General features: G+C 52.3%; 26 protein-coding genes and 1 non-coding gene across 39 annotated transcripts; 12 read left to right on the forward strand and 15 right to left on the reverse strand.

The window, feature by feature from the left end:
• Positions 1 to 8,360: 8,360 nt before the first annotated feature.
• LOC121495333 (zinc finger protein 709-like) lies at positions 8,361 to 35,462 on the forward strand. The gene is given in 5 exon segments (XM_041762642.1): positions 8,361 to 8,796; positions 32,499 to 32,625; positions 33,039 to 33,099; positions 34,110 to 35,226; positions 35,228 to 35,462. Coding segments are annotated over 5 exon segments (1,404 nt in total). The 5' UTR covers positions 8,361 to 8,793; the 3' UTR covers positions 35,324 to 35,462.
• Positions 35,463 to 47,249: 11,787 nt separating this feature from the next.
• Positions 47,250 to 61,689, reverse strand: MAN2B1 (mannosidase alpha class 2B member 1). 2 transcript variants are annotated; one of them, XM_041762641.1, is made up of 24 exons: positions 61,461 to 61,689; positions 60,633 to 60,735; positions 60,286 to 60,459; positions 59,744 to 59,937; positions 58,961 to 59,093; positions 58,564 to 58,709; positions 57,760 to 57,876; positions 55,360 to 55,442; positions 55,146 to 55,266; positions 54,987 to 55,065; positions 54,698 to 54,807; positions 54,357 to 54,464; positions 53,936 to 54,052; positions 52,683 to 52,856; positions 51,533 to 51,630; positions 51,340 to 51,457; positions 50,036 to 50,154; positions 49,844 to 49,945; positions 49,595 to 49,682; positions 49,324 to 49,404; positions 48,706 to 48,933; positions 48,123 to 48,275; positions 47,913 to 48,015; positions 47,250 to 47,438 (listed from the first exon to the last, which is right to left on the reverse strand). In XM_041762641.1, the coding sequence occupies exons 1-24, from the start codon at positions 61,623 to 61,625 to the stop codon at positions 47,329 to 47,331; spliced, it is 3,024 nt and encodes a 1,007-aa protein (XP_041618575.1). In that variant the 5' UTR covers positions 61,626 to 61,689; the 3' UTR covers positions 47,250 to 47,328. The 2 variants fall into 2 exon arrangements, with proteins under 2 accessions (XP_041618575.1, XP_041618574.1); XM_041762640.1 differs by having other exon boundaries at positions 55,360 to 55,445.
• Positions 61,690 to 62,478: 789 nt separating this feature from the next.
• Positions 62,479 to 63,993, reverse strand: WDR83OS (WD repeat domain 83 opposite strand). Its single transcript, XM_041763960.1, has 4 exons — positions 63,792 to 63,993; positions 63,571 to 63,676; positions 62,946 to 63,043; positions 62,479 to 62,856 (listed from the first exon to the last, which is right to left on the reverse strand). The coding sequence occupies exons 1-4, from the start codon at positions 63,839 to 63,841 to the stop codon at positions 62,790 to 62,792; spliced, it is 321 nt and encodes a 106-aa protein (XP_041619894.1). The 5' UTR covers positions 63,842 to 63,993; the 3' UTR covers positions 62,479 to 62,789.
• A 193-nt stretch (positions 63,994 to 64,186) lies between these two features.
• WDR83 (WD repeat domain 83) lies at positions 64,187 to 68,450 on the forward strand. Its single transcript, XM_041763962.1, has 9 exons — positions 64,187 to 64,328; positions 64,406 to 64,526; positions 64,626 to 64,731; positions 65,534 to 65,570; positions 65,646 to 65,784; positions 66,675 to 66,742; positions 66,838 to 66,946; positions 67,023 to 67,137; positions 68,155 to 68,450. The coding sequence occupies exons 1-9, from the start codon at positions 64,226 to 64,228 to the stop codon at positions 68,302 to 68,304; spliced, it is 948 nt and encodes a 315-aa protein (XP_041619896.1). The 5' UTR covers positions 64,187 to 64,225; the 3' UTR covers positions 68,305 to 68,450.
• Positions 68,352 to 71,955, reverse strand: DHPS (deoxyhypusine synthase). 4 transcript variants are annotated; one of them, XM_041763955.1, is made up of 9 exons: positions 71,743 to 71,955; positions 70,969 to 71,133; positions 70,610 to 70,731; positions 70,430 to 70,526; positions 70,268 to 70,354; positions 69,711 to 69,816; positions 69,528 to 69,631; positions 68,641 to 68,766; positions 68,352 to 68,558 (listed from the first exon to the last, which is right to left on the reverse strand). In XM_041763955.1, the coding sequence occupies exons 1-9, from the start codon at positions 71,947 to 71,949 to the stop codon at positions 68,463 to 68,465; spliced, it is 1,110 nt and encodes a 369-aa protein (XP_041619889.1). In that variant the 5' UTR covers positions 71,950 to 71,955; the 3' UTR covers positions 68,352 to 68,462. The 4 variants fall into 4 exon arrangements, with proteins under 4 accessions (XP_041619889.1, XP_041619892.1, XP_041619891.1 ...); XM_041763958.1 differs by lacking the exon at positions 71,743 to 71,955 and adding an exon at positions 71,490 to 71,626; XM_041763957.1 differs by lacking the exon at positions 71,743 to 71,955 and adding an exon at positions 71,490 to 71,581 and having other exon boundaries at positions 70,969 to 71,129.
• A 190-nt stretch (positions 71,956 to 72,145) lies between these two features.
• Positions 72,146 to 76,680, forward strand: GNG14 (G protein subunit gamma 14). Its single transcript, XM_041763961.1, has 3 exons — positions 72,146 to 72,508; positions 76,323 to 76,415; positions 76,498 to 76,680. The coding sequence occupies exons 2-3, from the start codon at positions 76,323 to 76,325 to the stop codon at positions 76,621 to 76,623; spliced, it is 219 nt and encodes a 72-aa protein (XP_041619895.1). The 5' UTR covers positions 72,146 to 72,508; the 3' UTR covers positions 76,624 to 76,680.
• A 568-nt stretch (positions 76,681 to 77,248) lies between these two features.
• Positions 77,249 to 82,719, reverse strand: FBXW9 (F-box and WD repeat domain containing 9). 2 transcript variants are annotated; one of them, XM_041762775.1, is made up of 10 exons: positions 81,958 to 82,719; positions 80,716 to 80,855; positions 80,512 to 80,640; positions 79,458 to 79,570; positions 79,281 to 79,372; positions 78,260 to 78,408; positions 78,064 to 78,177; positions 77,852 to 77,941; positions 77,697 to 77,762; positions 77,249 to 77,623 (listed from the first exon to the last, which is right to left on the reverse strand). In XM_041762775.1, exons 1-10 carry the CDS (start codon positions 82,364 to 82,366, stop codon positions 77,549 to 77,551), a joined length of 1,377 nt encoding a protein of 458 aa, XP_041618709.1. In that variant the 5' UTR covers positions 82,367 to 82,719; the 3' UTR covers positions 77,249 to 77,548. The 2 variants fall into 2 exon arrangements, with proteins under 2 accessions (XP_041618709.1, XP_041618710.1); XM_041762776.1 differs by lacking the exon at positions 78,260 to 78,408 and having other exon boundaries at positions 79,303 to 79,372.
• Positions 82,720 to 83,684: 965 nt separating this feature from the next.
• TNPO2 (transportin 2) lies at positions 83,685 to 99,922 on the reverse strand. 3 transcript variants are annotated; one of them, XM_041762774.1, is made up of 25 exons: positions 99,770 to 99,922; positions 98,160 to 98,271; positions 97,444 to 97,519; positions 97,210 to 97,359; positions 94,783 to 94,889; positions 94,565 to 94,698; positions 94,394 to 94,475; positions 94,197 to 94,319; positions 93,976 to 94,094; positions 93,052 to 93,112; positions 92,785 to 92,950; positions 92,414 to 92,566; positions 90,045 to 90,270; positions 89,659 to 89,830; positions 89,095 to 89,181; positions 88,908 to 89,015; positions 88,641 to 88,799; positions 87,938 to 88,025; positions 87,651 to 87,749; positions 86,972 to 87,067; positions 86,623 to 86,698; positions 86,249 to 86,348; positions 86,095 to 86,169; positions 85,868 to 85,969; positions 83,685 to 85,756 (listed from the first exon to the last, which is right to left on the reverse strand). In XM_041762774.1, exons 2-25 carry the CDS (start codon positions 98,256 to 98,258, stop codon positions 85,676 to 85,678), a joined length of 2,739 nt encoding a protein of 912 aa, XP_041618708.1. In that variant the 5' UTR covers positions 98,259 to 98,271; positions 99,770 to 99,922; the 3' UTR covers positions 83,685 to 85,675. The 3 variants fall into 3 exon arrangements, with proteins under 3 accessions (XP_041618708.1, XP_041618707.1, XP_041618706.1); XM_041762773.1 differs by having other exon boundaries at positions 85,842 to 85,969; XM_041762772.1 differs by having other exon boundaries at positions 85,842 to 85,969; positions 86,623 to 86,728.
• LOC121496383 lies at positions 89,919 to 89,988 on the reverse strand. Its single transcript, XR_005989204.1, has one exon. It is a non-coding gene; the product is annotated as a small nucleolar RNA SNORD41 (small nucleolar RNA).
• Positions 99,923 to 104,348: 4,426 nt separating the features above from the next.
• Positions 104,349 to 107,763, reverse strand: TRIR (telomerase RNA component interacting RNase). 2 transcript variants are annotated; one of them, XM_041764577.1, is made up of 3 exons: positions 107,348 to 107,747; positions 105,091 to 105,168; positions 104,349 to 104,780 (listed from the first exon to the last, which is right to left on the reverse strand). In XM_041764577.1, the coding sequence occupies exons 1-3, from the start codon at positions 107,696 to 107,698 to the stop codon at positions 104,673 to 104,675; spliced, it is 537 nt and encodes a 178-aa protein (XP_041620511.1). In that variant the 5' UTR covers positions 107,699 to 107,747; the 3' UTR covers positions 104,349 to 104,672. The 2 variants fall into 2 exon arrangements, with proteins under 2 accessions (XP_041620511.1, XP_041620512.1); XM_041764578.1 differs by lacking the exon at positions 104,349 to 104,780 and having other exon boundaries at positions 105,092 to 105,168; positions 107,371 to 107,763.
• A 1,459-nt stretch (positions 107,764 to 109,222) lies between these two features.
• GET3 (guided entry of tail-anchored proteins factor 3, ATPase) lies at positions 109,223 to 115,195 on the forward strand. The gene is made up of 7 exons (XM_041760361.1): positions 109,223 to 109,399; positions 110,232 to 110,379; positions 112,954 to 113,102; positions 113,184 to 113,334; positions 114,040 to 114,147; positions 114,237 to 114,434; positions 114,849 to 115,195. The coding sequence occupies exons 1-7, from the start codon at positions 109,239 to 109,241 to the stop codon at positions 114,978 to 114,980; spliced, it is 1,047 nt and encodes a 348-aa protein (XP_041616295.1). The 5' UTR covers positions 109,223 to 109,238; the 3' UTR covers positions 114,981 to 115,195.
• Positions 115,196 to 119,206: 4,011 nt separating this feature from the next.
• Positions 119,207 to 122,944, forward strand: BEST2 (bestrophin 2). The gene is made up of 9 exons (XM_041764077.1): positions 119,207 to 119,358; positions 119,465 to 119,559; positions 120,272 to 120,505; positions 120,608 to 120,762; positions 121,103 to 121,180; positions 121,354 to 121,506; positions 121,604 to 121,684; positions 121,880 to 122,034; positions 122,518 to 122,944. The coding sequence occupies exons 1-9, from the start codon at positions 119,207 to 119,209 to the stop codon at positions 122,942 to 122,944; spliced, it is 1,530 nt and encodes a 509-aa protein (XP_041620011.1).
• Positions 122,945 to 124,972: 2,028 nt separating this feature from the next.
• On the reverse strand, positions 124,973 to 137,710 carry HOOK2 (hook microtubule tethering protein 2). 2 transcript variants are annotated; one of them, XM_041764436.1, is made up of 23 exons: positions 137,551 to 137,710; positions 136,948 to 137,033; positions 136,806 to 136,878; positions 135,811 to 135,861; positions 135,579 to 135,711; positions 135,418 to 135,485; positions 134,994 to 135,056; positions 134,636 to 134,716; positions 134,355 to 134,515; positions 134,120 to 134,260; positions 132,922 to 133,123; positions 132,575 to 132,685; positions 132,379 to 132,466; positions 132,028 to 132,097; positions 131,223 to 131,360; positions 131,020 to 131,107; positions 130,919 to 130,924; positions 130,779 to 130,813; positions 126,617 to 126,699; positions 126,432 to 126,535; positions 125,910 to 126,020; positions 125,770 to 125,841; positions 124,973 to 125,686 (listed from the first exon to the last, which is right to left on the reverse strand). In XM_041764436.1, exons 1-23 carry the CDS (start codon positions 137,593 to 137,595, stop codon positions 125,537 to 125,539), a joined length of 2,160 nt encoding a protein of 719 aa, XP_041620370.1. In that variant the 5' UTR covers positions 137,596 to 137,710; the 3' UTR covers positions 124,973 to 125,536. The 2 variants fall into 2 exon arrangements, with proteins under 2 accessions (XP_041620370.1, XP_041620371.1); XM_041764437.1 differs by lacking the exon at positions 130,919 to 130,924.
• Positions 137,711 to 148,692: 10,982 nt separating this feature from the next.
• Positions 148,693 to 150,515, forward strand: JUNB (JunB proto-oncogene, AP-1 transcription factor subunit). Its single transcript, XM_041764667.1, has one exon. It carries the CDS (start codon positions 148,977 to 148,979, stop codon positions 150,018 to 150,020), a length of 1,044 nt encoding a protein of 347 aa, XP_041620601.1. The 5' UTR covers positions 148,693 to 148,976; the 3' UTR covers positions 150,021 to 150,515.
• Positions 150,516 to 152,644: 2,129 nt separating this feature from the next.
• On the reverse strand, positions 152,645 to 155,697 carry PRDX2 (peroxiredoxin 2). Its single transcript, XM_041764431.1, has 6 exons — positions 155,560 to 155,697; positions 154,979 to 155,090; positions 154,736 to 154,889; positions 154,030 to 154,152; positions 153,727 to 153,857; positions 152,645 to 152,967 (listed from the first exon to the last, which is right to left on the reverse strand). The coding sequence occupies exons 2-6, from the start codon at positions 155,079 to 155,081 to the stop codon at positions 152,882 to 152,884; spliced, it is 597 nt and encodes a 198-aa protein (XP_041620365.1). The 5' UTR covers positions 155,082 to 155,090; positions 155,560 to 155,697; the 3' UTR covers positions 152,645 to 152,881.
• A 169-nt stretch (positions 155,698 to 155,866) lies between these two features.
• Positions 155,867 to 158,319, forward strand: THSD8 (thrombospondin type 1 domain containing 8). Of its 2 annotated transcripts, none has more exons than XM_041764433.1 (3): positions 155,867 to 156,045; positions 157,166 to 157,371; positions 158,182 to 158,319. In XM_041764433.1, the coding sequence occupies exons 1-2, from the start codon at positions 155,895 to 155,897 to the stop codon at positions 157,363 to 157,365; spliced, it is 351 nt and encodes a 116-aa protein (XP_041620367.1). In that variant the 5' UTR covers positions 155,867 to 155,894; the 3' UTR covers positions 157,366 to 157,371; positions 158,182 to 158,319. The 2 variants fall into 2 exon arrangements, with proteins under 2 accessions (XP_041620367.1, XP_041620366.1); XM_041764432.1 differs by having other exon boundaries at positions 158,179 to 158,316.
• A 149-nt stretch (positions 158,320 to 158,468) lies between these two features.
• RNASEH2A (ribonuclease H2 subunit A) lies at positions 158,469 to 163,623 on the forward strand. The gene is made up of 8 exons (XM_041764429.1): positions 158,469 to 158,604; positions 158,795 to 158,866; positions 158,990 to 159,116; positions 159,219 to 159,306; positions 161,601 to 161,738; positions 161,844 to 161,931; positions 163,130 to 163,253; positions 163,393 to 163,623. The coding sequence occupies exons 1-8, from the start codon at positions 158,478 to 158,480 to the stop codon at positions 163,526 to 163,528; spliced, it is 900 nt and encodes a 299-aa protein (XP_041620363.1). The 5' UTR covers positions 158,469 to 158,477; the 3' UTR covers positions 163,529 to 163,623.
• A 7,202-nt stretch (positions 163,624 to 170,825) lies between these two features.
• Positions 170,826 to 174,026, reverse strand: RTBDN (retbindin). Its single transcript, XM_041764040.1, has 6 exons — positions 173,977 to 174,026; positions 173,165 to 173,339; positions 172,516 to 172,582; positions 172,292 to 172,402; positions 171,704 to 171,800; positions 170,826 to 171,094 (listed from the first exon to the last, which is right to left on the reverse strand). Exons 2-6 carry the CDS (start codon positions 173,331 to 173,333, stop codon positions 170,867 to 170,869), a joined length of 672 nt encoding a protein of 223 aa, XP_041619974.1. The 5' UTR covers positions 173,334 to 173,339; positions 173,977 to 174,026; the 3' UTR covers positions 170,826 to 170,866.
• A 7,512-nt stretch (positions 174,027 to 181,538) lies between these two features.
• On the forward strand, positions 181,539 to 207,672 carry MAST1 (microtubule associated serine/threonine kinase 1). Its single transcript, XM_041764038.1, is given in 27 exon segments — positions 181,539 to 181,658; positions 183,249 to 183,337; positions 183,851 to 183,926; positions 185,912 to 185,990; positions 188,057 to 188,217; positions 188,403 to 188,478; positions 188,651 to 188,860; positions 193,000 to 193,101; positions 193,205 to 193,337; positions 193,417 to 193,484; positions 196,686 to 196,765; positions 196,855 to 197,063; positions 200,641 to 200,779; positions 200,893 to 201,025; positions 201,162 to 201,327; positions 201,428 to 201,529; positions 201,679 to 201,801; positions 202,301 to 202,410; positions 203,008 to 203,186; positions 203,272 to 203,519; positions 203,855 to 204,061; positions 204,182 to 204,411; positions 204,732 to 204,854; positions 204,973 to 205,109; positions 206,014 to 206,201; positions 206,305 to 206,981; positions 206,983 to 207,672. Coding segments are annotated over 27 exon segments (4,710 nt in total). The 5' UTR covers positions 181,539 to 181,575; the 3' UTR covers positions 207,565 to 207,672.
• Positions 207,673 to 207,907: 235 nt separating this feature from the next.
• Positions 207,908 to 210,475, reverse strand: DNASE2 (deoxyribonuclease 2, lysosomal). The gene is given in 7 exon segments (XM_041764039.1): positions 207,908 to 208,100; positions 208,102 to 208,448; positions 208,843 to 209,040; positions 209,132 to 209,296; positions 209,638 to 209,719; positions 209,817 to 209,994; positions 210,099 to 210,475. Coding segments are annotated over 7 exon segments (1,101 nt in total). The 5' UTR covers positions 210,194 to 210,475; the 3' UTR covers positions 207,908 to 208,064.
• A 603-nt stretch (positions 210,476 to 211,078) lies between these two features.
• Positions 211,079 to 214,594, reverse strand: KLF1 (Kruppel like factor 1). The gene is made up of 3 exons (XM_041763172.1): positions 214,482 to 214,594; positions 212,880 to 213,726; positions 211,079 to 211,714 (listed from the first exon to the last, which is right to left on the reverse strand). The coding sequence occupies exons 1-3, from the start codon at positions 214,566 to 214,568 to the stop codon at positions 211,539 to 211,541; spliced, it is 1,110 nt and encodes a 369-aa protein (XP_041619106.1). The 5' UTR covers positions 214,569 to 214,594; the 3' UTR covers positions 211,079 to 211,538.
• Positions 214,595 to 219,583: 4,989 nt separating this feature from the next.
• Positions 219,584 to 225,615, forward strand: GCDH (glutaryl-CoA dehydrogenase). The gene is made up of 12 exons (XM_041764323.1): positions 219,584 to 219,652; positions 219,732 to 219,861; positions 219,951 to 219,986; positions 220,255 to 220,398; positions 220,541 to 220,603; positions 220,893 to 221,063; positions 221,771 to 221,900; positions 221,981 to 222,197; positions 222,694 to 222,797; positions 223,084 to 223,209; positions 223,513 to 223,673; positions 225,085 to 225,615. Exons 2-12 carry the CDS (start codon positions 219,771 to 219,773, stop codon positions 225,156 to 225,158), a joined length of 1,317 nt encoding a protein of 438 aa, XP_041620257.1. The 5' UTR covers positions 219,584 to 219,652; positions 219,732 to 219,770; the 3' UTR covers positions 225,159 to 225,615.
• SYCE2 (synaptonemal complex central element protein 2) lies at positions 224,086 to 239,795 on the reverse strand. 2 transcript variants are annotated; one of them, XM_041764326.1, is made up of 5 exons: positions 239,746 to 239,795; positions 239,063 to 239,178; positions 227,334 to 227,508; positions 226,088 to 226,276; positions 224,086 to 224,995 (listed from the first exon to the last, which is right to left on the reverse strand). In XM_041764326.1, exons 1-5 carry the CDS (start codon positions 239,758 to 239,760, stop codon positions 224,951 to 224,953), a joined length of 540 nt encoding a protein of 179 aa, XP_041620260.1. In that variant the 5' UTR covers positions 239,761 to 239,795; the 3' UTR covers positions 224,086 to 224,950. The 2 variants fall into 2 exon arrangements, with proteins under 2 accessions (XP_041620260.1, XP_041620258.1); XM_041764324.1 differs by having other exon boundaries at positions 227,334 to 227,544.
• A 3,236-nt stretch (positions 239,796 to 243,031) lies between these two features.
• FARSA (phenylalanyl-tRNA synthetase subunit alpha) lies at positions 243,032 to 251,502 on the reverse strand. The gene is made up of 13 exons (XM_041764708.1): positions 251,313 to 251,502; positions 249,279 to 249,416; positions 249,099 to 249,197; positions 248,901 to 249,019; positions 247,462 to 247,554; positions 247,249 to 247,377; positions 247,056 to 247,171; positions 244,995 to 245,079; positions 244,802 to 244,901; positions 244,545 to 244,713; positions 244,360 to 244,437; positions 244,093 to 244,207; positions 243,032 to 243,415 (listed from the first exon to the last, which is right to left on the reverse strand). Exons 1-13 carry the CDS (start codon positions 251,457 to 251,459, stop codon positions 243,277 to 243,279), a joined length of 1,527 nt encoding a protein of 508 aa, XP_041620642.1. The 5' UTR covers positions 251,460 to 251,502; the 3' UTR covers positions 243,032 to 243,276.
• A 3,317-nt stretch (positions 251,503 to 254,819) lies between these two features.
• On the forward strand, positions 254,820 to 258,742 carry CALR (calreticulin). The gene is made up of 9 exons (XM_041763056.1): positions 254,820 to 254,983; positions 255,349 to 255,450; positions 255,639 to 255,842; positions 256,276 to 256,370; positions 256,461 to 256,670; positions 256,750 to 256,863; positions 256,956 to 257,099; positions 257,785 to 257,877; positions 257,961 to 258,742. Exons 1-9 carry the CDS (start codon positions 254,893 to 254,895, stop codon positions 258,159 to 258,161), a joined length of 1,254 nt encoding a protein of 417 aa, XP_041618990.1. The 5' UTR covers positions 254,820 to 254,892; the 3' UTR covers positions 258,162 to 258,742.
• A 1,328-nt stretch (positions 258,743 to 260,070) lies between these two features.
• On the forward strand, positions 260,071 to 265,877 carry RAD23A (RAD23 homolog A, nucleotide excision repair protein). 2 transcript variants are annotated; one of them, XM_041763057.1, is made up of 9 exons: positions 260,071 to 260,247; positions 261,567 to 261,728; positions 261,896 to 262,077; positions 262,213 to 262,268; positions 262,401 to 262,528; positions 262,803 to 262,881; positions 263,034 to 263,167; positions 264,863 to 265,027; positions 265,108 to 265,877. In XM_041763057.1, the coding sequence occupies exons 1-9, from the start codon at positions 260,176 to 260,178 to the stop codon at positions 265,219 to 265,221; spliced, it is 1,092 nt and encodes a 363-aa protein (XP_041618991.1). In that variant the 5' UTR covers positions 260,071 to 260,175; the 3' UTR covers positions 265,222 to 265,877. The 2 variants fall into 2 exon arrangements, with proteins under 2 accessions (XP_041618991.1, XP_041618994.1); XM_041763060.1 differs by having other exon boundaries at positions 260,072 to 260,247; positions 263,037 to 263,167.
• A 499-nt stretch (positions 265,878 to 266,376) lies between these two features.
• On the reverse strand, positions 266,377 to 268,237 carry GADD45GIP1 (GADD45G interacting protein 1). The gene is made up of 2 exons (XM_041763061.1): positions 267,869 to 268,237; positions 266,377 to 266,726 (listed from the first exon to the last, which is right to left on the reverse strand). Exons 1-2 carry the CDS (start codon positions 268,216 to 268,218, stop codon positions 266,417 to 266,419), a joined length of 660 nt encoding a protein of 219 aa, XP_041618995.1. The 5' UTR covers positions 268,219 to 268,237; the 3' UTR covers positions 266,377 to 266,416.
• Positions 268,238 to 269,794: the final 1,557 nt, after the last annotated feature.

The following is a 269,794-nucleotide window of genomic DNA, read 5'->3' on the forward strand; positions in this document are numbered from 1 at the left end:
AGACCTGAGCCAAAACCAAGAGTCAGATGCTTAACCAATTGTACCACCCAGGCACCCCAGCCATTATTTATTTAAATAAGCTTTCTACCTTTCACTCTCCCTTGCTTTATATTTCATGATTCAGTCTTAGGAAGAAGTTTGAAGTTTCTGTAATGCTTATTTATTTTACTGGTGTCCCCTAAATCTCATAGACTTTGTTCATTCCTTTGCATTCCTTTTTTTTTTTTCCTCCTTCATCTGTATAATTTCAAATGATTGGTCTTCATTGATCCTTTCATCATATTCATTGAACTTGATGCTTGAAGCACTCTATTTGCATTTTCCCGTGTCATTTATTCTTCAGTGTTGGAATTCCAGTTTGGTTCATTATGATTTCTATCATCTACCATACTTCTTGTTTGTTCATGTATTATTTTCTAGATTTCATTGAATTGTCTGTAGAGGCTGCTTTTAGACAACAGGCTTGAACAATGGAAACTTGATCAAGGCAAAGGGGCCCAAAGTGACCCCCACCCACCCTTTGGCTGAATACAAACAGGCCCATCAGGCGACCCCTCTCAAAATATTCACAGGCCCTAACTAACCAATGGGCTACTTACAAGCAGACATAGTTACCAAAAAAAGGGAAAATTCCATACGTCACCATACCGCCTCATGTTCTCTTTTAAAAATAGCCCCCCCCACTGCCTCGTGGCAGATTGTCTCTCCTCTGCTGTCCTGCCCACTACTTCCTTGCGGTGTATTCAATAAAATTCTATCTTCTTTGTTCTACCTTGGGTGAACCCTTTTACCACCAATGCCGCCAGCTTCCTCCTGATCATTATCTCACATTAGGGAGCCCCCATCCAACTGAGAGAGACACCACATTGTCTGTGTTCTTGTGAAGCTTTTTGAGCTTTCTTAGAACAATTTTATCAACAATTTGCATATCTCCATTTCTATTGGACCTTACTGGAAAAGTATTGTGTTCCTTTGTTGGCACCATTTTTCCTTCGTTTTTGTGTATGTGTGTGTGTGTTCCTTGAAGTCTTGCGTTAGTTCTTTGCATGTGAAACAGTCACTTCTTTAGAAACAACTTGACCAGGACACCTGAGTGGCTCAGTGGTTGAGCATCTGCCTTCAGCTCAGGGCATGATCCTGGAATCCTGAGATCCGAGTCCAACGTGGGGCTTTCTGCAGGGAGCCTGCCTCTCCCTCTGTGCCTGTGTCTCTGCCTCTCTCTCTGTGTCTTTCATGAATAAATAAATAAAATCTTTTAAAAATAGAAACAACTTCACCAGTCAGCCTGGCTAGGGATTCTGAGGCTCTCGGACCATTTCTATTGATGTGCCTGCTTCACACCTCTGGTTCACCTTTTAGAGGTAATTCTTAAGATTTTATGCCTTTTTCTGATCCCTCAAAGCCAGGCCGGGGACTAAGAGCTTCCTTTTTGTTTTCCCTAGAGTGGTACCCTGGAAAGCATGATTTCTGGAAAGAAGTCTGACTTAATCCTTTTCTTTCTTACTCTATAGCTAAGGTTTACTTCCCCTAGTTTCTTGTAAACAACATGTAATTGTTATTTTACTACCCACTGTGAGAGTTGTTGTATTTCTCTTGTATTTAGTTGTCTAAAGTGACTGTTGGCAGGGTGTCTGGGTGGCTAAATCGGTTTGGAGTCTGCCTTTAGCTCAGGTAATGATCCTAGGGTCCTGTGATTGAGGCCCACATTGGGCTCTCTGCTAAATGGGGAGCCTGCTTCTCCTTCTGCCCTTCCCCTCTGCTCATGCTCTCTCTCACTCTCTTGCTCACTCTCTCTTAAATAAATAAAATCTTTAAAAAAATAAAATGATTGTTATATTAAAATCTATATTTTTTACTGTTTTCTATTTACTGCCTTTGTTCCTCTTTTCCTTTTTTCTTTCTCTGCCTTTTATTGAACAATTTACAAGGTTCCATTTCTGCTCTCTCTGCATATCATTATAGTTTTTTTGGTTGTTGGGCTTGAGTTTCAGTATACATTTACAGCTAACCCAACCCCTCTCTGAAGCAACACTATACCACTCACTGGATGAGGAAGTACCTCATAATGGAGTATTACCAATTCCTCCCTACCTGTCCCTTATAACATTGCTGTCATTCATTTTGCTATAATGATAAGCTATAATGAAAACATTGCTATTATGACTGAACAAAATGTTGTCAGATTAAATAAAAAGAGCAAAAACAAATCATTGTATTTTACCTTCATTGATTCCTTCTCTGATACTCTCCCTTTCTTTGTTATTACCTTCTTCCTGATAAGTTTCTTTTAGCATTTCTTGGGAAGCAGGTTTTACTGGTGACAAATTCCCTCAAGTTTTGTGTCAGAAAGTATATTTTTCTCCTTCACTTTTGAAGGATAATTTTGTTTGACACAGAATTGCAATTGTTTTTTTTTTTTCCTTCAACACTTAGCTATTTGACAAAACTCTCTTCCTGTTTGCATGGTTTCTGAAAAGAAGACTGATTGTTTTTTTTTTAAATTTTTATTTACTTATGATAGTCACACAGAGAGAGAGAGAGGCAGAGACACAGGCAGAGGGAGAAGCAGGCTCCATGCACCGGGAGCCCGACGTGGGATTTGATCCCGGGTCTCCAGGATCGCGCCCTGGGCCAAAGGCAGGCGCCAAACCGCTGCGCCACCCAGGGATCCCAAGAAGATTGACTTAATTCTTTTCTTTCTTTCTTTCTATATAACTAAGGCTTTTCTCTCCCTAGATTCTTTTTTTTTAAGATTTTTATTTATTTATTTATTCATAAGAGACAGAGAGGCAGAGACATAGGCAGAGGGAGAAGTAGGCTTCCTGCAGGGAGTCCGATGGGGGAGTCAATCCCAAGACTCCGGGATCACAACCTGAGCCAAAGGCAGACACTCAACCACTGAGCCACTCAGGCATCCCTAGTTTCTTTTTTTAAAAAAGACTGTTAAAAAAAAAAAAAAAAGACTGTAGATTGTAGTAGGAAATATCAGAAAGGGAGACAGAATATAAAGACTCCTAACTCTGGGAAACAAACTAGGGGTGGTGGAAGGGGAGGAGGGGGGGGGGGTGGGGGTGAAAGGGTGACGGGCACTGAGGGGGGCACTTGATGGATGAGCACTGGGTGTTATTCTGTATGTTGGCAAATTGAACACCAATAAAAATAAATTTATTATTAAAAAAATAAAAAAGATTGAAAATTTTTACTTATTAGAGAGAAAGCAGAGTGAAAGAGAGACAGTGCATTAGTGGAGGGGGAGTGGAAGAGGGAAATAGAGAAGCAGACTACCTGATGAACAGGGGGCCCAATACAGGACTGGATCTCAGAACCCTAGAATCATGACCTGAGCTGAAGGCAGACACTTAACCAACTGAGCCACCCGGGTGCCCCTCTTCCCTAGTTTCTTTCAAGATTTTCCCTTTGTCTTTTTTCCTCAACTTTTAATATGGCATTTCTAGGTGTGCATTTCTAGGCTTTTATCTTCTTTGGTGATCTCTGAGCTTCCTGGATCTGTGGTTTGATGTATAACATTAACTTGGGAATATCTCAGTCATTATTGTTTCACTTATATCTCCTGTTCCTTTCTGTTTTTCTTCTCCTTCATGTAGTCCAATTATGTTAGTTATACCTTGTGTAATTGTCCCAAATTTTTTATATTTGTTTTGCCTTTTTTAAAATTCTCTTTGCATTTCAGTTTTGGAAGGTTCTATTGACATTTCCTCAAGCTCACCGAATCTTTACTCACATATTTCCACTGTATTGATGAGACTCCCCAAAAGAATTAATTTTTCTTCTATTGTATTGCTTTTCATTTCTTGCATATTTCTCTTGGTTCTTTCTTAGTTTGCATCTCTGACTATGTTACCTACTTATCTGTTTTTGTATGTCATCCACTATTTCCATTAAAGCACTTAGCAGGGCAGCCCCGGTGGCACAGCGGTTTAGAGCTGCCTGCATCCCGGGGTGTGATCCTGGAGACTCGGGATCAAGTCCCACATCGGGCTCCCTTCATGGAGCCTGCTACTCCCTCTGCCTGTGTCCCTGCCTCTCTTTCTGTCTCTGTGTCTCTCATGAATGAATAAATAAAATCTTAAAAAAAAATAAAGCACTTAGCACATTAATCATGGTTATTTTATATCTCTGGTCTAACAATTGCAACATACCTGCTACATCTGAATCAAGTTATTTTACTTGTACTATGTCTTCAAATTGTCTATTTTAATATTTTTGTTGTTGGTATTGAATACCAGTCATGTACTATGAAAAAGGAACCAAAGTATATAGGTCCTTAGCTTGAGGGCTCATGTTTACCTGACTAGTGTTTAGGCTGTGTTTACTATCTGTTGTTAGATGTCAAAGGCTAAAATACCCTCAAATGTCTTTGCTTTTGTCATCCATGTCATTTTGGGGGGTATTGTAGAGACTTCTTAAAATAAATTCTGAAATGTACAGTTCTTTCAGTTTATTGCACTGTTATTAAATGGGTGTCATCCTGATGTAATGGAGTATTGTGGGTGGAGAGGAAGTGTTCTGTAGCCTTGATTTGGTCTCAGGATTGTAATGAGCATGTGTCTCTGGGCTGTGACCTTTGGTATAAGAAAAATATCAGTTTTTTATTTTTATTTTTATTTTTATTTTATTTATTTCTTTTTTTAATATCAGTTTTTTAAAAAATGTTTTAAGGAGGCTCCATATCCACTGTGGGCCTTGAACTTACAACCCCAAAATCAAAAGTCACATGCACCACCAAACTGAATCAACCAGGCATTTCCTAAAAATGTCTTTCTTGTCCATAGTTCCTAGTAAAGACTGTCTAAAACCCTTGGACTTTGAGTGAGAAAGGTGATAGGAGCATTTTATATTCAAAGAGGTGACTGTTTGTAAGCCCTTTGATAGCTTCAGGATTGGGGTTGATCGCCAGGAAGACCAAGATTTGATTAGAGGCTTAGAATTTTTAGCCCAGTCTCCAGCCTTTGGGGATTGGGAAGGAGCTAGAGATTGAGTTATTCATCAACTGCCAATGATTTCATCAGTTATCCCTATCTATGTAAGGAAATTCCACCAAAACCCCTAAACCTCGGGATTCAGAGAGATTCTAAATTGGTGAAAACATCAATGTAGTGTGAGGGTGTTGTATCTGGTGAAGGCATGGAAGTTCCCTACCTCTCCTACCTACTTTGTCTTATGCACCTGTTCCATTTGGCTGTTTCTGACTTGTACCTTTTATAATAAATCAATAATAATAAGTAAAGAGCTTTTATTCTAATAGTGTTTCTACTGAATTAACAAACATAGGAGTGTATCTAAGGAAACTCCAAGAGCTGGGCCTCCCATTTACAGCTGGCATCTGATGTGGGGGCCATTTTGTAGGATTGTGTCCTTAAGCTGTGGAGTCTGATGTTAACTCTGGTGAGTGTTAGAATTGGATTGAATTCTAGGCCACCTGGTTGTTATTAGAGTTGGAGAAATGGTTTTGAAAAACATACAACACATTGCGAGGAGTGAAAAATGACCTTGTGAATCTTACAAGTGTATCTAAGTTCCCCTACACCCTTAACTTAGGTCAGGCAGAAAGGCTGGAGGTATCTCAAGTTGGCTATTCCCTCCCTACCCCTGTGTGATTCTTGAGAAACAGTCTTCTGAGGACAGGTCTTGTTAAGAACAAAATACTGTAGGAATATTTCAAAATGGCTATAATTCTGCCTCCAATTTTGCAGAGCAGCAGTTTGTACTGTGACCTTAATTCTTTTATAGATCTAAGAAGAATCATTGGTTTTAAGTTTGCTTGCTTTTTTTGTAAGGATAGAAATGTCACCTAAACTCCTTCCATGCCAGAGAAGAAACCAGAAGTCTGACTCCATTTTTAAATATTTGACTATTGATATGTTGAGAAAACCCAGTATTATACCTGAGCAGAGAACACTCAGTTCTTTTCTCCTCTATATCTCCTTTCTATTCACCCAGAACACTTTACTTATTCTGACAGTTCTGGTCACCAAATGTGTGAGGGTTTTTCCCCACATCTGTGACACCAGCAGGGTGTCCTGTGATTTAAGTCAGTCCTAATAGTATATACCTGTAGATAGTGCAGATCCCACAGGTTAATGGCTCAGTCCCACAAGACCTTTCCCACCCCACTTCAGATGCCAATCACATGTTGCAGGTCCCAACAAGGTGACTCAGAACTTCCATCTAACTTGCTACAAATTAGAGGTTCCTACAATCCCCTCCGTATGTTTGATTAACTTAATAGAACAGATTCCAGAACTCAGGGAAACACTTGCAGTTACCAGTTTATCAAAGAATATGATAAGGGATACAGATGAACAGCCAGATGAAGGGGTGTGTAGAGAGTTCTTGGAAGGACGCTATGGAGTTGGGGTATACCACCTTTCCAGTACATGGATAGGTAGTCTCCCACCTGCAAAAGTCTCCAAACCTCATACTATTGGGGTTTTATGGAGGCTTACTGATGTAGACATGATCATTTTTTAAAATGATTGATTGGTTGATTTTAGAGAAAGAAGCAGGGGGGAGGGGCAGAGTGAGAGAGAATCCTCAAAAAGACTCCTCACTGAACATGGAGGCCAATGCAGGGCTCAGTCTCAGGACCCTGAGATCATGACCTGAGCTGAAACTAAGAGTCAGAGGCTTAATTGACTGAGCTGCCCAGGCACCCCTTCCTAGACAGGATGAATTATTAACTCAATTTCCAGCTCCTTCCTCCTCTCTGGGGGATGGGCAGTAAAAATTCCAAGCTCCTGATCATAGCTTGGACTTTCTGTGACCAGCCCCCATCCAGGAGCCCATTGAGTCACCTCATTAGAACAAAAGATGCTCCTAGTGCTTTTATCACTATGAATTTACCTGGTTTCAGGAGCTCTGTGCCCATGACAGAGTCAAAGACCAAACAAGACTGGCTCCTATTGCTCTTATCCCTAGGAATTTACAAGTGCCAGGAATCTGGGATAGAGAGCAATATATATTTTTTCTATTATCTGATAGCCAACTACTTTATTTATTTTTTTTATTTATTTATTTTTTTTAACAATCTTTTTTTTTTTTTTAATTTTTTAATTTATTTATGATAGTCACAGAGAGAGAGAGAGAGAGGCAGAGATACAGGCAGAGGGAGAAGCAGGCTCCATGCACCAGGAGCCTGACGTGGGATTCGATCCCAGGTCTCCAGGATCGCGCCCTGGGCCAAAGGCAGGCGCCAAACCGCTGCGCCACCCAGGGATCCCGCCAACTACTTTAAAGTCATATTTCTCCCCTTCCCTTTGTGTTCTGCGTCTGTACAAAGTGATAAGAAAGCATGGGTGCTCAGCTTTAGCCCTGGCAAGAGAGTCAATCGCAGAAGTCCCTACCCATGTGCACAAACTCTCACCCTAGCCACCCTCCAACCAACCTCAATAAAAATACAGGCCAGTCTCCTTTCCTTGCTTTGTCAAGGGATTTCCAACCTGCTTGAGAGGCCTGCCTTGTTCTCCCCCAGAAACTTCCCTTATGAAACTAACAACCCCTTTCATCTATTCCTAGTAGTGTGTTTTTGTCTCCACTACTCAACCAAACCTTGGTGGGGAAGGGGTGGTGGGAAACCACCTGTCTCAACAGGTTACAGAAAAGGTAACATCGAATATACATTGCAATATATTTGGCTTATTCTGTTGATAAATCCTCCAGGTCTTTTCATATTGATACCTTTGGGGTTTGTTTCTTTTTTAAGTACATATGATGATGAGTTTATGTAACTCATTCTTTCCATGTAGACAGTTGGCTTGTTACCAATTTTTTCTGCCAAAGCTGAAAATGAAAACACATAGCCATATTACAGAAGAAATGAACATATGAATTTTGCTCTTTTTCAACCTTAATTACTTCTTAAAAATTTTCCATCATCAAATGTACTGAGGAAAGAATGTACAAAATATTTTGCGGTAGGATTTGCTAATATAATCGTCCTTGGAGTCCTCAAGATTCCTAACCTGGGCAGTAGTGAGAGTCTCCTCACGTCCCCGTCTGGCTCACCTCCATCCTGCCCCCCAGATGACCACCGTCCTGACGCTGTTTACCCTTGATACCTTTACCGTGGATTATTTTTCACTAAGCAGTGTTCTTTCAGTTTTCTTCTTTGACCTCTGAACAGGTAAGTATCAACGGAATCACATTGACCGGTTTTCGGTTTTCGGTTTTCGGGTGTTTTTTTGCCTCAATGTTTCTCACATGCGAGCACCCGAGGCTTCGGGCCTGGTCCAGGACTGTGGGGCTCACACCTCCCACGAAGCTAAGCGCCCCAGGGCTGCGAGACTCTTTCCATACAAAGAGTGGGGTTGGGAGGTCGCGGTGGGCAGACGACTCCCTGCGGGACGATGGTCAAAGATCAAAATGGAACCATCATCATTATGACGCACTGTGAGGTCACTTTTGTCCGTGTTTGTGACGAAGGGTCACGGTTGCGCGAGTGGCCTGGCGGCCTTCGGGTCCAAAGCAGCGTCGTCCTGGGCGAGAACAGGTTGCAGCCCACCGGCCAAGCAAGGTCGCCTCAAAGACGTGACCTCCGGCCCGCTGTCAGTCAGGCGGGCGGGGGCGGGGCCTCGCGAACCGTCCAATCCGGGGAGCCGCCGGAACGTACGTGCGGGCGACGCGCTGTGGACGGCGGGGACTGTGTGCCGTCGCTGCTGGCCGCGGGAGCCGCGCATCACCTCTCGCCGCCCCGAGAGGCTCCGGGAGGCGCCGTGACCCCCGCCGGCCGCGGCAATCGGATGGTGGCCGACCCGCTACCCCAGAGAGCGAGCGATGGTGAGTGTGCGGGGCCAGGAGTCGGGCCGGGGGCCGGTGGGACCGGCTGGAACCGGCTGTGGCGGGACCCGGCCTCCCCGCGGTGCACTCTGGAGTCTGGGGACCCGAGGCCGGGGGTGGCGCGGCACGCAGCGCGGGGTCCGGCCGGCCGCCGGGACCCCCGGTGTCCTGCCCCGTCTCTGCGCGGCCGCGCCTCCCTGGGGTCGGGCGATGACCTCGGGAAGGGTCGTCAGGGGACAGTCGTGCCTCGGTCCGCCGGGTTCGTGCGCGGGCGGTGCTGTGGTCTGTGGGTCCCCCATCCCTCTCTCCCCGGGGGGACCCGGTTTCCCCTCACTTTCCCAAACGTTTGGAGAGAGGGGTTCAAAGCTACGGCCCTGTGCCCCCAGCCCAGCTCTTCATAGGACTGGCAGCAAATGCCTAAATTTCCAGATCTTTCCCTGCATTCCGAAACGCCATCTTTCCTCTCCAGTTCATAGCATCATTATTAACCGTTTGTTCTCCGTGATGCATTTCAAATTACGCACTGTTTTACCGTTTATCCACAGAGCCATGACTGGCTCTTTTTAAATTTTATCTTTTGGCCTATGGATATTTTACATAAGAGGAGAGCCAACAATAACCACCTGGAATCTGTCATATGATATCCCTTTGCGTCTCTTCTCAAAATCTTTCCTGGGCACCAACATCCTATGGGAAGTCCTTTGGGTGGCGGTTCCTCTTTGGACACTTCCCTCAGTGTTGTCTCCTGTCAGTATTGCCCCTACCTGAATTTGTGATTTTATTCAACTTCTTTAAGCCTGCATTTTTCAGTTAAAATGTATTTAACCAATAAATCTCCAAAGTACAAAATTTTACAAAGAGGCAAGAAAGGGGTGAGTTTTAGGGGGAAAAAAATTCCATTATTATATTGATTAAAATTTTTGTTGCCTTTTTTCTTCCTATGATCGGGTATAGTAACATAGAGGTTTGTCCTTTTAGGTGATTTCAAATGCAATTATCAGGACTTAGACTTTGTAATACCAAGAAGTGTGTTCAATTATGATTGTTTCCAAACAATTTCTTGCCATGGAAGTAATAATTAACTGGCATGCTTAATATTTTTTGAGAGGAGTAGATATTTCCATGTTTTTTTGTTGAAGTATAAGAATTCCCTACAATTTTTTTTTCCCTCCCTTACACATAAACACTGGATTTGAGTGATTTTGTTCAAACAGTGAATGGGCTTATCACTTTTAAAACATTAGTGATGGTGGGGTTCCTGGGTGGCTCAGTGGTTGAACGTCTGCCTTTGGTTCAGGTCAGGATCCCAGGGTCCTGGATGGGGTCCTGGGATGGAGTCCTGCATTGCCCTCCCCCCGCAGGGAGCCTGCTTCTCCCTCTGCCTGTGTCTCTGCCTCTCTCTGTCTCTCATGAATAAATAAATAAAATATTTTAAAAAAATAAAACATTAGTGGTGGTTCAGAGCAGCTTGGTAGGAAGCAGAAGCCTGAGGTCAGTTTTCTAAGGTAAGGACCCCTGTGAGCCTATGAAGGGAAGTACTTGAAGGCCTCCTCGTTCTTGCTAAAGACCCCCCCCCCAGGTGTCCTACCTGCTCAGACACCACAGACGGAGCTGAGAGAAGCTACAGTGCCAAGGAAAGCTGGGGATAGGATTAGGAGGGGATAGGATTAGGGAACAGGCCATGGGGGATAGGATTAGGGAACAGGCCATTGTTGCTCTTTCTGATATTGTAATTGTGGTTTTCTTGGGTCTGTTTTTAGACACAGGCTTGAGCTCTGGGTCTACAGTGTAGGTGCACTTAGAGTAGTTTTATACATTGAGAAAGTCTGTGAAGGTCTGGAGTTATATCTTCTGGACAAAGAGTGTGTGAATTTTGGAGTTCTTTTGAGTCAGATCTTTAAATTGCATCTGGCCAATAGTTTCTGGACTTGTGAGACTTGAACCTGGAGAGAAGAATGTTTCTATTAGACTTTGAGAGGTATGTGTGTAGTACCCAGACTTCATTCCTGTGGCTGCTCAAGTGACCCCCCCTAAACCTCTACCCTGACTCCAGGGGTTGCATCCCAACAGGTCTAGACCACAAGCCGGGAATGTGAGTCTTCCTTCTGAACTGTGGGGAGCAGATTGCTTATCTCACTTGATTGAAATATTTGTATTTCTTTCCGTGTATATGTTTGTATATTGCATGTTGCAGCTCTTAACTTTATGTAGTTTCCCTTAGCCATTCGTGATACTGTTCTTTACAGGAGCATGAAATTTTTAGTCCTTGGACTTTAAAAGTATAGGTTGATTTAAAGATACAATGGGGGATCCCTGGGTGGCGCAGAGGTTTGGCGCCTGCCTTTGGCCCAGGGCGCGATCCTGGAGACCCAGGATCGAATCCCACGTCGGGCTCCCGGTGCATGGAGCCTGCTTCTCCCTCTGCCTGTGTCTCTGCCTCTCTCTCTCTCTCTGTGTGTGACTATCATAAATAAATAAAAATTTAAAAAAAAAAGAAATTAAATTTAAAGATACAATGGAAGTAAGATAAGGAATCTTGTGACCAAACAGAATATTTGTTCCCTTTAGGCAAAAGAGTCTCAAGATGTGAGATGGATGTATTTGAGGTTCTCAGGTAAATGTTACATTTTAGGTCAGTTTTTTATGTGTATGCCCCTAGAGAGAGCTTTGGAAGTTTGAATACTGTAATACTGTTAAAGCATAAGGCAAATGAATTCTGCTTTAATTGATATGAGGAAAACTACTTAAAACTTTCATAAATCTTTGATAATTCGAATACATTTAATGGACGAGGGCCAACTCCATAGTGTATTATAATATGCTACTTAATCTTAAAATAACCTGTCAGTAAGAGTTGTAAGGAGAAACCAGGATGCCTCCTGTTACACTAGTTAGAAATTTGAAGTTTTTTATTTTTTATGGCTTAAACTTTTATAACTGTTCATGTTTAGTTTTTAAAAGATTTATTTATTTATTTTTATTTATTTATTTATTTTATTTTATTTTATTTTTTATTTATTTATTTTAGAGAGAATGCACTCACGAACAGGGGGAAGGGCGGAGAGAGGAGGAAAGAATATCAAAAAAACTCCCTCCTGAGTGTGGTGGAGCCCAACCCCAAGCTCAGTCTCACAACCCTGAGATCATGATCTGCGCCAAAATCAAAAGCTGGATGCTCAATCAGCTGAGCCACCCAGGCGCCCCATAAGTGTTCATTTTTTTTTTTTAATTTTTTTCTTTTATTTATGATAGTCACACAGAGAGAGAGAGAGGCAGAGACACAGGCAGAGGGAGAAGCAGGCTCCATGCACCGGAAGCCTGACGTGGGATTCGATCCCGGATCTCCAGGATCGCGCCCTGGGCCAAAGGCAGGCGCCAAACCACTGCGCCACCCAGGGATCCCCCCATAAGTGTTCATGTTTAAAAAGATGAAATCTAGGGCACCTGAGTGGCTCAGTTGGTTAAGCACCTGCCTTCAGCTCCGGTCATGATCTCAGGATCCGGGGATCAAGACCACATTGGGCTTAACTGCTCAGTAGTGGGAGGTCTGCTTCTCCCTCTCCCTGTACCCCTCCCACTGCTTATGCTTTCTGTCTCTCAAATAAATAAAGGATAAAATCTTAGAAGGGGTTCTACATAGAAATTTGAGGGGCGCCTGGGTGGCTCAGTGGATGAGTGTTTGCCTTTGGCTCAGGGCATGATCCCAGCGCCCTGGGATCAAATCCCACATCAGGATCCCTGCAGGGAGCCTGCTTCTCCCTCTGCCTGTGTCTCTGCCTCTGTGTCTCTTATGAATGAATGAATGAATGAATGAATGAATGAATGAATGAATGAATACTCTTTTAAAAAACTGATTAGATTTTAAAAAGCAAAGTAAGATCATTCAAAATAAAGACTATTAAAAAGTATGGCTTATACATATATTACTGTTTACCTTTAATAATAATCATGCAAGGATTAGCAAAAGTATCTAAATTACAGTCTAAAGAGACTCAGTACCAGAATATCCTGGTCCACTCCAGAGCTCTTGCTCCAGCCACCCCCCAAAAAATACGTGTTGGTCGTTTCTTGAGCATCCTGTTAATGTTTCTTTATATGAAAACAACCACTTGCAAATGCATTTTTTTTTTTTAAGTTTATTTATGATAGTCACAGAGAGAGAGGCAGAGACATAGGCAGAGGGAGAAGCAGGCTCCATGCACCGGGAGCCTGACGTGGGATTTGATCCCAGGTCTCCAGGATCGCGCCCTGGGCCAAAGGCAGGCGCTAAACCGCTGCGCCACCCAGGGATCCCATGCATGTTTTTCTTAACCACGATTTTTTACTTGTATGAGCAATCAGATTTCATATTTTGATTGCTCAGTTTAAACCTATTCCCTCCCTCTTTCTCTTATGCCTCCCACTTGATCAAGCTGAGAAAGTCTGAGCAGTATCTATCTCCTCCAAAGATGCAAGAGATTCAGATCACACAGGCCCCTGCCCCTGGGCAAGAATTCTTGCCCCACCCTATCCCCCAGCCACAATGAACCCCATATCAGGCTCTTTTCATTGATTTCTGAAACCATTTCAGAGCTGCCAGCCCTTCCCTCTCCCCCCAGAGACCTTTATTATGTGATTTTGAAACCTTTTCCTACCATCTTGATATGTGTATGTATATCCCCGTGCCACACTGATCTCAGTCTCTGCATGGAACCACATCCCTTCAGGTGACCATAATTATTGGCCCCCGTGAGCCTTGTCCAGACATGACTGCTATGCTGTGGATCTGCTTCTCTTGCTCTGACTTGTTCACCTGCTCTGATGCCTGATGGCAGCATGTTCTGGAGGGGCTCCATGCTAGAAGCTCCTGCTGTGACCGGTGCTGCCCCCTCATGTCGCACTGGTGACCCTTCTAAACCTCAGTTCTGTGTTCAGCCTACCAGAGTTGGCAGTTTACAGAATCCCTAGGTATTTGAGAGAAGTCGTGTAAGACTGAGGCCCTCCTTAAAGTGGCCCTGGTAGATGTATTTGCTGGTTTATATCTGTGTAATGGTGAAGCTGTGACAGAGGCTGGGTTGGCCCCATATCCCTGAGGGTGGGGTGGCCCAGGAGACTATATCCTGTGCAAAAGGAGGGCCCATCAGGTGGTCACTCTTGAAAGAGCAATCATTTAGTTAGAGAAAGAGAAAACAGAGTAAGAGGCACCCAGTAGATGGTAGGCTGAGTCCAGACCCCTGGCCCCAGAGGGCTCCGGGACTCTTAGGTCCCTCTGATGCTACTGCTACCCCTGCCTCTACTGCAGCAAAGATCCTAAGCCTCAAGTTTAGGGAACAACACTCAAGGTCCCCCTGTGGCACAGCAAAGGGATTAGTTCAAAGTTGAATTAAGTCCAGGGTCCTTAAACCCTATAAAGCATCCAGTTGTCATGGGGGAGGCTCCTAACCCTGATGGCACTGCTTTGAGGCTCTCTGCAGGAAAAAATACATATAAATACCAGGGTAGAGAGAATACTCCCTCTCCTGAAGTATATTCAGTGATTGGAAAACAAAACAAAACAAAACAAAACAAAAAAAACAGGAGAGTAAGCAAAAGAAAAAAATGTTGAAACTGATACAGAGGGGGATCCTTGGGTGGCTCAGCGGTTTTAGCGCCTGCCTTTGGCCCAGGCCGCGATCCTGGAGTCCCGGGATCGAGTCCCGCGTCGGGCTCCCTGCATGGAGCCTGCTTCTCCCTCTGCCTGTGTCTCTGCCTCTCTCTCTCTCTCTCTCTCTCTCTCTCTCTCTCACTCATAAATAGATAAATAAATCTTTAAAAAAAAAAAAAGAAAGAAAGAAACTGATACAGAGAGGCCCACTCTCAGGACCCAGAGGGGGGTCCCACAGGACCAGCCAAGAGGGTCCTTGGCTACATGCAGGATAGAAATCAAATCCAAGCCAGCAGGAAGTGAGAGCAGAATTTTTTGAAGATACAGAGGGAGAGCAGATTCAGATGGAGCATTTGGGAGACTCAGAAAGGAAAAGAATGAGTCTCATCTTTGTTTGGGGTCTGGAGTTTTTATTGAGAATGGTGGTTTGGTGTACAGCATGTCCTCTCAGGCATCTGGGAACTGGTCCAACAAGGCTGAGTGCTCTTATGTCTTCCATAAGTCACTTATGCCCTAGAGCCAGGTGACTTGGTGACAAAGTATCTGGAATCAGTGGTCTTGAGAAGGTATATGATGACCCCTCCAGGTCACTCCTTCGATGTTATCTATTGTGCTGGAAAACTTCAGTGAAATCATTAACTACTTGATCTTTACAGGGAGGACATATATTAAGACATATGTAAGGGGACACCTCAGTGGCTCAGTTGGTTAAGCCTCTGACTTTTTTTTTAAGATTTTATTTATTTGAAAGAGAGAGAGAGAGAAACCATGAGCAGGGGTAGGGGTAGAGGGAGAGAGAGAAGCAGACTCACCACTGAGCAGGGAGGGAACCTGACAATGTGGGGCTCAATTCCAGGACCCCAGGACCATGACCTGAGCCAAAGACAGACCCTTAACCGACTGAGCCACACAGGCACCCCAAACCTCTGACTCTTGATCTCAGCTCAGGTCTTGATCTCAGGGTCATGAGTTCAAGCATGGTGTTGGAGCCTACTTTAAAAAAAAAGGGGGGGGGGATCCCTGGGTGGCGCAGCGGTTTGGCGCCTTTGGCCCAGGGCGCGATCCTGCAGACCCGGGATCGAGTCCCACGTCGGGCTCCCGGTGCATGGAGCCTGCTTCTCCCTCTGCCTGTGTCTCTGTCTCTGTCTCTCTCTCTCTCTATCATGAATAAATAATAAAAAAAAATAAAATTAAATTAAAAAAAGACATGTGTAAGGCAGGGCTGCAAGTACTAGCAAGAATAGAAGCAGGAAAAGGAGCAAAGAAAAAAAAAGCCTTTTTTTCACAGAGTCCCTTCAGTTTTCCTGTCTCAAAACCAAGGTCTACAATTTGACCAATAGAAAATTCAACATTTACTAAGAGTATTTACACAACAACAAAAAAAGATAAGTACACTCCTTCCTGCATTGGGCCCCTGCAGCATGTGTTCTGAATTAATCTTGCCATCTGCTATAACATATTCATTTAGGAACCTTTATACAAATAATCAATATTAAGGTTCAACTTGCAGTTAAAGCTGGGGATCCCACTCTACTTAAGCAGGATACACCTGATAATCTTAAGGGAGTTGCTGAATATAATACAGAGGACAAATAAGCATGTCTCATTTTATCCATGAGAACTGTGGTCTTACCTAAAAATCTCCCATGGTCTTAACACCCATTGTCTTTATCCCATACTGAACAGAGAAAGGCTGAAACCCGGTTGGTATCATGAATTAAATTTTAGTTTGTTTTTGGCACTTCTAAATTATACTGACAAAATGGGACCCCACTGATCTTACCACACACACACACCCTAGTTAAATTACTTAATCTGGCCCAATGTTAAACAGAGTCTTGAAGGATTGAAAACCACATATTAAATGAAGAAGTGATAATTCCCTCTGGCTCTCCCTTTGACAGCCTTATTTGGCCTATTCTTTAAATCTGGAAAGAATGGATGACAGCTCAGAGTGGGTTACTGCAACCTTGGGGCTATGTTTGAGCCAAATAAGCCCCTATTCCCAGTCCCTACCATTACGGAAATTACCAGCTCCATCCATTCAGCAGCAGGTAAACATCTTACCGTCACAGACTGGATCAAGTGTGTTTTGTTCAGTGCCTGTTTCAACAGCCTGTGAGGTGCAGTCGGCCTTCACCTCTGAAGTGACATGATGCACCTTTACCTGGTTCTGCAGGGAGCCTCCACACCACAACCAGGGCACACCATCTCTGCAGGTAGGATCTGAACTGTATCCACCTTGCTCCAGAAGCATAGGTGTAACATTACACTAATGACATCCTCTGCTGAGGATTTTGGGGATATAAAAACTTTAATAAAAAGAGCTCCTAAAAGAGGGACAGGCCATTGCCATATATATGATATGAGGCCCTGGCACTTTGTTTACATTCTTAAAGATTGGGGTACCTGGGTAGCTCAGTCAGTTAAGCATCTGCCTTTGGCTCAGTTCATGATCTCAGAGTCCTGGGATCAAGCCCCACGTTGGGCTCCCTGCTCAGCAGGAAGTCTGCTGGTCCCTCTTCCTCTGCTCCTCCCCCTGCTTGTACTTTCTCTGTCTCTCTTTCTCAATTAAATCAATAAAATATTTTTTTTTAATAAAATATTTTTTTTAATTCTGAAAAATTATTTGGTAATCTGGAGCCCGTTCCCGCCTTGACATGGTGAAGAAGTAACTGTTGTCCCTCTCAGCAGCCCCGACACTGTCTAAATTCTTTTGGTGCTGTGGAGACAACATATTCCTTGCTTAAAATTTTACTCGAGCCCATTGATGCTGTTACTTGTAAAATGGCCCACCCTGAATAGGTGCCCCTACAACGAAATGGGAAGGCTCTGGACTCTGGTCAAATTGTCACACAACAGGCATATCTAAGAATGCCCTCTGACCCTGTTTGACAATAGAGGCTTCAGTGCCCTCCTCTCGTGCTGTCTGGAGTTGCCTGTGGTGGCTTAAGTTGTCTGTAGGCTTCTGAGACAAGAAATGGCCCGAGGCCCCAACTGTAGCCATGAGTCAGTCACGTTAGCCTTGGCCAGCAATGGTTGTAGCTGTGTTTTAGACTCTGGTTGTCTAAGAGATGCTCCTTTGTGGTAAAAGAATCTGGAGGAGAGACTCTCTTGCCTCACAGATGTCCACAACATACAAGTCAAGCTAACACCTGCCTCCGTATATGCTCAGGTCTCAATGTAAGTCCTTCCCTGGACACTCCTTATCCACATCAGAGTTCCAGACATTACTGAGGGTCACTTCACTTCTCAGAACAATCAGTGGCAGGCTCTGGAGAAGGCAGTCAGTGGAAATCCCTGCCCTCCCATGTCTCAGGGTTTAGGCCTCATAGAGTGCTATAATAGTTTATTGAAAGAAATTCAGATCAGTTGAATGAACAGTGGCTTCTTTCAGTCATCAGTCATCAGGGATGAATATTAATGCATCTGTCTCCCCCGCTACACCATACATTTCTTTACAGCAGCTTTAGGTTTACAGAAAACTTAATCAGAAAGTACAGAAAGGGGGATGCGTGGGTGGCTCAGTGGTTGAGCGTCTGCCTTTGGCTCAGGTCATGATTCCGGGGTCCTGGGATTGAGTCCCACATCGGGCTCCCCATGGGAAGCCTGCTTCTCCCTCTGCCTATGTCTCTGCCTCTCTGTGTTTCTCATGAATAAGTAAATAAAAATCTTTAAAAAAGAAAAAAAAGTACAGAAAGGGGACACCTGGGTGGCTCAGTTGGTTAGGTGTCTGCCTTCAGCTCAGGTCATGATCCCAGGGTCCTAGGATCGAGCCTGTCATCCAAGCCCGTCATCCAGAGTCAGCTTCCCCCCTCTCCTTGCCCCCTCCCCCCACTTGTGTGCGTGATGTGTGCACACATGCAAGTGCTTGTGCTCTCGCTTACAATTGAATAAATAAAATATTTTTAAAAAGCTACACAGTTCCCACATAAACCCCCTGCCTTCATATATTTTGCCCTATTTTTTTGTATTTTGCATCACTGAGGTACAGTTACATTTGATGAGCCAACATTGATGTAGTAAAGGCTTTGGTTTACAATAGCAAAACTCTGTGTTACACAATCTCTGGGCTTTGGCAACATAAAATGACATGTGTCTGTCACTTCTGTATCATGTAGTATGCTTCCAGTGCCCTCAATGTTCCCTGTCATCCATCTGTTTATTCATTCCTCCTTCCCACCCCCAAATCCCTGGCCACTGTAGCTTTACTGTCTCATAGTTTTGTGCTTTCCAGAACTATGCTTGGAACCATATAGTGTGTAGCATTCTCATATTCTCTACTTTCACTTAGCAATATGATTTTGAGGTTATTCCATGTCTTTTTGGCTTGATACCTAATTTCCTGTTATCACTGAATAATATTTCATCATATTGATGTTCTAGTGATTAATTTTCCATTTACCTCTTAGAGGATATCTTGGTTACCTGTAAGTATTGGCAATCATGAATAAAGCTCTTTCTTTTTTTAAGATTTATTTATTCATGAGAGACACACACACAGAGAGAGAGAGGCAGAGACACAGGCAGAGGGAGAAGCAGGCTCCGTGTAGGGAGCCCGACGTGGGACTCGATCCCAAGACTCCAGGATCACGCCCTGGGCCGAAGGCAGCACTAAACCGCTGAGCCACCCGGGCTGCCCATGTATAAAGCTCATACAAACATTTGTGTGCAGCTTTCTTTATGAATATAACTTTTCAACTCATTTTGAGTAATAGGAAGGATGGTGATTGCTGGATAGTATGGTAAAAAAATAAGTTTAGTTGGGGCTTCTGGATGGCCAGTCAGTTAAGCATCTGCTTTCGGCTCAGGTCATGATCTCTGCGTCCTGGGATTGAGCCCCGTGTCAGGCTCCTAGCAGGGAGTCTGCTTCTTCCTCTCCCTCTGTATGTGCACAGCACCCTCTCTCTCTCAAAATCTTAAAAAAAATTTTTTTATTAAGTAGGTTTAGTTTTTTAAGAAACTACCCATGTTCCAAGGCAGGCATACATTTTCCATTCCCATCAAGAAAGAACGAGGGCCCCTCTTGCAAAGCTTAATTACCATCTATATATCTTCTTTGTTGAAGTGAATGTGTTCAGATCTTTTGCCCATTTTTAATTGTGTTGCTTGTCTTGTGGAGCTTAAGAGTTCTCTGGACATTTTGGATATTTGCCCTTTATCAGAGAAGTGTTTTGTAAAGATTTTCTCCTAGTCTGTGGCTTCTGTTTTTCATCTCTTAACTTTCATAAAGTGGCTTTTCATTTAAAGAAGCCAAACTTACTATTTTTTTTCATTCATTGGTCCCAATTTTAGTGTTTTACCTAAAAAATAATTAGGTAAAAAATCCCAGATCACCTAGATTTTCTTCTGTTATCATCTGGGAATTTTTTAGCCTTGCATTTTTTTTATAAGATCTGTGAGTCTGTTCTAAGTTAATTTTTGTGAAAGAAAAAAAAAGACATAAAAATTTTTTTGTGAAAGATGTTTTATATCTAGATTTGTTTTCATGTAGTCTCCTTTTCCTGGCACTTTTTGTTCAAAAGACTGTTTTCTCTGTTGAATTGCTTTTGTCAGTAGTCAAAGATCAGTAGGCTATATTTATTTGGATCTATAGGAAAGCATTAACTTTTGCTTTTGTCTATTAACTGTTTATCATCTTTCAATCTTATTTTTTTTTTTATCCTTCAATCTTATTCTACTCTCTTACTAATTCAAAGGACTTCCCTTGTTATTGTGGATTCTTTGACATTTGTTCCTTAGGGAGTCATTTCATATGTGACAATGACATTTTTATTTTTTTATTTCCATTTGGTGTATCTTTTATTTCTTTTTCTTGTCTCCTTATGCTATCAGCTTTGACTGCTAGAGGTAGTGTGTTTCCAAAGGTTGAGGTCTCAGTCCTATAAGAATGTACTCACACACACACTTGAGATGTCAGCCACAGCCCAGGTTGTTTGTTACCTGTGCTTCTGACCTACAAATGAGAGTTTCTATCAACCCTCTTCTACTCAGGGTGGCAGTCACAAGTCTAGATTGTCACCTATATTTCTGACTGGTGATAAATCAAAGGTTCCCGCAACCTCCTCCTTGGCTCATTTTGATTAATACTAATTTGGTAGAGTGGCTTACAGAACTCAGTGAAACATTGTACTTATTAAATTACAACTTATTATAAAAAGCCAGATGGGAGAGAGATGGGTAAGGTGAGGTATAGGGAAAGGGTTCCAGGTGCACCACTATCCCAGCACTTCCACATGTCCTCCAACCTGGAAGCTCTCTAACCCCACCCTTTTAGGTTTCTATGGAGACTTCATTACTTAGGCATGATTGGTTAAATCATTGCCCTTTGGCCATTGATTCAACCTTCAGCCCTCGGCCCCTCTCCCTTCCCTGGAGGTCAGGGGGTGGAACTGAGAGTTACAACTTTCTTTTTTCAAAGATTTTATTTATTTGTTCATGAGAGACACAGAGAGAGGCAGAGGGAGAAGCAGGCTCCTTGAGGGGAGCCCGATGCAGGACTCGATCCTGGCACTTCAGGACCATGCCCTGAGCCAAAGGCAGATGCTCAACAGCTGAGTCACCAGGGCCCCAAGTTATAACTTTCTAATCACATGGTTGGCTCCATTGGCAACCAGGTCCCTTCCTTAAGTATTTTCCAAAAGTCACTGCAATAACATAGTGCCAGACATGTTATCACTTTACAACACTTAGAAAACCAAGGTTTGGGGTAGGTTGTGAGTCAGGAACTATGGAAAAAGACCAAGTATGTCTTCCTTAGAAATCATACTATTACAGTCATCATGAATTTTCCATGTGAACTTAACAAAAATATGTATTCTCTGTGATAAAGTATCCCACAGTTTTCAATGAAATCCAGTGAATGCATTGTTAAATTAAACTGTGGCTTTCTGATTTTCTTTCTGCTGGATCTATTTATTAATAGAGAGATGTTGAAGTATTCATTTTTTTAAAAAAGGTTTTATTTATTCATGAGAGGCACACAGAGAGAGGCAGAGACACAGGCAGAGGGAGAAGCAGGCTCCATGCAGGGAGCCCGGCATGGGACTCGATCCTGGGACTCCAGGATTATGCCCTGGGCCGAAGGCAGACACTTAACTGCTGAGCCACCCAGGCGTCCCATGTTGAAGTATTCAGCTCTAATACTGTATTCATCTGTTTCTCCTTGCTGTTCTATCCAATTTCCCTCATGTATTTTGCCACATTATTATTATGCACATAAGTAGCATGGAATGTCTCCTGGAGACTTTTTTTTAACAGAGAGAGAGAGAGCCTGATTTGGGGGAGGTAGAGGGGGGAGAGAGAATCCCAAGCATACTCAGCACAGAGCCCAACTCGGGACTTGGTCTCATAACCCTGAGATCATGACCTGAGCCAAAATCAAGAGTTGGACACTTAACTGACTAAGCCACCCAGGTGTCCCAAGGTTGACATTTTATTATTATACGATGCCCTTAAGATAAGTATTCCAGCTATCTTTTATATTAACATGATATATCTTTTTCCATACTTTAGCCTTAATTTGTTTTTATTATTATTTTTTTTTAATTTTTATTTATTTATGATAGTCACAGAGAGAGAGAGAGAGGCAGAGAAACAGGCAGAGGGAGAAACAGGCTCCATGCACCAGGAGCCAGACGTGGGATTCGATCCCGGGTCTCCAGGATCGCACCCTGGGCCAAAGGCAGGCGCTAAACCGCTGTGCCACCCAGGGATCCCTGTTTTTATTATTAATATGGTTTTGTTACAATAGAAAATTGGGTATTTTTTTTATCCACTGAGACATTATCTTTTTTTAAAAAAGATTTTATTTATTTATTCATGAGAGAGAGAGAGAGAGGCAGAGACATAGGCAGAGGGAGCAGCAGACTCCTTGCAGGAGCCCAATGTGGGACTTGATACCAGAACTCCAGGATCACGCCCCAAGCCAAAGGCAGATGGTCAACCACTGAGCCACCCAGGCATCCCAGACATTATCTTTTAATTGTGTTAGACCATTGGTGACTTTTCTTTAAGATTTATTTTATTTTTAAAAAATTTATCCATTCGGGAATCCCTGGATGGCTCAGCAGTTTGGTTCCTGCCTTCGGTCCAGGGCATGATCCTGCAGTCCCAGGATAGAGTCCCACGTCGGGCTCCCTGCATGGAGCCTGCTTCTCCCTCTGCCTGTGTCCCTGCCTCTCTCTCTGTGTCTCTCATGAATAAATAAATAAAATCTTTAAAAAAAAATTATCCATTCACTTGAGAGAGAGAGAGAGAGAGAGAGGAGGGGCAAAAGGAGAGAGAATCTTGAGCAGACTCCATGCTGAGTGCAGGGCCTGACGTGGGACTCAGTCCCAGGGCCCCAACTCAAGATCATGACCCAAGCCAAAGGCAGACCCTCAATCATCTGAGTCACCCAGGTGCCCCTATTTTTTTTTAAGATTTATTTATTTGGGGGAGGGTAGAAGGAAAGAATCTTCAAGCAGACTCCCTGCTGAGCACAGAGCTCTCTAGCTCACCACCCATGAGGTCATGGACCTGAGCCAAAATCAAGAGCTTAACCAACTGAGCCATCCAGGTGCCCCTAAGACTTTATTTAAGTAATCCCTACACCTAGTGCAGGGCCAGAGCTCATAGCCCTAAGATCAAGAATCCCATGCTCTACTGACTGAGCCAACCAGGTGCCATTGACTTCTAAAACGATTATTGATATAGTTTGATTACTATATACCTTAATATTTTGTGTTTTCTGTTCTCTTCTTTTTCTTTTGTATTCCACCTTTTGTCCACTTTCTCTTGCTGTCATTGAGCATTTTACCTGATTCCATTTTTCTCCCCTTCATTCTTAGAATAACAGTTATACATTTTTTCTTTTTTACGAATTGCCCTTGAATATACAGTTATATTCACAATTAACTTTTCTTTTGAATGACCATAACACTTCACTAGTTGTATAAATTCCTCATAACTTGGCAGGCCCGGTGGCTCAGCGGTTTGGTGCCGCCTGCAGCTCAGGGCATGATCCTGGAGACCCTGAATCGAGTCCCACGTCCGGCTCCCTGCATGGAGCCTGCTTCTCCCTCTGCCTGTGCCTCTCTCTCTCTCCTCTCTGTGTATTATCATGAATAAATAAATAAAATCTTTTTAAAAAATTCCTCATAACTGAGTATTTCCAATTCCTCCCTCCCTGCCCCTTGTAACATTTCTCTCCTTCATTTCATTTATCTGTAAGCTATAAAATTTAAAAATACAGTGTTGCTAGTATTATTCTCTTTTATTATTTTATTTATTTATTTTTTCCTAGCCCTATTTTAAATGAAGTGTTATCTGTCAGATTAAGAAATTTTTTTCAAGGGTACCTAGATGGCTTAGATGGTTGGGTGTCTACCTTTGGCTTGGGTCATAATCTCCCAGGTCTTTGGATCAAGCCCCACATTGGGCTTCTAGAACAGCTGGGAATGTGCTTCTCTCTCTCCCTTTGCCTTTCCCCCTGTTTGTGCTCTGACTGGTCTCTCTGTCTCAAATGAATACATTTATTTTTTTAAAAAAGATTTTATATACTTATTCATGAGAATACACAGAGAGGAGAGAGAGAGGCAGAGACACAGGCAGAGGTAGAAGCAGGCTCCATGCAGGGAGCCTGACGTGGGACTCGGTCCCGGGTCTCCAGGATCACGCCCTGGGCTGAAGGCGGCGCTAAACCGCTGAGCCACCCAGGCAGCCCCTCAAATGAATACATTTTTTAAAAAAATCTTTTAGAAAAGAATTTTTTTTTTCAAATTAAGGATGTTTAAAATTTATTCCTTCTGAAATGCTCATCCTTCATTTTCCTTCTTTTTGAAGAAGTTTCTTTCACATTTTTTGCAAACCAGGGGTACTGGTGACAAATTCCCTCAATTTTTGTTCATCTCAGAAAGTCTTTATTTCTCCCTTACTTGCTAATCAAATGGTTGGCTCCATTGGCAACCAGACAGTTTTGCTTCACACAATTCTGAGCACATCCTGGGTTTTTTTTTTTTTTTCCTGCCACCACTTTAAATATTTCATTCCACTTTCTTGCTTGAATGGGGTTTGTGGGGTGGGGTGGGTATGAATTAATTCTTATCTCAGTTTCTCTATAACTGAGGTGTGTTTTTCCCTCTGGTTTCTTTCAAGATTAAGTTTTTTGGGCAGCCTGGGTGGCTCAGCGGTTTAGTGCCACCTTAAGCCCCAGGGCCGTGATCCTGGAGACCCGGGATCGAGTCCCATGTTGGGCTCCCTGCATGGAGCCTGTTTCTCCCTCAGCCTGTGTCTCTGCCTCTCTCTCTCTCTCTCATAAATAAATAAAATCCTTTAAAAAAAAGATTAAGGTTTTTACTATGCTGTGGGATTTATTGTTTTGTTTTATTTGAAGGCAAACAATGTACTGAGAAGGAACTGAGGTAAATACACCTTTAAAAAAATAGGCCTTTAGTGTGATGTTTTATCTGGCCAGGTGTTAGTCTGTGTTTGTGATTTGTTGTACCTGTAAGTGTCAGAGACTAAAACTTCCTCTAGTGTCCTTTCTTTTTGTCTCTCCTGTAATCTTTGGGGTTCTCTAGAGGCTTCGCAAATATGGTCTGAAATGTGCAGTTCTTTGAGCGTATTCCAATGCCTAGTAGACAGGAGCTCAGTTGTTGTAGAGGTAAGTATGGGTGGATGAGAAGTAGTCTGTAGTCATAGGATTTAGTCTCAGTCTTTCAGTGTGCATGGGTCCCCCAGCTATCAGCATAAATACAGGGAAGATATTTGGTCTTTGTGCATGCTTCCTACCAAAGATCTCTAAAGCTCTTGGAATTTCCTGAGTGGTACGGGTTATAGAGTGTGTTTTCTTCTAATGAGGCATTTCTTGGTGGCCTCCTTCATAGCTTCAGGATGGGAATTGGACAGCAGAAACACTAGGCTTTAATGGGAGGCTTAGAACTTACAGCCCCAGTTCCCAGCCTCTGGAGAGGGAAGAGTGGCTAGAGCTTGAGTTAATCACCAGAGGCCTTAAGTTAATCACTCGTGCCTACATAATGAAACTTCTATCAAAACCCTTAAAGATGGGACTTAGAGAACTTCTAGGTTGGTGAACATGTGAAGGTGCTGGAAGGGGACAGCTTGTGGGGAGAGAACATAGAAGCTCCAAATGATCCTGCCCCCTAACTCTTGTGCCTATTCTTTCCCCTATGCATCTCTTCCATTTAGCTGTTCCTAACTTGTATCTCTTACCATAAACCAGTAATTGTATAACAATAACAATAATTTTAAGTCAAATGCTTTCTTCAGTTCTCAGAATTGTTGTAACAAATTTATCAAACCTTAGGGGGTTTCTGAGGAATCTATGGATTTGTAGGCAGCTGGATGGAAATGTCAGTAGAGAAGGCACCCCATTTATGGCTAGTATCTGAAATGGGGCAGTTTTGTTGTAGTGAGTGCTTAATCTGTGAATCTCACATTAAATCTGGATAGTGTTAGTATTACTGAGTTCAACTACTGGACACATAATTGGTAATACAGAGTTAGGAGCATTGCTGTTTTTTTTGTTTGTTTGTTTGTTTTTTTAGGAGCATTGCTGTTAAAGGAAATGCCACATACTTTCTATCAGGAAGGAAAAATCCTATCAGTCCTATCACTGTTGCCTGTGCTTCTCTATCCTTCACCCTCTCAGGCCAATAGGCTCCAGGAAAATCCCAGTTGTGCTCTCAAAAAATCGATTTTAAGAGGACAAGCCTTGTTAAGAACAGAATATTCTGGACATATTTTTTTAAGATCGTATTTATTTATTTGACAGAGAGATTGCGCACAAGCAGGGGAGTGGCAGGCAGAGGGGGAAGCAGCGTCCTTGCTGAGCAAAGAGCCTGATCTCAGGCTTGATCCCAAGACCCTGAGATCATCATTACCTGAGCCAAAGGCTGACAACCAACTGAGCCATCCAGTGGCTGGACATATGTGCTCCTGTACATATTTTTAAATGGCTACTTTTGGGGTCTCTGACTTTGGAGAGAGTAGTTCCCCTATGACCTCAATTCTCTGATGGATCTAAAAAGAGTTGTTGATTTTAGTGTGTATGTGCTTTTTTTTTTTTTTTTTTCCCCATATGAGGATAGGAAAGTCAGCATCTAAATTCCCTACATGTCTGACCAGAAACCAGGAGTCTCTGACCCTGTTTTTTGATGTTTGCCTGCTGGTAGCTTTAAACCTTTATCCCTCCTTCTTCCCCTTGCACTTCACCTCTGTACAAGGGGACAAGACAGCCTGGCTCTTCACTGCTTTGGCACTGGCAAGATACTCAGTTCACTGAAGGCCCCGCCCCTGTACCTGAATTCTCACCCTAGCCCACTCCCAAATGTCAATAAAAAACCCAACCAGGCTCCTTTCCTTGCTCTCTCAAGGCATTTCTCACCTGCTTGAGAGGCCTGCCCTGCCCTCCCTGTACATTTCCATTATGGGAGAAAGCTTTTCATATCCTCTTGGTATGTGTGTGTGTGTGTGTGTTAGTCGGGACATCTGAATCAAATCTTGGGTGGGAATCCACCTTTCTCTGCAAGTGACTATTAGAGTTACAGAAAAGGTAACCTGGTGTATATATTGCAATACGTTTTTCTTAATTTATTGATAAATCTTCACATCTTTGCATACCAATACATGTCACCCTTTGTTTTTAAAAGGTATGTAGCCAATTCTTTTCCAAATAGACATTTGTTTGCTGCCCAAGTCTGTGAACTAGAACTCAGATTTCTACATTACAAGGCAAAAAAGCATAACAAAGTTACGTACTTCTCCAAACTTAATTCTTTAAATTTTTATCATCAAATATATTTATAAAGTAATAAGCATAATGCATTTATTAGAAGATTTTGTGGTAGTAACTATGTAATAAGCACCTTTGTAATCAAGATTTATAAGTGGGCTTTGGGCGGTTGTTATTCTCCTGATGTTACTCTCCATCCTGCACTATATATGACCTCTGTCTTGATTCTTTATTCTTCATAACCTTTACTGGCCTTTTTCCACTGAATGGTATTCTTTTAGTTTTACCTTTAAATACGTATTAATGAAATTACAATCAAAATGTGTTTTGGTTGGTTCTTTGCAACAGTATGTTTCACAAATGCATGTATCTTGAGGCTGCAGGCCATCCAAGTTACTCATCTTATTGCAGTGGTTATAGTGTTTGAGCTTTTTCAAGTTAAATTTTTACTCTCATTAAAAAAGTAGCTCCTTAAAAAAAAAAAAAAAAAAAAAAGTAGCTCCTTGGGCAGCCCCGGTGGCGCAGTGGTTTAGCGCCGCCTTCAGCCCAGGGCGTGTCCTGGAGACCCGGGATCGAGTCCCACGTCAGGCTCTCTGTATGATGCCTGCTTCTCCCTCTGCCTGTGTCTCTGCCTCCCTCTTTCTCTCTGTCTCTGTGAATAAATAAATAAAATCTTAAAAAAAAATAAAATCAGAATTTAAAAAAAAATGTAGCTCCTTTCATTCTTGTATCAGTCTCCCAAGTGCATATACACAATAAATTCCCTGAACATTGGAGAAAAATTGTAGATCATGATCAAGTTCAAATTGACAAGAAATGGCAGTGGAGCATCTCAGTTGACATTTCCTCTATTCGTGCATGATTTATGTATTTTTTGACTGGTCATAAACACATGACATTATTAAATTGAGTAATTTTTGTCCTAATCAGTATGAATTATAATATTTGCTTGGCCTTTTTTTCCCTATTACTTAGCAGATGGACTTTTTAAAAGATTTATTTATTTATTTTAGAGAGAGCACAGCAGGAGGGACAGAGGGTGAGGGAGAGAGAATCCCAAGCAGACTCTGCACCCAATGCTGGGCTCAGTCCCACAACCTTGAAATCATGAACTGAGCCGAAACCAAGAGTTGGACACGTAGCCAACTGTGCCACTCAGGTGCCCCCACAGGGACATTTTTTCATATGTGGTCTTTCATCTTTTAAATATGTTTTGATTATTTTCTAATTTTTAAACTGTAAAGTCTTACTCTACTCACTTATAGTATTGCATGTATTACAGATAGTTTCTAATATCTTATTTTTAAATTTCTTTAATTTGTATATGAACTGTTCAATCTCTTGTTCCAGATCTTTTTCCCTTATGTGAGAAAATTCTCCGTATTTTTGAATCAATGAAGCATTTATCTATGACTTCTACAAGTGTTCTAGTTGTATCTTTCACATTTAAAAGTACAATGAATTGGCTATTTTCCACGATATAGAAGTGAATGCAATGCATTTTCCCACTTAGATAACGGTTTGTCTTTGCCCCATGTATTAAAAGGATTTGTGAGGTCTGCCACTGTTCTACAGTGCCTGATGGGTCCTTGATCAGCTTTCCGTATTTAATGCTGGCCCATGTAAGACACTTTTCCTTTCCCTTGGTGTATTTTCTCTCTGTTAATACTATGCTATCTGGAATAGTATAGTTTGAAAATTTTTGGTGTATATTAGGCAAGCCATTCCTTTGTTCTTTGGAAGACCTTGACCTTTTTTAAGATTTTTATTTGTTTGTTTATAGAGAGAAAGGTAGAGACACAGGCAGAGGGAGAAGAAGGCTCCATACAGGGAGCCCGATGCGGGACTCGATTCCGGGTCTCCAGGATCATGCTCCAGGCTGAAGGTGGCACTAAACTGCTGAGCCACCCGGGCTGTCCAACCTTGACCATTTTTGACATTTTTTCCTTGTGTTAGGTTTGGAGGAATAGTATTTGTTGACCCCTAAAAAGTCTCTTTTGGGATTGACGGGATCTTATAAAGATATATTTTGGGAGAGGAAACACTTTGGGAAGTAGAGTTATTTCTAAGAATACGTGCCATATTTTCATGTTTTTCATTCTCCTTTGATATTCAATAAAAATTTAAATCTTTTTCTATTAGAATTATTAAATATCATTCATTAGTCTTGTTTTGTATTTAGTTAGATTTATTCTAGAGGGGAAGAGCATTTGGAAGAGCATTCACCTCTTGATCTTGGGTGTGAATTTGAGCCCCACATTGAGTGTAGAGATTACTTAAAAATAAACTTTATGGGGGGATCCCTGGGTGGCGCAGCGGTTTGGCGCCTGCCTTTGGCCCAGGGCGCGATCCTGGAGACCCGGGATCGAATCCCACGTCGGGCTCCCGGTGCATGGAGCCTGCTTCTTCCTCTGCCTGTGTCTCTGCCTCTCTCTCTCTCTCTGTGTGACTGTCATAAATAAATAAAAATAAATAAATAAATAAAATAAACTTTATGGGGATCCCTGAGTGGCTCAGTGGTTTAGCGCCTGCCTTTGGCCTAGGGACATAATCCTGGAGTCCCGAGATCGAGTCCCACATCAGGCTCCCTGCATGGAGCTTGTTCTCCCTCTGCCTGTGTCTGCCCCCCCCCCATGAATAAAGTAAAAAAATAAATAACAAATAAATAAAAATACATAAATACATAACTTAAAAAATAAATAGGGATCCCTGGGTGGCGCAGTGGTTTGGCACCTGCCTTTGGCCCAGGGCGCGATCCTGGAGACCCGGGATCGAATCCCACGTCGGGCTCCCGATGCATGGAGCCTGCTTCTCCCTCTGCCTGTGTCTCTGCCTCTCTCTCTCTCTGTGACTATCATAAATAAATAAAAATTTAAAAAAAAAATTAAAAAAAAATAAATACATACATAAACTTTAAGGATATGTAAATAAACTTCTTCTAGAGGAAACCAGATGCAAGCTTCAAGATGTTATCTCCTATTGTAATCCATTGTAAGGGATCAATTGCCCAAGCAACAAGCTGTGACAACACATACAAAATATTGTCTTCCAGGAAAGCTCATTATAGACCCAGTGCATAGGTCACATAGGCACACTCACATAGGCTGTGGCTATGCATAACAGAAGTTCATACTCTCAGAATGAAAACAAGAGTTTGGAATACATCATATTCTTTGCATAAACAGTTTTAGCACACTGAGTCACTCTCATCAAGTTGGTGTGGTCCCTCCTAAATCTTGGCTCCCAGATAGCAATGAAGGACAAATACTGTGAGCAGGTATTCATGAGGATCAGCGGTCTCAAACCTGCTGGTAATAGTCATTCTCTTCTGCACACTAGGTAGTGGGATATTATAATGAACAAGAACTGCAGGCCAACTATACAAAGAGTATTTAGAGCCAACCCAGGTAGCTCATTTTACTCCTTGGATCTACCAAGAAGTATGGACTACTCATTCTGTTTTCTTAACCAAATGGATGATTTCTGCCATCCATATTATTTTGTGGAAGCCTTTTCTCTTATCACCTGCATGTAGACGTCAGTGGGTTAATGATCTTTTTCAGAGATCAACATTTAGGAGAATGAATTAGCTGAGGGATACCTATGCCCAGACATTAGGCAGTCATGCTACTGTGCCCTACATGAAGGCACAGAAGTGAGAAGCATCCAGTTTTATCTTCTTTTAGAGAAAATCTTTTTTGAAGATTTTATATATTCATGAGAGACACAGAGAGAGAGAGAGGCAGAGACACAGGCAGAGGGAGAAGCAGGCGCCCTCTTGGGAGCCTGATGCAGGACTCGATCTCAGGGTCCTGGGATCACGAACTGAGCCAAAGGCAGATGCTCAACCACTGAGCCCCCCAGGTGCCCCTCTTTGTGTGTTTTATAACAAGGTGCATTCCTCATGAAATGATTGTGACTTTCAAATGAACTTCCTTGCACATTGCAGCTTTTATTCAGTTCCTCAAGCTCAGCAAGGCCTGAGGTATACTGTTATGGTTCTGCCAGGAAAAGCTCTTCTAGCATCTTATCCTCTCAGTATATGTGCATATATATGCTAAAAATTGGCAAGAAGCAGCTCTGAGGCCTGAATGTAGGGATTTGGTGGAGTTCTGAGTTATGATGCCTTCTTTTTTTATGCCTGAGCCATAATGTCTGAATAACTTTCTAGCCCCATGAAATGGGACAAATAGAAAGGAGTAACTGAATCTCCGACAAATATTTGTATAGACAAGTTGAAATTTATATTGTCTACCAGAATGAAACATCTACCAGACGTTTTCATTCAGCCAGCTACATCTGATGACTGCTAATGTCCTGGAATACTTCAAGACAGTATAGCTAGCTGGCCCTAGTTATAAATTGGATTCCCACTGGCCTTCTGACCTTACATGTTTGGCATTGGAAATAGAAGGAAAAGGGCAGCCCGGGTGGCTCAGTGGTTTAGCGCTGCCTTCAGCCCAGGGCGTGATCCTGGAGACGCGGGATCAAGTCCCACGTCGGGCTCCCTGCATGGAGCTTCCTTCTCCCTCTGCCTGTGTCTCTGCCTCTCTCTCTCTCTTCTCTGTGTATTCTCATGAATAAATAAATAAAGTATTTTTCTTAAAAAGGGAAAAAAAGGAAATAGAAGGAAAAGCTCCCAATGCTTCACTGTGTTTTTATTCATTAAAACTTTACTCATGTGGGGCACCTGGGTGGCTTGGTCAGTTAAGTGTCTGCCTTCAGCTCAGGTCATGATCCCAGAGTCCTAGGATCAAGCCCCACATCAGGGGCTCAGCAGAGAACCTGCTTCTCCCTCTGCCTGCCACTCCCCATTTGTTCACGTGCACTTTCTCTCTCTCTGACAAATAAGTAAAATCTTTTTTAAAAAAAACTTCATTCCTGTGGATGTGACCCTGTGCTTCATAGAGTACTATGTGATATGGTGGGTAATAAGGAAGGAGATGAGTTTTTTTTCCTCTCACAAGGAATTGATGGTCTTAAAATGGAAATGTTTCTTTCATTTGTATATCATTTATCTCATTCTCCAACGTGCTAGGGATTCTACCATTAGAGAGCAGGGAGACTTGAAGTGAACAGAGTAAAAAGGTAGAAATAGTTTTTGTTGTGTTCATGAAGCTACTAAATTTATGAGGAAATGATTGTGTATAAAAAGTGAGAATTCTTATGACTAAGCCATAGAATATTTTGAGATCACAGAATCATGTTAACTTCTTATGAATTGACTGTATTAAGGATCTTCTCTTTATCTTTGGAATTTGCAAGTTTCACTAAAATGCATTGACTGTAGATTCCTAGTGCTGTCTCATCCAACCTCCTCTACATGTATGTGGGATGTTTTAGGACTCAGTGGCCTTTGAGGATGTGGCTGTAAACTTTACCTTGGAGGAATGGGCTCTGCTGGAGCCTTCACAGAAGAAACTCTACAGAGATGTAATGCGGGAAACCTTGAGGAACCTGGCCTCAATAGGTAAGGATGACAACTTACTTTCGCCTTGTCAATTAGAGGACAAGTTTTTCTCTACCCATCAGTGTTCTTTGATATGGAATGGGAAAAGGGGGGGCAGCCCTGGTGGCACAGCAGTTTAGCGCCGCCTGCGGCCCAGGGTGTGGTCCTGGAGACCCGGGATCGTGTCCCACGTCGGGCTTCCTACATGGAGCCTGCTTCTCCCTCTGCCTGTGTCTCTGCCTCTCTCTTGCTCTCTCTGAATGAATGAATGAATGAATAAATAAATAAATAAATAAATAAATAAATAAATAAATCTTGTTTTAAAAAAAAAGGAATGGGGAAAGGGAATACTTTAGTAAATCAGGTATGGTCAGAGCTCACCATAGACTTGTAATAATTCTATAATTTATTGTTTTTCTGGGTTTTCATTATAGGGAAAACATGGAAAGACCATAACAGTGAAGATCAGTACAAAAACCAGGGAAGAAAACTAAGGTGAGTTGCATTCACAGTGGAAGGCAGTGTCCAAGGGAATCTTTGTATGTTATGAAAATTTAAAAACAAGCAGACACAAGATGGCCCAGCTTCAAATGTATTTTTTTTTCTAGAAAATGTTCACCAAAAGTGTATTCTTAAATGTGACATATCTTCAACGTTTGCAAAATAGTTCATTTGGAAATATTATTCAGAAACTCCCTATGTTGGTCACCTGGGTGGCTCAGTAGTTAAGCATCTGCCTTTGGCTCAGGGCATGATCCTGGAGTCCCGGGATAGAGTCCCACATCAGGCTCCCTGAATGGAGTCTGCTTTTCTCCCTCTGCCTGTGTCTCTGCCTCTCTCTCTCTGTCTCTCATGATTAAATAAATAAAATCTTAAAAAAAAAAAAAGAGGGCAGCCTGGGTGGCTCAGCGGTTTAGCACCTCCTTCAGCCCAGGGCATGATTCTGGAGACCCAGCATCAAGTCCCATGTTGGGCTCCCTGCATAGAGCCTGCTTCTCCCTCTCCCTGTGTCTCTGCCTCTCTCTCTCTCTCTGTCTCTCATGAATAAATAAATAAAATCTTTAAAAATAAATAAAAATTTAAAAGAAACTCCATATGTGACTACCACTATTTTCTCTTTTTTTTTCACTATTTTCATATAATAGTTATGGTTAAACCCTTTTGCAGAATATTCATTTTCAAACAATTCAGACAGGTCAAAAAAACCTACCCCTGTATATAAATGGTAGCAATGTAATTCTAGGGGCGCCTGGGTGACTCCAGTCGGTTAATCATCCAGCTCTTGGTTTCAGCTCAGATCATGATCTCCCTCCCGGTCATGGCATGGGGCTCCATCTTAGTACAGAGTCTGCCTCAGATTCTTTCTCCCTCCCCCCATCCCTCTGCACTCACCCTCTCTCTTTCTTCAAAATAAATAAATAAAATAAAAACAATGTAAGTTTAGTATTTAGTAATAGATAAGAAACAAATCAATAATTCTGTTGTGTTTTTGTTTTTTCTTACAGAAGTCATATGGTAGAGAGGCTCAATCAAAGTAAAGAAGGTAGTCATTGTGGAGGAAACTTCAGCCCTATTCCAAATCTTAATCTGAACAAGAAAACTTATACTGAAGTAAAACCATGGGAATGCAATGTGTGTGGAAAAGTCTTCATGCGCCATTCTTCCCTTAATAGGCATAAGAGATCTCACACTTCACCTAAACCATACAAGTATCAGGAATATGGAAAAAAGCCTTATAAATGTAAAGAATGTGGAAAAGCTTTCAGTTATCTCCAACCTTTTCAAAAACATGAAAGAAATCACAGTGTAGAGAAATCTTACAAATGTAAGGAATGTGGGAAATCTTTTAGATATCGCCAGTCTGTTCGAAAACATGAAAGGACTCACACTGGAGAGAAACCCTATCAGTGTAAACAATGTGGAAAAGCCTTTAGATATCATCAAACCTTTCAGACACATGAAAGAACTCATACTGGAGAGAAACCGTATCAGTGTAAGCAATGTGGAAAAGCCCTCAGTTGTCCCAGTTCCTTTCGAAGTCATGAAAGAACTCACACAGGGGAGAAGCCCTATGAATGTAAAAAGTGTGGTAAAGCCTTCAGTTGTCCCAGTTCTCTTCGAAAACATGAAAGAACTCACACTGGAGAGAAACCCTATGACTGTAAGGAATGTGGGAAAGCCTTCATTTCTCTTGGAAGCTTTCAAAGACACATGATAACGCATACTGGAGTTGGACCTTATAAATGTAAGGAATGCGGGAAAGCATTCAGTTGTCCCAGTTCATATCGGATACATGAACGATCCCACACTGGAGAAAAACCCTATGAATGTAAGCAATGTGGTAGAGCCTTTAGTTGTTCTAGCTCCTTCCGAACACATGAAAGAACTCACACTGGTGAGAAACCCTACCAATGTAAAGAATGTGGAAAAGCCTTCCATTGGCTCACCACTTTCCAAGTGCATGTGAGAACTCACACTGGAGAAAAACCCTATATATGTAAGCAGTGTGGGAAAGCCCTCAGTTGTCCCACTTCCTTTCGAAGACATGAAAGGACTCACACTGCAGAGAAACCCTATGAGTGCAAACAATGTGGAAAAACCTTTAGTTCTCCTCTAGGTCTTCAAATACATGGAAGAACTCACACTGGAGAAAAACCCTATAAATGTGAGGAATGTGGGAAAGCATTTGTTTCTCTCACAAGTTTTCGGAGACACATGATGACACATACTGGAGATGGACCTTATAAATGTAAGGAATGTGGGAAAGCCTTCAATTGTCCCAGTTCATTTCGAATACATGAGAGAACTCACACAGGAGAGAAACCCTATGAATGTAAAATATGTGGTAAAGCCTTCAGTTGTTCAAGTTATGTTCAAGTACACGAAAGAACTCATACTGGAGAGAAGCCCTATGAATGTAAGGAATGCGGGAAAGCTTTTATTTATCGTACAACCTTTCGAGGACACATGAGAGTGCACACTGGAGAGAAACCATATAAATGTAAAGAATGTGGGAAGGCCTTTAGTCGCCCCAGTTCATTTAGAAGCCATGAAAGAATTCACACTGGAGAGAAACTTCTTGAATGTAAACATTGTGGGAAAGCCTTCAACTGGCCCACATCCTTACATAAACATGTGATGAGAATGCACACTAGATAGGTAAATTATAACTGAAAAATACAGGAGAGTATTCAGTCTTAACAAAGTCATGTAAAAACACCACTGAAGAGAAATGCTATAAATGTAAGTAATAGGGAAAAGTCTGATACAAATTAATTCAAGTATAATACTCCAGACAGTTCACTACATGAAAGAAGTGCTTCAAAAGTTAAAAAATAATGAATTTTATTCTGAAACTCAGTCTCTGGACTGTGGCTTCCAATTGTTGCTTTTTAGCTGAACATGGAGTTGAGACAATTCTGTAAGCACTGTTTAAGCAATAGTATGTAACCTTAGTGGATAGTGTTTTTTCCTTAAATCAGCTTATAAAATTTTTGTCTTTCCATTTTGAAGTTAATTGGATCTATGGGTGAGTTAAAGTGTATTTCTAATATGTAAGGAGGGTTAATTTTTATATAATTTTTTAATTGTTCAGTAAGTGAAGAGGCCATGGAATAATGATATTTTGGTATTTGTTGTGATTTTCCTATGACCTCATGTCACAGGTACTGGATATTCCTTACTCATTATAAATATTCCTCCTTTCATATGAGAAAAGGATTCTTTCTTTTTTCTTTCATCAAAAAAAAAGCCTTATTTTCCTGGCTAATAAATAGTTGGCATAAATTTGTAAGTATGCAGAGTTTATCATAGAGTATAATCTCATTAGAATTGCTATTTACATATTTTCCCTTTACTCTTTGTCATTCCTTCTGTGATTTGGATATTACACTTTAAGAAACCTGTCTTCAGACAAGAAAGATAGAATTGGAGATGGCTCTCCTGGAATGTGTTAAGTTAGGTCAATGTGGGTAATACTGTGGCCTAATTTTCTAGAATCTGTTCTCTTTATAGTTTCATGTTAGAATTCACCAATAGCTTTACTTGCATGAGATTTGGAAGGCAGAAGGGAAGAAGGCCTTACTTTTTGGAGTCAACTTTTTGGAGTCACAGTACAAGCAGTGATAGATACCATAGGAGTTTTGCATACATCTTCAAGCCCATTTGCTGATTCTTTGCCCTGCCATTCAAGAGTATCTTCAATACCACCACCAACTACTTAACTTCATTTTCTTAGAGTTGTAGGTTTCTACAGATGCCTCCACAAGTTCCACAGCAAAGATTAATACCGTTTGTATTTCCTTGCAAGCCTGATATCATGTGTCCACCAGGCAACAAATTTAGACTATCATGGTTGAGAATGTTTTTTAAAGCACTGACTTCCCTTTTCTCTGGATTGCATTTGTATAAGGTCTAATATATGTAGTACACATCTTGTTCTGTTAATACTCCTAATGATTGTGTGTTCCTGATTCTACCAACACAGCTACAGTGATGTAGTCAAAAGGAACCATGTGATAGTTTTTTCCTCTACTGCATTGTACAGTGACTTCTGTGACCCATCCCTTTCTTGTGAGAATAAGCACCTTCCTCTTGTCAGGCAGATTGTGTTTCTAATGACTCACAACTGGACTTAATTCTTCAATACATTTTCAATTATGTTTGTATGTGATTTACAATTTTTTAAATGAACCAATGTTTCTGTATGTGTTCTTTCAAAGTGTTTTATTAGCTGTTGTATATTAACATTCTTCATTTTCTGATGAGAGTATATTAAAACATCCCATTGCAATTGTGGATTTTCAAATCAACTGGTAATTTTGTCATCATTATACATTCTGAGTATCATCATGTGCATACAAGCTAAAGTATTTTTCCTCAAATTTGTATTCTGTAGTTATGATTTTTGTAATTAAATTTCTCATTATTTTTAATTCCAAAAACTTAGATCATGGTTTTATCAGTGCCTTCTTGCTAAAGACTACCAGGATGACATCTGTAGTCAAAAAGAAAGAAATAGAATGAATTGTAGTAATAAATATGACCACAAACCATAAACAACAATGGATATTGGATACCTGGCTGGCTCAGTTGGTGGACCATGGGATTCTTGATCTTGGGGTTGTGAGTTTGAGCCCCATATTGGATGCAGAGATTACTTTTTAAAAATGAGTAAAAACTTTAAAAAATGTATATATTTATCTTATTTTAGAGATCATTCAAGTAGGGTGAGGGACAGAGGAAGAGAATCTTCAGTCAGACTCCCTGCTGAGTGCAGAGCTGGACCCAGGGTTGATCCCGTAACCCATGAGATCATGACTTGAACCAAAACCAGGTGTCAGACACTTAACCAACTGAACCACCCAGGTGCCCCCCAAAATAAGTAAAATCTTTTAAAAATGGATTATATGAATGTGAAGGTGTTCAAAAGGCCCAGGATTTGGACTTGTGAGACTCCTATGGAAATTAATACATTTAAAAGCAGACATGTATTTAAAAAAAAAAAGCAGATGTGTATACAGGTGAATTGGGAAAGTACACCCAAGGAAGACCCATGCCCAGAAAAGTCTTGAGAATACCTTAGGACTTCATGCTAGGCTGTTAGTGGAAGTCTTTCTGTGCATTGAGCCAGCATGCAAAGAGTAGACGACATGGCTGCATTTCAAATGCCCAAGTTTCAACAAAAGATCCCAAGTTTCAACAAAAGATCCCAAGTTTCAACAAAAGATCCCAAGGGGGATGCCTGGTTTGTTCAGCAGATGAGCATCTGCCTTTGCCTCAGGAGTCCCAGGATCAAGTCCCTCATTGGGCTTCCTGCATGGAGCCTGCTTCTACCTCTGCCTATGTCTCTGCCTCTCTCTGCATCCATGAATAAATAAAATCTTTTAAAAAATCACAAGGCATATAAAGAAAGTTGGAAACATCACCCAAACAAATCATAAATCTTCAGAAATCAACACCAAGGAAACAGGCTTCAGAATTATTAGACAAAGAATTTAAAATAATACTCATGGGGCACCTGCAGGCCTCAGTTGGTTAAGTGTCCCAACTCTTGATTTTGGCTCAGGGTCATGAGATCAAGCCCTATATCAGGCATGGAGTCTACTTAAGATACGCTCTCCCCCTCTGCCCCTGCCCCCACTCATACATGCGCACACTCTAAAGTAAGTAAAATTAAAAATACTCCTAAGGGTTTAAAAGGAAAATAATGTTAAGAAGAGAATAGATGAAAAATTTTGAGAATATCAAAGAGAAATTATTTTTAAAATAAAAATTGGATGCCTGGGTGGCTCAGCGGTTGAGCATCGGTCTTCTGCTCAGGGCGTGATCCCGGAGTCCTGGAATTGAGTCCCACAGCAGTCTCCCTGCAAGAAGCCTGCTTCCCCCTCTGCCTATGTCTCTGCCTCTCTCTGTGTGTGTCTCTCACGAATAAATAAATAAAATATTTTTAAAAAATTAAAAAAAGTCACTAGGGGTATCAAGAGCAGATTTGAACATGCAGAAGAAACAATCTCTGAACTCAAAAACAGGTCATTTGAAATTATAAGTCTGAAGAGGAGAGAAAAAAAAAATAAAGTAAGCCAAGGAACGTCTGGAATACCATTAAGACAATTAATGTGCACATTATGGGAATCCCAGAGGGTGAAAAGGGAGAGAAAGGGGCAGAGAACTTACTTGAAACAACAATGGTGGAATAACCTCCATTCTCTGTCTTCTCTGTTTGTTATTCCCATTATGCATATGTGTTCCACATTTTCCAAAGGCTCTTTTCTTTTTTCTTCATTCTTATCTGTTCTTTAGATTGCATAATCTCTATCCATCTATAACTTCTTGTTGCTAATACTCTTTTTTTTAAATTTTTACTTATTTATGATAGTCACACAGAGAGAGAGAGAGAGAGAGGCAGAGACACAGGGAGAGGGAGAAGCAGGCTCCATGCACCGGGAGCCCGACGTGGGATTTGATCCTGGGTCTCCAGGATCGCGCCCTGGGCCAAAGGCAGGTGCTAAACTGCTGCGCCACCCAGGGATCCCGCTGATACTCTTTAATGTAAATATTATCATACCCTCCTTCTTTAAATATGGTTTCCCTTAGTTCTTTGAACATATTTAAAATGGCTTCCCTGAAGTCTTTGTTAAATCTGTCATCTAGGCCATCTCACAGACAATTGTTTGCCTTTTGTAAGTTAATCCTGCCCATTTATTTACATGTATTGTACATTTTTGGTTGAAAATTTGACATTCTAGATCATATACTTTTCAGGACTGTTGTTTGTTTAGTGATTAGCTGAATGACATTTTGGTGACATCTTTTTTTCTGCATGTGAGCCCCTGCCCTGTTGCTCTTCAGAGGGCACAGCCTTGGGCTTGCTTACAGTCAACAATGGCTTGACTGTTTTTGACAGGGCTCTCATTGACTGTCTCTTTCTCTGATCACACTGTATGGTGGGCTGCTTGCTTTATTAACAGTTCCCTGGGACATAAATTGCTCCAGAGCCTGACCCAATTTCATCCCTACCCCTTTGTAGAAGTAGTTTTTGAGGTCAGAGTTTGAGGTCTGTTCTAATCCCAAGAGGGCTCTCCTTATCTTTCTCTTTCCCTGGTTCTTTGGTAAACTAACTAGCCTACTTGTTTCATATATTGATCTCATGATCAACATATGCCTGCCTCCTCTAAGTGGCTTGCCATCAAAACTTTCATCATCTTTGAGTACCCTTAGTCTTGAACTTCCACACATTTGTTTAAAATAAGTTTAACCCCTTTGGAGAGGCCTTTGGAGCTATGTGCTCTTAGGGCCCGCTTCTGCCTGTGAACAAAATCTTTGAGCCAGGGTGCTTGGGTGGCTCAGTTGTTTAAGCATCTGCCTTTGGCTCAGGTCATGATCTCAAGGTCTCTGCTACCTGCTCATTGAGGAGCCTGCTTCTCCCTCTCCCTCTGTCCCTTCCCCCACTCATGTTTGCTCTCTGTCAAATAAATAAAATCTTTAAAAAAAATCCTTGAGCCACAGCTCTGGAATAATGGGTGGGAATGTTGGCCTGTCTTTCTCTGAATAATCCCCCCTCCTTTGAAAGATATTTTATTCATTCATTCATTCATTCATTCATTCATTTAAGAGACAGCACATGAGCAAGGGGAGGGGCAGACGGACAAGCAGACTCCATGCTGAGTGGGACAGGTAGCCCAGTGAAGGGCTGGAACCTAAGACCCCAAGATCATGACCTGAGCTGAAGTCAGACACTAAACTGATTACCTGAGCCACCCAGATCCCCCTGAATAACTCCCTTTTAAAAGAAAGACACTAGGTGTGGTTGGCAGCCTCTTGACTTGCCTCTTGGCATAGAACTTCTGCCCTATAAATGAGCTAGGAGAGGGCAATTGGGACTCTAGTATTCTTAACATGCCATGTCTGAAATGGAGTCTCCACCCCTATCATCAGCCAGGTGGAAATGAGCCTCTGCAATATGTAGCTGGGAGAGGATGGCAAATGCTGGTGCCTGCCCTCCCAGGAAGATGGATCCCTCGACTAGGAGCAGGGTTAGGGGAAGTCTCGTGTTCTTGGTTGCCTCTGCCTGGACTGGTGTTTGCATCATTGAAATGAGAGGGGCAGAAAGCAAGTTGTGGTTTCAATACCACAGACTCTCGCTCCTCTTACTTAGGTTTTATTGAATAAATGTTTGTTATATCCTATTATGCTACTTTCCAGAGCCTTAAAATAATTGGAATTTTAAAGTGACTCTTGACATTTATATTTGTTTTGCTGGGGAGAGAGTCCAAGAGCTAGCTCCTGCTGCCATTCCAGAGTAGTGATTTTTGCTTTTGATACTATGGTGAATGGAATTTTCTTAATTTCAGTTTTGGGTTTTCCATTACTAGTATATAGCAATAAGTCGATTCTTAGATATTCTTCTATCCTATGGCCTTGCTATTCTAAGTCTTTTTCCCCCTTAGATTTAGTAGTTATTTTTATAATCAAGATTGTGTCATCTGCAAATAAGTTTTGCTTCTTTCTTTCTAATCTTTGTTCCTTTGAGTTTTCCTCCTTGCCTTGCATTAGCTAGGTGTTCCAGGACAATTTTAAATAGAAGTAGTGGAAGAGGGCACTTGTTTTGTTTCCAGTCTGAGGGGGAATGCATTCAGTCTTACACCTTTAAGTAGGATATTATCTGTAAGTTTGTCATATATTTCATCAGATTGAAGTTTCCTTCTAGATAACATTCGATGAGAATTTTTATAGTGAATGTATTTTGGATTTTTCTGTTTTTTTTTTTTCCTCTGTGGAGAGTGTCATTACTTTTTCTTTAGTCTTCTATTATCTTTCATTGGTTTTCAGATGTTAAATCCACTCTTCCCTTCTTAGACAAACTCCACTTTGCCATAGTGTGTAAACCTTTATATGCATTGCCATATTTCATTTCCCAGTGTTCTGTTAAAAGGTTTTATGTTTGTGAAGGTCATTCATCTAATTGTTGGTTCTTTCCGCTCTCTTTTTTTCAGTCTACCCAAAATCACTTCTGTTTCAGTGTTCTTTTTTCCCCTCCAGGTTTATTGAGGTATAATTGACAAAATAGATTTTAAATGTACATCAGTGATTTGATACAAGTATACAGTGTGAAAGGATTCCTGCCATTTTTTTCTTGTAATATCTTTGTCTAGATTTGATAAAATGATTTTTAATGTAGTTCCTCCTCTTTTATTAGTGCAGTACTGGAATTTCTTCATGAAAGTATGTTCGAATTCCACAGTGAGGCTATCTGGCCCATGGCTCTTCTTGGTGTGAAGATTTTTTTTGTGTGTGTTCTGTGTGTGTGTGAAGATTTTTACCTACTTCAATTCTTAACTTGATAGACCTATTCATATTTTGTCTTTATTTCTTCTTGAGTTGATTAATAGGTGTGAATATAGCTAGGAATTGTCCATTTCAAATAAATTTTCCAATCTTTTGGCATAAAATAGTTCATATGATTCCTTTATAGCTTTAAAAATCTCAGGTATGTTTGTAGGGTTTGTGATTTTTGTGGGGTTTATGTGGGGTTTTTTGTTTTTGGAGCGGGTATACTTGTTTTTCTATATTTATAATTTATGCCTTTTTCTTGGTTAGTGTGGCTTTAATTTTTTTTAATGTTTTTTTTTAAAGATTTTATTTATTTGTGACAGACACAGAAAGGGAGAGGAGAGACAGGCAGAGGGAGAAGCAGGCTCCATGGAGGGAGCCTAACAATGGGACTCAATCCTGGGTCTCCAGGATCATACCCTGGGCTGAAGGTGGGGCCAAACCCCTGAGCCATCGGGGCTGCCCTAGTGTGGCTTTAATTTTATTAATTTTCTTGATCTTCTCAGAGAACCAATTTTTTGTTGATTTTCTCTATTGGTATTCTGGTATTGCATTTCATTGATGTCTGCTTCTATATTTTTTCTTCTATATTTTTTTGCTTCTTAATATTTCCTTTTTTGAAAATTTTAATGAGCTTTTTTCTAGTGTACTGAAGTTGAAACTTAGATCATTGATGTTTGATCTTTCTTCCTTTCTAATGTATTTAAAACTATAATTTTGACCCTAAAATTTTTGCATGCATTTTTTAAAGATTTATGTATATATTCATGAGAGACAGAGAGAAGAGGCAGAGACTCAGGCAGAGAGAGCAGCAGACTCCATGCAGGGAGCCCGACATGGGACTCAATCCCAGGTCTCCAGGATCACACCCTGGGCTGAAGGCGGTGCTAAACCACTGAGCCACCCGGGCTGCCCTATTCTTTGATTTTAATTCCTTTTTGTGCGTGTGTGGTTTGAATTATTTGATTTCTTCTAGGATCCAAAGCAAGTTTTTAGGGTTAAGTTCTTTTCCTTCTATATAGTTAACATCTTTTCCATGAAAATCACTTATGATTTTGGTAGAAACTTCTATCTTGTTTTCATCAGTGCTGTGCAGCCAGAGATCACCAGGAACACAGTTATAGTAGAACATAGTTGAGTTACTGCCTCCTTATAATGGAGATCAAACACCATGAGGAACCATGATGCATCCCAGTAGAGGGTATAGGAAGGTGGACTTACTCTGTGATATGGGCTTACTTACTTGGTTGGCAGGTGGAGGGAGTTTAAGAAATTAGGATTTTGACTAATGATATCATTAGATCTAAAAATGGGGCTAAAACTAATGATGAAAAAATGAAAATCATTTGTGCCAGAAGAGTGAGGCATTTGGTAATATTTGTGTCTTGGGCAATTTCCTTGTATAATCCAATTACAGACAAGATAGTGGCCTCATGTTGGTCTTGTTCCATCACAGAGAGTGAACCTGTGTAATTTTGGTTTTCTGTTAAGATAGTTTATGTTCAACATCAGAACAACATAGCCTTATTACAACAAACAGGCTCACAGCAACAGCTATCTAGTACTACCTGTCCAGCTCTCGCCTTTTTTTTTTTTTAAGATTTTATTTATTTATTCATGCAAGACACAGAAGCAGAGACAGAGGCAGAAGGAGAAGCAGGCTCCCACCTGAGCAGGGAGTCTGATGTGGAACTTGATCCCAGGACCCCGGGATCATGACCTGAGCCAAAGGCAGATGCTTAACTGAATGAATCACCAGGCACCCCTCCAGCGAGTGGCTCAGATTATCAAGTGGCCACTGGGGACCACCACCAGGCCTAGTGAGCCCACCCTTGGATCCCTCTATTTGACCCAGGATGGACCCTGCCACCACAGGGAGACATCCAAAGATTTGGGGGCGGGGGGACAAAAAACAAAGATTTGGGGGAAGTGTCCCAAGAATGGGCCCTACTGGAACTGCAGTTGGGCACAGGGTGCCCTCCCTGGGCCTCCCTGCCCCCCTCTTCAGAAGGGGTAATTTCAGAATGCCCATCCCATGACCCCACCCCACGCAGGATTGCAGCCAGTTGAGGGGAATGCACCCAGACTTTCCTGGCCATGATCCCATCCTCAGGAGGGAGAACCTAGAAGAATTCTCAGGAGGCACCCCCAACAACCAGGCACCAGCTGAGAACGCAGCCAAACCCAGGGCACTCTTACCCAGTTACCTGCAAGGTCTCAAAGGAGTTCCCATGTGGGGAGGGGACCGACATGTGCCAGTCAGCCAGCCTATCCGGACAGTTCCTAGATGTCACACTCTTCTATATTGCAGTGAGAATCTCAGGGGAGCCCATCGGGAGGGGGTGTGGTTGGGACGACATCTCTGCCAGCCTCCTGGAACTCTGCTTTGGTTTTGACGGTTGGATCCCGCCCCAGGCCCGCACAGCAGAGCTCCGGGGACAACGTAAAAGCAGCTGCATAAAAGTAGCCGCCAGGTGGCGCAGTTCTACCAGCATGACCTGGAGGAACCTGAACCGCCACCCCCCCACCCCCACCTCCACCCTCACCCCGCCAGGTGCCACCTTGCCTGGATCTCACCCCAATTGTGTATCTTGGCCCAGAGCGGCCAAGGAGTAGGCTGGTGGGCCCAGGGCACCGTCGTCAGAACTCCCGGGGTGGCCCGGGCTGCTCCCATTTAGTGCACTGGGGTATATAGCTCAGGATGGAGCATCTGACTGCAGAGTACAATTTAGACGCTTTCAGTAGATGGTCCCAGTGACTACACCCTATGTGAGACTGGCCCTCCACGGGCCTCCCTGGCCGTCTTTGCTCAGTCTCCCCACGTCCAAGAGGACTTAAAAATATTTTTGAGAAACACATGTAGCATCGCAGCCCAACACAAGAAGGCTGGTCCATGGCTCAGCTGGCTGCTGCCTGCCTTTACGAGTTAGAAACATCTTCCTGTGGCATATGTGATACATAACGCTTACATGTGACCAAGGCTGGGCTTGGAACACTCTCCCTGGGAGGTGGGGCTGCTCACCTCCTCCAGACGGAAACTGAGAACAAGGAGGGGGAGGAGGAGGAGTGCATCCAGCAGCTAGAGTTCAGTCCTGACCTCCCACAAAAGGACATAGAAACTTTGGGAGGTGCTCCCAATGACTGAGACCCAAGGGTGACAACACCTGAGTCCCCGGCATCCTTCACGGGTGTATTGTCCAGCCCACATTCACTGTGACCATTGTTTGGATGGGGATGGGGATACGTTTTCAGGAGACACCACCAGGGGGCTCTAATACCCGGGCCCATGCAGAACCACAGCCTGGTCCTGGGCAGCCATCCGGAGTCTCTCTGGCTAGTATGTGCTTCTCTCCATCACCAGGGAAGAGTTACAGAGGCTTACAGGGGTATATCCAACAATCGGGCACCATGTGGAACTGCAGGAGGACCAAGAGCAGCTTCCATGGGTCTCCCTGGCCAGCCAGGACCATGCCAGCCTTTAGAGGGGGATTTGGATGTTTTCAGGAGATTCCATGGACTACCAAGCTAAAGATGTCATCCCCAGGGTGCACTACCTGGCCAGACTTTTCCCTGCCACCGGAGGAATCCTTTATGAGCCAATTTGGTGGGCACCTCCTAAGATAGGACCCTATACAGGACAGCAGACACCCCTGAGGCACAGCCCCCAGACTACCCTCCCTGGCTTTGCTGCCTTTCCCTTCTGAAGGGAAACTTTATTTTATTTTCTAAGATTTTATTTATTTGAGAGATAAAGAGAGATCACACAAGGAGGGGGAAGGGCATAGGGAAAAACAGATTCCCTGCTGAACAAGGAGCCTGATTTGGGGCTTGATCCCAGAACTCTGGGATCATGACCTGAGCCAAAGACAGATGCTTAACCAACTGAGCCACCCAAGTGCCCCTGGAGGGAAACTTAAACATTTCTGAGAGGTACATCCAGTGAAGAGACCCCAAGCAGGATGACAACTAGCCTGGGGTTCCCTCCTTGGGCCTCTCTGGTCCATCTCTTAACGGGGAGACTTAGAGAAAATTTCAAGAGGCACATCAAGCACCCAGGCCCCATCTGGGACCTTATCTAGGCTCCTAGAGCCCTCCTGGGGGTTTTCAGCTGCCCAGGGTCATGCCTGCCACCCTAAGCCGGACTTAAACATTTTTTCTCGAGGTGCATCTGACAATCAGGGGGTGCATGCATCCAAATATGGGCTGCAGATCAGCCTAGGATGCCTTCTTGACCATCATACTCCTTTAAGGGACCTGCATATGGCTGTCCTGACTAGAAGGGGAGTCACTTTCAAGTCTAAACCACCAGTTTCATCCCAAAGTGTCCTTCCTCCATAAGAGACCCCAGAGCACACCAGGGCATGCTAGGCTTTCTGCCTGTTTCCTGGGAGCCCAGCAGCTCTAGCCCACCTGTCCAAGGCCTCACTTTGGAACCTGGCTCCAATTCCAATCCCCAGTGGACATCCAGGATGTCCTAGTTTCCTTGCCCTCAGGGCCTGGCTCTCCCCCAAGACCAGGTCTGGAAAGGCCCGGGGTATGTCTGGTTCTCTGGGTCCAAATCCAATGCAGGCCCACCCCTAGTAGCTTCTAGAGACAGCTGTGCCACAGCCTGAGTGGATGAAGGAGTGAAGTAGGAGTGGAAGGCAGGGTGGTGGGTGAGGTGGGGTGTGAAATGTTGTGGTCTCTTGTGAAGATTCAGGCTGGTAAGTGACTTCCGTGAAAGGCCTCAGGTCAGCAGTCAGATAGTGTTTGCTAGGTCATAAGTTAAATCTCCCCCCCCCCAAAAAAAACCAAAACCCCACTCACACCTTGACTCGTCTTGGTAGTGGCATTTTAATGGCTTCCATTGGTGGCAGCAGCAGGAGGAGGAGAGTCTTCCTGCCCCCGGCATGTCTAGCCATGCTCTTTCCACTGGACCGAGGCCAGGAAAGTGCGGATTTCCATGGGCTCCAGTGTGATGGTGGTGGGGTCCAGCCGAGGGGGAGGGGGCTGGGCTGTAGGGCCTAGGGAGGTGCATGAGAGAAGTGAGGAGGGGTGCAGACTTCCTCTGCTTCACAGCCTCCTCATGCTCCTTCCCCTCGGCCTCCACAAAGCCATACATCCTCAAACCTGTCCCCACCGCCTTATTCCCACAAGCATTTTAAACTGCCTCCCAGGCCCTGAATACCATCCCCAGATCCCCAAATCTGTCCCCAGTGTCTGGCCATCTCCCTTATGGTCTCAAGCCTTACTTTAAAAGCCATCATGCCAATCCCAGGGGTGATGGGCACACTGCTCTCCACAGAACCAGATACCATGGAATTCCACCTCAACTCTCAAGACCACCGCTAGTTTGCTTAGACCCACTTAAGATCCTTTATCCCCTAGCCTGGATCGGAACACTACCTCAGACTCTAGGCTCTATCCCTGGGTCTTGGCCAACATTCCCACGCCTCCCACACAGCCCCCTGCACCCGGCTCCCGGGGCAGGCCCCCACCCGTGTTTGGTGTCCACTTGAGCCTGGAGGCGCTGGCCCGGGGCTGGTTGGCTGCCAGCGTGGTCTCCTGCAGGTACGTGATGGTGAAGGCGGAGAACAGGTCCTGTAGGCAGGGGATAGGCCTGGCTGAGTGGGGACAAAGCAGGGTTTCCCCGTCTCCCTTCTCTCTTTGCCTCCGTCTTGTCTCCTCCCCGCTCCTCCCCTCCTCACCTTCAAATCCAAGGTCACCGGGGAGCTCAGGTTGCCAGAACCCTCCCCTACAGCGAACTGGTGCTCCAAGCGCAGCAGCAGCGTCGTCCGGTCCCAGCGGGCCAGTGTGAGCAGGTGTACGGAGGGAGGCAGCTCGCGGCGGAGCCCCGAGAACTGCAGGAAGGGGGCGGGGCTCAGGCGCAGGGGGCGTGGTTTGTCCGGGGGCGGGGCGGAGCCAGGCTGGGGGCGGGCCCGAGCCCGGGAGGGGCAGGACTGATCCGGCCTGAGACCCACGGACGGAGGGCGGGGATGAGGCTCAGGGGGCGGGGCGGGGCGGGCCGAGCGTGGGGACTGGAGGCGGAGGGAGGGTGCGGCCCAGTGAGCCCGCCTCCAGGGGAGAAGGAAGTGCCGAGACCTGGTCCCGCGCGGGACGATGGGACCTGGGACCGAGCCAGGCGAGGCGACATCGGGGCTGTGCTGAGGGGGTGGGACGAGCTTATGGCCTCCCCAGGACGCGTTAGGGGCGGGTGGAGGGGTCTCCCTGGGACCAGGAAAACGCTCCGCGGTTCGCCGGGGTCCTACCCGGTGGCCCCACCCCCCTCACCTGCTTGCGCGGGGCGACTCCCAGGTGGTAGGGGGCGCCGCCACCGGGGGCCAGCACCACCTGCGGGGCCAGCACCTCCTTCTCTGCTTGCAGCCGGTGCCCGGTGGCCGCGGTCTGAGCCTTGTCCAGCAGCACGAGGTGGCGCCCTCGCACCCACAGCCCCGACCCCTCCTCCAGCAGCGGCTCCCCCACTCCACGTCCATCGTCTTTCAGAAGCCTCCGGTGCACCTGTGGGGAGTGGCCAGGAGAGGGTAAGGGGTCCCTCTGGCCGATGTCTGGGCCAGAAATTGGGTACGGACTTGTGGACATTTCCAGGAAGAAACTAAAGAGTGAGAAGAACAGATGCGGAGAAAGACCTGCAGGGGACTGCCCCAGGAAGCCGGTCCAGCCTAGCAAGGGGCTAGGACAGAGGGAGGGAGGGATCTAACGGGATAGGGCAGGGCAGGCCCTGGACAAGCTGGGTAGCTGGGGAGGGACTGGAGAAAAGCCTGGAGTAAACTTTCCACATAGGAATGAAGGTCTCAGCTTTGTGGGGACTACCAGCAGGGCACAGAAGCCGGCTTTCAAGGTCCAATAGGAGACCCGGGTGGGAACTGACTTGGAGCTCTGGCCACTCACCATGAGCTCCACGGAGCCGTCCCTCAGGCTGCTGCCCCCCTGGGAGCGGTCGGTCAGCACTGTCAGCTGCACGTGGCCATCCTGGAGGGTGGGGGGTGGCAAGGGGAGAGTGAGGGGCCCCACAGCCAGCAGGGCACCACAGGGCATGGTGGAGCCCACGGAGGGCAGCTGAGAAATGCTAGGAATGAGTGTGACCCCCACTCTGTGGAGGGATGCTAGGAAATGGGGAGCAGGACACGGGGGGGGGCGGGGGGCGGGGGCGGTCGGTTACCCTGATGTAAATGCGGCTGTTGACCGGATAGTAGTTTCCTGCCACTGGCTCAGTCTGGTTCAGCTTCCAGGTGGGGCGATAGTCCCGCCTGGGGAGGGGTAGGCTTTGGTCAGGCCTGGGCTCCAGTCCTCCTTTCCTGGCTTATCCATTCCTCACGCCCCCTTCACCACCTCCCTCCCATGCTGCGAGGAGCAGCAGATGCTCCTTGCACACCGCAGACCACCCTTGGCTGCCCCTAGGTGCCCCCACCTCCTTTCCAGGATCTCCCGGCCATTGCTGTCCGTGTAGAAAAGTCCTTTTGTCTCCAGCACAGTGTCAAAGCGGCTGATGACCTCCTTCCCCCAGCCGTCACTATACCCGAGGGGATGGCAAGATGGTGAACTTTACCTACCAACTCTGCCCTTGCCCTCACACCCCCAAGTCCCAGCTGGTGCTGCTCACCCCACAGGTATTGGTCCCACCGTCCACTCCAGCTCCAGGTGCCGCTGCCCTGGATACAGGCGGACCACCTGGGAACACCAGGCTGAGAAGTTCTGGTGCACTTCCTGCACCAAGGGTGTCTGTGGGCACATGGGGGTGGAGCACAAGTCTAAGCCCACACCTGAGCACCCCTGCAGATACCCATCTCTGCTCTGACAGGCCTACATCCAGGTCAACCCGACCAATGACATGGGAAGCTGCTCCCCCACCTGCCTACATGTGATGCCCACACTTGCTATGTCAAATGTTGCCACATAATTCTTGACTGTAGCATCTATGCTTGCTGCCCACCATTACCCTAACTTCCCTCCTGAGAAGAGGATTCTAGCTTGGCAAGTGGCTACCTGGAATAAAGACTATATTGTCCTGTCTTCCCCGAGGCTAGATCAATAGCTGTGTGACCATGGTTTGCTCAATGGAAAATGATCAAAAAGGTGTACACAACATTCCCCACCTCTTTCCCTCTCCCCCTGGCTCAGATGCAAACATGATGGCTGGAGCTTGCGCAGCCATCTTGGGCCATGAGTTAGAAGCTGAATGTTGAAGAAGGCAGAACAATGAAATAGAAGAGACTCTGAAATCACTCCCTGGATGGCCCAGCCAGGCTTTCTGTTAGACGGAAAGCAATGTCTATCTTGTCTTAGGCATGATTAATTTTCACAACTGTTACTGCAGGCAAAACTATCTTAACACAATGACCCACATATGCAGAAGTTCACCTCAAGGGGAATCATGTCAGATGTGAAACTTGCCATTACCTGCCCCACCCCGATCCTAAGAGGACATGTCAATGAGAGGTCCCAAGAAACCCCACAAGGGTGAGCTCCTATTCCCAGCCAGATGTACCCTCAGATATTCTAAGTGAGAATCACCCAAGTCCTATCCAAGTATGAACTCTCAAGTATCCGCCTCAGATATAATCCCCTCCTCCCACAGATCCTTGGTGAACTCTTCAAGCAGCTATACCTGGTTCTCCCCATTCATGGACCATGTGGGAACACCTCACCCCCAGTTTCAAAAGCTAAGTATAATCCTGACACCCACAGCAGATGTGAAAAGCCTTCATACTTGCTCCCAAGGCCTGACTGTTATTCAAGCAGCCATGAATACCAGCCCAGTGTGAAAATCCTTAATATTCCCCTCAGGTCTTAGCCCTCTTATCTGATGGAGATGTAAACCTGACTGGACATGACTCACCACCCTCCTAGGCTCCACACCTCTCCCACAACTCCCCCCACACCCACTCATCATACAAGGTTCCAGACCTTCACCACGCGGGTTTGAGCCCAGTGGCTCACGATCAATGGTTCCTGGCGGTTGGGTCTGAAGATGTAGGCACCTGAGACCTGGGTACTTAGGTTGTTGCCTACACTGGCGTTGTACCTGGGGCCAGAGCAGGTTAAGAGTCAGGTAAGCTCTATTTACACCCCATCCCTGGCCTGACAGTCCCCCACTCACCAGTAAAAGGCTTGGCGAACAGGCAACAGGAGGTTCTGTTCCAGGTTTTCCAGCTCCACCAGGAATCCTGTGTCAGGGTCAAACCTAGCCCGGATGTACTGGGTAGAAAAGGGCAGACATGTTAATAACCATCATCTCAGCCAAGGATAGCTTCATTCTTCCTGGGGCTCAGGAGAAAACCCAGAAGCTACCTCCCCTCCTCTCTCTCTCTCCTCACCTGGCCCTACTGACAAATCATAATAGCTCTACCTTACACCTTCTCAATCTGATCACTTCTCACCATTTCCACCGTCTTCTGGGACAAGCACAGCCTACCCCTTCCAGGCTCGCTCCTCCAGTCAATTGACCCCCCACGGCCACCAGAGGGTGCCAGTGACACCCTAAGTACCACCCTAAACTGTCCACTTGCCCGTTTGATGAATCCTAGTGCCATAACCTGTAACCCGGGAGACTTCTAAGGGCCCAGGGAAACATGTAATTTTTAATTTATTTTAGAATCAGAAGAAAACTTAAATGTAATAATAATGAATATATTATAACAAAGACTGCCTGGTTAATTCTCGTCTTTTACACCCACCTGCTCATGAAATAGAATTTTTAACTTTTTTTTTTAAGTGGAAAAAAGGGACCGACAAAGGCAAAAGTGCTAGGGCCCATTACAGTCTTAATGCAGCCCTGTTCCTGACATGGCTCCTTCGAAGTAACAGCTGAAGTCTTTCCCTTGGTCCTCAAGTCCCGCAGAGTCTGACCTGTCACCCAACACCTGCCCTTTCAGCCCCAGTGGGCTTCTGGAACATTCAACACCCTTCTGCCTGAGGGCTTTTGTCTCTGCTGCTCCATGCCTGCCTGGATTCCTCTTCCCCCAAGTGGCCACGTGGCTCCCTCCCTCAAGTCTCTGACCTGCTTCATTTAATTTGCAAACCCCTACCACCATCAGCCCTTACATAACTGTCCAATGTCACCCACTGTCCTCACAGTCCAGGAAAAGACAGTGAGGCCCAAACAGAGGTGGTCACTCACCAGAAGACACATTAACAGGAGACTGGTGACTAGGCCACAAACCCAAGACCCCCTGATCCAGAGTCCATGCAGCTCACCACACCTCAAATTTGTCACGGGGGAAGGGAAGGGGATCTGAACGGAGTCTCACCTCATTTTGGATGTCCAAGACACGGGACCAGGACTTCTGGGATCTCGGCTGGCGGCTGTGGGCATGGGGTCTCCGGCCAGGCACCTGGTTTACTGAGTAGATGCTGAAGCCCAGGGCAGGCACTGAAGCTGAGAAAAGCAGCTCTAAACCGTCTGAGCTAGGAAGTATCACCACCTCGGGGAAGAGGGGGGCAGAAACTGAGTCAAGAGGCTGTGAGCACACATAGTGAGCTGTATCTAAAGGGACAGGTCAAACTCCAGGAGGGAAAGGAGCCCCGGATGGGGAGGAGAAATGTAGGCATTGCCCAGGAAGGATGGGGTGTCAAATTCTGAGTTAAAAATTACAGAGAAAATGAATGAATAAATAAATAAATAAATAAATAAATAAATATTACAGAGAAGATTCATGAAGTGGAGCGGGGTGGTGGAAATCACTTGGAGGGTGCAGAGGCTATGGGAGAAGGGGAAGTGAGGGAGTAAGTGAGGAAGGAGATCCTTGAAGCAGAGGAATGAGGGAAAGGCAGATTCTCGGGGGAGGAGGAGATTCATAGGTAGAAGTCTTCTAGGATAAGGGAAATAAGGTAAACAAATTTTTTAAATTGGGGGCAACTGGTTGGATCAGTCAGTAGAACATGTGACTCAACCTTGGTGTTGTACGTGGAAACCCCACATTGGACATTGGAGATTACTTTAAAAAATAAACTCTTTAAAAATACAATCTTTCAAAGCACCTGGGTGGCTCAGTTGGTTAAGCATCTGCCTTCCACTCAGGTCATGATCTCAGGGCCCTAGGCTCAAGCCCCATATCTGGCTTCCTGCTCAGCAGGGAGCCTGCTTCTCCCTCTGTCTCTCCCCCTGCTCGTGCTTTCTCTCTTTCTCTCTAAAATAAATAAAATCTTTAAAAAATAAAATAAAATCCTAAAAAAAATTCCTGAGGAGACATTAAAAAGGGAGAGATTGCCCGAGAGGCTAGGGGGTGGGGGGTGGGGATAGGGGATGTTTCCAAGGATATATAATGTTAAGGGACAGAAAGAGAAAAGGTACTGGGCACAAGGTATTGATGGAGTGTGAAATATTTATGAAAAAGAATTACCCAAAAGAGGGAGGTATCTATGGAGGAGGTATCCGTGGAGGGAGATGTATCTACAAGGTGGGGTCGGGTGGGGCAGCGGAGAAATGCCCAGGGGGAGGTGTCCAAGGCAGGAGATAATCATGCGGGTGGTATTCATAGAAGTATTTGTCGAAAGAGCTTACATCGCTGGGCACAATCTTGCCATTCGGGTCCCTCACGTCAAAAACGCGTTTGCTGACTGGCAGCCGCACCATCCAATCCACATTCCGCCCCAAGGGGTTATAAATGGTCACTTGGAACTGGTGTGGGAGGGTCAGATTGGTGATGGGTCACAGTAGGCCCTCGCGAAACCCACCCCCCACACGCAGCAATGTCCTTGGGTGACCCAAGGCCCCATGGGGTGCTGTGGTCTCTGTCCTACCACAGCCTCACTGCCCTCCAAGTGATCGCGCCGCAGACGGATCCTCCAAGCCAATTCCACACCCGGCAGGTACCTCGAGAGCCCCTCACCCGGAGCTCCGCCTCCTCCGAACCCCCCTCCTCCCCGCCCCAACCTCACCCCCCTGCATCCCGGCCCCGCCCCCCGCCCGGAGGCCAGCTCACACTCTTTGCCGTCTGGGTGAGCGGACAGACACTGATGTTGAGGTCGCGGCAGTACGTGAAGTCCTCCTTGGAGCCGCTGAGCCGCGCCAGCGAATTGCTCAGGAGAACCTGGGGCAGGGAGCGTGAGGGTCCGCGGGCCAGCGCTGGGGCCGCCCAGGTCTCCTCTGGGTGCCTTCTCGGGCCCCGCCCCTTGAATGACCCCGCCCCTCGCACCAGGCCCCGCCCAGTAAGGCAACTCTAGACCCCACCCCAAGTCCTTGGCCACGCCTCCTCCGGTCTCCTCCCCTTGGTCCTAGACCCGCCTCTCCCAGGCCCCGCCCCCTCCGCCCCACCCCGCGCACCTCGCAGGGCCCCCAGCCGGCGGCGAGCTGGCGCGCATAGTCGTTGGCCACGTGCTGCCGGGAGGTGCCGCTGACCGCGTCGTGGTGCTGGAGCACGGCCATCGCCTCGTCTGCAGGCAGACGGTGAACCGGGTGGGGGCTCTGCAGGACTCTCAGCCCAGACCCCAAGGACGGGAAAGGTCACGTGGGGAAGGGCAGGGTCCCCAGGAGCTTTATGAAGGGACAGGTGCCCGAGGGTGTTGTGTCGGGCTTCAGACGCTCCCGTCCCCTCACCGACTCCAACACCTACTGAGGGGTGCACTGTCTCCTGAGCCATAGGGTCCCACGTTGGCCGCCGGACCCGCCAGTGCCTCCAGCTGGTTGCACACCTGGGGGACAGAGGGGGTGTGGTGGAGCCCTGCATCTGTTGGGACCCCTGGGTGCCCCCTTGAGCCCAGCGCCCACTCACCTGCAGAAAGTTGTAGCTGAGGCGCTCATAGCGTTTGAGGGCCGGCCGGCTGGAGAAGTAACCGGTCCAGAACTTGTGAGGGCCGTCAGCGTAGGGAAAGAAGTCGTCCTGTTTTACAGACCTGCAGCGGCAGAGTCATTGAGGCCAGGGTCATGACCCAAAGGGCATGCCAAGCCCGCCAAGCCCCCCAAGCTCCCGTTTCCCCCTCAAATACCAGGTGAGGTTGGCCTTGTTCAGCTCCCAGAGGTAACAGGCGGGAGTAGAGTAGAGAACATTGACGCGGCTCCCGTTGGCCTGCTGCTGGGGGGAGGTGTCCTTGTGAGCCCTTGGGAGTCCACACCTTCCCAGGGGGCCCACAGGTGTGCACAGACATCCTCACACACATGCACACCTTCACACATGCAGTGTGTTCAGATTCTCTTAGTACATATTTTGAGTGCAAAGCAAGGGCCAAGTAGTTATGCAGTAGGTGCTCATTAAACAGTTGAGTGAATGAAGGGAAGTGAGTAGGACTATATGCCCTTATGTGCATACACATGTCTACCCCTGCACACACAATCACATACAGTTAAACACACACACACAGAGGATTCACTCAGCAAACAATCACTTGATTCTTCAATATACTCAGGATTTTGGACAATCTAGAAGCAGAGGCCAGCTCCACTCTTATAGAATCCACAGCCAAGTGGGGGAAAGTTGTTGAACAGATAGTTTGTTACAATCAGCCTGGATGTGGCCTCACAGATATTTGTGGGGACCTTGTGTACACAGAGGAAAGGCCAAGAGCTCCACCTGCGTTTGGTGAAGCCTTCCTGGAGGAGCCAGCATTGCAGCTGATGTGTTACAGGAAAAGCAGAAGGTTTTCAGCACCAAATAATAGTAATAGGCAACAAACATAATACGTGTTATTTACCTGGCCTTGCTCTATCGATCTGTATAAACAAACTCATTAAACCCTAAAAGCCTCATCAGTTGGGAGCCACCACTATGCCCATTTTCTAGACAAGAAAACTAAGGCAGAATGCTTAAGATGTCTCAAGGTCACAGAGCCAATAAGTGGCAAGCTACAGATTTGAAGTAAGGGGTCCATTTCCAATAGAATGGAGTGGGCCGAGGAGAGGTCAGGGGCAGGAAAAAAGCCAATGGCAGCCCAGGAACATGATCTTTACAGGAGTGATCAAGGCCTCCAGGGCCCCTCAGGGGCATGGGAAGGACTGGGAAATGTCTTTTGGAAGGCCCTTGGTGATGTTTCTGAGAGTGTTTTTGATGAAACAGCAGGGCAGGGAGCAAGTGGAAGGTGAGACCATGGAGACTGCCAGTAGACACCCTGAGGATGGACTGATGGGAAGGAACATTTCATACGTGAGCTCCAAGGATGCCTGAGTCCTGATTCCCAGGACCTGTCAGGTTACGTGGCAAATGGAAATTAAGGTTGCAAATGGAGTTAAGGTTGCTGATCAGCTGACCCTAAAATGGATTATCCTGGATGATCGTTAGGGCCCAATGGCATCATAGGTCTTTAAAAGTGGAAGAGGGAGAAGGCTCCTGGGTGGCTCAGTTGATTAAACATCTGACTCTTGATTTCAGCTCAGGTCATGATTTCAGGGTTTTGAGATTGAGCCCCATATCTAAGCTAAGCATGGAGCCTGCTTGAGATTCTCTCTCTCCCTCTGCCCCTCCCCACTCTGCTCACATGCACACTCTCTAAATAAATCAATAATTAAAACAAACAAACAAACAACCGGGCAGCCAGGGTGGCTCAGAGGTTTAGCACCGCCTTCAGTCCAGGGCGTGACCCTGGAGACCTGGGATTGAGTCCCACATCGGGCCCCCTACATGGAACCTGCTTCCCCCTCTGCCTATGTCTCTGCCTCTCTCTGTCTCTGTGTCTCTTATGAATAATAAAAAAAAAAAAAACCCGAGGGGGATCCCTGGGTGGCTCAGTGGCTTAGCACCTGCCTTCAGCCAAGGGCGTGATCCTGGAGACCCAGGATCGAGTCCCACGTCGGGCTCCCTGCATGGAGGCTGCTGCTTCTCCCTCTGCCTGGGTCTCTGCCTCCCTCTGTATCTCTCATGAATAAATAAATAAAATCTTTAAAAAAAACTGGGAGAGAGAGTGAAAGTAAGAAAGAGATGTGATGACAGATGCAGGGGCAGACAGCTGCTGTATGACTGGCAAAAATGGGGGGGAGGGGCACAAGCCAAGGAATGTGGGCAGCTTCTAGAAGTTGAAGAAGGCAAGAGAACTCTCCTCGAGAGCTTCCAGAAGGAACCCAGGCCTGCTGACATCTTGATTTTTAACCCAGTGAAATTTTTTAATCCCATGATCCTGGGGTCCTAGGATTGAATCCCACATCAGGCTCCCCACAGGGAGCCTGCTTATCCCTCGGTCTGTGTCTCTGCCTCTCTCTCTGTGTCTCTCATGAATAAAAATAAAATATTTAAATAAACAAAAAACTGTAAGAGAATATATTTCTGTTGTTTTCAGCCACCACATTTGTTGGTAATTTGTTATAGTGGCAAGAGAAAACTATGAGAGCACCCACTGCTGTGCATAGGACCCAAGGCCAGGGACATAAGCACACTCATACACATGAGATGTTACGTTTACCTGAGCATTGACCAGCTGGATGAGCCGGTCAAGGTTCTTGAACCACATGTTGGCATTCTCGTATTGAAAGTCTGAGCCCATGGTCATTATGGTGTGGTTGGTGCGGTAATGCTTGCTCTGCAGGTAAAATGAAGACTTCCTTGGGCCAGGGTGTCCTGTACAGCTGTGTACAGCTGTGTCTTGGTATACCCATGGGTATGGGGCACCTGAGTGGCTCGGTCAGTTAAGCATCTGACTCTTGGTTTTGGCTCAGGTCATGATCTCAGGTCCTGGGATCAAGCCCCACATTAGGCTCCGCAGCCAGCTGGGAGTCGGCTTGAGGATTCTCTCTCTCCCTCTCCCTCTGCCCCCCCTGCTCGTGTGCACTCACTGTCTCTCAAATAAATAAAATCTTTAAAAGATAATAATAAAATAAATAAATAAATAAAATCTTTTAGAAAAAAGTATGGGTACACTTAGAGGAGCAGAGGGGGAAGTGAAAGTGGGTCATGTGGGAGCATAGGGACATGGGTGAAAATAGCCACAAGCTGTTGAGTAACTTCTCTTGGGCCCACCACACAGATGAGGGCACTGAGGCACTGTGCCATGTTGTCTCATGACCTTCGTGAGCATCTGGGGCAGCAAAGGTGTCTGCAATCTTTTAATTAGAAATGCACACAAATCTGGGAGGGGAGCTTGGTGATGGCGAATAGAATGCTACCTTCCTCTGAGGGTCCTGAGGAGGTTTTAAGGAATGCCCGGGCTGTGCAAGGGGCCCAGTGCATTATGAACACCAGTCTCAGGGGCTCTTCACAGTAGGGTTACCTGGGCAGTGGCCAACTGCAGGAAGTAATTGACCAGCTCCTTGGCATTGTACTCGGGACTGCGTGGGTCCTCCACAAAGGGCTTGTCAGCACACAGCGTGTCCCAGCACAGTTTCTCCGGTGGGTTGTACATATTGGGGAGCACACCTGCATGCCACACCAGGCTCAGCGCCCCAGACCTGCCCTGGGGTCAAAACCTCCCATGCCCACGCCCCGGAGAAGAGACCTCAGAATTTGCAGGGACCAGTGCAAAGTGCAAATGCTGAGTCCTTGTTTGTAAATTATTAAGAGTTTCAGGACAATGACAATAGAGTATAAAACCAAACCCAGGGCCCTGTCAGAGAGGTCCCAGGTCCCGTGCCCCTGGGGCCAGCCCTGCCCCCACCCCAGCCCCTTACCGGTAAAGAGGTCGGCCACTGGGGGCTTCAGGCTGGTGCTAGCCCGCCAAACCTGCTCCATTTGTAGCTTCTCCTGCCGCACACTCTTATCTTGATAATCCAGCCGCCCGAAGAAGAAGCCATCAAAGCCCATCTGGAGGTGGGGAGGGATGAGGACTGGGATCAGAGGGCAGGAGAGGGTGTCCAGTCCTCTCACCACAAACCACAGCCCCCTCAGCATGGGAGTGGTGGGTCAGAGCACAGGTAGGAAAACCAGGTCTGAAATCAAGAAGTGTTCTAGTTCATTTTGAAACTTGGGGAAGGGTCAGATCACATGGTGGGAGAGCCAGGAGGAGCGGGTCCAACAGGAGAACAGACGTTCACCTTCCCCAGCTCCGAGAGTGGCCTAAGACTTTCCCACTTAAGCACCCTCAGAATGGAAGGGATCGGGGAATGGAAAGGGGACGGGGTCATGGCCAAGATTTGAAGCCAGGGGAAAATCAGGGTAGGCCTCTACCTGACACCTGGCTTGGAGAGGAGCCAGGATCATAGCAAATGGATTGGGGCCCAGGAGGAGCCAGCTGGAGTGGGTCAGCCTGGGCTGAGGCAGAGCAGAGAGGCTGGGGAGTGGGGGGTGCGAGCAGTAAATGGGATTCACAGTTTACCCAAGGGGCAGGGCCTCAGGGGGCCAGGGGGCCGGAGGGCCAGGGGACAGGGCCCCATCCAGGTAAGCTTGAAGGGAAGGGTGGGGCGTGAGTGGCCAAGGGAGGAGTCAGAGCTAACGGATTAAGGTTGGGAAATCACCTGTGCAAACAGCGAGGCCTGCTCCCGAGAGTGACCGAAGGGGTCAATGTGCCAAGCCACACGGGGGCGCCCATCTTTGCCAAAGGTGTCTTCCAAAAAGCGCAACCCGAGCGTCATCTGGTCTATGATGGCTCCGTAGTGGGTGGCTGCCTCATCGTTCATCACCCAGCCACCATTGGCAAACTCCAGGCGTCCTGTGCCGGGAAGGGCAAAGTCTAGGTCCATTGGAAGGGCCAGGACTGGGGCCAGGAGTGGCAATGCAAGGGATAAGAAGACACGGCTGCAAACCTAGGCCTGGAGGGGGGAAGAGGGGTCACTCCCGGGCCAATGTAGCCAGACATGGAACAGAGGGTCCCCTGAGGATCCCCTGGAGGTGGGGCCTTGTAGGATGCATAGGAGTTCTACACATAAAGGGAAATTCCAGGCAGGTGGAGCCACATGCACATAAAGGATGCACAGGACATGATAAAAATCTCAGAAGCTAGAGTGTCAGAAACAGTTGAGCTAGGCTTCCTCTTTTCACTTCCTTAGGACAGACTCACCCTGGCGCACCAGGTTCCGCACAACTTCCTGTGTTGCATTTGTCTGCTGATGCCACCAACGGGAGAAGAAGGCAATCTCCACATAGATGAATCGGCGGGTGGGCTCCATCAGCAGTGACAAGATGACTGAATCTAGGATGTACTGCACACCTGCATGCTGGACATCATTCTGGACTGTGGGCACAGGGGTTGGTAGTCAGGGACAAATGAGCCAAGGGGCAACATTCTCAGACATAGGAGTTTAAGCTGGGCAATGTCCCCACACTAATGTCCAGGACCCAAAAAAGATCTGAAGGGCTCAAAGGGGCCACGGGAGTCCCGGAGGCAAATCCCCATGCTCTACTCACTGCCATAAAAGTACTGGTCCACAGTCTTGAGCCAGCCCACATCATCATGTGTGTGGGCCACCAGGTGCACGTTGACCATATCCGGTTGTACTACAGGGCATGTCTGCACAGGGACCCCAAATACACCCATCCTGTCAGTTACCCCAAGGTTAAGAGGCAGTTGGGGGTAGGGGTGGGGCTGGGGGCACAAGGTAAATCTAGCGGTGAATGACAGACAAATGGGGCCAGGCCCTTCCAGAGAGGACACACGCAGAGTTGAGCATACAGATCCCACTTGACACAACCCGTCAGGGCAGCTCTCACTGACACCCTGGGAAAATGGTAATAGTAGTAGCTAATTTTTATTAAGCATTTGCCAATAGCAAGCAGCCACCCTGCGGGAAAGGGAGTTGGGCAATATTATCTCATTTTCGGATGAGAGCACTGAGGATCAGAGAGTAATTAAGTGACTTGCCCCAAGTCATGCAGCCAGGGAGTCAGACTGGAACTCCAGACAGACTGGAACTCCGGGCAGGCTGACTCCAGAGTCCCAACTCTCAAGCAATCCCCGCTCCCCCCGCCCTCACAGACACACCTATGTCCAATCACACAGTTCAGTGCATGCAAAGTCCAGGCAAGCCGACGCACAGAAGCACGGAGGCAGGTACAGAGCCTATTCTCAGATTCATACAGCCAGACCTTTCAACGACGCAAAGCATGCCTGCGGATCACACTGTCCTATTACCAACCACTCCCTGGGCGCCGCAGAACCAACCCACCCATGCCTCCGGACCCTGCTCGGGGCTTTCCTCCAGCTTGTGGACATTTCCGCTCGCGGGCCGCTCTCACCTCGTATCCCGCGGCCCGAGCGCCAGGCGCCGCCACCAACAACAAAAAGAGGAAGGAGAGAGGCGGGAGCGGTGGCTGCAGCGCGCGGGAGCTCGTCCCGGGCCCTGCCGAGCCCCGGCCGCCACCGCCAGCGCGGACCCCCGAAGGCCCCGCGTCGGCGCCCATGGCTCCGCCGCCGCCGCCACCGCAGCCGCCTCCAGGGGCTTCCCGGGCCGAGGAAAGGCAGGGCAGAGGCCCCGCCCCCAGAGTCCGACCTAGCCAATGGGTGCTGGCGGGGGCGGGGCTAGGACGGCCTTGCGAGTCACGGGACCGAGGCCTCAGCTCCGGCTAGCCCCTGAGGACACTAGGGGTGTAGGGAGGCGTTGGGCGTGTCCCACCCTCGGGGGAGCCTTTAGTGTCTCACCGCCTCCGAATGGACTCGGGAGTGTCCCTTTGTCCCCGCGGACGCGGAGGCTTCAGATTTTCCTACGGGTGTAAGTTTGCTTAGGAGGTGGGAGTGTGTGCGTGAGATCCAAGGATGTCCCGTTGATCTTCAGGGCTAGGGTCTTGGAGAGACCTGGCTTGGCTAGAGGCAGGGGCTGATGGTGGTCCTGTTCTGTCCTGTGAGGATTATGCATAGAGGAACTGTCTCTGGGGTACTGAGAATGGGAAATGCCCAGCTTGATTGGAAGAAATACCCCTGGGTACTCAGGTGAGGAGTGACACATGGGGGAGGACTCAGCCTTCCAGGCTTTGTCCATCCAGTTCAGATATTACACGATTAGTCTGATAAGAAAATCAAAGCCCACATTCCTCAGGTTAGCAGAGCTCATCTGCTGAGTTGCCAGAGGACAGGGATCACTGTCCTGTCTCTGGCAGCTGACTTAAGTCACAAGGCTTGTGAAATAAGCAAATGAACAACCAGAAGGCTCCAGGCTAGAGCCCCACCATAGGCCTGACTGAGTTGGAGGATCTGAAGCCCTTCCCCCACCACGAAGAGCACCCACAAATGCACAGAAGAGAGAGGTCGCAAAGAACAGCCAGAATGCAAAATTTTATTATTAACTGGTTTAAACAACAAAAAAGACGAGTAGATACACGTAGAAACATGGACAGCATCTCCCCCAGCAGCAGGCAGGGTGGGGAAGGCAGGCAGGAGGGGTAGGCCTAAGGTATTCCCCTCTGCCCAGCAGAAGTAGAATCCCAGGGAAAGGGTCAGGTTCCCTCCATCCAGCTGCAAGCCCGGAGACTACCTCATTCAGGGGAGCCCAGGACAGCAGCTGAGGGCAGAGGCTGAGCAGCCAGGGGCCAGGCCTGGGGGAAGGTGTAGAGAGAAGTCCTAGGCTGACATCACCAGGGGGGTGTCATGGGCTGCGGGTTCTGCAGATATGACATGACCACAGCAGAGATGGACAGCCTGAAAAGGGAAAGAGGTGTCAGTCCAGGTAGGCTTGGGTCCCCCTCTCCAACTACTCAGGAATCCTCCGTCTCTAGGCCTAGACTCACATGAAGCTACTCATCATTTGTTTAGTGTCCTCAGAGCTCCGGGAGTTGGCAAAGCTGATGAAGGAGCAGTAGACGGCCACCCAGGCGCACCACTTCAGCTGGGGAAAGGAAGGTGGATGGGGGTATTTGGTCAGTGACAGGCACACTAATGAGCCTCCAGAGGGGTTCCAACCCCAGGCACAGGTTCCAACCCACTGATTCTGCCGGATGCAGCCTGGACCTCATTCCCAAAAATCCCTCAGTTCTATTCCCCGTAGCCTACTCCAGGTACCCAGTTTCTCGTCCTACCCTCTTGGCCTGCGTCTCTGACCCCAGCACATAACCTCAGGCCTAAGACTGGCCTGTGACATAACTTGTGATGCTAAGAACCCCATCCTTTCTCCAGGAGGCCCCTCCAAATTGCTTTGAAACCTGGCCCCGCCTTCAAACTGACCTCTCGGGTACCCACCCCTACCTTCCTTCCCTCCCGCGCTCCGGCTTTCTCCGCCCAGCAGCACCAAAGCCCCGCCCCCGGCCAGGCCCAAGCCCCGCCCCCTAGCGTCGGCCCCGCTGGTTCCGAATCCGCTGCCCTCACGGGCTTCGCTGTCAGGCGAAGCGATGCCGGAGGAAGCCCGGTGCCGCCCACCTTGAGCATGAGGCCGCACATGCTGAAGATCATGCCGAGCAGGTTCATGTAGTCCGGCGTCGGGTCGTCCAAGGCCGGGTTACACTCGCTCGGCGGGGGCTTGTACCTGCGGCAGGCTCAAGGGTCAGAGGCACTCGAGTCCCGCCCCCGAAATGGACAAGCGCTTCCCTGGGCCTCGCCCCACAGCCCGAGCCCTGTTCCCATGACGTCGGGGTCCTCACCTGAGCACTTTGTTCGGCCTTCGCGGGTCCGACATGTTGTTAGTGGACATGGCAGGGCGGAGGTCGTGCCTCTTCCGCTGCGGGAGTTGCAGCTTCCGGCGCGGAAACGGAGGGTGGCTTTTGGAGTGACACCCTCGGTCTTCGAGCTTCCGTTCCTGGCGGCGGGGGCCAGGACTCCTCCAAGCCGGGGGACAGAATTAGAAGAAACCAAAAATGTTCCTTGAAAACAAGAAGTGGGGAAAGAAACCTGGGAGCTGGAATCAGACTTCGGTATTCCCAATATTATCCCGAAAAAGCCAAACCTTTGAACCGGAAGTGAGAAATAGGAAGTAGACTACGGAAGACAATAAGGTTACATCCAAGCGTGGGTTCCGAGGGTTCGGAAGCTCCGGGGCAAACCGATGTAAGGCGGCGACGAAGGGGTCCCGAAAACGATGGCTTTCCCGGAGCCCAAACCACGGGGCCCGGAGCTGCCGCAAAAACGGGTGAAGACCCTGGACTGCGGGCAGGGGGCAGTGCGAGCTGTACGATTTAATGGTGAGCTCGCTCTTCATTCCGGGTTCTCCTGCCTTCTGAGGTCCGCAGCCCTCTGATCCCTTCCTGCTGTTCCCCAGTGGATGGCAATTACTGTCTGACGTGCGGCAGCGACAAGACCCTGAAGCTGTGGAATCCGTTGCGAGGGACGCTGCTGAGGACGTACAGTGGCCACGGCTACGAGGTGCTGGACGCGGCCGGGTGAGCCGTTGTGGCGGTGGGTGGGCTGCCAGGCCGCGTGATCCGGTGCAGAGGTCGGGATCTGAGGTCAGCACTGACCTTCCTTCCTCTGCCCTCTAGCTCCTTTGACAACAGTAGTCTCTGCTCCGGCGGCGGGGACAAGGCGGTGGTGCTGTGGGATGTGGCATCGGGGCAGGTCGTTCGCAAATTCCGGGGCCACGCGGGGGTGAGTACAAACAAGAGCCCTCATTAGAGCCTTGATGGCAGAGAAGACCCGCATTATCGTGTAGGTGATGACAAAGACTCCTTCCACCCACTATTACAGAGCGAGGATCCTTTCCCGGTGGCCCAGCATGCAATTTCCCCAAAACCTTTCACCTCCCCTCTCTCTCTCTTTTTTTTTTTTTTTTTTTATTTGAGAGAGAACATGAGCAAGGGGGAACAACAGAGGTAAAGGGAGAAGCAGGCTCCCCACTGAGCAGGGAGCCCAACATGGGACTCGATCCCAGAAACCTGAGCCAGGACCCTAGAAAGTGAGCCGAAGGCAGACACTTAACCAACTGAGCCACCCAGGCACCCCTCCTTTGCCCTTGCTTTTTTTTTTTTTTTTTTTTTTTAAAGGTAGAGAAGAGGCCACATTGAAGGTAGGAAGTGGGGAGACATCATTTATTTATTTATTTATTTATTTATTTATTTATTTTATTCATTTATGATAGAGAGAGAGAGAGAGAGGCAGAGACACAGGCAGAGGGAGAAGCAGGCTCCATTCACTGGGAGCCTGACGTGGGATTCGATCCTGGGTCTCCAGGATCGCGCCCTGGGCCAAAGGCAGGCACTAAACCGCTGCGCCACCCAGGGATCCCTGCTTTATTTTTTATTTTGATTTTTTTTTAGTTTTGGCATTTTTATATCCAACGCCCCCCGCCCCCACCTTCCCATGCCCTTGCTTTAACTTGCATCAGGAACCCTGCCTTTATCTCAGTTTTCCAAAGTCCAGCTTCCTCTGAGTGGCAATTCCTGTTTCTCAGAAGGTGAACACGGTCCAGTTTAATGAAGAGGCTACAGGTCATCCTGTCTGGTGAGTCTGGGGCCTGGGCAGGGTACTGCCCCTGCTGCCCAAACCTGACTTCTACCTCATGCTGGTCCTCACAGGCTCTATTGATTCCAGCATACGATGCTGGGACTGCCGATCTCGGAGGCCTGAGCCGGTGCAGACACTGGACGAAGCCAGGGATGGCATATCCAGTGTGAAAGTGTCAGACCATGAGGTCCTGGCAGGGTGAGTGGAGCCAGGACCTCACCCCTCTGCTGGTGCCCCCGGGGATCACTGCTGCCTCTCTACTCAGATTAAAAGCAACTCTTTTCACCTCAGCTTACAAGGCCCTGCACAGTCTGGTCTCTGCCGATCTTTTAGCTCTTATTCAATCCAGGTCTCGTTTCTCTTAATATACTAATCATGCTCTCATCTCAGGACCTTTGCAATTGTTCTTCCTCTACCTGGACTACCTTTCTACTGAAAGTGTTTTTGAGCATCTCTTGCATACCACTTTTTTAGTCAGTGAACACACAGCAGTGGATAAAATAGGGAAAAATCTCTGCCCACATAGGGTTAATATTCTTGTTGCAAGAGGCAAATAATTAAAATTCCCAAAAAAGGCTGCCCTTTTGCTGCCACAACGCAAAGGAGTGCCATTCCCACTAGTTTGGGCTGCCTCATCTGTTCCCATGCATCTCCTCCTGGACCACACATGTTTGTCTCCTTATCAAGTCCCAGTTTAGAGGTCACCTTCTTGGGGTGACCTTCGTAGATGACTCTCAGTCAGCAAGGCTCTTTGATGGAAGAAAGTGTTCCTAGCTTTGTTGCAGCTGTGTCCCAAGGACTAGCACAGAGAGGATACTCAGTACATATCAGAAACAGATGGAGTAGGTCCCGATTGGCCCTGGGTATAAGTCTCAAAACTAGTGCCCTGGAATTCCACTCATGAATTATTACCAGTGCTTATTCTCCACGGCTAAGTCTTGAGTGCGAGCCTGACAGTGAAGAGTGCACATGAAGGGCAAGCCCAGCACCTCCCCACCCTAAGGGTCCTGGCAGGGTCAGGGAGAGTACGGGGAGCCATGGACCTACTGCCCCCAGTTGATGCTTCAGGTGGATCCATCCTCTTGCAGCTCCGTGGACAGCCGGGTGAGGCGCTATGACCTGAGGATGGGGCAGCTCTTCTCAGACTATGTGGGCAGTGAGTATGACGGGGTTGTGGGGCAGGCAGGGCTGGGAGGGGGACAACAAAGGGGGCCCCAGCCTCACCCACCTGCACCCCTCCCCACCCCTCAGGTCCTATCACTTGTACCTGCTTCAGCCGGGACGGGCAGTGCACCCTGGTGTCCAGCTTGGACTCCACGTTGCGGCTTCTAGACAAGGACACAGGGGAGCTGCTGGGCGAGTGAGTTCTTAGGGTCATGGGGTCCCTCCCCAACCCCTACTAAGACCCAAGCCCTCCTAACTCCACCTACCCACAGGTACACGGGCCACAAGAACCAGGAGTACAAGCTGGACTGCTGCCTGAGTGAGCGTGACACACACGTGGTCAGCTGCTCCGAGGATGGAAAGGTGTACTTCTGGGACCTGGTAGAGGTGAGCCTCCTCATCCCAACTCCTTACCAGGGTGCCTGCCCTGTCTTTACCTTCACCACTCCCACACCTGCAAAAGGGAATGCTATTAGCGCCAGAGGCTTGGAGGAGTGAGTGAGAGGACAAACAGGAAGGGCATGTCTGGCAGAGGGAACAGTGTGTACTAAGGCCTGGAGGTGTGGTACTCTTTGGTCAGGAGACAGAAAGACGCTGGGACTGACCCTGGTGGAACAGGGCCAATAGCCACATTGGACCCCAGCTGAGATGGGGCTGTGGTTCAAGAAACCTAAACTGCCTCTGAGCATCCCCGTGATTTCTAATCCCAAGTCCTGTGAGCCCTGTCCTGATGTGTCTCAGCCTGGTGGGGATGTCAGGCTGGGAACAGACACTTCTAGCCTAATGGGGTAGGGCCAGGGCTTGGCCAGGGAAAGTAATCCTCCTAAGAGGATGGAGGAATCTGGAGGGGTGGGGGGTGGCCTTGGAGACCTGAGGGACCTCTCTCTGGCAACTAAGAACATGCCAGAGTCCTGCATGCTTCTCAAGAGTCTACTAGACTAGAATCAACCCTGGAGGAGAGGGCACATGAAGGGACATCTTGAAGTGGGAAGAGAAATCTGGGGCCTGCTTGTGGGACAGACCATATGTGCTGAGCAGTGACTGCAAGGTGATGAAAGAAGTGAGCATGGAGGCAGCCCAGTGGCCTGTAGAGCCCGGATGGCAGCAGGTGGAGAGAGAAGCTGGGAACAGACACCACAGGATTGGAGCAAGTAGTGGCTTTGAATGTGGAGTCTGGATATGGTCTAAAGGCAGGGCCAGGGGGGCACTTACTGATAAAGGGGTAGGAGGTATAAAAGAGGAAGACTCCCAGATGATTGGCCTGAGCACCAGGGAGGGTGGAACAACTGCGGGGTTCATTTGGGGGCATATCAAGTTTGTAGTGCCTGGGAAGCAATTAGAGGTGGGTGGTAAAGGTCAGGGGAGAGACACACTATAACCACCCCCCACCCCTTCACTCCACAGGGTGCCCTGGCACTGGCCCTTCCTGTGGGTCCCGGCGTGGTACAGTCACTGGCCTACCACCCCACGGAGCCCTGCCTGCTGACTGCCATGGGGGCCAGCGTCCATTGCTGGCGGGAGGAGGCTTATGAGGCTGAGGGTGGCACAGGCTGAAGGTGGAGGACCTGTTGTTACCAAGGACACAGACGCAGACTCAGAAGGATGACTGAGACCATTTATTCTAGACACGCAGCTGACCAAGGAGTGAGGGAGGGACCAGGTGTGCAAGCTAATAAATAGAGGAGGGGGAGACTTCCTGGAGCTGTAGCCATTCAGTCTTCATTCTTCTCAGGCATGAAGGCATCTCTTTTCTGGGCAAAGGTTTCAGCCACAAGCAGGGGGAAGACCAGGGTGGCATCGGCATAGACCTGCAGAGGGGACCTGGGTGAACCACAGGATCTGTGGTTACACTCTGGGAGACCGCACCCTGGCCAGTTGACTGGCCCTCACCTTGACCGGCTGTGCATCCACCCGGATCTTGCCCCAAGAGACAGCTTCGTCAGGCCTGGCACCAGAGTCCGAGCCATCAAATTCCTGGGCCGTGTTGATGTAGACAGCATAGTCAGCCCCATTCCGCTGTGGGGAGAGGCATGGTGAGCTGGTCAGCCAGTCACTGGAGACAGGAAAGGGGACAGCACTAGCTAGAGAGGCTGGGGGACGTGTCCTGCATGAACAAAGTTCATAGTGGCCCCTCACTCTGTAGGAAGGGGGGCCCCACGCCAATGCAAGAGCAGTGCGAGGCTGGGGGTTGGTAGGGTCAATGGGCAAAGCTGCCCCAAAAGCACCAACCATGTAGCAACAACTCTCCCACATCTGCAGGGGCTGCCACCAAATACAATTAAGACTCCTATCCTGGCCCCATCGTTCTTTACCAAGACCTGCCATTTGTTCCCCCTATAGAAGCCAGGGTGCACCTATAAGCACCCAACTGGCAGCCCTAGAGGCCAGGCTCCTGCTGCTAATTGTCTCGGTCCCCTTCACTGGCCTGCTAACTGTCCCTTGATTTAATTCAGGCACCTCAGAGCCTTTGCACTGGCTGTTTTCTGTTTACAGGCTGTCTTTCCCAGAACTTCCTTTTTCTGAACAGCACTCCTTTCTCTTTCTCTTTCTCTTGTCATCCCTCATTTTTTTCCCACAGCAGCTAACTGCCCCGTGACATGCACATCACTTGTTTGCCACCTATCTCCCTGACTAGAACATCAGTCCAGGAGGACAGGGATCCTGGCCTATCTAGTCTACAGTTGTTGCCCTGGCACATGGCGTAGGCTTAGCACAGGTCTGTATGGCAAGCCTGAGTGCCATCCTTACTAGGAACCGGCTACTCTGTCCCCACTCACCATGAGGTTGGCATTGGCGATGTGGTGCTTGACCACACCCCCGCCTAGGATGATCATCCCAGTGCGCTTGGCAAAGATGGCCTGTGTGTTGATGAGTCGCAGGTCTGGGAGAAGAGCATTGTGGTCAGGCAGTGGACACAGCCACCCCACCTCCCCTGCTCCTCTGTGGCCCTAGCACCTCACCCTCAACAATGTCCAGGACCAGGCCTGGGTTCTTGTAGGAATGGAAGAAGATCATGTCGCCCAAGGAGCCATCTGTGAGCGCTGGGCTCAACACGGGGATGTGGTTCTAGGGAACAGCAAGATGAGAGCAATGAACTCAGAGCCCAGCAGAGGCAGACTGGCCCCCATCCCAGTGGCATCCCCTCCTCTCTGCCTGACTCTAGGCAGAATGCTTACTAAGTTCTCTAGGCCTTAGCTTCTTCAACTGTAAAATGGAGACTGCAACAGCATCTCCATCACAGATGAAGCATATGTGATGAAACCAGACAAAACCAGTGGAGAATGGTAGCTCTCATTACTCCCACTGCTGGACCTCAGCCTCTGAGGAGTGTGGGACACTCACACTCAGTGATCACAAGATCACACTCAGTGGCTGTGCAGCCTCAGACAAACTAACATCTGTGTTGGCTTCCTCACCTAAGAGTGGAGATGATGAAATGGTTCTCCAGGTGGCTATGAAGGTGAAACAGGCTAACATGTGCCAAGGCCTGGTACCCTTGCCCTACCTAGTCCCTCACCTTCTGGGCCCAGTAATACACTGATTCTGGGTTGTTGATCTCCTTGCCCAGTCGGGCAATCATCTTGGAAGGTGTCCACTTCACACCCTAGGAGGAGACATTGACTTCAGCCAGCAGGGCCTCCTCAGTTCCACACCGACCCCCAGGGTGCTCCTGCCCCACCTCCGTGTTCTGCTCCAGCACCATTTGGTCCAGGATGGGCATCAACCAGTCCTCAAACTTGCAGTAATTGTCATTGGGCACCAGTAGGTTTCCAATCCTGCAGAACATGAGGCATGTGGGCATCGGGCCCCAGGATCCTCAGCCCAGCTCCCTTGCCCAGCATCACTCAGAGCCCCGAACCTGTTGATCCCGTTCTCACGTAGCTCCTTCCCCCTGAGACTGAAATCGCCCAGGTATGTGGGTGCCAGGCACTTGATAAAATCTTCCTCCACACCGCCAGCTGTGGTTACTAAGACGTCCACCTGCAGCCACAAATCAGGTTGGCCCAGGAAGAGGGGCCCTGCCCTCATGCCAGGTAGGGCTCCTCATTCCCAACACTAATCCAGTGACCCTTGGGAAAACCTCTACTGCAAAACAAAAGTAGATCCTGTTCCTCTGCTTAAAACAATCCTGTCTCCCTATGTCATTTAAGTGGCCAATAATTTTTATTGCCCATAAAACCTAGAGAGGCCAAGTCCACAACCCCGCCAGGTACCCACCATGTTGTGCTGCACGAGGTAACGGATGGTCTCACGGATGCCTGAACTGATGAGATTGGATGTGTAGCCCAGAAAAATGGTGCAGCCAGTAAGTGGACGGCGGCTCTGGGTCAGGTCTGCATGCTGGTCTTCATCCTGCGACAGCGGCTCTAGTTTCTTCTCTATCTAGGTGTAAGGGCAGAGTCGAGTTACCCTCTGGCCCCAAACTCTAGCCCGAGGGCTCCAAGTGGGTTTCAAGATCAGACTCCAGCCCTGGGGCCTGCCCACTCAGGGATAAGGAACCACTTCTACCTGGAATACCTGAAGCCAAGTAACGAACGCCCCCTGCACAGGCTCGGCCCCATTCACCGCCCAAATCTCAAGGCACGCGCTCAGGTTTTATCCCCCTTTCAAGGAACCTGAGAGCACTACCTCTGCAGGCCTGGTCACTTTCCCCTTTGGAAAAAGCAAATCTGAGCCCAGACCCCGCCCTGACTGAGGCTCCTCCTCAACCGCACCGTTCAGAACACTTCACTCCTTACCTACAACCCGCCTCCTATCTAGCATCAGTCCCAACCTCATCCTGAAGGTAGGATGCTATGGAGATGGGAAGGCACAAGGTCCTCTCCCCAGCACGGAAACCGCTGCCCAGAACGGACCCTGCCTCTCTCCACCTATTGGGCCGCCCGACAAGGGACACGCCTCCTTCTCAAGGGAGCCCCGCCCCCCAATACCGCATTGCCGCTACTGGAGGCCACACCCCCTCAACCCAGGAAGTTCCGCCCCAAGCTTCACCATGGCGTTGACTTGCTGCACTGCGCGCCCGAAGTTGGTGGCCTGGAAGCCAGTGGTGCCGAAGGCCTCCAGTAGCGCACGGTAGTCCACGCCGCGGCTGAAGTCGTAGCCTCGGACTTGGGAGCTCTCGGAGGGCAGCGCTGAGCTATGCTTCAGCACAGCGGCCAGCGCCGCCGCGGGTGCCTTCCCTTCCGGAAGACCCTCCATGCTCCTGCGGCCGCACTCTCAGATCACAGCCGCCCAGACCAGGCCTCCAGCGGCCTCGAAACGCACTAAGCCCCGGCACGCGCTTCTATATGACAGTGCAGGAAGTAGGGCTCTGGAAAACCTGCAGAAGGGGACGGGAAGTCGTTCAGTCACGTGACTCTTTGAGCCCCACAATCCAGGGCGCGGCCATGTTTGCGCATGCGTTTCCGTAATATGGAAGCCGCGAGGAGCCGTTATTCCCTGTTTCGCGTCCTGTCAGCCCGAGATGAATGAAGAGTCCTGCTTTCACTGCCGCCTGCTGGAGACCCACCGCGTTGCGCGGCGCTTTCCCATTCGTTTCTGTCCCTTTGGGGAAGGAGGATGGCTTCTTAGACGTCGCCCTAGGACAGGATTCGAGTCATCAGGAAATGTCAGATAGTTTCTGGCCCTGAGCGTCTCTCATCAAATGGTGTAGTGATCGCTGTCCGTACCAGAGCCTCCACATGCTGCGTAACCCTCTGGTCTTCCCCTGGTAGTTGCGGCCGTCACTTCTGGGAAGCCTTCCCTGACCGTCCTCTGGGTAAGGGACCTCCTCTGGGATCCAGGGCTGACCTCTCTTTCCCTCCAGCAAGACTGTGAGACCCTCGAAGGTGAGGTCTGTATCTCACGGGTCCTCCTAGCCCTGCATAGGGTTTGGTCCAGGGGGAATCTTTTAACCAGGCACTTTATAATTTATGGAGTCTATACCATACGTTGGGCTCTGTGTTTGGCGACTCAGATTTATCAGTGAACAAGATGCAGACCCTGCCCTCCTGGAGTCCACAGTTTGATTGGGGAGCTAGTAAAGCTAACCACAATAGTGATTAGTGCTATGAGGATTCAAACATGATGTGTTTTTGAGGTAGGGGTGGTTGAAGGGGTTGATGGCCTTATTTGCAGGGACAGGTGGTTAGGGAAGGACACCAAGGAGATGACATTTGAGCCAAGGCCAGAAAGCCAAGAAAGGCCCCATATGTGCAGATTTGGGGAGGCCTTTCCCCCACCATCCCCCAATGGGAAAGAGAACTGCCAGTGCAAAAGTCCTGAGGTCAGAGATAGCCCACTTAACTGGAGGAAGAGAACATCCTCCCTGACATTTTTGACAGTCCCCACTTGGATCTCAAACTCACCACCTCAGCTCCCACTCCACTTAACGCTGATCTCCCTGCAGCCTTCCACATCTCATCAAAAAGCCCTCAACTCAGCAAATAAGCCCTCCATGCACCTAGTAGACCCAACACTGGAGAACTGAGCTTGACGTCTTCCCTTTGTTCTCACCCATCCCTCAGCACCTCCGCCAAGTTCTGCCCACAAAATAGGTCCCAATTCCAGGTGCCTTTTTATTATTATTATTGATATAAAATTAACATATTCTATTAGTTTTAGATGTACAACATTCTGATTGGGTATTTGTATCCAGATGCTTCTCTCCATTCTCTCAGCCTCCACACTGGGCTACCTTCCCTCCAATCCATCTCCCAGCTGTGGCCAGAGAGCTCATTAAACAGAAGCCAGATACATCATTCCTTTTAAAACTCTCTTCTGGTGGCTTCTCCCTAGGAGTAAAACCTAAGGTCTTCACCCTGGCCTGTGAAGATGCCTGCTCAATTCCCTCCATTCCCTCATCTCTCTCCACTGGCCCTCACTTCCTCCTCTCCAGCCACACTGGCCTCCTCGCTGTCCTAGAACCCGCCAAGCTCATCTCCTGACCAAGGGATGATGCACCTGCTACTCCATCTGCCTGGAAACCCTCTTCTACAGCTCCTTGTCCTCTGAGCCTCTGTCTAAATACTAACTCATCCAAGAGGCCTGCTCCAACCACCTGTTTCCACCCTTACCTTGCTTGTCATTGTCTTTTTTTTTTTTTTAAGATTTTATTTATTTATTCATGAGACACAGAGAGAGAGAGACAGAGACACAGGCAGAGGGAGAAGCAGACTCTATGCAGGGAGTCTGATGTGGGACTGGATCCCGGGTCTCCAGGATCATGCCCTGGGCCAAAGGCAGGCTCTAAACCGCTGAGCCACACAGGCATCTCTTGTCATTGTCTTTCAAAGCACTTGATACATTTTGTTTGCTTTTGCGTGTCCCTCCCTGATTAGAACGGCAGCTCCTTGTGGGCAGGATTGTCTGGTTTCACTGCTGTTTCTCTTACTCTATGCAGTGCCAAGCACATACTGTGATCTCAGCACATATGCTGAACAAATGAATGAGCCCACACGAGGGCATGAGGGTAATCCATGAGGAATGAAGGAGGGAAAGAGGTTGATCAATGAATTCGGGGGTGCCTGGCTGGCCCAGTCAGTGAAGCATGTGATTCTTGATCTCGAGGTTGTGACTTCAAGCCCCACATTGGGTGTAGAGGTGACTTAAAAATAAAACCTGTAAAAACAAAAAAGTGAATTCAGAGCAGATAGAAGGTACTAGAGCAGAGTGCCCTCGGCTGTAGTAAGGAAAATGGTTTATTCTAAGAGGCTGGGAAACCATTGGAGAGTTTTAAAAAGGACTGAGACACTCCGATTTTTTTTTCCAATTTTTATAACTTGTATTAAGTCATTTTTTTAAATAAAAAATATTTAAAATTAAAAATTTTATTTACGTATACATATATACACCATATATATGTGTATTTATATTTATATAAAACATAAAACTTATAACCATTTTATTTATTTATTGTTTTAAAGATTTTATTTATTTATTCATGAGAGAGAGAGAGACACACACAGGCAGAGGGAGAAGCAGGCTCCATGCAGGGACCCTGACGTGGGACTTGATTCCAGGCCTTCAGGATCAGGCCCTGGGCTGAAGGTGGCACTATAAAGCCACCCGGGCTGCCCCATCATAACCATTTTAAAGTGTACACTTCTGGGATCCCTAGGTGGCGAAGCGGATTGGCGCCTGCCTTTGGCCCAGGGCGCGATCCTGGAGACCCGGGATCAAGTCCCACGTCGGGCTCCCAGTGCATGGAGCCTGCTTCTCCCTCTGCCTATGTCTCTGCCTCTCTCTCTCTCTCTCTGTGACTATCATAAATAAATAAAAAATTTTAAAAAATAAAGTGTACAGTTCAATGGCATTAAGCACACTCCTGTTGTTGTACAAACGTTACCACCATCCATCTCTGAAGTGTTTTCATCATCCCAAACTGAAACTGTCCCCATTAAACACTAAATCTCCCTCCCCTCCCTCTCCCAGTGCTGACCACCCCACCATCTACTTTCTGTCTCTCAATTTGACTTCTCTAGGGACCGCACATAGGATCATAGGTTATTGGTCATTTTGTGGCTGGCTTGTTTTACTTAATATATGACCTGACCTCAAGGTTTATCCATGTTGTAAAGTGATTTCTTTTTTACCAGACCCCCCGGCTGCCTTGAGAATGGAGGCAGTGGGGAAGGGCAGAGCAGGGGAGACAAGGGCAGAGGCGACTGCACTGGTCCCGGCCACAGAGGTGGGAGCAGGACCTGGGACATGCCAACAGATATGGAGTGACCAGACTGAGAACCTAATTTGAAGTCGATCTAATGGGTCCTGAGAAAGAATCAGACGTCAGGACCCCAGAAAGGGAGGATTGAAGGAGTTCAAGATTTGGGCCCCAGGGCATTTGAGTGGATGGTGATGAATTTGGGGGCGGGGCTGGAGGGGGTAGATAGTCCTGAGTTCAGCTGAGCTACCAGCAAACACCTGAGACACCAGGATGACAGACTGAGCAGGCAGGAAGTTCTTTGGGTGGATCTGAAATCGGGGAAGGTACTGGGATGGGGACAGAGGGAACCATCAGCATAAGCAAGTGGACAGAGTTATCTGTGGATAAGTGTAGATGGAGTGGAGAGGCAGGGCTGCACCTGAGCCAGGGTATACTCTGTATTGGCGGGGCGGGGGGGCAGAGGCTGCCAAAAGAGGCTTATTGGGGCCCATTAGTTGAGGTTTAACCAGGGCAGTAAGAGGCTGGGGCCCCCTCCACTCCCCCAGCCAAGGTGACATGTGACACCAGGGCAGCCACTGGGCCCCCTGGGGCAGGGACCCCCTCAGCTGAGGCAGCTGCTGCTGGTGGTGACATTTCACTCCATGAGTGTCCTGGCTTCAAAGTCTCTGCGGGGGGAAGGGAAGGAGGGGGCAGGAGAGGCCAGGCTGGCAGGGGAGGGAGCCAGAGCTGGGCTGCTGAAGGACTGAGCAGTCAGGAATCAGCCGGAGTCCTTAGCTGAAGTATGTGGTCCTGATGGGTTGGGGAACCACCACCCCTTTCCCACAGTCCCCGGGGGACACAGGAGGACACAAGGGACTCTCAGTTAGCTATATGGCTCAGGGTCTGGAATTGAATCTCATGCCTCTGACCCTGCTCACTCTCCCCACAGATGTCCAGCAAGGTGGCCATTGGCAGCGACATCGGGCAGGCCCGCCGGGCCGTGGAGCAGCTGCGGATGGAGGCAGGCATCGACCGCGTGAAGGTGAGGGCCAGGGTGGCATGGGCAGGTCCGGGTGAGGGGGCAGGTGGACAGCCCAGGCCCGACTGACCAGGCTGGCCTGCAGGTGTCCAAGGCGGCTGCCGACCTGCTGCAGTTCTGCACGGAGCAGGCCAAGAGTGACCCCTTCCTTGTGGGCATCCCAGCTGCCACCAACCCCTTCAAGGAGAAGAAGCCCTGCACCATCCTGTGACCTTCATGGCCCTGACTACCCAGATGGCCTCAATAAAAATGAAGTGAATGATCCTCAGGACGTGGCTTAGCCAGGCTTCAGTGGGGGCAGAGGGGGCCTGCAGACCCACGGGGGCCACCTGCATGCCTGGCACAGCCTCCCTCCCCCGCCTACTCTAGGGTTGTGGCCCCAGCAGCACACACATCCTGGCCCCCCCGGAGGGAAGAGCATGCACTTTCCCCACCCCTCTTCCTCCCACACCAATGGGGTAGGTTAGTAGATCCCCTGGCCCACTGCACAAACACAGCTAGGGGCAGAGTCCCAGTCTACTCTAGGGTAGAGTGCCACCACACATCACACACCCCTCCATGTCACACGCAGGTGCCATTGTACAAATGTGCACACATCCTCAAGAGTCTCCTTCTTCCTCACACACACCCCCATCCACCAGCACACAGGGTTACTGTAACACACAGCCACATCCCCTCCCCAGTGACACACACATGACCATGATAGCAGAAAGGCCCTCGAACAGGTACATTACACCTGGATAAAACAGCGGCTGCCACCAAGGTTTTTATGACTGTCCCACGGACACACGCCCCGCACATCCCAGTCCCAAGCAAGCACAGGCGGAGTCCTCAGGTGACACCAGTACATCAGGTTTATTTCTCCTTCGCTCTCAAGGGAAAGCAGGTATCCAAACCTTAACAAAAACAGGGCCCAGGGGAGGGAGCCATCCCCTGGGTGGGCCTGAACAACCTCACCTTCCCTGGCGTGGGGCACAGCCCAAGGACCCTGCCTCACCATGGCCCGGACCCCATGTGCCTCAGGGCTTTGGGAGAAGGCAGAGACAGCACCAGCACGGGGGAAGGTCCCCCGAGAACAGAGGCCGCGGCCCAGCCTGTGGGCCGGCAGATCCACCGCCACCTCCACGTCTGGCAGCTCAGGCCTGCAGCCTCCAGACCTCCAGCGATAGGCCCCCGGAGGCAGCCACCACCAGGTTGCCCTCAGCACAGATCTGGGAGGGCAGGGACATAGGTAGTCAGGGGCGTTCTGGGCAGCCGGGCGGGGGGCATAGGGCAGGGTCTTACCCCATTCAGCACATTGTTGTGGCTTCGCATGCAGATGGTCCTTGGTGGATCCGTGGGCACGTGCACCTGGCAAGGGCCAACAGGCAAAGGTCACGAGTGTACCTCAGCTGCCAGGGGTAGGATAGGGTTGGAGGCGCCTGTCTTAGGGGCCTCACCCGGATGGTCTTGTCAGTGGACGTGGTGTACAAGGTCCCCAGTGAGTGTTTGATCCCTGTGATCTGAGACCTGTGGCCCACGTCAAAAGACTGCAGAAAGGAGGGACAGGTGACACTCAGGTAAGGGCTCTCCCACGGTCAGCCCACCCAGGGGTCACGAGGTAGGGAGGAGGCCCGGGGATGGTCGGGCATGGGCAGGAACCCTGGCAGACCCGGACAAGCTGGAAGCGGCCACTGTCGTTGGCGAAGACGTGCAGCAGGCCCTGGTTGTCACCAGCCCAGAGCTGGGGCTCCCGGTAGGACATGCAGAGCAGGTAGGAGTCCAGCTGTGGGAGGGATGCGGGACAGAGCAGCTGAGGCCAGGCCCAGCCCCAGCCTGGTCCCTCTGGGCCCCAGGGGAGGGCCCACCTGCAGTCGCTGCAGGACGCTGTTGGCTCGGCGGTCGAACACCACGAGCGTGTGGTCCTCGCTGCCCGAGATGATGTGCCGGTCGTCCGCCAGCAGCGCCAGCACCGCACTTGAGTGCAGCCGCCTGCTCTTCAGCAGGGCTGGGCCGACTTCGCGAGTGAGGCGGGGAGGAGGGAGACATCAGAGCCCCTCAGAGGCCGCCCGGCCTCCACTGGGCTCCTGGGCCCCTATCCCACCTGGCACGACCCTTGGTCTGCTCTGCCCACCCGCGTCCCTTCCCGCATGTGATCCTGTCTCTCTCCTCTCTGTCCCTGCAGGGGGTGGGCTGCCCAGGACCCCCAGCCCTCAGCACCCTCTCCCACCTGCCATCCCAACCCCATCTGCTCTCAGTACAGTGCAGGCCTCAGCAGGTCCCAGCATAAAATGCTTCCGCCTGCAGGCGGGTCTGAGACAAGCCTCCACCGTGACCCCCCACCTGCTCTGGCTCCACCTGGGTGAAGACCCCCCAGCCCTTCAATTACAGTACAAATGGATAAAGAAAGAAGCAACAGAAAAGGCATGTATGCTGGGCACTGTTTATCCTAGGCTTCTTATGTAAACTAACGTTTAATCCACCGAGGTTCTTTCTGTCATCTCCTATTAACCCTACGGGGTCAGAGTTATTATCCAGATTTTACAGATGGGGAAACTGAGGTTCAAGCTTGACAGCTAGGAAGTGGGGAACCAAGGTTCTTAGGGGCTGCTCCACCTCCCACAGTATTGAGACTCAGAGGACCCTCTTCTGGGAGCCCTCCCATCCCTTGCAACACCCAGGTGGAGGGGGCTGCCTCTGCCCCAACACCCATTCCCCACCAGCTGTCTTTGTTGCCCCAGCACAGGCCACTTGGAGTGGTCAGGAACTATTATGACTGTCACCCCAGCCAGGCGGGGATGAGATCCAAGTGTCCCCTTCCCCGGCATGACCCTGGAGACCCCAGGCAGACCTCCTCTCCCCACCTAGGCTCCAGGGCCCCCAGCCCACCTCTGGGGTCGTAGACAGTCACCTTCTTGTCATAGGTGCCAGTCACCAGGATATCAGGCCGGTAGGACAAGCACAGCACAGCTGCCTTGCCCCTGGGAACACAAGGAACACAAGGCTCAGGCTGTTAGTAGGCAGGACCCAGCCCTGCCCTGCCTCCCTGCCCAGGACCCCACACACTTTATCTCGCCGAACTGCTGCCCATCTGCTGCCATGTCCCAGAGCTTCACCGTACTGTCCCAGGAACCAGAGCACACACGGTGGTCCAGCGCTGCCAGCGACCACACCCAGCCCTGCAGACCGGACCCATGTCATCATCCCTCATTTCAGAGGTAACAAAATTGAGGGTCAGAGGAGGGAGACAACTGACCCAAGAACCTAGAGCAAGTCAGCTCCAAGTAGAGGTTAGGACTTAGGTCTATCGGTCTGTCTGACTTCAGAGTGCAGGACGTGCACATCCACACAGAATAATATTCCTATGTCAGGTCCCTGCGAGGCTCAGCACCAGTGGTGGTCTGAGGCCACCTAACAGTGTGATTACGGATGGGTCCTCCCCTCCATGACCTGGGCAAGGGAAGTGCCCTTCCTCAGGTTCTTCATTGGGAAAATGGGCACAAAAAACAGCCCCTGCCTCAGGAGCTAATAGGCACAAAGCACTGGTTGATGACTAACTTATTCCTCCCCAGACTCTGTGGAGAGAGTACTGTAATGAGGACAGTGGGGCACAGAGAGGTTGAGTCCCTTGCCCAAGGTCACACAGCCAGGGAGTAGCAGAGTGGGGATCTGAACCCAGTGGCCTAGCTCTGAGACCAAGCTCTTGGCCACCACCTAGACCACCTCAATGATTGGCGGTGGTGGTGGTGTTCCTCCATGGCCACTTCTCATGAGATGACAGCCATGCTCAGAGCTTTGTGATCCCCACGGCGGGCAGCCTCACCATTGTCCTGCCCTGTGCCTCTCAAGGTACACCTGACATCTACAGCGTGCCTACTGTGTACTCCAGCCTAAGGGAAGCTCTCAGAGCATATTCATCTCATTCATCCTCCTCCTAACTGACCCCTAGACAGAGAAATAGGGGCCCACAAAAGTCCTACATCTCACCCGATGCCACACTAACAATGGCAGAGCAGGGTTTAATTCCATTACATCTGATGCCAAAACCCATGCCCTTAATCATGGCATCCTCCCCAGGCCTCACCCCCTCCTGCCCTCACCTGGCCCCCTAAGCCCTCACCTTGTGGGTGCTGTTCTTCTCGGTTCCCAGGGCCTTGACTAGAACCTGGCTGGGCTCTACCCCCAACTGCCGCATGTCCCACAGGTTGACATTGCGATCCCGGGAGCCCGACAAACAAAGCGCACCACCCTGAGAAGAGAGGTAGTATTGTCAGAGTCACCCAGGTCCCCCCTGCCTGCCCCCCCTGCTGATCCCCCACCTCACCTGGAGCAGCAGGACCGAGTCAATGGAAGCAAAGTGCCCATCAGCCAAGCAGAAGTACTCAGTCCAGCGCCCATCCTCTGCCCAGCGCGACAGGTGTTGCTCCAACTCAATGCAGGCTGTTGGCCAGTCAAAGTCCTCCTCTGTGGGGCATCAGGAGTGGGGTCCCCAGTGGGCAGGAATCCTGACATCGACGCCAGCTGTCCAAGCCCACCCTTGGCTTCCAGGAAGCCCAGCCTTCCCCAGACTTGGAGAAAACCTCACTTGGATCCCTCACCCCACCCAAGAAGGCCCAGGATCTAGCTTTGGGACCACCAGCCACCCACCTTCCAAGGAGGTCTACGACTACTCACCCCAGTTTCCAAAGATTGGGTAACTGGAGCCTCGGGATCACCTTTGCAGGCCTCAAACCCCAACTCAAATGTGGAGGATAATAGCCTCAGGGTGTTAAGGTCCAGCCTCAACCCTCAGGCTAGACATCGGAACTAGGACGTTTTGCCTCCATAATCTTAACCAAACCCAGGGAAGTGTTCTCAAATTAGTATCTGTAAACCTTGTCAAGATGTAGAACTCAAGCCCTAGGTGCAGAGATTCAGTGGTATAATGGGGCTCAAGCAACTGTTTGTCATGCTGTTCAGGACAGCCCCATCAATTCAAGGTCACCAAGCTGTCTTATTCCCCAGGGATCTGACCTCAGGGAGAGGAGAAATTACCACCAGCCTCTAGACTAGGCTAGACCCTGGGCTAGGGTGCCAGGGATCCAAACCTCTAAATTGTAGGTTTGGATCAAAGGTTGGAGGCTCGAGCCTTTGGCCCATGCCTCACCCCTACCTAGGTCAAGACTGTAAGGATGAGGAGCTTTGGCATCACCAGGTTCTAGGTTCAGCATCTATACCCAGAGGATTCTTGGCCTTATTCTAAGCCCCAAGAGAGTCCAACAGCTGAGACTTCAAGTCCCTGTGTCAGCCCCCAGCCAGCAGTGAGGGCCCTGGTACCACCAGACCCCAATCCTGAGCATCGCTGGATCCTGAGTTCAGGGACCCCAGCCCTCCAGGGTAGATTTCCACAGACCCAGGACCCCAAGCGTCTGGCTCATGGTGCACCCAGAGGTCAGGGGCTTTGTCGCCATCGATGACTACCTCAGCGTCCACCCAAGCCAGGACAGCCAGGAAGCCTGCTCCAGGCTGTGCTCACAGCACCCCAGCCTAACCTGGGCAGCCGACCCCGGCCCCCAGGCGCGCGCACCTTCCACAACTGGGTAGGGCGCGCGTACGCGGCGCTGCGCGCGTAGCCTCCAGGTGACATGGTCACGCACGAGGTCGCGCAGCGCGTGGCACACGCGCGGGAGGACGTGGAGCACCAGGCGCGCGTCTAGGTAGGCGCAGATCTCGAGCAGCAGCTCCGGAGGAAGGCTGAGAAGTCCCGGGACCCCCACGGGCGGACCCTTGGACGCCGCCCGCGGCTCCAGGGCGCCAGGGGACGCGACTGGCGCGGACAGCAAAGGGGCGCGCAGGGGCGCCTGCCCCGCTTTCGGCGGACTAAGCACGCGGGCCACGTAAGCCTCGGCCTGCGCGTCGGGGTCGGGATCCGGCTCCGGCTCCGAGTCATCGTCCCAGGCGCGGGGATCGTCTCGTGGCCCAGGGGGCAGCTCCATGGCGACCGGGTGGGCGCGGCCAGCCGGGCAGTGTCAGCCGAGGGCCCCGCGTCCCGTCTCCAAGGCAGCGCGAAGGCACTTCCGGCGCCGCGTGATGACGCGGTCGCGCCGGCCGGAAGCGAGCGGCACGCGGGGAGACCGGCCGGACCCTGGAATCCCGCAGCTCGAGGCTTCCCGCGGTGCAGTTACGGCGGCCCTGGGCTGGAAAACGCAGATTCCTGCTTCCGGCGCCTGTTAAAGCAGGAGTCCGTGCCGGGGCCGATGCGGAGGGCGGCTGGCGGCGCGGCGCTGGCCAAGGCACTTCGGCGCCGCTGAGCTTAGAAATGCCGCCCCCGAGCTCGCCGCCTGGGCCGTACGGGGTGGTTCCAGCTCCTCTGCTTCCGAGCCGGAAACGTGCAGCTGGACCGCAGAGGCCTCAAGTTCTCTTACCTAAAATCGTATTTATCCCTTATTTCCCGAAAGCCTCTTTTTGAGCCAGGCCGTGTTAACCGATCCATATAAACGCCCGAGCGCTGGCTGTGCGGCCTCGCCCCGGACATCCACGTGGCTCCTTGCTCGGGTCCCTCCGCCGAGACCTCACAGTACCCTCCTGTAAAGCCGACCGTTGTCCCAGCGTTCGCTCTCCCCTCCGCGCGGTCTTTTTCTCTGTGGGACGTATCGCTGTTTCCCTCGTTCTCTCCTGTTCTCTAAAATGCACCCGTTTGTTGAAGGGAAGCTGGGTACACGTGTCAGCTTTTTGTCTTCCCAAGTCGAGGCAGGTGACCTTCGGCCGTGTTGAGGTTGCAACAAGGTTTTATTCTGAGGCTGTGTGTCCTCATGAATTTAGCAATTTCTCACTTGCTTCGCCCTTCCTTATTGCACCTCCCACAGGCCAGTGCTCAGCTAAGCTTTCTCGAAAATGTCTAACCTGCCCAGTGACCCAGAGTTTTGAGGTTGGTCAAAGATGAGAGTGCTGCAAGGCTTTGCCCCTTAGTTTAGTCTAAGGCAGATGGGATCTTGAACCTGGGCTGTAACACTAATGGCCCCCTTTTAAATTGACCTTGATGTTCAAGCTGTAATTAGGTTCAGGGGGACACCCGACACGTGTATATTATCACATTTAATCTTTTGACATTCATTCACCTTCCCATTTTACTGGGAAGAAAAATGAGGCTTGGGGTCCCAAGAAATGTGCCTGGTTAATGCTTGCTTACTTCCCAGCTCCCAGGATCGAGTCCTGTGCACCCCCATTTCTAAGGCGTCCCAGCCCCCCCCCCAACACACATCTTTTCTCTACTGCCAAAGCCAAGGATACAGGAAGCCAGATGGAGACCAATGGTTTCACAAGAAACTGATCTTTACTCAACAAAGTTCTACACAAGTGGAATCTCACGCCACCTCGGCGCCAATCCCCAGCACAGCACAGTAACAAATGGACAGACCCTGGAGCCCGTAGGAGGAAGAGGGGGAGGGGGAGAGAGGGATGTGGGACAAAGAGGGACTGCAGATCCAGGCCAGTCAGGGTCTGCAGCCCTGGGCAGGGGAGAGGGTTGAGAAGCTGAAACTTCGTTGTGCAAAAATCAACCAAAAATAAATTAAAAAATTAAATAGTTTTCTTTAAAAAAAAAAGAAGAAGAAGAAAAGAAAAAACTAGAACCAGGCTCCCCTTCCCTGAAGGTGGCCGGAGCCCCCCATCCTGGGTGGAGAAGGGGTTACAAATCCCATCAGACACCCAATCCATCCACACACCCCAAGACCCAGCAGAGGATGCTCCAAAGAACTGGATTACCAGAAAATTAAATGGTACCTAATTTTTTTCTTTTTTTTTTCTTTTCTAACAAATGGCTTCCAGAGACCTGCTGGAGTTTTACAGGGTAGGGAAGCCAGCTGAGTTTATGGAATGTGCACCAAGTGTCCCTTGGAATAGAGGCAGGGCTTGACCCTGTCTGGGGAAGACACAGGGCTATGATGGGGTTGGGTCCAGGGCCCTGCAGGGATGAATGGAACAAGCCCCAGGATGTAGGAATCCAGTCAAAGCCCCATAAATCCCCCAAAAGGGCCCCCAGAAAAGTAAAAGTAGAGAAGGGGGAAAAAAGGGAAACATTAAGGGGGCTACAGGGCCCATTCAGTTTTGAGGCCAACTGGGAAATAACCACGCCCCCCCTCTAGCGGTGCCTCCCACACTGTGACTGTATCCCCAACCAATCCCAGAAGGTTCCCTAGAACACTGCCCCTATCTGGTGGGGCCTTGTAGCTCACTGGGAGCAGTGATGAACAGGAAGCCCCAGGGACAGAGTGGGGTCAGGGAGCGTTACCAACTTCTTCAAAGCACTTGATTTCCTTCTTGCTGGCAAAGCAGAAGCTTTCATCCTCTGTGCCCCGTCAATTAAATGCCCCGGCCCCAGCCCTCAAGTTAAAATTCAGGCTGGTACCTGAGAGGAGAGCTCTCAGCAGCACAGAGAAACAGACTGCCCTTGAAACAGACTTGCTTATGAAGAGATGCAGGGGGGTAGGGGGTCAGCAGCTCTGGCTGCCCCCAGCTCTCTTCAGGAAAAAGACCCTGGCCCAGTGTCTTCAAAAGTCACTGGAGCACAGTTGGGGTGGGGGTGAAGAATGGGCAACCTCTGGCCAGACCCAGCCACTCTGGCAGTCCCCACTCTTCTGGCTGGGACAGAGCAAGGAGGGGGACACACAGGCTGTGGCTGCCACAGAGCTGGCAGGAAGTGTGCGGAGCAGGTCCGAAGCGTGCGCGTGCTGACTCGGGCGGTCCGGAGATAGCCGTCCTCTTCCCCCGCCCCAGGGTCCCGGCGGAGGCCCCCAACCCACCCAGCCCTCCCCAATCACCAATTCCGGCAAAACAGCAGAAGCTTCTTAAACTCTAGATGCAGGTTACACGGAAGGCCTTACGGGTTAACTCAGGGGTTCACTAATTCTACTGTCTCCATGCAGTCGGGGAAATGGTGGGGCGGCTGGCCCAGCCTGGCTGGCTGCAGCGCCGCACATGCGTGTGTCCACGTGTGTACATGTGAGTGTACGTGTCTCTACAAGGACCCCCCTCCCCGCCTGCTTTCCCCTTGCCTCACCCTAAGCCGGATTCGGTCGGCCGTGTTGAATCTTCCCTCCCACGAGGCTGGCCCAAGTGGGCTGCCTGAGGTGACCCCGACTGAGAGCAAAGGGCCCTTGCTGCCAAGAAGTCCCACCCCCCCTCCCCTGTTTGTAGGATGAGTGTGGAGACCCCACCCACCTGCCCGCTGGCCGGCAGACCACACACACCCATGGCAGGTAGGTGGACGGGGAAGGCGTCTGGATTTGGGTCCCGCTCACTCCTCCCTAACCCCCCTCGACCAGGGCACGGCGACTTCTGGACGCAGCGCGCTCCCCAGCAACCCCTCCAACGACGCAGACAGAAACCTGCGGGGAAAGGCAGGAGTCAGGGCCTGTACCCCTCCCCAACCCGCCCCAAATCAACGGCCCCCCTTGCATGCAGCCTCCTCACCTGACAGTCGTGATGCTCATCTAGACCCCATAGAAGGCAGCCAGCCTCTCCTTGAGCAGAGGCGGGAACTGCTCTGAGAACTGCTGCCAGTTCTCCTCCCCAACTTGGTCTTTGAAGCCGTGGAGAATCTGTGATGAGGCAGGGGGTGAGGGGCGGCCACGGGGCAGAGCCATCCGAGTGCAGCCTCTTTCCCCAGAGGCCCACCCCCACCCTGCTGCTTCCTAGGACAACATCTGCACAGGCAAGAACTCACCTTATAAAACATGTCCCGAAGGTCATCCTTCGGGCTCACCCAGGAGGCTACAGCGTCGCAGAAGAAAATAAAGTCCTGAAACATGACAGGGCCTGTGTGAGGGGCTGCACAAGCCCAGCCCCCGCACCTTCCCTCCAAGCCCGGCTGCCCCAACCTGCACGACGCCCCCGGGGTTGACGCCTATCATCATGCAGATGCCTCGGAAGGCTGAATCCTTCTCCTCGTTGTCCCTGATATTCCTGAGGGACGTGCACCTGTGGGGGAGGTGAGCGGCAGGCAGTCAGCTGGCGGGGCTGGGGCAGGATGGGCATCTGTGGGGGGCAGTGGGGAGCAGCAGGTCAGCGGGCAGCGGGGCTGGGGTGGGGCATGTACCTAAGTGGGGGGGGAGCGGGGGGGGGCAGCGTTCAGCAGGTGACAAGCTGGGACATGCATCTAGGGGTGGACACAGGCAAGGAACGGGTCGGGCCTGCCCCACCCCCCCAGCTGCCCAGCCCACCATACGCAGGCCCCACACAGGGGAGCACACACCAAGGCCGGATGAACTGCTGCAGCATGGGGGCCACCTCCTGGGGGCACACATAGCCCAGGCGGCCGATGGTGATGGCTGGAATGGCAGAGGGACTCGTCAGGCGACCTGCAACCCCGAGCGGCCCCGGGACGGTACGTGGCGGGGCCTCTGGCATGAGGCACCAGCCCCGCCCCGTGGGCCCCAAGGGAATAGGCCCTACCAGGGACTCCCCTGAGGCCAGCAGCTTCCCTGGTGCTCTTCCCAGACACCTTCCCTTGTTCTTTCCCGAGGTCTCTTCACCACCCCCCTCCCAGATGGGAACCCCAATTCCAGGTAAGGGGACAGCAGCTGCTCAGGCCTGGTGCCCACCTGTGTTTTCCAGCAGTGTCTTGGGTGTGTTGGGCCGGTTGATGATCTCCACCAGGTTGTTGAGGACCATCTGCACGTAGGGCTGCATCTCTGCCCCTGGTGGACCAGTTAGTTAGAGCCCCGCAGGGCCCATACCATCCATGCTGACCCCAGCTGCACCCAGACACTGGCCAACTGAAACCAGTGAGGGAACAAAACCCATTCTCCGGCTGGTGCCCAGCTCTGGACCCATGGCCAACCAGGGACAGGCCCACACCTTCCAGACACCAGAAGCTTCTTTGGAGTCACTGCTCAACAGCAGAGTTAGACCACATTACCCAGATTCCATGGGGGGGGGGGTGGTAGGTGGGGAGGGAGGCGGCCAAATTCTCCCAACCAATCCTAGTGGACCTTTCAGCCAAGTGCATGGCAGGGATGGGAGTAGGTCAGGAACAATCCAATCTGAACAGGCCTCCTGATTCCGCCTCTTTAGAAACCCCTATCCTAGATGCCTTTTCCATGCATTTGGCAGCATCCCCGCGAAAGTACTCAGAAATGGCTTCTTTGCATCACCAACTGCTGCAATCCTCAAGCAGCACCAGGGCTCTCTTAAGGGGACTAGTCAGTCACAGCCAGGGTCTTGCCCCCAGGAAGGAATGGGGCGGGGGGGGTAGGGCCTGTCAGCTTGCAGGGCACTCACCCATCTGCATGCAGATCTCGCCGATGGCCCAGGTGGCATTGTTGCACACAGAGATGAACTCAGGGTTCAGGTTGGTGCCCAGGATGGGCATAAACTCGGCTGGTGGGGAGAAAAAGGAGTGCTGAACAGGAGGGCAAGCCAGGGTGAGCTCCTGGACCTGGCCGGGCAGACCCCATCAGACAGTACGAATACAATCCAGTTTGGTCATTATCCTCCCAAAGTCATCTTTTTCCATCATTTGAGGCCAGAGCTGGGGTCGCGGGGTGAGGAGAAGACGGGTGCCGTACCGATACAGGGCTTGACGTGGATGAAGCAGGCTTTGGTGAGATCTCCCAGGAGGGCAAAGGAGCTCTGCCGAACCTCTGGCATGGAGTCCTGAGGGGTCAGAGCAGGGTCAGTGTGGCAAGGCTCCCCGCCCCCCAACCAGCTGGGATCCTGAGTAATCCCTCAGGCAGGGCAGCTAGGGGTGCAGGCCCCAGAGCACGGCCTGACCCTGGCACACTTCCTCTCATGGGGCCCATCTGTAAACCTGGGACTTGGGGCACAGTGAACCACAGGGCCTTGGTCGGGGTACCACCACAGCAGGGAGCAGGCCTAACTGCGGCCCATCCCGATACACTGGGTGCATGGGTGTGTGTAAAGTTGGAGGAGCTTATGCTTTCATACCCCCCCCCCTTTTTTTAAGTAATCTCTATACCCAGCGTGGAGTTAGAACTCACCACCCTGAGATCAAGAGTCCCATGCTCCACCGAGCCAGCCAGGCGCGTTTCTCTGTTTAATTTTCTACGTCGTTAGCTCATTTAATGAGACTTTATTCATGTCTTACTGGAATCACTTTTTAAAATAAATATAGGCTCCCCTCCTCCCCCCATGGGTCCCTTTCTCCTGATTTCCTTCAGTCACAACCAGGGCCCTGAGTCATCCCAGGGTGATCTGCACAGGCTGCTATGTCTTCACTGCAACCAGAGAGCTTGCGAGGGGCCCACCCACCTGCATGCACTGGAAGAGCAGCGTCATGATGTTGCTGCGGGCCACCAGCTGTTCCACATGGCCGCCCAGGCCCTCAGCCAGGCCACTGAGCAGGTCCAGTGCCACGATCATGAAGTCCTTGTCAGGGGCCTCATACTGCTCAGGGTGCTGGGTGTACATCTGGGCACAGATGGGGCAGGCAAGCAGGTTAAGGCGAGGGGGCCCAGGTTACGGGCAGCTGCAGAGGAGCGGCGCAGCAGGGGTGGGTATTGGTGGTGGGATGCTCACCATGGCCTGGGCCAGAGTCTTCTGCACCAGAGTGACACAGCGCTGGTAGACTGGCTCGCAGTAGGGCAGGAAGCCGCTCTGCAGGGCAGTGGCCACCGATGACAGGCACTGGTTGGGAGGAGGGCAGGAGAGGTGAACTCAGGAAGGACGGGGCAGGGCTCTGGGAAAGGGCCTGGAGCCCACCCACCTCCAGCAGAGGGAAAAGGTCCTTGTCTTCATCCTTGAGCTCGTTCCACTTCTGGATCAGCGGAGGCATCAGCTTCTGGATGTATTCCTGGAGAGGGAGCAAGAAGTTGGGGCTCCCTGCGTGGGGGGTGGCAGCTTGGCACCAGCAGGGCTCCCCATGACACAGAGGCGCCTACTGCCTGAGTGATGAGGTCTGAGCATCTCGGTGGCTCATGGGGCCCTACAAGGCCTTGCCATCCAGCCGGACCTCCAGGCCCTTCTGGTCCATTCCCTTTCACCAGTTCCTAGCCCCGCCCCACCCTGCTCCACCCCCTCAGAGCCTGGGGGTCAGCACTCCTGGTTCCCGCAGGCCCCTGAGCTTCCCCAGCACAGCACTTACCACACTGTTTCATAACTGTTTGTCTCCCCCGCTAGACTGGGAGCAGGGCGAGGGCGGGGGCCAGGTCTGTCTGTCTGCCTGTTGAGGTCACGGCCATGTCCCTGGCGTGCGACACGGCGTCGCCGACAGGTCACTGGATGCAGAGGGGCAGGGGGATCAATAGAGGGAGATGCTGTGGGGTCTCACCGGCTGGTTGAGGTGGTGGCCCACAGAGTCAGCCAGGGTGCCGATGGCATCGTAGAGGATGAGCAGGTTCTTGTGCTGGTACTTGCCGAAGGCAAAGACAAGGGTGTCCAGGATATAGCTGAGGTAGGGCACTAGCTCTGTGCAGGCCTCCTCCTCCAGGGTGGCAAAGGCACTGGAGTGGGGAAGGGGTTTAGTGGCTGGTCACAAGTGAGGCTGGGCCCTGGGGCAGGGGGTTGAGGGGTGCGGGGAGGACATGCACTTGGGATCAGCCAGTACGAATACGTCAGAAATCAGCAGGATGTCAAGGGTCATGAGTGTCATCACTTCCCAGAAGGCAGCCAGTGGGGGCAGGGGTGGGGGCTATGGGGGCAGGGGTCGAGAGTCACCTGCAGGCTGCTTCCTGCACCCTCTTGTTGCCATCCAGGATGCGCTTGAGCAGCTCTGTCATCAGAGGCTTGAGGTGCATGTCAGGTGGTTGGCTAACCACCCAGTGGGCATAGCGGCTCAGTGTCCAGCAGGCAATGGAGCGGACCAGGGCCTTCTTGTCCGACAGGCACTGGATGAGGTGCGGAATCAGCTCGGGAAGATAGGGCACCATGCCCTGCATGCAGCCTGCAAGGACCAGGACAAGGGCAAGCCTGAGCCCGGCTGGGCCTGGCCACACCCACCCTCCTGGAGAGAGATCACCCACCTAACATGCGGGACACTGAGGCCGGGAGGCAAAATCACAAAAGCTCAGTACAGAAAAGGTGAAAGGCTGGGCCGGGACAGGAAGCAGCATCAGAACAAGCCTTTCCCCTCCATCGGGTCCACCCCATCCTGGTCGCTCATTAATTCACAAACGGCCAGGCAACACAAGTGACCAAAATGGATGGAAAGTACTTTTTTCTTTTTAAAGTTTTCTCTATTTTTATTTTTTAAGTAGGCTGCACATTCAGTGTGGGGCTTAAACTCACGACCCCGAGGTTAAGGCCTGAGCTAAGATCAAGAGTCAGACACTCAACCAACTGAGCTACCTGGGCGCCCCTCTTTTCTTTTCTTTTTTTAAACTTAAGCTCGGGGATCCCTGGGTGGCGCAGTGGTCTCTCTCTGTGACTATCATAAATAAATAAATAAATAAAAATTTTAAAAAAAATTAAACTTAAGCTCTATGCCTAATGGGGGGCCCAAACTCACGACCCCAAGATTCAGAATCACACATTCCACCGACTGAGCCAGCTAGCTGCTCCAACTACTTTTCTTTCTTTTTTTTTTTTTTTAATTTTTATTTATTTATGATAGTCCCAGAGAGAGAGAGAGGCAGAGACACAGGCAGAGGGAGAAGCAGGCTCCATGCACCGGGAGCCCGACGTGGGATTCGATCCCGGGTCTCCAGGATTGTGCCCTGGGCCAAAGGCAGGCGCCAAACCGCTGCGCCACCCAGGGATCCCTCCAACTACTTTTCTGAAACGTTTCTTGGATGTTTTTGAGTTTTCTATTTTTCATCTTCTTTTTATTTTATTTCTAAGATTTTATTTATTTAGGGCAACCTGGGTGGCTCAGCGGTTTGGTGCCGCCTTCAGCCCAGGCGTGATCCTGGAGACCCAGGATCAAGTCCCGCATTGGGCTCCCTGCATGGAGCCTGCTTCTCCCTCTGCTTGTTTCTGCCTCTCTCTCTCTCTGTCTCTGTTTCTCTCGTGAATGGATAAATAAAATCTTAAAAAAAAAAACAAAAATATTTTATTTATTTATTCATAAGAAACAGAGAGAGAGATAGAGACAGAAGCAGAGGGAGAAGCAGGCTCCATGCAGGGAGCCCTATGTGGGACTCGATCCCAGGACTCCAGGATCACGCCCTGAGCCGAAGGTAGACGCTTAAACCGCTGAGCCACCCAGGTGTCCTTCATCTCCTTTTTAAAAAACCATGAACATATTTCTTGTTTAGAGAACGCAGATAATAACACGCCACCTAATAATCCAAAACCCAAGATCTATTTTTACCAGTTGTGGGTCAATTCCTCCAAATCTTTTCCCATTATAATGTTTCCCCAGAACACCTAATGAAGCTTGTGAACACATACACACATGTTACCGTAACACACACTGCACTTATTATATAAGGAAGTCTTTCCTTGGATAAATTTTAAAAGCTCTCCAGGGCGAAAGCTCCTGCTACCATGTCTGAACTTTTTATGACAGGCCTGGATGCTGAGGTGGTCACGAGTGACACATGTAACACACTCACAAAGCCCTCAGGTATTCAAGCTGTACATCCCATCAGGACGAAGGGAGCTCGAAAGCCGTGCCCAGGACAGAGCATCATGTGAAGTTTGTGTACACACCTCACTGCACATCACTGATCTCACAGGCCAGCCCTGTAGCTGGGAGCCAGCCCAGCTGCACCCCAGGGTGACAGCGCAAGTGGTGTCAATCTCTCTGCCCCACCCCTACTCATTTCCCCATCTACACACCCCACCTCATCGGGCTGTGCTGAGCCTGCGGGACCAGGCTGCCCCTACCATTGTTGTAGTCATCACTGTACTGACCACCTCACAGAATTGCGATCTCTGAGAATTAAAGGGAGGGCTCACATTTTGGGGTCTGGAGGTTCCATTCAGGCCCAGAGGCTAAGCAGACCTCTGAGAGAGAGCCTGCAGATGACATCACCCATGCCGTACAGCCACACAACACAGCCCTGCCTGGGCCAGTTTCATACAGTCTCACACCAGCACGGGACTCCGAGGTCGGGCCTTACCAGGCCAGTGGGGCCACTCACCCTCAGCGATGGCGCCCAGCACAAGGATGCCTGACTCTTTGACCACCCACTCAGGGTGGAAGAGGAGGCCCTTGAGCAGGGGGAGTAGGTGAGGCAGCAGTTCCTCCCGGAAGACGTTGGCCAAGACGTCCAGCGCAGCTGCCGAGCACTTCCCTGGGACGGGAGGGGAAATGTGGGGGCAGGCTCAGGGAGGCCCTTAGGACAGGCTGCCAAGCTCCTGAGGGGCTTTACCAAGACTCTACCCCCAGGATCAAAGATCATGATTCGAATCTTCACGATCTGCTCTGAGTAGGCTGTCTCATCACCTCCCGAGAGGCAGCCCCTAGGCTTGCTGCCCCCACCTCCCAGCCCCCACAGGCCAGGCCACGCACTCAGGTTCCAGTCGGACAGAGCATCGTCATCATCATCATCCTCTGCGTCCTCCGAGCCATCAGGCCGCTCAGCCTCATGGGGCAGCGTCACTGTGCGTGACTTATGGAATCGTGGCTTGATGTCTTGCTCACTGTCCGGGACTGCCTCGTCTTCCTCCACGTCCCCCTGTGGGGCCGAGCAGATCACTAAGCACCACCGGGGCCCCCCAGCCTCAAGGCCCCAGCCCTCATCTGTCCGTTTGTGCCCAGCAGTGGGCCCTGACTGACCTTGAGCAGAATGATGTCAATTTCTGAGTATTTCATCCCATTTACCAGGATGGGGATCAACCTGTGGAGAGAGAGGCTGTCCATCGGATGCAGGGGCCCCCAGTGGGCTCACAGCCTGGGTAATACAGAAGCATCAAGGAGCCAAGGGGCAGCGTATGGACCTGAGGGGTATTATCCCAACTTAGTCGTAGCCACTGTGACCAGGACAAAGGGGACAGTTCTCTGGCTCCACCAGAGGGCTCCTGAACCAGACCTGGCCACTCAGTGGATTCCAGGCCTCTGTTTGAACAATGGCTGATCCCCACCATACTGTAAGTCAAGGAGGACATGTGGCCCTTTTCTGGGATGAGCCGGGTCAAAGGAACAAATAGGCAAGGCAGCCAGTCCCCCACCCTCCCTCCAGCTGCAGTCAATGCACCTCGGGATTGGGAACTTTGATTCATGATTCAGGGATAGGCAAGTGACCCAAGCTGGCCAAGGAGGGTCAGTCAGCCCTAGCCCTTTTGCTAGACATACTGATTTGATAGAAAATTTCTTTACTCAGGGGTGCCTAAGCTCGAAGATAGCAGAAAGCCACAGCAGTACCAAGAGGGAAGGTCGTGCCTGACAGTAAAGCCCAACACAGAGGGAATAGATCTGCAACCTCACAAACGTCTTTTACATCCTTTGAGCACCTGCATCCAGCTATGCCTGAAGCCTTTGTCAACTTTTCTTTTCACCTATAACTTACCTAATTATTAAGTCATTAAAAACTATTTTTTTATTGCTTACTAAATAAACATACACAGGAACAAAAAGTAAACCAAGATATAGAACACATACTATGGCTAATACAGAAAATAAACAGGAAAACTAGAGCACAGTGAAGGGTGGAGGCTGAGGTAGGGCAGAGGGCAGAAGGCAGGAGGCAGGAGTGGCACTCACTGGACCAGGTGGGAGGCCAGGACTTCCTTGCAGATGGGCTGCTCGGCCAGCGTCAGCCAGAACTCACAGGCCTCCAGGGCCACATTCTCATCATGGTCCTGAGTCCTCTGCAGCATGTACTAGGGCAGGGTGGGAGAAGGCTAAGGCCCAGCCCAGCTAGGGGTAGCTCGTCACCTGTCCCCCACCCACAGCACGCCTGGGCCTGCCTTGGCTGTGCACACCTGGATAATGCTGTGCATGTGGGGGATGAGCCTGTCGATCCGCACTTCCAGCAGCATCACCAGGGCACGGCACACGTTCTTCCGCACCTCCGGGTCATCATCCACGGCCAGGGCGAACAAGTGCTGCGGGGAAGGTGGGATCAGCTGCAGCAGGGCCCTCGGCCCTTGCCCTGCTCACCCCTAGGCCGGCAGCCCACCTCGATGAAGGTGTCAATGTTGTCCATCAGCGCCTGGGCCCGGTCCATGATGAACTGGTTCACGCAGGCAATGGCATGGGACCTGGCAAGGAGTGGGCACCTCGGTCAACCCTGACCCACCTACCCCGCCCCCTCCCGGCCCCCTGCAGACCCCCAGGGAGCCACACCCACCGGATCTTTGGGCTACAGTGCTTGAAGAACTGTAAGAACTTGGGGATCATGATGTTGAGAGGCCTGTTGAGGGCATCACTGTCCAGGAGCTCAGACGAGTCTTCGCAGATCTTCTGCAGGGCTCCAAAGGCTCCCTGAGTGGAGAGGAGTAGATAGACAGCTGTGAACCCCAGTCCAGTCCCAACTCCCACCCAGGTAGGCCACAGCTGGTCACCTACCTCACAGGTGTTGTAATCCTCTGAGTTGAGCAGGTTACACAGCTGGGGCAGCAGCTCAGGCCACATCTGCAGCTCACCCTTGGAAGCGATGGTGGTGATGAGAATGCCTGGGGCAGCCGGGAAAGGACGCTGCCTCAGCTTGGGTACTAGGTGCGGGCCTGCCTCGCACTCACTCCACTGGCTTGCAGGCTGCCCGTGCGCAGTCCCCTAGAAGCCCTACGCACTCCTTTTGAGATCCTCTGAGCCTTACTGTAAGCCAGCTCTGTGGTAGGCCCTGGGATGCAGCACAGAACTAAGCACAAAATCAATGCCCTTGGGAGCTGTCTAGTGAGAGAGGCTTTGAGGTAAAAATAAATCAGCAAAAGACCCAGGAGGCTAGATGCCAAAAGCTAAGGGGGAAAATAAAGCAGAGAAGAGAGCTGGAAGAGCAGAGGTTGAGGGCAGCAATTTCATATATTTTTAAGTTTTGTTTTGTTTTGTTTTTTATTAATCATCTCTACACTCAATGTGGGGCTTGGACTTACGACCCCGAAATCATGAGTCACATGATCTTCTGATGGAGCCAGCCAGTTGCCCCATTTTTAAATGGGTGGCCATGGGACACCTGGGTGGCTCAGTGGTTAAATGTCTGCCCTTGGCTCAGGGCATGACCCTGCGGTCCTGGGATCTAGTCCTACATCAGGCTCCCAGCCTGCTTCTCCCTCTGCCTGTGTCTCTGCCTCCCTCTCTCTCGGTCTCTCATGAATAAATAAAATCTTTAAAAGTAAAAATAAAATAAAATGGGTGGCCAGAGCAGGCTTACCCAGGTGATACCTTTCTATCTGAGCAAAGACCTGAAGGAGATGAAGGAGAAGCTATCCAACTCCCTGGGGCAAGAGCATCCCAGGCAGAGGGAATGGCAGGTGCAAAGGCCTGGGCAAGAGAACGCCAGGTGTGCTCCAAGATAGATGAGGAGCCAGGGGCTGAGCAGAGTGGGGACCGGGGGTGGGGGAGATGAGTGGGAGATGAGGGCCGAGAGGTGACAAGTGCAGGTTGAGGGGGGCCATACAGCCCTGGGGAGACTTGTACTGCTGCGCAGAAGCCCAAGAGCAGCCTGCAATAGGCATGCGCAGTGTGGAGGACAGAGGCGGTGTGGCAGCTGAGCCGAATTCAGGTGAGGGCAGCCAGGGAGGATACTCAAAGCCATTCCCCCTTGCTGGGGAAACGCTGCCACTGCCATCACTCCAGATGCCCCTGGCTTCTGCTGCTGGGAAAGGTGTCACCTGCACTAGGGAGACTGGGGGGACTTGGGAGTGCAGTCCCAGTCCCATCCCGGTCTGTGCAACCTTGGCCACATGGCCTAACCTCTCTGTAGTTCCATGGGGGGGGGGGGGGGGGGGGGGGAGATGCAAGGGGCCCTTGGGTGACTGGAAGTTTCAATATCTTAATTCAGACAGTCAGAGCTGAACCTGGCTACCTAGCAAACTCAGGAAGTCCAGATCCTTCTGCTGGCCTCACAGGGGGCACTGTTGGGGCTCAGGGTAACACGCCCCAAGACCGGCACTTCTAGCAAGCCCCGTATCTAGCTCAAATTTCATACTACTTTTTTCTTTATTGCATGGTTTTATGGTTACCTTCCCTTTACAGCAAGCAAATTTAAAAGTCATGTACATTTTCCTTCTAAATGCAACTTTTAAGAGTTGATGTTAAAGAATAAAAACATAAATCAGTTACATGTCAACTACATCTCAGTCAAGGTGGGCAAAAAAGCAAGTTGAGGGACGCCTGGGTGGCTCAATGGTTCAGCGTCTGCCTTTGGCTCAGGGCGTGGTCCTGGAGTTCTGGGATTGAGTCCCACATTGTGCTCCCTGCGGGGAGCCTGCTTCTCCCTCTGCCTATGTCTCTGCCTCTGTCTCTCTCTGTGTCTCTCATGAATAAATAAAATCTTTAAAAAAACAAAAAAGGCAAGTCAGTAACAAAGAACTGAGTTGGTGTTTCCTTCTTTAACTACTCAGGCAGCCCGTCGGGAGTCAGGAAGGCTCCATACACAAAACACACTCCCATTTCACCTCATCGTTATTGGTGAGTTAGCTGAGGACAACAAACTCCAGAGGACAGGGGGCCGTGTCCTTCTAATGTGCTGCACCGTCAGGACCGAAGCAGAGGTCTGGACGTTGAGTGACTGCCTCCAGAGTGGCAAGAGCTGTGTCAGGAGGGAGTGGTTCAGAGCACAGACCTGCACTGGTGGCTTCTGAGCTCTGCTACTTACCAAGCGGGTCCCTTAACATCTCTGAGTCTCAGTGTCCTCATGTGTAAAATGGCAACACTGACAGTCCTACCATCCACGATACCGGAGCAGTCAGTGACTGACACCCTTAATGTGTCGAAAAGCTCCTTGGCTGAGAGGAAGAACTCAGGGAGTCATCACCAGCCGACTCCCGCTCTCACCTATGGTAGCTCGGATGAGTGAGGAGGCATCGCCAATGTTGTTGAGACACTCCTGTTTGATGAAGTCGGCCACAGGGGGCGGAAAGCTCTGGTAATGTGCCTTCACATTGTTCTTGAGGATGAGACCGCTGAGGGAACGAGTTGGCTCATCTGGGGGAGGAGGGCTGAGGGTCAGGGGAGCACAGGGGAGAAAGCGGGATCTAGCCTGCGCGTGGAGGGGCACCGGGAGCATACCTTCCGACTTGAGTCTGGTCAGGACAAAGATCAGGTAATTGTTGAAGTCCGGAAACTGGTTCAGTTGTTTGAGTTTCTGCCGGGTTGTTAAGGGACTTGGGAGACAAGGGCCTTCCCCTCCCCCGGTGGGTCCCTTCACTGCCATGTAGCTAAAAGTCCCTCTGACCACTGGGACCAGGGGGACAGCTCCTGAGACGCCACCTATCAACCCCCATGCCAGGAAACACAACGCTGCAGGCACATCAAAGTCACCCAGTGGGTGGAAGAGCACGCCTGAGCTTTCCATGCACTCTTGAGAGGCCTGGCCACAGCAGTGAGAACCACTGCTACTCAGTCCTGCTCATAAGTCCCATGTTGCCCTTTTAAAAAGAAAAGAAAAGAAAGAAAAGAAAGAAAAAGAAAAGAGAATCTACATTTTTAAGTAAAACCTGCTGATAGTTTAAATATCTTCAACTTTAACCTACAGAGTTTTAAGCATCAATTGGGAAAGAGACATTTTAACTATGAACCTAAACAAAAACCACGTGCCAGCTAGTGTTCCCCCCCTCCCCCACAGGGCCACATTTCCTCTGGAAATGGGACCCAAAAATTCTAATCCCTAATTCTCTGCCAAAGCTAGCTCCTGCCATAAGAGAATCTGGGAATTAGGGAGTCACCCCCTTCTGCTGATGTCTGCCCTGTTCCCCCTAGGCCCGGAAGGAAGGAAGGAAGGATACGTCCTGCACGATGCGCTGCGTAGCTGTGTTGGGTGACTGCGAGTCTTTGAGCAGCTGCAGGACCTGCTGCAGGCCCTGCTCATCTGGCTGCCAGTCCATGGCGCAGGGTGAGCTGCGGGGTAGGGGCCAGGATCAGCGCTGGGTCCCCAGGGCCCCATGTGAGATCCGGGCTGAACCCCGGTGGAGGTGGCTGCAGCGGCCACACGGCGGGAGCACCCTCGGCGGACAGGCGGGGGCCGCCAATCCACACCAGCCCAAGTGCAGGGTCCCCGCCAGCTGCGCCATCCACATCGGTGCAGTCTCGGAAACACAGGTGAGGGGATATGGGGGATATGGAAGGCCACGGGAGGCAGTGGCAGGGCTCGGCGGGTCCTCACTGGGCCCCGCACGGAGCTTTCATCCCAGGGCGGCCCATGCCGCCTCCCCCGGCTGCAGGCGTTACAGCTTCCGCCAGCCTCACACCCGCTAGGCAAGGCGCCAGCCACCTCTCCACCCAGGGGCCCTGCCCCAAACCACGATAGCGCCCCGGCCCCCGTGGTCTCCCTGGTCCAGGCACAGTTCCCAACCCCAGAGAACACTCTTCTTCCGAAATCCAGCCCTCAAGCGGCACCAGATCCCAGCTGCCTCCTCCTCCTCGGTCTGGTCCCCGAGCCTCCCAGATGCACAGTCCCAAGGTGCTCCAATCGTCCGGATCCCTGCCACCTCCCCTAATCCATCCCTCCAAACAGCCAGATGCCAGACGCTCCTCCTTTTTGGCCTAGCCAGACCCCATCCGAGATTCCTCTTCATCAGGTCTGAAGCAATCCCCAGACAGGTCCGAGCTGCCTCTCCAAAGGCTAGCCAGCCAAGCCCGCCCACCCTGCTAAATCTGACCCCTGGACAGGTCCCCGTCCCTTTCCCCAATCAGGTCTGGCCAAGTCTCCCCCCACCCCCCACCTTCTGCCTCCAGCCCCAGTCAGCATTAACTCCTGCTGGCGGATCTCTGTTGTTTCCCCCAATCAAGTACGGCCAAGCCCCCCACCACCTCGAGCCGGCAACCCACTTCGTCCGATGTCTGCAGCTTCCCCCAGTTAGGCCTGGACAAACACCCCACGGAGCATTCCCCCCAACGGATCCTAGAGACACCTCGAAGTCAGACCCAGCAAAGCCCTCTAGAACAAAGTCTGACGCCCCTCCCGGTCAGGGTCCAAGAAGACCCCCAACTTTTAAATGCGGCCTCCCCCAACCAGACCCAACCAAAACCCCGCCGAAATATCCCCACACACACACCCGATCCTCGCGACGTTCCCCAATCAGGCCCTAAGGAGTCCCCAGAAGCTTCCCCCAGATCCCCTCCAGCCTGATCCCAGCCGCCCCACTGGCCCGATTCTCGAGGCACCGGGGTCTGGCCCGGCTCCGAGGCCCCACCCCCTAAGCCCGGCTCGGTTTCCCCCTCCCCCGCCCCGGCCCGTTCTCGTTGCCTCGCGAATGGGGCCCAAACCAGGTTCTCGGCCTTTCCCGGTCAGGCGCGGCCCCGACGGCCGGGCCGCGCGCGGCGCTGACCCGGAGCCCGGCGGGGGTCAACGCAAGCCCGGGCCGAGCCGGTCGGGCTTCGGGTAAGGCCCACTTACCGGGCCCCGGGTGGCAGCAGCGGCGCCGTGCGCTGCGGCTTCTCCTGAGACTCGCGCGGAAGGAGGGAGCCAAAGAGAGGGAATAAAAAAAAGAGAGAGAGAGAGAAAAACGCGGCCGTGGATGAGCCGCGGCGGCTTCCGTACGCCGTTCAAATTGGCCCAGCAGAGCCAATCGGAAGGCGCAGCCGTAACACGTGGTCCGGCTCCGGGGAGACCCAGGCCCCGCCGAGACCGGGTCACGTGACCGAAGTGTTGGCGGCTCGCCTGGGCTCTCTGGCCGTTTGGTCTTCCCGGCGTCTCGTTTTCTCAGCGTCTCTCACGCCCGCCTGACAGTAGCTCTTTGCTGGGAGCTGAGTTTAGTGGCGCGTGGGGGGACTTTCGGTATGTGGTAGGCCCGGGGACCTCTCGGCCACAGCCAGTTGTGCCTTTCACCCCCTTCTCTACGAATACAACTCTGCCTTTTCCCTCGCATCCGGAAGGTACCTGGAAGAGTACAGGAGGTGTCCTCAAGGAAAGATCGGAGGGGACTGAGCCCAGCGTGGATTTTAGACCCCAAAGGAAGGGCCGAGCCAGACAAAGGGAGTGCCTAAGATAGGCTGCGTGCCTGCAGAAGCCTCTGCCACATTTTGTTTTATTTTCCAGTACAGTTTGATACTTTTTACAAGGATATGAGAGAAACCCACAAGGATATAAAATTCTAAACGAGGTGAATAAACGCTGAAACGAAAGGCCTAATCTCTTTCCCTACCTGAAGCTGAGTGAGGTGAAAGAGCCCAGGAAATCTAGGCAAGGGCAGGGTCATGATGAAAGACATCTTCGTAATCCTTGCGCCATCTGAGGACAAAGTAGGGCACCTCTTTTAAGAGTGGAGCAGCGGAGGAGGGAGGAGCTGGAGACCTCGGTTCCCCACTTCCTGGCCAGGCTGATAAACAGGTGGACAACCTCCCGCCACGTGGGAGTCTTAGTTTCCCCACTTGCCAAATGGGTATAAAAATAGTTTGCTAGGTTAGAGACCATCAAGTTAAGCATTACCAGGCCTGCCCTAAATTGTTCTTTAAAAACTTGGCTTTTGCCGGCAGAGGCTCAAGGCCATCCTTTCACTGTATTCAGCCACACCCTAAGCCAATATTTACTGAATTTAATCAACGAGGCCTCTAATCCCCAAGGACATCCCAGCCCCGCCCTGAGGGGCTTTTTGGCTCCAGTTGTGACAGGTCAATTTTTGCTCCAGCCTGGAGGAAGGGGACAGGTTTCTCAGCCTACTTCGCGTTAGCAGTCCGTCCCCCTCCGTTCATTCATGAAAAACAGGTACCTAAGACCTCTGCTCCCAGCACCGGGGCCTTCCAGACTCGGGAAGGGTCGGCTGGCGCCTAAGGCCACTCGGAGAGTCAGTGAAGACTCGCTAAAGGAATAACCGGGTTTTCCTCCTTTACCAGACCGAACCCGGTTAGAGAGACACGTGCAGAAAGCCGCCGCCTGCGCATGCGCAATGGCCTCCCCTCGCACACCCTGAGGCCCTAGAACTACAAATCCCATCTCACCGTGCGCCCGCGTCACCGCGCTCACAGACTGACTGTGACTCAAAACCCGGGGGTCTGGAGACCCCCAGAGGTGAGCATTGAGCCGAAGGAAGAGTGACATTGAAGGACTGGACTGGAAGTTTCGGGAGGGGGTGCTAACAGTAGAAGTTTTCTTCTCAGGCTTGGGAGTTGCCCCAGATAAGGGTCAGGTGGGGAGAGAGCTGGAGATGCGTGAAGAATTTAATGCTCACCCTCTCCTTTTAATATGTCGTTTCCAGCGGTCCTTCGCAAGCCTCCGGGAAGAGGAGTCAGCCAGAAGAGAGTGACCCCTGCTGTCTTTGTGGTCCACGGTACTGGCCCTCGTGATTATGGAAGTCTTTCTTCCTGCCCCCAGCCACTGGATTTGAGTACTGAATCCAGGCTTTTTCCCTATTTCTTTTTCTTTTTTAAAGTAGACTCCATGTCCAGTGTGAGACTTGAACTCACGGCCCTAAGATCAAGAGTCACACTCTTTACATACTGAGACAACCAGTCACCCCATCTTCCTATTTCCTAAGGACCTACTTTACAGCCTGTCAGGCAGTTTCCAAATGTAGTTCTCATAACAGCCCTGTATACAGCAAACTTACTCCCAACTAGAAGCACCCAGTGCAGAAAAAAATTCAAGGAACTGGTGCCCAGCCATGAATCTGAGATGGGAGACAAAGGCCTCTCCCTTTACAACAGCCTCCCTGCTTGAGCATCTCCTCACACAGCACCCCCTTTTAAAGGTCACCATTTCTCAAACACATCCCCCCCAACTCAAGCCAATTACTACACCCAGAGAAACAATGACAGCTGTTTTGACTTCAATATTGCCCTTACTTTAGAACTTGATTCTGGAGATGCTTCCATATTTTATCCCTATTGTATACACAAAGAACTTGAAACACAGAAAGACTAAGTGACTTACCCAAGATCACACAACTAACATGCACCAGAATAGTTTGAAGCCACGGCTATGTGACTCACCAAACCCTGATTTTGATTCTCCCCCTTCAGACTTTCCCCAGGTCAGAACTGGTGAATGCAGTGAAGGGGGATGCTGGGACTCCATCAGCTCCTCCTGCCTCCTGACACTCCAGAAAAGAGGCTGAGCTGCTGCAGGGGCGACCTACTTCTCCCACTTGTGTTTCTTTTTAAAGATCCAGCGGCTGCTGGTGCCTTTGAGGGAGGAGGTAAGGTTGGCACCATTGGCTGCCTATGTCCCCTCCCCCAACACCACATCCCCAAGGCTAAAGTTACACCTGGGCCAGCTCATCATCCCCAAAGTAGGAGGGAGATAGCTTTGAGCCAATGTGGAAAATAAATCAGACAAGCCTTAGTGTGTTAGCCAGAAGTGAGATGCAAGTCTCCTGTTCCAAAGCCTGCTTAGGCGTTTCTCTTTGACAAGCCAGTCCAGCTTTCAGCTCAGGGTCTTTGTACCTGCTTTCTTTGGCCTTGAACACCTCCAGGGATCATCTTTACTGCTTTCAGAACTTAAGACAAATGTTACCTTCTCAGGGAGGCCATCCCTGATAACTTAAAATTGCCATCTCTCCCACTCATCTCCGTTGTCCTTTCATAATTTTTCCCCCATAGAATGTATAACCATCTGATGTGTTCTGTGTTCCATTTCGTTTCCCGTTTGTTTCCTCAACTAGAATGTTAGTCTCACTAGAACAAGGAGTTTTGCCTGTTTCAGTCTCCGTATTTGGAATGCCTACCCCATCCCCCACAGGGTGGATCTGGCTGAGGCCAGGTTGGTACTATACACCTCAGCCCTCTTCCCTCTTCCTACACAGGTCCCAGGCGGCCACCATGGTCCTGGTAAGGAAATGGGAACCAGAACTCTGGGAATGGGCAGGGGTGCTGAGCAGCTCAGCATTCCTGCATGGGAAAGCCTGAGAGGTAGGCCCATGGCTGGGGGACCCAGATGCTGCTCCTAGGTCCAGCAGGTTTGAGAAGAGAGGTTTGGGAGGCAGGGACATCTTAAAACATTTGCGGGCTCAGTGAGGAACAGGCAGCCAGGCAGTTATCAGGAAGGCACAAAAGTACAAGGAATACTAAAGGAGTCAGGCTTCCTTTAGGACACCCAGTCCCCAGACATGTCAACAATCATGTTCTGCAAGGTGGCGTTTGTGCTACTTCTGATCGTATATACATAAGAGTGGAGTCAACCCAGTCTCACTGGAGGGGCAAGTAGCTGGCAGGACAGAGGAGCCCCACTGGAATCCAGATCCCAGCCCTCCTCAACTGCCAATACTACACCACCTCCCCTCCTCTAATCATGGCCCAGCCTCATCTCCAGGTTCTGCCCCAGGAGCCAGAGGGGGCCTGTTAAGATAGAAAACACATAACCTGTTGCTCCTCAGATCATACTGCCCCCTCAAGGCTTCTTCTAAGAATGAAGTTCCAAATCCAAACCCTAGCATAAGATACCCTTGCATATAATCTACACACCGTCCTCACTTTTCAGGTCCAATCATGTGGGCCACCTCAAAGCTCCCCACAAAGGCCATATGTTCCTCCACCTGTTTTTACACTGGCTGTTCCCTCCACCTGCTTCCTCACCTCCTTCAGGACTCAAATCAGATGTCAAGAGAAATAGACACTCTCCCACTAGCCCCGATCCTGTACTTCTTCCCAGTCATCTCCCAAAATGGCTTCCCCTTTTTGTCTGTTTCCTTCTAGAAGGGCTGGGAGTGTACATGGTCTGTTCTGTTCACTGTTGGCCCCAGGGCCCAGAACAGCACACTGCAAGCACCCGTCAAGTGTCTGCTGAACGAACAAACTGACAGTTCTGGCCCAGCCAAATGGGGCTGTGATGGAATGCTGAACATGAGGAGCAATCCTGAGGCTCCGTCAGGGGTAGGGGGAAATGGGTCCTGAGGAGAGTCCAGGCTGACAGGAGGGGAGGCACCCCTGTCCTCCCCATGCCCATAAATAACCCCCCCACTGAGCCAGACCCAGGACCAGGTAGAGGACCAGGCAATGGGGCGAGGGGGTACTTAAGGTGGAGAACAAAGAAGGCAAACAGCTTTCGGCACTAAGTCAAGTTCTTTACTTCCCAGAAGTGATGGCTAAGGAGGGGTGGGGGGGTGGGGGTGGGAGGAAGACAGAAAGAGCCAGAGAGCAAGGAGGTGGGAGAAGAGGGGACAGTAAACCACTGTTCTATGAAGTCTCAGGAGGCAAGTGCTCAAGGTAAAAAAGAGTCCTGGAGAATCGTCCGCGGCTGCGGGAAGCATCTCGATTTCCTTCTGTGTAGAAGTCCTTGGGGGGGAAAGGCTGCCGCCGCTGCCGCTGCATTAAATAGTTATGTACATCGCAGAGAGTCCCAGGCCGTAGGCAGGCAGGGAAGGGGGTCATTTCACCAGGGGCCGAGTTTTATCGTCATCGCCACACTGATGGGCTTTGTACTTTTTCACCTCTGCCATGTACTTGGCCCATGCGTCACCTTTACTTGTTAATACCTGTGGGTGGGGGCACAAAGGGGTTGCAAGGGGATACCAAGGAGGCCAGGAACTGGGGTCAGGACTGTCCTGAGACAGCTGACACCCCCCACACTCCCTCCCACAGCCCATATCACCCTTAAGGTCCTGGGTTTGAGGTAAAGATATGCAGACCCAATTTATCTGAGGATCCTGCTGAAAGCCCTCCTCCCCCACCCAGCCCCCCATCCAAGGCCCCGGGTGCTGGACAGGGGGAAAGGGCTCTGCAGCCAGGCACTGAGGTTAGAAGGGAAAGGCACTGCGGGTGGTCCCCCACACCCAGCCTGCTCACCTCATCCTCCGTCTTCTGCTTCTTGGCTACTATTCCCGTCTTGAGGGCTAGTTTGTTTCCGCCTCTGCGCTTGCCCACCTGGGTGAAGGGACAGAAGACTGCAACGGTTACAGGAGCCGGGCCCGCCCTTGGCGGCGCTGAGGCCCACTACACCTTCCTAGCCCGGCCCGGTGGCCCGTCCCGACGCCGCGCCCAGCTCCGCCAGCCGGCCGACCTGCGCAGCAATCAGAGAGGAGCACACGCGACTCTTAGCGCCTGCCCTGGGCCCATGATACCCTGGCAGTCCTGGGCCCCTGGGCTCCCCTCCCCAAAAGTGAGAAGAACCCCCACATCAGTGGGGACAGGCTGTCCTCACTCTCCCAGCCAAAGCCTCACCCTCCCCTAGCAAGGACCACACAGGCAGCAACAGCTCCCTTTACTGAGCACTCACTGTATGCTAAGCACTGTGCCAAGTACTTTGGATGTATTATCCTTCACTTTACAGTTGCCCAAGAGAAAGGTCACAGCCATTCCCATTTTATAGATGAGGGAACGCCTCGGTTGGCAGCAAACAATGGAACAAGATCATATATATGGGTCCAAGTCACACAGCAGCATCCTTGCCCACCAAAGGACACGGTCTCCCCTATACCTAACCTGGCCTCTTTAAGGGTGCTCCTCAATGAAGAGATGAAAAAAACCAGTGACAACTACTGAACTCCCACTCACAAAGAATCACTCAGCCTCCACTTCTGGTTCTTACACCAAGCCAGGAACCCAGGTCCTGATACTCTTCCTTCCTCCAACATAAGTATCGCTCCAGACCTCCCCCTGCTCCTCCACCTTCTCCTACTGACTGAGCACTTTCTGTGCCCATGGGCTGCAACAGGCTTTACAGACATCATTTCATCTCTGCTCCTCAGCCAGGCATCAAGGAACCTGTGCTGCTGGGACTATCCCCACTCACTTTTAACAAATGAAGAAAATGAGGATTGGAGAGCTTAGATCACTTGCCCCAAATCACACTACTAGGTCTAAAACTTGACCACCAGTCTGTTACTCTCAATTCAACACTTTTCTCCACACCATAGGGACTTGATCTCTGAATAAATTGATATCTACGCTGTGAATTAGCTACTTCTTTTCCTTTTTTTTTAATTTTTGTTTTTTTAAAGAATCTTATTGGGTTTTTTTGTTGTTGTTTTGTTTGTTTTTAAGCAGGCTCTACACCCCACCTGGGGCTTGAACTCTAGACCCTGAGATCAAGAGTCCCATGTTCTAACGACTGAGCCAGCCAGGAGCCTCCAGGGACCTGATCTCAATACCAGAAACAAAGCAAGCTCAGAGCTGACCATCAGTATAGTTGCCATTTATTTAGCGTGGAGTTTCTTGAACTTCTACTAGTGATATTTTGAGCTGGATTATTTTTGCAGGGGGTGGGGGTGAGTGGGGCTCTCCCGTGCATTGTGGGATGTTGAGAAGTATCTCTAGCCTTTACTCACGGATGTCAACAGCACCCCTCCCCCAGTTCTGACCACCACAAATTTCTCCAGTCTGCCAAACTGAGGGGGTTTGGGAGGGGGGGTGTTCATTCCCAACAGAAAATCACTGGTGGTTTAGTCCTTCCTATAAGACTAACCTGGTAGTAACCTCCCGGATGGTCTCACTAACCCTCATCACTTCAGAAGATGTGATAACAATTTTTGCAAATGGGAAAATTGAGAGCAGGCTAGCCCAGACACTCCAAGAAAGCAACGATTTTGTCATGTTCAACATGGCACATCCAGCACGCAGCACAATGCTCAGCATAAGGTAAGGTGCTCAATAAATGGATACTGGACGAATGAGACTTAGGGAAATGGAGCAAATTTCTTAAGGTCACACAGTAAGCGCGCTGAGTCTCTAATCCACACAACTCAGATTCCAGATTTGAATTTGCCCCCCTTCCCCATGGTGGGAGATGGTCCCAGTACCCAAGTTTAATAAGTACCACTCAAATTGGAATCCGGGAATTCTGATTTCCCCATCCCCGGAGCGCTGTTCCGAATGCAATTCTCTGGCTCCCGGTCCCTGCGGGCGGGCTCCAGGGGGGGTGTCCCCCGCCCTCCGCCCCCAGACCTCTCGTTGAGAATCCAGCTCCCAGATCCTCAGCGGGCGACTGGACGACCCCCTCATCGGGGCCGGAGGGTGGACCTGGATCCCGATCCCCTTTCTCGGGCCCCGATTCCCTCTGCCAAGGCAGGCCCTGGCGCCCGCCCCCACCCCCGCGGCTCCTTACGAAGCTGAGCGTGGGGCCCGGGCCGCCCTTCCTCTTCAGATCCCCAGGGCCCGCGGCGGCGGCGGCGGCAGGCTGGTCGGGTCGCTGCGGGCCCGGGGGCGGCTCCTCCTGCCGCTGCCGCTGCTCCTCCTCCATCTTCCGCTTGAACAGCTCCAGGAAGCTGCCGTCGTTGGCGAACAAGTTCACACCGCCCGACACCGGGCTAGAACCCGCGCCCGACGCTTCCTCGTCCCCACTCTCGGGCGACGTCCCGGGCCCCGACTCAGCCCATCGGCTCCCAACGCCGCCGCCGCCCGCGGGGCCCGGCGCCTCCCGGCCCGGAGGCTCCGCCCGTCTCCCTCGGGCAGCCATTTTGTCGCCAGGTGCCGCGCAAAGGACTCCGGGAAGGCGGCTCCGGCCCGGCGCTTGGCGCCCGACTTGCCCCGTCCCGGGCAATGCATGCCGGGAAGAGCGGTCTAGACCTCAAGCGTCCGCAGTAGGGGCGGAGTATAAGGGGCGGGGCGAATAAGGGGTGAGACCTGACTGCACGGGCCCGCCCAGCCGGCCACGCGGATTTTTATAATCCCGCTAGATTTGGGCAGTCTCCCCGGGAATGGAACCATTGTCTGGGACTAGGGCTGCTGCTGGCTCTCCGGAATGAGGTTCCCCCTTGAAACTGGGGGGACATTACCTTTTTGGCGCTACGATCCCCTTGTGACACCAGGGATAGTCTCTGTGAGGGAAAGGCCCCCTCTGAGACTGTGTGCTCACCTGACATCTCGGAACCGAGGTCCCGAACACGGTCTAGAGGGCATATCTAGCCAAAGGACCCCACCCCCGACTAGAAATGGGAATATCTCTGGTTTGGTTGGGTACCCGTCCCTGGGATGGAGCTCTCATTTGGGAAAGGGAACACAGCTGGCTCCGTTGAGCTGGGATCCCCACCCGAGAATAAGGGCGTCATTACAGGCTGGAGTTCTCAAATGAAGTCGCAGGCATCCCTAGGCTATGGTCTATCTAAGGTTAAGAAAGAGTGTCGGACCCCCCCCCCCAAAAAAAAAAAAATGAGTGTCGGACCCAGCTTGTATCCCTGCCCAGGGCAGAGATTCAAAGAGGGAATTCGCTGGAGTCCCCCCTCAAACTCTTGCAAAGTGCAAGAAGGTTTCCGGGAATAGGGGGAGGGTCCCTTCTGCGACAAGGAGGGCAGTTGCAGGTGCGATCCCTGCCCTCGCCTGCCCAGCATGGGCCTTCAGGGCGCCCTGGACGAAGATGCGCGAACCTTGCCCACAACTGCGGTTGTGCTCCCTCTAACCGCCTTGCAGTCGAGGGACCTGTCTCCAGCCAACTAATAGGTTCCTCTGTGATTGGCTTGCGTCAAGAGCCAGATGGCTCACCGCCAATTGGATAACAGAAGACACGGACCTGAGGCGACGTTGGGACCCAATTTAAAGAATAAAGACAATGATCGACATGAAGTTGAACCTATGAAGTCAGGCCAGGGCGGACCTCGTATCTAACTTCGTGGAAAGGGCATGGACTGGGTGTTTGGCTGGTTGCTAAGGAGAGGTTGGCGGCTACAGGGACGTGAGAGTGATTGGCGAAAGTGAGAAAAAAGGTAGCCAATGAAAGGAGAGCTGCGAGACTTGGCATCCAATCAGTGAAGGGGAGTAGTCTGAAAAGTACCAATATGTTAATTCGGCAGGGGGGGTCTCCGAGAAAACATAGACAAGAGGGCGACTAAGTGAACGTTAGAAGCGAAAGACCTTGGAAATATAGCTTCTATTATCGCGTAAAAGTCAGTCCATGAGGAAATTAATGCAGGCTCCTAGACTTGATGGGGATGCGCTAGGCAGTTTCCCCTGTAGGTTCTTTACATGGTGCGCTCCGCTGGATCACGTGAGCCGGTTCCAAGATGGCGGCAGGGGTGGCCGGGTGGGGGGTTGAGGCAGAGGAGTTCGAGGATGCACCTGATGTGGAGCCGCTGGAGCCCACGCTTAGCAACATCATCGAGCAGCGCAGCCTTAAGTGGATCTTCGTCGGGGGCAAGGGTGGCGTCGGCAAGACCACCTGCAGGTAAGGAAGCTGCGGCGGGGGCCGAGAAGACGGGTGGGATGTACCACTGGGCGAAGGGGAGGCTCGGGACTGGCTCTTCCACCCCAAGCCGAGCGAGGGGGCTGGGCCGGGGTCTTCCGGATTGTACTCCCAGGAGTTACCTGGGGCAAATGGAAGAGACTGCCTGAATGCAGGCCCGGGACCCTCTGAGTTGGACCGCCCCCGTTGGGGCTCAAGGGCAGAACCACATTGAACCCAGCGCTCGGGAGCCTGACAGCACTTAGATGTCCCAGTCAGCGGGACCGTACCAGAGTGAGCTCGGAGTAGGGGGAGGGGCACCGAGGCAAACTCTCCTAGGCTGGCGAACCTTGCCATTCTCTGGCCACGTGGGGGTAGAGGTGGTAGGCGGGAGGGGAGGCACGTGATTAGACTATTCCAGTCAGCTGAGAGGAGGGGGAGGGGTCCCTGGGACAGTTATCCTGAACAAGTGGACTGAACCATCCTGAATTTAGCAGGCGATGCAAGGGACCCCTTAGATTAGCGTTTAGGGTCAAACTAGGATGGCTGGAGAGCTGGACCGTGCACATCTGTGCCAGCAAAGAAGCAGCAGGCAGCAGGCCAGACTGACTCAGGCAGCTGAACCTTACCACTGCGGCCACCCAGAAGGGTCAGCAGGTGAAGTCTGAGAGGGTTCCTATACAGGGATTAAGTCTTGATTCCATAATTACCCATATTCTCTCAAGGCCCCTGTTGATGCCGGTCCCCTGCTCCTGGGCCCTGTGTAACCCCTTGCAGACCTAGGGAGAAGAGCCTGACCCCTCACTCCCTGCCTTTTGACCTTTCCCTTGCCCAGCTGCAGCCTAGCCGTCCAGCTATCCAAGGGGCGGGAGAGTGTTCTGATCATCTCCACCGACCCAGCCCACAACATCTCCGATGCATTTGACCAGAAGTTCTCCAAGGTGCCTACCAAGGTCAAAGGCTATGACAACCTCTTCGCCATGGTGAGTGGAGCCGGGCTCAGCTCCCCACTCTGGCAAAGGCCCTTCAGGCCCTCTGTGAACACTGTCAACCACTATGCCTTGCCCGTTCTGCATCATCCCTTAACATCTCCACAGGAGAATGAGCGAGGAATGTTTGCAGGGCAGCAAGGAGGCCGGAGTGACCAGAGTTGAGTGAACGAGGGAAGGGAAGGTGATATCAGAGAGGTCAATCACCTCTATGTGGTGAACCACCTCTATGTGGCAGAGGACCTTACAGGCCACTGGGAGCAGTTTAATTCCAAGTTTGATAGGAAGCTGTTCTTTTTAAGCGGGGCAGTGTCATGGCCAAATTCATTTGGCAAAAAAGTTCCCTGTGGCTGCCATGCAGAGAATAGATGGTAAGTCGAGAATGGAAGCAAGGAAACCAGGGGCAGTGATCAGGCAAGAGATGATAGCAGCCTAAACTTAGAGGGGTTCAGAACATTGGGAAAAGTGGTCAGTGGGATGTATTTTGGAATTAAAGCAACGCAAATGCTTAGTTGTCATGGGCAAGGGAAAAAAGTGAATCGAATACATCTCAGCATTGGTTCCCTGGGCAACTAGGATCGGGGTGGGTAGGAGAGAAGCAGGTTTTGAAGGGACACATCAGGAATTCCATGCCCACTGGACATCCAAGTGGAGACGGCAGGACAGCGGCTGAGTTCCGTGAGTTATGTGAGCTTGGAAGAGGTTGGTGTTGATTTGGGAGTCATTGTCTCAAGGGTAGTATTCAAAGCTGTGTGAGTAGAGGAGAATGAGAACAGAGAAGCCCAGAAACAAACTGAGGTCACGTCGACATTTAGGGTCCAGCTGCGTGGGGGGGTGCGGGGACCAGTGAGGGAGGCCAAGAAGGAGCCATGAGTGCAGTGGGAGGAAAGCCAGGAATTGTGAGCTCCTGAGCCCCAGGAGGACAAAGGGACTTGGCAGGAAAAAGTCGTGGGCTCCAGCAGGCACATCAGATTTAGAGAGAGCGCTCTGGGAGTGGGGGCAGAAGCCTGCCCAGAGTGGGTGAGCTGAGGAGTGGGGACAATGATCGCCAAAATGGGGAGAAATCGCACCATTGCTGGAGGGAGTTGGGGCGGGGGATGTTAAGGAGGTGGTTTTTTTGAGGGAGGAGATGTCAGAGCATGTTTATTTGCCGATGCAAATGACCCAACAGGGAGGGACAGTGATACTGCGGGAGGGAGCAAGGATGCTGGCAGAGGACGGTCCTCATGCAGGTAGGTGGGTGTGAGTTCCATTCAGCTCACAGACCCAGGACATGGAGGCAGGGTGGGGTGGGATGGGAGGCGCAGGAGCATTTCCTAGGGGGAGATGAGGGTGTTGGCAGCTGGTGGCTTCTTTTTCTAATCAGGCACAACACTGGTCTCTGCAGGGAGCAAGGGGTAAATGGGTCAGACAGAGTTTGAGGAAAAAGAAGAAACTCTCAAGGATTTGTCTGGCTTGAGTGCCTGTTGGAGATTTGTGTTCAGGAATGGGGAGCAATGTGGGAATTATTTGTCAAGTGTGTTCCGTGGTGTTCACCTTACTGCAGCCATAGCAGAAAATGGGAAATGACCAGAGTCAGGATGTTGCCAACCACAGAGGGAAAAAGGAGTGTTTGTAGAGGCACCCTATGGAGCCCAGGCTGGATAAGGGTGCCGGCCATGAGGAACACTGATAGTGAACAATGGGGCGGGCGCGTGGGGACAAGATGGCCCTAAGAGGCTTAAATAACTGAGATAGGGGGCAAGGAGGCCCAGGTCAGAGAGTGAGTGTGGAAGTTTAGAGGTGGCCCAGTTACTAGCAATAACCCATCAAGAGTATGACTGCGGGGGGAAAGGGTAGACACGCTTCCTGCAGGGAAATGACCTCTGGAGCCCAGCGAGTTGGGGGCTTCCCGTGGGACCCGTGAAGTCACTAAGAGTGATATGGGAGGAGAATGGAGAGAGAGGCACTGAATCCAGGGCAGACCAGACGCCCCAGGGACAGTCCTCCCTTCCTAGATTCCACATACATGTTGAAGATCTACTGTGTGCCAGACACTTCCAGGTGCTGGAGACACAGCAATAAACATGACAGAAAAGTCCCTGTCTTCATGGTGCTGACAGGTGATAAAGGTGATGAACAGGGAGACAGGTGAGGGACATGATGAGTAAGGCACATGAGGAGGAGCTAGGTATACAGGAGACATGAAGGCAGGGCAGGGAGAGCTGGGGCTGCATTGTTAGATGGGATGGTCAGGGAGGGCTCCTGTTAGAGAAATGGTCTGGAGGAGGTCAGGGCCCCAGATGGGGAATAGCCAGTGCAAAGGCCCAGCCACAGGCTTTGACTTCCCTCCGGGGCGCTGATCACAGTTTACAGTTTTCCGTTATATTTTGAAATGGTTTGACCACTTGTGTGACCACACGAGACCTGACGAACTTAGGGGAGGGCCATGGCACCCCAGGGGTATGCCCAGCCACAACCTGATGAAGGTTGGTATTCAGAGCCCTTCGTGGGTTCTCTCTGGCCTGGCGCCTGGGTGGGAAGGCCTGGCAGTAGCAGCAGCCTGAGTCTTGACCTCTCGGCCCTCAGGAGATTGACCCCAGCCTTGGTGTGGCTGAACTGCCCGACGAGTTCTTCGAAGAGGACAACATGCTAAGCATGGGCAAGAAGATGATGCAGGAGGCCATGAGCGCCTTCCCCGGCATTGATGAGGCCATGAGCTACGCAGAGGTCATGAGGTCAGGCCCTGCCAACAGGGACAGGTGTGCCTGGGGCGGGGCAGGAGAGGGCAAACAGGCCTGACGCTCCTCTCCCTGCAGGCTGGTGAAGGGCATGAACTTCTCGGTGGTGGTGTTTGACACGGCGCCCACAGGCCACACGCTGAGGCTGCTCAACTTCCCCACCATCGTGGAGCGGGGCCTAGGCCGCCTCATGCAGATCAAGAACCAGATCAGCCCCTTCATCTCCCAGGCAGGCAGGCCCCAGGGTGGCCAGGCACCCCCTGTTGTCAGAGTGGGCAGACGTGCAGTAACAAAGGCTTTCCCCACCACCGCCCGCCCTCTCAGTCCGTGTTCCCAGCCCATGGGATGGATCTTCACCACAGGGGTGGGGGGGCCCTGGCCGTCTACTCCATAGGACCCACACAGAGCTTGAAAACACACGTTCCAGAGCCAGGTGGCCCAGGCTCAAATGCTTTACACTTAAGTGTGGCATCTCTCTCTGACCTCAAGCAAGTCACCTCACTTCTCTGGGCCTTACCTTCCTTGTCTGTCAAACAAAGGCTATACAAGTGCCCCAAGGGTTGTTATTTGCATGACAATATGATCACCTCAATGCCCCCACAGTTACACATACCACCACCACCACCCTCTCTCTGGTGTTGTGTGCCACCCCTCCTCCCCCACTCCGGGACCTGTACCTCAGTACAACAGTTGTTGGAGGTAAGGTCTACACATGGGGAAACTGAGGCTTTGGGAGGTCAAGCCCCCTGGCCACAGGTCAAGTACCCCAGAAATGGCAGAGCTGGGTTGAGCCCTGTCTCGAGGTCCCCTGCTGGAGGACCTTTAACCGCAAGAGGTGTCAGAAGTGGTCCCCCTGGTGTTAATATTGAGTCCCCAGCCTGAGTGCTATAAGGCACCCCAGGTAAGCTGTGAGCCTCCCATGTCCTCCCCACAGATGTGCAACATGCTGGGCCTGGGGGACATGAACGCAGACCAGCTAGCTTCCAAGCTGGAGGAGACACTGCCCGTCATCCGCTCCGTCAGTGAACAGTTCAAGGACCCTGTGAGTCACGGCCCAGGCAGGTGGTGAGAGGCTTGGGATGGGGACAGGGCCAGAACTTGCCCCTCGCTGTCCTCTCTCACGCCCTGCAGGAGCAGACCACTTTCATCTGCGTGTGCATCGCTGAGTTCCTGTCCCTGTACGAGACAGAGCGGCTGATCCAGGAGCTAGCCAAGTGTAAGATCGATACCCACAACATCATCGTCAACCAGCTCGTCTTCCCTGACCCCGAGAAGCCCTGCAAGATGTGTGAGGCCCGCCACAAGATTCAGGCCAAGTACCTGGACCAGGTGGGCATGCCCAACTGCCTGCCCAGCCCTCACACCTTAGACCCTGGAAATTGGGGCCTGGCCCAGCCCAACCAAGGCACCATGGATCGTTTACTATATTTTCTCACCTTTTACTCCATCCCATGTTCTGATCCTCTACCCCAGCCTCCTGCTACTACCCTAATTCTGGGTCTTGAAGACTAGCTGACTTGGCCTGGCTACCTCTGACCCCGGGCGGGAAGGTGGGGGGTCCAGCCCAGTGATCTCTGACTTCACTGGTCTCTCTCCCACTTATCACCATGTGAATGAAGCCCCTGCCCCACATTCTCCCCTGATCCTGGGAAATGCCTGGCCCGACCCTCCCGTTGACCCACATTCTGTCCCTGCCCTGTGACCCCCCTGATCACTGCCATATACACTATGCCCTGGCCACAGATGGAGGACCTGTATGAAGACTTCCACATTGTGAAGCTGCCGCTGCTGCCCCACGAGGTGCGGGGGGCGGACAAGGTCAACACCTTCTCTGCCCTCCTCTTGGAGCCCTACAAGCCCCCCAGTGCCCAGTAGCACTGCTACCAGCCCCAGTCGCTGCCATTTCACACCCACCCTCCACCCCTCCCCGGGGCAGAGTTTGCACAAAGTCCCCCCATAGTATAGGGGGAGCCACGTGGGGGGCGGGGGGCGGGGAGGAGGTCTGTTCCCCCTGGTGGGGCTGGGGGGGGCTGTAGCTGCCCCCCACCTCTCCCTGCCTCTCGCCCCTCAATAAAATGATCTTAAACCACTGTGGATGTTGATATAGGGGGGGCTAGGGGTCAGCGCCTTTGTGTACAGTTGCATAGGTTGTACACTGCACAAAGATGGCACGTCTAAAGGGATTAAGTCACAACAGAGGTCCTTTTTTTTTTTTTTTTTTTTTTATTCATGAGAGAGAGACACAGAAAGGCAGAGACATAGGCAGAGGGAGAAGCAGGCCCCCCCACAGGGAGCCCAATGTGGGACTCCTCCTGGACCCCAGATCATACCCCAAGCCAAAGGTAGAAGCCCAACCGCTGAGCCAACCAGGCATCCCACAACAGAGGTCTAATAAGAGATATATGTTCATTATGGTAATTTTGGAAAGAGGGTATCTTCAGTAAGGGGATGTCCTTTCCTAACTCTGTGGGTAGCGGTGTCCCTGCTGGGGCTATAAAGCCTATAGTAGAAGAGGAGCATCTGCCCACTTTGAGGTTCAGAGCGTGGGAACTGGGAGGCCCCTTGGCCGGCCCTAGGCTGGTGGGGAACGGATTAGGCCGGCAGTGGGCCCAGCACTGCCTGCTGTTTGGTTTGGGAATTAGTGGGCGCCCTGGGCAGAGGTTGGGCCTGCCAGACTGAGGATTAGCAGTCTCCACCCCCCAATTCCTGTTCCCATGGGATGGCCTCAACCCTTCCCAGCACAGGGCTGCAACAGGGGGGCTAATTTGGAGGCAGGACAGCAGAGGACACAGGTCAGATGAGCCCCTGAAGTCCTGCTTGCTTCCAACGTGGCCTCAGAGTGATAGGTGGCATGCTTCCAGCCATGTGAGCTCCAGTCCCTTTATCCCTAAAATGGAACCATAAAGTGTGGCCGTTCAGAGTCGTGGCAAAATTCACGGGACCCTGGAAGGGTTTAGCACACCAGCCTGGAAGGCACTTTGTGGGCTCCCTTCTCCCTTCTCCCTCTGCTACTGCCTGGATAGCCAATGTCATCCCCACTTGAGAGACCCAAGCCTGGAGCATGATGTTGAGCATTTGCAAGTTCCAAGCCAGAGCTGGTTAGAGGGCACAGAAAGAGCATGCCTGAGGATATGCATGAGGCAGGAAATGGTATTCAGGCTGCACACAGGTGTGCCAGGGGGTGCGTGTAAGGGAAACCCAGCCACAAGCCTAGACGTGTCCCCCCTACACACTTCCACTGGGTGTGTGCAGGCAGGTGCAGACAAGTTGGGGGAGCCCTTGTAAGCAAACATAATGATATGACCTGAGACAAAGACCCCAGGCTCCAAGCCAACCCCCCTGGGCCCCAAAACCAGCTGTGTCACAAACCATGTGTCATCTGAGCCTCAGTTTCCCTACCTGGATAGTAGGAATAACAAAAGCACCAATTTCTTAGGCCTGCTTGTGAGGACTTGAGATGAAATAAGCAGCGCCTTTACGACAGCACCAGGCACGTAGCCGCCAGAGTGTCTGTTGTTATTCACTGTAACAATTATTAAGCATGTGAAGTAGCCCGGGCAACCTGCCCCGGGTCCAGCAGGGGTCCAGCAGTCAGAAGTGTGTGGGGACACGAGTGAGTTGGGGGAGGGTGGTTGAGCACAGGGTGAAGGCTAGCTGCAGTGTGTGGAAGGATACATCCTAGGAAGTGGGGGCCTCTGGTCAGGAACGGAGACCATCAGCTTGAAGCCTGTGCTCTCCCCCAGGCCCTGAGGATTGTAGCACCACTCCCTCACCCCCTTTTATGGGCTGTCCGGCAGCTGGACGGCGGGGATTTGGGTCTGAGGGTGGCCAGCCCAGGCCAGTTCCTAATTACCCCGGGCAGGGCAGACATCTGCCAGACTTGGGAACATAGTGTCCTGGCAGGCAGGGCTTCAGGGTGGGGCTGCAACAGGCCACCCGCACTTGTAGTGCACATGGTGAATGCAAGGGTACCATTCTTCTAGGGTACCCCTCTTGGGGTTGGAACTCAGCCTCCGCACCTTCCACATGGGGCTATGAGTTTGATTTTGGGGATAAGGGTGCTATTTATGTCAGGCTTGGAGTGCCCCTGTGAAGGGGAAGCATCTGTCTGCATCCATGCCAAATTGGGGGACAAGGTTTTGTGTCCCCAAGCTGGTGTGTTCGTGGCAATACTGAGAGTATCTGAGACCTGAGGTGTATGTATGGGTGTGCATGTTTGCACACTGCAGTGAGGGAGCACTGGGGGAGGGTGGGGGTCATAGGCACTGATGTGCCTATGCAGGTAAATTTCATGGGGGATTATGGGCAGGACCCCATCCCATTAGAAGGGTCTGTGGGCCTGTTGGGGAGGAGTCTCTGCTGTATGAGTGTGTTGAGGACTCTGCTCTGACCCCAAGACCATGTGCTGCTGTGTTGAGGACAGGTGTACTTGCATCTGGCGTGTGACCACAGGTCAGTCTTTGTGCAGAAGAGATCGGGAATAAATGCACAATACCTCCTGTGTGACTGTGTGTGATTGTGTGTGTAAAGGCATCCTGGGGTCTGTGCTTAGTGACTGTGTGACCCTGCATGTGTCTTTGTTACATGGTGTGATCTGAGGGAATGCAGGGTCCCAGGTCCCTGCCCGTGTGCTCCTGAGTGGCTGTTTGGAGTACCATATGGATACCTGAGAGCTGAGAGCCTGGTGGGGTAGGGCCCATCTGTCTATATTTGAATTGGGGGGTGGGTAGAGCTAAGTGTGTCTTGTATGACTTCGTAAGTCTTTGTGACAGTGTATACTGCCCTCTGGTTACTGTGTTGGCGGGAGACTGTGTTAAAAGAAGCCAAATTTGTGTCTGGGTCTACCGTGTGTGTTTCTATGTGCATCCTTGTGACAAGTGTGTGGTTGGTTACAGGTGGCTGTGGAGCGACACAGCCTCACTGAGCAGTGTGTGTTTGTCTCTGGAACTGAGAAGGAGACAGTCACTGCCCCCTCCCCCAGCTTAGGTCCAAGATCCCTTGGACCTGCCAGTGACTAACTGGGAGAGAGACAGGGAGGAGCAAGGGAGGACAGGGCGGATCGTCCCCCCTGCCCCAGGTAACAAACTGGCAAGACTTCTCCAAACAAAGTTCTGAGGCTGCAGCCAAGGGGGGGCGGGCCAGGGAGGGGCTGCCCACGCCCACTCCCCAGCCCCCTCCTCCCAGGGTCCGGCCTCAGCCCCACCTAACGCTGAAGTCACCAGCGCATTCTGTCCCTGGCACGATTTGTCTCTGCACCCTCCACCAGGTGAGAAGGGCCCAGGCCTGGGGGAACAGAGGATCCTGAAGACAGATGGGTCCTCAGGCAGGAAGCCATCAAATTCTTCAGGGTGGGGAGTTGAGGGCTCTGAAGGCTGGAGGGGAATGGACAGATGAAAGGTCAAGGCAGGTCCAGGAGAAGGTGGTAGGGGCAGAAGCAGGACAATTAAGTCAGGGGTAGATAGGGTGGGGGAACTGTGCAGGGGAGAGACCAGCCTGAGGCAGAGGGTCTGGGGGATAGGGCCTGGGGAACTGGAAGCTTGGGGGTTGGGCTTCCCAGGGCTTTGGAAGGGAGTGCAGGGGTGGTGGAAGGACTGAGACTGGGAGCTGTAGGAGTGGGGGGTGGCGGCGGGCAGAGATGGGACCTGAAGAAGGGCATCTGGGCTGGGGAAGAGCTGGAGTCCTAAGACTCTAGAAACTGAGGCACTGGGGCCTCAGGGAGTGGGGAAGGCTGTAATTGGAGCCCACCTAAGGAGGATGGGATCGCAGAGAGGGCAACTGGGGCTGATCGGCGGACCCAAGGGTCTTGGGGTGGAGGATGGAGGGAGAGGACCTGGAGAGGTAGACGCGAGGCGCTGAGACCAGGAGTCCTGGGAAGAGGGAGGCCGGCGAGAGGGGGCTAGGGCGGGGTGGGCGGGCCTGGGAGGAGACCAGAACCTGGGCCAGGGACGCGACCCCGGAGGCCCGGGCGCGGGAGGCGACGCCAAGCTGAGTCGGCGGGCACCTCTCCGCCTCTGCCCGCAGCCCGGGGGACCCGCTCCTCTCTGCCCGCAGGCTGGGGTCCGGTTCAGCCCCCTCCCCAGCGCACCCCGCCCGGCGCCGCGATGACCGTCACGTACACGGCCCGCGTGGCCAATGCGCGCTTCGGCGGCTTCTCGCAGCTGCTGCTGCTGTGGCGCGGGAGCATCTACAAACTTCTGTGGCGCGAGCTGGTCTGTTTCCTCGGGCTCTACATGGCGCTGAGTGCCGCCTACCGGTGAGGCGGCCCTGGGGCGGGGCTTGCGGGGGGGGGCTGGGGGGCCTGGGGGTGCGTCCAGGGGAGAGAGAGGCTCTCCTGTGACCCCATACCCCCTCCCTCGCAGCTTCGTGCTGACCGAAGAGCAGAAGCGCTACTTCGAGAAGCTCGTCATTTACTGTGACCAGTATGCCAGTCTCATCCCGGTCTCTTTCGTGCTGGGTGCGTTCGCTCCTGAGTTCTCCATTCCCCTAATGCTGAGAGACCCATTCCCAGGTTTTTTGGAGACCCCATTCCTCAAAAGACCCCCCCAACCAAATCCGACCTCAACAGACCCCCATTTCTGCATCTTTCATGCCAGGTGTGGCCCCAATTTCCAGAGACCTTGGATATCACCTGGTTACAGTAAGCCACGAGAGCTCCGTGCCACCCATAGGCTTATCCCTAGTCATCTCAGGGTCTCCCACCTGTGTCTGCATGAGACTACTAATGGCTCCCTACATGCCCTGGGCCCCCAAGGAGCCCTTCAGTGACCCCATAGGACTCCATCCTCTCAAGTCCAGCCCAGAGGACATTTCTGACAAGTCAGTGACCCCCAGCCTGCTGTTTCAGGTCCCCAGGCTCCCGACGGGGTGGCTCCCTGTGGCCAGGGTGACAACCTGCCGATGTGTCCCTAACATAGGCCCTGTGTCTCCACCTCCATACTGAGATCCGAATCCCACATCCCAGGTGACAAATAGCCGGGGTGACCCAGCCTGCTCCAGCCTCCTTGACCAGAGTGCTGGACCCGCAAGTTCCCAGCCCAGGTGGTCCCGCCAGGGGGGTGGGTGAGAAGCCTTCCTGGTGTCTCTGTTGCAGACCCTCTTATCCTCCCTCTTCCCACGACCTGGCCCTAGTATCCGCACTTAGTCCCGCATTCCTGACTCTGCCGCAGGTTTCTATGTGACGCTAGTGGTGCATCGCTGGTGGAATCAGTACCTGTGCATGCCGCTGCCCGACGCGCTCATGTGCGTGGTGGCAGGCACGGTGCACGGACGCGACGAGCGAGGCCGCCTCTACCGGCGCACGCTCATGCGCTACGCGGGGCTGTCAGCTGTGCTGATCTTGCGCTCCGTCAGCACCGCGGTCTTCAAGCGCTTCCCCACCGTAGACCATGTAGTGGAGGCGGGTGAGGTTCCGGCCCGAAGCAGGGCGGGGTGAGGCCGGAGGGGGGGGGGGGCGGGAGGGGGGGCGAGTAACCCACCCACCTCCCGCCACCCCACCCCAACAGGGTTTATGACCCGCGAGGAGCGCAAGAAGTTCGAGAACCTGAATTCGTCCTACAACAAGTATTGGGTGCCCTGCGTCTGGTTCTCCAACCTGGCTGCGCAGGCCCGGCGCGAGGGCCGCATCCGCGACAACAGCGCCCTTAAACTGCTGCTCGAGGTGGGCCCGCCAGGAGGTCATTCATACAAAATTTCGGGGAAATTACATGTCCCTGGAATCGTGTCAGATGGTGACCTGCCACACGCCTCCCATGGGGCAGATTCCCAACACCCCTACCGAGCAGCCCCAGGTGCACACTTACCTCTAGGGGGCCGACTCCCAGGCACCTAGTGACCCTACCCCAGATGTACACTCACCACTAAATACTCTCCCTGGAGACCCAGAAGCACACACCCACAGCCCACCAGGTAACCACACACCTCCATCCCAAGTTCCCACACCTAATACCCCTGTGAGAGCTCACCATTCAGGCGCTCTCATGACTTGCATCTGCACCCAGGAGCTGAATGTGTTTCGGGGCAAGTGTGGAATGCTCTTTCACTACGACTGGATCAGCGTACCCCTTGTCTATACCCAGGTAACCCTGCCGTGCCTCCGTTTAAATCTGGCTTCAAAGGCCCTGTGGTGCTGGTCTCAAAGGGAGACTGAGGGCCAGCTAAGACCCCATATCAATGATGTCCTATCCCAGTCCTGGTCTCTCCAAGGCCTCCTGAGACCGGGAGAACTCTGACCTGGTGACCCATCCCCCAGGTGGTGACCATAGCTGTGTACAGCTACTTCCTGGCCTGCCTCATTGGTCGCCAGTTCCTGGACCCAGCTCAGGGCTACCAAGGTCACAGCCTGGACCTGTGCGTGCCCATCTTCACCCTGCTGCAGTTCTTCTTCTATGCAGGCTGGCTCAAGGTGGGTGGGGCCCCGGGGGTAGGGACTCGAGGCCGTGGGAGGAGGGAGGGGGCGGGAGGATAGGCCTCTACCTAATTATCCCCCCCTCCTCCTTCAGGTAGCGGAGCAACTCATCAATCCTTTTGGAGAGGACGACGATGACTTTGAGACCAACTTTCTGATCGACCGCAACTTCCAGGTGAGGCTCGGTGCCGACCACCCCCGGGCTCCCAAATCAGCCTTAGCCCTACCCCCGCCAGCACGTGCCCAGGCCTGGACCCTGAACCATCCTTCTTCCTTTGGTCACCATACTCCTAACCCAGCCTGAGGGGTCCACCCCGCGGTGCCCGAGCTTTGCCAAGGTCCACCCTGCACCGCACGTCCACGCCTGCAGGTGTCAATGCTGGCCGTGGACGAGATGTACGACGACCTGGCCATGCTGGAGAAGGATCTGTACTGGGATGCAACCGAGGCTCGCGCCCCCTACACCGCAGCCACTGCGTTCCTGCTGCAGCAGCCCTCCTTCCAGGGCTCCACCTTCGATATCACGTGAGCCGGAGGGATGGGGGGGGGGGCTCCTGGAGGAGGGGCTTATGGCCCTGCGGGGATTATCCGATGGGAGGGGCTATGGGGATGCTAGGACGGGCTAAAGGCTAACTGGCGACTTGGAGCAAAGACCTAAAATCTGAGAGGCCTAGAATGGGGGGGGGGGTAGGGGGCAGGGATCCGGGTCAAGGTCTGGGACCGGGCCACTAATTGGGGGCCAAGCTAAGGGCTAAGGTCTCTGAGGATTGAATGGGCGGCCAGAGGCAGTGCCGGAGACGGAGTCACCACTGAGGCTTGCAGGCCTAAATTTGAGCTTAGCCAAAGCCAGAGGATAAAAGCAGGCTCTCTGGAGAAGGGCCAAGGTCTTTGGGGATAAATGGGACAAAGGGGTGGGTGGAACCAGGAAAATCAGCGTTTCTCGGTCCCACTCTTGTCAGTCAAGGAGACGGGCGAGGTCGCAACGCTGAACTACTGTCCGTCCGACAGGCTGGCCAAAGAGGACATGCAGTTCCAGCGGCTGGACGGCGTGGACGGGCCGCTGGGCGACGCGCACGGCGACTTTTTGCAGCGCCTCCTGCCGGTGGGGGCGGGCGTGACCGCAGGAGGCCTGCTGGGCCGGCGTCTGTCCTTGATGCGCCGCAAGAACAGCTGCGTGTCCGAGACGTCCACAGCCACCAGCTGCGCGTGCGCAGGCGCCCCCGACGGCGCGGCCCCGGAGTGCGGTTGCGGGGACCCGCTGGTGGACGCCGGCCTGCGGGAGCCAGAGCCGGAGCTCCCAGCTGGCCCCGAGCTGCCCGTCCTGGGGCCCGCCGCCGCCGAGCCCTTCACCACTGTGTCTATGCCCGCGCCCCGGGGGCCGGCTCCACCCTGGCTGCCCAGCCCCATTGGCGAGGAGGAGGAGAGTCTAGCCTGAGGCCCTCAGGCCCAGGACCCCCAAGGACAGGGACACTAACTCGGACAGGGCACGCAGGCAGCAGTACGGGTCTGCATAAGCCGCGTGTGGACTCCACCGGTTCCCGCTTCCTGCGCACCAGCCTTCACGTCTGGCACTGGGGCTTGGAGCGCCCCCCGTGGGGCAGGCACAGGGCTAAGGGTGGGGGGAGTCTTTCAGTTTCTTTAACAGCCCGTCGTCCCCACCAGCTCCACTTCCCTCCCTCAGCTGCCTTGATTCTTTCCTTAAAATGGAGATGTGAGTGCCTACCTCAGTGAGTTGTGGGGATGAAGTAACGGTCTTGAAAGTGTTGATACGTAATAGGTGCTCAATAAAATGTTAGTGGTTTTTATCCAAACATTATTAGGCTAACTTCCTGCCATGGAATCCAGCTAAATAAGATTCGAGAATTCTTCCAGATTCGTTGGTCGAAGCCTGCTCCCTTGTTCCCAAACTCTGCCCTCTGAAGTGACCCCTTCAGTGTCCTTGGCTTTACTCATTCATTAATGTACATGCCAGTCCCCAGACCACAGCCTCCTCCTGTCAGTCTTGTTTTATGATTCTGCAAGCAGCTACCCTGCCCCAAGTCCCTGCATTCTCCCCTACTGCTTCAGAGCTTTAGGTCTTAATTCAATCATATGGTGCTGACTCCTGAATTTAGAAGTCCAGCCAGGATCCCTCTCCAGATTCTAGACCCAGAGAGCCACCTGTCTCCTCAATTATCTCCACATGGCACATTGAACAGAACATGCCACCAAACCAGGTCCCTATTGGCTCCCCAACCTGCCCCAACCTGTTAGCTTTTGTCCTAACAGCTGATAGGCCCAAATCTGGGAGTCCTCTCCAACTGTTTCTCTTACCTCTGTATGTCAACCCAGCAGCAAATCCCGTCAGCTCTGTCTTCAAATTGTATCCAGAATCCAACCATTTCCCATTCCTCTAGGGCCCACACCTTAGAGCCCCCTATGTCACCCACCCACCTGGACCAAGGACACTGCCCTGGTGTCCCAGCTCTGGCCATAACCACCCCCAGTCTGTTCCTTCCACAGCCAAAGAGACCCTATGAACACCTGAGTCAGGTAACGTCCCTCCTTTCCTTAGAACCCTATGTGACGGGATGCCTGGTGGCTCAGCAGTTGAGTATCTGCCTTCAGTTCAGGGCATGATCCCGGTCCAGGGATTAAGTCCCATATCAGGATCCCTGCGAGGAGCCTGCTTCTTCCTCTATGTCTCTGCCTCTCTCTGTGTCTCTCATGAATAAATAATAAAATCTTTTAAAAACAACAGGGATCCCTGGGTGGCGCAGCGGTTTGGCGCCTGCCTTTGGCCCAGGGCGCGATCCTGGAGACCCGGGATGGAATCCCACGTCGGGCTCCCGGTGCATGGAGCCTGCTTCTCCCTCTGCCTCTCTCTCTCTCTCTGTGACTATCATAAATAAATAAAAATTTAAAAAAAAAAAAAAACAACCTTACATGATGACCACGTTCCTTAAAATAAAAGCTAAAGTACTCCCTGCAGTTCACAATCTCCCTGCCCTCATCTCTTCCCTCCTTCCTTCACTCACTCCACACTGGCCTCCTCACTGTCCCTCTAACCCACCCAGCAAAAACCCATCTCAGGGCCTCATGCATATGCTGTTTCCTCTGCCTGGATCACACTTTCCCAGATACCTCCACAGCCCCTTCCTGACCTCTTTCAGGTCTCTGCTTATGTCACTTCCCTCGTGAGGCCTCTTCTGCTGGCCTTTTTTTTTTTTTTTTAAAGATTTTATTTATTCATGAGAGACACAGAGAGAGAGAAGCAGGCTCCTGGCAGGGAGCCTTATGTGGGACTCGATCCTGGGACGGGGATCATGCCCTGAGCCAAAGGCAGACACTCAACCGCTGAGCCACCCAGGCGTCCCTTCTGTTGGCCTTTTATTCAAAATCACCACATCCCAAATGCACGTTTTGCATCCCCATGACTTCTGTCTGCTTTATTTTTCTGTGTAGCACTTGCCACATCACAAACTTTTACTTTATCTATTTTGTTTATTGTCTGTCTCATTAGAAATTATAGCTTCATGGGGCAGGGATTTTTGCCTGAAGCTTCTTCAAAAATGACCACACGCACATACAGTTACAGACACAAACGTGTTTCTTGTCTCCTGGTGGGTGCTCTCACTCACTCATGCTTCAATAAGAACACAAGCTTTCTAAAAGCAATGATCAGAAGATCCCCTGAGGGATCTTCTCTCCCTCCCCTCAGTGCCCAGAGTCCAGCCAGGGCAGATTGAAAATCTTTATTATTTTTCTTCTCAAATATAAAATCACTCTCTTTCCTGGCATCTCATTAACCCGAGGTTGAAAATCAAGGATAAGAATCACATTGCTAGAAAGAATAGGCCCTTCCTGCCTCCTGCCCTATCCTGCGCTCTTGGCCCATCCAAGAGACCAAAGGGCAGAAGTCATGACCTTGAGGCTCTCAGGCAGCAGACTGAGGCCTTCCTGATGCTGGGCCCCAGGTGAGCGGGGGCGGAATCCAGGGTAGATTGAGCCCCCCAGGGCTGGACAGGTGGCAGGATCCTAAGGTCTATCAGGGCTTGTCAGTGGGGCGCAGGTTCAGGGATGCTAGGCGTCCCAGGGGCCCACGGCGTGTGTTGGTGGCCAGCCGCTGCTGTGCCAGGAATGACTGGGCATGGGCTGGTGCCCGCTCCTCCCCAGCTCGCTGCTGCAGAGCCATGCCCTGGAGGGAGGAAGGAGGCAGGGTTGGGTTCAGGTGAGCCCATGGCGCACCCCAGGACTCCAGCCACGGTGACACGCACTCACCATATTATACCAGGCACTGATGAGCAGCTTTTCTTCCTGCTCCCGCTGACTTCGACTCTTCTCAAAATCCATCTGCCAAGAAAGGAACAGTCAAGGGCCTGGATATGCTGGGGACAGCAGGAAGTGATGAGGACACCCACCTCCAGGTGCCGGATGCGGACGTCACGCTCCCGGAGCTGTGTCCTCAGGGTGTGAAGTTCTGGGGGCGCCCCTCCGGGTGGCCGTTGTTTGGGTTCCAGGGTCTGTATGACCTAGGGTTTGGGAAAGGCACAGATGGGGTGACCTTGGCCTTGTAGGCCCTCGGACGTGTTGGACTATGTTAAGTGTGGTATAAAAGTCTGTGATGGGGTGGGGTATGACAGATGCAAAAGTGGGGGGAAGGGCAGCCTTGGTGGTGCAGCAGTTTAGTGTTGCTTGCAGCCTGGGGTGTGATCCTGGAGACCCGGGATCAAGTCCCACGTCAGGCTCCCTGCATGCAGCCTGCTTCTCCCTCTGCCTGTGTCTCTGCCTCTCTCTGTGTGTCTCTCATGAATAAATAAATAAAATCTTTAAAAAGAAAAACAAAAAGAAGTGGGGGGAAAACAGGGGCATGCCGGTGGGAGGCACGAGTCACCGGGAGGCAGCAGCCTCAGCAGGAGGCCTGCGGAGCACCCAGTTCTCACCGTGCGCGCCTTGTCCACATAGCGGCGGTACCGCTCTTCCATGGCCCGCAAGTCCGCATCCTTCTTCTGCAGGCTGTGCTGCAGCTCCTCGATACGCCGGGCAGCTGGGGGGAACGAAGGGACCCCTCAGCTCCCCGCCAAGCTTGGGGTCCTTCCTCCCTGCCCAGCCGCTGCGTCCCACTCACTGCCGCTGTCAGCGGGCGGCTCCAGCTCCTCAATGTACTCTCGCTTCCGCTGCAGCTCCAGATCTGCTTCATGCAGCTTCTGCCTGTGGACAGAGGATGGGCAGCAGCGGGCTGACTCTGCGCCCATTTCCCTCCCTCCCACTGGTGGTCATCCCTGGTTATCTCGGCCATTGTGCACCTGCCTAGCTGCAGAGACCTCTGTGTGCCCGCCCCCTCCACGGCACAGAAGCTGTATGCCTTGGTCCCACCATCTCCTTAGGCATCGGAGCCACAACTTTCCACACCCTTCGTCAGGTGGCCCCTTGCCTAGCCCCCCGGCCCCCGTGTGTGCACTTCTCTCCATTCCACAGCCCACACACTGGTACCATCACCCCCTGCCAGCCCCTTCTACACTCAATCTCAGCTCCTTTGTCCAGCCAGCAGCCAGAGGTCTTTCTAGCATACAAACCCCTCATAACAAAAAGAAACACAAGGTGAAACTTTAGTTCTGCCACCTGCAGCAAAACCCCAAAGATCTGAGGACACTCCCTGGAGGTGAGATCATTACCATGCAGTGGGTATGGAACATGGTATAACACCTAACTGAGAAGCGTGGGCTAGGTCTGCTATGGTTACAGAAGCATGTGCCCTCTGAAGCCACCAATTCCACTTTGGTGACCTATCCGCACACAAGCAAAATGATATATATATAAGCTTTTACTTTGTTGCACTCTTTGAAATTGCAAATACCTAGAGAGAATGACTTAAATACATTATGATATTCACAAAGGGTCAGCCCTTCTGGACTGGAATTTTACAGAATTAAGGCCCTGATATTTCCATATATCCATCCTCTCTAAGGAAATAACTTTTTCTGCACTCTGGGATGGTCATGGCTACACTCCATCCTTAGTGGAAATGAGGAGAGTCAAACAAGTCGTCTTTTGTAAGGGCCACTTTCCCTGTAAAACCTCAGTTGACAAAAGCCGCTGTATGAATATAACTATTCATATGGCAAAATTTCCCAGCCATCTTTTATTTATTTTTTTAAGATTTTTATTTATTTATTCATGAGAGATATATAGAGAGAGAAGCAGAGACACAGGCAGAGGGAGAAGCAGGCTCCATGCAGGGAGCCCAACGTGGGACTCGATCCCGGGACTCCAGGATCACGCCCTGGGCCGAAGGCAGGCGCTAAACCGCTGAGCCACCCAGGGATCCCCTCCAGCCATCTTTTAAAGATTTTATTTATTTATTAGAGTGAGAGCGAGCATGAGTGGGGTAGAGGCGGAAGGAGAAACAGACTCCCCTCTGAGCAGGGAGCCGAATGCCAGACGCCAGATTAGATCCCGCTCTGGGATCATGGCCTGAGCTGAAGGCAGATGCTTATCCAACTGAGCCACCCAGGCACCCCCCTAACCATCTTCTTAAGTAGGAGAAGCAAAGTACAGACTAACACATATTATGCTACCTTTCATGTAAATAAGGACTCAGAATAAAAAATTATATTCATTTGCATTTGCTTAAAAAACTTTGTAAGGATTTTTTTCACTTTTATTTTTTTAGAGATTTTATTTATTTATTCATGAGAGACAGAGAGAGGCAGGGACACAGGCAGAGGGAGAAGCAGGCTCCCTGCAGGAAGCCTGATGCGGAATCCGATCCCGGCACCCTGGGATCACAACCTGAGCCGAAGGCAGATGCTCAAACACTGTGCTACCCAGGCGCCCCATGTAAGGATTTTTATAATAATACAAATGGGGATGGGGTGGAAACTGAGCCAATGGGGGGACTAAGAGGTGTACCCCTTCTCTATGTATTGATTAGTATATATTTTGGTTTTTAAACTATAAATATAGCAGCTATTTAAAATAGCTTCTGGGACGCCTGGGTGGCTCAGTGGTTGAGCACCTGCCTTTGGCTCAGGGCGTGATCCTGGAGTCCCAAGATCGAGTCCCACGTCGGGCTCCCTGCATGGAGCCTGCTTCTCCCTCTGCCTATATCTCTGCCTTTCTCTGTGTCTCTCATGAATAAATAAGTAAAATCTAAAAAATAAAAATAAAAATAGGGACACCGGAGTGGCTCAGCAGTTGAGTGTCTGCCTTTGGCTCAGGGCATGATCCTGGGGTCCAGGATCAAGTCCCACATCGGGCTCCTTGCAGGGGAGCCTGCTTCTCCCTCTGCCTATGTTGTTGCCTCTCTTTCTGTGTCTCTCATGAATAAATAAAAATAAAATCATAAATAAATAAATAAACAGTTTCTTTAGGGCTCCTGGGTGGCTCAGTTGGTTGATCATCCACTTTCAGTTCAGGTCTTGGTCCTAGAGTCCTGGGACCAAGTCCCATGCAAAGCAGGGAGCCTTTCTCTGTCTCTTTCTCTCAAATAAATAAGAAAAGTTTTATTTTTTTTATTTTTATTTATTTATGATAGTCACAGAGAGAGAGAGAAAGAGAGAGGCAGAGACATAGGCAGAGGGAGAAGCAGGCTCCATGCACCGGGAGCCCGACGTGGGATTCGATCCCGAGTCTCCAGGATCGCACCCTGGGCCAAAGGCAGGCGCTAAACTGCTGCGCCACCCAGGGATCCCAAGAAAAGTTTTAAAAAATTACTTTCTTAAAAAAAAAATAAATAAGGGCAGCCCGGGTGGCTCGGTGGTTTAGTGCTGCCTTCAGCCCAGAGCCTGATCCTGGAGACCTGGGATCGAGTCCCACATCGGGCTCCCTGCATGGAGCCTGCTTCTCCCTCTGCCTGTGTTTGCTTCTCATGAATAAATAAATAAAATCTTTAAAAAAATAAAATAAATAAAATAAAATAAAATAGGGGCATCTGAGTGGCTCAGTCAGTGGAGTGTCCAACTCTTGATTTCAGCTCAGGTTGTGGGATCAAGTCCTGTGCCAGGCTCTGCACTCAGTGGAGTCAGCTTGTCCCTCTCCCTCTGCTCCTCCCCCTTGTTCATGCTCTCTCTCTCTCAAATGAATAAATAAAAGTTTTTTTTTTAATTTTTATTTATTTATGATAGTCAGAGAAAGAGACAGAGAGGCAGAGACACAGGCAGAGGGAGAAGCAGGCTCCATGCACCGGGAGCCCGATGTGGGATTCGATCCTGGGTCGCCAGGATCGCGCCCTGGGCCAAAGGCAGGTGCCAAACCGCTGCGCCACCCAGGGATCCCATAAAAGGTTTTTTTTTAAATAAAAGTTTTTAAAAATAAAATATATTTTTTAAGTTTACTACTCTTTAGTAATCTCTACACCCAACATGGGGCTCAAATCCATGACCCCTAGATCAGGAGTCACACACTCTACCAACTGAGCCAGCTGGACTCCCACAAAAAAAATTTTTTTAAAAACAATGTAAAAAGTAGGGATGCCTGGGTGGCTAGATGGTTGAGCATCTGCCTTCGGCTCAGGGCATGGTCCCGGAGTCCCGGGATCAAGTCCTACATCAAGCTCCCCGCATGGAGCCTGCTTCTCCCTCTGTCTGTGTCTCTGCCTCTCTCTCTCTGTGTGTGTCTCTCGTGAATAAATAAATAAAATCTTGGGATGCCTGGGTGGCTCAGCGGATAAGCACCTGCCTTTGGCCCAAGGCGTGATCCTGGAGACCTGGGATCTGAGTTCTACATCGGGATGTCTGCATGGAGCCTGCTTCTCTCTCTGCCTATGTCTCTGCCTTTCTCTGTGTCTTTCATGAATAAATAAATAAAATCTTTAAAAAAATTAGGGGATCCCTGGGTGGCTGCTCAGTGGTTTAGCGCCTGCCTTTGGCCCAGGGTGTGATCCTGGAGTGTAGGGATTGAATCCCACATCAGGCTCCTTGCATAGAGCCTGCTTCTCCCTCTGCCAGTGTCTCTGCCTCTCTCTCTCTCTGGGTCTCTCATGAATAAATAAATAAAATCTTTTTAAAAAATTAAAAATAAAATCTTGAAAAAAAAAAAAGTAGAGTAAAAGGTGACTGTCACTTTGTCACAGTACCTTACTGAAATCCCTCCATGGCTCCCCATGGTTCCCCCCAAACAGTTCATACTCCTTCCCTTGGCCCATAAAACCCCATAAGATCTGAGCCTTCTAGGTTCTGGCTAACTGGTTCTTCTCATAAATAAATCCGCACAGACAGCAAATATCCCCCACACCTGTGCCCCAGCCTTTCCCCTCCCCACCCCCAGGTGTGCCCTCCTCTGAGACTCACAGATGTTCCTCTAGCTTCCTCTTCAGCAGGGCGGACTGGGAGAGAAAACAGGCACTGGGTGAATGGGGATCCAGAGGTTCCCAACTCCTTCCCGGGGTGAGGGTAGGGGGCGGTGCCACCCTGGGCCGCGCTGTACTTACAATGGACTGCAGGGGGCATCGAGCAGCAGGGGGGAGAGAGAGAAGGGTTACGGGGGGAGGGGCACGAGGGAGGGCCAGGCAGGGAGGAGGTGGGCACTCACATCCTCAGCCTTGCCCCCCTGCTCTTGCAAGGCTTTCTGCAAGTCCTCCACCTGGGCCCGCAGCTCCAACAGCTGCTGCTGGTTCAGCCTGCAGGAGTGCGGGGCCACTCAGTGCCCGCGCCCGCCCTCTGCACCCGCATCTCACGCCCCCTCCACGCGCGCGCTCGGGGTGGGGGTGGGGGCTCCGCCCGGTGGGTCCTCACCGCAGCTGCGTCTCCAGCCCGTGGCGCGCGCGGTTGGCCTCCTCCAGGTGGCGCTGCAGCTCCTCCTGCCGCTCCCGGTAGGCCGCCTCCTGCTGGCACAGCTGCTTGTTCTCCAGCTGAAGCCGCAGGAGCGTCTCCCTGCCGACCGGGGCGAGAGAGCAGGGCTGGAGACCGGTCCCCCTGCAGGCCTGCCGGGGCTCTGGCAGGGAGACTGGGCGGACGGGCCTGCAGAGGGACAGCGCCCCGGGGAAGGGCCTGGCCAGACCCTGGAGCGGGCTTGGGAGTCCCGGGGACCCAGCGCAGGGGGACCCAAAATGAGCAGGGCCTTGAGCTGGGCCTAAGGGCGGAGCCAGGCAAGGGCGGGGCTACGGGAGCGGCTGCCAGAAGGCCTGACTGCAGGAGAGCAAGACGTAGAAATGGGAAGACCTGGGCTGGGAGAGTTCATCTGGGCAAGACAGGGGGCACTGAACCCAGCAGGGGCTACACAGAGGGCAGGGCTACGCCCTGGGGGCAGAGTCCGATGTGAGCGGGGCTGGGGGTAGGATTTTTGCTCGGTGAGAGGAGCCGGATGGGTTGGACCCAATTAGTGCACTGAGGATGGATCCTGGAGGAGGCAAGCAACCAACAAGGGCTAGAGCCCTGGGCAGGTAAGGGCAGAATCAGGAGTGCGTGGGCCTAGGACCCAGGCTAGGAACTGGGAGCCCAACACAACAGGCCAGGCTAGCAAGAGGTGCCTGCACTGGGAGCAGGGCTGAGGATGGGCTCTGGGTGCGGCTAGAGCTCTCTCTGAGCGACCCCAGGATACCTCAGCTCCGCAGGTAGGATCTCTGCTGCTAAGTTTTCCACAGCTGGTGAGGTGGGATCCAGTGAGGGGTCTGGAGAAGGTAAGAAATGTCTTCAGGTTGTTGCACAGCTCCTGCCCCCATCGCTAGGGTTCTCTTTCTAAGAATAATATTTGGGGACTTTGGTATTCTGGGAGGTCAGCCCCTGCCTTCTGTTAGCCTTTGTCACCTCTTTCCATTCTAGCCTGTCTCCAAGGTCACCTAGCTCTGCCCCCACCCTAGACAAGCCCTGGGACACTGCTTTCATGTCTGCCCTAATAATACCTTAGGCCACCCCAGCCCCAGGCCCTTGGGCCAATAGGCCTCCAACTCACCAGCCTGGGTCAGCCCCCGAGGCTGCAGCTGGGCACAGCGCAGTTCCTCATTGGCCTCCCTCAAGGAGTCCCTCTCTGCCAGCAGCCGCTGGAGGGATGGGGTGCAAGACACCATGTGAGGCACAGTTGTCCTCCTAGAGACTGGGCTGAGCTGGGACGGACAGGCTGGGGCTTGGATGCAGGACTTCAGTCTCACCTCCTTCTCCTTTGTCACCAGCTCATACTTCTCCTCCAGGTTTCGACACTCAAATAACCACTTCTCGGCCTTCATGGCCTCCTCCTGCCTCTGGCCCTGTAGTTCCTGAACCTGAACAGAGAAGTATGAGGATGCAGGGTTGGAAGGTGAAGGCGTGGGGCCAGAGAGACCAGACACAAAGAACATGGAGGAGCTGGGCCACCTCAAGGGTGCTACGTATATATAAATAAGGGTGAGAGGGCTCTAGGTGGAAGGGCTAAGCACCATGCTGAAGATGAGGGGGCGGGGTGGGATCCAGTGGCTTAGAGCACCCAGCCCTCTGGACTCTGCCTTGGTCCTTGCCACACCTGTCGTCGCTGAGCCTCAAGCTGAGCACGCAGCGAGCCGGCCCGGCGTAGCTCATCCTCCAGCTGCCGAGTGCGCTCGGCATGGCCAGCGTTGCGCTCCTCCAGCTGCCGCACCTGCCGCCTCAGCTCCCGCAGCTCACCCAGCCGGCGCCGGCAGCTGCTCAGCGTGGCCTCCAGCTGCCCAGCACGCTCAGAGGACTGCCTGGGGGAGGAGGCAAGTCAGGAGAGGACGCTTGGGTCTGGGATCAGGGTTCAGCTTGGATTTGGGGTCTTTCCTTCCGGGCAGGGGAAGATGTCATGTTACCTGGGGATGTGTGGGTTCAAGGTGGTGGATTGGGAGGGTCAACCAGGGCCTGGTGTTGTTGGGAGGTCATTGAGGGGCATAGTGGGAGCCCTCAGCACCAATGGTTAGTCCAGGGTCATGATCAAGGATGGGGTAAATTGTGGGGATATAAAATGACGGAGGGGTTACAGGGGGAATGATATAATCCAGAGGCTCTAAAGAGCCTCCAAGGATACTTCGAGGTAATAAGGTGGCTATGGAATCAACAAGGGCAGGGTGGGGTCACGGGGGGCTTGAGGGCAGAGCACTATGTGATCCTTTAAGGTGCAGTAGGGATTCACTAGACACTTTAACATTACAGGAGTACTGTGGGATCACAGGGATGCCTTTTGAGGTTAAAGAAGTAACAGTGAGGTTTAGGAAATGGGTGCTGTGGAGGCCCACCAAGTGCTTTGGGGCTGCAGGAGTGCTGTGGAGTCATAAAAAGGTATAGTCCTATCATGAAGGGCACAGAGGAGTCATGGGGGGTGGGGGTGGGGTGCAAAGTTATTGCATTTTGAGTCCTGGAGGGCACAACAGGATCCTGGGGCATGATGGCACCTGGGCAGCACTGGAGCAGGGGTAGGGGGCTGGTAGCTGGGGTCATGGGGATGCTACAAGGTCTGGGGAATATAATGTGGAATCACAAGGGGGCACTGTGGGCTCCTGGGGGCACCACGGATCCAGGAATCTTGGAGGTGTCCAGAGACATGATGGAATCCAGGAGAGTACAATGCGATTGAGGATCTTACTGTGGAGTCCAGGAGACATTGTGGGGGTTCCCTGGGCATTTTGGAGTTTTCGAGGTACTATGGCCTCAGAGGGACACTGTGGCAATGAGAGTGCACAGCGGGGACCCAGGGACCAGGTACTCACCGCAGCTCGTCCATCTCATCCTTCAGTGCCTGTGCCTCCTGGGCCAGACTGGTCAGTGCCTGGTTCCGCTGTTGCAGCTCAGAGACCTCTCGCTCCAGCTCAGCACAGTGCAGGCGCTCATCTTCCCTGCCGTTCTCCAGCCTGGGGGGTGGTAGGGAAGAAAGGGGGTGCTTGAGGAGACCGTACCCATGCTAGCCCCCCTGGCTGACTGGCCCCATCCCGAGATGACCGGCACCTGAAGTTCTCCTCCTGCAGCTGCTCCAGCTGAGACTGCAGCAGCAACAGCTTCTTGGCGGTGAGGCCGGCGGCACCCTCACCCTCTGGCCGGCCCACCCGCTCCCGCAGCACCGCATTTTCCTGGGCCAGGCTCTGCTTCTCCTCCGCCAGGAGCACCAGCTGCCAGCAGGAGGTACAGAGGAGCTGGAGTTTGGAGGGGGAATGGGAGGGGGGGGTGCGGCAGCAAGCAATTCTGCACCAGGAGCACCTATGCTCCCTCCCTGCCACCCTCAACCTCACCTGCCGCTCCAGGTCCAGACAGCGCTGCCGCAACTCATCCCCTTCATCAGCCTCCTCACTCAGGAAGTAGTACCTTCGGGACTGATGAGGGGGTGGGGGCAAGGAGATCAGGGAGCCACAGGGAGACTGGGGAGGAGGCTGGCATCTCGAGTGGCAGAGAGGAGGAGCCAAGAAGCCCAAAAGATCTAACAGAGGGCTAGGACCCCAGGGGACAGGCAGAACGGTGATGTGGGAACACCGGGGATCTGGCAAGGGAAGTGGCTAGGACCCTGAGGGATGGAGATAGTTTATACATTTAAGGACACGTCCCTCCTCCTTAGGCAGCTGGGAGAATCAGTAATGGCCCCACACCTCTTACCTGGTTATCAAAGTTCCCATACGTTTCTGGTGACAGGGAGTCAGGGGTGTCTTTGGTCATGAGCTGAAGCAGGGTGGGAAGGCACTGAGATGAGCTGGGCCCTCTGAGGGTGGTCATTAAAGCTCCCACGATCTAGCCCAAGGACCTCTCTCCATCCTCCTGTCCCCAAAGCCAGTTCTCCCCAGTCACCCCAGTCTAGAGGCTGCCCTCCTGCCATGTGTCCCGCAGGGAGGCTGGGTCCTTTGAGGATGCTAAATTGTGACTGAGAGCTGGGAAGACTTGGCAGACACATGAGACACGGAAATATGGCCAGCTGAGTTCCAGGAAGAGCCCAGAACTTACCAGGGCAGAGCTGTGCCCAGTTGCCTCTGCTCTGATGTCCCCTCCCCCGAAGCTCCTTGCCACATTGGGCACTCCCACCTACCTCCTGGATGGCTTCCATCACCACATGCTGAACTGATTCCTCCAGCGTCATGATTCTCTGGATGTGTTCTGGGGATCAAGGTGAGGAAGACTGAAATGTGAGGGTAGGGGGTGAGGACGATTTGCTCAGGATTTCCCCTGGGGACCCCCTGACCCCCATACCCTGCTTTTTCTCGCAGCTGATGGCACAGCCAAGCACCAGCTGAAGCAGCTTGCCAAGCTCTTCTGGGTCCGAAAACTCGCCAATGAGGCTCACATCTGGAAGGTGTTGCTCCAAAATGGGATGCCCCAAGACCTGAAGATGGGGGGTGGGGGTGGGATTGGGGGATGTTGGGGATCGTGGACACTCACCTTCTCCCAACCCCATCCCCTAAATCCTGGTATGGTTACTCACATCCTGGGAGTACTCCACCAAGCTCTGTAAGATTGTCTTCAGATTGCTGACCTGGGGAAGGTCAAGGAGTTGTGTCCAGGGTCCCTGGAGCCAAACAGCCCCCACTCTGAATCTGCCTACCCCAGCCTTTTCTCTGCCTCATTTCCCAATCCCTGGTCACATCATCCTGTCCAGCACCATTCTCTATCTGAATGTCTTGTCTCAGGGCAACCTGTCTAATTGCCTGTCCTTGCCCACATGCCCATATTATTTACAGGTCCCCAGAATTCCAATCACTTCTCATCACCTGCCCTGCCACCCTTCGGCCCTAGCCACCTTCATCTCTCACCTGGATTATGCCAACCTGGTCTCAATTTCCACTCTTACACCCCCATTCCTCTCCAAGCAGCCAGAGGGAGCTTTTTAAAGTCCAAGGCAGTTTGTGTCTTTCCTCTTTGCTAAAACCTTCCCTTGACTTTGCACAGCCCCTAAAATAGAATCCATCTCCCTGCCCCAGCCTGCCCTGCTCCTGATGACCTCATCCACCACTCCTGCCCCCTTGTTTTCTGTTCTAATCTCCCTGCTTTTCCTTGATACACCAACCTTATTCCCCACTTTGCATTTGCTGTTCCCTGTGCCTGGAATCCTCTCTCCAAATTTCACACAGAGGTCAGCCCATCTGGAGTAACCACCTCCCCTAGTTGCCCTGTCTCGTGGCCCAGCTATTATTGTCTTCATAGAACTTACTGCCATTGGATGTTAGTGTTTATGTGTATGTGTGGGGGTCGGGGTCGGGGGTGTCTGTATTATCCCTTGCTGCACACCCAGGCCTGCTCCACAGGAGAATGAAAGAACAGAGTTGGCCGTTCACCAGACATCTGTCTCTCTTCCTAGCCAAATCTGTGCATCACCCAGGACATGTGTCTAGCTGACCCATCACCCAGGATATGTCTAGCTTAGCCTTCCCTGATTATCTCTTCACCAAGCTGTCCCCCAGTCATGAGTCCACCTGTCACCTTCAGCCTCCAGTTGCGACCTGGGTCATCTGAGATGCCCTGGAGCCACGCCTCGTTGAACCAGGAAGGGTCTCTGGGGGCGAGAAGGTGGGATGAGCTGCGGGGGGACCCTTTCGGGACCCTCCCCCTCAGCCCCACTCACATCTGGTTCAGCACATAGGCTATGGCGAGGCCACTGCTCAGGTCCTGGGGGCTGGTACAAGGGGATGGGACGTGGAACGTCTGCAACTGCAGAGGGAGAGGAAAGGGCAACGGGCAGTCAGGGCCTGGGAGAACAGAGCCATTCCCCCTTTGCAGACTTTCCCGGTCAGCAGGAACCTCACACGGTTGGCGGGGACTGGCCTATCGCTTTCGCACTCCAGCTCCACGGGGGAGTGGCCTCTGCTCACCTGGGACTGGAGGGGGCGTGGCCTCACTTCACTCCAGCTCAACAAACCCGGCGCGACCGGGCCAGGGCGGAACCACATGTCACCTGGTCCCCACAGGCCCCACGTGACCAGGCCAGCTCACCTGTGCCCTCGCCCTAAGTGACCCAGCCGCGAAGGGGCGGGGCCTCACCTGTTCTTTCCACGCAGACCTGCCACGTGACGGGGGCGGGTGCTCAGGCCGGAGTCCAACCGCCCTGCAAGCCCACCAACCTTTCCTCCTCCCAGCCCCAGAACAGAGGGATAGATTAAGCCAAGGCCAGGGCTCCCGGGCGAGAAGAGTGGGCGCACACCTGTCCCTGGCCCCGCCCCCGACCTACCCAGGTGAGCAGAGACCCGCATAGCTCGGCCTTGTCCACGCTCATGGCTCCCGATCGGATTCGACCCCGACCGCGGAGCCCCGCCACCGCAGCCACCTCCTGATCCGCCACCAGCGAGCGCCCGCAGCCCCGACCTCCCGCTCGGCCTAGAGCGCCGCCCCGCCCCGCCCCGCCCCCTAGGCGCAGGCCCCGCCCCGGACACGTGATCTCCCGGCGCCCGATCGGCCTTCCAGTTCCGCCATTTTGGATGCGGGCAGCGTTCGGGCGCCCGCCCTGCCGCTAGGGGTCAGTCTGGGCCAAGCTTGCACATCTCAAGTGTGGACCCGCTACCCCTTGCTCCTTGGCTCTTTTGGGGGTAGCCGAGACCTCACGATTATTCCTCATCACGTGAGGCGGAGCCATCCCACCCTGTTATACAGGCTTATTCACGTCCTTCCCCTTCAGCTGGAAGAAATTCGGCTGCCCAGCCACCTTCTGATCGGAGCCGTAATCTGCGCGGGGAAAGGGCAGGCCCTTACACGTTCTGTGCACTTGGAAGAGACATCCTAAAGGGGTCTCCCCGGTAGTGGTGACTTGGGAGGCTTGACTCAGGAGTAAACAAGGGGGGACGAGCGTGGTCCCAGGTCGAGGGCAGGATGAATCAGCCAGGCTCAGGTCTTGGGTGAGGGACAGACACACTTGCCCAGTACGGACGCAGTACCACTACGCTCTCCTGCGCGGTGCCCACTCCGCCCCACTCCTCCCACCCCCCACCCCGGGCCCAGGGCCCCGACATCCTCCCGCCTCAGACCCCGGGACCAGGCCGCCGTGCCCCCAAGGCCCACCAGGGGGCGCGCAGACTGCTGCAGCGCAGCCTGCGGGGAAGCAATGTGCCCTTTCTGAGACCCCGCCCAGGCTCTGGAGGGGGCTCAAAGGAAAGTGGTAACAATAGTAGTTAATAAATTTGCAGTCCCCATTTATTGAGTGTCTACAGTATGCAGCTTCTGCGCTAAGCGATTGAAATTATATAGAAATCTCCCCACGGGAAAAAAAAAAAAGAAATCTCCCCACGACTCTGGGTGGCAGGTGCTGTTTTAATTCCCGGTGGCAAGAAAGGAAACAGAGATTCTAGTTGGCTTTAGGGGAAGGGGTAAAGCCCCGGCCCGCACCCTTTGGCGCCAGAGTACCCCAGCAGCTCCTCTCCCATGAGGCGGGCAAGGTAATGAGCAGTAATTAGAGGTTATTAGCTGTACCTGGAGGGAGGGGCGGGCTCTGCTTTGGGGGTGGGTCTAGATCTGAGCGGAGGGGTGCTGCTCTCCAACCCCGAGTCTGGCTCGGAAGACCCTGCCCCGGAGCGGGTTGAGCGGGATGACAGCAGCCCCCACGCCGCATCGCAGGAGCACAGTCACGCTACCATCAGAAACCCAGTAACAGCCCACTCAGACGCGCAGCCGCACGCACGCGGAGGCCTCCCAGGCTGGGCTACACCCCCACACCCCCTCCCCGCGTTGTTTTCGGCCTCCAACTCCTGGGAGCGGGGTGAGAGGGAGGAGGAGGGAAGGCGACTGGGGCCGGCAGTGCGGGCTTCCGGACTGGGCTGCCTTCCGGCGGGCGTGGGAACAACTGCCGCTGGCTCCCCTTTCCCGCACCCACCGGAGGACAGGGTGCTGCCAATAGGGGGAAATGGGGCCACCCTACCCCCAGGTAAAAGTGGAAAGACGGACCGGGAACTTACGGCTGTTACAAGCAGGGGTTGCTGGAATATTTGTGGGAGGGCCTGTTTGCCCAGTGTTGGAGGACACGCTGTGACCGTCACGTATCTGGGTTGGGATCCCCAATATTTGCAAAAACTGCAGGGATCTTGATGTGTAGGAAGAATCAGGGAATCCAAATATTTGGAGCATGGACTTAAATTGTTCCAGTGTGATGTTAGGGCTTTCTAGATTAGATGTTCGGTGACCTGAGTCCTCAGATTTAAGGAGAAGTCTGAGTACCTTCAGTTTGGGAGAGGAGCCATAACCCTCCATTTGGGGTGGCAGGGATTCTTATGTTTGTGGAGAAAGGAAGCTTCCATGTTGGTAGGGGAAAGTGGCAATCTGTTAAGGGATGCAGGGAGTCCCACAGGGATCTAGGTACCTTCAATTGGACGAAAGGGTCACAAGCCCTCATTTGGGGGCAGGAACCCTATAATTGGGGGAAAGATGCAAACCTTAATTTTTTGTGGAGGGAGCCCCAAAGTTTGGGGAATGCTCCTGAGGCCACCATTAGTAGGGACTGAGAGTGTGGGTGGGGGCCAGCAGCCCCCAGCTGGTTTGGAGACCCCACCCCCTCCTGCCTTTTTCCAGGAACAGCTGGGCCCAGCCTGGGTTGTACTGCTGGGAAGCTGGTGACTCAGCCCCTCCCTGCGGCCACAGCTGGACCCCGGCCCGTCCCCTCCGGCCTTCACATCTGGGCAAAGACCCAGTCATGAGGGCTAGGATGGGGACCCTGGGTGCACACAATTGGAGGATGATGCCCTTTCCTCAGGGATGACCACAGCCACAGGGTGGACACCATGCTCCATACCAGGAGGGACTCTGGCAGGGACTCTGGCAGGCCTTTTGCACTAAAGACACTAATATCCCACTGGGAACTCTTTCATCCTGTCCTCCTCCCCGTGTCTCTGTGTGTATCTGCGTCCTTGTAAAGTGTGCTCACATTGATGTAGGTGTGAGATGGTGGGTCTGTGATTGTGGGTGCACAGGCATTGTGTCTGCATCTGCCTGTGTCCTGGGGCCCTGGAAATTTATGCAACAAACTGTTTGTGATTTGGGCAGGGGGGGGTACTGATGGCAACTGGGGCACAGTGCTTCTCTGTATGCAACCTTGCTGTCTACACCCCTGTGTCACTTTTTGTATGAGAAGTGTGTCACAATCAGTACCTCAATGTGGCTTTAGGTTGTTTTTGTGCGACCATGTCTTTTTTCTCCATGTGGCTTTCTGTGATAGCATGACCCTGACAAGTATGTCCTTGATTTGTTCACATCCCCATGACAATCTTAGTGTCCCTGTGTGTGCCCTTGTGGGTTTGTCTGTGACTCTTTCATGCACCCTATTTGTGATGACCTTCTGTCCCCATTATATGTCTCTGTGACAAGCACGGCTGTGCTGTCCTAGTGTCCCTCCACCCTCCAAGGTTGGAGTCCTGGTGTCCAAGACTTTGTATCTGCGTCTTACTCTGTCTCCATGGTGATGGTGTGGCCTTATCCGGGTACCTACACATACCCCCTATCTGTGTATGGACATGGCCCGGTCTCCATACACAAGGAATAACAAGTGTGCCTGTGAACCATCTGGGGCTCCGTGTGTGTCCGCGTGACCCTGTCCGTGTCTGCTGCGGGGCTGGCTGGACTAGTGAAGGTTTGAGCGAACGTATGGCAGGTGTATCCTGTGTCCGTGTGACACTGTGGGTCATCGCAGAGTCTGTGACCTTGTGTATGGGGGTGTCAAAGTCATACCGGACACGGCGCTCCGCCGAGGCGGAGATGTGCGCAGTGGGCACCAGACGCCCCACGTACCACGGCTCTAAGCCGCTGCCACCGGGAGGGGCCCCTCCCCGCGCTGCGGGGGCGCGTGCGTCGTGCGTGACGTGAGACACGACGGGGGTCGCTGCATGCGTGGAGCCCGACGCGGTCGTGCGTGCGAGCGCGCGGGGGGGGGGATGGGCTAGTGCGTGCGCGTGTGCGTGGGCGGCCACGGGGGTTGGGCGCGCGGGGGCGCGCAGGGCATAGCCCCGCCCCCTCCCGGGCTTGGAGCGCGGGTGAAACCCGGGAGGGGGCCGCCGTTAACCCCTTCCTGCCCGACCTGAAACTTGTGGCCCCTCGATGGAGCGCGCGGGGGCTTCCCCGGGGCGCGGGGGCCGTCCCTGCCGAGAGAGGAACTCCCCCGCGCCGCGTGGAGCCGAGAGACCCCCCAGTTACCATAGGAACCGGAGCTTCCCGCGCGGCCTGACGCGTGCTTCCCCCCCAGCACTTCGTCCTTCGGCTCCCGAGTCCTCCGGCAGTGCACTTCCCGCTCCCGGCCTCTGGGGAGGGGGGCTGGGGTCAGCGAGGCTGGAGCACGCGTGACTCAGGCCAGCGCGGGGGTCCCTCGGCCGCAGCCGACCTTGCTCCCCCTTCTCCGCCCCCGTGACTCACCGTTCGCGGCTTTCCCCGAGTGTGAGTCAGGCCCCTGGGGAGGGGGCTGCGGACTCTGAGACCCCCCTCCAGGCAAGGGGGGGCTGAGAACCAAGTTCTAGGGACCTCCCGGTCCGGTGGGGAGGGGCGCCCCTTCCGGGGGCTGCCGGTGCCTTCCCTCGGCCAGCCCTCGCTGGTGTTTCCCCCCCACCCCAGAATTGGCAGGGCCTCCCCGCCACAGCCCGGGCCTCCGGGAACCCAGCTCCCGCCCCTCCCCCCCAGCCCACAGGAAGTTTTGGCAGAGCCCATCGTGGCGATGAAACGGTTAAAGCCGTTTTCTTATTCATTTCAAACAGGGGCCCCTTTTGACTCAGAGCGAGCTGGGCGCCCCCTTGAGCCAAGCCTCATGGGGGCCAGGGTTTACACTCCACCCTACATGTACCATTTTTAGAGAAGGGAAGGAAGGCGGTTGGTGAGCGGGCTGAGGGTCTTGGGTAGCATTCAGAGCTGAGTTCAAATCCTGCCTCTGCCCTCACTGCTCTCTCGGTCTCAGTTTCCCCATCTGAAAATAGGGGATAATTATACCCGGCCCATTGTGTTGTTGTGGGAATTAGGTGAATAATAGAGGGGACGCTTTGCATCCTGAGCTGGGCACAGGAGTAGGAGGAGGCCTGGCAGGCAGAAGGACCCAGGTTCCTCCTGTCTCTCAGGCCTGGGTGTCAAGGTGCCCAGCAGAAGCCAGTCCTTGCGGGCGGGCTGAGCCCCACCCAGGAGCTCTGAGGCCATGGGGTTCATCCCATCCACCCCCTGCCCCAGGCGGGCACCCAGGAAGTGAGAGGCGGGGCAGGAATGAGGCGGAACCTGTTGGGCCCGTTGCCTCCCCACCTCCCACCCTCATTCCGGGGCCCTGACAGGCCACCCCCCCCCCACGCTGCAGCCCCACCCCCGCTGCCCTGGACGCCTGGGTCCTGACCCAAGGGTGGCCAGAGGGAGGGGATGTCGGCGGAGACAGCGTCTGGGGAACATCCTGTGGACTGCTGGCTGGACAGACTGGAGGGTCAGCCCCTCCCCGGGCAGGGCAGAAATCGGCTGGGGGCAGAGTAAACATGGCCCAGGGTGGCTAGACTTGGGGGAGGGGGCGGCAAGAAGTGTATACACACACAGTCACCCCAAAAGAGACCCAGTCCAGACACACAAACTCCTGTCACCTTGGCCACAAAGACTGCCAACCAGGCACACACAGACGGGGTCAGACACACATCTGGGCAAGCTGACCCAGTGGCAGCTGTCACACATAGGGCAGTGACAGAGCAGACTCCAGAGCAAGATCGAAACACTGCCAAACTCATGAAGATCTTGGCCATTCCGAAGCATGCAGGTAGGGTGTGTGTGACACAGATAAATCAACTGGGCACACGGGCAAGATGGACACACTGATGTTCAGGTGAGAAGCACGCAGCTTAGCGTAGTGCCATGCTCACATTCACAGAGACAGATAGGATAGGCCAGAGACAGGCAGGCAGGAGAGACCAAACCCGGTGTCAGACACAGGCAGGCAACACACACATGTTCATAGACTCAGAGAGAAGGGACGGTTGCTTTCAACATAGGTACATCTAGTGTTGCACAGGAGATATTCAGACGCACGCACGCACCCTCAGATCCTGATGCACAGGTGTTCAGACACATGCGCATGCGCACACACTTACAAGTGCAACCACTCAGAAAGGTACTCAGTGGAGACCATCCTAAACCTACAGAGAGGTGGATGAAGAGGACCCCAGCTTCCCACACACATGGCACACACACTCCAAGGCTCCAAGGGACGCCGAGACTCGGGCTTACAGACATACAACACCTCAGCAGTAACACAGCCCAGAGCCACCTACAGACTAGACGGATGCAAACAGACAAACGGACATATTTACAGACATGGTCTGGCCAGACAGTCACACCCAGCACAGAGAGGCATGAACAAGCCATAGTCGGACATTCATAAACACATTGGCTCGGAGACACCCTGACAGAACCTGTCGGCTAGTGCACGTGCGCGCACGCACACACACACACACACACACACATACACAGAGCCACGGGGCTTACATAGACGTACAGACCAGCCACACAGACACACACACACAGACCAGCCACAGACCTCACACACAGACCTCACACAGGCAAGCCGTGGACCTCACACACACAAACACACGTACACACCAAACACAAATAGGTGAGCCATATGAACTCCAAAACAACAAACACATGTGGGTCAGCCACGTGCAACCTGTTCCACAGACCATGCACACACTTACCCACCTCCTGCCCCCCAAAGCGGACAGGCCCTACACACCCCTGGAGGGTTGGGCCAAGACACGCGCACGCACACACACACACACACACACACACCCCTGCACTAAGGAGACAGGCCTCACACGCACTCTCACACGCCCTGACAGGCCAGCCACATGCAAAGCCACAGTCAACCAGACACACATACACACACGCTCCTGGACCATGCTGAAGTGCTGTGGGGCTCTGTGCTTCCAGGCCTGTGTCTGCGCACTGCCCCCCCATCCTGGTGCTTCCTCTCTCCAAACATCACCCCCCACCACTTCCCTCCCTGCTGTTTGTCACTTCCCCTAGGAGGCCCAGCTCATCAGCCTCAGTCCTTGGTGGGGTGTGGGCTTATAGTTTTCACCACATCCCCTGGAAAGGGGGCACCCAGGATTGTCAGCCATGTTTAGGCCCCCCAAGACCTCTCCAGGAGTGGGGGGGGGGAACAGAAGTAGCTTTGTAGGAAACTCCCCTCATGCCCAGCTGAGTCAGCCTGAGGAGACAGCCTCTCCTTCCTGCTTCCAAGGAAACCCAGAAGCTTCCTCTCCAGGAGAGGGGGTGAGGGACCCCCAAACCGCAGAGGTGGGGGAGGGAGGTGGCTGGCAGGCTAGGGGTTCCTGGGGGAGGGCCTCCGTGATTCTCAGCCTCTTCCTGCCCAGCTGTCTGTCCACACCCAGGGGCAGGGACGCAGGAGGCTGGGTGCTATGACTTGTGGGTTCTCGCCCTGGCCTGCCCACTGGCTGACTCACGGGCAGCCCCCAGCCCAGTTTCCTGGTGAAGGCCCAGTCGGTCAGTGGGGCTGGGGCAAGGGGGTCACCAGGCTATTTATAAGAAGGAGAAGTCCCTCAAGGCTAAAAGCCCCAGAGAGACCTGTGGGTGGGGGTGGGTGAACTTCCTCCTTATTCCACTCCCCAGGCCCCAGTCCCCTGGGCGTTGGAGAAGTCTGGGCACAGACTCCTCAGCCAGATGCTGATTTGAAGCCCAGGGGCTGGGCAGTTCCCAGCTGCCAGTTTGGGCACCCAGGCTGGGTGGGGGAGGGGGCCATCCTTACACCCTCCTCACAGCCGGCCTTGGCGCCAGTGGGGCGGCGTGAGGGGGTGGTGCCCAGGCCACAAGGGTGAGACTGGCAGGGGCCTGGAACCGGCTGTACCAGCTCGGCTGGGCCCCCGCCCTCCTTTGCCGGCCCAATCCCCACCCCCTGCTCAAACACCCATGCAGAGTACATGGAGCAACCAGACCCCACTTCAACAGGCTAGCCTGCTCCCATCCCCACCCCCACCTCCTTGCCCTGTGCCCAACTCCATTTCTCTGGGGATGAAACAGAGACCCTTCATGAAAGGGCCTACAGAGCTTGATATACACTTGGTGCAGCATAAATGCCTCTCTGGTTGTCAATCCACGGGGCAGTGGCTAATGCTCTGGAGCCAGACAGCTCAGGTTATATTCTGACTCCAGTCCTTGTAGCTTTGGAATATCAGGCAAGTTCCTTACCTTCCTGCGTCTCAGTTTTCCTGTCTGTTAAATGAGGACACATAGAGCATGCATTTCGCTGGGTTGCTGGAACCAGGCAATGAGTTACTCTATATAAACCGCTTAGGAGAGTGCCTGGTCCATGCTAAGAGCCATCTAAGTGTTAGCTATTAAAATAATAATTATTATTTCTCAGTCTGTCTACCTATCTTAAGTGTCTCTGAGTCTCACTGTTAGCCTGCATGACGCTAACACTGCCCCCGGTCTGTCGCTCTGGGCATCTCTCCCTGCCCTGACCCCCGCCCCCATACATCCACTTTTCCTTGTTCCATCTTTGTCGTCCATCTCGACCCTCTCTGGGCCAGCCTCATGTCTGTCCAGGGCTCCCCTGGCCTGGCTAACCTCAGCCCTGGCCAGGGCTGATTCACTGTGCCCTCCTGGCCTGTGGGACCTGCAGGTTGGCTTCCCAAGATGCTGCCCTCAGGCTAGACCTGCCCAGCCCCCCAACGCTGCCCGCTGCGCCCCCGCAGGGCCCGGCCAGATGTCAGCTGCAGTTATTAGCATGGGCGGGAGACACAGGCCTGGCAGCTCGCCCGCCAGACTCAGCGGCCAGCCGCTGGAATCTCCCTTGAGCCTGGGGTGGGGTTAGGGGAGCAGTTCAAGCAAGAGGAGGAGGGGAGGGAGCACCCAGGGGTCACAAGGACCCTCCAAAGATGGGGATACCCCCAGCTTCTCATGGGACCTTCCTCCCTAACTTCACTGTTCTGCTGGACTTCCCCAGCCCCCACATGGCTCAGTTTCTTTTTTGCCTCTTTCATTTTCCTTCTCTCCCTGGCACTTAAGTGTGCTCTCTGCCTGTCCCACAAAGGCAAGCTAGACCCTGTCTCTCAGCCTCTCTCTACGCTAAAGAAACTTTCATCCTCCCAGAAGACAGAGGCATCTCTCTCTGAGAGAGAGAGAGAGATAGAGAGAGAGAGAGAGACTGAGCTTCCACCAGTTGTTCTAGTGGCTCACATTCTGCTTGGAAGTCCCACCTTAAGTCTAACTAGGAGCCTTGCTATCTAAACCTCAGTATAGTGCTGGGAAAGGGGCACAGAGTTCCCTTAGATTCTCTCCCCTTGGATTTTCTGGTCTCCTCTGACGGGATGAAGGGGATACCCTGGAGAAGAAGAGACTGTCTACCCCTCTTTAGGTATTCTGGATGGTTGAAGGACCCCCAGATTAAAACGGGAATAAGGCCCTTTGCCCACTGCTGTGAGGGAGGGAAGGGGCATCCTAGCCCCTCGGGATGTGGGAGGAGAGGCCCAGACCTCCTGGTGGAAAGGTACCCCACCCGAGGAAGGAGGCAGTCGTGCCAGCCCGCCCAGGCGCCGGGGGCGCCTCGAGGCATTGGCCCGCCCCTCCGCGCCCAATCGGGCCGGGGGCGAAGTCCGACCCAGGCCCGCGGGCAGGCGGGGACCTGCCAGGCCGGGCCGGGCCGGGCCGGGCAGGACGCAGCCCCAGAGCCGCTGGGTGGGGCCCAGCGAGGCGGCCGTGGGGGCCTCGGGGGCGGCGGCGGGGCTGGTCGGGACTAGCCGTCCGGGGGCCCGGGCGCGCCCTGGGACCTGGCAGATACCCGGGCTCCCGGGTCCTGGCTCCGGGCCCCGGGACGGCGCTGGCCCCACCCCTTCCTGTGTCCTTATATGGGCGCGGGGGAGAGCCTCCCGGGGCCGCCCCGCCCCCAGTTCTGCCCGCGGACTCCGGCCTGTTGCCATGGCGACCAAGCCCGCTCCCGGGCGCGTCCCCCTCCGTCGGGCTAATGGAATCGTCCCCGGACCGCCTGCCTCCGCGGTCGCCTGCGGGTGCTGCGGGCTGAACCATTGCTGGGAGAGGGAGACTAGAGGCCTATGCGGCTGGGCGTGGTCTGCGCACCCTGGCCTCCGCCGGGGTCGCACGTCCACGTTCTTCTTCTGAGGCGCAGAACCCGACCGGACCCAGGGCGGGGCGCACGGTCCCGTAGGATCCGAGTGACGGAGGCAGGGCCGGGCTCCTTCCCCCGGGGCTGTTGCCACACTTCCTGCCGCGGCGCTCTTTCCCCAGCCTGTTTCTAAGGAAGGACTGGGGTTGGGCGACCGCGCCCGGGCCGTCGGGGTAGGTTCAGCACCCTGAGTCGGCACGGTGTTGGTCAAGCCCCGGGTCACGGGGGGGAGGGCTTGGAGATGGGAGCAAAGTATACTGGCGCCTAGAAAGCACCCACAAGAAGGGGTGGCCAGTCATGGAAGATCCAGCAGTCCAAATCCCCAGGATCCTCAAAAACCCCTCCTCTCATGTCTCAGCTGGAGACCCTGTGTCATTATCATCTCAGCTCTGAAAGTGTGTCCGGACTCTTAACTCTCCTTCATCAGGGCTTTGCAGATGACCCCAGTGACTCCCAACCTCTGACAGGGTGTCCCCCCCCCCATATTTTCCCAGTCTCGGTATACCCCGGAGCCCTCACTTTCTACATAACTAGATTCCCCTTATGGAGGCCCTCAGTCTCTCCCATGGACTTCAGGACCCCTACTCATTTTTTGCATAATGGATCCTCCATCCCCTCCTTTTGCCCTTTTGATTCCCCGCCCCCTCCTCACTTTTCCTGGGTTCAGTCCCTCTATTAAAATTCAAGTCCTTTAACCCCTCTGTACTCAGGACCCCCACACATTACCTTACCCCTCCCTCATTTACTCTGGTTGATCCTCCTGTCTCACCTTTGTGGGGTCTCCCTGTGTATATAATCAGCCCTTCAACCCCCCTCGAATACTCCGAGTCCCTCAGGCCTTTTGTGTACACCCTGGAGACCACCCCCGCCCTCCGCCCCAACACGCACACGCACACACACACACACACACACACACACACACACACTTGCTTTGTAACAGTTCCTCGCATCCAGGGGAATCAATGCCTTCCCTGGAGTCCCTCCCCGTGTATCTCGGACCAGCACCCCTTTCTTCGCGCACCCCGGGGTCCCCTGAGCCCCTCCCCCTGCAGCCGCGCCGAGCCACCCAGCCCGTGGCCGCTGTTTACAAGGACACGCGCTTCCTGACAGTGACGCGAGCCGCCTCCTCCCCTTCCCCACGCTGGAGGAGGGGGGCGCGGGGGCCCGGCTCGCGCGACGGCCAATCGGAGCGCACTTCCGTAGCTGACAATAGCCGTATAAAGGCGTGTGGCTCAGCCTGAGCTGCCGGGACCTTGAGCGCGGCCAGGCCAGCACCGGAGTCAGCAGGGAGCGGGGAGCAGGGGGAAGCGACACCAGGAAAGCGAGCGCGCCAGACAGGGGCCGAAGGGCTCGAGAAGCCGCACGGAGCTTCCGCGCACCGCCGCCGGCTGGCCTCTCCCGGCCGGTGCCAGCTCCTGGGAACGCGCGTCCAGATACCCAGTCCAGCCACCGTCGCGGACAGAGCGCCGCTCGCCGCAGCGAGGCCCGGGGCGGCCCCGCAGGGACCCCCCCAGACCGCCTGGGCCGCCCGGATGTGCACTAAAATGGAACAGCCCTTCTACCACGACGACTCATACGCAGCGGCGGGATACGGCCGGGCTCCGGGCGGCCTTTCTCTACACGACTACAAACTCCTGAAACCCAGCCTGGCGCTCAACCTGGCCGACCCCTACCGAAGTCTCAAAGCCCCCGGGGCGCGGGGCCCGGGACCAGAGGGCAGCGGTGGCAGCAGCTACTTTTCCGGCCAGGGTTCGGACACAGGCGCGTCGCTCAAGCTTGCCTCATCGGAGCTGGAGCGCCTGATCGTCCCCAACAGCAACGGAGTGATCACGACGACACCCACGCCCCCGGGACAGTACTTTTACCCCCGCGGGGGAGGCAGCGGCGGAGGTGCGGGGGGCGCCGGGGGCGGTGTCACCGAGGAGCAGGAGGGCTTCGCAGACGGCTTTGTCAAAGCGCTGGACGACCTGCACAAGATGAACCACGTGACGCCCCCGAACGTGTCCCTGGGCGCCAGCTCGGGACCCCCGGCTGGGCCCGGGGGCGTCTACGCCGGCCCGGAGCCACCTCCAGTCTACACCAACCTCAACAGCTATTCCCCAGCCTCTGCGCCCTCTGGAGGCGCCGGGGCCGCCGTCGGGACTGGGAGCTCGTACCCGACGGCCACCATCAGCTACCTCCCACACGCGCCACCCTTCGCTGGCGGCCACCCGGCGCAACTGGGCCTGGGCCGAGGAGCCTCCACCTTCAAGGAGGAACCGCAGACCGTGCCTGAGGCGCGCAGCCGCGACGCCACGCCACCGGTGTCCCCCATCAATATGGAAGACCAGGAGCGCATCAAAGTGGAGCGCAAGAGGCTGCGGAACCGGCTGGCGGCCACCAAGTGCCGGAAGCGGAAGCTGGAGCGCATCGCGCGCCTGGAGGACAAGGTGAAGACACTCAAGGCCGAGAACGCGGGGCTGTCGAGCACTGCTGGGCTCCTCCGGGAGCAGGTGGCCCAGCTCAAACAGAAGGTCATGACCCACGTCAGCAACGGCTGCCAGCTGCTGCTCGGGGTCAAGGGACACGCCTTCTGAACGCCCCCCCATACGGACATTCCCCCAGTCTGGACGACTGGGCGCACGCCTCCCAAGGGGCGAGGGGGCAGGCGGTGGGCACCGGCCCCCGGGGCACCGCAAACCACACTGGACTCCTGCCCGCCCGCTCTGCGTCCAGTCCTTCCACTTCGACGTTTACAAGCCCCCCTTTCGCGTTTTTTTTGTATGTTTTTTTTTTCTGCTGGAAACAGACTCGATTCATATTGAATATAATATATTTGTGTATTTAACAGGGAGGGGAGGAGGGGGCGATCGCGGCGGAGCTGGCCCCGCCGCCCGGTACTCAAGCCCGCGGGGACACTGGGGAAGGGACCCCCGCCCCCTGCCCTCCCCCCTCTGCATCGTACTGTGGATAAGAAACACGCACTCGGTCCCTAAAGAGTTTATTTTAAGATGTGTTTGTGTGTGTGTGTGTTTGTTGTTCCGACTTTTTATTGAATCTATTTAAGTAAAAAAAAAATGGTTCTTTATTAATTTGTTGTCTTTTTTTCCAAGCCGGGCGGGAGGAGGGAGGAGAATAGTGGGCTGCCCCCACCCCACTCCTGCTTGTGACTCGCTCCAGTGTCCGTGTCCTCCTCGCCAGCTCTACCTAAGCATCTTGCAGCCCTAGTGCGGGCGGCCGACCCTTCTCTGGCCCCCTCCTCCCCGGGGTTGCAAGGGCCAGGGCTGGTACGCGGTCCAGCCGCCCATCACCAGGGGGCAGGAGGCCTGGGGCGAGACGCGCAGTGCGCGGGCGCAGCCCCGCCCAGCTGCGCGCGCTGGGGCTTTCCCCGCTGACGCAGCGGAAGCGCTGCCCCTACATGGGCCGATTCTGTCCAGTGACGCGCCGGCGGTCTCCGGGCAGATTCCGGGAATCCCCTCCCCCGCTCTGCCGGGCAGGGCTGCGGCGCCGGGAAGGGGGCCGGGATTTTCCCAGGCAGGCGGCTGCCGGGGCCCGGAAAGCCCCAGGCCTGGGTCCAGAGCGTCCGCGGTGGGAGGGCCAAGCTCCTGGGTCCCGGAGCCAGCCCCGCGCCCGCCCCATCGGGTCGGCGTCCGGGCCCCGCCGCGCCCACGCGCGCTCCGTCTGACCTGACCCGGGCGGGGGGTTGCTGCAGCCTTCGCGCCGCCGCCGCCGCGGTACCCCCCCACCCCCGCCAGGAAGGGCGGCGCCCGCCTGCCAATTTCCCCTCCCGGGTGCCAGGTTGGGAGCAGGGCGCAGGGCGACTGCCAGGTCTGGTCCTGCCGGGGCGGCTGCTCGGGCTGCCGGGCGCCGCCGCCCTCTCGCGGGACGCCCTCCCCCGCAGCTGGGACGGGTGGGAGGGCGGCTGGTGCGCCCGGAGGGGGTCTAGCTGGCTTCGGATCTTGAAGCCCCCCAGAGCGGCAGAGAAAAACACAGGCTGAGAAGCCGCAGGGGTGGGGTGGGCAGAGCAGACGCTTCATTAATTCATTTACGAAATGCTCAACAACCTAGCCCTGGAGACACTGCCCGGACTGTGGCAGACAGACAATAAACAAGCAGACAGGATTCGGAGATTGTGGTAAGTGCTAGCAAGAGAAAACAAAACAAAACCGGTCAAAGTGGTAGTGATGGGGCAGGGGAGGGCTTTGGAGAATGGATTGGAAACGTGGACCTTTAAGGATGCGAGTTTTCAGTTTTAAAGCCAGGCTCTGAGAAAACAACGTTCTGGGCAAGAGGGAACAAACAGCACATGCAAAGTTCCTGTGGCCAGAACAAGATCAGCCTATTAAAGAACAGCAAAAACAAAAAAACCAGTGTGTTCCTGGATTTGAGTGAACCAAGAGTGCGGAGAGGAGGTCAGGGAAACCACGGAGGGCCTTGGGGAAGGAGTGTAGATAAAATTCCAAGGCCCAAATGAGTGATTTTGGAGGGTTGTTAGGCTGGATAGCAATATTAATAATGGGTCTATGGATTAAATGAGGTTTGTCCTGTGGAAGGAAATGGGGGCTCAGTGGCAAAACCACTTGCCTGAAGATACACAGCATCAAACTGCACTCCTGGGAACACTCTCTGGTTCAGAATACCTGTCTCCCAGCCTGACCCTCACCCTTCCACCCCAGGTGGGCAGTCCTTCCAACCTAGAGTGGGGCAGAGCTTGCAACAGAGACTGTGCATGGTAGCTCCAGCTCCCATTCCTGGTTCGGCTCTTAGGGCTGGCACCCCGCCCTCTTCTTCCAGCCCCGGGGACCTGTCCTAATAACCATTAACTGGACCCCAACCTTCACATACTGTATTGCTTCACAGTATGTATCACATACTGTATCACACGGTGATGTGAGTTGGTTGTCTTTATTCGCATCGTACTGTTGAAGAAACCCAGGGAAAATCACGGCTCTTGAATGGCCTTTGAACCCAGGCTGGCTGATGGCAAAGTGTGGGTGCTGCACTGTGTGGCCAGGTTTCAGGCCTAGGGCATCTTGGGGCTTGCTCCCTGCAAGGGACCCACAGCCTAACTCACCCCCCGCCCCCAAACCACCCTCAGGCCAAGGAGAAAGAGGAAGCAGTAAGTATGAGGTAAGGCTCCCACCTTGTGGTGGCGATAAGTAACTACAGTCAATTTCCCAGGGAGAAGGGGCCAAGGTGCAAAAGACACGAGGACTCAGACTCCTGTCTGTCCTAGTACTTTATTGGTCACCTTTTGGCCTGGGCCCAGCTAGATGGGCTCCAGGGAGGGGCTCACCATTCACCAGCTCCCAGCTGGGAGAATGAGAAGGCCTTGGACAAGCCCTCCAGGGTCATGGAGTTTAAAGGGGCAGGTCTGGCCTTTCCTGGGTCAGCATGGGGTATCCACATAGGGGTGTAGGTGGGGGCCAACAGCCCAAGCTTTCCGCCTGTCTGCAGTCTAGTTGTGTTTGGAGAAGTATTCCTTGCTGTCGTCCACGTTAGGCTTGATTGTGTCACTGCCTGGCTTCCAGCCAGCGGGGCAGACTGTGGGGAGACACAGGGATGCACATGTGAGGCTAGAGCCACATCTTCAAGGTAGGGCAGTACAAGGGGATGAACAGAGGCAAAGCATGAGCCTGAGTAGCAGAAGCAAAAGCCCAGAGCCAAGTGGTACAGGCCCACGACCATACAGCATATTGAGAGAAGTCCTTCAAGCTATAGGATGTCCTGGCTGACATTTTTATTTCTTTTTGGACACCTGCCCCCCCCCCCCCCCGCTGTTTTTTAAAGATTTATTTGAGAGAGAGAGCTCGAGCAGGGGGAGAAGGACAGAGAATCCTCTGAGCAGGCTCCCTGCTAAGTGTGGAGCCTGACAAGGGGCTGGATCCCAGGACCTGAGACCATGACCTGAGCCAAAACCAAGAGTCAGATGCTTAACTGATGGAGCCACCTTGGCACCCTTCTCTTTGACCCCTTTGTATCCTATTTCTCCTTCAGCCATAGATCCACTGGACTTCGAGGGCCTGTGACCAGGCTGTGTCCTCCCACGAGAGTACTCTGATCCAACTAATATTATCCCAGCTTGCCTTGCTACATGCCTTCTCAAATACCTTCTGTAAATCTGTTAACTCCTGGCTCCCCACCCTCACATTAGGGTATCTCCCCCACCAGACTAGAAAGGTCCTGCAGACAAGGCCCCGAACTGAGTCTTCTTTGGGGCCCTCATATCCATCCCACACAAGTGATAGAGCAGTGAGTGCATGAGGGCTGAGTATGTACCCACAGGTGAATGTGTGTGCTCACCTTCCCCGTGCTCATCCGTGTACTGGAAGGCCTGAACCAGCCGCAGAACTTCATCCACGGAGCGCCCCACAGGCAAATCATTGACAGTGATCTGGCGAAGGACACCCTTGCCATCGATGATAAAGAGGCCTCTGAAGATATCAAGGTTCATGGTGAGGAGCTGGGAGTTCCCGCTGCCAGGGCCAGGGGAGGGAATAACACCTCCCTACCAGCCAGCCACAGGGCTGGGGGCAGGGAAGACCCTACCCAAGCATTTTCCCCTGCCCCTGAGGACCGGGGGCTCCTCAAGGGCCCCCACAGTACCTGTAGGCAATGCCTTCATCTTCCTTCAGCACACCATAATCTTCAGATAAACTTCTGGTTACATCAGCCACCAGGGGGATGTTCAGGGGGCCCAACCCTCCTTCCTTCCTGGGAGTGTTGATCCTAGGGGTGTAAGAGACAGTGCTGGATCCTCACCCCGGGGGCTTAGGTATGATAAAGACTGGAGGAGAGGTACTGGAGCTGAGCGATAAGGGGCTTTAGAGCAAGGCTCTAGGATCCCCACCCACTCCACCCTCAAGAGGCTGCTGGGGCTGTTTCTCACAGCTGCAAACACTAAGCCAAGGCTCCAGCTCCAGTCAAGGGTGTTCACATGTGCTGGTGACCTCCTACAGCTCAGGGCAGAAAGCCTGCCTTACAGCCCCCCATCCTCCTCTCTCTAGTTCTGTGTGTTGGGGCCCAGCCCTTCACCAACTAGAACTGGAGTTTCCACCTTCTTGAAATAGCTATTGAAAGGAGGCTGTGCTGCCCTAAGTGAGGTAAAGCATCTCCAACTCCCTGGGCCAAGCAACTAGTTTTCAAATGCTAATTATGCCATCATCATTAAGGACTTGGGCGTTCTGAATGCTATTATTTTCAAGACGGGGGGAAAGGAAGGCACAGACGTTGAGCAACAGCCCCAAGAAGGATCCTTGAGGAGAATGTAGGCCCGGTGACATCCTCCCTCCCTGCGGGTCCCCGCTCATACCAAGCCAGGTGGGTGAACTGAGAGTCCACGGAGACCCCCAGGACCTCACAGCCCAGCTTGCGGAAGTCCTCGGCATGCTCGCTGAAGGCGATGATCTCCGTGGGGCAGACGAAGGTGAAGTCCAGCGGGTAGAAAAAGAGGACCAAGTATTTCCCTGGGGAAGGAAGCGGGGAGAGACAAGGAATTAGGCCTCTAACGCCTGGGTCCTACCCCCACCTGGGCCCACTCTCGGCTGCCCCTCACCTTTGTAGTCGCAAAGCTTCACCTCCTTGAAGGCGCCATCCACCACGGCGGTGGCCTGGAAGGGCGGGGCGGGCTTTCCGATGTGCGCCTTGCCAGAGGTCATGACTGCAAGCTGAGACACCCCCCGCCCCCCGCTTGGTCAGCGCGCCCGGGAAGACCCTCTGTCGTCCCTTCCCAAGGTCATGCTGCGTGCTGGGCCCGGTTACTGAGAGGCAGAGGCCGCAGCACTACCCCGCACCCTCCCGGGTACCCGGGCTGCGCGGCCTGGACACTGCAGGAGACCCGCCCCCCTGACCAGCACTAGCGGCCGGGCCGCAGGCGCCGGGGGCCCCCCATTAGCGTGTCGGCTTGAGCTTCCTGGCACCAGACCACCGCTCCGGGAGGAGCCCCCGCGAGCCGGGGTGGGGAGCTCGCCGATGCGGCTTGTGTTGCAAGGCCGAGGCCTCGGTTTCCCCTGCAAGGACAAAGGCGGCCACTCCAGCGGGCGGAAACAAAGGCTGCAGCGCTAAGGTCTGGACCCGGCCGGAGCCGCTTCGGGGGGGGGGGCGTCCCAGAGCCCGGTGCCCTCTAGGTGTCCATACCTGCGTGGGCAAGGGCGGCGCGCACGGGCTGGCAGACGCGCGAACACACGTTCTCAGCGCCGAGCGCGCCCGGGGCCTGGGTGCCTTTTATGCGCGGCCCGAACCATGACGCAGAGGGCGAGGGGGGGTGGGCGGACGAGCGGAGCGGTCGGGTCCACTGCAACCGCGGGGGGGTGGGGAACGAGGCCCGCCGGGTCCACGCGCCCGCAAGCGGCGGGAGGAGCCGGGGATCGCGGGCCCCGACCACTGCCACCGCTGGCGGGGGGTGACGCGGCCACCGCATCCCCCGCGAGGAGCTCCTCCTCGGAGCGCGCCCGGGTCGGTTGGAGTCCGGCATGGCCGGGAGCCCGGCGGACTTACTGCTGCCGCCTCTGATTCTCCTGCTTCTGGGGACCCCTGCTAGGGTCTCCCCCAACTACAATTACTTCGGCGAGAAGAGCGAAGGCGACCTCTGGGAGGAGCTGCGGCTGCAGCATCAGGAGAAAGGTAACCACACGCTGCGGGTGTGATGGTGCGGAAAGGTGCCTTATTGCCCCACTTTGCCAGCTGGCTGCAAACAGACCCTCCTCCAGGGACTTCAGATCTCTCCCCATCCGCACACTGGCTGGCTCCCTTGGGCTGGTTACTTTTCTCTGAGGCTCAGTTTTCTTACCTGTAAGTTGAAATAGAGACTGACTTTACACCGCTTACAGGGGCAGAGGGGGACATGGGTAGGCAATAAATCCAGAACCAGACATATCCATAAACTCATGGATAAGCGCTAGGAAGGATAGGGATAGAGGAAGAAAGGGGCGGGTAAATGTCTCAAGTCGGAAAAGGCCTGACAGAGCAGATCGGTAACCAATGCAGCAGGAATCCAGCAAAAGCCAAAAACACAAAGATTGAGGGAGAAGAGTGTGCCAGGGAATGGGAACAGCAAGTGCCAAAGCCAAGAGGCCAGGCGGAGGGAAAGAAAGAGGCCAGTGTTGTCTTGGGAAGGCATGAAGTGTTAGGACTTTGTGAGCTGCAGAGTTGGGATAAGACCAGTTTCCTAGGGGCATAGGGAGGAGTCCATAAAAGAACATTGTAAAAGAGCCTCTGATAAGCACTCAGAAGGTTGGAACTGCTTGAAAAGTGGTCATTATAGTTGTTTTTGTACTACCTGCTAGCACATCACCAGAGACTTTCAGTACCTTCATTATATTATGCCAATTATGTCACTTAATTTACCACCTGGCATCCCTGCTGGTTAGGTGGCACTATGCCTACTGAACAGGCCCATTATCACCCCCCCCCCAAGACAGGAGTCAGCTTCAGATGGTGGGCACCAAAGGTGTTGTATCACACTCCCAACTGGACAGGCTGGCACAGGTGGGAAGTGTCAGTTTGCAATTCCTCTGGGCAACACACCAGATGTATCAGCTCAAGGGGTGGCTTGCTTTCTATAGGTCTCAGTTTCCCCACCTGGGAATAATGGGAAAATTAAATTAGATCATCTATGGTGGAGTGCTTGGCACAGACGCAGAGCCCAGCAAGCAGGAGATGTTGTTAGTGTATTTATCTGCCTCCCTTCCTAGAGGAGGGCATGGGGGGGTAGGTTCCCCCCTACCTGGCCCTCTATCCCTAGACTTGGAGGACTCGATCCTTGGCCCCTGGGGGAAGTGGCGCTGTTTCTGCGACCTGGGCAAGCAGGAGCGCAGCCGCGAGGTCCTGGGCACGGCCCCGGGTCCGGTGTTCATGGACCGCGAGAATCTGGTGCAGGTGCGGCCGTGCAGGCAACGGGATTGTTCATCCTGCAAACCAACGGATTGCGACTGGAGGCCCTGAACCCGGGTGAGAGACTAGCGCAGAGGAGGCGGGGCCAGGGCAGATGGTCTAGTCCGAGCCGCTGGGGGGGGGGGGGGGAGCTTCCCAGGGGGTTGAGAGTCCTCAGGGCCTGGGGTGAGGCGAGAGAAAAGGCGGGGCGTGGCGGGGGGGGGCGAGGAGAGCCTTTAGGGATGAGGCTTAAAGATGGTGGGGAAAGGTGAGCTGAGTCAGGAGCCGTGAGCCCCACTGATACCCGGGGAGAAAGGAAGAAAGCTAGTGATGAGCCGGGAGGGGGGAATCAGAGATGGAGGAACTGTGACCCTGAGGAAGGGGCATGAGCCTGATGAGGGTCAAGGACCTACAGGGTGACGATGTGAGCCCCTTTGAGACTCAAGAACTGGGGGACATGAACCCTCAACTGGGGGGAATGGCCCTGCCTGGTGGGCTCAGACTCTCAGCAGAAGCCTATTGAGATCTGGGATCACAGTTGGGAGGGGGTGGGTGGAGGAGGCCTAGCCCCTGTTAGAGAGAGGTTAGGAAGGGGGAAAGGCGGGGCGAGGGTCTGGGTGAGGTACCGAGAGAGAGGGAGCTGGACGGCAAATCTGAAGGCCTGAGCCCAGTGGAAGTAGGAATACCTGGTCCGGAGGGCTTAGCCTGTGTGGGGTGGCAGGGACAGGGACCAGAGCCAGCATCCAGATCGGGGACCGGGACCCAGTGATGTGGGCACTGGCAGTAGTCTGGCAGTATAGTGATATTTGACCTTCTAGGCCCTGTCTGGGCCGCGGCCTCCAAGGCCTGCGTCAGTTTCCCACTTTTCTTTCCCTATCCTCCTAGCAGCCCCGACGGGCGGGGCGTCAGGGACTCCGGGGCGGAGCCTGGAAGGCGACCCCGCCCACCCCGTTCCCCCAAAGGAGCTCGGCGGTCGGCCTTGGGAACTACAATTCCCAGGAAGCCGCGCGGCAGGAGTTTCGGCGGCGGCTGCGGAAACGTCAACGGTGGCCAGAGCGTCGGGGGCGTGTCCCGGGCACCGATTGGTCGGGAGCCAGAGCCGCTTCGGGGCCCGCGGAAAACGCGCGCCTAGACCCGCTCCTGTAGACCTGGTTCTTGCGGTCGGTGGCGGCGGCAGAGACGGCATGGATTTCAGCGAGCTGGACAGAGACAACACGGGCCGCTGTCGCCTGACCTCGCCTGTGCCCGCGGTGTGCCGCCAGGAGCCCTGCGTCCTGGGCGTCGATGAAGCGGGCCGGGGCCCGGTGCTGGGTGCGCCCCCAGGGCTGGGCTGGGGGAGGGGCGTGATTAGGGGAATGCACGTTGCACTGGAACGGAAGCCGGGATTGTACCCTACCCGGGGAGGGGGGGTGATGGTGGTAATGGCACCGAAAAAAGCGGTGATGATGGAATAAGGATAGCGGTTTTCACGGGCTCACTGGTTGGACCCTCGCTTCTCCAGGCCCCATGGTCTACGCCATCTGTTACTGTCCCCTGTCCCGCCTGGCAGATCTGGAAGCCCTGAAAGTGGCAGGTGAGCCCGAGGTGTGACCCTGGGGAGGGGGTTCCTGGGTGTGTGCAGGAGCGGGTGCAAACTGGAGGGGGAGAACAGCTGGGAGAACCAGTCGCACCCCTTCTCTCCCAACCCTCCTCCCAGACTCAAAGACCCTATCGGAGAGCGAGCGGGACAAGCTCTTTGTGAAAATGGAGAAGGACAGGGACTTTGTGGGCTGGGCATTGGACGTGCTGTCTCCAAACCTCATCTCTACGAGCATGCTTGGGCGGTGAGGGGCCTCCGGGAGGGGCCGGGTGGAGGGGCAGCCAGCGTGGCCTGGAAGGGATCGGTGTAGGGACCGGAACTGACTAGGTTTTGTTTCCCATTGCAGGGTCAAGTACAACCTGAACTCCCTATCCCATGATACAGCCACTGGGCTGGTGCAGTATGCCTTGGACCAGGGTGTGAAAGTTGCACAGGTGAGCTGTTGGATTGTCCACACTTGATCACTTCAGGATAAAATGGGAGTATATAAGTACGTTGGGTGATTCAGAGTCAGACATAACTGAGTTATCTCAGGAATATATATTGCTGTCTTTTGACTTTCTACTATTTTTCCTACCCAAAATGTGTGCCCCATACAGGATCAAGGAGGAGCCCCCAGCTCCACTCCCTTTTAATTTACCTCTGTATCTTTTTTTTTTTTTTTTTTAGGATTTTATTTATTTATTCATGAGAGACACAGAGAAAGAGAGGGAGAAACACAGGCAGAGGGAGAAGCAGGCTCCCTGTGAGAAGCCTGATGTAGGACTCGATCCCAGGACCCTTGGATCACAACCTGAGCCAAAGGCAGACACTCAACCACTGAGCCACCCAGGTGCCCTGATTTATCTCTCTGTATCTTAAAGGCTCGGAATCCAGAACAAATCTATATCTGTTCTCCTGTCTACGGCCTCTGTCCTAGCCCAGGGTACTCTTCTCTCCTGGATTCCTCCCCCATCCTCCTCCCACTTTGATGCCTGTCCTTTATAGTCTGCTCCTATGAAGCAGATAGTCACATTTTGAAACATAGATCTCAACATTTAATTTTTTGATCCCAGTAACAAATCTGGAAAGTTCAGTGTCAAGTGAGAGAGTGAGATTGAATTACCAGAAGGAAATAAAAGTTGGCATTGTATCCAGTACTCTGTGGCAAAGAACAGGCCGTTTTGAGAGAATAACAAGGATAAATACGCTTGAGATAGGGAACATAACAAGGGAGACCTTGTTGAGGAGATGGCTGAAGTCCAGGACTGGAATATGGAGCCCACAATGCAGTATTAGGACAGATGGACAAGGGCCCTGCCCTCTAGGGTTTGGTGACCAAGTCAGGAGGCACAGATGGTAGCTGGTAAGCAGATAATAAAGGTGATTTCTGAGGGTAACAGCAATGGAGGTCACTGACTTGATCTCTCTATTCCAGCTATGAGGCCTCCCTGTTACTGTCTAGCATACTTGACATGGTCCCACCTCAGGGCCTTTGCACTAGCTGTTCTTTCTGGCTAGAATCCTCTTCACATGGCATCTTCACATGGCTCCTTCTCTTACCTTTTTCAGGCCTTTATTCAAATGTCACCACCTTGGGATCCCTGGGTGGCGCAGCGGTTTGGCGCCTGCCTTTGGCCCAGGGCGCGATCCTGGAGACCCGGGATCGAATCCCACGTCGGGCTCCCGGGGCATGGAGCCTGCTTCTCCCTCTGCCTATGTCTCTGCCTCTCACTCTCTCTGTGACTATCATAAATAAAAAAAATTAAAAAAAAAAACAAAAACAAAACAAAAAACAAATGTCACCACCTTGAAGTGACCATCCCCGAATCTCTCCTACCACTATATAAAATGATACCCCCGAGCATGCCTGCCTGGCTCAGTCATTAGAGCATGGTACTCCTGATCTCAGGGTCAAGAGTTTAAGTACCACATTGGACATAGAGCATACTTAAAAAATAAGTAGGGCAGCCTGCGTGGCTCAGCGCACTGTCTCTCATGAATAAATAAATAAAATCTTAAAAAAAAAAAAAGGTAGATAAGAAATAAAATGGTAATCCCTCCCAACTCTCCCCTGTCCTTTATTATTTATCCTGTTTCTTGTCTGTGGCACTTACCAGGGTATCCACTCCATGAAGACAGAGGTTTTTTTGTCTTGCATTTGCTTCTATAATTCCTGGCATCTGCTGTAGCTGTGGTATGCAGTAGGTGCTCAGTAAGTGTGGAATAGCTTCAGCTTGATCAGGGACAGCCTCTTTTGGAGGGGACTTTTCCTTTTTTTTTAAGTAATCTCTGCACCCAGTGTGGGGCTCAAATTCATGACTTGAAGATCAAGACTTGCACACTCTGCTGACTGAGCCAGCCAGGTGCCCCTGGAGGGGACTTTTAAACTGAGATGCCCGGGATGCCTGGGTGGCTTAGCAGTTGAGTGTCTGCCTTTGGCTCCAGGTGTGATCCCGGGATCCAGGATCAAGTCCCGAGTCCCACATCGGGCTCCCTATGGGAAGCCTGCTTCTCCCTCTGCCTATGTCTCTGCCTCTCTCTGTGTGTCTCTCATGAATAAATAAATAAGTCTTTAAAAAAATAATAAAATAAACTGAGATGCCTGGGAAAGGTGCAGTTTGGCCTTGAGCTGAGAAGAGTATTCCAGACACAGGAGCAGCGGGTGTAAATGCGGTGAGGCTGGATCACTGACACAGTTATTTTCCCAGAAGTTTGTTGAATGAATACCTTTCTGTCACCACGGCAGGTATTTGTGGACACTGTGGGGCTGCCAGAGACCTACCAAGAGCGGTTGCAGCAGCGCTTTCCTGGCATTGAGGTGACGGTCAAGGCCAAGGCGGATGCCCTCTACCCTGTGGTCAGCGCTGCCAGTATCTGTGCCAAGGTTAGGCTCCTTCTGGCCGTGGCCAGCTCCTAGCATCCCCCTGGACATGTGGCAGGCATGCCTGCTTCAGGGGAGGGAGATCCTAAGTTTTTATCTTGCCCACAGGTGGCCCGTGACCAGGCTGTAAAGAGCTGGCACTTTGTGGAAAAGCTGCAGGACCTGGATGCCGATTATGGCTCTGGTTACCCCAATGGTGAGCAGACTGGAGCCTCCTTGAGACAGTGATATTGACAGTAACGCCAACAAGGGAGGCCTGAATGCACTTCTACAGTTTTCTTCATTGTGCTCATCCTGCTCCGCGATGGAAGAGCCTGAGGCTCAGACGGGGGAGCCACTTGTTTATGGCCAGCATGTGGCAAAGCTGGATTCCAGTGGGCAGGCTCTCTCCCTTCTCTCTCCATCTGTGCTGTGCCCCAGTGAGGGCCTGACACCCTTGGTGGGCATCTGTCTATTAAGGGGAAAGGGGTGGTGGTGAGGGGTGTCCGCTCATGTCCAGTAGCCCCAGCTTAAATCTGTTGTTTTCTTTTTCTTTTTCTTTTTTTTTTTTAAGATTTTATCATTTATTTGACAGAAAGACAGGAAGAGAGAGAGCACAAGCGGGGGCGGGGGTAGCAGAGGGAGAGGGAGAAGTAGGCTATCATGTGGGGCTCGATCCTAGGAACCTGAGATCATGACCTGAGTTGAAGGCAGTTGCTTAACCAACTGAGCCACCCAGGCGCCCCGAATCTATTGTTTTCTTCCCATTTATGAGGCTCACTCTCTTTGTCTGTGTGGTAGATGATTGTGTGCTCGCCTCCTGCCATGAGTTTATTTCAAGATTCAGTGGCTGGGTTCAAGGAGCCCTGTGGTCCTTCTGAGGCCCAAGGGAGGGATGGGCAGTTGGGTAGGGAGACACAGCAAGTCTGTGATTGGAACTTAGGTGAGGCCAAAGTAAGGAAACCAGGTCCAAGCCAAAGACAGTTTGGGTCGCATTCCGTGCTTATTGAGGGCCTGGTATGTGCCATGCAAGTCTGTGCCCTGGGGATATAGCCATGAGCAAGACAAAGAAGGACCTTCCTGTGCCTGCTGAGCTTCTAGTTTTGTGGAGATGGCGGGTATTACCACCATGATTCACAGATGCTCATTTAATGACTGTTGTCCTTGAGGGGGTGAAAGGATGTCTCAGGGACAGTCTCCCTAAACTACCTTGAGCACATCAGGTGGAGTTGGGAAGCTGCCTGCAAAAGGGTTCTGAGGCAGGAATGGGTCGCAGACAGTGGGAGGTGCCTCAGGGGTACTCTGGAGGCCAAGATGAGGTAGTGGTGCCTCCGATGCCAGGCCGAGGAACTTGGACGGTGTGGCAGGGATCAGGGGCCATCACCACTGCCCACCCCACCTTTCCTGTCCCTCAGATCCCAAGACAAAAGCGTGGTTGAGGAAGCACGTGGAGCCTGTGTTTGGCTTCCCCCAGTTTGTCCGTTTCAGCTGGCGCACTGCCCAGAGCATCCTGGAGAAGGAGGCAGAAGGTGTTATATGGTGGGTGTCCTGGGGGTGCCATGAAGAATGAGAGAGGGAGGCTGGAGCTCAGTCCTCCCTGGGACTCCCCCCCCCCCACCCTTGGCCTCCTCCCCACACTCCGAAGTGATCAGTATCCCCACCTCTCTCTCTCACACAGGGAGGACTCGGTGACAGGGGATCAGGAGGGACCTGGGAGGATCATGTCCTATTTCAGCAAAGGCCCCCGAATCCACCCCTGCCTCCCCCACCGGTACTTCCAAGAGCGAGGCCTGGAGTCAGCCACCATTCTCTAGGAGCCAGCCTGTTCTCCCTTTACGTGCCTCCCTCACCCTGCACTGCTTCTCCCCCACCCCCCAATTTGTGATTAAAATTGTTTAAGGAAAGCTAAGCATTTGATTTTACTTTGGGGTGGAAGCTCGTTGGGAGTGTGCTCTGTAGCTCTACCCAGCTACAGACTTTTGGAACCTAAACAAGATGGGCCCTCCCTGGCTGATTTATTTTATTTTTAAATTTGTATTTATTATTTTTTTTAAAGATTTTATGTATTCATGAGAGACAGAGAGGCAGAGACCTAGATAGATGGAGCAGGCACCTCCATGGGGAACCTGCTATGGAACTCTATCCCAGGACCCCAGGATCATAACCTGAGCCAAAGGCAGATGCTCAACCACTGAGCCACTCAGGTGTCCCTTTTTATTTTTATTTTCATTTTATTTAATTTATTATTTAAAGATTTGTTGGGCAGCCCCAGTAGCCCAGTGGTTTGGTGCTGCCTTTGGGGGGGTGTGGATCCTGGAGACCTGGGATCGGGTCCCGCATCAGGCTCCCTGCGTGGATCCTGCTTCTCCCTCTGCCTGTGTCTCTGCCCCCCCCCCCTCTCTCTGCCTCATGAATAAATAGATAATCTTTTAAAAAATAAAGATTTGTTTGTTTTAGAGAGAGAGAGAGAGCACACATGCAGGCTCAGAGTAAGGGCAGAGAGAGAGAATCTGAAGGAGACTTCTGCTCTGAGCATGGATCCCAACCGGGACTCGAGGTCACAACTCTGAGATCCCAACCTGAGCCAGAAACCAAGAATCAGACGTTTAGCCAACTGTGACACCCAGGTGCCCCTATTTTATTATTATTTTTCAATGCGTAATATACTTGTAGGATGCAGAATTAGGAGGGAGCACCCTGCCTCCAGATTGCTGGTGGGCTTACCAAGGTGTCTCAGTCTGTTCGGGCTGCCCTAACAAAATACCACAGACAGGGTGGTTTATAAACAACAGACATTTATTACCATTCTGGAGGACAGAAATCCAAGATCACGGTGGTCAGATTCTGGTGAGGACCGTTTTCCAGGTTGTGGACTGCCAACTTCTCACTGTGTCCTCCCACGGCAGAAGGGGCAAAGAACCTGTGTAAGGTCGCTTTTATAAGAGCACTAATCCCCTTCTTGACCTAATCACCCCTTAACACCATTATCTGTGGGAATTAGGATATCAACATGAATTTTGGGGGAACATAGACATTCAGGCCACAGCAGATACCTTTTAGATCCTTCTGGGCATTGCCTGGCATGTTACAAATATACATGTGGATGCTTTTCTGAGGTTTGTTTTTGTTTTACAAATGGAAACAGACTACCCTAGATAGTGCACATTCTTACTCTTCACCACATCTTGGAGGTAATTCCCAATGAATGCCTAAGGACCTTCCTCATGCCCATTCTAGCTTTAAAGTCCTCAGTGCAAATGTCCTGTGGTTCATTTAATACTTTTTTTTTTTTTTTAGACTTTTATTCATGAGAGACACACAGAGAGAGGCAGAGACATAGGCAGAGGGAGAAGCAGGCTTTCTGCGGGGAGCCCAATGCAGGACTCGATCCTAGGACTCCGGGATCACGACCTGAGCTGAAGACAGATGCTCAACCACTGAGCCACCCAGATACCCCTACTTAATGCTTAAGAGGCATTGAGTTATTGCCCGGCTTGCCATTAAATATTAAACATGTAGGACACCTGGGTGGCTCAGTGGTTGAGCATCTGCCTTTGGCTCAGGGTGTGATCCTAGAGACCTGGGATCGAGTCCCACATTGGCCTCCCTGCATGGAGCCTGTTTCTCCCTCTACCTGTGTCTCTGCCCCCCTCTCTCTGTGTCTCTCATGAATAAATACAATGTTTTTAAGAATAAATATTAAATGTGTACAGCGGAGAATGACTGGGGTATGCCATCATTTCTCATGCAGTTTTGTCTGTAGGATAAATCCCCAGAGGTGAGCTTGCTGGGTGAGAGGATCTATGTGGTTTGTGATTTGGAGAGATATTTTCAAACTCCTCTCTGTGAAGACATGAACTCGTCCCACCAGCAGTGTAAGTAAGCACTTATTTCCCGCACAGCCTTGCCAGTAGCAGGACAGGTTTATTTCAGTCCGTGAGAAGTTTGGAAGCCTACACTCAACCTACACTGTGGCTCAACAACATCAAGGACACTCTTTTTTTTTTTTTTTTTCCTAAGATTTTTCTTGTTTTATTTGAGAGAGATCACACGTGGAGGGGAGGGACAGAAAGAGGAGAGAGAATCTCAAGCAGATGCCGCGCTGAGCACAGTGCCTGACTTACATGGGGCTTGATCCCATGACCCTGAGATAATCACCTGAGCCAAAATCAAGAGTTGGATGCTTAACCACCTGAGCCAGGTGCCCCAAAGACACCATTTTAAAAATTCATCTATTTTGCCATTTTGGTGGGGTTTTTCTGCCTCTCATGGTCCTACTATGGCTGCCATAGTTCCAGATATCACATCTCAATCTCCAAAGGCCTCATCCCCCAGCAGCTGCCCTGTCACTTCCTGGATGAAAGTAGGACAAGTCTATGCCCAAAGCAATTCCTGAGTGGGGGAATGGAATATCTGGGATAAAAAGTTAAGAACTGGTACCTGGGGGTAGGAAGATATCCAGTACCCAGCCCTCCCACCTCATTCCCTCACCCTGACTCTTCCTTGACTTGAGCATTTCATGGAAAGAAGAAAGGGGATGGTTTTTAACTTCTTAGTAAATGTGCTGATGGGAAAAGCCCAGGACATTATGGGAATATTATTTATGGAGCATGTATTAGTTGGTTCGGGCTCCATAACAAAGTACCACAGACAGGGTGGCTTAAACAACAAGTTTATTTTCTCAGTTCTGGAAGCTAGAAGTCCAAAATGAAGGTGTTGGCAGTGTTGATTTCTTCTTGGTTTGCAGATGGCCATCTTCTTCCTGTGTTTTACAAGGTAGTCCCTTTGTGTGTGTCTGTCCTAATCTCTCTCTTTTTAAAATTTATTAAAGAGAAAGAGCATGCATGAGCAGTGGGGAGGGGTAAAGGGACAGGGAGAAGCAAGCTCCCCACCGAGCAGGGAGCCCCACGCAGGGCTCGATCCCAGGGCTCCGGGATCATGACGTGAGCCAAAGGCAGATGCTTAACTGACTGAGCCACACAGGCGCCCCTAATCTCTTAAGGATTCCAGTCATTGGATTATGACTCACCCATATGACCTTAGTTTACTTTAATTACCTCTTGGAAGACCCTATCCAAATGTAGTCACAGCCTGGGGCACTGGGGTTAGGACTTCAACATGTATTTGGGGAGTGGAATACAATTTAGTGCATAACTGAATACCTCCAAGCTCATCTGTTAGGTTCTGTGCTGGGGACCAGAAAGCCAGTGCTGACCCAGCTACAAAAGGTCTCTGAGTACCCACTGAGGTCCAGGGGACCTCAGGAGTGCACCATGGGGATCCCAGCTCTGCTCTGGGGCTCACAGAGCCTGAGAAGCTCAATGGCTGAGATCTGAGGGGTGGGACAGAACAGGAGGGAGAAGAGGGCTCCTGGCAGTGGGAGCAGTTAGTGCAGATACCCAGAGATGAGAAGATCTGCTTTGGTGTTTTGTTTTTTAAAGATTTTATTTATTTATTCATGAGAGACACAGAGAGAGGCAGAGACACAGGCAGAGGGAGAAGCAGGTTCCATGCAGGGAGCCCGACGTGGGACTCAATCCCAGGACTCCAGCATCAGGCCCTGAGCTGAAGGCAAATGCTCAACCGCTGAGCCACCAGGTGTCCCGGAAGATCTGCTTTGAGAAGGCCGGAGAGTAGGGATGGTGAAGGCAGACCTTGGGGAGGAGCTGGGGCCTCCCCATTTTCCCACCCTTGGGGTACCTTCTCTTCAAGCCTCAGCCTCTGGTTATCATTGTAGTTACAAAACGTTTACACATCCAGATTCCATTAGTAATTTTGCCCTGTCCTTTTCTCTGCTATAAATATGTAAATTTATGTTATAAATTTTGGATTTACTTTTTTCTCTCAAATTAGAATTATATTTTATCTTGAATGTATAGGCCCCTTTGACTGCTCATGGAATTTGCCTGGACAAGATAAAGAGAAACTATCCCCCCGTAAGTAGAAGTTAGTGGGCACCCTAAGGGTGTAATTTGCAAATGTTACTTTTGTTTTTTTTAAGTTTTTTTTTTTTTTTTAATTGGGACGTCTGAGTGGCTCAGCAGTTAAGCGTCTGTCTGCCTTTGGCCCAGGGTGTGATCCTGGAGTCTTGGGATTGAGTCCCATATCGGGCTCCCTGCGTGGAGCCTGATTCTCCCTCTGCCTGTGTGTGTGTGTGTCTCTCTCTATGTCTCTCATGATTAAAGAAATAACATCTTTAAAAAATAGATCTTTGAATCCCCAGTTTTTCAAATAGAGATCCCCAGATCAGCAGCATCAAGCTCATCTGTTAGAAATGAAGGGTCTGGGGGCACCTGAGCTGCTCAGTTAAGTGTCTGACTCTTTTCTTTTTCTTTCTTTCTTTCTTTCTTTTTCTTTCTTTCTTTCTTTCTTTCTTTCTTTCTCCTTCCTTCCTTCCTTCCTTCCTTCCTTCCTTCCTTCCTTCCTTCTTTCCTTCCTTCCTTCCTTCCTTCCTTCCTTCCTTCCTTCCTTCCATCCCTCCTTCCTTTTCTTTCCTTTCTTTTCTTTCCTTTCTTTCTCTTTCAAGACAGAGAGGCAGAGACATAGGCAGAGGGAGAAGCAGGCTCTCTGCAGGAGCCCAATGTGAGACTCTATCCCGGACCCTGGGATCAGGCCCTGAGTCAAAGGGAGACACTCAACCGCTGAGCCACCCAGGGATCCCTGACTCTTGATTTTGACTCAGGTCATTATGTCAGGATAGTGAGATTGAGTCCTGCCTGCGTTGGGCTCCACCCTGAGCCTGGAGCCTGTTTGGGATTCTTTCTCTCCCTCTCCTTCAGCTCCTCCCTGTTCACTCTCTCTCTCTAAATAGATCTTTTTTAAAGACTTAAAAATAAATAAAATGAAATTAACAATAACCCGTTTCTGGAAGATTACCATGTGGGTTATTCTTCTGGTTCTCTTTCACCCATCTCTGCCCACCTTCTGCTTCCTGTCCTGATGTCCTCACTGGTCTTCCTTATCTCCAGTCTCACCCTCTCCCTGTCCTACTGGCAGGGTCAGACAAGAGTCTTAGTCTGATGGGCCTTCTTGTGTGTAAACCTTCCGTGGCTTTCACCTTATCATCAGGGCCAAGCACCTTTGCCTTGTGTTCAAGGCCTTCTGTGTAACAGTATATATAACTGTGACAATGATAATGGATAATGTCTATGTTTATTGAGGGTTAATTATGTCCCAGGCATTTTCTAAGTATTTTATTTGGCATCCCTCTCATTAGGAGTTGGAGTCTAATGCTTCCCCTTGAATATGAGCTGGCTCTAGTGACACAACATCAGTGAATAGAGAGTGGAGGCAACACTGCTTTCTAACACCAGAGAGAAAGAGAGGAGACTGCTTCAACCTGACTGTCTTGGAACACTTGCCCTTGGAGCCCAGATGCCATGCTGTGAGGAAGCCCAAGCCAGAGGGACATGCCATGTGTAGCAATTCTGTCGGCAGCCAGGCAAGAGCCAGTGCCAACCACCAGATGTATGAATGAAGAAGCCTTTAGGGTGATTCCAGACCCAGCCAGTGTTTGTAACTGAACCCAGAAAGAATAATGATTGTTGTTTTATAGCACTAAGTTTGGAGTTGCTGCACAGCTATGTATAATCAGAACAACTTGCATTCGCTCATTTAATTCTCCCAACAATCCTAGGAGAGGAACACTTATCCCCATTTTATAGATAAAGAGACTCAGAATGGCTGGGAAACATCCCCAGTCCATATGGTTCGGAGGGAACTGACCCCATCCTGAGCCTTCAGGCACAAGCCCATAACCCATGTCAGGCCATTGAGAGTGTAGCATCCCTCTGGGCACAGTGATTGGTTTGGTGATGGGCTCTCATGAGGAGACAGGATCATTGAGTGCCAGCACTGGAAAACTTTGACAGAGAAATAGGACCATTTTAACTACTGGAATCATGTAGTTGCTGGCCCATCTTTCCTGTTGTGAGGAGATCCTGGCTGAAAATAGCCAAGAAAAAGATACAGATAGATTCCTAACATCACTTCAGGAACTAGATATAGCCATTCCTGAAGCTTAGCCATTCCTTTAGCTGTTGGCTAAAGATACTTTGAACTGAGTTTGTCTCAGGGATCCCTGGGTGGCTCAGTGGTTTAGCACCTGCCTTCAGCCCAGGGCATGATCTTGGAATCCTGGGATCGAGTCCCACATCAGGCTCCCTGCAGGGAGCCTGCTTCTCCCTCTGCCTGTGTCTCTTCCCCTCTCTGTCTCTGTGTCTCATGAATAAATAAATAAAATCTTTAAAAAAAAAAAGAACCGAGTTTGTCTCTTGAAGCTGAAAGAGGTCTATCTGCCACTTCCCCAGTGAGGCACCTCTCATACTATTCCATCTTCCCTGAGGGCAGAGAATGGGCCTGATCTATCTCAGCAGTGTCTGGGCATGGGACACATCCATCAATCTTGTTCTATTGAACAAAACTAAAAGGCACATTGCTCTTTGTTATTGGTGAGGAAACAGGCTGTCCTAAGGCTTTTGGGTAGGAGGAGGATCAGGAGTAGCACTTAACATCCCAAATTTTAAATCTGAGTCAAGTCCTTTGTCTTAGGTGGAGGACTGGGATTTGGAAGAAAGGGAGGAAGGAATGAAGTGTGCGTTATGCCAGCCACTGTTGGGTGCTTAATCAGAGGGGAGGGCCATGAAGGTTGTCTTGAAGTCTGTACAAGTGAAGGGGCTTCCTGGTGGGCCTGGTGGACATAGTGGGGGGGGGCATACCTCTTCCCTTTGTCAACCCCTCTTCTGGACCCCTTTTCAGTTCTGACACCTGGATACTCCAAGTTGTGAAAGTGCTCAGAATATAGGCTGTCATTTACATGCTAGTGTGCATCATTTGCTAACTCTGGGACCTGACGATTTGAAGTGACACACTGATCTCTTTCCGGCAGCTATCTTTGCCCCCTATTGCCCCAAGAAGCAGGTACATCACAGTGCTCTAGTTGGCGACTTTATTCAGAGGGGGAGAGGGAGAGATGAGCTAGAGTTGGATTATTTCTCTAATCACCTGGAGAAGGGCGAGTCCCTGGGACTCCAGGGAGGAGGGACAGGACTCTGGAAACTAGAAGGCGGAGCGGGAGAATGGTGAAGCTCCGGGTGTCTAGAGGGGCGGGGTCTGGGGAAGGGACAAATCTCCCACTCAAGGCCTGGCGCCCCCTAGGGGCCGCTGCCGCTTCCACTGCCGCTCCCGCTGCCGGGAGCATCCAGGATCCAGGTGCGTGAGCGGCGGGAACGCGGGAAGGTGACTTCCTGGGCCTTCCGTTCCTGTCTGGACCCCGGCAGTACCGAGATGGAAATGTTGAGGCAGTGATCGGCGCCAGGAGCGGCCACTGGCAGGGCGTAGCCCAGAACCGAGCGGCAAAGGTCCGCCCCGTCAGCGAAGGTCTGGGAGAGGGAGTGGAGTTAGGGCCGGAGTGGATAGAGTCCTGATATTGAAGGGCGGGGGGGGGGGGGGGGGGGGGGCGTGGCCTTCGGGCGGTGTAGGCGGGGGAGAGCTCAGGGGCGTGGCCTTGGAAAAGGAAAATCTTGGACTTGGTTTGCAAGTAGGGGCGAGTGTAGAGCCGCTGTCGAGGGGTGGGCAGTGACCCTCTTTGGGTCCTCCTGGGAGTGTGAGGGCGAGGGCATAACAGGAGCAGAGTCCTGAGAGGGCGAGTTTTTTAACTAGGTCCCAGGGTTGGGATGGGGGAGGGCTAGATTAAGGCTGGGGTTTTAGGTGAGGTGATTTGGGCTTCTGGGTCTTCCGGGGTGGGGGCGGGGGACTGTGGACGAGCCTAGAGCAGAGACGGTCCCTTGGGGAGGACAAATCCAGCCTCAGTGGGCCCTAGGGAGTGTCCAGACGTATCCCATTACGGAGATTGGGCTGCGGAAGGGGGAAGGGTGGGAGCAGGGGCCTTGGGAGTGCCATTCCGGACTCTGGGGCCTAGGCGGGTTAAGGCAGGACACAATAAGGGGAGGTCCCAGTCTCTGACCTGCACCTTCTTGTCTCAAGCTCACCTGCTCGTAGGTAGTGCAGCGAGGCTCACAGCCCCTCTTTTCTAGGAGTGGGAGCCAAGTCGGACCGCAGGTAATATCACTTTCACACGTGGCAAACCTGCGGATGGTGTGTAGAGAGGAGGGGGGTAAAGTCTCCGCGGTCGCGTTCTAGTGGGTTTCCTGCCTTCCAAGTCTTCCCTCCGTACGTCCCGCCCCCTGATCCAGGTCTCGCCTCTTGGGACCACGCCCCCCACGGACGCCATCCTCCAGATCTCACCCTGCCCTATATTCTCCACACTTATCCAGGGCCCTGTCACAGCTGGCCTCATCCCTGCAGACTTCAGACCATCTAATTCAGGCCAGCCCCTTACATTCCCTACCCTTTTAGCTTCTCTTTTCAAACAGGAGGCCCCGCCCCTTAAAAGCCTGGTCCACTACAGGCCCCGCCCCTTCCCACCTGGCCTCCAAACACTGGGCCTCATCTTCAGATCTTGGCCTTGTTGGAGGCAGGCCTGGCCCCTTCACACACCAAGACGAGCGAGCTGCCCATCTCGCTTTTGGTCCCGCGCAAACCATAGGACACACCCCCTTTTGCCCCGCCTTCCCTACCAGATGTCGCAGAGCTCGGAACAGAGCGGCTGCGCCTGGCGTATCCCCAGTAACAACAGGCGGAAGCGATTGTGGAGGGCGACTTGGAGGTGTCCCAGAAAGGATTCGCACCTGAACATTGGGAAAAATAACTCGTTTGAGTCAGGATGCGCCGGGGCTGTGGCCCCTGGCAGGGGCAACTGGAGCAAAGGACACAAGGAAACCCTGGCGGGTACTGTACTCACCCGGGGCTCGGCTCCCCACAGTTTTCTGAGACCATCCCAGGGCCCGATGCCTCTGGTGTGTCCATCTCTGGGGGACAACAGGACCATGGGGAAGGGGACTCCTGTGAGTTGGGGTCTTGGATCCTCAGGTAGGATTGGGGAACCAAGGCCTGAGCCCCCTAAACAGGGGAGACCCTGGCTACATCAGTGCCACCCAAACATAAAACTTAAATAAAAATACTTCTCTTGTGACACAAATGCAATTTCTAGTAATAATAATAATAATAAAAATAATAAATCATAATCAGCTTATTGTTTATGTCCCTGATGATGGTATAAGTTTTCATATGCTTACATACACCCCTCTACAATACCCCTATGAGTTAGGTCTATTATTTTTCTCCTTTTTTAATGGTCTACATGAAGCCCAGTGAGGTTAAGTGACTTGCTCAGAGTCACACAGCTATGAAGTGGCAGAGTTGGAATTTGAACCCAGGCAGTCTGACTCCAGACTCTGCGCACTCTAACCATTCTTTAGCACTAGTCCTGCCGGCTCACCTTCCCCGCCTGTGCCTCACCCTAAGCCATTCTCATAAGGAAATCTTAGTATTGCTATGATGAAGTGGGGTTTCTTGGGTGTTGGGGGTTAGGTAGGGTCTGGAGTGCTCACCTGCAAGGTGCAGCTGGCCTGTGCCAAGATCTGCCGCCAGCCTATGGTGTCTTCGGGACAAAGCTGGGAGTGGGCGGCTCCCTCCACAGGCACCCAGCAGGATCCATACCAGGGTCAGTCCCAGGGCCCAGGCCAGGGCCCTGGGTTGAGTGTGGTCCCTGTTGGCCATGTCCACCTGAGACAAGAGTTAGATTGGGAATGGGGTGAGTTTTGGCTGTCCCTTTTTGAGAGCTAAGGGTGGTACCCTCCTAATGCCTACCCAGGAGACAGTGCCAGGGAGGGCAGAGATAGAGCAGTTGATGGGGGAGGCAATGGCCAAGGATCTTCAAATTGCAGGGAACCATCAAGTCCTGCCTCTGACCCAGGGGCCCCTTCTCCCCTATCAGACTCATGTCCCCTCCATCTCTTTAGGTCCAAGGGCCCCCTCCTCTAGTTGGACCATGGTTCCCCTCCCCCTCATGCCCAGGAGGATCTCCCACCTGGTTGGCTCAGGTGATCCCCTCTGTCTTCAGAACTAAAGGGACTCCCCAGCTCTCTCAATCTCCGTCTTCTGTCCAGTAATTCCTCCCTCTCTTCTGCCCAGTCTCCTCCCTCCTTCTTGATCCCTGCTGGCCCCTCTCATGGTCACCTTCTCTCGGCCCACAATCGGCTTAGGGGCTGCCACCAGGGCTGGGCCTTTGGAGCCAAGCTTGGCCGTGGCAGGACTCCAGTTTTGCCACTGTGGTCCAAAAACCACAGGCTAGGAGAAGCTGAGGGTCTGTGGAGACAAGACAATTCCCTCCCCTCCTCTGCCCCCTCTGATCACCTCTCACCGTTAACTGGACCGGGGTCTAGGGAGCTGCTGAGACACCTCAGAGTCAAGTCCAGGAAAGAGCGGCAGCCAAAGGGGGTGTGGTTTGATGCAGAGGAGGAGTTTCCTTCCGCCCCACCCCCTGCTCCAGCTGACCAAAGGCCAATGCACCTGGGACTGCTGTGTATATATATATTTGTGTTGGCCTTTATGTTGAGATTATGGCTTAAACTCTATGTGTGTGTGTTAGTTGAGAGTGTGTTTGCATGGCTGTGTGTGTGTGTGTGTAGTGTATGTTTGTTGTGTGAAGGTATAGTATGTGTGTCTCTTGGTTGAGTGTGTGTGTGTGTGTGTGTGTTCAAAATCTGGGTGTATATGTCCCAATCCCCGTGTATCCAATTGATTAAGATATAATAAATGTGAAGGAGGGGGATGTAGAATCAGGATGCTGTCCCGTGAGAATGCTGTGGGTAAAGTCAGGGGATATAGGCTGTTGACCATGAACAGCAACCATTAATGAACAAGAGGGTGTTCACATGTGTGGGGAGGGTGCGTGTCTGCATCTGAAATGTGTGTGTTCTTCTGCAGTTTCCATGAATGTGAGTTTCTTGCAAGCATTCCCTCAATTCATCCATTCATTCAACAAACATTTATGGGGCACCTATAGTGCTCTAGGTTCTGGGGATGCAGTAGTAATCAAAAAATGAAAATCTCAACCTCACAGAGTGGACATTCTAGTGGGAGAGTCTGGTGAGAAGAACAGTGCTGCAGTGGGTATGTGAGTGTATGTGTGTGTCCACGTGTTGTGTTGGGAGAATATTGTGTTTGTATGTTGGGTAAGAGTTTGTATGTAGGGACGCCTGGGTGGTTCAGCAGTTGAGCATCTACCTTTGGCTCAGGGCGGGATCCCGGGGTCCTGGGATCCCCCATCAGGCTTCCTGCATGGAGCCGGCCTCTCCCTCTACCTGTGTCTCTGCCTCTCTCTCTCTCTCTCTCTCTCTCTCTCTGTGTGTGTCTCTCATTAATAAATAAATAAAATCTTAAAAAAGAGTTTGTATGTAGCTGAATTTCCCTTGGTTTTGGTATTATGTGTGTGTGTGATTGTGTCTGTTGAGTGTTTGTACATGTTGTTTTGTGTGTGTCTTCATTTGGTGAGTGTATGTCTGTTTTCTAATTTTGTGTTTGCATATGTGTGTGTTCGCAGAATGTGAGTTTATGTGTATATGTGTGTGTGTCTGTGTTTGCTGATTTTGTGTTTGTATTATGTGTTTTTATAGGATTCAGTGTGTGTTTGCTAAGTGTATATTTGCAAACGTGTATACGTGTTTTGTGTGTGAGTCTCTGTTTGCTGAGAATGTGTATTTGTGTGTATTTTAGAGAAGTACATATTTTCAGAATGTGTGACTATGTGTATGTGAGTTTGTTTCCTTTTTTAAAGATTTTATTTATTCATTCATGAGAGACACACAGAGAGAGGCAGAGACACAGGCAGAGGGAGAAGCAGGCTCCATGCAGGGAGCCCGAAGTGGAACTCAATCCCGTGACTCCAGGTCCACGCCCTGGGCCAAAGGCAGGCGCCAAATCGCTGAGCCACACAGGTGATCCCCTGTGAGTCCGTTTCCTGAGGATGTATTGATATGTTATGTTTGTATATTTGCAGTGTGTGTGCCTGTGCTTGTAGTGTGTGCATATGTGTTTTTGTGAGCAGTGGCAACTACCACAAATATCCCTCCCTACTCAGGCTAATGAAGAGTTTTTGTCTGTCATTTTCACTGCGGAACTCCCAGATCTCAAAACACAACTTGGTACACAGCAGGTGCTCTGTGCGTGTTGAGTAAATGAACGAAATCAGGAGGCCCTGTGTCCTGGCCCCTTGGGGGACACCCACTGATGTCCTATTGGCTTCAACAACCAAGACTTAGTGTACCTAGCCTTCCCCTAGTCCATTTCGAGGTAGTCCAGGGTGCTCGTGTGTCAGATCTGTCCGGTTTTGGGGCTGTGCCTTCCACCAACCCTTCCCCTCCCCTGACCTCAGCCCCCAACCCTGCCCTCGGAATTCAGCACCGCGGACAGGAGCGCGTAAGATCAGCACCACGGAGAGCTCCCGCGACAGCCGGTTTAGAAGGGGCGACAAGAGCGGAGTCCCGGCCTTTGGCAGAGAAGTTGGAAGAACAGACTCAGAGGGATGGCAAACAAACATGCCGATAAACAGAGACAGAGAGAAACACTGAGATAACGCAGGCAAAGCCGCGGAGACGAGGAAACAAGTGTCTGGGAAACACCTGGACCTAGACCTCGCCGTTGCCCTCATTGGCCAGCAGGGGTCGCTCCAGCCCAGTGACCGCGCCCTCCCGGGCTTTCCTGGCCAGCTGGAGGCAGAGACCCTTGGGAAGCCCTCTCCCCACCCTGTCCTTCGTCGCCTAGACTTGGAGTAGGGAGGTCGCCGATGCTTTCCACACCAACTCTGGGAAGCACGGTCGGCTTGGTCTCAGCTGTAGGAACACTGCAGGGGGGTATGTGTGAAAATCGCTTCAGCTGCCTCCCTCCCAAACTACCAGCTAATCTCTCCTATAAATACAGTCCGGCCTGGCCTGACTACTTAATCCTGATGGGGGGGGGGGTCGTTAGAGGGGTTTCAGGGTTCTCCGAAGAGGCTCTGGTTGGGAAGGGGGGCGGTATATGCATGCAAAATGTTTTTCTGTGGGAGCATGTCCCGTGAGGATGGGTGTCCTCAATGCAAATGTCAGTATGTAAGAATGTATCTCCTTAGGATGTGGGGGTCTCATGGGTGGAAACAATTTCCCACAGAGAATATTTTAGGGGGGTCTTCCACTGGGGGCATCTGTGCTTTCACCAGGCTTCCCACGTGAAATGTCACCCGTGGAGGTTTTTCTCTTCGGAAGTGTCTCTTCTTGGGGGTGGCAGGGGGCTTTTGAGAGGAAGCGTTACCTCTCAGAGATCATCTGTTTGAGGAATGATTTTCAGGGTGAAGGGGGAGTTTCTGATTGCAGAGGGCCTCCCGGTGGAGACTATCCAACCCGTGGGAATGTGTCTCCCTGAGGGGTGTCGCTGCAGGAAGGGGGGGGATATCCGCATAAGGAATTTATCTCAGCAAGAATGTCTCCCTTGGGTGTTTCTGGGGTTGGAGGTCTACCCATGGGCATGTCTCTTCTCCACTGGGGTGTCTCTCCTTACAGGGGTCTCTCCGTAGCGTGGCTCCCATGGGAGCAGAGGGAAGCTCCTCCCCGGCTTGCCCCCTCCCACCCCGCGGCTAGGGCAGCCTTGGCCGAGGCAGGGCTTGGGCGCCCCGACGCAGTGACGGCGCCGGGTCCGCCCCACTTTGCTCCGCCCCCGCCACCCCCCACCCCCCCACCCGCCGCCGCCGCCGCCGCCGCCGCCGCGGTCCCCGCGGCTTCTCACTCCCTCCCTCTTCCCTCCTCCCGCCGCCGCCGCCGCCGCCACCTCCCTCCTCCCTCCCCGGGGCCGAAGCCGCCGCCGCCATGGACGATTCGGGCCTGATCCGCCGCCGGAGGCTGCAGGTACGCGGCGGCCCCGGTCCCGTGTGGCGGGGAAGGGGTCGGCGCCCTGAGGAGGGGCCCGGCAGGGGGCGGGAGAACTTGCGCCCGGGCCCGCCAGGGCGCCCCCTCCCACGGCCTCGGGACGCTACCGAGGGGAACGCGGTAGCCGCGCGTCCCGCCGCGCTGGCGACCCCGCCCCTCAGGCGCCGCCCGGGGATCCAGGGAGCTGACGGAGGGGGTGCCGCCTAGCGCTCCCCCTCGAGGATCGCCGAGGGGCACCTGGCCCGCCGGAGGGGGAGGGGGCTGGGACCGAAGTCATCGCCCTGGCGCGGAGCCAGGCTGGGGGTGAGGGGGCGCAGAGCAAAGTTATTGCCCCAGGGCTCGCGCCCCTCGGGGCCGCCGGCGCCGCAGAGGCCGTAAACATGTTTATGCTGCAGCCTCGCCCCCACCACCCCAGGAACCCCTTTCTGAGGCGTGAGCAGCCCCTGCGACCTCCATGCTTCTGCCCGGCCACCAGGATTCTTCCTACTGCCCTAATTGGACAGACACCCTAGACAGCCTCCCTCCTCACTCTTCGTTCCCCCTCCTTTCACTACCCGCCCCCCCCCCCCCCCCCCCCCGCCAGATCCTCAAGTCCAGCCCAGCTTGTGGGTGGGCGGGAGCGATTTTTAGCTCCTTGCAGCCTTAGAAGATACTGGTCTCCAGGCTGCGCAGGCGCGGGAGTGAGTCCACTGCACAGAGTGGGACACTGAGGATTGTGGAGTGTGGGGAAATCCAGGCATCAGGAACTCCCGCTTTCAAGATGGGTGGGATTCTGAAGCTGAGAAGGGTCCTCTTCTACTATCTTCCTCGTGCGCTTCTAAGGGTTAAGGTGAAGGTCCGATGTTGCTCCTAAACTGGTCCCAGGAAACTAGTCAAAGCTTCACCCCAAGGCCTGCCTGGGGTCTGGTCTTTGTGAGGCTACTTGGAGCCCAGGCCCACCATACACAATCTGGAGGAGTTTAGATAAAGCCTAGATGGCCCTAGACTCAGGCTACATACCTAGCCTGGTACTTGGAAAAAGAAGGGGAGGATTCAAACCCTCACTCAGGGCCTCGTTCATTTCAGGACTCCTCTAACCCACACTATCCCTGAGGTTGGAGACCAAGGTGAGCTGATCAGTCATTGCAGCAGGAAATATTGGAGTCAGATGATAGGAAGGACTTCCCAGGTAATCTGGATGATGTTGGAGCCAGACCCGGGCTGGAAAGCTAATTTGCTTTCAGACCCAACACAGATGGCTCCATCTAAGTGCCTTGGGCTCTCGAAATCTTCCCCGAATTTCCACCCCATCTTAGTGCTGGGGTGGGACAAGAGGTTCTGAGAAAAGGGAAGGAGCAGCGGCAAAGCCTGAGCAGGTGCTGATGCAGCCAGACTGGGTCCGCGCCGTCGGGTCCCCGAGAAAAGGGTGGGAAGGGGCGGGGCCTACAAGGGGGTGTGTTCCCGCCCTCCGGACGGCGCCGATTCCCATTGGCTCAGCGCCACGCGGGCCTTCCGTCTTTTGCTCAAGACCCCGCCCCAGCCTGGGATCCTCCCACTCACCCACCCTTCCTTCCTGAGGCGTCCTCTGGGCCAGGCTACCCCGCCAGAGTCCTGCCCCCTACCTCTTCCCTTCTGGCAGACTTAACCACTTCGCTGCCTTGGATGTAGTCACACACTGATGCAACCCCTTAGGGAGCCATCCCACAGCCGTGGAGCGCCCGAGGGCCCCCAACTGTGTGGCAGCTGGGATCGTATATATGAACAGCATCCCGAGTTCGAAAGCCCTGTCCACAGCGCCGTCCATCAATCCTGGAGCCGCTCTGCAGTTAGTGACGGAGGTGGTGTCTGTTTACTCTGACGCCGAGGATCCAAGTCCTCTACCGCTCCAGTCTGTCCTTTTCTTAGACTCTAGAATGTTTAGGGGCGCTAGCGAATGGGGCTAGGTTTGAGGACTTCTTCGGGAGGTGTTTAAAGGTCTCCAAAGGGCTCACCCTCGAAGGCTGAGTATACCCGGATCTGGAATCCTGGGCTCCGTGGGCGGGAAATCCAGGTCTGGATTTCGCTTGGGCCGTTGCGGTCGTCCAGCCCAGTCGGCTGGTTCCAGCTGATGCTCATTCAAACTGATCCTGCAAAAACAGTGAGAAAACCTGGAATGGATTCCCGGTCACCCGTGGCTCAGGAGGGCAGGGCTGCGGTCTGGACTGTGTTCTCTTTGACCCCAACCATACTGTACATGGAGGTGGGAGTTCCCTTTGGCCCATCCTCTGTCATGCACCGTGTCCATTTACAACAACTCCTGTTCCTATGGCCTAATATTTATTGAGTGTTGACTATGTACCAGGCATCATGCTAAGGTGCTAGGCACCTGAATCATCTCACAGAATCCTTTAGGAGTAATGGACTGTTGTAAGGTTATTGGCCAAGGTTATAAGAGGCAACGCTGGGATTTGAACCGAGGGCTTTCTGCTTTCAGAGATCCTAGAAAGGATTTTTTTTCTTTTTTTTAATATAATTTTTATTTATTTATGATAGTCACAGAGAGAGAGGGAGAGTGAGAGAGGCAGAGACACAGGCAGAGGGAGAGGCAGGCTCCCCACCCGGAGCACCGGGAGCCCGACGTGGGAATCCCGGCTCCCCAAGATCGCGCCCTGGGCCAAAGGCAGGCGCCAAACCGCTGCGCCACCCAGGGATCCCTCCTAGAAAGGATCTTTAAACGTTCCGCATTTTCCCCTGGTTGGAGTCCCCACCAAAAGGCTTTTGAAACCCTCACTAGAATCTTTCCGTCTGCAGCCCCACCCAACCTTCTTTATTCACTTTGGTCTGTGGACACAGAACTGACTGGGAGGTGGTACTCCCTCTCCCCACTGTTCTCACGACTTCCATAACTTCTGATCCCCTTAGTGGCTTCCTGAAAGCTTGACAAACAGAACATAATCTTCTTCTGGTGTCGACATATAATGTTGATATTTATCAATTATTATCATCACCATGGTCAAAAAGACCACTTGGCCATCGTCTAATTCCCATTTCCAATTTTGGTTTTGAGCCACCCTAACTACCCTGCCCCCAACACCGAATCTGGTTGGGGTTTGGGTAGAATCCTTGCGATGTGGAGTCATTCATTCATTCATTCATTCATTCATTCATTCATTCTTTCATGCTTGAGCATAGCACGTTGATTCCTGTCTCCAGACCTTTGCAGTTTCCTCTACAGATCCTTCCTTGGTGGGCTCTTATTTTTTCATCGACTGTCTTAAAAGTCACCTTCCCGGGAGCAGTCCTCTGAGCATCCTGTCCTTCTCTTACCCATTTTCCATCACATCACCTTAATTTTATTCATGACACTTATGAATGCCTAAAATTATCTCGTTCACTTCTATATTAATCTTGTTTATTGTCTGCTTCCCTTCTCTAAATGTTAGTCCCAAAAGGGAAGGAATTTTTCTCTCATTCGCTGCTATGTCCCCAGTGCCTAGCACAGGGCCTGGCATACAAGAGGTGCTCAAGAAACATTGTTTCAAAGAGGCTCTTGTTTCATTTGTAAAAATGCACAGTGAAATGTCAACTCAGGAGTCCTATAGGGGACTCTGTACTGGTCTGGGGTTGGGAGAGAAACCACCCTGGTACCCTCTCTCTCAAAGACCCCAGCCCTCCCAGCATAATGAGAAGGGTGCAGCTGAGGATGCTTATGACGGGTTTGTCCCACCCAACTTTTGCTCCTCCAGGGGTGAGAGGGCTTGCAGACAGCAGCTGTTGGTCCATGCTGACCTCTATCCTTTCGCCCCTTTGCCTTCCAGAAGGATTTGCCTCTGCCCCGGAAAAGCAGCAGGTGAGCCTTGGGGAGAGATGCGCAGGGCTGGCCGTCCCTTCTCGAGCCGGGGTGGGGGCGCCAGGGGCACGCGCGGGCGGGGCCTGGCGCGCTGGTGCACAGCAGCGCCCCCTCCCGGCGGGCGGCAGTGGCACGGCCCTCCCTTCCCCCGCCCTCCCCTGCCCGCTGCGGCTCCAGCCTCCGCCCCGCGCGCTCGCTCCCCGCGCTGCCGCCGCCACTGCCGCACCTGCCACCATGTCGCCGCCGCCGGGTCATGTCTGACTCTCTCTGGACCGCGCTTTCCAATTTCTCGATGCCCTCCTTCCCTGGCGGCAGTATGTTCCGCCGCACCAAGAGGTAGAACCCCATCCCTGAGACCCTGACCCGGCCCTCCCCACTTAAGCCGCCCCTCTGGCCGCTGCCGCAGGGCGGGGCCCGGGATGCTGCACCCGGTCCAGCTGCGCCAGAGGTGTCCGTGCTGAGACCTTCTGCGGGGGATGGGGTTGCATTGGGGACTGTGTGGGCCGAGACTGGGGGGACTGGACGCCGGAGAGGACCGCCACAGGGAGAGGGGGAGGAGGCTGCGCCGGGTGGGGGGTTGCGGCGCCTTTGTCTGCTGGCGCTGCGGGCTCCGGCAACCCAGTGGGGGTAGGGGAAGAAGGGGAGGGTGGGGGACTTTGCACCCTCGGAACAATAGCCGCAGCCTGGCCTCCCCCCGCCCCCATGCCGCGTGTTTCTGGCCTCGCTAATATGCTCAGTCACTGTGGTGGGGGGTGAGGGGAATGGAGGGGCTGGGGGCTCCCTCTTCAGAAGCTGGGATCCTGAGGGGCAGGATAGGGGGGCTTTATCATAGCACAAACTGCCCCCACCAAGAACACAGCCTCATACGGAAAATAGTGACACACAGCGTCACGTAGGACATGATGTCACACACATACACACACTACAGCCCCAGTGGCCCAGATACACCCTGAAGCCATCACGCATACAGTGGCCATAGGTCCAAGTCATGCCCAGACACACAGGGGCACCCCCAGCGACACACACAGACAGGTACAGTGTTGTGTGCCCCCAGTAAGATGTCACATGCATGGTGATACACACACACACACACACACACACACACAATTCTGGCATCCAAGATGCACAGAGACACATGTATGGCAATGACATCCATCCACCCAACAATGTCACAGCACATGATAGCATCTAAGCGTTTCACATGCGGTGTTACATGGATGCCAGAATAAATGACACAGGAAATCTTGCAGAGATGGAGAGACACACTATCCCACGTTATCACATGGAAGACTCATCTAGGGAATGTCACACATGGTGGCAGGTTCAAACATGCTCAGTATCACAGGGTGTGAAACTCATACACAGTAGATGACACACGTGGATACACATGGTGAATGTCACACACACACACACACACACACACAAGGGCAGTATATCGCATAGACTTAGAATGCCGCACAAAGACATGGACACTTGTAGCAGAAATCATGCACGCACATGGTACAGCCCACAGTGGCACATCTAGTCATGGACAAGTGACATTACACACTGTGTCACACAGACACACAGAAGTACAGGTTGTATCATAAGATAAATCCAACTCAGGGCTGAGCTCACACACTGGGTGCCACATGTGGATACACACAGAATGTCATGCACAGCCCCCCCAAACACACACATACATTCAGTATCTCAGTAGTGTCACATAGACAGCATGTCTATTATTTTATGACTGAAACTGTGCCCACATGGTCACACATGCTGAGATCTCTATCACCTCCTCCTCCGAGCAATCCTCTGGGGGCACCTCCAAGCACACACAGATAGGAGACAGGTGGAGATCTGAGACCGGAAGGTGGCTGGTTGGGTTCACAAACTCACTGGGCTGTGGCCTGGCCTGGTCCCCTTGCCTCGCCTTCCCCGCAGCTGCCGCACCAGTAACCGGAAAAGCCTCATCCTGACCAGCACTTCGCCCACGCTGCCGCGACCCCACTCCCCACTGCCTGGACACCTGGGTGAGACAGGTGGTGGGTGTGGCCCAGACTAGAGGAGGTGTGGCCACGGTCGGGGGCGTGGCCACAGGTGAGGGGCGGGGCCAAGGCGAGGGGTGTGTCCATGCCGCTGGACTGGGCCGAGCCTGGACCGAGGAGGACCTGGATTGGGCAAAGGGCTGGACCATCGTTGTGTGGCGGTGGTCAGTCGGCTGAGGGACCGGTATCGGTGGGCGGAGGCCCAGGGGAGCTAGATTGGAAAGCGGATAAGGCCGAAGGGAGGAACCATACCTGAGAAGCGGGGCCATCTCTGATGAAGACAGAATCGGCCTGGAGGGGGGCTGGGCTGACGCGGTAACCAAAACATCTTGGGGGAGGGGGCGGTGTGCACAGCTACGGGGGCGTGGTCCACTCCTACGTGGGTGTGACTAGACTAAAGAGGGGAGGAGTTGCTGTTCGCCACCTGCTTTGAGGATTGGAAGGCCAGGTGGGATTGCCCCCACCCCAAGCCTTAAGATGCCCCTCTTTCTGCCACAGGTAGCAGTCCCCTGGACAGCCCCCGCAACTTCTCCCCCAACACCCCCGCCCACTTCTCGTTTGCCTCCTCCCGAAGGTGAGTCCCTCTCCCCAGGGCCCTAGAACCCTGGCTGGACCGTCCCCACCCGCCGTCTTGGCCGCCATCTGCTCCCCTCCTAATTGCACCTGAGCCGGGCCGAGGGACCCGCAGAGTGCCCGGACGCCCCAGCGGGAATAAGCGCCCGGCCTCGGGGGCGGGGTCTGTGGGAAGGCGCGGCCACCGCCCGTCCGGAATCAGAGGAGGAGTGGGACTTCCTCTGCGGTGGAGCCAAAGCGCCTGCGCGCTGAGCCCAGGGTCTCAGTCTCCCTAGCCTCTAGTTCCAGGCCGGGCGTTTCCATAGCAACAGTTCTGGGAGCGGAGATGGGGTGCGCAAGCGCAGACTGCACGATGCCCACTGAGGGACTCTTGGTCTCCAAGGGGAAGGGCACCTAGGGCTGTTTCTCGAGGGCCCAAGTGGAGGAATCTCAGGTTTACCTACGGGGGTCTTTGGGGTGTCTGGGGATGTCGCTAATGAATTTTCTTGGGGCCTTTGGCGAAATTGGGGGAGACAGAGAGATTCCTCCAGTGTGTTTTGGAGAAACTTCTGGGAGTCACCAAGATGTTTGGGCGGGTTTCTTTTTCTTTGAACTTTACTCATTCTAAAAACGTTGTCTGAACACGTGCTTTGATCTGGGAGCTGAGTATAAGGGGTGAATGACACCCTGTCTCTGTCTTCGGAGTTGAATTGGGGTGGCACGCCAAAAAAAACCCTGGATCACTGCAAAGGCTGGTGAAGGCTGTCGTGTGGGACTCACACAAGACTGTGGGGACAGAGGATGACTCCCTGGAGTGGGTGGGGGAAAGACCCCTTTGGCTGTGGAATTCAGCTGAGGACAATAGAGACCTAGAAAATGGCTCTGAGATGGGACCTGATGCGGCCACCTGGGGTGGGAGGCACTGCCTGGAGGGAGGGATAAGGGACGAGTCAAGTGCACGGAAGTGTGTATCCCTGTGATGTGCAACCTGTGTGCTAATGTGGATGTGTGAGTTTGTGAGACTGTGAAAAGATGAGGCAGCCTGTGCCTACACTCGTGTCCATGGGGGTGTGCATCAGCGTGCAAGTGTGACCGTGTGTGTGTACCTGCACATTTGTAAATGTGTGTGAGTATGTGAGGGAGCGTGCCCTCCCACAAATGTCTCCATGTGAGTGTGCAATCTGGTGGGAGTGTGAATGAATGTGTGGCTGTGTGGGAGTTCGAATGTGTGACTGCATGCATGAGGGTTCTTGAATGTGTCTGTGTGAATGCAGAAGTGTAGAATGTGTGTGAGGGAGTGTGTGTCTTTGTGTCAGAGTGTGAGTACTGAGTCTCTAAGTGTATGTTTATACGTGAGTGCACATCTGGTTTTGGATGTGTGATTGGGTGTTAGTGTAGGGAAGAGTGATATTTAGGTCCATGTATGTGACAGTGAATGTGTGTTTGTGTTGAGGAGTCGTGTGTGAATGTGTGTGACTATCAGTTTGTGAACTTGACTATACTAGTCGCAATAACACTAGTGGGTGTGGCCTTGAGAGTGATCATGTCTATGTGAGTGTGCATGTGCCAACCTGGAATGTGTGTCAGCATGTGTGTATGTGTGTGTTTGAGGGAGGGGCCTTTCTCCTCTGAGAAGACTCAAGTAGTATCACTCTGAGAGCTTTCTCATGGGGGGCAAGTATTGGGATTCCTCTGGATTGACTTCCCTGAGGGGGCTTTCTCTGGTCCACCTTGGGGTTCACTTTGGAGGCTTGTTTGGTGTGAGGATGACAGGAGAGGAGGATCATCACAAGGAGCAGAGGAGACTGATCTTTGCTCTAGGTCCCTGGTGCCTGGCTGGAAGACTTCCTTTTTACCCCCTTGGCTCTGAGAGCCTTTTGGAATCTAAGAGCACAGATATATCCCCCATCCCCTACCCTTGTGGTGGCCAGTGGGTTGTATCACACCCTGAGGAGTGGGAGGATCAGTGGGGCCTAGCAGCCTCTGAGCATCTTGGCTGGGTTCCAGGGCGGATGGACGCCGTTGGTCTCTGGCTTCGCTTCCTTCATCTGGCTATGGCACGAACACACCCAGCTCCACCGTCTCGGTGAGTTGGCAGGTGGGCGAGTGGGTGGGAGTTGCAGGGGGGCCCTCCCACCTGAAGGCCCCTCCCAACCCAGGCCAGTAGTTGGGCTGGCCTTAAGGAGAGTTTGGGGTTTCTCTTGTTTTCCAAGGTGTCACTCATCCATCTATTGGCGTTACAGGTCCCCTCGAAAGCCCTGTTCTCCACCCTCAACATATCTTCTTGGGGGTGCTACTCATCAGTGACTTGTTTTACAGATAAAGATATGAAGGCTCATGTGTTGAGCTACTTGCCCAAGGGTCTCAGCTGGCCAAGGTCAGCATGCCCTTCATCCAGGGCACATTTACTCCGCCACTGCAAATACCCAAAGTCTCTCTCTCTCCACCTGCCCTTTTTCTACCTGTGTCTCTGGTTCACTCATCACCCATCCATTGGTATGATGCTCAGCAGATATTTATGTGACTGTCATATGGTGGGTGGGCTCTATCAGCTGGGCCAGAATCCAAGGGTTGATGAGGCTCTCATGAGGGGATTACAGACCAGTAAGAAAACATTTATAACATAGGGCAGGTGGAGCTGTTATGGGAATAGCACCAGGTGAGGTGATAGTAGTATAGGCAGGACCTGATTCAGTTTGGGGGAGGGTGGTCAAGGAAGGCTACCTGGAAGAGGTGGAATTGAAGCCATGACAAAAGATCAGCAGGAGTTTGGCCCGTGGAAGAAGGAAAGGAAGGGTGTTTTAGAAAGGGGATGAGGGAACAGCATGTGCAAACTCCCAGAGGCAATAGAGAACTTGTTGAATTTGGAAAGTTGAAAATAGCTCTCTCTCTCTTTTTTTAAATAGCTTTGAGTGGCTGGAGCTTTGAGTTGGAAGTGGAGGAGCGAGGGTGAGGCAGGCAGTGCCTTTGCTCATACTGGGGCTTCTCAGCCAGGGCAGGAGAGTGGATCTTATTCTAAATGTGGTGGGAAGCCATACAGAAGCTTTTTTGCTTTATATCAAATTAAGCTAAAAATTCCAGTCTGAACTATTTGAAATTGTGGTTCTGTAGATCATAGGTTATGTGCATTGAAAAAATCAGTTTAATAGATACTGATGGGGTGGGGAATGAGTGATGTAATGTTTCAAAAGGTCCTTCTGCTTGAAGAATCAAGTGGATATCTTTGTTTTCCCCCACCGATATCTGTAGGTCTGTGTTTATGCATGCCAGGCCCCGACTAGGGACCCAGCAGAGTCCAGATCCTTCCCTCAGGAGCAGACAGCAATAAAAATTAGTAATAAAGATACAGTAAGTCAGGAGATAAATACAGCAAGAAGACGTAAGATAGGGCAGGGATAGGGAGTGATGGATGTGTGTTCAGAGGAATGAGGGTCACCCAGAGGGGTGGCATCTAAGCAAAAGTGAGAAGGAGTGATCTGTGCTAGATATGCTCTGGACAGAGGGAGAAGTCAGTGCAAAGGCCCTGAGGCAGGGTGTGCCTGGCTTGTTCAAAGACAGGAGGGATGCCTGGGTGGCTCAAAGGTTGAGTATTTGCCTTTGGCTCAAGACTCAGGATTGAGTCCTGCATTGGGCTCCCTGCGAGGAGCCTGCTTCTCCCTTGGCCTATGTCTCTGCATCTCTGTGTCTCTCATGAATAAATAAATAAAATCTTAAAAAAAAAAAAAGACCATCAAGGAGAACTGTGCAGCTGGAGCAGAGTAAATGATAGGGAGAATGAGAGGAGGTGATGGCAGGGAGACAGGACCAGATGTTGCAGGATGTTGTGGGTCTTGGGAAGGACTTCAGTGTCCACCCTGAGTAAGGTGGAAGCCATGGAGGGTTCTGAACAGAGGAGGGATGTGACTTGACTCCGGTTTTAACAGGTTCCACTGGCCACATCTGTGTGAGCGTCACAGTTCTCATCCGTGTCTGTCCCTGTCCCCCTGTCTGTCTCCAGGAGTCCCAACCTGGACCCTGGGATCCAAGGATCATAGACCAGGTCCTGATCCCGACCATGCCCAGTGGCCCATCCGCCCCAGGAGTCCCAGCCCAGGGTCGCGACATGTGGGGGGACCGCGGTGGCTCTGACCCCGGCCCCGCTCCTCCCCCCAGTCTTCCTGCTCCTCCCAGGAGCGCCTGCACCAGCTGCCCTACCAGCCCACCGTGGATGAGCTCCACTTCCTCTCCAAACACTTCGGCAGCACCGAGAGCATCACTGACGAGGATGGTGGCCGCCGCTCTCCCGCCGTGCGGCCTCGCTCGCGGAGCCTCAGGTGGGCAGACACCCAAGCTGATGATGGGGGGGGGGGCTGTGTACTGCGAGACCCCTGTCCGCGGGATTAAATGGGTTGCAACACGTTGGGTGAGGTTTTACCGGGGTTGGGGGGGATGAGGAGATGCGATGCCTGGCTGCTTTCGGAGGCAGGGGGCCGGACGGGATGGGCTTCTCTCCCCGCAGCCCCGGGCGCTCCCCCTCTTCCTACGACAACGAGATCGTGATGATGAACCATGTCTACAAGGAGAGGTTCCCGAAGGTGAGGCGGGGCGGGGGGCGGCCGCTGGGAGGCCGGGCGGCGGGAGCCCTCGCTCGCCTTAGCTCCGCGCGCCCCCTGGTGGCCGGCGTGCGCAGCGCAGGCTCCTGGCGGCCACAGCCCCCGGGCGCAGCCCCGCGCCGGCACCCCCGCCCCGCCTCTGTCCCTCCCGCAGGCCACCGCGCAGATGGAGGAGAAGCTGCGCGACTTCGCCCGCGCCTACGAACCTGACAGCGTGCTGCCGCTGGCCGACGGCGTGCTCAGCTTCATCCACCACCAGATCATCGAGCTGGCCCGGGACTGCCTGACCAAGTCCCGCGATGGGCTCATCACCACCGTCTACTTCTACGAACTGCAGGAGAACCTGGAGAAGCTGCTGCAGGACGTGAGTGCACGGGGAGGCTGGCCTCACCCACCCCACCTCCGGGTAGACGGCGCCTGCCGCGTGCCAGGCGCTGGTGCGGAGCTGGGATTTCAGGGGTGGGCAAGAAAGACGTGGTCCCCAAGAGAAGGCCGTGGTCCTCGTCTAGGTCTGATGGGGGCGGCAGGGATTTAACCACCCTCCCCTCCTTCAGGCCTTTCCTCCAATGTCACCTTCTCAGGGGGGCCTCTAGAATCCCTTATTTAAAATGTCAACCTCTGCTCAAACTCCCCACCCTTCACACCATCCCTCACGTGGTATATTTTTGTTGATCTTATTTCTTGTGTCACTTGCTCAAATGTCAGCCCCACAGGTGGATGATGAGGTTGTCTGTTTGCTCACTGTTGCATCGCTGGTGTCTGGCACGGTGTCCAGCACACAGTAGGTGATCAATAAATTTTGGTTAAATGGATGAATGAATGAAAGTAAACAAGATAATGTTCCCATTCCATTCAATGATAATGGACAGCATTTATTAAGGGGCGAAAGATTTATACGATCTGAAGAGAAACCAGAGTATTGGACAGCATTTATTAACCCACTACTGTGTGCTGGGGCACTGACAACCTAGCAGTGAACAAACCAGAGAAATATTCCTGCCCTCTTGGGGCTGATTTTTTTTCTCTCTCTCTCTTTTTAAAGATTTTATTTATTTATTTGAGAAAGAGAGAGAAAGAGAGAGAGAGCACAAGCGAGAGAGTGGAGGGAAGGGCACAGGGAGAGGGCAAGAGAGAATCTGAAGCAGACTCCCAGCTGAGAAGGGAGCCCCAAGCTGGGCTCAATCTCAGGACTCAGAGATAGATTGTGCCCTGAACCGAAATCAAGAGTCCAAGGCTTAACCAACTGAGTCACTCAGGTGCCCCTCCTTTTTTTTTTTTTAATTGCATTTATCGGGCAGCCCCTGTGGCATCTGTCTTCTGCTCAGGGCCTGATCCTGGAGACCTGGGATCGAGTCCCACGTCGGGCTCCCCATGGAGCCTGCTTCTGCCTCTGCCTATGTCTCTGCCTCTCTGTGTGTGTGTGTCTCATGAATAAATAAATAAAATATTTTAAAAAATAAAAATAAATTGTATTTATCTATTTTAGGGAGAGAGCAGGGGGAGGAGCAGAAGGAGAGGGACAAGCCAACTCTTCACTCTCCCCATCATTTACTCTGCTCCAGCTGCACAGTCCTCCTTGACGGTCTCTCTCTCTCTCTTTTTTAAGATTTAATTTATTTATTCATGAGAGACACAGAAATGCAGAGACATAGGCCAAGGGAGAAGCAGGCTCTTCGCAGGGAGATCATGACATGAACCAAAATGAAATCAATCAAAAAAAAAATGAAATCAAGAGTCCAATTCTTAACTGACTAAGCCATTGAGGTGCCCCCTTGGGGCTGATATTTCTTTAAAAAAAAAGATTTTATTGGGGATCCCTGAGTGGCTCAACGGTTTGGCGCCTGTCTTTGGCCCAGGGCGTTATCCTGGAGTCCCCGGATCAAGGCCCGCGTCGGGCTCCGGCATGGAGCCTGCTTCTCCCTCTACCTGTGTCTCTGCCTCTCTCTCTCTCTCTGTCTCATGAATAAATAACTAAATAAATAAATCTTAAAAAAAGATTTTACTTATTTATTTGTTTATTTATTTATTTATTTTAGATTTTATTTATTTATTCATGAGAGTCACAGACAGAGAGAGAGGCAGAGACATAGGCAGTGAGAGAAGCAGGCTCCATGCAGGGCTCCCAATGTGGGACTTGATCCTGGGACTCCAGGATCACACCCTGGGCTGAAGGCAGACACTCAACCACTGAACCACCCAGACATCCCAAAGACTTTATTTATTTATTAGAGAGAGAGCATGAACTGGGGGAGGGGCAGAGGGATAAGCAGACTCCTGCTGAGCAGGGACCCTCCCAACATGGGGCTCCATCCCAGAACCCTGAGATCATAACCTGAGCTGAAGACAGATGCTGAACTAACTGAGCCATGCAGGTGCCCCTGGGGCTGATATTTCAATGTGGGAGTTGGATAGGAAACAGGGAAACAGACAAATCAAGGAATTCCATGATTTCATCTGATGCTTAGGGCTGTGAAGCAAATAGAACAGGGCAATCAGACCGAGGGTCAGGGGCTTCCCTGTAATGCCCAGGAGGCCTCCCCGGAAGAGGTGACATTAAAATTGGGACAAGAATAATGAGGAAGTGAAAGGTATGAGAAATGCTGGGGGGAATGTGTGCCGAGCAGGGTGCACAGCCTGAGGTGAGAAGGGAGTCTGGGAAATTCCAGGAGCACGGAAGCCAAGTGACTACTGTCATGAGGAAATGAAATCAGATATGGGCACAAGGACCAGAAATGGAGCTTTGGTCTATGGGCTTCCACTCAGACCTGAAGGGCAGTACATTGGTGTCATTATGGGTTTTAGCATCAAATCTGGTTTGAGTCACGAGGTTCATAGGAGTTGAGGGCACAGATTTCAAATGGCCTAGATTCATATTTAGCTCATCACTTATTTCCTGTGCAGCCTTTGCCAAGTCACTTAACCTCTCTGTGCCTCATTCTTTCTGCTATAAAATGGGAATGTGCTCATTCATTAATTCCACAAATATTACTTAAGCATCTATTCTGGGGCTGATCTAGAAGCTGGAGAATTACCTGGAAATAAAACAAACAAAATCTCTGCCCTCAGGAAGCTGGCATTCTAATAGGAAGAGTCAGAAGATAAATAGTAGGCATCAGTTTGGCACTAGGAGGAGGCAAGTGATTTTTTCTCCCCTCAGAACATTAATTATTGAAAAATTTGAAAAGTAGGTATATTAAAACTTAACATTATTTCAAATATTTTATTTTATTTTTTTAAGAGGAAGGAAAGCTTTGTGTGTGTGTGTGTTGTTTTTTTTTTTTTTTTAAGATTTTATTCATTTATTCATGAGAGACACGGAGAGGCAGAGACACAGGCAGAAGGAGAAGCAGGCTCCATGCAGGGAGCCAGATGCGGCACTCGATCCCGGGAATCTGGGATCATGCCCTGAGCCAAAGGCAGACACCCAATGGCTAAGCCACCCAGGGGTCCCTAAATATTTTATTTATAATCAAACCAGAATTTGTTAGAATTTTACTTTCCTGGTTTTAAGGGAAACAAATTAATCAAAATGTTTTCATTACAACTGTTGATCACTGAGGGGCACCTGGGTGGCTCAGTTGGTTTAATGTTGAACACTTGATTTCAGCTCAGGTCATGATCTTGGGGTCCTGAGATGGAGTCCTGCCTTGGGCTCTGCTCACTCTGCCAGGAGTCTGCTTGAGATTCTCTCTCCCTCTCCCTCCCCCTCCTCCTCACTCTCTCTCTTTCTCTAAAATCAATCAATCAATCAATCAATCTTAAAAAAAAACTGTTATTCATTGAAAAACCGTGTATAGATTGCCACATACTGTTCCTTTTGCTTCAAGCTCCAATATGGCTCCACACAGCCCTACTGGATCCTATTCTTTTTTTTTTTTTAAGATTTTATCTATTTATTCATGAGAGAGAGAGAGGCAGAGACACAGGCAGAGGGAGAAGCAGGCTCTATGCAGGGAGCCCGATGTGGGACTCGATCCCGAGTCTCCAGGATCACACCCTGGGCCAAAGGCAGGCGCCAAACTGCTGAGCCACCCGGGCTGCCCTGGATCCTATTCTTATTTAAAATTTGTTATTTTGCTTATCATAGATCTTTTGCATTATTTTTTCAAATACTGCATCATGGTTTTTTTGTTTTTGTTTTTTGTTTTTGTTTTTTAGATTCATTTATTTATTAGAGACAGAGCACGAGCATGCGGGGGGAGAGGGGCAAAGGGAGAGAATACTCAAGCAGACTCCCCAGTGAGGGTGTAGCAGGACATGGGGCTCTATCTCAAGACCCATGAGATCCGGACCTGAGCCCAAAAGCCCAAACCAAGAGTCCCAAGCTCAACTGACTGAGCCCCCCCAGGCGCCCCCATTATCATTATTTTTACCACGTGGCTGGGCCTCAGTTTTCTCACCTGTAAAATGGGACAGCAGCAGCTGTGTGCACCCGGTGGGTGGGGAGAGGGGCCTGGCTGAAGCAGGCCGGGTGAACCCCCCTCACTGCGACCGCCCCCCCAGGCCTATGAGCGCTCCGAGAGCATGGAGGTAGCCTTCGTCACCCAGCTGGTCAAGAAGCTGCTCATCATCATCTCGCGCCCCGCGAGGCTGCTGGAGTGCCTGGTGAGGGGCCGGGCCTGGGCGGGGAGGGGGTGTTTGTGGGGGGGTGCTGGGGGGGTGGGGGGGTGTTGGAGCCCGCTGCCAGCCCGGCCCTGCCCTGCCTCAGGAATTCAACCCCGAGGAGTTTTACCACTTGCTGGAGGCGGCGGAGGGCCACGCCAAGGAAGGTCACCTTGTCAAGACCGACATCCCGCGCTACATCATCCGCCAGCTGGGCCTCACCCGGGACCCCTTCCCAGGTGCTGGCCGGTGGGCGCCGGGGGCTGTGGCTGCACCCGCCGGGTCCCCAGCCTCTGCTCACTCTCCGTCCCTTCCTAGACGTGGTGCACCTGGAAGAGCAGGACAGCGGGGGCTCCAACACTCCCGAGCAGGACGACCTCTCCGAGGTAAGGCCCCCGGGTCCGTCCGAGGGCTCACCTCCTGAGGGCTCTCTGCCCTCAGTGTGGGTGGATCTCTTGGTCCCTGCTCCAAGCCTCAGTTTCCCCATCTGTGAAATGGGTCGATAATAACAGCTGTTCCTCCATCGGCTTTTTTTTTTTTTTTCATGGTGAAATACGCATAAGACACACCCATGCACACATGGTACAGAAAACATACCGTTAAAATTTTTTTTTAAGATTTTATTTATTTATTCATGAGAGAGACAGAGAGAGAGAGAGAGAGAGAGAGAGAGAGAGAGAGAGGGAGAGAGAGAGGCAGAGACACAGGCAGAGGGAGAAGCAGGCTCCATGCAGGGAGCCCTACATGGGACTTGATTCCGGGTCGCCAGGATCACGCCCTGGACTTAAGGCGGCGCTAAACCGCTGAGCCACCCTGGCTGCCCTCGTTAAAATTTTTTAAAAAGACTTTTAAATTTATTTATTCAAGAGAGCGAGAGGTGGGGGTAGGAGCAGAGGGAGGGGAACTAGCCGACTTGGAGCTGAGTGGGGAGCTGGACAGGGGGCTTGATCTTACCACCCTGAAATCATGACCTGAGCGGAAACCAAGAGTCAGCTACTTAACTAAGCCCACTTAGACATTTTTTGTTGTTGTTGCTTAAGATTTTATTTATTCATGAGAGACACACAGAGAGAGGCAGAGACATAGGCAGAGGGAGAAGTAGGCTCCTTGCAGGGAGCCCGATGTGGGACTCGATCCCCAGACCCAGGATCACGCCCTGAGCAGAGGGCAGATGCTCAACCACTGAGCCACGCAGGCGTCCCCATTTTAACCATTTTAAAATTAAAAAACTCACTGGGTTTTAATACATTCACAATGTTGGGCGGCTATCACTTCTATCTAGTTCTGGAACATTTTCATTACCCCCCCCAAAAAAACATGTACCCATTAGGCAGGTACTCCTCACTCACCCTCCCCTCCCCAGCCCCTGGCAACCACTAATCTGCATTCTGACTCTATAGATCTGTCTATTCTGGTTATTTCATATTTCACGTAAATGTATATTTTATATACATTTCTGGGTATTTCATATAAATTCACTTTCACTCTGTGGCCTTTTGTGTCTGGCATAACATTTTCAAGGTTCATCCATGTTAAAAAAAAAAAAGGTACATCCATGTTGTAACACAAATCAGTACTTTATTCCTTTTTATGGCTGAATAATAATATTCCACTGTAGGCATCCACCATATTCGTACGTTGTCCATTGATAGACATTTGGGGTGTTTTTACCTTTTGGCCATTGTATGAATAGTGCTGCTTTGAACATTTGTGTACAAGTGTCTGGAGAGCTGTTCCAGTTCTTTTGAGTATATACTCAGGAGCAAAATTGCTGGTCGTATGGTAATTATGGGGAGCCCTGCATGGGTTTTGAGTAGGTTGGATGTCTCTCTGTGTTAATAGCTCAGCACAGTGAAAATTGCCGTAACCCACCTCTTAGGCCAGCCACACTTTGACAGATGTTCCCCATGTCTAGTACTGGCCACTCACGTGTTTGTTTGTTTTTTTTTAATTTGAGCAAAATATAGAACAGAGAAGATTACAGAGAAGATTTTGACTCAAAATCTGGGTTTGAGCTTTCTCTTGAAAAACCAGAGGTTCTGTTAACACCATCATAGAACCAGCTGGCAGTAAGTGGGGGCTGCTCTATGATAGGGGTACCTGCCTCCCAGTCATCCATGCCCCCACCTGGCCTGCCTGGCCCCTGAAGGCATTTGAATTTGTAACCTTTGTTTCAAATTGTATCTATGAATTCTCACACCTATACACACACATCTTTCCTCTCTCTCTCTCTCTCTGTATATATATATATATATTTTTTAAAGAATCTCACTACCCATGCCATTTGTTTAATTTTTTGAATAGGTAATGGAATGACATCACTCAAAACTCTAAAAACTCTAAAAAAGGTATTTATCTTTGTTATTTATAGGATTCTACGTATGCCATTCAATCAAACTTGTTAATTGAGTGATTCAAATCTTCCATCTCCCTATTCTTTTTTCTATTTTTTTTTGCCTGATTAATCTGATAGTTTCCGAGAAATGTGTGTAAAATCCTTGTTTTGAGCAGTTTCTTCCTGTAGTTCTATCATTTTTTGTGCCAGATGTTTTTAGGCTACATTCAGAGGAGCATACAAATTTAGTATATCACACATTTTTGTGAGATATTTATGGAATGAATCTCTTCATCCTAAAGAAAAAGAAACATAATTTTCAAAAAAGATATACAGTGAAATATCCTATCCCCACTTTGTCCCCCGCTGGCCTATATCCCCCCAAATATTATTAGTCTATGTGCTACTGAGCACCTCCCCAGATAGGATTAGATAGCTCCATTTTGCCACAAAAACATACAGTACATATTGTTCCTTGCTCCCCCCTCCTTAATAAAATATTTTGAAGTCCCTTTTGAATCAATGTACTGAGAAATGCCTCATTCTTTTTAACAGTGACACGATATCCCTTCATACAGATGCTGCTCATGTGTTTATTAAACCAAGTTCCTATAGATGAACATATGGATTGTTTCCAATCTTGCAATAAGCAAGATATGCATGCATCATTTTTCACATGCATATCTATAGCATCAATTAATAAATGCAATTACTGGATCAAAGGGAACATGCATTTGTAATTATTTTATATGCCAAAGTACCTTCCATGAGGATTGTACCAATAGCGGAGTATAGAAGTACCTGTTCCTCCACAGGTTTACCCTTTTGGATTTTTTTGCCAATTTGCTAGGTGAAAAATTGTATCTTGAGGTAGTTTTAATTGGCCTTCTGCCACTATATATAAGTTTCAGCATCTTTTCATATGGTTAAGAGCTCTAATTGTAATCCAAATATCTTGCCTATATCTTTTCTTCGTTTGTTAGGCATTTTGTTATTGATTTCTGGAAGCTCTTTATACATTAAGGTGATTATTTTGTAGGCTTCTTTCCTAATGGAAAAAAGTTAGGAGTATGGCTTCCGAGTCAGACAGTATGGGTTCAAGTCCTGACTTTGGTACTCCCTCACTGTGGCACTTGGATGAAGGTTCCATCCACCCCCCCTCCCTGTCTTTCTGATTCCTCCTATGTAAATGGAATAAGAAGAGTTGCAATCTTATGATGATGGTGGTGGTGGTCTCCATTTTTCCCTATAGGGCCGCAGCACCAAGGCTAAAAAACCACCTGGAGAGAATGACTTTGAGACCATCAAGCTTATAAGCAATGGTGCCTACGGGTGAGCCACCCGGGGCTCTGGCGGGGGGAGGGTGGCGGAGGCCGGGTGTCTCGGAGGTGATGGCCGGTCCTCGCTCTCTCCCCCTGCAGTGCTGTCTACCTTGTGCGGCACCGCGATACAAGACAGCGCTTTGCAATGAAGAAGATCAACAAACAGAACCTGATATTGCGGAACCAGATCCAGCAGGCCTTTGTGGAGCGTGATATACTCACTTTTGCTGAGAACCCCTTTGTGGTTGGCATGTTCTGCTCCTTTGAGACCCGGCGCCACCTCTGCATGGTCATGGAATACGTGGAAGGTGTGGCTGCCTGCAGGACTGCAGGGAAGATGGGGGGATGCATGCTGTCATGGTTGCTCAGTGGCCTGAGCCCTAGTCACCATATTGCCTATCCACCTGTATGTTTATCTGCCGATTTAACAATCCAGTCATTGATTATCTATCACATTTGTTTATAATCTAGCCATCTGTTGGTTTATCTATTTTCATTTCATTTAATGTAGGTACATCTTCCCTCCATCTATTGATTTGCTAATCTATCGGTTTTTCCATTCATCCATCCATGTACCATCTCTCCATTCATCCACTCTTTCCATCCATCCAACCATCCATCCATCCATCATCCATCCATCCATCCATCCACTCATCTATCCATTCATCCATCCATCCATCCATCCATCCATCCATCCATCCATCCATCCATTCATCCATCCATCCATCCACTCATCTATCCATCCATCCACTCACCCATCCTATCCATTCATCCACCCACCCATCTACCCATCCACTCACCTATCCACCCACTCTCCACCCAACCATCATCCATCCTTCCATCTATCCATCCATCCAATAATTTAATTATCCATCTCTTTATCGATCTACATATCTGTTATCCATCTTAAAACATTAATAGACTTCATTTTTTAGAGTATTTTAGATTTACTGAAAAATTGACTGGACACATTGAGTTCCCACAGACCCCCTTTCCTCACGGTTTATTCTTTACATGTTGTGTTCATGTGGCACATTTGTTATAATTGAACCAATATGGATACATGATTATTATTATTTTCTAAAGATTTTATTTATTTATTCATGAGAGACACAGAGAGAGAGAGACAGGCAGAGACACAGGCAGAGGGAGAAGCAGGCTCCATGCCGGGAGCCTGACCCGGGACTCAATCCCAGTACTCCAGGATCAAACCCTGGGCTGAAGGCAGACACTCAACTGCTGAGCCACCCAGGTATCCCTGGATACATGATTATTATTATTTTTTAAGATTTTATTTATTTATTCATGAGAGACAAAGAGAGAGAGGCAGAGACATAGGCAAAGGGAGAAGCAGTCTCCATGCAGGGAGCTCGACGTGGGACCTGATCCCGGGACTCCAGCATCACACCCTGGGCTGAAGGCAGGCCCTAACCACTAAGCCACCCAGGGATCCCCTGAATACATAATTATTAACTGAAGTCCCTATAGTAGGGTTAGTTGTTTACCTTGCACATCTATTTTCATCTTCATCTTTTTATATATCTAGCCATGCAGTTACCCATCCATTTATTCACCCACTTACTCGTCACTTATCCATCCATCAGTATCTATGTATCTATTTATTAACTCATCATCTATCCATCTATTTACTATCCATATTTTTATTCCTCCATCTACAACTATTCTAGCAGCCTCTCATCCTATTTGGCTATCTCTTTATTTAAAAAAAATATTTTATTTATTTGAGAGAGACAGAGACAGAGATAGCAACTGCAATAGTACAGGTAGAGAAGAGAGGGAGAAGCAGGCTCCCCACTGAGCAGGGAGCCCAACAGGGGCTCCATTTTAGGACTCTGGGATCATGACTCACTGGCTACCTCCTTCCATTTGTCCACAATTTATCCATCAGTTTATCCATGTAGCTATTTACTATCTATCCATGCAGCTACCAATGTATTTTTTTCATCTGTTTATCCACTCATCCATGCTTATAATCACCTAAATACTAATTCTATCCATTGCTCCAGTTACACATACTGTGGATATTAAGAGATGCATCGTCTCATGGAGTCACACTATGCTGCCCCAAGCCTTTAGTCAACTACCTGTTCACTCAACAAATGTCCTCTTGTGGTTTTCCTCATGCCACATGCTGTGCTAGGCCCTGGTGACACAGTTGGGACCCAGACAGACACTCCTCTCCCTCGTGGAGGTTACATTGTGGTCTGTGTAGCCAGACAATAAACAAGCCAGAGGAGACCAGGCGATTTCACATATAAGGATGGCTTCGGGGACCATAAGGAAGAGGAAATCCAAGCACAAAGTCTCTTAAGTGAGAAGGTGTCTGGATTTGGAGGAGCAATGAAGAGACCAATAAAGCTGGAGCCAAGTGAACAAGCCAAAGGGAGAGTAGGGGGAGATAAGGATGGAGAGGTGATGGGGTTGAGCATGCAGAGCCTTGCAGAACCCTGAATGGCATTGGATTTCACTCCAGGTGCAACAGACATCATCTATAAGGTTTTAAGCAGAGCTGATATGATCTGGTTTATGTTTGAGAATATCCATTTAGCTGCTGCAGTGAGGGCAGAAGCAAGGAGACCAATATGGAGGTGATGGTGCAAGTTTTAAGTCATATACTTTCTGAGTGTGGCCCAGCCCTAAAGTCTCATTTGGAAGTGAATTCAGCTTGGTTCTCATCATAAGTGTGTGCCAGGATTCCCTAGGGTTGTGACCAAATGCAGATTCCTGAGCCCCACCCTTGTGGAGTCTGATTTGTCAGTTCCTGACACAGAGCTAAGTCTGGCTCAGGCAGGAAGAAAAAGAAAAAAAAAAAAAGAGAAAAAGAAAAAAAAGAAAGAAAGAAAGAAGAGAAAGATTTTATTTATTCATTTATTTATTTATTTATTTATTTTTTGAAAGACTTGACTTAAAAAGAATCATGTCACTTTCAGGAATGGCTGTATCTGGGTGCTCAAACCATGTCACCAGGAATCTCTTCATCTCTTGACTCTGCTCTTGCATGTGTGGACTTCCTTCTAGACAGGCCCTGGTATAGCAGAGTTGCCACCCAGGAGATCCCAGTTTATGTCCTATGAGTTTAGTAATATTTGTGACAATAGAAGGGAAAATCTGAGGGCTGGTTCACTGAAGCGACTTGGGTTATACGCTAACCTAGAGTCTGCACCTGGAAGAAAATCTGGCCCTTGTAAGAGAAGTTAGGAATAGACTTAGGAGACTAAAATAGGAATGCTGTTTACAGTAAACTTAGTAGGGGCCAGGAGTCTACATTTTAAGGCCCGAAGCCCTCAAGATTCACACTCCAGGAGATCAAGACTCATGCTCCTAGACTCAGTCAATAAGCAGGCAGGCTTTTTATTCTCTTCTTTTTTTTAAAAGATTGTATTTATTTGAGAGAGAACCTGATGGGGGCAGGGGAGGGGTGGAGGAAGAGGGAGAAGCAGACTCCCCACTGAGTAGGGAGCCTGACGACATGGGGTGCAATCCCAGGACCTCCGAGATCATGACCTAACCCACAGGCAGACACTTAACCTACTGAGCCACCCACACACCTCCAGGCTTTTATTCTGACCAGATCTCACCTCCACCATCAACTCCTCACCATCTGACTCAACCTCTCTCTGAGCCTCAGTCTCCTCATGTATGAAATTGGCTGATCAGATTAACTTTGGAGGCTAAGAGGAAGAGAGAAGCCTGGTAGAGAGCACTCTGCATGTGACCTGGGGAGGGGAGGCGCCTCTCTGAGCCTCAGTTTTCCTTAGCTGTAATATGGGAACAATGTGAGGTGAGGACCTGCTGCGTGTTGAGTGCTCAGCTCCAGGCTGAGGGTGCCTCCGTCTTCACGTGGGCCAACTCCTTCCCCCACAGGGGGGGACTGTGCCACCCTGCTGAAGAACATCGGGGCACTGCCCGTGGAGATGGCCCGCATGTACTTCGCTGAGACCGTGCTGGCACTGGAGTACTTGCACAACTATGGCATCGTGCACCGGGACCTCAAGCCTGACAAGTGAGCCTTTCCCATCACTTCCTTCCTGCCCCTCGGGAAGCCCTGGCATGAAACGGCCAGGAGTGAAGTGGACACAGGCATCACTTCTGAGACCCGCCCCCTCCCCATTGCAGCCTACTCATCACCTCTATGGGGCACATCAAGCTCACGGATTTTGGCCTCTCCAAGATGGGGCTTATGAGCCTCACCACCAACCTGTACGAGGGCCACATTGAGAAGGACGCCCGGGAATTCCTGGACAAACAGGTGTGTGTGCGGGCATGGGGGTCACCGTGGGTGGAGTGACCCCACAGAACTGCGGGGCCCAGGGCCTGGTGGGGGGCTCGGCTCTCCCTCGAGGCCCCTCCCGCGGCCAGGGCGCAGGCTGACGGCCTGCCCCCAGGTATGTGGAACCCCAGAGTACATCGCACCCGAGGTCATCCTGCGCCAGGGATACGGCAAGCCGGTGGACTGGTGGGCCATGGGCATCATTCTTTATGAGTTCCTGGTGGGCTGCGTACCCTTCTTTGGAGACACGCCCGAAGAACTCTTTGGACAGGTCATCAGTGGTGCGTGCCTCTGTGGGGGGCAGGCGGGTGGCATGGGTACATGGGTCAGGCCAAGGCCTGTGGACTCCAAAAGCGACCCCCAGCTCTGCCTTTTCTGCAGATGACATCCTGTGGCCAGAAGGGGACGAGGCCCTGCCCACAGACGCCCAGCTCCTGATATCCAGCCTCCTGCAGACCAACCCCCTGGTCCGGCTGGGGGCAGGTAAGGGTTCTGCCTTTCAGAGAAACTAGGGAACTGGGGGTCATGGCTGGAGAGTAGGACTCCAAGCCCAAGTGGTCTGGGGTTCTCTCTGCTGGACTGGACGGTCTCTGGAATTCCCTCCCCTCGCCCCTCCCCCACTCCCTCCCCAGGTGGTGCCTTTGAGGTGAAGCAGCACAGTTTCTTCCGAGACCTGGACTGGACAGGACTGCTGAGGCAGAAGGCCGAGTTCATCCCCCACCTGGAGTCTGAGGATGACACGAGCTACTTCGACAGTGAGCAGGGCCAGGGGGTGGGATCCGGTGAGAGGGGCCCTGGGACCCCAGCTGGTTAGGGGACCTCCTGGAGGGGGCGTGACTGCTCGGAGGCGTGGCTGGCATAGAGGCGGGGCTCAGCCTGAGAAGCCGGGAAGAAACCAGTTTGGGGTAGGGACCTGGCCAGGACTGGGGTGAGTCCTTAGGTTGGGCCTGCGCCTGGGCCTGGTCTGGTGCAGGGTGCTAGGACCCAGAACGAGCGCCAGCACGCGGTGGGGCGGGGCTGCCCGGGGCAGAGTCGGGGTTGCCACTGCCACAGGTGGGATCTGGAGCGGAGGCTTCTCCGGGAGCCTCGGAGGGTGCAGCTGCGACCCAGCCTGGGGGAGGGGCGGAATCGGACCGAGGATGGGCCAGGGGCCTGGCGGGGGGCCTGCAGCCGGGCTGGAACGCGGGTCCGGTGGGGGTGTGATCTGAGGAGCGGACCCTTGCCTGCGGTTATGGCCCTCCCCCCAATCCTCAGCCCGCTCGGACAGGTATCATCACGTGAACTCCTATGATGAGGATGACACGACGGAAGAGGAGCCCGTGGAAATCCGCCAGTTCTCCTCTTGCTCCCCGCGCTTCAGCAAGGTGGGCCAAGGCTGGGCCAGGGGTGCGGTGAGACGGGGGCGGGGCCTGGGCGGAGGCGGGGCTGAGGAGACAGGGGAGCCGGGTCCCAGGCCGGAGATGTCAAGCCGGGAATTACCGAGGGGGCAAGAGATCTGGGCGTGAGAAGCCCTGCCAGGGAGGCAGCATGGGGGTCTTGGGACTGGCCGTGGCAAGGAGTTGCATCTGACGGGAACCTGGACGGATGTGCCGAGGAGGCCCGCGGTGGGGCGGGGCTGGTCCTGGCCCGAAAGAGCAGCGGGGCCGGGGCGAGTTGGAAGGCTGGGCTAGATCTCGCTTTGAGGAACAGCGCGTAAGGGGTTCAGAGCCTAGTCCGGGCGAGAATAGACCTAAGTGGGTGAAGCAAGGGGAGCCTATTCTCGAGGGCCTGGGCAGGGCAGGGCCTCACTGGAGTGGCGTGAGTTGAAGAATGTAGGTGGTCGGGGTACTTCTCAGAATCGGGCGGGGCCCGGCCTTGGGGGCGGAGCGTAGTGTGGGCGGGTCCAGCAGCGGGAAGCGGATTGGCTCGGGAGCGAAGGCGGGAACTGGGCCGGGCTTGCCTCCCACCGCCCGCCCGCTCAGGTGTACAGCAGCATGGAGCAACTGTCGCAGCACGAGCCCAAGACCCCGGTGGCGGCAGCGGGGGCCAGCAAGCGGGAGCCGAGCGCTAAGGGCCCAGACGAGAAGGCGGCTGGCAAGCGGGAGGGCCTGGGCGGCCTGACTCTGCGGGAGAAGACCTGGAGAGGGGGCTCCCCGGAGATGTGAGCGGGGGGGGGGGGGGGGGGGGACTGGGTTTGGGGGCGGGACGCGAAAGGGCGTGTCTCTGACCACTACCCCTTCGTGCAGCAAGCGTTTCTCGGCTTCCGAAGCCAGCTTCCTGGAGGGGGAGGCCAGTCCCCCGCTGGGCGCGCGCCGCCGTTTCTCCGCGCTGCTGGAACCGAGCCGCTTCAGCGCCCCCCAAGAGGATGAGGACGAGGCCCGGTTGCGCCGGCCTCCCCGGCCCAGCTCTGACCCCCCAGGGTCCCTGGAAGCGCGGGGCTCTAAAGAGGCAGCTCAAGGGGATGGCACCCCCAGCGCTGGGGACGCTGAGGCCGGTGAGTGCCCTCTCCTGCCGCCTTCCCCAGTTACCCAGTGGCCAGATAGTGAGCATTTGTTTCAGTGAGCCTCGTGCTGTTTGTGCAAGCTCTCACCCACTCTTCGCACTCCAGCCTGGGGATTCTCATCAACATGAGGAACACCCCATATTCCATGCTCAGTCAACAAATGTATATGAGGACGCCTCTGTATCAGGGGCTGTGCTAGATGGATATGTTACCTGCTTTCGTGAAACTCACAAGAGAGAAGTGGGAAGAGCATTCCAGGTAGAGGGAACAGCATGCAGGAATTCTGTGACCTTGGACTGACTCCTAACCCACTTTCTCTGTTGCAGCTGACCGCCCACGCCCAGGTGACCTCTGTCCACCCTCGAAGGACGGGGACTCATCAGGCCCGAGGGCCACCAATGACCTGGTTCTGCGCCGGGCGCGGCACCAGCAGCTGTCAGGAGACCCTGCTGTAGAGAAGAGACCTTCTCGAACGGGGGGCAAAGTCATCAAGTCGGCTTCCGCCACTGCTTTGTCCGTCATGATTCCTGCAGGTGATGCTGGGTTCCACATAGCAGGGGAGGGGCTGTCTCCATCTCTGTGGGAATCAGGAGCAGATACAGGGAGAGATGGGTCTCTGGCGCCTATCTCTGACCATGATTCTGTGTCTGCAGTGGACCCCCATGGAAGCTCACCCCTGGCCAGCCCCATGTCCCCACGATCTCTCTCCTCTAACCCATCCTCACGGGACTCCTCGCCCAGCCGGGACTACTCACCGGCTGTCAGTGGGCTCCGCTCCCCCATTACCATCCAACGCTCTGGCAAGAAGTATGGCTTCACATTGCGTGCCATTCGGGTCTACATGGGTGACTCGGACGTCTACAGTGTCCATCACATTGTCTGGGTGAGTACACATGCTTGGAGTCTCTGTCCCAAGGTGAGGGGTGGGTGGGGAGAAAGAAACACACACACACACCCCAGTGATGAGGGACTGCTCAAACTGTAGAACCAGGACCTGGATAAGAGTCCTCTGTGACCTGTGTGCTCACTTCCCTTTCTGAGCCGCAGTTTCTTCTTTTGTAAAATGGGGAGAATGATCATTATTTCATAAGGCACTATGAGGATTGCTGTGCATGCGGAGCTAGGCATCTGGCACATAAGCTCAAGGAGCTTTCTTTGTTACCAATCCTGTGACCCTACCCCTGTGGGGTGTCTTGTCCCCAGCACGTGGAAGAGGGGGGCCCAGCTCAGGAGGCTGGGCTGTGTGCTGGTGACCTCATCACCCACGTGAATGGGGAGCCTGTGCATGGCATGGTGCATCCTGAGGTCGTGGAGCTGATCCTTAAGGTGAGTGCAAGGGAGGCAGCATCCTGCGGGGAGAGCCAGGGAGGGCTGGAGAGATTCTGGGGAACTGAAACAGCTGGAGCAGCCTTCAGCAGAGCATTTCTCCCCTATCTTCCCCTAGAGTGGCAATAAGGTAGCAGTGACTACAACGCCCTTTGAAAATACCTCCATTCGCATTGGCCCCGCCCGGCGCAGCAGCTACAAAGCCAAAATGGCCAGGAGGAACAAGCGGCCCTCTGCCAAGGAGGGTCAGGAGAGGTGAGTGGGGCCAAATGCAGCTGGCAGGTCTATCAATAGCAGGCTGAGGGAACATTTGCGTTTTCGTATTGTTGTTTGAGCAGTGGGCGGGGCTAAGGTGGAGGTGGTGAGGACCTGAGAAGGGTAGTGCCCAGGAAGAGTGGCCGGCCGGACCATCGAGCAAAAACAAGAAGACAGGGAGAGAAGGGCTGGGAAAGCGGGCGAAGCCCGGAAAGGAAACTGTGCCAGGTTTCTAGGCAGGGAGAGAAACCTTGTAGGGGTGTCTTGGGAGGTGGCCAGGGCCAGCATTTGTCAATTAAAGAGGGTGCTGTCCAGGAGAGCTGGTTCTGACCTGTTGGATATATTTAGATGTCTGGGAGGGCTACAAGAAGTGATTCCTACGTGAAATGAGCACGCTAGACAAGACTGGGCCAATTGAAATAATTTCTTCCCTTAGAAGTAGGAGGAGCTAGGAGAGATGGGTGGGGCCACGAGTGTGTGGTGTTTTGTTCAGAGGGTTTGGCGGTTTGGCCTGGATAAGTCGTCGAGTGGGGGATTTGAGTGAGAGGAGCCAGACAAGACTGAGTCATGTGAATTTCTTCCAGCTCGGTTAGGCCGGTTGCAGCTGGGGAGGGAGGGGCTAGAGGGGTAGGCGGGGCCAGAAGTGGTTGGGTTGGTGCCTGTGGGTGTTTTTCTGGCTTGGGGTGGGAGAGGCCTGAAGGGAATTGGGGGCCTGATGTGGGAGGAGCCAGATGGGACCAGAGTTCAGGAGAATTCTTTCAGTTTTGATCTGAGGGTTGCAGCTGGAGAGGGAGGAGCCAGGTGGGGTGGGCGGCCCCCAGGGGCGACCTGCGGCCCTAAAGTGGGAGAAGCCAGGAGTTCTGGAACTTGGTGAAGGGTAGGTGGCCCCCTCTTTGTCCCCCAGCAAGAAGCGCAGCTCCCTCTTCCGCAAGATCACAAAGCAGTCAAACCTGCTGCACACTAGCCGCTCGCTGTCGTCGCTGAACCGGTCGCTGTCGTCCAGCGACAGCCTCCCGGGCTCGCCCACGCACGGGCTGCCTGCACGCTCGCCTACCCACAGCTACCGCTCCACGCCCGACTCCGCCTACCTAGGTACGCTCTGCGCCTGCGCGCGGCGGGCCGAGCGGCGCAGGGTGGCGGGGCTGTGCCCTGGCTGTGCCCGCAGCGCGCGACAGCCCCTCTCGCTCACCCGCAGGCGCCTCCTCCCAGAGCAGCTCCCCGGCCTCGAGCACGCCCAACTCGCCAGCGTCGTCGGCGTCGCACCACATCCGGCCCAGCACGCTGCACGGCCTGTCGCCGAAATTGCACCGCCAGTACCGCTCTGCGCGCTGCAAGTCGGCCGGCAACATCCCCCTGTCGCCACTGGCACACACGCCGTCCCCGACCCAGGCGTCGCCACCGCCGCTGCCAGGCCACACGGTGGGCAGCTCACACACGACGCAGAGCTTCCCTGCGAAGCTGCACTCGTCACCGCCCGTGGTGCGCCCGCGCCCCAAGAGTGCCGAGCCCCCGCGCTCGCCGCTCCTCAAACGCGTGCAGTCAGCAGAGAAGCTGGGAGCCTCGCTGGGCGCCGACAAGAAGGGCGCACTGCGCAAACACAGCCTCGAGGTGGGCCACCCGGATTTCCGCAAGGACTTCCACGGCGAGCTGGCGCTGCATAGCCTCGCCGAATCTGACGGCGAGACGCCTCCCGTCGAGGGTCCTGGCACACCTAGGCAGGTTGCCGTCCGTCGCCTGGGCCGCCAAGAGTCACCCCTGAGCTTGGGTGCCGACCCGCTGCTGCCCGAGGGCTCCCCCAGGCCGTCGGTGTCCAGTAAAGAGAAGGAGTCTCCGGGTGGGGCCGATGCCTGCACCCCACCCCGTGTGACGACCCCCGGGGGGCCGGACCCTGGAGCGGGACGCCAGCGGCACAAGGCACCAGAGCGTGCAGACAGAGGATGGAGCGGGTGGGGTGGCCAGGGCCGTAGCAAAGGCTGCGCTGAGCCCAGTGCAGGAACACGAGACCGGCAGGCGCAGCAGCTCGGGTGAGGCAGGCACACCCCCGGTGCCAATTGTCGTAGAGCCTGTGCGTCCCGGGGCCAAGGCCGGGACCCCCCAGCCTCTTGGTGCAGACTCCAAAGGGTTGCAGGAATCCACATCTCTGGCGCCTCCTGTACCTGAGGTCCCCCGGGGTCGGGAGTGCTGGGTGCTGGAGGTGGTAGAGGAGCGGACCACGCTGAGCGGGCCTCGCTCCAAGCCCACCTCCCCCAAACTCTCTCCAGAACCCCAGACCCCCTCCCTAGCCCCCACAAGGAATGCGCCCAGCACTGCAGGGCCCCCAACCCCACCTACTTCCCTCTTGGTCCCAGCTACCAAGGCTGAGGTGGGGCCGACCTCCCGGTGCCCTGCTGAAGCTATACCCCCAGCAGGCCTGACCAAAAAAGGTGCACCCTGCCCCACACCTCCAGGCCCATAGCCAAGGGGGCCGCTGGCCCTGCTCTGTACAGCCACCTGTATACATATGTACACATATAAATAAAGTGTGTCTGTGCTGTGTGAGCTTTCTGGGGCTCACCCCACCTCCCCTGGCGGGGCAAGACATCCTGTTTCTGCCCCCTTGCCTGTGTATGTCTTGAAGGGTGAAGCTCCAGGCCTGATTACCATAGAGAGAGGAGGTGGGTCTTGGGTGGACCGTTCCTTGTGGTCCCGCTTTGGGTCTTGCTTACACACCAGCTGTCCCCAGAGCTTCAGAGAGAGAAGGGCTGCAGTGTTGTCTGGAGTCCCAGTGTCCACTTGAAGAAAAAAGGTTAACAGCCCCATCCACCAATTTCCTTTTATTTCTCAACAGTCCTGAGTCAGGTGTCATGATTCTCATTTTGCAGGTGAGTAGACTGAGTCATAGGTTAAGGCACATAATTAGGGTCACACAGACGTTAAACTGGGGTTCAAGCTGAAGTCCCAATTGGTGTCTGAGCCTTAGCTCTTATATGCTCTGCTGGATTTCCTGGAGAGAAGTTCTGTTCTCCCCACAGGGCTTCCAGGCCTTCACCAGAGGCTGGAAGGCCTTCCAGAGAGCTGGCAGCTGGGCACATAATGTGCCCCCACCCCGGTGCTCCTCTCCAAGGTTCCGATTCATGTCACCCACACAGGCCCAGGGCCCTTCTGGGGCTACACACCACTTGGAGTGGTCTTCTGTGGCACTGAAGGCTGGCCCAGCTGGCCCAGGGAAGGCTATCTGGGTCACATCCAGCACATGCTGGACCCTAGAGCAGTTGGAGGGTAGGATGCCATGAGAGTTTTGCCAGAATTGGACCTGCAGGTTACTGTCAAGGGCTTCTGCCAACCAGCCAGAGTACAGGTCTGTGGAGGATGGAAAAAGGACATGAGCAGGGTCAGGGTCATTGCTAGGGCCATTTCCCCCTTTCTGAGTTCCGTTTCCTCAGTTGTCAATTCCTAAAAACACAGGGAATGACAACATGAATAACCCTTACCAAATGCTTTATATGCCTCACTTCATTCATAACAATTCTTTAATGTATATATCAGTATCCCCATTTCTCAGATGGGTTAAACTGAGACATCATAGAGCCAGAAACGAATATGTGAACCCAGGTCTGTTGGTTGTCTACCTGTCATTCGACTGTAGCTCTCAAAAAAGTCCTAGTCCCTATTCCTGACCTGCCCTTAGCCATGGACACACCAGACATCCCCTCTGCAGAAAAAGAACTTTGCAATCATCAATTTCCAGACTCACCATCTCCAAATTTTCCATATTTGGCAAAGCTCTGGAAGGTGTCCCCTGCCTTGGATGTGAGTGTTACACTGCTGTTCCAAGGGCTGTGGAGAACATGATGGCCCTTGACCACGTCCTTCAGGTAGGGGACTTTCTGGGCGAAGTCTGAATCTAGCTTGTGGTCATACACTAGGGGGTAGGTGTAGGTCAGCTGCCGGCCTAGAGGGCAAGGGTGGAGAAAATCAGCGACTATTCCACATTCTGGCCCCAGGGAATCAGGGATTCACTTTGCCTCCCTGTCCACACTCACCAATCTTCCAGAACTGAGCAAGAGGAAAAGATACACAGAGCAGGGTTTGCCCATAGGTGTGGGCGTTAGAAGGCCAGCTGTATGCAGCAGAGGAGGCGGGTGCAGGGAACTGTGGAACGCTGTGGACCAGCCAGAAGCCCCCTTCTTGGTCCAGGAGCAGCACGCCTGAACCAGAAGACAGGGATCAGGAGGGCTGATCAAAGCATTCCGACAAGCACACACGCCACCAAGAACACCCTTCCTTTGCCCCGGGGGCTGGGGGTGGGGGTGGGGGTCTGGAGGAGGCATGAGCAGTGTTAAAACCACTGTTGAGCTAGTTTCTGCAGCTGTCAATTCTCACAGTCAAGAAGAAAATGTTTTTGTTTGTTTTGAAAAGCAATGTTAATATAAAATGAGGAAGCAGACGTCCAGAGTCCGACAGACTACCCAGCACTCCATCCCCGGGCAGGTCAGGGGTTAGCTGGGAAAGATGCATAGGAACCCCGGAGCCCCAATCCAGAACTCACCCTTTGTGTGCCCCCGGCTGGCGACGAAGTCCTGGGATCCACTGGATTTAGGTGGCTGGTCATTGTATAGCAGAAAGGCGAGCTGGGGGGAGATGGACGGGGCAACTTGAAATCCCCCCCCACCCCCCCGGGCTGGGCCCTCGAGTCTCATCCCGGGTTCAGCCCTGGCGCCCCTTCACCTGGCTGGCGTTCTGGTACAGCGGCAGCAGGCTGCGGCCGACCGCCCCCGCCGAGCTGTTGATGGACCCCGCGCCGTCCCGCCAGCCCCCTGAGTCCTTATCCATGTACTTGTATCGCAGTCCTCTCTGCGCCGCATCCCCGGGCCCGCTCTGGGCTGGCAGTTTGTAGACGACGAACCTGGAAGAAATGGAGGGAGGGGAACAGAGGGAACCCCAGGCTTCACCCAGTCGCGCAGCATCCCCAGGCCGACCCCGGGGGATGGTGGCCGCATGCGCACTCACCAGTCCACAGGCTGCCCCGAGTCCCCGTAGCAGGTCAGGGTCCTTACAGGGACCCACAGCAGCGCGGCCAGGAGCAGCGGGCTCAGCGTGGCCATGGCGCTTGGGTCGAGGAATCCGTGTTGGGACCCCGGGGCGCCAGGTCACGAGCTGGGCCGGGCCGGTCCCTAGGCGACTTTCACTTCCCTAAACCCGGCATGGGAACCCGAGCCGGGACCTCACGAGGATGCAGAGTCCGCCCGCGAGACTAGAAAGTTGAGATTTGAAAGTTAATTTGGGGCGCCCCCAAGGGGCGGGGCTTCCTTTCTGACCGTCTCTCCCCTCAGGAAACGCCTCCCGCCTGCGTCGGACTCAACCCCAAATACACCCCACCGGCCGGGCCGGCCCTGGCCACGCCCACTTGACCACGCCCACTGTGGTCACGTTGCTTTCCCTGTCCCGCCTCCGACTCCTTTCTCAGCCAATCACATTTCACATCCCTCCGCTAGGCCCCGCCTCCGTCTCGCTCCGCTCGCTCGGCTACGGTCAAACCACTCTTCCGCCAGAGCTCCTCTCCTGGGGCTCGTGGGTCAAATGTGAATTTGGATTTTTTCCTTTCCTGCCTTACAGCCTGAGGCTCAACTCTTGTGCTCTTTGCTTTTCATGCCGCATGTTTTCCTGAGGCCTCCTGAGCTAATCAAGGGAGCATTTTGGATCACGTCAGGGTGGAGGGTGCTAGGGCTCTGAGGGCCCCGGGTGAGGACTCTGACACCGGGGGAAATGGTTCCGGTGAATGCACCTGGGGTTCAAGACAGGAGACAAGGGCTATAGGTGTGATGGAGAGGGGCATCAAAGCCTGCAGTGCTAAGAGGAGTAGCTGAAGTTTAGATGAGGGTGTGAAGGTGTGTACGGCTCCCAACCTTACCCCCGAGGGTAAAGCTTCCTCCCATCTTCCAGCACCCAAAACCCACAAAATCAGGCCAACGCTGAACCTTTATCTGGGAGAGGCATTGGTACAGGACCCATAACCATTCACAACAGATCCAGCCACTATGCAGAACTTCATTAATCACGGTGTGAAAACCCCTTTCTAGGCCAAGGGTCTCTGGGAAACCTCACCCCACAACCACTCCCACTGCCCAGAGCCTCTTGTAAGCTGGTCTGAGGGTCCAGCTCTCTGAGAGTCTGTCCCTCTGTCCAAAATGTCTGAGTGTCCAAATGACTCCGTTTATTTGGAGGTCTGTCTCGCTGTGTCTGTGTGGCCACTGGTTGTCTCTGTGGAGCTCCCCGTGGCTGAAGACGTGTGGGAGCTTCAAGTGTCTCTATGGGCCAGTCCTTGATCTTTGGGTGGATCTATGGGACCATGAATCCGGGAGAGGGTCCATCCAAGGGAACACCACCCTGTGTGATCTGGTTTTGTTCCATCCCCAATCCCCAGGAAGAGTCCAAGTGTTGGGGCAGTGCTCAAAGATGACGCTTCATGTGCAAGGCCAGGTGATCGGAGCGTGAAAAAGCGCGCGGGCAGAGCTGGCAGCGGAAGGGGCGCTGTCCTGTGTGCTTCCTGTAGTGGCGGGTCAGTTCGTCTGAGCGTGCGAACCTCCACCCACAGCCGTCCCACGTGCAGGCATAGGGCTTCTCCCCTGGGGGTTGGGGGGTGACAAGCAAGCTGTGAGCCACTGTCCGCCCCACCCCTCCCCTGGGCTGCTTCTGCATCTGGCCACACTCCTTTACTCAGCCTTGGTCGGTACTAGGATGAGGCAAGTGAGGCGCCTAGCGCTCAAAATGTAGGGAGGCGCTCACTCTCAGGGGAGGGCTCTGATTCTGCACCCACTCCGGCCTCTGCGATCCCAACCCTTCTTCTCTACCTGCATTTGGCGCCAAACCCGTTCTCAGTTCCTGGACCCAAGTCCTGTCCCCTACCCCACTGGCCTCATTTTCTGTGCCCTATTACCCTGCCCCTGAGTCCTAAAGCCATCCCCACCTTCATCCTTTGACTCTGGCTCCCTGTGTTCCAGCGCCTGCCTTGTACCAGAGGACCCTCCAACTGCTGCCCAATTCTGCCTCCCACCCCCCCACCCCCCCTTGGCCCTGTCCCCGGTGATTGTTCTCTCTCCCGGCTACTCCTGGCCTCTCCCCCTGCGCTTCTGCACAGGAGTGTACACATGGCCCTTGCCCTCTGTGCTGGCCTTACCCTCCGTGGGGACTCCTAAACTTAGGCCTGACCCTCCTCCTCCTCGCCTCTATTCCACAGGATCCTTGGGACCCGACTTCTCCTAGGCCCACCCTCCTTTCCCAGCTATTCCCTCTATCCTCTTGGAACCGCCGCCCTATCTGGGCTCCAGAAACTGGCTCTGGCCCCGCCTCCCCTCTTGAGTGCTGCCACGCCCCCTACGGCCTGGCTCCGCCTCCCCGGCAAGCAACTCTACGCTTTACCCTCCAGGCTCCGAACTCCGTCTCTGCAAGCCCAGGACCCGAACCCTCTGTCTTCGGCTCCACCTCTGGCATTCCAAGCCTGTCCCCTCTCCGCGGCCCGTCCCCTTTGTCACTTGCCAGGCTTTCTGCTCTTTGGCCCTTGCCCTGCCCAGATCTCACCCGTCGGCTCCCGGAGACGCTCCTCAGATTCCCCAGGTTGTCTCCGTGCTACCCCCGCCCCGCCTCCCTCAGTGCTGCCTGCTGCCGAGGTCCCAGGCCGGCTCGAGCATCCTCTGCCCCGCCCGTGGCTCCAAAACTCCGCCTTAGCCCCCCACTTGCTCGGGTTTTTTTGCTCCTGAGGCCCATTCCCCGGCCCGGTCCTCGCGCCCTCACCTGTGTGCGTGCGCAGATGAGCCTTCAGGTGTGAGCTCTTGGTGTAGCTCTTCCCACAGCCCGGGTGCGTGCAAGTGTGTGCCGCCTGCCTCTTGCGCGCCCACGATCGCCGGCTGCGTTTAGACGGTGCGGCGTCCGCGACCCCTCCTGGGTCTCCTGCGGTCCCCCGGAGTCCCGAACCCGCCGTCCCGGGTCCCAGACAACTCAGGAAAGAGGGGGGTGATGTGGGGCCGGGCGCAGGCGCTGGGAGCCCGCGGAAGAGCTGGAAGTGCCCTTGGTACTGCGGCACCGGGTACAGCGGTGGGTACCCGGGCAGCAGCCCGTAGGGGGCGCCCGGCGCCGTGGGCACCGAAAGCCCGGTCCGCGAGAAGTAGCAGCCGGAGGACCCCGCACCTGGCCCCGGGTACACGGGCTGCAGCGGCAATGGCTTGGGCTCCGGGGCTGGGCCCAGGGCTGAGCCCACGAAGGCGTCCGGGACCGGGGCTCTAGGGGCCGGCCGCGCCCAGCCCGGGTGCTCCTCGGGACCTAAGAGCCCAGCCACCAGCCCGGGGCCGCCCACGTACGGGCAGGGAGTCTCGGGCGCTGGCGGCGGCGGCAGCGGCGGCGGCGGGAACTGCACTCCGGAGCACTCGCCTGGCGCCAAAGCGCAGGTTTGGGGCGCGCCGCCCGGCTCGGGACACGGGAAGTTGGTGAGCAGGAGATCCAGATCCCAGGCGGTGGCCGAGTCCCTCTCGTCGTCTTCGTCCTCCCTGGGCGCGTCCTGCGACTCTGGCCTCACGTGGAGGGGCAGCCCGGTGGGATCAGGGGGACCCGGACCCAAGTCCTGCACCTCCTCAGAGCGCCACCACTGGGGAATGAGCGGTGGCGTGAGGCTTCGGTGGACACCGAGGTACCCCGCCCAGAGTTGGGGGGTGCTGGATGCCCTGATGGGGGCAGGCTGGCCAGAGGCTCTGGAAAGGGGTCCTGCTTGCTTGTCTGTCCCCTTGCCTTACAATGCACACTCCCCCCAGCACCCCCAAGTCCAGGGCCAGAGGTCGATGGGTCTGGCTGGAGACCCAAGATAAGACTAACATTATCTGGAGCCACACTCAGGCATGGGGGAAGGGGTGGCAGAGCTAGGCATGGAAGGCTGGGGGAGGGGAGGGAGGGGGCGCAGCCTTGCCTCAGTTTCCCTCCAGACTCTCCCTCTTCTTCCCTGTCACCCCCAAAAATTAATTCCCAAGATTGATTCCTGGATTTGCTGTTTCCCCCTGGTAACTGGGGTTGTCTCACTGTGGACTGCTGCAGGGTTCAGCTTCAAACCTCAGGTTTTTAATTTTTCTTTTCTTTTTTAAAGTAGGCTCTATGGCCCAAATGGGGCTTGAACTCACGACCCTGAGATCAAGAGTTGCATGTCCTACCCACTGAGCCAGCCAGGTGCTCCTCCAAGCCTCAGTTTTATATGACAGAAGTAGGTCCTTAGACCAGGTTCAGACCCCTGGCCTGGCCTGAGGACCCCCAGCCTTAGATAAGATGCAGAGTAAGATGAGGACTAGACCCCCCCTAAGCTCTACCCACAGCCCAGGACCCCAGCCAGCCCACCTACACCCCGCCTGGCCCCACCTTGAGAAAGTCTTCCTGTGTGTCCGGGAAGGGGCCCAGGGTGGTCAGCGTGCTGATGGAGGGCAAGGCGGTCTCAGCTGTGGCCATGGCTGGCTGGTGCCCACCCTGGGCCTCAGACCTCCTCTCCCTCCGTGGCCTCGTGGGCTCTGAGACACCAATGGCCCCTCAGAGGGCTCCTCTCTGCCCTCAGCTGATTGGCTGCAGCCCCTGATAAGAGGCAGGCAAGGCGGGGGGTCACCATTTTTGGGGAAGAGACCTCATCTCAGCCTGTTTAGGGGCTGGGCTTTAAGGACTGACCCTGTATCTAAAGCCAAGTCAGATGTTCAGGGGCTGGGGGTTCAGAGGTTGAGGGTTCAGGTGTTGGGTAAAGTGAGGTACTGAGTCCCCACAGAAGGAGAAACTTGGGGCCTACTCTTAGTTACCTTTCTGTAGAAGGGGCGACAGACAGAATGGGGGTCCTGGGAGGGGGCTTTGATACCCCCTTTCCTGTGACCGGGGCCCTGTAGCTCTCCCCCTCCCCAATAAACAGCAGCAACCATGCTGATGGCGGGGCTTGGCATGAAGTGCCTGCCAAGCCAAGCATTATCAGACACCCCAGATGTTGTAAGCTGCTATCAGGTGGAGGCCCAGAACAGCCAAAGCTCTGTTCCCGACAAGTGGGAGGGTTGGGGGCTGGGGCTTCATGTTAGGTTGGTTTGAAATTGCCTGGGTTGTGAGTTCTCAGGGTCTGAGCTTAGCTCCGGGAGGAGCCCCTCCCAATCAGGCACTGCTGTCTGCCACGGCCCCTCTGGGTGAGGCTTGTGTGGAGCTGGAGGCTGCCGTGACCACAGTTGCTCTGGTGTGATGGGGCTGGGGCAGGGGAAGTGACCCCCTCTCCTGGGTGAAATGGCATGGTTGGATCAGGCCACAGGAAGTACATGATGATGTGCAGGAGACCCTCCCCAACCCCTGCTCTGGGCCTGGCTGCTGTTTGACTTCTGTTCCCCATGGGGGAGGAATCCAAGGTTCTACACCAGGGACCGGTGTTTTTACCATGGGAGCCTGGGTGGATGATACGGACACATATCATACATACGTAGTTCACAGTCATATCCACACACAATAGGCAGTTACATAGTAACACGGATTCCTGGCCCCTGAGTCACACAGACCATATAGTCCCTGCACATGAAATTGTGTATCTATATAATATAGACCATACACAGACACACAACTTCCAGGCACAAAGACACAGCTATCCACTACATTGGTTACACAATGACATAGTCACACAATCTCTCAGACATAGAATTCATAATCACACAGACAGGTACTGACAGCATCACACACTGTCACATAAACGCACACAATCACATTGACGTGATTTAGCCACAACCGAACAGACACACAGAGACACTTGGATATGTTGTCACTAAACCATAGAAGATGCAGTTACACAACTCCCATGAAACACAGATGTTGCCTCCACACACAAAAGCATGAAACACAGCAGCACACAGCCGCTCACAAACGCACAATGATGTAGTAATGCACACAGCTATACATATACATCAGACTCAACCATACACGGCACCACATAAAACCTACAACCCTACATATTCACACCACCTGTTACTGTCACAGTTTGTAATTAGTCATGACTGCACAGCTACCAATGCCCAATCATCGGGCCCACATCCAGTTAACGACAGACAACCATTGCCAACATGGAATCAAACACTCCAATAGTGAAAAGCACACAATGCTGCCCAGACATAGACACATCACCACAGATGCACAATCAGAATTGGTGCCTCACAAACGCATCACACAAAAAAAGGCAAAATATTATCATGTGCCATAAAGGGAGGGTGTAGCAAGTAATATAAAAGCCAGCACAATACACCCACTAAGATGGCCATATGTAGAGAAATTGGAACCCTGTAAGCTCCTGGTGGGAATGTAAAATGCAGCTACTGTGGAAAAGTTTGATGATTCTTCAAAAAGTTAAACAATAAAAAATTTGGACAAGAGTTACCGTATGACCCAGCAACTCCACTCCTAGGTATATACCCTAAAGAATTGAAAACAGGTATTCAGGGCAGCCCTGGTGGCTTAGTGGTTTAGTGCCACCTTCAGCCCGGGCGTGATCCTGGAGACCCAGGATCGAGTCCCACAGCAGGCTCCATGCAGGGAGCCTCTGCCTCTCTCTCTCTCTCTCTCATGAATAGACAAATAAACTCTCTTTAAAAAAGAAAAGAGGGATCCCTGGGTGGCGCAGCGGTTTGGCGCCTGCCTTTGGCCCAGGGCGCGATCCTGGAGACCCGGGATCCAATCCCACGTTGGGCTCCCCGTGCATGGAGCCTGCTTCTCCCTCTGCCTGTGTCTCTGCCTCTCTCTCTCTCTCTCTCTGTGACTATCATAAATAAATAAAAATTAAAAAAAAAAAAGAAAAAAAAGAAAACAGGTATTCAAACAAATACTTGTATGCTGAGTTCACAGCAGCATTAGTTACAATAGTCAAGAGGTAGAAACAATCCAAATGTCCATGAACAAATGAATGGATAAACAAAATGTGGTCCATCCATACAGTGAAATACTATTCAGCCAAGAAAAGGAATGAAGCTTTAAATACATAATCACGTGGGTGAACCTCAAAAACATGCTATGTGAAATAAGTCAATCATAAGAGATCATACATATGATTCTAGTTAATATCCAGGCAAATCCACACAGACGAAAGGATTAGTGGTTTGCAGGAGCAGTGGGAGGAAGAATGAGGAGTGACTGCTGATTGGCACAAGGTCTCCTTTTTGGGTGAGGAAATGTTCTGGAACTAGATAGAAGAAGTGGTGGCACAACCTTGTGTATGTGCTAAATGCCACTGAATTGTTCACTTTAAAATGGTTCATTTATGTTATGTGAATTTTGCCTCGATAAAACAATCGGCTGGAGTTAGTGGGTCCTGGAGAGGAAAGCAGGGTCTCTCTTGGGAAGAGATCTCCTTGGTTTAGAATGAGGCACTAAACAGGCATTTGTGGCTCTAAAATGTGAGGCACGAAGATAAAGGTCTAGACAGAGGCAGGGCATGTGGCTGGGACATGTGCCCTCTAAGAGCATGTGGCCAGGAGGGATGATAGACTTCCCAGGGAGGCAAGGCCTGAACCTCAGTTTGGGTTTCCCAATGGACATCACCCTCTGACACCCACAGCAGCTTCAGGGTAGGGAGCTTTGGGGAAAGGAAGAGGAGAGGGGAGGGGAGAGCCCACTGGCTGCAGGAGGAGGGAGGCGACCAGAAGAATGAGAGCCATGCAGAATCAGGGACATTTCAGGGAGATGATGGGCTCCCTGATGTGTGAGGAGGAGGGTTCGAACTGTTTTATTTGGACATTACGGGCAAGAACGGCCCAGAACGTAGGAAGGTCTAGAGACACCCAGTCCTTAGGCACTTGGGGGTATGCAGGCCAGTGATCACGTTTAGACACAATCCCACTGTTACTCCCATCATACTCATTCAGAGATGGTGTGAGGTAGAGCATGATACACATACAATTAGCCAGAATGTTGATGTGGGAAGACGTGTTCCTGGTGGGCAGGGAGGGTCTGGCTTGGGAACCAGGAGGCCTGGATCCTCATACAGATCCCCGCTCTGCACTTGGCCTACTGTAACCTTGAGCGAGATCATTCTGCTTTCTGGGCCTTACTTACCCCACCTGGAAAAAGGCCATGTCATGGCAGAAATAGGCCTTTTAGATACAGAGATGGTCAGGCACAGTGCACCCAGATTCAAATGCACATCACACAAATGCTCATCAAAGTGACCTAGGTGAGCCTAGCCACTCACTCAGGCATATGTTCATGTCACACTCACAGTCACCACAGGTTCACATAGATCAAATCACACTGACACGTGTAGGTACACAACCTCACAGACATACACACAAATATTGGTCAAGTTGTCACAAAAATAATAGGCACACCTAGGGAGAAAACTATCAGAACTCAGAATTAGGGGAACCTTGGTGGCTCAGTGGTTGAGCCTCTGCCTCTGGCTCAGGTCGTGATCCCAGGATCCTGGGATGGAGTCCCACATCAGGCTCCCTGCAGGGAGCCTGCTTCTCCCTCTGCCTATTTCTCTGCTTCTCTCTGTGTGTCTCTCGTGAAAAAATTAATAAATCTTTTTTTAAAAATTCATTTATTTATTTATTTATGATAGTCACAGAGAGAGAGAGAGGCAGAGACAAAGGCAGAGGGAGAAGCAGGCTCCATGCACCGGGAGCCCGATGTGGGATTTGATCCCGGGTCTCCAGGATCGCGCCTTGGGCCAAAGGCAGGCGCTAAACCGCTGCACCACCCAGGGATCCCCTAAATTAATAAATCTTAAAAAAAAAAAAAAAAAGAAACAAAAAAGAACACAGAATCATACATACAGACACACGATCACACGGAATACCATTACACAGGCTTACAACCACACAGACAAGAAACCACAAAGACATTCAGGCACACAGCCACTGCCACAGTTGCAGTGGCACACGACCACCCACAGTCAACCGCCCCACAAAGTCATAGGCACACCCACATACAGATACATAGTCAGATACAATCATACACATAGATGCAAGAAGCACAGTCCAAGCAAATCACTCCAAGTCACACACACCGTGGCTACACGTGCTTCCTGGGACAGGCTGGCAGAGGTGGGGCTGAGATCGCCCCCAGGAGCCCGCCTGCTCCCTACCTCCCTGCCCCTCACAGCACCCATTAGGGGAGACATCAAGGTCTGGACTCATGGCTTCCAGGACTCATTTTTCTTGTGCCTCAGTTTCCTCATTTTACTGCAGAATTCCCCTCCCCTGCACACGCCCCCTGCAACGGACCAATCAAGAGTGGGCCGAGCCCCCTGCTAGGGCCAATCCGAATGGGAACACAGCCGGCCAATGGGCTTGGCGCACTCGCCTTCCGCCCCTTCCCTGTTCTGCTTCTTAAAGCAGCTAACAGGCCTTGGCCCGGGCGCTGCCGTCTCCACCGGCGAGGCTGCCGTGGCCCTTTTAAAAGGCAGAGCCGTGGAGGAGCCGGTCCTAGCACACGCCAATGAGAAGCCCCATTAGGCATCCGCCCCTCCCACCCCCAGAGGTCAAAAGATTTTGCCAGTTGTACCGTGGACTGTACGGTGAGCCTGGAGGCGCCAGGTTAGCACCTGCGAGAGGGGCGAGTGGGGTCGGGGGCCGGGCGGTGGCAGCCACTCCGCTGACGCCCCTGCTCCTCCAGGTTGGCCGTGGTTGCTCCGCTTGCCCGCCCGCTGCCCACATGGCCCTGAGAAGGGTCCCCGAGCGGCTGCTGAGCCGTGGACCAGGCCTGAGCTTCCTGCGCGGGTGGGGCTCGGCGGCGGCGCAGACTGGTCAGTGCCCGGTCGCGGGCAGGGTGGGGAGAGTGGAATTGGAGGCTCGGGGGCTTTTCCGGGATGACTTTCCCATCCTGTGTTTGCAGAAAAGGGCGGGAAGACACTGAACCGAGCGACTAAGGGTAAGGACCCTCCTTGCGTCGGGTGTCTGCGGCCCTTGTCCAACTGTCTGTCTCCCCGGGTGGGCTCTGTCCCGGAATCCGAGAGCTGCCCTGGAGGGAGGCAGGGCGTGGCTAGGGCCGAGGCAGTGAGTTTCCCGGAGATAAGCTCACATCCACCGGGAGCCACCTGGAGCCGGGAACGGGGCTGAGGATTCCAGAAGAGGAGGGTGCGGTGGTAGGGTGGCGGGGCCCAGTTAAGCCTCCTTCCGCTCTCTGCTCTGCGTCCCAGCCTCACGTCCTGAATTTGACTGGAGGGACCCGCTGGTACTGGAGGAGCAGCTGACAGCGGATGAGATCCTCATCAGGGACACCTTCCGCACCTACTGCCAGGAGCGCCTCATGCCCCGAATCCTGCTGGCTAATCGCAACGAAGGTGCTCATGCCAGTGGGCGGATGCTCCCACCCTGCGCACCAGCTCTGCCTGCTTCAGCTAAGCCCCTGGCCCCCTCTGTCCCTGGGATGGCGTTCCAGGGGGGCCAGGGCTGGGCCTGAGTTTGGGCATCCATCTTTTGCAGTTTTTCACCGGGAGATCATCTCAGAGATGGGGGAGCTTGGTGTGCTGGGCCCCACCATCAAAGGTAGGGACAGGTTTGTCTCCACACTCTGCAGCCCCCACTGTGGCCTGGAAAGCCCCCTCTCATCCCTGAGCTTGAGTTTCCCAGTCTGCAAAGCGAGGCTGTTATTCCTCCATCTGAGAGTGGCTGTGAGGACAAATTAATAAACCCACAAACTAGGGCCAGCTTGGTGTCCCCTCCCTGGGCACCCCTACGTAGCTTTGTTTCTTGGGCCCCAGGAATCACACTGGTCCAAGCTGGGCAGGGCTTTGTCTCCCATTGCCCCATCTTCCTTCTCCCTCCCCATCACCAGGGTATGGCTGTGCTGGAGTCTCATCTGTGGCCTATGGGCTCCTAGCCCGAGAGCTGGAGCGAGTGGATAGCGGCTATAGGTCAGCAATGAGCGTCCAGTCTTCCCTCGTCATGCACCCCATCTACGCCTATGGCAGCAAGGAGCAGCAGCAGAAGTATCTGCCCCGGCTGGGTGAGCAGTTGCCACGGAGTCTGGTGGAAGGAAGATTGTGTCAGGGGTCTGGAACTTAGGAATGGGACTGTCCCCAGTGCCTGCAGAACTTCTGTCCCTACCTGAAAGATACCCAATGGCTACCCAGATCCCCTGCCAGACCATGGGCTTCGCCCCTGCATCTGATCCTGACTGTCCCCTCCTAGGTCTGTCTAGACTCTGCCCGCTTCTTACCACCATCATCTCACTCCTGAGTTGCTTTCTGTGCTGCCCCTTCCCAGCCCAAAGTTTAAAGTCTTAATTTCCTGATGGTCCACAAGACCCCACATGAGTAGCCTGGCCTCTGCTGACCATTCCACCTCATCTATGGCCATTCTCTTGACTGCTCCTCCTTAGCAGTCAAGAATTCTCCGAAAGTACCACTGTGCCTTTGCACATCTCTACCTTGCTGGGAGCACTCTTCTCCACTCTTCCTCCTCCTGCTTAGCTCCTTTTCACTGCCTTCAAGACAGATTATCTCTTTCCTGACTCCTATGGGGCCTCTCCCCATCGTGGCATTGTTACTGTGGCCTTGGGGGGGGGTGGCTGTCCCCACATACCACCATCACCTGAGAGTGCCATGAGGGCAGAGTTGGGTCTGCCTTTGGCCTGGCTCAGTGGAGAGGCTGACAATTTTGAGGGGATGGGTGAGGGACAGGCAGTCTTGTGACCCTGTATTGTTCCTGCAGCCAAAGGGGAGCTCCTGGGCTGCTTCGGGCTCACAGAGCCCAACCATGGGAGTGACCCTGGCAGCATGGAGACCAGAGCCCGCCACAACCCATCCAACAGGAGCTACACCCTCAATGGGACCAAGACTTGGTGAGGGGCCTGGTGTCTCAGGCAGGTGGGCAGGGGCAAGGGGGAGGTGGCCAGACCCTCACTGTCTGTCCCTCCCCCAGGATCACCAATGCACCTGTGGCCGACCTGTTTGTAGTATGGGCCCGGTGTGAAGATTGCTCCATTCGGGGCTTCTTGCTGGAGAAGGGGATGCGGGGCCTCTCAGCCCCCAAGATTGAGGGCAAGTTCTCCTTGCGCGCCTCATCCACGGGGATGATTGTCATGGACGGTGTGGAGGTGCCGGAGGAGAATGTGCTGCCTGACGTATCTGGTCTGGCGGTGAGCAGCAGCCACCTTGGGAACTGGTATCACTCACCAGCTGGTTCAACTTTCTAGGGCAGGGACCATGCTGGGGGCCCAGCTGGGAAACAGACACAGTCCCTGTGCTTGCAGAGCCCACACACGAATGATTCTGAGAGGTCCTGTTTGGCTCACTGATGTTTGGAAATTGCCCCTTTTTGGTGACCATTTTGCTCATACTGGCTCTGCCAAGGGCACATACGGGCCTGAGCCAATTTAATTCTTTGATGCATGTAAATCTTTGTCTCCTTACATCATTCCCTAGATCTGAGCATCTAGCTCAGATCCTGGGCTGGGTAAAACTGTATGCATGAGCTTTGGTGCCAGGACCATGTGTGGTTGAAACGGCTGCCCCGAATCCCTCTGTTTAAACTGACTTCGTGTCTGGGGAAGGGGGTTTCCTTTATGTAGGTTAGTTCTGCATGGGGCCTCTCAGCTTCCGGCTGGGGCTGAGGCCTCTCTCTCAACTTTACAGGGGCCCTTTGGCTGCCTGAACAATGCCCGGTTTGGCATCGCTTGGGGTGTGCTTGGAGCTGCTGAATTCTGCTTGCACACGGCCCGGCAGTACACTCTGGATAGGTATGTGGGGCTGCCATGAGATTTGGAGGTGTGGGAGCAGCATGGGCTCCATCCCTTACCCCTACCAGTGACTCCTCATCCCCTGCCTACCAGACTTAAATTCCACACTGGGTGAAATGGCCTGGGAAGTTCTTCTGAACAGTGAGGGCCTGAGTGCTCAGTGACATTGGTAACACTGAGCAGTAACAGGGCCAGGGTGAACTCGGTGAGGGCCCAGGCAGCCTAGGAAGGCCTCCAGGACTGGGGAGTGAACATCCCCACACTTACCCTGAACTTGCCCACCTAGGATCCAGTTTGGGGCCCCACTGGCCAGGAACCAGCTGATTCAGAAGAAGCTGGCAGACATGCTCACTGAGATCACGCTGGGCCTTCATGCCTGCCTACAGCTTGGCCGCTTAAAGGATCAAGACAAGTAAGGGTTATGTGTTGGGGGAGCAGGGCGTAGGCAGCAAGGACATGGTGGTGGCTGTCCCTGGGGACCAGGAGAGGAAGGTCTTTTGTTCCTGGTGGCCCCTGGGGACCTATGCCTTCTTTCCCTCTTGGCCTCGATGGGACAGGACTGCTTGCTTATCCCTTACTGGGAGCTCAGTGTCTGCTGCTAGGACTAGAACTTGGGGAATCGTCTCCCCTGGCTGGGTTTGCCCGGGGCTTAGGGATGCCTGGGGTCAGTTCTTTGTGTGAGCCCATACTTGTTACATGCCTGTGCCACTCCCAGGGCCACTCCGGAAATGGTCTCCCTGCTGAAGAGGAATAACTGTGGGAAGGCCCTGGATATCGCCCGCCAGGCCCGAGACATACTGGGGGGGAATGGGATTTCTGATGAGTATCATGTGATCCGGCACGCCATGAACCTGGAGGCTGTGAACACCTATGAAGGTAGGGGCTGGGTCTCTGGGGGGAGGAGTGTCACAGTGGCCTGTCTAAAGAAGAAGGGTGGGGACAGCAGGCCTGAATCCTCCCAGCTGTCATCACTGGTGACCTGGGGCAAGTCCTACCCTGTGTTCTTCATCGGGAGTGGCTCACACAGGGACTGTGGAAGTGAAATGCTCTCAGCCCTTTCCCCCATGGTGCTCAGGTGGAGGGGTGCTCCCTAGACTGTTTTATGACCTCCTCGGGCATCCCCAGAATGGGGCACGATGCCTAGTGAGCTGGTAGATGCTAGGAAGCAAGAGCGCAGCTACACACAGGAATCACCACTCCATTTTATGTTAAGAGAAAAAAGACAAATCATTGTCAGGCTGTAGTGCCTACATCTGGCAACTGGATATAATCGCATTGGACCTAGAACACCTTTCCTTGTGGGAAGAGACATGGAAAAAGATTATTTGAAAAAAAGTACAATCTAGTATGAGCCAGGCAGAGATGTAAAAAGGTACAAGTGCTCATCTTGAGAAGAAAGTGGACCAGGTTAGGCCTGAAGGGAAGTGTAGCTCCCTGGGCAAAGACAGTGAAGTAGCTTCCGTGTGCTATTCTAGATGGACATTCCAGAAACAGCAAGAGGGAAGGTTGGGGTTGGGGTGATCCTACAGGTGTGGGGATGACCCTGAGGACAAGCAGAGCCTTCAGGGAGTTTTATGCAGGGGAGGGATGGGGTCAGATTTGCACTTTAGGAAGTAAACGTAATTGTTTTGCTCCATAAAAGGGAAGCAGTAACCTTTGCCTTCCACCCTGTTAAGCTGAGGAAGAGCAAATGAGAACACTGATGGCTCTAAAATGTTACCCAGACTTGACAGCATGGGATGTGGTATGTGGGGTGGTGGCTTTAGGATGGGGAGATCAGCTGGGACAAGCAATTTATCTGATGTCTGTGTTCCCATCCCTCTTGTAGGTAAGAAAGGGCCTGACATATCTCCACAGAGCTCATCAGCTTTCTCAGCCTCTGTGTGAAAGAAGCATGAACGGGTTGAAAATTAAACATTTAACCAACTGTGCAGGGTGGGGTGGAGTGAATTTGCCAAGTATGGGGAACACCAAAGCTGGGCCCATGGCCAAGGCTGGACTTGCTGAAGTTTTGGGTCTAGCACAAGGACTTTTTTTTTCCCCCAAGATGCATTATAGAACTGTGAAAAACAATTTTCTCAGTGTGGCCTGAACGGTGGCCTCTGAGCCTTCTCTTGGTTGCTGTCACTAAGAGGGGCCTCTCCCAGTAGCTGTCAGCAGTCGCCATCTTTGTGGGTCTGATCTTCCAAAGTAGTAGCCTAGGGGGAAGAGGGACATGAAAATGGACTTTAAAGGGAAGTTGTGAGCTGTTCTGACTTCAGACCATCTCTGTATTTATCTTGTCCAGGCACTCATGACATTCATGCTCTGATCCTTGGAAGGGCAATCACAGGGATCCAGGCGTTCACGGCCAGCAAGTGAGCATACTTCACCCAGGAGCCCAGATGGTCTCAAGCTCATTCCCAGGGAAATGCTGTGCTCTGAGCTTACTCAGGGAGGTGGCAGATGGAGCCAATTTTTATAGTGGGAAGTGAGAGACACTGATTCTTAATTATCAAAATTTTCCCTTTGAAGTCATTCAAATGTGTTCCTTAAAAAAGAAGATGGGACTCTCTGTACCAAGTTCCTCAACCCACTTTTAACCATGGACGGGAATGGATTCCACTTATCTTGGAACAGAAGCTTCTCTTGATTGGGGGGGGGGGCAGGAAGAGGGAAGGAGAGTGACGTGGAAGCAACCTCTGGTGTCTGAGCAAATCCCCCCGACACCAAGAGTTCACTGTGTGCCCTCTGACCCTTCCATCCTGAGGGTAAGTGCCTTATGCTGGATGTTAGAGCAAAATGAGAGTGAAAGAGAGAATAAAGTCTGTATGTCTGACCTCAAGGTGTTGGGGCACATTTAATTGTAACCACCCAAAAGGTCATTTCCGTCACAGGAAAAATGTGGGGACGGTGAGGTGATTGGGCGTATGGCAGGGATTTCCCCACAAGTGGTCTGGCCTGGGTTGGAGTCTTGGGCTCTGCTCCAATAACCCTGGTCAGACACTGACCAGGGCTCAGGCCTGTAGACAGAGGGGCCCTTGTCCTTTCTGTCACCACAGGGCTGACCACACAGTGGTAGGAAATAACAACTATCTAGCTCCTCAGCTCAGACACACCACCTCAGAGGGAGCCCAGGGCCACGGGTGAGATGTCAAGAGCATCAAGGGTTTTGCAGTGATAGTGGCCCCTATGGGGTTTAGGCTGGGCACGGTGCTAACATCCTTGGTTTGTGTGGACATTTACTTTCATCTTAGCCACCATGCCTCACCTTCCTCAGGTGGCACCCGCATGCATGAGTTTAGTCATACCTCGGGTTGGATGCACAGATCTTTGTACACTGTCTCCACGGTGTGGCACACTTGTTTGAGCTCTGTTTCCAAATGGCTGATCTTTGCCATTTTCTGGGTGAACTCTTGGAGCTTGTCTTGAATGATCTTGTTATGGTGATTATAAATCTGATACATCCTCTCCTCTAGCTTCTCTGTCAGGTCTGAAACCTTTTAAAGAATAAAGCAAGTTCTTAGAAAATCAAACAAGAGGTATCATAAGATATTTGTTTTAAGTGGCTAATATTTCTGCAATTTATTTTATAATAATGGTAAGAACAATGCCAGTGACTGGAAGTGAAACTGCCTATATATTCAGTTTTTTTTTAAAGGAAGATGCAAAATTATGTATGTGGTACAGGCTCAAACAGGAAGAAAATATGCAATGGAAACTGTAAGAAAACATGTGACAAAGTAGCTGCTGCATAGTGAGATCATAGGAATGTTTTCTATTTCTTCTATGTTATATTCTTCTCTACTTTCTAAATTTTCTATTATGTACCAGGGTATGTGCTGGTAGGGATGGGAGGAGGGAAAAGGGAAAAAAAAGTCAGCCTGTCATTGAGAGATGCATGACATGTGTCTCCCATGTGACCAACAAGCTGTCCCACTCACAGGACTCAGTGCATTCTGAAGAAGCATCAAGGATGATCATTAATGTTGGACCTCAACATCACATCAGGCTTTGTTAGACTCTTAAGGCCCAGCCATGTCAAGGGAACCCTAATCTCCCATCACAAACCATTCCACTTTTTTTTTTTTTTAAGATTTTTAAGTAACCTCTACACCCCACACAAGGCTCAAACTTACAACCCTGAGATCAAGAGTTGCATGCTCTACTAGGTGAGCCAGCCAGGCACCCCCAAAACAATTCAACTTCTGAAGGACAAATGGGTGTAACAATGCAGGCTGTGCCTTGGCCCCTACTACATTGGCCATTAGCCTTGGCATGAAATAAGAGGGCTAGGCTGCAGGTGCAGATGGACCTTTGTTCCTCCTCCTGGCTCCTTCATTTGGGCAAATCATTTCCAAACCTTACTCTACCATCTATAAAATGGGCCTGATCTCTGGGCAGGATTGCTGTAAGGGGGAAATGAGGTGCTACTTGCAGGTTGCCTAGAATCTGAAAGACACTCAGCAGCAGCTTCATTCCCTCCCCTCTCACCCTTTACACAGGACTCCTTCCCCTGTCCACTGGGGCTTTGCAGTGTATGGGGGAATCTGTCACCTTGATCTTGAGGCTGTCCCTGAAGTTGGTCATGAGTGCGTGGTCTTTCTGCCTGCTCTCGTTGATGTTTTCAATCAGTTCCTGGGCCCTCTTCTTCAGGATGTCAATGCTTGAGTCCAGAGAGGAAAAGCAGGATCCTGACTTCCCTTCTAGCATCATCAGCTGGCGGTTGGCACTGGAGGTGGCGATAGAGGGGCTAGAAACCTGACTTCTGAAAGTACAGGAAACTGAGGTCAACACCAAACTCTCCTGAGAGTGCTGACCTGAATTAGCTCTATGGTGGGAGGGGAGCCAGTGTTGTGTGTCTCCTGTGGGTGATGCTTGCTTATTTCATTCACACACTGAGAGGCAGGAACAGCAACCCCATTTTGCAACTGGGGAAACAGATCCAGGAGTGCAAACAAAATCCACCTAAGGTTCCAGAACAGGGGGATCTGCTGGACTCCAAAGCCCACTGTCATTTTTATTACACCAAGTTGCTGCCTTGAAATGAATGTCAGTTATACTATTTAGTTTATCAACAACTATAGGTTGGGGCAAAGATTGTAAACAACTAGAGGGATTCTGCATAGAGATTCCTTTGTCAAGACCTGTAAGTTTTCACTCTGGTTTAAAAACAAGTGGAAGGGGATCGCTGGGTGGCTCAGCTGTTTAGCGCCTGCCTTTGGCCCTGGGCGTGATCCTGGAGTCCTGAGATTGAGTTCCGCATTGGGTTCCCTGCGTGGAGCCTGCTTCTCCCTCTGCCTGTGTCTCTGCCTCTCTCTCTCTCTCTCTCTGGGTCTCTCCTGAATAAATAAAAACTTAAAAAATTAAAAAAAAAAAAAAAAAACAAGTGGAGGGGTGCCTGGCTGCCTCAGTTGGTAGAGCATGTGACTCTTGATCTTGGGGTCTTGAGTTCAAAACACACATTAGGTGTAGAGCCTACTTTAAATAAATAAATAAATAAATAAATAAATAAATAAATAAAGTATTTGAAAACAAAGAAGTGGAAATTATGCATAATGCGTTATGAATGAAGTTTATGCAAAGAAAAAGTTGTAATCTGATTAGCAGACCCTTTGGTGTTTAAAATTAAGATAAAATGTTTAAGGTATTTTTTTTTTTCTTCCTTCCTTCTTTCTCTCTCTTTCTTTCTTTTCTGTATCTTGCTTTATCTGATCTGTAAACACTTTCCATCTGTCAGGCTCCATGCTAACCTGCACAGGTTGTCTTGCTGCAACCTCTTGACCATGTTTTGGGGTTGGTCCACTCATCATCTTTACCTACCTTGTAGCTGAGGATGCAGGGTCAGTGTGTCGCTCTGAGGGTCACTGGCTGGGGTCCGGCAGAGCTGGGTGTGGCACCCAGCTGGCCTGACTCCCCAACCCATGTCCTGCTGCCCCTGGGTCCTGTTTCTTCCCCTCTGAGGTCCTTCTAGCTCTTAATGGCTGAGACTCAGAGGTGCCAACAGCGTGGTTCCTGAACTCACCAGTTCACAAGCAACCATAAAGTTGGCCAAGACCACACAAGCCAGGCACTGATTACTTAGAAAATTACATCTTGATTTTTGGATGCTTTTTCCATAAAACTATTTTTCTTGGTGGTTTCCTGACTGCCCAAGCTCTTCCCTTTGGCTCAGGATACAAGCACAGTAAAACCCCTGAGCACAAGAGCCTGGGTGGCCAGAGCTCTCACCAGCACGAAAGCTCTCAGGCCCAAGACTTCAACTGTGTCCTGGTCCTTAAGTATTCCTTGCCAGATTGCTTTTTGGCTCTGTGGCTCTGTGCCTGCTCTTTGACTTGACCTGTGAGACCTAGCCCAGACCAATGCCTCCTTTGAGAAGCTGTCCATGATCCTGTGCCTATCACTGCATGTGCTTGTCACAGCTCACATCCCTATCTCCCCAGAGGGCTGTGTCCTATTTATCTCTGAATTCCCAGCACTCACCACATAGTAAATTTTCTATTGTTGGTTGAATGAATGAAGGACACCTTCTATCTGATCTATCCCTCCCTCCTCTGGCTTCATACAAAGTATGCAAGTCCATCAGTCTCCAAGGCAAGATACGCAAGGTCAATGCATTTATCAAGTTGGGAAAGTATTCTCTGAGGCAGATAATCTATAGCAAAGACTTACGTCAGCTAGAAAAGAATAGACCAACTAAAGTCTTCCTGAGTATTCTCGTAAAAAGACATTTTACTGCAGGACAATGGTTTACTAAGGAGTTTATGGCCTCTTAAGCTTGCAATTACTGCTTTCCTACAGGGAAGTGAGGCAGAAGGAGATTAATTCAGACCTGGGGCACACTGATGTTTTATTTTTTCCTTTTTTTTTTCTTAAGATTTTATTTTTAAATAATATCTAAATGCAATGTGAAGCTTGAACTCACAACCCCAAGATCAAGAGTTACATGCTGTATGGACTGAGCCAGCCAGACCCCCACAGACTCAGTTTACACTCAGACTTTTGTAATGTTTGGATGCAAGCGAAAAACACCATGCTTCAGGATGATAATGAAACTTGCAGATGTTCAAGAAAACCTGGTGTTTCACTTCCCTGAGATTTCAAGCACTGAAGGCCCTCATGTTCAGCCTAAACTGGGGTTCTATTACTTCAGTCTCCATCTAAGAGTGTCAGCCGCTCTTCCTTTCACCACTGTATCATACTCACACCAAAACCCTACCCTGGCTCTCCATAACCAAGTGGTGTATGTTTTCTCAAACTCAGGAGTTTGAATGATACTGGAGGAAATAACCTGTGAACAGGGTCACTGCAGAGTCTTGCTCTCTAGCCTCTGGGGAGTCCTCAGGGTCACTGGGCATCCTATCTGTGCTCTGGTCACCTCCCTCTCACATGCCTATCAGCCATTCCAAACCTTCATAATTCTCCTGTCCCTGACCCCACACTTGCCTCCCCTCACCCTGAGCATATACAGAAAGAGACCAATTCTCCCCACTACTGTTCCTCATAAATGGATCCACAACCATTATTCCTCTTTCCAAATTCCCAGCTTGGCAGGCAGGAAAAAGGTCCCATGCCTCTACAGGGCTCCCAATCCTTCCCCCCTGTACCTCGCCCTCTTCTTATACTTTTGACCTTTCCCTTGGGCTAGCCCTTTCTGGGGCATGTCATCCCCAGTTTTACGTTTTTTTTTTTTTTTAAGATTTTATTTATTTATTCATGAAAGACACAGAGAGAGAGGGGCAGAGACACAGACAGAGGGAGAAGCAGGCTCCATGCAGAGAGTCTGATGTGGGACTTGATCCAGGGTCTCCAGGATCACGCCCTGGGCTGAAGGTGGTGCCAAACCACTGAGCCACCCAGGCTGCCCCCCAGTTTTACATTTTAAAACAACACACATATACATCCCTCCCCTCATACACCCTTCAGTCAGCCTCCTTCTTTCCTCCCCTTCACAGCCATGTAGCTCTTCTAGAAAGAGTTGCTGACACTTTCTGAGATATTTTCCCACCTCTCACTCTTCTCAGCCCCCCAGTTCCTATCCCAGTTCTCAAATGAAGTGTCTCCTGCCAGGGTCCCAAATGGCACCCAGCAGATACCTCACACCGTAATTCCCTTGAGCTGGCTGTGGTGTTACTGACCATCCTTCCCTGCCATTCTCAACACTTGGTGTCCTCAGGCCCTGTTGTCGGCCTCATTCTCTTCTCTTCACACCATCCGTTCAGACCCTTGCTCTGAAGCCAGGACCCCCAAGCCTCCTCCCTGCTGCCCTTTCCTGCTAACCCCCCACCCACCACCTCACAATGGACAACCTGTTATTCCCTAAAGGCATCCTTGTAGCCAGAATGCCCTAGCAATCCTTTTCCCTTCCTTTTTTTTTTTTTTTCCTTTTCCCTTCCTATATACTGCCTCTTCTAGAAAGTCTTCCCTGGCTGCATTATTTGCACGCAATACCTACAGCGTCAGTGTCTGCACCTCAGCCTCCCCCTGTAGTCTCTGGGAGGACTGGACCATGTGTCACTCATCTTCATGTCCGTAATACCTATGCCTCATGACAGGAGTAATAAAGGGGTGTGGGATAAATGGATGGATGACTAGCGATGGCATTCATTACCATCCACCTTCTACAACCCCCCAGGTTTATCCTCAACGCATACCTGTCTCCTGAGCTCCCAACAATGTATCTATTTTCCAGGCCCTCTCCACTTGGCTGTCCCAGAGGCCATCTCAAACTACAAATTTGCATACCGACATTGCCATCCTCCTTCTTCTTCTGTGAATGACACCAAAAGCCACCTGGTTCCCGTGCCAGAAACTTAACAGTCAGCCTAGAGTCTAGCTTTTCTCTGCAACTCCACATCCTGTCAAAAAAAATCCTCCCTTCCACCTCCTTGATCTCTCCCCAACCTATCATCTTCTCCCCATCTAATCATTTCTAACTCTCCACCTATCATTTCTCACCTGGTCTCTAGGGACCTTTCTAAATTGCAATCTGATGTGCTACTCCTGCTTGACAGCTTGAGAGCCCCCACCTGCCACAGGATCGAGAAAATTCCCTAGCACTGAGCACAAGGCCTTCCGGGGTCCTGGCTGCTACCTTCCCTTTCCATCCCCTACTCCGAGCAATTTAGAACCTTCCACAACTTCACCAAACCCATCAGCCTTTGCCTGAAATGGCTTTCCCTTCCTGCAACTTCTCCATTTGGAGTGTATGCTGGTGCAGGCCCACAGCACCTGCGCTTACTAATCACAACACTGCCCAGGTTTACACACATTGGTTCCTTCCAAGACATGGCGCTCGCTTGGAGGAGAGGGGGGTAGTTACGGATGGCAGTCTGCACATCCCAAAGGCAGCATAAATATTCACTGAATACCTAAAGGGAGACACCAGGGTGGCTCAGCAGTTGAGCGTCTGCCTCTGGCTCAGGGCGTGATCCTGGAGTCCCGGGATCGAGTCCCACAACAGGCTTCCGGCATGGAGCCTGCTTCTTTCTCTGTCTCTCATGAATAAATAAAATCTTTAAAACAATTAAAAAAATAAATGAATACCTAAAGGAACTAACTTCTTCCAGAGCTGCGTGTAACATCCCCGTTCACAAACCTTCTTGTCCCCACAGTTGCCTTGTCCCAACAGTGTAAGGGTCTGAGATTAAAATCAATGATAAAAACAGGTGCTTCTTTTTATGTAATTGCTCACAACCTGCTTGAGCTGCTAACAATTCTAAGTTGCTCCTTTCTGAGGCTCCAGGGATGAGGCTGGAATGGTCTTCATGGCAGCTATGCAAATAGTGAAAAATCACTTGAATTCATCTCATTCAAATTTTGTTGTGGGACAAAGGCCTGCATCAGATGTCCGCAGAGAGCTTCTTGATTTTTTCCAACCTCTCCTTTGGGGATTTACTTCTTTCCATTTCATTTTTCTTAATACTCAGCAGCTGCATATTCATCAGGATGCTAATGAATCATAGGCTTCCCTGGGCCTGCATTCACCAATTAACTTTAATAAACAAAATGCATGGTGTCCTCTTCACTGGTTTCCCCCACTCCCAGGCCTGCTTCTATTGCCCAACCCTGGATGGAGGCCAGCGAATGGAAGTGGGCCCAACAAAGCAGGCTGGGTGTGCATGGCCTCACAGAGGGGTCGAGCAGGGGGGATCTGGGGTGGGGGCTGTGAACACTTCACCCGGCTCATCTATTATAGTCTGTCCTTCTAAGAAGTCCCTAATTCGGCTGCAAGGATTAGGACATAGTTTCTGAGCAGGGCCCACGCTGGCAGGGGGCCCGGGAACGGTGAGGAAATGGGTCTAAGTGAAGAGACCATCTGTTCGCTCCAGGTAAAGCTGTGATTGGCAGGCGTATGAGCCAGAGCCCCCCGCTGGTGGGGCCCTCCCTCCATGGCCTCTAACAGATATACAAGTAAACAATCCGCCAGCCACTTATGACCACCGCAGGCGGCAGTCCCAGGAGGGGAGACAAGCTAATCAAACATTCAAGAAGGAACACAACAGAATCGCTGGTGCTTGGGCAAAATGAGGTTTTGCTGAAGTACAGCCAGGAAGGGGGAAGGTCTGAATCAAAGCTACCGAGCCTGTTCTTCACCCTCTGCTTTTCTTTCCTGAAATGTGTTCACATTTTAATCATGTCACTGAGTGTCTGCTGCTGGATCTATTAATTGGCCCTTGCACTGGTTCTAATCCATCTGTTTTTTTCAGCCCAAAGCTCTTGTGGAACTCCTTGAAGTCTTTGATACACAATTGTCTATGTCTCTTTGCCACTTAGATCCAGGTCTAAACATGCTATTTGTAGGAAGATGTTATCAAATAAATGGCTCCAGTCATTTCCTTCTTTTTTCTGGTCTCCAATTGATAGCACACACCTAGAAACCACTCCACCTTGTAGCCTGCTTTACAACTGGGGAATCCGGAGGTAAGGAGAAGCTGGCTTTATATGTAGAATCCTTAGGGCCCTATCCTGAGCGTGGCCTTGTCTCACTCCTTCCGCAGGTGAACTCATTCACCCCACAGTTGCCACTGAATCAGTGACTCCTACGGAACCATCTCCAGCCCCTTGTCCCACCCAGAGTTCCAGATCAGCAAGTCCAACTGTATTCTGGATGTGTTCATGCGCATGTCCCCAGTTACCTCAAGCTCAATAAGGGCAAAATGGAACTTGTGTTCTTACCTCTGCCACGGAAACCACTATCTGCTGGAAACCAGTCCAAAGTGGGGAGAAAGAGGTGTGCTAGTAAACATTTAGCAAGTGGCTCTCCGTGGGGGAGGAAAAAAAAAAAAGGCCTGATTTATAGTGTTTGCCAATTTCCATAGTGCCGACTCTCACTATGGGCAATTTCAAGCTACTAACATAAAATCGCTAAATGCTATGTTGGGAAGAGATGTGGGAGCTGGGAGGAGCTGGCCCCAGTACAACACAGCATGGGTATCCCTGCTGCCAATCACAATGCCTGATACACTGGCCTTTTCACTGTTTGGTAGCACACTAGCAGGGAGAGATCCTCAGTTCATCCCCTTTCTCATGCCTCACTAAACACTCCCCCCTAACCCCCATAAGAGTTTCCCTCCATCTGCCCTGCTAGATGCGACCCCCACAGAAACCTCCCACCCGATCCCCCAAATCCACTCATGCCCCCTCCCTTCCATTCTCCACAAAGCAGCCAGTATCTTTTAAAAACAGAAACTAGGGATCCCTGGGTGGCGCAGCGGTTTGGCGCCTGCCTTCGGCCCAGGGCGCGATCCTGGAGACCCGGGATCGAATCCCACATTGGGCTCCCGGGGCATGGAGCCTGCTTCTCCCTCTGCCTATGTCTCTGCCCCTCTCTCTCTCTGTGTGACTATCATAAATAAATAAAAATAAAAAACCACTTTATTAAAAAAATAAAAAATAAAAACAGAAACCAGAACATGGCACTTCACTGACACAGTGATTCCCCTCCTATGTATCTACACAAGAGAAATGAAAATATATATCCACACCAAAATGCATACATGGATATTCACAGCAGCATTATTCACAAGAACCAAAAAGCAGAAACAACTCAAATGTCCATCAACCAATGAATGGATAAGTAAAACATGATGAGTCCATAATATAGAATATTACTCAGCCACATAGAGAAATGGAGTTCTGATACATTACAGCATGGATAAATTGTGAAGACATTATTCCGTGGACGAAGCCAGTCACAAAGTACCATGTAAGTGGGGCAGCCCAGGTGGCTCAGTGGTTTAGCGCCGCCTTCTGCCCCGGGTGTGATTCCGGAGATCAGGGATCGAGTCCCGTGTCAGGCTCCCTGCATGGAGCCTGCTTCTCCCTCTGCCTGTGTCCCTGCCTCTCTCATGAATAAACAAACAAAGGACCATGGAAGTGTATGATTCTGCTTATATGAAATGTCCAGCAGAAGCAAATCCATAGAGACAGAAAGTAGTGGTTACTAGGGGCTGAGGAAGTTGCAGAACCCGGTGGATAATGGTTAGAGATATAAGGTTTCTTTTCAGAGAGATCAGTGTTATAAGGTCGATAGCGTTGATGGCTGCATGGCTGTGTGCATGTACTAAAAACAATTGAATTGTACATTTTAGGGATGCCTGGGTGGCTCAGTGGTTGAGTGCCTGCCCTGGGCCCAGGGCATGATCCTGAAGTCCCTGGATCGGGTCCCACATCGGGCTCCCTGCATGGAGCCTGCTTCTCTCTCTGCCTGTGTCTCTGCCTCTTTCTCTGTGTGTCTCTCATGAATAAATAAAATATTAAAAAAAAATAATTGTACATTTTGGTTGGTGAACTATATAGTATGCGAATTATATTTTAAGCTATTTTCAAAAAATCCTCCGAATAAAGTCTGTGGCTGACAAAATGCCCATGATCTGGCCTCTGCCCAGCCATCCAGTGCTCCTCTTGTGCTCACACCCACACCCAGCCACACTGGTCTGCCTTCAGTTCCCTGAACACCACAGGGGCTTCGCATAACTTCTTCTCAGCAACTTCTCCCACCCCCATGGCCACTCAACATCCATTCTCCCTTACCTTTTGATTCAGCATTGCTTCTTCAAGGCTGCTGTCTCTGGCACCCCATTCAGGGCTGGCTGCCCTGGGGTGTTTTCCCAACACCCCAAATTCTTCTTGTTGTCAGTACTTGTTCAGTACTTGCCTCTCGGTCCGATGGAACCACCGGGAGGTTATGTATGAAAGCATGTGTCTGGTGGACTCAGGACCTCCCCCTGCTGCCAATCACAGTGCTTGGTATGCTGACCTTATTACTGTTTTGTGGGCATACCAAGCTTATTCATACCTCAGAGACTTCCACTCTTCCTGGAAAATCTGGGTCCCCCTCCCCTGAGGCCTCCTGGTTGGCACTTTTCATGTGATCTCCTTAGAAATTTTCTCTAGGGCAGCCCTGGTGGCTCAGAGGTTTAGTGCCGCCTTCAGCCCAGGGCCTGATCCTGGAGACCTGGGATCGAGTCCCTCATTGGGCTCCATGCATGGAGTCTGCTTCTCCCTCTGCCTCTCTTTCTCCCTCTCTGTGTCTCTCACGAATAAATAAATAAAATCTTAAAAAAAAAAAAAAAAAGAAATTTTCTCTAAACTCCCTATCACTCTAGCTGCTTCTTACTCTGTTTTTTTTAACAGCAATTGCCACCAGTTGAAATAACATTATTTTATTGTTATGATTATTATCTCTCTCTCTCTCTTTCTCTCTCTCTCTCTCTTTTTTTTTTTTTTTAGAAAATTAGCTGGGCAACAGACCCAGAATAATCAATAGAATATTGAAGTAGAAGAACAAAGTTGGAGGACTGATGAGCCTTGGCCTCAAGACTTACTATTAAGCTGCAGTGATCTAAATAGTGTGGCCCTGGTTAAAGAATAGATAATAGATCAGTGGAACAGGATAGAGAGCCTAGAAATAGAGCCACACATATGTAGTCAAAAAATCTTTGACAAAAGACCAAAGAAAATTCAGTGGAGAAAGAAGTCTTTTCAACAAGTGACACTTAAATGACTGGACAGCCATGGGCAAAAAACGAGACACAGACCTCATATTTTCACACAAAATACAGCACAGACCTAAATGTCAAACACAAAGCTATCAAACTGGAAGATATCACAGGAAAAAAATCTAGAGGACCGTTTTAGATATAATATCAGCAGAAAAAAATCGGCAAGTTGGACTTCATTAAAATTAAAAACTTCTGCTCTGCAAAAAGGAACTGTTAATAGAATGAAAAGATAAGCTACAAACTTGGAGGAAATCTTTGTGAAACACATGCCTGATAAAGGACAAGTATCTAAAATATACAAAGAACTCTTAAAAACAATAAGGGAACAATCGACCTGATTAAAGAAGAGGCAAAAGATCTGCACCTCCCCGCAAAAGACTTATGAATGACAAGCATATGAAAAGATGTTTAACTTCATATCTCTTCAGGAAAATGCAAATGAACACAACAATGAGATACGACCACACACTTATTTAAATGGTGAAAATCCAAAACACTGACAACACCAAGTGCTGGCAAGGATGTGGAGCAACAGAAACACCCTTTCCTTGATGATGGGAATGTAAAATGGCACAGCCACCTTGGAAGACAGTTTGGCAGTCTCTTACAAAACGAAATATATTTTTATCATATTGTCAAGCCATAGCACTCCTTGGAATTTAGCCAAAGGGAATTGAAAACTTAACTCCACACAAAGACCTGCACGTGAATGTTTATAGCGGCTTTATTCAGAATTCCCAAAACGTGGAAGCAATCAAGATATCCTTAAGTAGGTGAATAGATAAACTGTGGGACAACCAGTCAATGATGTATAATTCAGCACTAAAAAGAAAGGAGCAATCAAGCCACGAAAAGATACAGAGGAACCTTAAGTGCATACTGCTGCTAAGTGAAAGAAAGCTTCAAGAGAGTAGAACTTCTGATTTGTTCACTTCTGCATGCTCAGCATCAGTGGCCAAAGCAGATCCTCAAAAAATATTTGCTGAATAAATACATGTTCAAGACAAAAACATTTTTGTCACCCTTGATGCTGCTCTTTCAAATCCAAAAACTAATCCATAAGCAATTTATGTCAGTTCTATCTTCTTAAATATATCCAGAATCTGACTTCTCATGATCTCAACAGATCCATCATAGGCCAAACTGGAGTCATCTTGCACCTAGATGATTCCAATTGCCTCCTCACTGGTCTCCCAGCTTCTACTCTTGTCCTCAATAATCTATACTCTACATGGAAGCCAGAAAGAGGCTTTTAATACCTTAGCCCAGAAGACTTCAAACTTCTATAAAGGGCCAGAGAGTAAATTTTCAGCTTTGTAAGGTTCTGTTGTCTCTGCTGCAAAAAACTTGACTCTGCAGAAGCAGCCATAGACAAGCATGGCTGTGTTCCAATAAAACTTTATTAACAATAGTCCTTGCTATGTCACTCTATTCCAAACCTGTCCATGGGTAATTAACACCCAAAGTCCCATTAACCTGTCTGACTGCATCTCTTCCTATCTCCCTCTTAGGCTCCTCCAACACAGTCCTCCTCACAGCCTCTGCAGGTACTGTTCCTCTGTCTAGAGCATAGTTCTGCCTACCCTCATGGTTCCCTTGTCACCTCCTCCATGAAGGTTTTCCTGACCCTCTGCTCTAAACTGGCACTCTCTTGGGGCACCTGGCTGGCTCAGCGATTGGCAGCTGCCTTGGACTCAGGTCACAATCCTGTGGTCCTGGGACTGAGTCTCACATCAGGCTCTCCACAGGGAGCCTGATTCTCCCTCTGCCTCTGTCTCAACCTTAAAAATAGGGGCAGCCCGGGTGGCTCAGTGGTTTGGTGCTGCCTTCAGCCCAGGGTGTGATCTTGGAGACCCGGGATTGAGTCCCATGTCAGGCTCCCTGCATGGAGCCTGCTTCTCCCTCTGCCTGTGTCTCTGCCTCTCTCTCTCTCCCTGTATCTCTCATGAATAAATAAATAAAATCTTAAAAAAAAAAAACCTTAAAAATAAACCTCAAATCTTTAAAAATAAAGAAACTGGCACTCTCTCCTTATTCGGCCTCCCACCCCCACAGTATTATCATCTCCGGACTACTAGATACTCCCAAGTTTACCAGCTGTCTTGTCCTCTCACTACACCGTCCCAACACTTGGAACCATGCCAGGCACGTGGTAGATGCCCGACCAGTAGGCGGAGCAAATGCACGCAGAGTGGACCCTCGCAGGGTCTCGTGGAAGAATCGGGTGAACAAGAAGGACTAGGGGGTCTGTGTGCACCGTGGGCCCGAGGGCTTCCTCACCTAGCTGGCCCTCGACCAGCTTCTTCTTCGCGGCTCTCCTCGCCCTGCGGCTGCTCCTTGCTCTCCCCCAGCAGCTGTGGCTCCTGGTCCTTGCACTCTACGTGAGGCATGTCCACCTGTGAGCACAACCAGCGCTTGAGAGGCCAGAGGAGGGGGGGCGAGAAGGGGTCCCTCCTCCTGCCCCTTTGACCCCGGGCACCTCCGTTTGCCCCTGCGGATGGCTGGGGACCCCCAGGAGAGGTGCGGTGGGGCGGCCCTGTGCCTGGAGCACCCGGGGACATTGGCCGGGAGACTTGGAGGGGCTGGAGTGAGGGGAGTGGCGCTGGGCTAACTGGTATGTGCCTCGGCTCGAGTCCTTCCAGGAAGGGGAAGAGGTAGGAGAAAAAGAAGAAAAGGAAAGAGTGCGGCGCGTGGGTATCTGAGTCTTTCTCTACCCTGCGCCTGCCACGCGCCATGCGTCAGGGTCTGTCCTTCCGGCCTGGGCTGTCAGCGTGTCAGTCACACAGTCCCGTCAGTCAGGGCCTGGTCAGTCAGTCAGGAAATCGGGGCCCGGCCTAGCGAGGGGTGGCCCTGATGGCAGGAGACAAGCGGCCCGGTTCGGGTCCGCCAGGGAAGTCCGAGATCGCGGCAGTTCCCCGTCCGTCCGCCCGCCGCCCGCGCGAAGGGAAACCAGCGCCGCGTACTCCCTGTAGCTCCATTCTGTCTTTTCCCGCCTTCTCCTTCGAGCCCTCTGCGCACGCGCCGACCCCGCCCCCTGGCTCGCCCCGCCCCCGCGCACGTGCGACATCACGCGCTCCTGGTTCCGCCTCTTTTTGAGAACTTGCGTGCGCAGCAGGGCGGAGTCGACCGTTAACCGGCGGTTGGGCTGTCCCAGGGGCTGCGCGCGCAGCCAGCGGCGCCCGGAGGAGGGGGTGGTCTGTGTGCGTGCGTCCCCCTTGTGGGAGGATCCCGGGCCTACTCAGGTGGAGGCAAGCGATTGGCCGCTGCGTTTATTCTTAGGTTTCGATTATCTTCGCTGCCCCAAGAAATCTTTGCAAAGAAAAATCCTGACCGTTCCTGTTCTTGATTATGACCTATTGTCCTCAGTGAAAAAGTTTTTGCGGTATCATCTTGAATCAGTTACCTGTGCACTCTAGCACTGGAAGCTCCTTAAAAACCTGATGGGTTTGGCCTTTACGGAGTTGGGCCCGTGTCCCTTACTACTACTACTACTAATAGCAATATTACCTTAATGGTGACAACTATAACAATTGGCACCCGAGGAGCCAGCGTGGGAGAAAATACTGCTAAACATATTTCTGAGCACTTCTAGCCAGCATCTGCAAAGAACTCTTACAACGCAATAAGACAACCCAATTTAAAAATTGGCAAAAGATTTGAATAGGCATGTGCAAAGGTCCTGAGGTGGGCGCAAACTCCCTGTACTTGAGGAGCAGCCAGGCCCGGGAGGGAGGGAGAACAAGGATTGGGGGAGGCTATAGGTGAAGGATCAATGTTGGGCAGGGACTGGGCTGGGAGCCAAAGCAAGGGGGTTTGGCTTTTGCTCCGACTCACTGGTAAGGAGGTAGAGCTGCTCTCTGGGACACGTGTCAATGTCCATGTGGGAGAGGCAGCAGGAAGCCTGTGCAGGACTCTTGTCACCTGTCACAATGACTAGGGCACACACATCTTGACACCTACATTCTGGAGAATGTGGTTTGAAATCTGGTCGCTGGGATCCCTGGGTGGGGCAGCGGTTTGGCGCCTGCCTTTGGCTCAGGGCGCGATCCTGGAGACTCGGGATCGAATCCCACGTCGGGCTCCCGGTGCATGGAGCCTGCTTCTCCCTCTGCCTGTGTCTCTGCCTCCCTCTCTCTCTCTCTCTCTCTGTGACTATCGTAAATAAATTTAAAAAAATAAAATAAAATAAAGGTCAAGTGCATGCATTTGGCTTTAAAAAAAAAAAAAAGAAATCTGGTCGCTTGGGATGCCTGGGTGGCTCAGCGGTTGAGCGTCTGCATTTGGCTCAGGGTGTGATGCCAGGATCTGGGATCGGTCCCACATTGGGCTCCTTGCAGGAAACCTGCTTCTCCCTCTGCCTGTGCCTCTGCCTCTCATGAATAAATAAATAAAATCTTTAAAAAAAAAAAAAAAAGGGAATCTGGGAATCTGGTCTCTTACCAACCAGAGACCTGGGGGCAGGGCATAAAACTGCCACTCAGTCTCAATATCCATTTTTGCCTGTAACTGAGGCAATAAAATCTAAACTGGAACACAATGAGTTTAGTAAACAGCAGCTAATATTAGTGTCTTGTGGCAAAGCCACAACGTAAGCAAAATGTACCTTCCTGCAGTACCAGGTTTGGAGATTTGAGTAGATAACTCAAATCTCCAATCAAAAATTTCAAAAGATTTACTGTTAAGGACACACACATGCACACACACACTGAAAAGAAACAAAAGCAACACAATATGCAGGACAATTTTTTTTTTATAGTGCAGGGTTTGTAGAACTTCTGAAAATAAGCAAAATCAAGCCTGTCTTTTTAAAGGAACATATATAGCAGCAAAAATTTAAAAACACAGAAGAGAAACACCAAATTCAAGAGGGAGCAATCTTAGCAAGGTGCTGGCAAAAGGAACTAGGACAAGCCCATAGGGTCTTCAGAACATTAGTCACAGATCTAAAATGCGGAAGATCCAAAACAAATATAGTCAATGTTGAGATTTGATCAAACTGGGGGCAGACTCCTAGGTGCTTGATGTATTAGGCTTTATATTTTATGCTATACACTCTTCTTACCCACCCACCTTCACTTTTCTGGGGTTGTATCCCTCCTTCCATTTCTGGAACTTACCTGTTTATGGCCCCCATGCCCTCCCTTCCCCCTGGGAGCTCCCAAGGGCAGGGACCTGAGTCAGCTTTGCCTATTGCTGAGTCTTTAGCTCATGATACTGCTGGCACTCAGGAGGTGCACTGTTGTTGCATGAGTATTTTTCTGTATGTCTGAATTATTTAATTTGAAACAAAGAAAAAAAAAAAAAACCTGACCGGGTAGCCCTTGGGAGATTGGTGACCATACACCCTGGGACCAGAAAAGCCTACAGCCTCAGCTGCCAACTGTGCTGGCTGTTAACGGTGGCCTCATGGTTCCAGAAAACTGTTCACGTTTCCAAGAGTGCGCTGACCTTGAAGACGTGAGGGGAGCAACACGGAGACTGAGATTTACTTTAAAATATTTCCACAGACACAGGGATCCTGCTCACACTGTTCAATGTGGGTTCATGAAGCTCTATCCTACTCATCTCCCTCCTCTGAGCTCCTGTGAAATCCTTAGGAGATCATTTAAAAAAAAAAAAAAAAGCAGTTTTTTAGGGGGAGGATGGAGAGATGAATTGGTGGAGTACCAAGGACTTTTCTGGGAGTGAAAATGCTGTCCGAACCCAGGGGATGAACATGGAGCATGACCACAACACAAACCATGAATCGTGGGTGATCAGGATGTGTCTATCTACTTCATACATTGTAAGAAATGCACCCCTTTGGTGGGGCTATTGGTAGTGAGGAGGCTGTGCGTGTGTGGGGGCAGATGGTAGATGAAAAAGTCCTCTACTTTCCACTCAATTTTGCTGTGAACCAGAAACTGCTTAAAAAAAGGGGGGGAAGGGGCAGCTTTAAAGAAACGCTTTAAAAGTACAAACACCTATCTAAAGCTGCCCCCCAGTCACCCCACCATGCCTGGCTCCCAGGGTGAATCATGGCACTTGTCTTGGCCTTCCCCTCCTATATGCCCCTTCTACAGGGGTGGGGGACTTCTGTTCTATTCACCTAGAGAGCCTGGCACCACCAGGTGATGGGTAAATGCTTAATGGAGCCAGGTGGATCTGGCTCAGGCAAGCCAGGTGCTCCCGAGGATCCAAGTCCCCCAACCCACCATTCCTCACACCCAGGGCTCTAGCACTCCTCCACCCCTAAGGAAAGGCACCATATGAGGACAAATGCCACTTTATTAGCCAGCAGCTGGCCTGCAGGGCTCCCACCTTCATAGATCAAACCTGCTACCTGCTCCCTTGCCCCTGGGACCTTGGGGCAGGTGAGGAAGAGGAGATACCAGGAACGGGGGTGGGGGGATGGCCTCATAGAGGCCTTATAAATACAAGGGGGTCACTGGCAGGGATGCAAGGGAGCTGGACAGCTGGGGCCCAGGGAAGGCAGGTATCCAGAGTGGCCCATGTCATGCGGCGCCCTGTGTCCGTGGGGGCCCCGGTTCAGCATCCAGGCGGCACAGGGGACTGTCGTACACCATCTGGAGGTTCACCTTGTGGCCCACAAGCTCCCGGATATTGTTGATGCCATATTTGATCATTGTCGGGCTTGCAGTGGGGAGGGAAGAAAACAGTTTTGATGCTATGTCAGGTCACACTCTCCTCTGATCAACCAAGCCATCTCTGATGGTCCCCACCTCCTTAAAAGCCCAAGTTATTCTCAGGGCTCAGAAGGCCCCGAATGATCTATCCTGTCACTTCCCCACCCTCATCTCCTCCCATTCTACTTATTCACTCTCTCCAGCCACGCTGGCCCCCTCAATGTTCTCCAAATACAGCACACACATTCCTGCCTCAGGGCCTTTGCACTGGCTATTCCTGCTGCCTGGAACACCCTTCCCCAGATAGGCCCCCAGCTTACCCCTTCATCTACCTCCAGTCTTTGCTCAGATGCTACATCCTCCTGGAAGCTTTCCCTGACAATCCTGTCTCAGCCCTCCCTGCTGTGTTTCTATAGCACCTACTGGCTTCAGACACACTCTAAATTTTACTTGTCCAATTTACTTATTTATCTTGCTAATTACCATCTTTCTCACTGCGCTATAACCTTAGCTTTGCAGAGGCACAGATGTGTGCTGTCATACTCCTAGCATGACACATAGCAGACGCTCACTAAAGGCTTTTCAAATGAAGAACAGATGGAATAGTGTGAAGGTCTGTAGGCCCCCGTGCCCAGCAAGTCACCTGAGTGGCAGCCAGACACTCTAAGTGGTTTGGGCACTCACCGCTCCAGGGAGAGGCCCCAAGCAATGACTGACACATTTTCAGGGAGCCCCATGGGCAACAGCATCTCGGGGCGGAAGAGCCCAGAATTCCCGACTTCTACCCACTTCTTCAGACCTATAGGGGTGGTAGAAGGTAGGGCAGATGTGTGGATGATGCTGGGTCTGGCAGTGATCTGGGGGGTGGGCCTGGCAGTGACAGGGACCCAGGCTTAGCTGTGGGGAGGCTGACACATCCCTCCCCACCCCATTACCAGGTTCCGCCCTGACCTTGGTGGTAGCTGAACACCTCCATGCTGGGCTCCGTGTAGGGGTTGTAGGCCGGCTTGAAGCGCAGCTGGGTGATACCTGGGCAGGGGAGGCAGGGGGGCAAGCAGAGGAGTGGAGGATAAGCCTGGCAGCAGGGCCTCCTGCCATGGCTCCACTAGACCGTCCTCCGCAGCCTGCCTGCCTACCCAGCTTGGTGAAGAACTCCCGCAGGATGCCCATGAGGTGGCCCAGGGTGAGGCCATGGTCGGCCACAACGCCCTCAATCTGGTGGAACTCAGCCAGGTGTGTGGCATCTAGGGTCTCATTTCGGAACACACGATCAATGGAGAAGTACTTGGCTGGTGTGAAGGGCTTCTGGGGGTGACAGGTAGGCCAGGCCTGGGAGGTCAGAAGGTCGTTGGGACAGCCCCCTGCCTCCCCCACCGCCCAGGCTGAGCTGCACCTTCTGGGCCAAGCGGTAGAGAGCACGAGCACTGGCAGACGTGGTGTGCGTGCGCAGTATGTTTTTCCGGGCCTCTTCCAGCTTCCAGTTGTATTTGTACCTTTAGAAGGACACATGGGAAGTCCGCGTTGTCGCCTTCAGACCCCCAAACTTCTTTCCCCTGATACCCCAAAAAGTCCTGGTCCTGCCTCACCCCTGTGAGCCGTAGCCACCCTGAGAGTGAGTCCGCTTGACCCGATGGACGTAGTCCATTGGGAGCTGCAGGGCCTCCGCTGGATCTGGGCAGGACAGAGTATAATCGTGTCAGTCAAGGAGCATTTCTCAAACAGCCACTGTACAGAGGACAAACAGCTACATGTGTCGCTCCCACTCTTAACACCCACAGCAGCCAGAGGGTGCCTAGGAACACCCAAGTCCATCACAACCCTCCATCCATCTCCCAGGGGTGGGAACAAAGCCCTCCCTTTGGCTACACTGTCCTGTCGCCTCTCATTCCTAACTAATCACTCCCTCCAGTCACAGGGCCTCCCACCTGATCTGTGAGCAATACCAGGCACATTCCAGCTTCAGGGCCTTTGCACTGGCCATTCTCTCCTGGAACTTTCATTCTCAGATAAGGTTTTCTCCCTCACCTCCTTTGGCCTTTAAACAAAGGCTTGGTTTTAAATCCACAGGCCCTTCCCCCTTCACACCAATTTCTACTGTGTCTACTGCCACCTTGCATTACTGCATTTGTCTAGCACTCAGGATTTAATATACATCTATCTACCAGGACACAGGTCTCACCAGGGCAAAGACTTCATGTTTCATTCATGGCTGTAACCTAGATGTTTAACAAAGACCTTGGCCCACAGGAGGGCATTAGCAACCATTTGTTGTGAGAACGTGCAAATTTTTTTAAGATTTTATTTATTTATTCATGAGAGACACAGAAAGAGAGGCAGAGACATAGGCAGAGGGAGAAGCAGGCTCCCTACAGGGAGCCCGATATGGGACTTGATCCCAGGATTCCAGAATCGTGCCCTGGGCTGAAGGCATACGCTCAACTGCTGAGCCACCCAGGCATCCCTGAGAATGGGCAAGTTCTTAGGCTCCCCTTCCAGAAACATAATTTTCGTGCACCTGAAAAGCTTGACATCAAATCCCAGCTCTACTATGTATAAGCTGTGTGACTCTGAGCCCCAGTTTCATCCACTGTAAAAGAGAGCTAACAGTACTACTTCCTACAGTTTGCAGAATTAGAACAGAGATTAGAGTGTATGGGAGGCACCTGGGTGGCTCAGTGGTTGAGTGTCTGCCTATGGCCCAGAGCATGATCCTGGAGTCCTGGGATCGAGTCCCGCATTGGGTTCCCTTTGGGGAGCCTGCTTCTCCCTCTGCCTATGTCTCTGCCCCTCTCTCTCTGTCTCTCATGAATAAATAAAATCTTAAAAGAAACAAAAAAAAGAACAGAGTATACAGTGAGTACTTATTAAGTTTTGGGCGCTGTGACAATGACGACAGCAATGCCATTGTTGCTCCTAGCCAGGTAACAGGCACCCACTGGCCTCCCCTGCCTTCCTGCAGTGGAGAATTGGGGGACTGGATGCAGTTGGGGGTGGGGAGAAAACGACTGTGGAAAATCATTCAGTTTCAGACAGAACTAAACATTGTGAAATTAAGAAAGAAAAAAATTGGGAAACAAGCTTCAAGACTAGGGATGAGGGACTTTTAGAACTCAAGGTGACAAGGGTATGTCATCTTCTTTTTTTTAAAGATTTTTAAATTTATTTATTCATGAGAAACACAGAGAGAGAGAGAGAGAGAGAGAGAGAGAGAGAGAGGCAGAGACACAGGCAGAGGGAGAAGCAGGCTCCATGCAGGGAGCCTGATGTGGGACTCGATCTGGGGTCTCCAGGATCACACCCTGGGCTGAAGGCGGAGCTAAACCGCTGAGCCACCCGGGCTGCCCTGACAAGGGCATGTCAAAGTGGCCTCTGTGAGGTGACCCCCGTCAGCCAAGGTTTGATGCTGGAGCCAGCCTTGAAGATCTGGGAGAAGGCGGTTCTCAGCAGAGAACTGCCTGGAAGCTCAGGCAAGGGCCATGAAGTGGGCAGGCAGGATGTGGGAGGAGGTGACAGAGGTCAAGAGGACCTGCTCACACCAGCCCAGTCAGCCACACCAAGGATAGAATTTATTCTGTAAAATGAATAAGCCTCTCCAAAAAGTTCTGCCCAGGCCTGGCACCTCTGGTGGCGCGGCCAGTTCCACCCACCTCGGAGGAAGAAGGTGTCGTGTTGATCACGGGCCGGGTGCTGCTGGGGCTGGAAAAGTGCATCAAAGTTCCAGAAGGAACTCTCAATGAAGTTGTCAGTCGGCATCTCTGTGAACCTGGAGGGAGATGCAGCCTGACTGTCCTGCCTGTGCCCAGTGGCTGGGTCGGCCCCACCCCCTGGCCCTGTGCTCACCCCATCTCCAGAAAGATCTGCCGGAACTGTGTGCGGACCTTGAGCAGAGGATGCAGGTGGCCGCTGTCTGGGAGGACGCCACGGGCCAAGAAGTTGTATGGCTTGAAGGGCCGGTCCCGCCAGGAGCCGCTGTTGGGGGATGCAGGGTGCATGGGCCCGGTGAAGGCTCCCCTCCCTCCCTGACCTGACCCAGTTCCTGAGGCCACCCCCTACCTGGAGATCATCTCTGGGCTCAGCTCTGTCTCCTGCTTGGAGATGTTGGTGCTAAAAGTACTGCCTTTGCTCACCCAGTAGGTCTTCAAAGTCCTGTGGTCAGAGAGGAGAAGGGCACTGTCACTTCCTTCAAGAAGTTTCCTGCGATATATCTGATGCCGACCCCAATACCAGCCACCAAGTCCCTCTGCTTTATTTTCTTCCTGACATTCATCATCACCTGAAATCCTCTTATTTAGCCCACACCTACATCCTTCTGTCGCTCACTTACTCATTCAACAAGTACCTAATGAGAATCTACTATGTGCCAGGGTCTGTTCAAAGTACTAAATATACATACATACATACATACATACTAAGAATAACAGGTAAACTCTTGAGGGTTTATTCCGTGCTGGGTTCTATTCCACTGAAATCATCCCACTGTCTTATGAAAAAGAGGTCGTTTTACAGATAAGGAAACTGAGGCCCAGAAAGATCAGGTGACTTGGTCAAGGTCACAAAACTAATAAGGACCAAAGCCATGACCTGGACTGGGCAGCCTTCCTCCAGTCTGTATCCTCAAAACTGTTATGCCACTAAGTTATCAGTCAAAGGGTATATCAGCCCTGTGAGAGCAAAGCCCCTGGCCTGTCCAGGTCCCAACATACAATCAATTTCAGACACTGACATCAGAGCCATAAAGGAAACAAAAACGGCATCCGATATGCAGAGGATAAGTAAGGAGATTTTGGGGCGCCTGGGTGGCTCAGTTGGTTGAATGTCTGCCTTCGGCTTGGGTCATGATCCCAGTGCTCTGGTATCGAGCCCTATGTCAGGCTCTCTGCTCAGCGGGGAGTGTGCTTCTCCCTCTGCCCTTCCCCTACTCAAGTTTGCTCGCCTGCTCTCTCTGAAATAAATAAATCTTAAAAAAATAAGTGAGCAGCTTTTATGGAACTCAAAGGGAGAAAGGGGTGCGAGGATGGCCTCTTTAAGGTGACACACAGGGATGTCTGGGTGGCTTAGTCAGTGAAGCATCCGCCTTCCACTCAGGTCATGATCCCAGGGTCGTGAGATCGAGCCCCACTTTGGGCTCCCTGCTCAATGGGGAGTCAGCCTTTCCCTCTCTGTCTGCCTCTCCCTCAGCTTATGCTGTCTCTCATGCGCACTTGCTCTCCCTCTCAAATAAATAAAATTGTAAAAATAAATAAATAAATAAATGGACACACAGGCAGAGGTTTGATGCCCAAGCCTGGCTTAAGGGAAGACAGTTCTCGGCAGAAGTCATGGCATGAGCAAAGGCCCTGAGGTGGCACGAGCCTGGCATGAGTACATGGTAAAGCAGTGCTGGGGGAACACTGATAGCATTGTGGCCCAGTGTGGGCAGGATGACTCCGTCCGCCACGCCCTAGGACCACTTGGGTGATGTGGGATGGAATGGGGGGAGGGCATCCACTCACACTTCAGTTAGCAGCTTCCTCTTCCTGAGCTCACTCCTTTCCTTCTCACCCAGCTTCTCAGCCTGCCCACCTTGGACCAGCTGGAGCCGCCGTTGCACCTCGTCCTCCACACTGTCCACCTGCCGTGATGAAGGGTGTGATAGGCTGTGAGGGCCAGGGGCCCACCTGCTTGCCTGCCCCCTGCAGGCAGGGACTCACCACTCGGAACACCCGGGGCCCATCAGCTGCACTCTTGTCCACGCGGATCCACTTGTTGGACATGGCCTTGCTGAAGCCCACCTTGCCGCTGGGAAGTCGCTGGGGGAGCAAGACCACAGTGAGCAGAGCATGAGGGCCACCTCAACCGTCACTTCCCATGCCTTGCCCTTAGGACCTTACCATGAGCTCGCTCTGGGCCAGGCCCTCCCGGGGGATGCTGTGAAACACCCGCGCCTCATGGCTGCCCTCCCGGGCTATCTCCTCGCCTTCGGCGGTAAGCTCCCAGCGCTTGGTGGAACGCAGCTCAGCCTCAATGATCTGCAGGGAAATGGGGAAGGGAAGACCCGCAGAGACAGGGTTCAGAGCCAGGAACGCCCTCTCTACAGCACTCCGGTTGCACGGTACCTGAAGCCAGCTTCACATCTGAGCTGCACCACTTCCCAGCTGAGTGAGCACCCCTTGCTGAATCTCAGTTTCCCTTATGTGACACCAGGATAACAACACAGATGGCTCACATCTCCCAGGGTGAGGTAAGGTACTAAGAATGGTTCCTAACAGAAAATAAGTTCTTCCTATTGCTTTTGAATCTGAGAAAGATTTTTGAGGTCCCAGGTGAACTGATTCATCTCCACCTTTAATGTGTTCGCATCTTAGTGCCCAGAGTGTCAGAAAAGGGCCCCTGGGTCCACATTACACACAGGAACACAAAGCTCCATGATGAGGATGGGTTTAGGCCATGCACAGAGGAGCAAGGCTGGGTGGGGCCCACAGGGCTTAGCTCCCTATTCATTCTAATTCCCAGCTCTGCTCTTCACTCCCTGTATGACCTGGGGAAAGTTGCTTAACTTCCTTGAGCAAGTTTTCTTATCCCAGAGAGAAAGGTGTGATGGGCTCTACCCCCAGGAACCGTTCATGAGTAGTTATTAAATTAACATATGGAAAAGACGTAGGATGTTTAGCAGTACCTGCCAAATACTGTGTGCATTCTACCAACTACTTGATTCCCATGCCTGGGCCAGCTGTCACCTCTGGACCATCATTGTCGTTATTACTATCACTGTCATTAGACTGAACCACAATAAACAGCCACTGTTAAACCTACTGTGACCAACCCAAGTCAATTTCACAGGAATCCAGGTGCTATCATGCCACATAGGATCCCCTCCCTGTATTGATGACGTCAGGCTCTGCAGCCTGAAAGCTTAATTTAAAATCGTTTGCCTGCTCCTTCCAGTGACACTGATCCAGTTACTGACCAGTGCTCAGAAGATGTCCTGTCTGCAAAATGGAGATATCAGTGCTACCATCGTGGGATAATGACAAAGACTAGATGCTACATAAAGCTGAGACCAAAGTGGGGCACAGAACATGAGCTGATGAATATGCAGCCCAGTTAGGTTTTCTGATTCGTAGCCTCAAGAATCCAGCCTCCTGGGTCGCCCACAGGCCTCTGATAATCATTCTTCTATGGCTCCATCACCTTTCACTCGTCTAAGTCAAAAAGGCTTGGCTTCATTCTTGCTCCCCCTGACTTGCCATGAATCTCCTTTCATTCCCTCTCTTGAATCTTCTCCATTCCACCTGCCTCCCTACAACCAGACACCATGCCCTCTACCTTGGGCATGTGCCTGCCTCACCACCAGTCCTGTCCCTGTCAATCCTTCGCCAAAGAGACACAGACAGGACACATATCTGACTGGCTCCAGCTCCTGCCATGACTTTCCATGAGATCGAGACCTACGAGGCCTTGCAAATTTTGCCTCTACTAATGCCTTTCAACACCTGTTTCGCCTTTCTGCCATTGATCCCTGAAGCTTTCTTCCTCAATGCAGAGGCCCGACTCAGCTGTCACCTCCTCCAGGACGTTCTCCTTGATTCCCATGCCTGGGCCAGCTGTCACCTCTGGATTCCCTGTATTTCCTTCATCACTCTAAGGGTCACCTGAGTATCTCCCTCGTTAGACCGTAACCTCTGTGAGGGCGGTGACCACCGTCTTCTTGTCCACCATCGTGCCTTCCCCCATGCCTATTATATCTCAATGGACATCTACTGAGTGCAGAACGTCAGTGCTCCTGGGCTCTTACTTGTTCTAGACTCCCTGCCTGCCCACCCTAGGCTGGACTACAGAAGGATTCTTCAGCAGGCAGGGTCTTCTGGGCAAGGGGACGGCAAGCGCAAGAGCGAGGAGGCCCAGCATCACGGGGCCCGACTCACCTCGCCCAGCGCTTGCAGGCTCTTCACGGCGCCCACCACCGCCTGGTGGTCCACGCCCAGCTCAGCCGCCAGTTCTGCGCTGTCCAAGCCCCCATCCGCCGCCTCCAGCTGCCGAAGCAGCACCTCTGCCACCGGCCCATCCGCCATGGCTCCTCCGAGCGTGTGCGGCTTATCCCGCCTGGGGCCTGAACAACCGGAACCGGAACCGGCGCTGGGAGTGCGTCGCCATCTTGAGCGTGGCCGACCTGTGGCCAGGTTCAGGACGCCGCCATATTCAGTGTGGCGACTGAAACTTAGAGGGTAGGAGAAGCTCAGCGCCCGCCTGCGCCCCAGCTAAACTAGTGGTGTCTGGTTGACCAGAGAACCCTAATTGAAGACCTCAAGGACAGAATCACAGTGTTGTTTTAGGTTTCATACAACCCCACTTCCAGCAGGTGGTGTGACCTTGGACTTCTCTCTCTGAGCCTCAGAGCCCTCTGCCCTGGGATTTGCTCTCGGCCTGCGGGAGGGCTATAGGTGGTGGGCTCCAGAGATAATCATTCCGCTGAGATCAAGACGACTTTTAATTAAAAAAAAAAAAAACGACTTTTAATTTTTTAAAGGGAGGCTAGGTAGGGACCATCCCTATTTATAAAGGGGAGAGAGACTCCATTTAATAATAGTTATAGGCAAGATAGCAGCTAACCTGTAGGGACATCTCGCGTTCTCCACCCAGGTACTTCAGGTGTGTTATTTCATTTTCCCAAACTTTGATGTAGATATTAATATAATCCCTCTTTCACAGATGTGAAAATGGAGACTTAGAGGGTGATATGACTTCCTCACAGTGGGTAGAGATGGTGTTAGAAACTACAAACACCCTAAATCCCACCCCAATCCCTGCATGTTTTTCTGAGAAGGTCAATGTCAGGGTAGTAATGGATGCCCTAATCAGTTCTGGCCTATAGAAATATAATGGAAGACACAAATCTAATTTCAAGTGTTCTAGTGGTAATGTGAAAAACAAAATGGATGAAATTAATTAGAAGAATTTGGGGATCCCTGGGTGGCTCAGCGGTTTAGTGCCTGCCTTTGGCCCAAGGCATGGTCCTGGAGTCCCAGGATCGAGTTCCGCACTGGGCTCCCCACATGGAGCCTGCGTCTCCCTCTGCCTGTGTCTCTGCCTGTGTCTCTCTATGTCTATCATGAATAAATAAAATCTTAAAAAAAAATTGCCAAACCTAGTATGTCCATATTATCATTTCAGTACTTTTTTTTAAAGATTTTATTTATTCATGAGAGACACAGAGAGAGAGGCAGAGATATGCAGAGGGAGAGACATACGCAGAGGCTCCATGCAGGAAGCCCAACGTGGGACCCCATCCTGGAACTCTAGGATCACACCCTGAGCCGAAGGCGGATGCTCAACTGCTGGCATCCCTATTTCAATACTTATTATAAAATTGCTAATGGAATACTTTGTTCTTTTTTCATAGTAAGTCTCAAAATCTGTTGTGTTTTACACTTATGGCACATCTCAATTGAGACCAGCTACCTTTGGTCAATAGTCACAGGTGGCCAGTGGAGATTAGAGGAAACAGTGCAAGTAGATTCTAATCCCATTTATGCTACTCAGCCAAGTCACTTAATCTTTCTGTGCCTGTTTCCTTGCCTGGTTAGAGATGATATAAATTCAGGTTATTGTGAGATTTAAGTGAAATACTGCCCACACATGTATGTGTACTTGCTAATACTAAATTGAGTATGGACCATGTGACAAGCACTATTGTAAGCAGAACATCTTTACTCATTTAACCATCATAATTATTATGTGAGGCTGGAAAATGGGGTTACTAACATCACCCAATCCTGACCCCATAGTGAGGTCCTAACAAAAATTCAGGATGTGTCCCTCAAAGTCCCTTCTTAGCTTTGAAGCACTTTCCTCATTTTTTGTTTAATTGCTCCAATTTCCTTCTTTCTCTCACACAGCAGGTTTTAAGCCTGTTGTGTGCCAAGTGCTTCAAGAGACCTGGGGGATGAAGTGAATAAGGTAGTCACGGGGTCTACCCTCAAGCAGGAAGCACCAAGCTCATGCATGCGTGACATATGGTGGAAGGGAGGGAAGGTGAGAGGGTCAGTGGCGGGCTTGGAGTGGTCACCCCAGATTGGCTCCTCATGCAAGTTGAGTGATACTGGATACTGCCTGGGGCAGAACCCCAACTTCTCCAAGACTCCACATTCTTCTCTTTTCTGAGTCCCCACCACTATCAGGGAAGCATGCCTTCCCTGCTTTTTTGCCAGGATTCCACCCCCTTCCCCAGTCCACTTCCAAGTTCCCAGGTCCAGGGCCTGTTTGCTTAGAGTTTGGGAAACCCCCAGAGTGCCTTCCTGCTTCCTGCAGCTTGGGAGGAGGGACATGGTGTCAGTCACGTGCCCCTGGCTTCTGAGCCTCTAAACTCAGGGGTCCTGCCCATCTCCCTCGGACCTTATCTTCCCTACCATCTGTCTCATTTTTTTCTTCTTCAACGGAACCCCCCTCCTCTCCTCTTTAGCCGTTTAATTGCAAAAGTCAGGCCGTTTGTGGGAGACCACAGGCAGCGACCCCTTTACCGGCTGAGGGAAGGTTTAAAGGAGAGGCTGCAATCAGACAAACAACGCTACCAAACTCTAGGAGCCACAGCCTATAGTCACATCTTTGTCTTCTAGGTTTCCTTTCTTCTGTCCCAGGACAACCCTAACAGTTTTGAAAGCGGCTCTGTAGAACGGCACCTAGCCAAGGGTGCTCCTAGCCTCTTCGGGGCTCCTGTGATTTCAGAGGCTAAGTGACTCGTCTCAGTCACTCAACAGCAGTCTGACAGGCTGTCAGGGCACTAGGGACCACTAGGGGCCAGAGAGGAGAGAGCTGGCACTGAACTCTCTAGCCTGCAAGGCTGTGGCTCTGGAGTGAAATGAAGATCCAGAGCCCCAGCCCCTGAATTCTGGTGCCCTCTGTCCCATCCTGGCCTGGGGCGGAAGAGGGCGAGATCGAGAGCGAGCGTGTGGGAACAGGGGCTCCCCAGCTGCAGAGTAGAAAGTGGTTAGGAAAACCTTGCCCACACCTCCCCGCAGAGGGGATGAAAGAGGGCGAGCTGGAGCGGGGTCCAGGTCCTGCGAGGTGACACCGGCACTGGCGCGCGTTCTTTAAACGCCCAGACCAGGAGCTAAGCGCGCGGGCAAGGGCGGGGTTGGGTCGAGGTCTGGTCACATGACCTGGGCAGAGGGGCTCGAGGCCCCCACCACGCCGGTGGGCGGCCCCCACAACGCGTGGTCGACCTTCATTGGCCAGCTGTGTAGCCAATAGAAATCGGCCATCTGGGAACCCTGCGTTCCGAGGCACAGCCTAACATGCTCAGACGACAACGGTCCAATGGAAAGTCAGGGTCGTGGCCACAGACCAATGATAAGGTGCGGAGGGCGGGACAAGAGGCCGGGCCAGGTTGGTTTGAGGGGCGGTAGGGTATAAAAACGCGCGGCCGGCGGTAGCGTCCGTCCCTACTGCAGAGCCGCCGCCGGAGGAGAGGTTTAAAGGGCCCGCGCGCCGCCGCCCCCTCGCCCCGCCATGCTGCTACCCGTACCGCTGCTGCTCGGCCTCGTCGGCCTGGCCGCTGCCGAACCCGCCATCTACTTCAAGGAGCAGTTTCTGGACGGAGGTAAGGCCTGGTCCGGTCTCGAGGCCGCCCCGACGACGAGGGCGGCCTCTCAGCCTAGATCTGCGTTGTCCCCTGTAATTACTGCTTAGAGGACCAATACGGTGGCCTCCAGGGACCAGAGCCGCAGGCGATCCTTCCTTCCATGTCCCTGGGGAGCGTCGAGGGTACAGCGGACTCCCGCGGCGGGAGTTAGGGTTCGCCGGAGGAGCCCTTAAGCCATCGAAGATGTCAAACTAGAGGTTGGGGTGGGGTCAGTCATGGGATAGCTCCTTTCCAGTCTTCAGCAACTTGAGGCCATTGGCAGATAGCTATTCTGTGGGGAGAGGTCAGTACGGCCGCACTGACCTGCCCCTTTGATCCCCTAGACGGGTGGACCGACCGCTGGATCGAATCCAAACACAAGTCAGATTTTGGTAAATTTGTTCTCAGTTCCGGCAAGTTCTACGGTGACCAGGAGAAGGATAAAGGTAAGAGCCTGCGACGGGTGGATGTTGGGATTCAGGAGGACTTCCTGGAGGAAGCCGTGCATGCCACACAGTGTGGATATCCCCATGAGCAGGGCATGGGGAGGAAGGGGGCAGTCTTCTTTGACTCCAATGCTTAGGGTCCCTGGAGCTTGGGGCTGAGCCATGACCTCACTATGGTCTCCTGCTAGGGCTGCAGACAAGCCAGGATGCCCGCTTTTACGCTTTGTCGGCCAGATTTGAGCCCTTCAGCAACAAAGGCCAGACACTGGTGGTGCAGTTCACCGTAAAACATGAGCAAAACATCGACTGTGGGGGCGGCTACGTGAAGCTATTTCCAGATGGTTTGGACCAGACGGACATGCACGGAGACTCTGAGTACAACATCATGTTTGGTGAGGGACCCCGCCCTGGCGCTGACCTTTGATTAGTTGGAAGGAGACCTAAATCTGGGTTCCTTAAGGGCCACCACAGGTAGTGTTGAGAACATGGGAAGATACTTGTGTAGTTAAGGCTTGTCTTTGCAAGGAAAACTGAGAACATTGCATTGTTACTGTTGGTCTGAAACTTGTAGTTCACGGGATTTTCTGTAGCTATTTCCTGATAGTTCCAGTGAGGGCATTAAATTCCAGAGGTGATTTTTTGTTCTTTCTGTTTTTCCTTTTTAAAAGGCTCCATTTTCAGCTCCTTAGAACCAGTCAGGGTATGATTCCTGGCTTGTAACCCTTTACAGATCTGCATTTAAGATCCAAGCCTTCTTTTGTAAAGGTTGGGAGCTTTACAGTGGTGGGCAGTTTCTTGTTCTAACTAAACCCAGTTTTTACCTAGGCCCGGATATCTGTGGCCCCGGCACCAAGAAGGTTCATGTCATCTTCAACTACAAGGGCAAGAACGTCCTGATCAACAAGGACATTCGTTGCAAGGTGTGACTGGGGGTGGTGACAAGTGGCTGATAGGGAAGCCTCAGAGGCCAAGCCTGATGGGCGGGGCCACTCATCTCCCACCCTCTTCAGGATGATGAATTCACACACCTGTATACGCTGATTGTGCGGCCGGATAACACCTATGAGGTGAAGATTGACAACAGCCAGGTGGAGTCAGGCTCCTTGGAGGATGATTGGGACTTCCTGCCTCCCAAGAAGATAAAGGATCCCGATGCTTCGAAGCCTGAAGACTGGGACGAGCGGGCCAAGATTGATGACCCCACAGACTCCAAGCCTGAGGTTGGTGCTTGGGCAGAAGCTCCCCATGTGGAGGGTGTAGAGGACGGCTGGGTTGACTGACCTTTTTGTGTTCCCTCAGGACTGGGACAAACCTGAGCACATCCCTGACCCTGATGCTAAAAAGCCAGAGGACTGGGATGAAGAGATGGATGGAGAGTGGGAACCACCTGTAATTCAGAACCCTGAGTACAAGGTGAGCTTGGAGCTCAGCAGGGTGGGAGCGCACAGTGGGGAGCACACTGTCCTGTCCTCCACTCAACCACTGGTTCCCTTTCCCTTCTGCAGGGCGAGTGGAAGCCCCGGCAGATTGACAACCCAGATTACAAGGGCACTTGGATCCACCCAGAGATCGACAACCCTGAGTACTCTCCTGATAGCAACATCTATGCCTATGAAAACTTTGCTGTTCTGGGCTTAGATCTCTGGCAGGTGAGACACAGAAGGGATTCATGGAGCACTTCAAATGTTGAGAGTCACTCAGGAGGAAAGGGATGATAAATGTTCAACCCCAGGCAGCTCTGAGCCAAAACTTGGTGCTTTTCTTGAATAATATTCTGGTCTGTCTTTATGGAGTTCTCACGGCACCCAATTTGAGGTTCAGTTTATGTGCCAGATACCTTTCTAAGTTCCTTTTTGCAAACAAACTTTTTAACTGCCTTCAACAGTTAGAAGTTAGTTAGATACCCCTGGCACTATTTTTCTAATGAGATTATCTGTCTGACTTAGTTGGTAGAGCATGCAACACTTGATCTCACAGGCATGAGTTCAAGCCCCACATTGGGAGTAGAGCTTACTGGCAAAAAAAAAAAAAAAACAAGTAAATAATAAATGTGATTACTAGAAAAAAAATGGTTCCTCTGAAATGAAATGTTTTAAAATTTTGTCAGTTTTATTAACTAGTAAACAATATGTGTCTGGAATGGTGTCTGGCATGTAGGTAGGTACCAGAAAAACATTTGAACAAGATATTGAGAGATCCTATTTTACAGATGTAGAAATCAAAGGGCATTGTGTAGTTGTCATGGGAACATGGTGGGGGGGGGTGGGGCTTGTCCAAGGCCAGGGACATTAGTGTCCACCCTGACCACCCTCCATCCACTCTCCTGTCCTCCAGGTCAAGTCTGGCACTATCTTTGACAACTTCCTCATCACCAACGACGAGGCGTATGCAGAGGAGTTTGGAAACGAGACCTGGGGTGTCACGAAGGTGGGACCAGGGTCTGGTCCTGGGCTTGGGAGTGGGCAGGTCTGGTGGCGGGGGGCCGGCTGAGCTGTGTGGTTTCTGTGCAGGCGGCAGAGAAGCAGATGAAGGACAAGCAGGATGAGGAGCAGAGGCTAAAGGAGGAGGAGGAGGACAAGAAGCGCAAGGAAGAAGAGGAGGCAGACAAGGAAGATGAGGAAGACAAGGACGAGGATGAGGAGGATGAGGATGACAAGGAGGAAGAAGAAGAGGATGATGCTGCCGCTGGCCAGGCCAAGGACGAGCTGTAGGGGCTACACTGCTGCCTCTAGGGCTGGACTGAGGCCTGAGCGCTCCCGCCGCAGAGCCGGCTGCGCCAAATAATGTCTCTATGAGACTGGAGAACTTTCATTTTTTCCAGGCGGGTTCTGATTTGGGGTGGATTTTGGTTTTGTTTCCTCCCCTCTTTTTTTTTTTTTTTTTTAAAAAAAACGTGTTTTGTCTTTGATTCTCCTTTAGTCCTTGTTCCTGATCCTCATCTTTCTTGATTGACATCTTTGCCTTCCTCTGTCCTCTCCTTTCCTCCGATCCCTTAGTTCTCCTCCAACCTGAGGGGGCAGGGGGAGTGTGGAAGAGAAGCCCCAGGCCTAAGATTCCATCCACTCACCTTCCTGGATCCCAGAGTGGGGCAGGAGAAGAGGGTGGCATCCCCAGCACTGAGGAAGAACAGGGCTCCTAGGGCCTGAGCTCTGATCCCCACCTACCACCTCCCTTTCTTCCCTGCTCCCAGAACTGGGCCACTTCTGGGTGGGGCAGCGGGTTCCAGCTCGGCTCACACTGAGAATGTAAGAACTACAAACAAAATTTCTATTAAATTAAGTTTTGTGTCTTCCTCCTGTGTCTCCTTCTGGGGGAGGTGACTCTCGAGTAAGGCTCATTTTCCAGTGGCTAGTGTTGGTTGAATGTCCCCTAAGGCTACAGGGTCTGTTGTTTACCACCACAACCTCAAACCAGTGGGAGAAAAGTGTGTTCTAAGCGCCTTTACAGAGACTCCAGATACTACTCATTGAGTCTTTGTGCCAAACTGAGCTTTGTTTTTAGTTTGCCCCATTCAGTTTGATGAGGCTAAGCTCCAAAATGTAAGGAGTAGGGCAGGGCTATGAACTCACACCATAGCACCATTTCATGAGATCTGTTTTACACTCAACCATATATACTTCTTGACTGTTAAAAGAGCAAGACTAGGATGATTGGACTATTTTAAACAAGTATTCTTAATACCAGTCAGGGTTAAGTTACTCCTTTTATAATCAAGAATATAGGTTCAGATATGGTAGATCTAGCATGTTGGTAATCCTTGAATTCTTGGAAAGAGATAGCCTCAAGGAAGGTGCAGTGTTGACAGGCCAACAAGGTCTAGGTTCTCCAGAGCCCATCTCTTTTGGGGTCTACTATGGCTGCCACTGAAGTCCAGCAGGTGGCTTGGAGCTTATGTCCCTTGTTGCAGGAGAGAGACAAAAAGCCCTCAACAGCCTGGCCTACTTTGGTGGGAACTTCTAGGCTCTGCCTGCTGTGAAGGGAAAAACAGCAGGACCTGGTTACAGTTGGGCAATGGGTGAGGTGTCTGGTAACTCCCTGGTGCAGGGCTTAGGCTGAGTGAGAAACTATAAAAAGTTTTGGAGGCAGGTAATGGTCAGTTCAGGATGGAAGGGCCTCTACCCAGTAACTGGGAGAGAACTCTGCCTTGCCACCAACCAGTCCCCCAAAGCACCATCTTCACCTTCAGCCAACTAATCCTTCATTTTTTAAACTAATTGTTGGTGACCTTTTGAGGGTTTTTTCCCAGTCCCGAGGAACGGTTCCTTTGAGGGTAGCCACACAAGAACAAAAGTCTTGGGAGACAAAAAAAAAGCCTTTGTACAAGAAATACAAGTGTCGACAACAAGTATATGAAAAATTTTGTTCGATGTAATCAACAAACTCAAGATCATGAAAGTGGGGGACTTTGGAGCCATTTTGTGGCCGTATGACGTCACCGCTAGCGGGCATGGCGTCACTCTCAGGGAGCCACGTGACGTATATGCGTGCTGAATGAGAAACTGCCTCCGGGAGCCGAGTTTACTCTGCGCATGCCTGGCCAAAAGCCTCTCGCGCATGCCCACCAAAGCTAAGGGGGGGCGGAGGTCACGTGCTCTGGTGGTCGGCGCGCGCACCTCCTGCCCCGGAAGCGGTCGGCTCGCGGCGCGGCTGGGCGCTAAGATGGCGGCGGCGTGAGTTGCATGTTGTGTGAGGATCCCGGGGCCGCCGCGTCGCTCGGGCCCCGCCATGGCCGTCACCATCACGCTCAAAACGCTGCAGCAGCAGACCTTCAAAATCCGCATGGAGCCTGACGAGACGGTGGGAGCTGGACCGGAGCCCGGGGGCGGGAACGACGGGTGCCGGGGGATGGGGTGGGGGCGGGGAGGACGGGATCCCTACTGGAGGGGCGGGGAGGACAGCGCGGGCAGGGCTCTGCCCACCCGTCCCAGCCTGCCTGTCTTTCCCGAACTTCCCTGTGGTTCTGGGCCCAGCCCCCGGCGACTTGTGCTGTTGGCGCTCAAGGGCCGGTCTCCAGACTAGGCCCCACCCCCGGGGCACCCATCAGGCCCGGCTCCAATGTCAGCGCCCTCGCGGGTCGCGGGAGCCGAAGGCTCAGATTCCCGGCCCGGCCACGCTCTCCGGGACCGGGGCTCCGAGTTCCCAGCTTTGCAGGCGTCTCCTTGGGACGTTGGTGGCCACATTTGGGAGTGGTGACGCCAGTGACGATGATAATGATAATAAACGGCTTGACTTTTCAGTGGTCTGTGTTGGCGGTTTGTTCTTTACCAGCAGCGGAGCAATTTTGTGTTATCTTACTAAAGTTGCAAAACAGACATCATTTGAGCACTCTTGACTCACTGCGTTTTACAGATGTGGAAATTTAGAAATAAGAGAACTTTGCTACGGTCACATAAAGCAAGTAATGGCAGACGTGGTTTCAAATTTGGTTTTGTCTCATGTGAGAGCCCGTGGTCTAAATATTGCACTGCGTTTTTAGCTGAAAAGAGGTTTAGGACCCAACGGACATTGAATGTGTGTTTGGCGCTTTGCACAACTACCTCATGGAGACATTGAACTCTACGTTTTGTAGAAAAGGAAACACTCGTATTTTTTGATCATGCCAACTGTTTGACTTTGGGCAAGCTACTTAATCTCCCTGTGCCTGTTTTCTCAAATATAAAACTGGGGTAATGATACCTACTTCATGCAGTAGTGAAGCTTTAAAAGCGGTATGTACACACTTATGTTAGTGCTGTCCGTATAAGATGTTTTTGGCAAACACAGCACTGTCAGCAGTGTGGAATGAGGAATCTCGTTTCCTTTTTGTTTTACTTTTCATCACATTTTACGTTATCTGAGGTTATAATTGTTTTCACTTTTTCTTGCATTAGTGTTATCTTCACAGATGCAGGGAGTTATGTTGAGTTTTGTTCCTTTCTATGTTATGTGCTCAATTCCTAGAACAGCACCTGGCGTGTAATAAGTGTTAGGTAAATACTTCGTTGAATAGTGGGATCTGGCATGCTTGACTATGAAGCTTAGCTTCTCTGCTATTGAGGTCTGCAGTCCCTTCCCCTGCCCGTCCCCCCATCAAGAAAGAGTCTTGAGGTTTGCAATGAGTGTTCCTCTCCTTCCAGGTGAAGGTGCTAAAGGAGAAAATAGAAGCTGAGAAGGGTCGTGATGCCTTCCCTGTGGCTGGACAGAAACTCATCTATGCTGGCAAGATCCTGAGTGATGACGTTCCCATCAGGGACTATCGCATTGATGAGAAGAATTTCGTGGTCGTTATGGTGACCAAGGTGGGTAAAGTGTGCTGGCTGGGAGGGTGAGTGAATTAGCTGAGGAGCTGACAAAGAGCCTGTGTGCCCAGGAGAGATTAGCTATGAATAGGGCGGGGCTGAGACGGGATGGGATGTTGGGGCTAGATAGGGATATTGATGCCTGCTCCTTTTTCTGGGTGTCACAGGCCAAAACTAGTCCAGGCACCTCAGTACCCCCAGAGGCCTCACCCACTGCTGCCCCGGAGTCCTCCACATCCTTCCCTCCGGCCCCTGCCTCAGGCATGTCCCATCCCCCACCTACTGCCAGAGAGGACAAGAGCCCATCGGAGGAATCAGTCCCCACGACATCCCCGGAGTCCGTGTCAGGGTAAGGCCAGGGAGCAGAAGCCCCAGCTTGGGCCCTGTCTTCCCAGCACATTTTGACACATACATGTTTCCACATACCTGGGGGAGGGCAAGCCGCCAGAAGCCAGGGTCCGATTTCTCTCTCTTGAATTTGCAGCTCTGTTCCTTCTTCAGGTAGCAGCGGGCGAGAGGAAGATGCAGCATCCACACTAGGTGGGTGGGTGGTCCCTGGGGCAGAAGCAGTTGGGTGCCCCAGCCAGCTGTGGGGCCTTGTGTGGGTGTGGGGGGCCTGGGAACTGACCTTCTCCCTCCTTGGTGACCCAGACCTTGCTGCTCCCTCCACAGTGACTGGTTCTGAGTATGAGACGATGCTGACAGAGATCATGTCCATGGGCTATGAGAGGGAGCGGGTCGTGGCCGCCCTGAGAGCCAGCTACAACAACCCCCACCGAGCCGTGGAGTATCTACTCACGGTGAGGTGGGGCTGCTGCCTCCTGGGGAGGCCTCAAGGGAGTACATGGGCTTACATGCTGTGATGGGTGGTCAGAGAGGCAAAACTTTGTCCTCAGAAGACTTTGGGTTGTGATTCCCACCGGGAAAGTCTTCCTACAAGAGCCTGGGCTTAAATGGTGGGGTGGGCCTCTGGAGGGCAGGGCCAAGGCTTCACCTGTCTTCTGCCAGGGCTGAACATGCAGAAGGGAGGCAGTGGGCAGTCTATGCGTTAGAACTAAATAGGACCCCTGACAGGGAATTCCTGGGAGTCCCGAGCCAGAACATGGTTCTGTCCAGGAGAGCCAGGTGTCGGAGCAGCCAGCCACAGAAGGAGGTGAGTGAATTGGGAGATGTACATGTGGGGTGTCTGCTGAGTGAATTGGGAGATGTACATGTGGGGTGTCTGCTGTCAAGGCATCTGACTCCCTGCCCCCAAGCTTCTGGGAGTCCAGTGTGGTGTCTGACTACACACCTTTCACCTGCCAGCAGGAGAGAACCCCCTGGAGTTCCTGCGGGACCAGCCCCAGTTCCAGAATATGCGGCAGGTGATTCAGCAGAACCCGGCACTACTGCCTGCCCTGCTCCAGCAGCTGGGCCAAGAGAATCCTCAGCTTTTGCAGGTGCGGCCCTGGTGGTAGAGGGAGCCAGGGCGGGCACCACCTCTACTCCCCTCTGGGTACTACAGCCTCAGAGAGCTAGTCTGGCCTAGCGTGGTATGTAGGAGCCCCACTGTATTTGGAAAACAGACTAACAACTCCCTGATGCTCCATACAATCTAATGATCTGCCTGGTTTCATGTAATTTTCTCAAACACCTTGTGAGGAATGGGTGCTGTTGTCATCATCTCTCACAGAGGAAGTTGCCAGAGGTCTGGAGCATTCTGGCAGTTGGCATAGTGTGTGTCTGCTTTCAGCTTCTGGGTCCTTTGCTCTACCTTCTGGGTCTTTTTGCCCTGTCTTAGCCTCGTGTACGGTTAGTGCATCATAGGTGTCCATGGGATTACCCATAAGCACTACCCAGGATCATTGTGTCCCAGTTGGCTCTGGGACTCCTGTGCTCAGCAAGGCTTCATCCTGCCCTTGAAGGTTCCTGTGCAGAGGGGCAGTGGCCCTTCCGTGTGACAGGGTTTATTAGATCCTCTGTAAAGGCATGACTCTCCTGCTTTAGGGCCTGTCGTCTGCCGCTGTTCTTCACTTCTCAGTCTCTTTTGTTGGCTCTTCCTCCTCACGTTCTCAGGTGTGATAGCACATAGGCTGAACACCTTTATTTTTCATCTCTTTTTAGTGTTCCCTGCATATCATCTTGAGTGATGATGTTCCCCCCAGATTGACGTAACTGACCCAAACCTCCAAATCCATGGCTGACTTGACAGACCCGTGAAAATGCTTTCTAGAGGTCTAAGATTTCAGAGCTGATCCTCTTCCCAGTCCTCCCCATGCCTACAAAGACCAGCCTGGGGTTGCTTGAGCCACAGGCCCTATGCCCCTGCTGGGGTCATCCGTTACCTATCTTGCCAGAACATCTCACTCAGCCCAGCCCTGCATTCAACCTCCGTGGCTTCCACCTCTTCTCCCACCCGGTTCCCTGGCAGCCAGTACCCAGGCCTTGGCTTCTGCACACCTGCCATGGTCCATTTTCCACCAGGAGCCAGATTCCTGAAAAAACATGTTTTGCTGTGAAGTTAAAGTCAGATGTACATAAAAATAGAGTTGTAGAGAGTTTTAGAAGCCCCAGGTATGCAACACCCACGAGTTAGTCTTTTTAAAATGTACATGGATCTCGTCTTTCTCTATTTAACCATCACCTTGGTGTCCCAGCATACTAGAAGGCACTAGAGAAAGGTGTGGTCTTGGCCTTCCTTTCTTTTTTGTTCCCCTTCTGTTGCTTGTTTACTTTGTTCCTGACACACAGATCTTCTGTTTCTGGGATTTGTCAGGTGCATTTCTGTCTCCAGGCCTTTACCCTTACTGTTCTATCTGGAGGAAACTTCCTATCCTACAGATCACAGGTCCCTCTTTTCCTGGTCTGCAGTGTTTTTTTCTAGTCCAGTTTTTTGCCTACTATATGCCAGGCCCACTATTTACATTTTAAATAACTACCTATTTGCTTCTTTATAATAGCCTGTGTTCCCTATGCCAGAATCTCAGTTCACCAGGATAGGGCCTGTATCCACTAGGTTGCTGCTGTTTGGTTAGACTAGGCACCCTCTGAATATTTGCTGAGTGAAAGAAAAACCAGCTGGGATACAGACCTGGCAGGGGTGGATGGGCACCAAGGGCTGTGGGTCACAGTCCCCTCCCCTTTGTCTCCCACAGCAAATTAGTCGGCACCAGGAGCAGTTCATCCAGATGCTGAATGAGCCCCCTGGGGAGCTGGCAGACATCTCAGATGTGGAGGGGGAGGTGGGCGCCATAGGGGAGGAGGCTCCACAGATGAACTACATCCAGGTGACACCACAGGAGAAAGAAGCTATAGAGAGGGTAAGAGGCCTGGCTGCGGGGTGTCCTCCCTGGTGGGCAGGGCCCCCAGCCCCTGCTTATACCTACCCATTTTCCCACAGTTGAAGGCCCTGGGCTTCCCAGAGAGCCTGGTGATCCAGGCCTACTTCGCTTGTGAAAAAAACGAGAACTTGGCTGCCAACTTCCTCCTGAGTCAGAACTTTGATGACGAGTGATGCAGGGAGGCCAGGCCGCCCCCCCCCCCATCTCCCCACCCCTCAACTCCACAAAAGTTTTATAAAAGAAAAAATATATATATATTCATGTTTATTTAAGAAGTGGAAAAAAAAATCAAAAACCTTAAAAAAAAAAAAACCAATTTCCCACCCTCCTAAAGTGGCCCCCATTCCCATCTTGGCCTGAGAAGACCCAGGCCAGACAGCTGTCCCCCATCCCCCGCCCCAGCCCTGCCTGCTCTAAGAAACTGGCAGGACTGGAGGCGACAGATGGGCCCCTCTTGGCCTCTGTCCCAGCTCCCTGCAGCCAGATGGAGAGGCGGCTGCTTGCTTCCCCCTCCCCCTGAAGAGCCCCGGAGACCTCCCCCCCTTCTTCCAGGGTGAGGGGAAACTGGAGCCCCAAACTTTGATCCTCCATTGAAGTAGCCTGACCTTTCCATTTGGGGTGAGCACTCAGAGGCCCAAGGACCCCCTCTCCAGTCTGGCCTTGGGCTCTGGCCTGCATCCCTTTGCTGGGGAGGAGGCGGCCTGGTTTATTAGTTCTGCCTGGGGAGGGGTAACAACAGTGCTGCTCTGGAGGTTGAGGCCACCCCCCACCCTAGGACAGAACTGTGTCTCTGATAAAGGTTTTGAAGTGAATAAAGTTTTAAAAGCCAGTCCGGTGGTGTGTGCCTACTGGGGCTTCCTGTTCCAGCTCGTCTGGGTCTGGGGGCTAGTTGGGCACAGGTGATACAGCAGTGCTGAGGGGGCAGAGTGGTCCGTCGGCCTCTGCAGATTGGGGCTCCCTGTGTCTCACGCCCCCCTCTGAGGCTGTCATTCCCAGGCAGTGGGCCCCAGCCTAGCCTTGGAAGGGCTGCTTCTCCCTGCCCCCCGCCATCACCACCACAGTCTGTTTTGGCTACACTCCCCCCCCTAGTAATTGGCTAATTACTGGAGATTAATGTTGGTAAACAGAAGCCTTCTTCTCTTCTGCCATCTGCTCCTGCATTATTTTCCCCCACTGCAACCCCTTTTCTTCCCCTGAAGCCCCAGTTAGTCAGCATGGCCTAGAGTCCCCAAGGAAGCCAAGCCCAGAAGGGTGGGGGGCTCCTGGCCACAGGTGTTGGGGCACTGAGGAAGGGGGGTGATGAGAGAGGACACAGAATTCTCCAGGGCTGGGGCCATCAGGTGGCAGGTTTTATTGGGAAAGGCTAGCTCAGGAGCTGGGTGCTGCAGAGTCTTGGGCCATAGTAGTGGCCAGTGCCGCAGCTCGTGCCTCCTTCTTCTGTCTTTGTTTCTCCTCCTTGAGGCGTTTGCGCTGCTGCTTCTCCAGGTCCTGCAGCAGCTCCTGGAAGCGGGCACTCCTCGGGTCCACGTGGTAGCCCAGGCGCTCCTGGGCCTCGGCCTGCAGTCGGGCCCGCCGCTCCTTGTCTGCCTGTTCCTTCTCCCTGCGCTCCTGCTGCTGCCGCCGCCAGTTCTCAATCATCTGTGGCATCTTGGCCATGCGCTCTGCAATGAGCTGCTCCCTGCAGGGGAGGGTAGAGTGGTGAAGATAGCAAGAGCCAGCCAGAAGAGGAGCACCCATCCAACCACAGCCCACCCCTAGTCTGCCCACATTCTGATTCCCCTAACTCAGATGAAAAACTGGGAAGGCTTCCGGGGGTCGTTAAAACTGTCAGGAAAAGTCCTTGACAAGTGAAGTAACAGGCAGGAGAGGTTGATTAACTTGTGTATGACCCTGAGCACAAGAGCACTAAACCCCTCAGGGGAGACCTCAAGTCAACTCAGTGTTTCACTGAGCTGTCTACTGAGCCATCCCAGAGCTGCACACCATATGGCCTTTCCCACAGCACACTCTCATCCTGCAGACATTGCTGAGCACCTCCTGTATGCCAGGCCCAGTTGTAAAGGCAAGAAATGGATTGGATCTTTCCTTCCAATTCTGTGAGTTTGTGGTTGCCAGTCACAGTCCCCATTTTGAGGATTAGAAACATGAAGCTGAAAGATCTAAAGCCCCACAGCAGGGTTATCCAGCTGGGATGGGGCAGAGACTGAGGTTCACATTCTAGCTCCACTGTTCATTGATGGGGTGACTAGACAAATGACTCCAAACTTCCAGGCCTCAGTTTATCATCTCTAAAATGAGGGTGATGCTCTCATACTCCTACAGCTATTACGAGGACAAGAACAATGAAAACCAGGAGCGCACTTGGCCTGCTCCCTCCCGGAAGTGGCAGCATCCCGACTTTCTTTCCTGGTCTTGAGTTGTTCTTTCAAGCCCAATGCTTAAGATCTGTCTCCAAGTACAACCTCTGCATTGATTCCAGGCCCCATCACTTCCCATTCGTCCCCCACCACACTGACCTTAGCATATTCCTACCTCAGGGCCTTTGCACCAGCTGTTCCTGCTACCAGGAACACTCTCCCTAAGATCTCCCCATCGCTATGTCTGGTCAAGTCCCTAAGGATCAAGTTCTTAGAGTTTCCTGGTCTCACAAACCAGAGTCGCTCTGCAGCACACACATTTTCCACCCAATTTTATCTTCCTAATGGTTCACTGTTGCCGTCTGAAATTATCTTGTTCTCTGCTATGTGCTCAGCACCTGGGAAAGCCTTGCACACAGGAGGGCCTCCGCCCACAGCCCCGCGCCTGCCCGACCGCACACACCTGGCCTGACGCTTCTGCTCCGCCGCCAGCTGCTGCACCCGCAGCGACTCCTGCATGGCCGCGAGGCTCGGGCACCATTCGCGCTCCTCAGCTTCCAGCTCCCGCAGCTGCTCCCGCGACGGCCACAGAGAACCGGGGGCCACCCCGGAGGCGGCGCCGTGCCGCCCGAACTGCTTGGCCGCATAGCGCGGCCCCAGCTGCCAGCGCGGGGTCAGCGGGTCGTCCGGGTCTGGCCACCAGGGCCCTGGCAAACGGCGTGGGGGCGGCGGAGCCCGGTAATCACGGGAGCCGCGGCCCAGGGTAGCCGGCAACCCTAGCAAGCTGCGCGCCCGCCGCACGGGCGCCGCCATCTTGGCTGTGCGGGGTCCTCGCGGGCCGGCCGGGCTGGCCACCGCACTGCCTGCGCGCGAGGTCCGATGGCCGCCGGCGCGGAGCGAGGGGCGTCCCTATGCCCCAGCCCCAGGCAGGGGAGAGAAGGGGGTAATATATTTTTATACATGTCAAACATACATTTTTTATACATCTCATCTCTTATTTATTTTAAATAAAATTTAAAATTTTAGCAGCTATTTCTTAAAATCATACTAAATTTTACTTTTATACATTTAAAGTAGCATTTGATTTCTTTCAAAATTTAAATGTCTAAATTTCAAACTACTTAAAAATTTAAATATTGCTTCAGTTTGAAGTTCAATCTACATATTACTTTATATTTTAGTCTTTTTAAGATGTTCGTTAAAATATTTAAATTCCATTTTAAATACTCGAATATTGTTCATACATAACATTAGATATTTATTTTTATGCTTTATTTTGTGCTTTTAAATTTGATTTTGAAGGGACGCCTGGGTGGCTCAGGGGTTGAGCGTCTCGTCTGCCTTCGGCCCAGGGCATGATCCCAGGGCTGGGGGATCGAGTCTCACATCATTCTCCCTGCCTGGAACCTGCTTCTCCCTCTGCCTGTGTCTCTGCCTCTCTCTTTGTTTCATGAATAAATAAATAAAATATTTAAAAAAAATTTTTTTTTTATTTTTAAGATCTCAAGATTTTTAAATAATTATTTAAAGCCTCACCAAGAAAAAAAAAAATAAATAAAGCCTCACCAAGTCAATTATTTTAAATATTTAAATTTCTACTTTAAAATATTTAAAGTTGGGATCCCTGGGTGGCGCAGCGGTTTGGCGCCTGCCTTTGGCCCAGGGCGCGAACTTGGAGACCCGGGATCGAATCCCACATCAGGCTCCCGGTGCATGGAGCCTGCTTCTCCCTCTGCCTGTGTCTCTGCCCCTCTCTCTCTCTCTGTGTGTGTGTGACTATCATAAATAAAAACTTAAAAAAATATATTAAAAAAATATTTAAAGTTGTATAATTAAGATATTTCTGTAGAAATTTTATTTTAAATTTTATTGTAAACATTTTGTTACTTTGTGCCTTTTAATTTTTAAACATTTGAGAGAGTGAAAGAACACAAGCAGGGGGAGTGGCAGAGGACAAGGGAGAAGTAGGTTCCCTGAAAGCAGGGCTCAATCCCAGGACCTCCAGATCATAACCTGAGCCAAAGGCAGATGCTCACCCACTGAGCCACCCAGGCGCCCCTAATTTAATTATTCATATTTAAAAATATTTAAAATATTTAACCATGGGGTAGCAATTAAACTGTTTTTTGAAAACAGGATTTCTACCTTAAAAAGAAAGGAAATTCGGGGATACCTGGGTGGCTCAGCGGTTGAGCACCTGCCTTTGGCTCAGGACATGATCCCAGGGTCCTGGGATCAAGTCCCATATCGGGCTCCCTGCGTGGAGCCTGCTTCTCCCTCTGCCTATGTCTCTGTGTCTCTCATGAATAAATAAATAAAATCTTAAAAAAAAAAAAAAAAAGGAAGGAAGGAAGTTCTGTCTCATGATACAACACGGATGAACCTGGAA

This window comes from Vulpes lagopus, chromosome 7 (assembly GCF_018345385.1).
Source record: "Vulpes lagopus strain Blue_001 chromosome 7, ASM1834538v1, whole genome shotgun sequence".
Classification (NCBI taxonomy): Eukaryota; Metazoa; Chordata; class Mammalia; order Carnivora; family Canidae; genus Vulpes; species Vulpes lagopus.

Coding starts and splice junctions, on each gene's coding strand:
- MAN2B1 (XM_041762640.1), bottom strand. CDS start 61,625: ATGGGCGCCGACGCGGGGCCTTCGGGGGTCCGCGCTGGCGGTGGCGGC. Junction 54,465..54,697: donor CCGGCTGGGGGCCCTGCGAG/GTGCGCGGGGTG, acceptor TCCCTGCCCCAG/GTTCTCCTGAGCAATTCGCT. Junction 49,683..49,843: donor CGGGAGATCCTGGAAAGGAG/GTGGGGGCACCT, acceptor ACCCCTCCCCAG/GCGGGACTATCGCCCCACCT.
- WDR83OS (XM_041763960.1), bottom strand. CDS start 63,841: ATGTCCACTAACAACATGTCGGACCCGCGAAGGCCGAACAAAGTGCTC. Junction 63,044..63,570: donor TGTGCGGCCTCATGCTCAAG/GTGGGCGGCACC, acceptor TCCTTTCCCCAG/CTGAAGTGGTGCGCCTGGGT. Junction 62,857..62,945: donor CAAATGATGAGTAGCTTCAT/GTGAGTCTAGGC, acceptor TTCCCTTTTCAG/GCTGTCCATCTCTGCTGTGG.
- WDR83 (XM_041763962.1), top strand. CDS start 64,226: ATGGCTTTCCCGGAGCCCAAACCACGGGGCCCGGAGCTGCCGCAAAAA. Junction 64,329..64,405: donor GCGAGCTGTACGATTTAATG/GTGAGCTCGCTC, acceptor GCTGTTCCCCAG/TGGATGGCAATTACTGTCTG. Junction 65,785..66,674: donor GACCATGAGGTCCTGGCAGG/GTGAGTGGAGCC, acceptor ATCCTCTTGCAG/CTCCGTGGACAGCCGGGTGA.
- DHPS (XM_041763955.1), bottom strand. CDS start 71,949: ATGGAGGGTCTTCCGGAAGGGAAGGCACCCGCGGCGGCGCTGGCCGCT. Junction 71,134..71,742: donor TGCAGCAAGTCAACGCCATG/GTGAAGCTTGGG, acceptor CCTTACACCTAG/ATAGAGAAGAAACTAGAGCC. Junction 69,632..69,710: donor GGTCCTGGACATTGTTGAGG/GTGAGGTGCTAG, acceptor CTCTTCTCCCAG/ACCTGCGACTCATCAACACA.
- GNG14 (XM_041763961.1), top strand. CDS start 76,323: ATGTCCAGCAAGGTGGCCATTGGCAGCGACATCGGGCAGGCCCGCCGG. Junction 76,416..76,497: donor CAGGCATCGACCGCGTGAAG/GTGAGGGCCAGG, acceptor GCTGGCCTGCAG/GTGTCCAAGGCGGCTGCCGA.
- FBXW9 (XM_041762775.1), bottom strand. CDS start 82,366: ATGGAGCTGCCCCCTGGGCCACGAGACGATCCCCGCGCCTGGGACGAT. Junction 80,641..80,715: donor ACTCGGTCCTGCTGCTCCAG/GTGAGGTGGGGG, acceptor CTCTCTTCTCAG/GGTGGTGCGCTTTGTTTGTC. Junction 78,409..79,280: donor GACTGTCTACGACCCCAGAG/GTGGGCTGGGGG, acceptor TCACTCGCGAAG/TCGGCCCAGCCCTGCTGAAG.
- TNPO2 (XM_041762774.1), bottom strand. CDS start 98,258: ATGGACTGGCAGCCAGATGAGCAGGGCCTGCAGCAGGTCCTGCAGCTG. Junction 94,095..94,196: donor ACATGCACAGCATTATCCAG/GTGTGCACAGCC, acceptor ACCCTGCCCTAG/TACATGCTGCAGAGGACTCA. Junction 85,970..86,094: donor TTCGGGACATGTTTTATAAG/GTGAGTTCTTGC, acceptor GCCTCATCACAG/ATTCTCCACGGCTTCAAAGA.
- TRIR (XM_041764577.1), bottom strand. CDS start 107,698: ATGGCTGCCCGAGGGAGACGGGCGGAGCCTCCGGGCCGGGAGGCGCCG. Junction 105,169..107,347: donor CGGGCCCCACGCTCAGCTTC/GTAAGGAGCCGC, acceptor CCCTTCACCCAG/GTGGGCAAGCGCAGAGGCGG. Junction 104,781..105,090: donor AGCAGAAGACGGAGGATGAG/GTGAGCAGGCTG, acceptor CCCCACCCACAG/GTATTAACAAGTAAAGGTGA.
- GET3 (XM_041760361.1), top strand. CDS start 109,239: ATGGCGGCAGGGGTGGCCGGGTGGGGGGTTGAGGCAGAGGAGTTCGAG. Junction 113,335..114,039: donor TCAGCCCCTTCATCTCCCAG/GCAGGCAGGCCC, acceptor TCCTCCCCACAG/ATGTGCAACATGCTGGGCCT. Junction 114,148..114,236: donor GTGAACAGTTCAAGGACCCT/GTGAGTCACGGC, acceptor CACGCCCTGCAG/GAGCAGACCACTTTCATCTG.
- BEST2 (XM_041764077.1), top strand. CDS start 119,207: ATGACCGTCACGTACACGGCCCGCGTGGCCAATGCGCGCTTCGGCGGC. Junction 119,560..120,271: donor CCCGGTCTCTTTCGTGCTGG/GTGCGTTCGCTC, acceptor ACTCTGCCGCAG/GTTTCTATGTGACGCTAGTG. Junction 121,685..121,879: donor TGATCGACCGCAACTTCCAG/GTGAGGCTCGGT, acceptor CCACGCCTGCAG/GTGTCAATGCTGGCCGTGGA.
- HOOK2 (XM_041764436.1), bottom strand. CDS start 137,595: ATGAGCGTGGACAAGGCCGAGCTATGCGGGTCTCTGCTCACCTGG. Junction 136,879..136,947: donor GCCTATGTGCTGAACCAGAT/GTGAGTGGGGCT, acceptor TCTCGCCCCCAG/AGACCCTTCCTGGTTCAACG. Junction 131,108..131,222: donor GGGCTGGAGACGCAGCTGCG/GTGAGGACCCAC, acceptor GCACTCCTGCAG/GCTGAACCAGCAGCAGCTGT.
- JUNB (XM_041764667.1), top strand. CDS start 148,977: ATGTGCACTAAAATGGAACAGCCCTTCTACCACGACGACTCATACGCA.
- PRDX2 (XM_041764431.1), bottom strand. CDS start 155,081: ATGACCTCTGGCAAGGCGCACATCGGAAAGCCCGCCCCGCCCTTCCAG. Junction 153,858..154,029: donor GATGAAGGCATTGCCTACAG/GTACTGTGGGGG, acceptor TGATATCTTCAG/AGGCCTCTTTATCATCGATG. Junction 152,968..153,726: donor CACGGATGAGCACGGGGAAG/GTGAGCACACAC, acceptor GTCTCCCCACAG/TCTGCCCCGCTGGCTGGAAG.
- THSD8 (XM_041764433.1), top strand. CDS start 155,895: ATGGCCGGGAGCCCGGCGGACTTACTGCTGCCGCCTCTGATTCTCCTG. Junction 156,046..157,165: donor GCTGCAGCATCAGGAGAAAG/GTAACCACACGC, acceptor CTCTATCCCTAG/ACTTGGAGGACTCGATCCTT.
- RNASEH2A (XM_041764429.1), top strand. CDS start 158,478: ATGGATTTCAGCGAGCTGGACAGAGACAACACGGGCCGCTGTCGCCTG. Junction 158,605..158,794: donor GGGCCGGGGCCCGGTGCTGG/GTGCGCCCCCAG, acceptor TCGCTTCTCCAG/GCCCCATGGTCTACGCCATC. Junction 163,254..163,392: donor GAGGCAGAAGGTGTTATATG/GTGGGTGTCCTG, acceptor TCTCTCACACAG/GGAGGACTCGGTGACAGGGG.
- RTBDN (XM_041764040.1), bottom strand. CDS start 173,333: ATGGCCAACAGGGACCACACTCAACCCAGGGCCCTGGCCTGGGCCCTG. Junction 172,583..173,164: donor AGGCCAGCTGCACCTTGCAG/GTGAGCACTCCA, acceptor GTTGTCCCCCAG/AGATGGACACACCAGAGGCA. Junction 171,801..172,291: donor TCCGAGCTCTGCGACATCTG/GTAGGGAAGGCG, acceptor CACCATCCGCAG/GTTTGCCACGTGTGAAAGTG.
- KLF1 (XM_041763172.1), bottom strand. CDS start 214,568: ATGGCCACAGCTGAGACCGCCTTGCCCTCCATCAGCACGCTGACCACC. Junction 213,727..214,481: donor CACAGGAAGACTTTCTCAAG/GTGGGGCCAGGC, acceptor CTCATTCCCCAG/TGGTGGCGCTCTGAGGAGGT. Junction 211,715..212,879: donor TCATCTGCGCACGCACACAG/GTGAGGGCGCGA, acceptor CCCAACCCCCAG/GGGAGAAGCCCTATGCCTGC.
- GCDH (XM_041764323.1), top strand. CDS start 219,771: ATGGCCCTGAGAAGGGTCCCCGAGCGGCTGCTGAGCCGTGGACCAGGC. Junction 219,987..220,254: donor ACTGAACCGAGCGACTAAGG/GTAAGGACCCTC, acceptor TCTGCGTCCCAG/CCTCACGTCCTGAATTTGAC. Junction 222,198..222,693: donor CTGACGTATCTGGTCTGGCG/GTGAGCAGCAGC, acceptor TCAACTTTACAG/GGGCCCTTTGGCTGCCTGAA.
- SYCE2 (XM_041764324.1), bottom strand. Junction 226,277..227,333: donor GGGACAGCCTCAAGATCAAG/GTGACAGATTCC, acceptor ATTCTTTAAAAG/GTTTCAGACCTGACAGAGAA. Junction 224,996..226,087: donor ATCTGTGCATCCAACCCGAG/GTATGACTAAAC, acceptor TCTTCCCCCTAG/GCTACTACTTTGGAAGATCA.
- FARSA (XM_041764708.1), bottom strand. CDS start 251,459: ATGGCGGATGGGCCGGTGGCAGAGGTGCTGCTTCGGCAGCTGGAGGCG. Junction 249,020..249,098: donor GGCCCCGGGTGTTCCGAGTG/GTGAGTCCCTGC, acceptor TCATCACGGCAG/GTGGACAGTGTGGAGGACGA. Junction 247,378..247,461: donor AGCCCAGAGATGATCTCCAG/GTAGGGGGTGGC, acceptor ATCCCCCAACAG/CGGCTCCTGGCGGGACCGGC.
- CALR (XM_041763056.1), top strand. CDS start 254,893: ATGCTGCTACCCGTACCGCTGCTGCTCGGCCTCGTCGGCCTGGCCGCT. Junction 256,371..256,460: donor ACAAGGACATTCGTTGCAAG/GTGTGACTGGGG, acceptor CACCCTCTTCAG/GATGATGAATTCACACACCT. Junction 257,878..257,960: donor AGACCTGGGGTGTCACGAAG/GTGGGACCAGGG, acceptor GTTTCTGTGCAG/GCGGCAGAGAAGCAGATGAA.
- RAD23A (XM_041763057.1), top strand. CDS start 260,176: ATGGCCGTCACCATCACGCTCAAAACGCTGCAGCAGCAGACCTTCAAA. Junction 262,269..262,400: donor AGATGCAGCATCCACACTAG/GTGGGTGGGTGG, acceptor CTCCCTCCACAG/TGACTGGTTCTGAGTATGAG. Junction 262,882..263,033: donor GCAGCCAGCCACAGAAGGAG/GTGAGTGAATTG, acceptor TTCACCTGCCAG/CAGGAGAGAACCCCCTGGAG.
- GADD45GIP1 (XM_041763061.1), bottom strand. CDS start 268,218: ATGGCGGCGCCCGTGCGGCGGGCGCGCAGCTTGCTAGGGTTGCCGGCT. Junction 266,727..267,868: donor GAGCAGAAGCGTCAGGCCAG/GTGTGTGCGGTC, acceptor CCTCCCCTGCAG/GGAGCAGCTCATTGCAGAGC.